General features: G+C 37.1%; 5 protein-coding genes and 3 long non-coding RNA genes across 12 annotated transcripts; 4 read left to right on the plus strand and 4 right to left on the minus strand.

The window, feature by feature from the left end:
• Positions 1-63175: 63175 nt before the first annotated feature.
• enc1 (ectodermal-neural cortex 1) lies at positions 63176-77459 on the minus strand. The gene is made up of 4 exons (XM_058777000.1): positions 77112-77459; positions 75544-75843; positions 73600-75124; positions 63176-67845 (listed from the first exon to the last, which is right to left on the minus strand). The coding sequence occupies exons 2-3, from the start codon at positions 75835-75837 to the stop codon at positions 73643-73645; spliced, it is 1776 nt and encodes a 591-aa protein (XP_058632983.1). The 5' UTR covers positions 75838-75843; positions 77112-77459; the 3' UTR covers positions 63176-67845; positions 73600-73642.
• Positions 77460-79418: 1959 nt separating this feature from the next.
• On the plus strand, positions 79419-88096 carry hexb (hexosaminidase B (beta polypeptide)). 3 transcript variants are annotated; one of them, XM_058777710.1, is made up of 14 exons: positions 79433-79817; positions 79989-80137; positions 80467-80532; positions 81223-81269; positions 81370-81480; positions 81900-82001; positions 82533-82665; positions 82954-83134; positions 83750-83836; positions 83962-84034; positions 86258-86435; positions 87014-87104; positions 87206-87310; positions 87691-88096. In XM_058777710.1, exons 1-14 carry the CDS (start codon positions 79576-79578, stop codon positions 87752-87754), a joined length of 1629 nt encoding a protein of 542 aa, XP_058633693.1. In that variant the 5' UTR covers positions 79433-79575; the 3' UTR covers positions 87755-88096. The 3 variants fall into 3 exon arrangements, 2 of the variants coding, with proteins under 2 accessions (XP_058633693.1, XP_058633694.1); XM_058777711.1 differs by lacking the exon at positions 86258-86435 and adding an exon at positions 84366-84540 and having other exon boundaries at positions 79436-79817; XR_009271575.1 differs by lacking the exons at positions 87206-87310; positions 87691-88096 and adding an exon at positions 84366-84540 and having other exon boundaries at positions 79419-79817; positions 87014-87103.
• On the minus strand, positions 87895-97223 carry gfm2 (GTP dependent ribosome recycling factor mitochondrial 2). 2 transcript variants are annotated; one of them, XM_058777708.1, is made up of 20 exons: positions 96978-97223; positions 95835-95916; positions 95692-95737; positions 95490-95587; positions 94940-95065; positions 94737-94825; positions 92798-92886; positions 92613-92673; positions 92350-92535; positions 92089-92169; positions 91837-91985; positions 91615-91755; positions 90777-90876; positions 90280-90469; positions 90109-90185; positions 89714-89852; positions 89094-89270; positions 88846-88961; positions 88584-88766; positions 87895-88418 (listed from the first exon to the last, which is right to left on the minus strand). In XM_058777708.1, the coding sequence occupies exons 1-20, from the start codon at positions 97011-97013 to the stop codon at positions 88290-88292; spliced, it is 2295 nt and encodes a 764-aa protein (XP_058633691.1). In that variant the 5' UTR covers positions 97014-97223; the 3' UTR covers positions 87895-88289. The 2 variants fall into 2 exon arrangements, with proteins under 2 accessions (XP_058633691.1, XP_058633690.1); XM_058777707.1 differs by lacking the exon at positions 96978-97223 and adding an exon at positions 96128-96477.
• A 1755-nt stretch (positions 97224-98978) lies between these two features.
• aif1l (allograft inflammatory factor 1-like) lies at positions 98979-117834 on the minus strand. The gene is made up of 6 exons (XM_058777712.1): positions 117661-117834; positions 117400-117461; positions 109010-109076; positions 107100-107141; positions 104337-104499; positions 98979-100774 (listed from the first exon to the last, which is right to left on the minus strand). Exons 1-6 carry the CDS (start codon positions 117683-117685, stop codon positions 100687-100689), a joined length of 447 nt encoding a protein of 148 aa, XP_058633695.1. The 5' UTR covers positions 117686-117834; the 3' UTR covers positions 98979-100686.
• Positions 117835-119508: 1674 nt separating this feature from the next.
• lamc3 (laminin, gamma 3) lies at positions 119509-197262 on the minus strand. Of its 2 annotated transcripts, XM_058777705.1 has the most exons (28): positions 196500-197262; positions 191618-191922; positions 168937-169067; positions 167994-168160; positions 164077-164265; positions 163316-163433; positions 158723-158821; positions 157391-157527; positions 156673-156789; positions 149513-149711; positions 146051-146154; positions 143006-143233; positions 130900-131088; positions 130446-130697; positions 129785-129938; positions 129558-129700; positions 128262-128440; positions 127690-127882; positions 126120-126364; positions 125933-126009; positions 125707-125841; positions 125340-125592; positions 123358-123501; positions 123010-123112; positions 122062-122264; positions 121575-121715; positions 120852-120954; positions 119509-119986 (listed from the first exon to the last, which is right to left on the minus strand). In XM_058777705.1, the coding sequence occupies exons 1-28, from the start codon at positions 196867-196869 to the stop codon at positions 119736-119738; spliced, it is 4929 nt and encodes a 1642-aa protein (XP_058633688.1). In that variant the 5' UTR covers positions 196870-197262; the 3' UTR covers positions 119509-119735. The 2 variants fall into 2 exon arrangements, with proteins under 2 accessions (XP_058633688.1, XP_058633689.1); XM_058777706.1 differs by lacking the exons at positions 168937-169067; positions 191618-191922; positions 196500-197262 and having other exon boundaries at positions 167998-168158.
• LOC131541759 (uncharacterized) lies at positions 158227-161005 on the plus strand. The gene is made up of 4 exons (XR_009271576.1): positions 158227-158614; positions 159617-159679; positions 159906-160420; positions 160672-161005. It is a non-coding gene; the product is annotated as an uncharacterized LOC131541759 (long non-coding RNA).
• A 16554-nt stretch (positions 197263-213816) lies between the features above and the next one.
• On the plus strand, positions 213817-217185 carry LOC131541280 (uncharacterized). Its single transcript, XR_009271454.1, has 4 exons — positions 213817-213901; positions 214735-214826; positions 216125-216211; positions 216775-217185. It is a non-coding gene; the product is annotated as an uncharacterized LOC131541280 (long non-coding RNA).
• A 919-nt stretch (positions 217186-218104) lies between these two features.
• LOC131541585 (uncharacterized) lies at positions 218105-229694 on the plus strand. The gene is made up of 3 exons (XR_009271537.1): positions 218105-218220; positions 224875-224939; positions 229308-229694. It is a non-coding gene; the product is annotated as an uncharacterized LOC131541585 (long non-coding RNA).
• The last annotated feature ends 58664 nt before the right edge of the window (positions 229695-288358 follow it).

Raw genomic sequence — 288358 nt, forward strand, 5'->3', positions numbered from 1 at the left:
ATACAAAAATAAAATAGTCATGCATTTTTTTGTTAAGTATTATATTTGATATATCATTCTGAGCCATAAAAGCCTGATGTAAAAAAATATAGAGCTCATACTTATTAAAACTTTATTAAATTTGATGTAGTTGTTGATTTATATACAAACCCGATTCCAAAAAAGTTGGGACACTGTACAAATTGTGAATAAAAACAGAATGCAATGATGTGGAAGTTTCAAATTTCAATATTTTATTCAGAATACAACATAGATGACATATCAAATGTTTAAACTAAGAAAATTTATCATTTTAAGGGAAAAATAAGTTGATTTTAAATTTCATGGCATCAACACATCTCAAAAAAGTTGGGACAATTCCATGTTTACCACTGTGTGGCATGCCCTCTTCTTTTTATAACAGTCTGCAAACATCTGGGGACTGAGGAGACAAGTTGCTCAAGTTTAGGAATAGGAATGCTGTCCCATTCTTGTCTAATACAGGCTTCTAGTTGCTCAACTGTCTTAGGTCTTCTTTGTTGCATCTTCTTCTTTATGATGCGCCAAATGTTTTCTATGGGTGAAAGATCTGGACTGCAGGCTGGCCATTTCAGTACCCGGATCCTTCTTCTACGCAGCCATGATGTTGTAATTGATGCAGTATGTGGTCTGGCATTGTCATGTTGGAAAATGCAAGGTCTTCCCTGAAAGAGACGACGTCTGGATGGGAGCATATGTTGTTCTAGAACTTGGATATACCTTTCAGCATTGATGGTGCCTTTCCAGATGTGTAAGCTGCCCATGCCACACACACTCATGCAACCCCATACCATCAGAGATGCAGGCTTCTGAACTGAGCGCTGATAACAACTTGGGTTGTCCTTGTCCTCTTTAGTCCGGATGACATGGCGTCCCAGTTCAAAAAGAACTTCAAATTTTGATTCGTCTGACCACAGAACAGTTTTCCACTTTGCCACAGTCCATTTTAAATGAGCCCATGTTGTGATTTCCATTACAGTAGCATTCCTGTATGTGATGCAGCGCCGTCTAAGGGCCCGAAGATCATGGGCATCCAGTATGGTTTTCCGGCCTTGACCCTTACGCACAGAGATTCTTCCAGATTCTCTGAATCTTTGGATGATATTATGCACTGTAGATGATGATAACTTCAAACTCTTTGCAATTTTTCTCTGAAAAACTCCTTTCTGATATTGCTCCACTATTTTTCGCCGCACCATTGGGGGAATTGGTGATCCTCTTCCCATCTTGGCATCTGAGAGACACTGCCACTCTGAGAGGCTCTTTTTATACCCAATCATGTTGCCAATTGACCTAATAAGTTGCAAATTGGTCCTCCAGCTGTTCCTTATATGTACATTTAACTTTTCCGGCCTCTTATTGCTACCTGTCCCAACTTTTTTGGAATGTGTAGCTCTCATGAAATCCAAAATGAGCCAATGTTTGGCATGACATTTCAAAATGTCTCACTTTCAACATTTGATATGTTATCTATATTCTATTGTGAATAAAATATAAGTTTATGAGATTTGTAAATTATTGCATTCCTTTTTTATTCACAATTTGTACAGTGTCCCAACTTTTTTGGAATCGGGTTTGTATTATTTCTATGCTATTTAAAAATTATTTAAATGCTTAATTTTATGATTAAACCTCCAGATTCTATTGTGGGATGCAAAACAAAGTTTGAGAGATGTACAAATAAAAGTTCCTCAAAAGCCTGATGTATCATTTTAACATGCATAAACAAATGGATGATCAAGTAACCTTAAGTTTAATCAGTCCAAGAAAAGTTCATCTTTAAAGTGCACCTATTATGTCCATTTTTATAAGTCTCAGGTGTCCCCAGAACGTGTCTGTAAAGTTTCAGCTCAAAATACCCCACAGATCATTTATTATATCATTTTGAAAATGCCTATTTTGAGTGGAAGCAGAAAGAAAAAAAAATCTGTAACCTCTCTCTGTTTTCGTGCAGGTCTCTTTAAATGCAAATGACTGCAAACAACATATAAAAGTGAATTTTGCATAATAGGTGCCCTTTAAATTTTACTACATAAAAGTTATTCTTATGTTTACTTTCAGTGCCCCACAACCTGAAGGTGGACATTTTTAGAATTATACTAATATATAACAAATTTATAATAATTTAGAGGTCAATCAGATATTACACATATATGATATGGCTTTATAGAGTTAACTAGAGACACAGAATCTTAAACCTGTGGCTAAAAAAGGGTGAGAGACACAGCGCGACAATCAAATACTTTATATTACGTTATTTCTATGCATAACATAACAGTGTACAAACAAGTACAGAAGATACCTTTGGAGACTATTCATTTTTTTATGCATCATGACTAACCAGAGGAGACAGATATAATGATTGTTTGATGGCATATTGAAAACACATTCTTTTCACACTAAGCCAGAACACAACAAATAACATGACATGACAGCAGCATAGAAGATTAGTTCAAATCATAATTCCTAGTCCACAGGTAAAGAGGATTCCACTGAGATCAACACCTTTCTTTCATATATGAGCTGTCAGCTGTCTTGTAAATCTTTTATGTCTAGCTTGATCTTCAGCATTTTGTTGGGTTTAAAGCCAGTCAAAACAAGTCGATGACAGTTTCGTTTAATGTGAAGCACATTTGCTGAAGTCAGTCTTCTATTATTACAACCTGTCATGAATTTGCTAGTCAGTGTCAGAATTCTGCTTTAAAAAAAACTTTAAAAGAAACAGAGGCCGCAAAAGTCAGGTGCACTCCACACACACACACACACACACACACACATCCCTAACAGATAAATTGTCACAGCTGATGTGACAGTATGTCAGATATTGTCAATAACAATAACTGACCTGTGGCTCAACTGATTTTAGCTGCACATCAATACTACAAGACCTGGCAGACGATGCTCTGAAATTTCCAAGAAAGGAAGGGAGGAGTTCAAGAAGTGTCATTTTGACTTGCAGTCAAGCCTTTTCTAAAACAGCCAAGTCACAAAGGTCATCCATGTTTTGGCCTGGTTGCCAAGTAAATATGACACCAGAGATCGAGAGTTACTCCTGAGGTCTTTCTCTAAGTGTTTTAATGTTTTCAGCCTACATCTTTCAATTAATTAATCCAATTCAATTTCAATTTCATGATTAGTATTTTTTTAAATGTGGGGCAAATGACTTATTTACAGTACAATATAATGACTTTATTTATGTATCAAAATCACAGCAGAAGTGCAGAGAGTAGGAAGCAGGTACTGTAAGTGTCAACAATGGTATTGGTACCAAACGTAATAACAATATGTGCAGCAATACTGCAGCTAAATCTAAACCGTCAACTAAATATGAATACCTCCCTAAAACCGTTTTACATGTTTCTGTAGTCCTAGCAAGTAATCAGATCAAACTCTAATTTGAAACCAATTGCAAAGTGCAACTGCAAAAAAAAAAAATAATAATAATAATAATAAATAAATAAACTTGCTATGTTGGTTAATTTAAATTGTAATAATATTACATAATATTACTCTTTTTACTGTATTTAAAAATGAATGCGACTAATGTTAATAACATGAAATGCTACAAATTATTTTAATATATAGAAATTAGCTATAATCTAGATTAATGAATGCTGTAACATATATTGTTCATTGTTAGTTTATGTTAGCATTAGCTAAAGTTAATGTATAGAACCTTACTGTAAAGTGCAACCTGTCTTAATGGGTTAGAAATGTTTAATGCTGTATTTTGTTTGATTTTTGTTAAGTGGTTTGTGGCAGTTTATTGGTTCCACACTCTTTGCCGTTGTTTCTGGGTTTAACAGAAGCTTTTTGTTTCCATTGGAATGTTAAAACTGAATTTGTAATAATAGATGAATGTAATCAAAACAAATTAAATATTCATCAATCATAGTCATAACTCTGCAATCTAGACTAATTAACATTCCCCACTGAGCTTTGGTGTGTTTCCTCTCTCACTACCTCTTTCTCTCTCATGGATTTCAAACTGGAAACCTGTCAGCATTTCCAGCCGTGTTAAACATCCACAGTAAGTGAGCTCTGAATGGGGTCTCCATAACAAATTCAACAACACCCTGATGTTGTTTTCCTGAGCACTCATTCATTAAAATCCCCCCTGACTTCACTCTCTTCAATCAATCACCTCAAGCAATCATGAAGTCCTGCAGGTGGCATGTTTATTTAAAATATTATTTATTTATTTCAGTTTGGTCCCATTTTAATCAAGGCCACACAGGGTGAGATGGGGTTACCAGAGCCTTCATGAGTATGAGTAAGTGTGTGTGTGTGTGTGTGTGTATGTGTGTGTGTACCTCTTTTTCTATTCAGGTGGGGACTTAAACCTGAATACACACAGACTCATGGGGACTCGTGTCACAGTGGGGACCTAAATTGAGGTCCCCACGGTTAAACAAGCTAATAAATCACACAGAATGAAGTTTTTCAGAATGATGCATTTATATATCGTTTTATTGAGTATTGCTGTACACCCAAAGTGCTTTACAATCATGTGTGTGTGTGTGTGTGTGGGGGGCGCTCTCCTCAACCACCACCAGTGTGCAGCATCCACTTGGATGATGCGACAGCAGCCACAGGACTACGGCGCCAGTGCGCTCACCACACACCAGCTACAGGTGAAGAGAGAGAGAGAGTCATAGAGCCAAACAAGTGGATGGGGATTATTAGGGGGCCACGACTGACAAGGGCCAGTGGCAGGAATTTGGCCAGGACACCGGGGTTACACCCCTACTCTTTACGAGAAGTTCCATGGGTCTTGGGCTGAAGGGTGATATGGCTGCGGCCATATGTGAATGTGAAGAGGATATTCCACACTAATTGCAAAATGCAAAATAACATTTATTATGAGAGGTGCCATAACCATACAACTATATTTGCTTTCCTTGCTTACAGTTCTTTTGTGTTTGTGTGTATGAGTGTGTGTGTGTTGTTGTTGTTGACTTTTCGTAGTTATACTTTACTGTCACATCTTTTAGATGTTATTTAAATCTGGCACAGCCCCCCTCCTGGAGACATTCAAATTTATGTTAAAATGATAGTTCAGCCAAAACTGAAAATTCTCACATTAATTACTCACCCTCGTGTCATTCCAAACCTGTAAGACCTTCGTTCATCTTCGGAACACAAATTAAGATATTTTTTAATGAAATCCAAGAGCTTTCTGACCCTGCATAGACAGCAAAGCAACTACCGTATTCAAGGCCCAGACATGTAATAAGGACATTGTTAAAATAGTCCATGTGACATCAGTTTTATGAAGGTACGAGAATACTTTTTGCGTGCAAAGAAACGGCATGGGAACAACAGAATTTTTATTTTTGGATGAACTATTCCTTTAACTAATGTTCATAAATTGTAAAGTGTTACCCAAAAACTACAGCAACAGAAGTCTATAGTAGCCTAAGTCTTCATTCACACAGCTAAGTAAGTGTTTGTGCGGCCATAGGTCAATGTGTGTGACTTCACTGATCTGCTTTGAAGCTGTTTTCACCTCATTAACACACATGGTAAATGCATATGCACACACTGCATATGCCCTTGTGGCTTTATATGTTTCACATCTGTTATGGGTGAATGTATAGTTTTAAACATGAGCTACCCTTTCGAACACTGTTAAAGCAACAATAGTTCAACATATTTCGTCAAGACTAACCTTTTGGCCTTTAGCAGCTAACTGGTCTGTTTAAACAGTAATCGGTTTCACAAACACCTTACAAAGCAACCCATTCATAACAGTCATCCTCTTCTTAATGTGTGTGAGTGTGTGTACATGTGCTCTGATCTACCTGTGTGCAGGGCTGTTGTCAAGGGGGTCTTGGAGGCCCACTAAGCTCCTATTCAAGTTTATATGATATAAAATACTCATTGGCCTCAGGGGAATGAAGGCCCACCCATAAACATTTTATCCTAGGCTCTGTGAGTTTGTGTCAAGTATCTCACATACGGTATTCTTTATAAAAGAATGTAAATTTTATAGTTTTGCTGCGAGATGGAACTGTATGTTAGTAAATGTCATATTTAAGTGTCATATTGGCAGAAGATAATACAAGAAATGCATAATGCATTTTTGGTGATGGAACTGACTGCTCTTTTTTTACAGTCTATTTTTGTAACATAGCAGCACATTTGATAGCGCAAGATAACTTTCTTAAAAGATAATATTAGCAGCCAGCAAGAAAGTTATAACCAGGACTGATTGCATGAATATTGTGACCAGTGTTCAAAACATGGAGAGAATGACTTTCATTAAAAAGAACAGATGGATAAATATTCGCAATACTGGGGAAAATGAATTGCGTTGACAACTTCAGTAGTAAAAATAAATAAATAAATAAATATGTCATACCAGTGCATATATACGCAAAGGTCTGTGTATGTGGCTGTGCATTTTGGTTATTTTCCTGTGAGCTTGTTCTTTCCAAGAACACAAACATAATTTGAGTGTCTGAGCTGTTTTTCATTGGCTCTTTAAATCATGAAAGGGTGTAAAATCTATCCATTAAAATAATCCACCCACTTTTACACACTCTCATTTGCTTAAGTCTAAAACCATCTCCAGCAACCAACCAAAACATGTGAGTAAACATGCTCTCAAACACACACACACACACACACAAAATCTGTGAATCGCTTGAGGCGCTGATATTGATCGCAAGCTGCACATCTGGATGCTCTTTCCATAAAGTTTTAAACACTGAGGTTGTGAAGAGGTGACTCAGTAGCTCAGATAATAGCTGTGGAGGATACAGTAGCTGCAAAACACATTCACATGCTCCAACAACTTTAATAATAGATTCCTGTTCTGGTGGGCATTGTTATGGATCTCATTTTCAGAATTTGTTGCTGCAGTGCTACATATGTTTTCACAGTATCTGAAATGTCAATATACAACATGTTCTTACACTCCTTACAATATGTTTTGTCGTGCTGGCACAGAAACACAAATGTAGCTTCAGGGCTCTGATTTTTGGAAGAGGCTTGACAGAAACATTCATCGACACGCTTCTCACATACCCGCCATATTTTCCAGGCTAAATCTGGCTAGAATAAAAATGAATCTGCACTGAGACTTTGAATTTCACATGTCCATTTGAAAGTGTGGCAGAATCTTAAAAGGGATAGTTCACCAAAAAATTACTTGGTACAATCAAAAATTCAGCACATACTCATCCTCATGTCATTCCAAACCTGTATGACTTTGTTTCTTCTGCATAATGCAAGATAGAATTTGAAAAATCTCTCAAAGAGGTCCATTGACTTTCATTGTATGAACAAAACAGTTCTTCCTGTTTAATTCTTTAAACTGTCATTTGTGTGTACAATCTCCGTCTAATAAAATATAATACATATGTTTGTTTGTATTTACTCTTAGACCCACATGTGTAATGACACACATTCATGTTTTTGATGACAGGCTGCTTCAAGCCATGCAGCCTCTATCATTACACACACGTCACACATGCACACATAAACAAATCTCCAAAGAACAGTTATGGCGGTCTCACTCCCCTGTAAAAACCAGGGCGTATCCCCATGACTAAATTAACCCTATCATGCTGGTCCTGTGGGTCAGTGATATATCGCTATGGTCGGAGCAGAATGAACCACTTAGGCTTTTGTTTGATCTGTCACTATAGCGACAGCATGGTTGTTTGGGGCCATGTGCCATGTGTTACATTTCCTTCTCTGACCACAGCCTGTAACAGGCCAGAACATAATAGCATTAATCCCTCATTACATTTCAAATGACAAATGTGCTAAATACTGAACCAGTAGTGGAGACATGTATTTATAACCTCTATGAAGAGTTTCACATCAGAAACATTGCTTCTACTTCATAAAAAGGCTTTGTGAACTTAGGAACTGACATACGCCATATACATCACTTATATCAGCAAGGAGTGAAATTCTTACGCCCTCGACATCTGTTTTTTTGTCGCCTCAGCAAGAAAACCTTGACGTTATCGAGCAGCACACAGAAAGCTTTAAAGCATCCATGTGTTTATGTTACTCGCCATGGAGATTACGTTTTTATGAGCCAATCTGCTGCTCGGTAATGCGATTCTTCCTTGCCGTCTCTGGAGAGGGTAATTTACAGTTTACGGTGCACTCAGAGGGAAAACATAACATAATAAATAACATTATGTAGCTTAAATAACATTTTGTTGTTAAAGGCAATGCAGTGACATTGAAAGCTAGTGCAATTAAACAACAACCTGGCTAATAACACACACTGGCGAAGAGTTGTTCTGTGTAGGTGACTGGTTGCCAGTTTGAGTTTGCAGTTTTGCGCTGTTTTTGCTGAATCGCACTAGCTTTCAGTGTAGAGTTACAAATCTGTCTAATACGTTCTGAAAACAGCTGCAATAAAAAGAACTGACTTGATCCTGATGAAAGAAGCATTAAAGGGATAATTCTCCCAAGAATGGACAATCTGTCAATATACAACATACATTCACTCTAATGTTGTTCTAGATGTTTCATTCTTATGTGACATACAAAACATACTGAAAAAACAAACAAAAAACATATTATTTTTTTATTTTTCATATAAGGATGCAAACAAGCACAAATGTTGTTTTGGACCCCCTTAAATTGTCAGAGATGTCATATAGGTTTGGAACAACATGGTGGGTAAATGAAGACAGAATCTTCATGCTTGCTTAGTTATAGGCTTTATACATGGCATTATTGGCTTAACTGACTAACTAAACTAAACTGTGTACAATACTGTTGGCATAAGTATTTGTAAGGTTTTCACAGGAACAGCAATCAAGGATCACTAGTGGTAAGCACTTTGTGATAAACTGCAGGATCTTTTAATTACCAATGAATAATTTAACAAGTTACGAGAAAAGCGTGCAGCCGTTTATCGTTTTAACCGCTGCAAAGGAGACACTTTCAAGACCATGCACATAAACAACCTCAAATCTCAGCAGAAATGAAGAGCACCCAGTAGAACCATTTATAGTTAGTTCACCCAAAAATGCAAATTGTGTCATTATTTACTCACCCTCATGTTCCAAACCTGTATGAGTTTGCACAAAAGATCATTTTGAAGAATGTAGGCTTTGGTTATTCTCTTTTATCTTCTTTTGTTTTCCACAGAAGAAAGAAAATCATACAGGTTTGGAACAACATAACGGTGAGTAAATGATGATAAAATTTGCATTTTACATGTGAACTCATCAACCAGTCAACTCCAAAAAGCTAAACAACATGAAAGAAGCAGACAGTTTGTTTGCATTATGTGACCTCCTTGTTTCTCCTGACCTCTGTTTTTCACTCATGTTCTCACTGTAATTCATTGTCATTCCCTTTTCCCTGTTTGTTCTGACACCCAGCTTGTGGTGGGTGGTTCTGAGCATCTGTGTGCTGGAACAAAACAAGAGGCAGTTTCTGGGTGGATGGAATTTTCCACTGTCATTTTTTGTGAGGTCATCCTGCAGTAAGACTGCTCGCACCATTAGATTATCTGGAAGAACATATGTAAGATCTATCCACACACATGCTAACGCAATGCTGGATATAAGGAAATAAATCAAATGACAATTTAAATAATTATTAAGTAATCACTTATGTGACTGCGGTTAATGATTCCACATGCAATATCAATATTAATAATATAAGCATTAACATAATAAAAAATAATTTAGTGTATTTTAAATATACAACATAACAAAAAAAAAAAATCTGCATGCACAGCTTAACTGATACAGGTCATTGCACTGTGAATGTACATACTGTGGCAGCAAATTCCTGTTAAAGGTGCCATAGAATGGAAAACTGTATTTACCTTGGCATAGTTGAATAATAAAGGTTCTGCACATGGAAATGACACACCGTGAGCCTCAAACACCATTGTTTCCTCCTTCTTATGTAAATCTTGTGCAAGCAAAAGACCACTGAAAAATAGGCGAATCAGAACATAACACCACTAATAGTTACGCCCCCAACATTTGCATATACCCACCCATGTTCTAGGCCAGCCACCAGCCACCAGCCGCCAGCCGAATCATCAGAAGTTCTGCAGGTATTGTGAAGAAACAAGCGAGGATAATAGCGAAAATGGCAGATCATGGAAATAAATGTTATGAACCAGGCTGTACAGGGGATGTGATGTGCAGGGATGGGTTGGTGTCTGTATTCAGAAAGGCACGGAAAACAAATAACGCGTTCTAATAAAACAACGCGAGCCACTAAAGGGACATGGTTAGCTTCTTGCTAGCTGTAGCCTGTTACATTACAGTACATAAGATTTCACTTACCACATAAACAGAGTAAGGAGAGATGAGGATGATGGCGAATGATTTACAGATCCTGCACCATTGACAAGCATTTGATCTAGTAAAATATGTGGTAAGTACTGCTGCTGTAGTTTACACAGAGGACGTGCGATCGCAAATCTCGAAAGTGAAGGTGAAAAGCGATCGTGCATTCGAAAGCAGTTTCAATGCCCCGCATATTAATAGCAGCTCCCTGATGCCCGCATTTTATATACAGCATAATTACCCAACAGTATAACTGTGAGAGAAAGTACTGAAATATATATTTTCCCTGTGTTTTCTTCCTGCTGTTTGAGCTACTGACATGAGCCGCACTGTGAAACAGCCAATCAGAGCTCAACATTATAATAACAGACCATTTCATTCTAGGGACAAATCCCAGGGTTGTAAATGGACATGTAAAACCGTTTCTGGTGAATTTTTGCCCTTATCTAAGCCACGTACCTTCAATGTAGATATCAGAGAACAATTTTAAATATTGTATCAGTGCATTCTATGGCACCTTTAATTTATTTCTGCCACTTGCTGGCTGTATTGACTCAATTCCATCAGTTCAAATATAGTTCAATGCAAACATACACAAATTCTTTTGTTAATTTTCCAATGCTTGCATGAGGGACATGTGCTGTATCTAAACTTAATTAGCAAGGCAAAATGCTCAACCCCCAAAGAACATGAAACTGATGACTGTTGATATTGCAGTGTTTGTGTATACGACAAAACTGAAGATCATCTGGACAGAGGCAGAAGAAACTGTCTAAATGTTGTTGACAACATCTAGAAGTTCATCTACAGTGTTTCAAGACATTTGAACCCAAACATTTACAGAAAGAGTGATCAAGAAGACAAAGGGAAGCTGGAAATGAGACCTAGCAGGTCCTTTTCTCTCACATAAAGAGAAGTCAGTTGATTCAGAAGAAGTTTCATCAGCAGAGCAGTTCAGTTAATACATGTGTTTGCTTCAACGCCCTTTGAAGTCCTCCCTAATGTGCTTTTGATATGTCAGGCATTATGGGTAATTACAGTATACTTCGAAAGAAAGAGATAGAAAGAGGGAGGTGTAGAGAGAGAAACAGAAACAGAGATTCCCCAGAGGTGTATTATCCTGCTTTCGTCAACTAATTTCTGCAAAACGGCAAACACTTTTGTATCATTTGCTAGGACAAAGGAAACAGAGAGAGACAGAGCAACTGAGAGAGAAGGAGAATATTAAAATTTTATTAAAATGAATAAGGGTCTTGATGGCCCAAAGCTCATAAGATATTGGAACAATATTATTATGCATTATTAAACTTGCCGCAGCCAGCATATGCAGCAAAAGCTGCAAGAGTTTAAGACCATTATCTCATGGACCCCCAAAATTACATTTTTAATATCCATAAATCCAGTGAAGGAGTATCATTTAGATGCACGCAGAGTTACTGAGAATCCAGCATGTAACATTTTCCCTTAAATTTTGCCCCAAAAAACATAATTAAGGGTTTCAATCAGAGTTATTGGATTATTCTGAATTGTTAACAAATGTAGAGGTTGAAATAAGGCATAATAAAAGTGCTATCTGTGACTCTTTCTTTCCATTTGCAGAGACTCTAGAGTTGTGTGGGGGATTCCAGTCTCCGTGAGGCTGTACATGTTTAATCGGTAAGATACAGTTCTCTCTTACTCATGCACTGCTGGGGGATTTCTTCACAAGCTTCTCTTCAAGCACACATTTTCCGGGAAGAAGAAATGACAGCATAAATACTGCAGATACTTTCCTTCCAGAGGATTCTTTCCGAATTTGTTCAGAGATGTTCTTCACTACATCAGCATATCAACTGAGCATGACATGAAAACTAAATTTCCTTTAATGACAGCTCTGTTCTTTTAAACTATGTGCCATTTTCAGTCAAAATGGACCAAATGCATCAGAATTCAGTGAAGGGATTCAACTCCATTACCTGCAGTGTGATATTGTCTTCTAGTCGAAATGACTAGAATGCACTTATCTTTCGTTGTTCAATAGACTAATCTGATGATGCTGATGACGCTAACCTGGTATTGTAAATATTAGCATTGCTCTACTGAAATTGTGAGCAGCATTTAAATTCCAAACCTTTATGTTTACTTAATTCCATCTGCGCCATGAATGTTCAGTGGTTTTATTAAACTGTAATTTGTAAAGATGAAAATGTAAAGAATGTGTACAATATTATGTATATTTAGTTTTCTCTTTTCACAAGAATAATAATGTAACGGCTGTCACACATTTACCCCGTGAATATTTCTCAAGGTACATTTACTGAATAAAGTCTTTACTACAGAAAAATCAATTGGACATTTCCACCATTATTTCTCAGGAGAAAAGATAGTCCATTAAACTTTGACCTTTCAGCGATACATGTCGTCACACTACGTGGGTTAAGTTGTCACGATAGGCACGTGCAATTAAATACATGCGTTAATTAATGTCTTTTCAGCCAAATTTAAACAGTAAAATAATCATGAAACACAAAATGAGTCATACATCAAATATAAAAGGATGTCTAATGTAGAAGCATTTTATGATTGCTCAGCACCTGCAGATTGAAATATATTTTCAAGTACTACAATGTTACAATGCTTTGATTTCTATTATAATTTAATTCTGAAATAATAATTAGCCTACTGCTTATGAAATGATCTCATAAAACTTCAAAGGAAGATTTTGCAAACAGCAGAGCTCTTCTTCTTTTCTCTTCTTTTGGTCTTTTGTTAAAGATTTCAGCAACCCTCATCACACAGAATGAGAGAGGAAAACCCCAGAACCTTCTGAGGATTCCTGCCTCCCTTTGTTCTTCTTTTGGATACCAAAACAAGAAGAAAGTGAGGATGTAATCCCTGAAACACGCTGGCGCTTGACATCAACAAACACACTGTCAGCTTTTCAAAGCCGGGTGTGTGCACTCACGATTTGCCATGCATAGAGATGAGAGATAAGAGTGGAAATGTGGTGGATACGCAATAGAGTGCAAGCCTAAACACACAAACAAACACACGCAGTTTGACAATGACACTCTTTTTCACTTGTAGTTATGGCCCAGACATGTGCTCGTACACTAGTGAATGTCAGACTGCTTCAGTTGTTCACAATCACACATTTGAGCAATGCAGCCTGCATAACATCAACAGTCTAGATGTAGATCTCGTCATGTCACTGCCTGCAACATCAGGTGCATTCCTCAATCATAACGTTGCCAGAGTGCACATGAAAACACAATCAAACCACCCACGATAAGAAGTGCGCTCACAAAAATTCCCAGAAAGAAGGTATAACTACTATACTGACTGTTGTGTGTAACTATGTGATCATACATGTCAAATGGGAAATATTCTCCATTAAAAGCTCTTTCTCTGTATGGATTTCTCTGTATAATTTAACTTGGCTTCAAACTGGTCAACGCTGGTCATCTACAATCATTTGCTGGTTTAGATCTGTAGTAGATCTTCTATAGGGGGTCTCAGCAAACGTCCAAGCGAAAGTAAAGACGACTTAATAAGGTTAATTAATATACAAATAATCCCAGTTTAGGTTAATAAAAAAATATGTTTGAAAATAAGAAGCTTTGATATAGACCTTATGCAAAGTCCCTTTAAGGCAAGTCATTTCACTCAGTGGACATCTTTGAAATGCCTCTGGGGCATGCAAGTGTAGCTCCTATCTGAATGGGGAAACATCAAATTCTCCAAAAGGGTTTGCCAAGTTTACGATTTAAAATCACAAACAAAATCTGACAACATGTTTGTTTTGAGGCTACCAGCCAGTGAGCATGCGTAGCAGTGTTGCCAACTAATTTTCAGGGAAAGTTGCTAAAGGAAGGTTGATTTGTTGCTAAAAGTTGCTAAATGACATTGTGACGTCATTGCACGATGACGATGATGCAAAATTGTCTCTTCATCAAATCTCAGCAAAAAGTATATTTTAAATATGTTCATTTAGATTTACTTGTAAAATAATATTAATTCATAATATTAAAATATAAATAACTTTTAAATACAGCATTGAATTATTGAACATTTACACATTTTTGAATGATTACAATTTAAGTTATTATTATTATTGTTTTTTTTTTTAGCTAGTAAACTAGTCAAACTATACACTCTGAACAATTATAGTTTTAAGCAGTATATTCGTAGTTAGTTAGTATGCTACTCTCTAAAAGTCTGTAAAAATAGGGCAAAATCTAATATAAAGGAATTTTCTGTATTGATTTTTCACAGGTTTTTACCTGCATTTGACTCATTGTATTCTGTGTTTTCGGGTTACAGGGTTACAACAGAAAATGGATAATGGATAACAGATAATGTCCTGGAAAATTACTATACCTTTTCCATTTGTTTAGATATTTTTCTTACAGTGCACTAACTGATCAACAATCGCATGTACAAGCTACTAACAAGGTGTATCATAAATGAACAATTATTAAATTATCATTATAATTAAGTTCAACAATTGCAGATAGCAGCTAACTTAATTCATGTGATGTGTGTACTGCGAGGCATCTTTGGTTTCCTCTTTTTGTGTAATTTAGATGGAAAATGTGTGCCTTTTTATTGTTTAAGTCACTTATCAAAAGTTGCCAAATAATTAAAAAAAACAAACAAAAAAAAGCTAAATTTGTTGCTAGCTTTTGAAAGGAAAAAGTTGCTAGGGTAGTCTGAAAAGTTGCTAAATTTACTAACAAAATTGCTAAGTTGACAACACTGAATTGTGTAGTCCTAAGCGTGCATCTCAGAACGCTTACTGTTTCTATAGCAACCGGGGCTTCTAAAAGCAGCTACAGTGATGCAATGACTTTACCGATTGGTGATTGGCTCTTTTATTCAGAAGGTGGGGCTTCCTTCGATAAAGCAGCCCAGAGCCATGGCTCTGGAGCAGCCATACTGAGTGTTGCATAACTTGCATTTCTCTCCATTCGTCATGAACCTCCGTTTTTGTGGTAGCTCTATAGCATCACCGCTGAAGAGATATTAGTTGATGAAGTGAATTTACTTATTGTAGAGTTAACAAAAGTTATCGTGTGCAGTGTTCAAAGCGGATGTCATAACAAATGTCAGTAGACCAGAAAGATTTTAAAAAGAGCAGTTCATTCATTAATTTGTACGACCTTACCTTCACGCTGCAGAAATACAAATGGAAGACAGAAGACAACAAGCACAGTGTTGAAAACGGGCGGGGCTACATATAATTATAGCAGAAATGCTGAAAATATTTGAAAATAAAGCTTCCAAAAGGAGGTTTTCACAGCGATGTCACAGATGAACCATTCTGGTTTCCCCAAAGAACCATTTTTTCTTCATGAAGAACAATTTAATAACCTGAAAACAATAAAGAACCTTACAATAAACAATAGGGATCCTGTGAGTCACTAAGGTTGAGAAATACTGGTTTAGATCAATGGTTTATCAGCTGGTCTAAACTGGACCCTAACTCAGGTAAATCTGGTTTAACGTTGATTAAGCTGATGGTGAGCTGGTTCTTTAATTATGCTTACCAACCTTTTACCTCATAGTCAAGGATCACACAGTGTGACTGCTGGCAAAACAGCTCTTAGTTTGTATCCTGCCTCTTTATTAGCATGCTATCACGCTAACAGACTCACCCAAGCTTAAAAGCAACCACTTAGCGAGAGTGTTCAGCTAACTTTAGCAAAACATGCCACTACTTAAACCTTTGCCAAAAGCTCATTTCCACAGCATGACTTCACCTCTACTTGACAGAATGTTAAAACCTTCAAAGCAGCTGATGGAGAAACATTAATCAACCCACATTCAATATGACAGTCATTGCAGAGTGCCTCAAGGTACAAACACATTAGAGAGGGGCAACAGCTCATTCAATGGATGCAAATGAACACGCGATCCTCAGCAGACAGAAGCGCTTCTGTGGGACAGTATAATTGTTTGTCATAAAAATCCATCATCGGATTACGGCAAGGCAGCATGCGTTTTGTTGCGGGTGGAGGTGTGCGGGTGCATTTAGACATGATTTATTCTGCACATGGAATAAACGAACGAACCACTGCAGATGTTCATTTAAGGATCGTAAATTAATCTTCTTATCAGCTCATTTCTACTGCACTATCTCTCGGCAGCCGCTGAGCCCTTCATTGAAATGCTTCAACTAGTTTTCATGGCTTGTTACCTTGCCTCTGCTTGCTTGTTACCCGACTCAACCCTGTCGCACATCCAATTTATTCCGAAGTCGAGGTCAGAAGCATTGTTCATGGACTGCAGCTGGTTTTCGTTCACACAAATATAGCCGTTATGCAAAAGTAACATTTCTTTTCTGATTAAAATGTATCTTTGGTTTTGATTTTCAGATTAGCGCATGATAGATTGCTTGAACTTGATGTCTCGGTCAGAGGTGGGAAATGGTCACAGCGTACATATTTTCTGTCACATTTTCCATTGCATGAGTCATCCAAAGGCTCATAAATATTTAGACAGCATGGAGACATTCACAGGGTCACAGGAAATGGATCTTCGCATGCAAGCTCACCTTTGACAAGAGCTTGAAATCACAAAGCTGTTGGCACTTATAACTAGAAACAAAATGCATTTGTTAAGAATATATAAGAGCTCAAGTTACTGAAAAAAAAGAGTAAAGGGGCAATATGGATGTGTGCATCATTGTTTGCCAGTTAATTTAAAATTCACTGAGCATTTTATGACACTCTGTAAGAAACTCTTTTTGTTCATGCAGGTGTCTGCCTTTGTGTGTGAATCAATTTGTGTTTACCACGTGATCTCATGTGGGCCGACTTTATGTATGCATGAATGTATGCGTGTGCATGTATGTGAATGTAGCCCATCAGTCTTTGCAGGGCCCTTAAACACTGCTCTTATGTCCTTGCTCTGAATAGGTCATTTCTCCAAGATCCTGACAGCTGCTCAAGAGGGGAGGAACAGGAACAAGAGGCCCACCCTAAACTCACCCTGCTTGGGCAGACAGCTGGGAGAGACCCTGGCCCTGGCCTACAACACTAGAGCCTTGTGTGCTGCTCAACAGCCTTCTCTGAGCAGATTCAACACACTACTAAAGTGTTAATTTCTTTAACGAAAACTATGATGAAAAATATTAATGAGATGACACCGACATCATTATAAACTAACTGTGACTATACTGTATCAACATGCAATACAGTTGATACAAAAAGACAAGACTAAAATGTAGTTTAAAATAATAAAACCCCTTGATATCCAAAAAAAAAAAAAAAAACAGACCTCTTTCATGTTTGGGTTTGCCAGATGTCAAGAGAAATCTCCCTATCAGAACGTTTCTCTTAAAAGGACACATTTTTTGTCAAGTGTTTTACTCTGTCTTCATAAATTATAATTCTGAGTAATTTCTCAAATCACACCAATTATGATAAGTAATCACAATAAAATAATTGCAAAATAATTGTGATTATCAGCTGAACCATTATGCAGTATGACTAAAATAGTATTTATGTATTGATTGATGGATTGATTGATTGACTAAAATTCTCAGATTTTTGGTAAACTAAAACTTAGGGCTAAGACTAAATTATAACTAAAACTAAGACTAAATTTGAAAAAAAAAAAAAAACACCTGACAAAATTAACATTAATATACTGTTTTTGTTTTTGTTTTTTAGAATTAAGTGCAGAATGCAATTATGTTGGTAACATATGACTTCATGGTGCATGGTTACCTAAGCAAGAAGCATCTATTTATGATTTTGGAAACTAATATCATTATTTATTTTAAATCCAATTTTGTGTGAAAATACAGCAGATTAACTTTGGGTGGTCCGATAATGACAAACCAAGTTAATATTTAAAATTGGAGTTCATATTACTTCCAGTTAATTTGTCACAATCTAAATTGAAGGTCAAGTCATTATCCTATGCAATGAGTTCTGGTCGTATACCGAGCTGATCATGCACACAGAAAATGTGCATAATGGGTAATATGGCATTCTGAGCATGTCTTGAGAGAGTTTCTGTTCTTCTGCCCATCTCTGTCTCTTAGAAATTAAGTATGCATTAATTCTGGATTATTTGAATGGGTTAATATTGCTTGGTTTTGCAGTTTTATTAGGAATCAGGCAGCATAGGACCAAGTCTGTGTGTGTCAGTGAGAGGTCACAGCAGGAAGTATAAATTTGTATTTCTGTAACTCGGTAAAGATTAGACTAGTCTGGTGTGAAATCCAGGATAAGTGGCAAAGAAAAGAAGAGGATATTCACACAGACCAAAGCTCAGTCATTACCAAACTCTCATCCGTGCACTGGAACTGGAACAGCGTTCACCAGGGGCCCGCCACAAAGACATTCATTCTCAGCAGCTTCCTTTTCTGAAATTCAGCTGCCTTGGAAAACTTTTTATTGCACACAGAAAGGCTGAAGAAAAGGTAGACTATATACTGGAAATAATGTTCCCATTACAATAAATAATTAAATAAAGAAAAGCTGGAGTGTTTAATCAAATGAAATGTTCTTGCTAGTAACTATTAAAAGTGAACAAGACTGATGGTAAAAAAAAAAAATAAATACTGATGCAAAGGTGGCTGACCTTTTCTAATCAAAGAGATAGTATTAGCGAGAACGTAACTATTTTATTCATACACACATTCATTCTGCTGTTTGAATAATATCTAAGCTCTCTTCTGACATAATTATTTACGCATCACTGAACACTGCACTTAATTAAAGCAAGTATGTAATAGTGCATTGAGGTGAGGGTGCATCATAGAGTGAGAGGAATGATACGCATCTGCACCTGCTTTAGTCAGACCTTAACTTGCTCCAAATCATTACAACATTATTTCATTAGCTGTGGAATGCCCAGCAAGTGCTGAACAGTTCCCAGAATTCCCCTTTGCATGTCTCACACATTTTCCAAATGTTGACTAAAGAGCTAATCAAGGTATTTAGCATTAACATAAAACACTCACCTGCACAATCAACATGAGATTCAACATTATATGGTGGTTCAGCCTAACGCAGCCTAAGTTCGTCTTTGTATGACGAATGCACTATTTGAACACTGCAGCGAATCTAAAAGTCCTTTTTGGAGATTACTTACAAGTTGACACAAGTGACACAACTATGCCAGTCATGAGAAGAATGAGGAATTTGCATTAAATAAAAATGTTCACCTCATATTTCACCTCATACAAACTTCCTGTTTGTTGCTGCTGCGTGTTCTGAGTTTGAGCTCCATCAAGTTAATTCTTTATCGTCCATTTTCTATCTTAAAATCAATTTTATACACCATCATTTTCGTTTCTATAACGCGTGAATATATTCCCATCGCATTCTACAACAAAAACAGTCAGAGCTCATTGTTATCACTAGTTTTATTTTGATTTCCCGAGTATTAGCTTATAGTCCGTTAGCATCGCCAGCGTGGTTGCCGCTAATCTCGCTTACACTGCTAATACTTTATTCACACATATTACCTTTGTTTCACTGTTACTCGCTTTAATGGCGGATTTGTGTCTACCTTTGAGTGCAGGTGAGGACACGTGCTGGAGGCCGTGGAGAAGCAGATCCGCGACCTGGTGGGGAAGCAGGCCCAGCTGACAGAGCGGAGAGCCGCGCTGGAAACATCCCGGGCTGATGCTCACAAGTCCGGGGTAAGTAAGACACGATGGACCCTAGTTGCACCAGCAGTGGAAGACGCGAGCCAGGCCCCGGGCAACGACCTCTCCCCCTCCGCTGCCTCCGGCCTTCGAGATCTTCACCTGGAACCGCTTCACTCCCCTCCGCGAGACAGAACGCGATGCTGTGATCGTCGGAGACTCCATCGTCCGGCACGTCCATGCTACGTTAGCTGAAGAAGGTAAAGTGCACACTCACTGTTTCCCTGGTGCTCGTGTTCTCGATGCTTCTGCGCAGATACCCGCGATCCTGAAGGGCGACGAGAGCATCGGCGCTGTCGTGCTGCACGTGGGGGTTAACGACACCAAGCTGCGGCAGTTGGAGACACTGAAGAGGGACTTCAGAGCTTGATCGAGATGGTACGCAGCACATCGCACGCGATGACGATCATCGTGTCAGGACCACTTCCCACGTAACAAAGACACAAAAGGTTCAGTAGACTTTTTGCTTTAAACGAATGGTTATTGTCATGGTGTAAAGAACAGGAAGATGCTCTTTGATAATAATTGGAATCTTTTCTTCCTAGGCTTTTCCGTGCTGATGGCCTGCACCCCAGCATAGTCAGAGCGGAGCTCCTGTCAGTCAACAACTCCAGGACACTACGCTCCATATGACTAGTAAGCAAATTCTCAAATAACTGCTATGATGACTTTTGTTCTACCCACTTAAATGATAGAAGTACTTGCGTTCTCCAATCTATAAAGACTGTCTGTTTCCCGAATATTGAGGTCAAAATATAAATTTAATGCAGCATCTAGAAAAAAATCTGATCGTGATTAAACCAGCTAAATAAATGAACAAAAACAATTTTTAAAGCTTGGGCTCCTAAACATTAGGTCACTCGCACCCAAAGCAGTTATTGTAAATGAAATGATCACAGATAATAATTTTGATGTACTCTGTTTGACTGAAACCTGGCTTAAACCAAATGATTATATTGGTCTAAATGAGTCTACTCCACCAAGCTACTGTTATAAACATGAGCCCCGTCACACCGGTCTTGGCGGAGGTGTTGCAACAATATATAGTGATTATTCTCAATGTTACTCAGAAAACAGGATACAGGTTTAACTCATTCGAAATACTTCTTCTCAATGTTACACTGTCAGATATGCAAAAGAAATCTCTCTTATCTCTTGCTCTGGCTACTGTGTATAGACCGCCAGGGCCATATACAGATTTTCTAAAAGAATTTGCAGATTTCCTCTCAAGCCTATTGGTTAATGTTGATAAAGCGCTAATTGTCAGAGATTTTAGCATTCACGCTGATAATACAAACGATGCGTTAGGACTTGCGTTTACTGACCTAATGAACTCTTTTGGAATCAAGCATAATGTCACCGGGCCCACTCATCATTTTAATCATACACTAGATTTAATTGTATCACATGGAATTGATCTTACTGATATAGATATCATAGCTCAAAGTGATGATGTTACTGACCATTTCCTTGTATCGTGTATTACTGATATTAACTATATGGCTCCGCGTTATCATTCAGGCAGAACTATTGTTCCAGCCACTAAAGACAGATTCACAAATAACCTGCCTGATTTATCTCAACTGCTCGGTGTACCCATAAATACACATGAACTACACAAAATGACTAGCAACATGGGCACTATCTTCTCTAATACATTAGAAGCTGTTGCCCCCATCAAATTGAAAAAGGTTAGAGAAAAACGTACTACGCCATGGTACAACAGTTATACCCATACTCTCAAAAAAGAAACTCGTAATCTTGAGCGCAAATGGAGAAAAACTAACTTGGAAGTTTTTAGAATTGCGTGGAAAAACAGTATGTCCAGCTAGAGACAGGCTTTAAAAGCTGCCACTGCAGAGCATATCCGCAAACTCATAAAAAATAACCAAAACAATCCAAGGTTTTTATTTAGCACAGTGGCTAGATTAACAAATAACCAGACGCCACCCGATCTAAATATTCCCTCAAAGTTTAATATTAATGACTTTATGAATTTATTCACTGATAAAATAGATAGGACAGGAAGAGCTAAATAAACTTATCATTGCATCTAAACCAACAACATGTCTATTAGATCCTGCACCCACTAAATTACTGAAAGAGTTGTTACCTGTAGCAGAAGAACCGCTTTTCAATATTATTAACTCATTGTTATCTTTAGGTCACATCCCAAAACCTTTCAAGCTGGCGGTTATTAAGCCTCTTATTAAGAAACCACAACTAGATCCTAGTGAACTGGCAAATTACAGACCCATTTCAAATCTTCCGTTTATGTCTAAAATTTTTGAAAAAGTTGTCTGCTCAATTGTGCTCCTTCTTGCAAAAAAATTATCTCTGTGAAGAATTTCAGTCAAGTTTCAGGCCCCATCACAGCACAGAAACTGCACTTGCGTCAGACCAAGGCTGCATCTCATTGCTAGTTTTACTTGATCTTAGTGCCGCGTTCAACACTATAGATCATGACATACTCATAGATCGATTCAAGGGCAGGCTTTAAGATGGTTTAGATCCTACCTGTCAGATCACTACCACTTTGTTTATTTAAACGGGGAGTCATCTCAGTTATCACCAGTAAAGTATGGAGTACCACAAGGATCTATCCTAGGTCCTCTGCTATTTTCAATATACATGTTGCCCCTTGGTAATATTATTAGAAAATACGGGATTGGTTTCCATTGTTATGCTGATGATACTCAACTATATATCTCAACAAGACCAGATGAAACTTCTAAATTATCTAAGCTAACAGAGTGTGTTAAAAATGTAAATGATTGGATGACCAAAAATTTTCTCCTATTAAATTCAGATAATTCAGATAATAATATTATTATTATAATATTAATAATATTATTAATTATTATTAATATAATATTATTCAGATAATAATATAAAAAAAGATGGCGCCACGGATGGCAGCCATGGTTTGTCGCTGCTTGGTACTTGTTCTTTTTTTGTTTGTTTGTCCTGTCTTAAGCAACTTTTTCCCGATCAGCTTTACTAGAAACGAACTCCTGGACATCAGAAATGTCACACCAAATAACTTTCTGCCTAAATTTGAGCATTCAGACATTTTACTGGACATTTTAATCGGAGGAGCTGCGTTCCTATACAAGCGCTCCAGGCGACGTAAGCGAGGGAGGCGCGCCGGCGCGCTCGTGAAACTCCGACAGAGCGGGTTTAGGACTCCGCTGCCGAGCATTCATCTGGCGAATCTCCGCTCCCTGGCAAATAAATCAGACGAACTACGACTCCTCACCCGCACAAACAAGGACTTTTTAAACTCCGCTGCGCTTTGCTTCACGGAAACCTGGCTGAACGGAGCCATCCCGGACAGCGCGCTTCATCTAACGGGCTTCCAGCTGTTCAGAGCAGACCGCGTCACCGAGTCCTCGGGGAAAACGAGAGACGGTGGATTATGTTTTTATATCAATGAAGGCTGGTGTACAGACGTGACAGTTTTAAAGATGATGTGCTGCCCAAATTTGGAAGCTCTCATTTATTAACTGTAAGCCTTTTTATTCACCGCGGGAGTTTTCCTCGTTTATTCTGGTGAGTGTGTACACTCCTCCTGATGCGCGCGTGAGCGCGGAGCTAGAACTGCTGGCCGATCAAATCACACACACAGAGCAGCGTTATCCGGACTCTTTCATTATCATTATTGGTGATTTTAATAAAGCTAATCTCACCGTGAACTGCCTAAATATAGACAGCACATCACATGCCCCACCAGAGACAGAAATATACTGGACCACTGTTACACTGTCATAAAGGATGCATATCACTCTGTTCCCCGTGCAGCGCTGGGACTCTCTGATCACTGTTTGGTTCATCTTCTACCAGCCTACAGGCAGAAACTCAAATCTGCTAAGCCTGTAGTAAAAACTGTAAAGAGATGGACTGCTGGAGCAGAGCAGGATTTACAGGCCTGCTTCGAACTTACTGATTGGAGTGTTTTTGAGGCTGCAGCTACTGATCTGAACGAGCTTACTGACAATGTGACGTCCTACATCAGTTTCTGTGAGGACATGTGTGTACCCACCAGGACTTATTTAACATTTAACAATGACAAACCTTGGTTCAGTGCAAAACTCAAACAGCTTCGCCAGGCCAAAGAGGACGCCTACAGGAGTGGGGACAAAGCCTTGTACAAACAGGCCAAATACACCCTGAATAGGGAGATAAGAGTGGCAAAATTAAACTACTCTGGAAAGCTAAAAAAACAGCTTTCAAGCAATGATTCTACATCAGTGTGGAAAGGCCTGAAAGCCATCACTGGCTACAAGACCCCATCCCCCAGCACTGAGGCCAATCAACAACTGGCTCAAGACCTGAACGAGTTCTACTGCAGGTTTGAAAAGACTGGTCTGACACCCCACACCCGCTCCGACCGTCTCACAGCACAGCCATCCACACCCCCCCTCCCTCCCCCTACTGTTTCTCAGCCTGTATTCAAGATCTGTGAAGATGATGTATGCAAAGTCTTCAGAAAGCAGAAGATAAGGAAAGCCAAAGGTCCAGACGGTGTCTCTCCAGCCTGCCTCAAAGCCTGTGCTGTCCAGCTATCATCCATCTTCACATTGATCTTTAACAGATCTCTGGAGCTGTGTGAAGTCCCCTCCTGCTTCAAATGTTCCACCATCATCCCTGTACCCAAGAAACCAAAACCGGGCAGGTAACATCATCAAAGACCCCTCTCACCCCGGACACAACCTGTTTGCACTTCTCCCTTCAGCCAGACGCTACAGATCTCTGTGCACTAGAACATCTAGGCATAAAAACAGTTTTTTCCCCATGCCATCTCCAGCTTAAATAGCTAACACATGGATCATTACCTGTGTTCTGTAATTCATTCTGTAATTCATTCTCCATCTTTAATTATTGCCTCTTTCTCAAGTATCATGTAAATACATATACATGTCTGTTTATTTATACAGCTGTATATAAAGTAAATAATGCACAAATATGTACATAAATCTACTGTTCCAGATTCATACACATTATTATTATTATCTATTGTTAAGTCTTACTATTTAAATGTTTTTTTCTGTTCTCATGTCAGATGTGTATTTATGTATGTATGTATGTACCAGGAGCACCTTAAAAAAAACACAACAAATTCCTCGTGTGTTTGCGCACACCTGGCAAATAAAGCTAATTCTGATTCTGATTCTGATAAGACAGAGATAATACTTATTGGACCAAAAAACAGTACACGGAATCTCTTGGATTACAATTTGCAACTGGACGGATGTACTGTTACTTCCTCTACAATCAAAAATCTGTGTGTTATATTAGACAGCAACTTGTCTTTTGAAAATCATATTTCCAATGTTACAAAAACAGCATTCTTCCATCTTAGAAACATTGCCAAGCTACGAAACATGTTACCTGTTTCCGATGCGGAAAAGTTAATTCATGCATTCATGACCTCTAGACTGGACTATTGTAATTCATTGCTAGGTGGTTGTCCTGCATCTTCAATAAACAAGCTACAGGTAGTCCAAAATGCAGTGGCTAGAGTCCTTACCAGGTCAAGAAAATATGATCATATTACTCCAATTTTACAGTCTCTGCACTGGCTACCTATTAAGTTCCGTATCAGTTACAAAATATTATTACTTGCCTATAAAGCCCTAAATGGTTTATCTCCTGCGTATCTAACTAGTCTTCTACCACGGTACAATCCAACCCGCTCCCTAAGGTCGCAAAACTCTGGACTTTTGGTAGTACCTAATAGCAAAGTCCACTAAAGGAGGTAGAACTTTTTCACATTTGGCTCTCAAACTCTGGAATAGCCTTCCTGATAATGTTCGGGGTTCAGACAAACTCTCTCTGTTTAAATCTAGATTTAGCCAAGAATTCACATAATGCATCATATAATCTTGTACTGCAGTTATATCTGCTCAAATGCACATTATTATTATTTAGCTTGGGTTGAACAAATCATTGCTTGGATGGAACAGCAGCTACGCTAATTATGTCTCTATTTGTTTCTCTGTTTCTTCTTTTACTAGGAATTACAGAAGCTTCAGTCTGGATCCAACCCTTAAATTATCTAAGATGACCAAACACCTGAGAAGAGATGATGCCAACCCCTCAGAGGACCTCAGAGGATGCCAACCCTCAGACAACATACAGAATGACCAAATTTTGTTAATATAACTTAATATATTAAGTTTCTACATAATTATATAAATATATTGTAGAAACTTAATTTTCTGTAAAGCTGCTTTTCAACGATTTGTATCGTAAAAAGCGCTATACAAATAAACTTGAATTGAATTGAATATTGCACAATGTGGTTGCCAATACTTCATTCCAACATAAATCTGATCCGCTTGTTGCATCCTGAAAAGCTTTGATTATGATAATCGTAAGGAAGTAGTATATGGAATCTGCACAAATACACACACAGTTTATTTACCTTAATTTGAAGGTCCATCACTTTATGTTTTTGTGATAGAAAGTACACTACTGTTCAAAAGTTTGGGGTCAGTAAGATTTAAAAAAAAAATAATAATACTTTTATTCAGCAAGGATACATTACAATTATCAAAAGTGACAGTAAAGACCTACATTTTACAACTTTCACCGTGTTAAATAAATGCTGTTTTTTACTTTCTATTCATCCTGGAAAAATGTATTCAAGTTTCTACGAAAATATGAATTGTTTCAACAGTGATAATAATAAGAAATGTTACTGGTAGCCTACGCCAAATCAGCATATTAGAATGATTTCTGAAGGATCGCAGGAATAAATTGCATTTTAATATATATTAAAATAGAAAACAGTTATTTTAAATTGTAATATTTCACAATATTACTTTTTACTGTATTTTTGATCAAATAAATGCAGCCTCGTTGAGCAAAAATCATTAAAAAATATTTTTTTAAATTCTTGCCAACTCCAGGTCTTGCTCTAAATGACTTGAAAGATCCATCTGTTATACAAAACACACAATTGCTTTAACAAATGACAACTCAGGCATGCATATCTTTGCAGATAACTGAAAATACCTCAGCACGCTTCTCCTGAAATAGTGTTGAATCGCACACAAACATAACAACAATCATTCATGCCATTCCGCTCAGCAGCACTCGCACAACACAACCTGAACGCATCCAAATATATTGCAAAAGAACAATTTTGGTTACCTAGAGGCCTTACGGAGAGCTGTCTTTCTCTCTCTCTCTCTCTCTCTCTCTCTCTCTCTCTCACACACACACACACACACACACACACACACTGAGAGAGAGACATTCTTTGTGCCACCCTGCGTTCCCCATTCCATTCCAGGGTGTAGTTCTGCTCCATCCAACAGTGCAGTGTGATAATGTTTTAAAAGGCACAACGCATTCATTTCCTTGACCGAGAAAACACTGATCTATTTTCATTTTTCTCTTGAAGCAGCTGGATGTCACACCTGTTAGTGAGGAATGCAAATGAAGGTTCAGTGTGTGTCTGAGGGTGTGTTGGGACAAAAGGAAAGTTTAAACATTTCCTTCTCTATCGCCTAGTATGCAAATCAAACTAAAATCACATGGCATAAGCCAATGATTATCTCAATTTATTTGATAAAAAGCATATGGAACTGTGGAAAACAAAACAAAAAACAGAAAGATGAGGGGGGAGAGTATCATTGCTCAAAATAAGCAGGCATGAAAATAGTATAGTGTCCCATTTCTTGTTTTTTACACACTGGAGGCACAAACCCCATGCATAAACTGTATCAAACATCAACTGTATCAAACAATTTAAATCAGAAATTCATTAAAAACCCCAAAAATATTTTTATATTATTAATATTATAATATTAATTATAATATTTAGCTATTTGTTTCAAATGTAATTTTGCTATTATATTTTTACTTTTACCAGCAAACCTAATTTAAAATTAATAGAAAATAAGCAGCTCATATAATATGTAGTTTGACCTTTGATTTTCTGATTTACTGGCCATTTATTAAAAAAAAAAAAACTTCCTCCTTTAAAGTTTCAGGCCCTATAATGTGTTGAGAAATGGAGGGACAGACAGGAATATGGACAAAGAAATTATGCAGGCCAGATTCAAACCAGCATCCCTGTGAGTATTGCAGCTCTTATAAATCATGCATGTGAACTACCCACTGTGCCACAGTTCAGCCAAGGCCATTATTTCTGACACCTATGGGAAAATAAAGAGATAAAAAAGAATGAGAAAATTGTATGTTCATTATAAAAACAATGAAAAACAAAAAAAGCCACAAACACCGAACAACAGAAATGAGAAATGACCATCATACACTGCTGCTCACAGCACATTTGAATGTGTGTGGGTGTGAGAAGACCAACTCTATCATACCAGCCATCTAATTTGAATATCAACAGTGTGTGCAAATACTCTCATGTGCACACAAATACACACTTATGAGCATCTGTTCAGTGTTTGTTAATTTAAAGCAGGAGGATACAAATGAATTCTTCCCGTTGACCTACTTCCAGAGTAGGTCATACAGAAAAACAGATGCTAACAAGTGCATTTACACATCCATAAAGGAAGACTGAGTTAAATATGTATGAATACCCTACCTGATATTTGTTTGCATTTCCAAAGTAATGAACTAAAACCAGTTCCTCCTCAAAATTTCCCTGCATCCTGCAAGCGATCTGTCGTCTGCAGTGTTTTTTCGGGGCTAATAATGATAGAGTACACCTCCAGCTGGATTAAACATGTTACATCCATATGTGTGAATATGCCACTTGTAAAATGACTGATGCTCTCACTAGCTTTGTCTGTATGCTTTTTCATGTCACATCTCCTCTTATCGATGTCCAGAAAAAGGCATGAGAGTTGTATGGCTAGTATTAAAACAGCTTTTCTTTTCTATTCTAAAAATGTATTGTATATCTGTACTACACACATTGTTTAGCCAGCAAATATTTAATTTTAAATGACTGATGTGCTGCCAGTGTGTAATCTGATACAGCAATTTAGATGGCTTTAATCTTCGTTCGAACCGCTTTATTTGATGTGCCGATATAGCTGATTTTCACTTTCTCTAATATCTGAGGCCTGACAGGATGGCTTTTTGTCCTGTGGGGGTACACAGAGAGCACAGGAATGAAGGAGAAGAAAAGACGAATTGGAGGGAGAAGTCTAGGGGTGTTTGCTCTGTTTCCTGTGGGGCAAAGTGGGGTAATATCACTCCAAAGCCCCCCCTGATACACAACAAGAGGTCTATTGTGTTGAGACAGAGAGACAGACAGAGAGAGAGAGAGAGAGAGAGAGAGAGAGAGAGTAAGAGTAAGGGATGGGGTTACTCAGCTGTTAAAGGAGTAATTCCTTCTCTTTAAAACTCAATTATATGAACCTGAGTTTTGTCGGTGTCTCTCTATTTTAAAGCCACCTAAAACAGCAGAAGCACATATTACATCATTAAATCCCAAATAGTAACTGTGGTTTTGCAAGTCACTCCAAACGCATACAGTGTGGCTTTTTTAATTTTTATATATATATAATAACACAAATGGAGTTATTATAAAAATGTCAAGGCTATCAAATTTATTTGCAGTTTTGAGAGGCAAAACAGTAGACCAAAACTACTTTAATACATCTAAACTGTGTCTGTATCCAAAAAATAGGATGCTAATAGTATACACAAAAGCCCTGAGGTACAGTTAGATCAGGATTTGAAGGGTGCACCAATTATTTTCATGGAAGATAACTGCTAAGTAGTCAATGGCTATCACACTGTCAGTTTTTGGGATTGACAACCGCATTTTCTTTACAGGTGTGAGTCTCGAAATGTCCCGTTCACACAGCAGCTTACAGTTGTGTTTAGAATACTGAACGTATGAACGTGCAACGGGAGTCAAGCCCGTATTCCTCACCAGTAACCATAGCGACAGTGACCAAAGTAAAATCAAAGATGGCGCCGTCCATAAAACTGAAAGTCTTGTCACTTTCTGAAAGGGTCCAATCGAGCCGCGAGTTCATTCGTCAAATCTTCATTAACCGACGGCAGCTTTTAAATTTGGGTGGAGAGCGGAGTATTTGAATCGCTGACGCGCGCAGAACACAAAACTGACGGGAGCGGCTCCGGTGGAAAATTGACGAGATCTAAAACTTTCAGATGACACACAAACAACAAGTTGTCCAGTCCTGTTCCGTTCACACAGCGTGTTCCGAGAATGCGGTTGTTACTCCTGAAAATTTACAGGTGTGAGTTACAGAATGCGGTTGTCACACCCGTAAATAACCGAACGGTGTGTAACGTAACCGTATTAAGGTCTCAAATACAGGACCGCATTCTGCTGCTGTGTGAACGTGGCCAATGTTGAAATGCCTCTCTATTTTGTCTAAATTGAATAACACACACACAAATATTTGAATAAAATTTTTAGATGAATAGGCAAACGTATAAACTTGAAAAATTAGATTTGCTAAAGATGACATTTAACAGTGTTAATAAATTACTCTATAATATTGGCCTTTAACAGATATGGTAACAATATACCACGCAAGGTGTGCATTCCTGAGTTGCTTTCTGTTGCCCTAATGCCAAAACAGAAGAATAATTCCCTAGCATAATTTTGTCCTGGATTGTTAATCATGAAAATACCTCAGGGAAATCTTTTTCCATTCCTCGAACTATGTTATGTCTGTATTTGTGAGTATGCATGCGTTCAATTAGTTTGAAACATGGCACTGTGAAATGGAGAATGTGTTGATGTGTGTGAAAAAAAGAAAGCATACAGATGAATACAGACAGAATATGAATAAAGAATATATGTGTGACTATATGTAAGTGATGGCAGGGGCCACAGGGCGGGGGATCTGACAGGTGGCTGGATAACCAAAAGCTGCTGAGAGAACTACTTGTCTGAGATTAATAGTTTTGATAAAGTGGTAATGAGAGAACTGAGGGAGAATGAGAAGAGAAAGGAGAGGGCTGGGGAATAGAGGCAGGGAGAACATGCACAAAGGCAAAAGTCATTTTTGAACTGCACACCAATCACTGCTTTTAACACACACTGTATAGGGGTTGACTGTGTATAACTGTACCCATAATCTTTATTTTAATTTTATATTTTATGACTATTTCTGGCACTTTATTTTATTTGATTTATTTACAATTAATACTATTGTTGTTGTATTGATGTGACTGTATTAAAACCACAGCAATAAAGTACTGTAACTAAAATTAAAGCTGAAAGTAAGTCACTAAAACTTGCTATATTACAACTGAAGAGAGAACACAAAAAGAAAAGGAGAAGGATAAAGGCAGAAAAAAGAACCCATTAAAAAAATTAATTTGGTTAAGTTACACTCTTGCATGGAAAAGACTTCCTGCATCCTCATAATTGTGGTCTAATCTGAGGCCAAGGCTGAGTTCTGTACTGGGTAAATATGACTCAAAACGGACACAAATGCTCCGTTTGGTGTAGTAAGTGACTGATTCCAAATGAGACGTGAAATGTCCTCCCTAGTAATAAACCTCCTGCTGCGAAACACACATACACACACTTTGATCTTCAAAGCTTTGTCTCATTCTGCAGAAAATGACGACAGGCGCATTAGCAGGGTTGCGTGGGTAATTGAATGCACTGCACTCAAAATACATTGACAGATACAATCCTATTAACAAAATTCACTATTTTTGTCTCTTTTATTTTCCTTCAACTGTGTCCCCAGTTCTCAGAACCTTAAACTAAAATTAAAAGACCCTCTAGCTATGTCCGTTTCATCTAGATTCTATCATTTATATGGTACATTTTCACTTTTTTGCTTTGCTGAACGCAAGTGTTCCAGAACCGACTGGTCCAGACTTCACACTAGACAGTCAGGAATTAGCCCTGCTGATAGATGTTGTAAATACACTATTATGCTGACCAAACCCATTGAGAAAAAAAAGTAGGACTTAATTACAGCTTTATAACTTCATTATTACTTCTGTTGTGTTTGAAATATTGTTAAAGTGTACTGCTGAATGTACTGACAAGCATTTATTGTAACAAAAATACACATTAATGTTATTAGTGTTGAAAATTGTATTAGTCATTAAAGTTAGTCATGAAAGTGTACTCTTCAAGAAACTTTTATATCATTATATATTTTAGACTATAATGTAATCTGCAAGTATAGCTTTAAAAGAATACTTTTAAGATTTGAAGTACACTATAAGTGCCCATTCTATACAATTAACTGCATTTTTGTATATGTCTTTGTGAAAAAGAATAACTCCAAATGAATTTGTGAGTTGTTAGCCTAAACTAAGTGTATTGTGGTATATATAAATAATCATTATACTTCACTGTAAAAAATCCAACTTTCGAAAGGTTCTACTAACCAATGTAAAAAGTAGCCTGAACAACAAATTTTAGTAGAAGTCAGATAAAAAAAATTTTGTGAACCAAACAAAACTACTTTAAAACATGTCACTAGCAAAAGTTGTTTTGTTTACCTTACTTAGATACTCAAGTATTTGTTCACAACATATCCAAATGTTCTCCCAACTTTTCAAATTGAGTCATCTGAACAAACAAATTTACATTGAACAATTATTGCACAAGTTCCCAGCATGCAGTGCGGCTTGAAAACATTTTGTTAATTATTATTAAAATATTATCATTGTTTTAAATTTTACTTGCTTAAATTATGTTGCTGCTGCTGTCACTGTCAGTTAGCAGTCATGTGGATCAGAGTTCATATTTTTACTGATTAAAAATGTGTTGATCCCCACCATGTGTGAGAACCGTGTGCTGAGGTACTGTATATATGCATCTCATTGCAATTTGTTTAATACATTTGTCTATCAGCATAAATGTTTGCCTTTAGTCTTAAGAGGTAAATACTACCCATATTATGTAGGCTTTGAAAAGAAACATAAATCTAAAAGAAAGAGGATTGTTAAAAAAAATCACTAAAATTGCTAAATGCTAAAAAAATCGTTGGTTGCTCTGACAGATCGTTTAACACTCAATAGACTGACTTTTATTCATTAGATGAACTAAAGTTTTTAAGTTGTCGGTTGCTAGTTGAGTTAACTTAAGTTGAATGTGATAGGTTGTCTTATTTTTTTTGAGTTAAGTCAACTTTTTTTTACAGTGTTCCATAACATGCAAATATCTGGTCTTATTGAGAAGAACTAAACAAACAAAAACCTCCTATGTCAACACGTGAAGTCATGATTCTACACACCTCTTCTCCTTTGAAGAGAACGATCCCCATCTCAATATCCTGACAGAGCCAAAGGTCAGAGTTCAGGGTCAGCTGTAATGCAGTGCATAAAGAGGTTAAACACATTACAGCAGAGGTGGGCTGAGCTGGATAGTATCAGCTGACATGTGCACCACAGGAGATCAAACCACTGATCAGATCGGTGCCGGGCCATTTCTCTAACTGCCCGACTAATGCTGCATTAGTATGGAATGAGCCGGCCCATCTGCAGTGCACTGACCCCAGGCTAACGGTTTTTCCTGTCATTACACCATCAGGTCATTTGTGTCAATGGTGCTAGAAAAAAACAGCCACTTGGCTGTGATCTTAGCATGATGCACTGTAAAATAACACGCCAGAGGAGCATGTGGATGGTGCGGATGTAGGGTTGCGTGCATAGATGTGTATTGTGTGCGATAAGCTTGGTTGGTTACATTCAGTGTAAAGTATTTGTGTTTTTTTCAGCCTGTTTGCTCATCGCATTTTCACACCATGTTTGAATTTCTGGCATGAAATACACACATGACGAGATCTGAAAACTAAATAAGGCATCTCAGTGAACTCCTTTACAAAAATATCAGATCGCAATGATCTGGGTTAGTTTTGTTCCTCAAGCTTTTTTTTATTCTGAACCAGTTACAGAGAATAACAGATATAGGGGCCTCAAAATGTTTTGACACTTTAAAGTTGAAAGATTTTGAGTCAGGTCATTTTTTCATGGATGTATGAAGTCAGGTCCACTCAAATTCATACAGGTGTCATGTGAACACCAGTGTAGCTCATAATATTAATAGAAAACATGTTCCACAAAGTTTGACCACCAGAAAGTGTCCAAAATATTTTGCATTCATTTCGAACAATATATTAATTGTCACATTTTAAAACTCAACAAACTTCAGTTTGTGAAATATTTTGATTGAAATGGGTGTTTCTGTTTGTGCTATATACTGTATCTTAAAAATAAATGCCATTTTTGCAACGAAAATAATAAATTTTTAATAGTTGAGGCTTAAAGGGATAGTTCACCCAAAAATGAAAATTCTGTCATTAATTACTCACCCTCTTGTTGTTCCAAACCCGTAAGACCTTCGTTCATCTTCGGAACACGAATTAAGATATTTTTGATGAAATCCAAGAGCTTTCTGGCCCTCCATAGACAGCAAGAGAACTATAACATTCTAGGCCCAGAAAGGTAGTAGGAACATTGTTAAAATAGTCCATGTGACATCAGTGGTTGAACCTTAATTTTATGAAGCTACAAGAATACTTTTTGTGCGCAAAGAAACCAAAAATAATGACTTTATTCAACAATTTCTTCTTTTCTGGGTCAATCTCCGCCACGCATTCACGAGAGTACCACAACGCTTTTGTGAATGCGTGACGGAGACTGACACGGAGGAGAAAATTAAGGTTGAACCACTGATGTCACATGGACTATTTTAACTATGTCCTTACTGTGTTTCTGGGCCTTGAACATGGTAGTTGCATTGCTGTCTATGCAGGATCAGAAAGCTCTCGGATTTCATCAAAAATATCTTAATTTGTGTTCCGAAGACGAACGAAGGTCTTACAGGTTTGGAGCGACATGAGGGTGAGTAATTAATGACAGAATTTCCATTTTTGGGTGAACTATATGTAGATTATGCCACTTTATCTAGATAAATGCATGAATGTAGGTAAATGAGGTAAATGAGATATGAAGAGACATCCATGAATAATATAATGTGGCCGCAACAGTTCATATAAGCATACATAAACAGCATGGTTTAGTTACTGCTAAAAATGTGATCTAAGTGACTTTGGCAGAGGAATGATCACTGGTGCCAGACAGGGTGGTCTGAATATCTTGGAGACCACTGATCTCTTGGGATTTTCATGCACAACAGTTTTTACAGAAAATGTGTGAAAAACAATAAACATTCAGACAGAAGTGTCTCTGTGGGAAAATGGCTTGTTAATGAGAGAGGTCGGAGGAGAATAACAAGATCAGTTCACACTGTGAGGAAGGTGACAGTAGCTAACATAACCAGGTGTTAATGCTGAAGAGCAGCAGAAGACCAAACTGAATTCTTCCTGTCAGCCAGGAACAGGAAACAGGTAAAGACGTAAACAAAATCCATGGATCCATCCTGCTTTTTGTGAACGGTTCAGGCTGCTGCTGGTGCTCATAAATTAGGGCTATTAATTCCAATTCAGCACCATTTAAATGCCACCGCCCACCTGATTATTGCTGCTGACCGTGTGCATCCCTTTATGACCACATTCTGCTTTTCTAATATGGATATTTTATCATGGCAACAAATTATCTTGACATAACAGTGATTTTCTCAAGGTCTTGATAATAGTTTTTTTCTTGGATCTGGAACACTAAAGAAGAAATTTTGAAAATGTCTCAAGGTTTTTTTTTTTTTTTTATCCACACACTGAAGTCACTGGGGTCCAATGTTTGGACCTTTCTTTGGACCTTTTTACTGTTTGATCATGTATTATTTTCATTAACAATTAGCCATACTGCATATGCGTGTACTGCAGATGTTGTTCTCTGTAACTAACCCTCAGAGACCCTGATGTTTATTTTAACAGATGAGGTTAACCATCTTCCTGCTGTTCGTGGGAGTAGTATATTTGTATAGGCATTGTGCATCAGTGAATGTTTGTTTGGACAGTACATCACTGCTTTCGCTGCGTTTTCTATTTGTACTGCCAACTTAGCCATTATAGAGAGAAAACGAGGGGAGAGAGCTCATCTTCTTTCTCTATTTATCTATGCTCTCGCATTTCTTATCTCTCTGTGTCATTCGAGAGCAATGGGACTGCCTTTTCATGCCAGTTCCTCTGCTTTAATGAAGGTGTGCAGTGAATCTGTTGACATGAACTGGCACTCAGGTGATTCACATATTGTTAGCAGTCGAGCAGGTTTTCCAGATCATGCGAATCGCACTGAGGGTGTGTTGGTGTGAACCACACGATAGTCATTAAAATCCATTCATTCTTACCTACGAATACATCTTTTTACCTCCACAAAAGCAATATATCCTTTTATCTTACTCACTTCCCCTGAAACTCCCTCACACACATTAAGTGAACAGGTGAGTCATTAACATTACACCTATAAAAGCATAAAAAGCTAATTGTTTTGCAGTAAGCCTTAGGCCGTTCTTTATCATGGCTGTCAGACCAGTATGTAAAGAAAGAAAGAATCCAGAGAAAAGATCCACATACCAGATGACAGAGCTTTTTACTGAGAAGTTTCAGAACGGTAAAGCCTGCATACCGCACATAGCAGCTTGATGACATACAGTCACATGCAGGTCAACTCATGCGAACCCTTATGAAATGGATCTATTAATTAGCTTGGGCATAATATCAGAGAAAGGGCAGAAATAGCTTCACGCCTGGCAGAATGTCTTGTCGCTGTATGAAAATGCAGAAAGCCTGCCTTGTTTTTGCACTGATTACACACCTTTTGCTCCTTGTCTTGGTAGTTTTATGATTATTACATTTTTATGTGAGTCATTTATTTTGAGTTGCCATGATGGGGGGTAGGAAGTGTTTGTGTGAAGTGGGCTGTGTTTGTATATATGTGTGTGTGTGTGTGTGTGTGTGTGTGTGTACTCTTTGTCTGTGTGTTTAAGACTATGAGTCACACAACAGCCCGATTTCAACCGACACAATCAGGTCAAGAGGAACGGAGCTTCAGTGAGCTATCCAGTGTCTTGGATGGATTTCAAAGCCAGATTCAGTATTAAAACATCTCTTCATTAGGCCTATATTTCCTTATATTCATATTTCCAATTTGCCTTCTATATTGTCTTTTGGATGGTCAGTTTGAATACAAAGGTTTTAAGAGCTCATGCATTTTCTTGTTTTCTTGCGATCACGACTTAATTTTCTTCTGATCTTGACATATCAAAAGTTGACAAAGAAAACAATTTCTTTGGTCAGCATGCAACATATTTAGTTGGCATCTTTCACACATTATTCTATATTTATGCAAACATTTTGTGATAAAAATAAATAATGTTTTTAAAGAGGCTATCATTCTCACTGGTGCTGCATTTATATGATCAAAATACAGTTATTATTATTACAATTTATTTTCTATTTTTATTATCTATTTGTGATGACAAAGCTGAATTTTCAGAAGTCATTCTAATATTATTCAGTATTCATTGATGAAGGAACAGCATTTATTTGAAATACAAATCATTTGTAACATCATAAATGTACTGCCACTTTTAAATAGAAGTAATAATTTTAATAAAAAAATTAATTAAACAAAATCATTGTATTAATTATTATTAATAATCATTATTATTACTTTCCATCTTTGTTTCTTCCTACTTTTCTGAAAAAAAAAGACAAATAAGACTAATACTATTAGTAATAGTGATATAGCACACAAAAATATGAACAACATAAACAGATTCAAAATGTGATTAAAAAATGTGTCAATGTAGCTACTTGTTATTGGGCGGGGGCATTGATAACTAAAAGACACAGGGCAGATTTAACTAAATTACTGGTAATTAAACATCCTTAAAGGAGAAACAGCTGCGATGCATGTCTAAATGCATCTCTTGTTATCATAATTCCATCTCTGCTTAATGTGCTCTGTATCTATCTGTCTTGCATCCTTTTCCATGCCGCCGATTTTTGTCGTACATGGTGGATGTTTATTGTGGTTTGTGTTAGGATAATCAAAAAGTTTGAGCTGTGCAGTTTTGTATATTATTGTTGTTTACACCTATAGCCTGGGAAGATTCAGTGGCTGTAATGAGTTGTATTTTATAGGCAACAAACACACTAAATGTTCTAAGGAAGAGTTGACAAAGACCCACGCGAATCAACACACACACACAAACAGACACACACTGCAGATAAGAGTTTTATGCATCACACTGCCAAGGACTGCTCAAGATTGGGCCCATAAATCAAATGGACTCCCTTTACACACACAGACACACACATACGAGCACACACACACACCTACACACCCTCTGCCACTGCGTCCTTGACATTAAATGGATTTTTTCTCCACCCTTCCCGGCAGTTTCTTCATTACTAAAGTTATGGAGCTATGATTTATGTAGCAACGGCCATCACCGCTGCACAATTTTCAGCCAAACAACTGCACATCCCATAAAAAAAGAGAAGAGGAAGATGTCCCTTCTTTTATCTTCCCTCTCCTTAATTCTCTATCTCTGGCTCACTTGCTCGCTCGCTCGCTCTTCTTCCCTCCCTCCGGCACAAACAGCTATGCAGGGGGTAATATAAATTGACAACGTTATGTGTGCCTCTCTATTTGGGGAAATGATTTCGCACACAGTTGCTGAATGCGGATTGTACATTTGAAAAGAAATGTGCTGAAAGCAATCTCTCATGGTAAACTTCAAGATAATAAATAATTCACCTCCCAAAAGGAAAATATCAACAGACCTTGAGGAAGAAATAATGCTTTGAGTGATTTATTATTTGGCAGCCTCTGCTCTAAAGGTACAGGATCCAGAAACCTCCTTGATCTCACACCTTGGCTTTCCTCCTGTTCTGAGACACACATACTCGTGCAGAAATACAGCGAAACCTTAGCACAAACTTCACAGAAATGGTTCAGACGCCAGCATTTTCTTAAATTTTACAAGTGTTTATAAAGTCTTTCAGAGAACTATACAGATTTTGGTTATGTACTTTAACCGCTTCTCTGTAGCTGAATTGAATTGCATATAGTCAATTAACTTTTAAAAAATGTATATTGTTGAACTGAATTGAAATAATAATGAACTAAATTGTGACCCTGGACCACAAAACCAGTCTTAAGTCGCTGGGGTATATTTGTAGAAATAGCCAAAAATACATTGTATGGGTCAAAATTATAAATTTTTCTTTTATGCCAAAAATCATTAGGACATTAAATAAAGATCATGTTCCATGAAGATATTTTGTAAATTTCTTACCGTAACTGTATAAAAACTTCATTTTTGATTAGTAATATGCATTGCTAATAATTTCATTTGGACAACTTTAAAAGGCGATTTTCTCAATATTTATATTTTTTTGCACCCTCAGATTCCAGATTTTCAAATAGTTGTATCTCAGCCAAATATTGTCCGATCCTAACAAACCATGCATCAATGGAACCAAACTTAAGACTGGTTTTCTGGTCCAGGGTCACAATTGAGCTGATAATGTTACTTTGGTCTTTTGTATAGTTGCTTTAAAGCTGATATTGAAGTTGTTACATAATTGATGAATTTTGCAACATTAGTGCATATTTTCCTGTTTATTATTGAAGCTGCTATAAATGTGACTTGACTTGTGTTTTGACTGTCAGGTGTTTTTTTGGAAAATAGTTAATTTTTAATTCGTAGTTAACTCATTTAGTTAATTCAACACAAATACTAAGACAAATGCAAATTTCAGTTTAATGCAGGCTATAAAAAATACAGAGTCATACATCATCATAGCTACATATTTATTTATAGAAACCAATTTTATTGAACAAGGGGTCCAAAATTCTGAAATGCTTTTTCCCCCAACATTTTCATTACAAGTATATTGGTATAACAAGTGAATAGTTGAAAAACTAATTTTCAGAATCTAATACCCATACAAATAACCCAATCTTTTTTATGTTATGGTCGATATTAAAACACAGATAGCTATACGATAAAAAATACTGGAAAAGCTGTAATTGAATTTATGTCACAACATTATAATTTTGGCTAATGTATAAAATTTTATATTCATTTTAAAATTAGCTAAGATTATACTTATAGTAAGTGTTTACAATTATTATCCTCAAAGTGAGTATTAGATTATGAAAAAAGAAATCTAAATGTAAAAATAGAAATGAACAAACACAATTAAATATCCAATATCAGCCGATAAATGTGAAAAATATCTAATATTTGCTGAAACTGATATATCGTGCATCTGACAGTTCACATTTTAATGGTCACAAATATGCTTATTTGATTATTGATCTAGAAAAAGTGTCTGACATTTGGACCCGACTGTATGTCCTTTACATAACTGATGTGAACTCTCATATGCTATGTGAGTGTGTGTGTAAGAGACATAACATTAGACAAACATTAATGTGGAAAGCTAGAGCACATCTGCCTTGATATAATGTGACAAGTGTCCTGTGTGTGTGGAGATGAGTCAGTGTGAGCCTGTCTGTAGAGAGACAGTCAGTGTATACGTAAGAGTTCTTAGATGTGTGTGTTTTCATCATAGATGAAGTAAAAGACATTTGGTATGTGACAGTTTTACCTCATCAGATTAATGTCTCCACCCTAACTCTGCTATGGATATTTCCTCCTCTCTCGGTCCTCTCTTTCTGTCTCTCCATATGTCTGAGGGTTAGCCACAGTGGAAAAAATACATTCTGTTCTGCGTTTTAGCAGAATTGTGAGATATTCATCTCTGCAGCTGCAATTAGCTCGCATTTGTAGCTATGTGCGTGTGATGGGTGTAACTCTATCGGATATATAGCACAGCCTGCACATTTTTACGTGTTCTGTTCATATTGTTGTCATCATTCAGGCAATATGAAAGGGAAAAAAAACAAAAAAAACAGAGGTAATGAAATTTTATTAGGGATAATTCATTATTCATGAGCTCATATTCACATAACCATGAGCCAGATGAAGGTAAACTGATATGGATTGCTGTCCGTTATGTAGAGAGTGACTTAATATGGTAACAAATATTATGTTAATAATATTTAATACATACATATAATCAGAAATTATGCAATATAGGCCTATATATATATATATATATATATATATATATATATATATATATATACACACACACACACAGTTTTTTTTGTACTTTTAAGCATTAAATTATGCATTAAATTGTTCAAAAGTGACAGTAAAGATATTTACATTGTAACAAAAGCTTTCTATTTCAGCTAAATGCTGTTCTTTTAAACTTTCTATTCATCAAAGAATCCTTTGAAAACAGTACAGTTTTCAACATTGATAATAAATGTTTCTTGAGTAGCAAATCAGCATATTGGAATGATTTCTGAAGGATCATTTGACACTGAAGACTGGAGTACTGACGCTAAAAATTCAGCTTTGCCATCACAGGAATGAACTGCATTTTAAAATATATTCAAATGGAAAACAGTTATTTTTAATTGTCAAAATATTTTACGGTATTTCTGTTTTTACTGTATTTTGGATTAAATAAATGCAATGGATATGTGCATATGGATTCATTATGCATTTGAAGTTATTATGCATTTCTAAACTTGCCCAGGTCCTCAAATGAACTTCAAATCCCAAGTCAATATTTCATCAGTGATCTATAGAAGTAATTACAGAATTAACAGATTAGATGGCTGTTTCTCTCCTCTGCCTCTCTCCTCATTCAGCTCGTCTCTGATCTCGCTATTTCATTCTCATCGGCACATCTCATTCGCTCCTCTTGGCAATGTCTCATTACCGAGACTGAATGGATGAATAGCTAAATAATCCTCAAATCAACTTTCATTATTATTACAGAGCAAATTTCTCTCTCACTCATAGTAGCTGTCTATAGGAATTTTCTGTTGTGGTTTCCATGGAGTCGCTGCAGATGTAGCTAAAGAATAGCAAAATGTGTAAAAACATGAATATGGAAATATGTGAGTCACACAAATGAAGAGGCAATGTTAAATTCAACCTCTTACACCTTATATTATTTATTACGTATTTGACAAACTTAACCTTGGAGCTACATCATTAAGGTGATGTGTTTTTACGTGTTCAGTTACTGTTTGAGAGTACATGTCAACCACACATGACCAACCCCCACCCCCCACCCCACCTGGCACACACACACACACACACACACACCCACACAAATGTAGCCAATCTCATATATTTCCTCACTGTTTCTATAAAACAACAGCCTTAAGTCACAGTCCTGGCACATGCTTAAAAGTATCCATGCCTCTTTCTTCAGGTTATTCAATAAATCATTTCTCTCCAAAGCTGAGTTGATCTCAGATATGTAACGCTCTCTAAGTTTGCACATACGTACAAACAGACAAAGCCTCAGGGCCAATCATTCACCTGCCACACACACAAACTCTCTGTTCTGTTGCCAGAACTCAGCAGCATTTCAGGTGTTCAGTTTTTACTGCAGTGTCTGTCCAGCATATTGCATAAGCTCTGATATCATTCGCTATTCTGCTTTGGCTGCAGGTGTTATTGCATGAGTTTTGCAATATCACCTCCTTGCTTCTGCTTGCATTGAGACATGGGAATGATGATGAAGATCTGCCAGCAGTGCCTTATGTGCTTTACATATGTATACCTCAATATGTGCATGTAAAATGTATGTATTTAAAAACAAACAATAAAGGTAAGTCAGTAAGATTTAAAAAAAAAAAAAAAAAATCAAATACATGTACACTGTAAAAAATGGCCGTGATTTTAACAGTAAAAAACTGTGAAAATGCTACAGTAAAAACCTGTTAAATGGTTAAAGGTAAGTTCCCCTAATATATACGGTGAAAAACTGTAATAGACATTTCAGACAATTTTACAGTGAAATACTGTTTTTGGAAGTGAAAAAGAATGTAAAATTTACAGGGAAAAACCGTTCCTAGAGTTCCCAGAATGGATGTTTTTTTCTTTGAAATTACTATGTTTCTTCTTAGTTTTTTCTTATCAGTTATGTTTATTAGGGTTGTATGTTACATCTAATGTTGTTAAATTAATGTTTATTGCATATTTCAGTTTAATGAGTCTCACCATGATGGTGTTTAGTGTTCGGGTGAATGACACTGTGCACCTTCTATATATGTTATTATTTAAGAGCTGCTTGTGATGGGCTTTGGTTCATCATGTGACTTTCTCATCACCACCTGCATTTGGTGGTTAGCAGTGCATTACAAAGGTACAAAACAGATTTCAGTACTTCAGTAGGTTGGTATATTAACATTATATCAGTTAATGAAATGACGGTATTTAACTGTAAATTTAAGTTAAAACTGTAAAACCTAAAATGTTGCTACCGTATTTTTTAACGGTAGAATTCTGGCAACCACAGCTGCCATTTTTTTACCGTAAATTTTACAGATTTATTTTTACAGTGTAGCTGTTCTTGTAATCTTTCCATCCATCAAAGAATCCTAAAAAACTTATCATAGTTTCCACAAACAAATTAAGCATCACAAATGTTGATAACACTGAGATATGTTTCTTGAGCTCTAAAACAGCATTTCTGAATGATTTCTGAAGGATGATGTGGCACTGAAGACTGGAGTAATAGCTCCTGAAAATTCAGCTTTGGCATTACAGGAACAAATGACATTTTAAAATATATTAAAATGGAAAACAGTTATTTTAATTCTTAATATGATGAGCATAAGACACTTCTTTCAAAAACATAAAATATATATATAATTGTTAAAATACAAAATTACAATTGTGTTATTTATTTTAGTTATAATTGAGGGAAGAAATTGGCCTTATGTAGTTAAACCTTACATTACTTCAATTATGAAGTCTTCTAACGGTTTCTATTGAAAAATAGCTATACTTTATTAAAGTCTAAATTTGCAGAAAGGTTTATATATGGGGTCAGTGTATGATTAGAGTAAATTAATATAAAACAAACAAACAAACAAACAAAAATGTACATAAAAAAACTAAGTCCCCAGTGTGTGTTTTGACTTCACAAACCAAGTTTAAAAGCAGAACTGATCCAATTACAGCCTTTTTCAATGTCAGACTGATGTGAGGTCAATTTACATCTGAGTGGCCATTACACTGTGCTGCAATCCTCACTGACCCTGAGAAAGCTTTGTCTCTGGGATAGGATATGATGTTGTTTTCACAAGTTTCAGGAGGAGGTTTAGACTACAATATATGACATCTACCAGACAAGACAAGATTATTTTATATTAAACAGAGGAAGTGCAGAGTTACATGTACACAAACAGACATATATCATAATGGCATCTGTGTAAACAGAGAAAGCACCACTAATGAGTGAAGTAAGCTTTCAATGTATGTTCTGGTCAAAGCTATGAGCCATATTGTCATCCTTATTAAGTAAATGAGAATATCAACACAGGCTGTGACTTGGCTGTCATTTCAAGAGATATGCATGCTTGCAAAAGTGACGTTGACAAAGGAAGCTGATCGCTGCTTGTGCGCTGTTGTGCTGAGTACATTAGCGTCTGATAGATGAGACACATTACACTGCTAAACGGTTTCCACAAATACACAGACTCATTACACACACACGCACAAACAAACCAACATACTGCAGACAAAAACAACTGGTGAATTTAAATGCAATATGTCTGCACAGATACTGCAAAAATAAAATAAATAAAATGCTTAATACTGTGTTTCTTTTAACTGAAAAAAATCTCTAAACATTTTTACATTTGCTTGTGTAAGAAAAAATACCTTACTAAATTTGGTTAAATCTATGTGTAAAACAAGAATTAAACAATTATCTTGCGGTGATGTTTAGACAATGCTATTGTTGGTAAACAAGACAATAATATTGATTAAAAAATTCATTTTATGCTGTGTGCAAACAGCATATGAAAAAAATGGAAATGCCTTGATACTGATATTGATGAAATGCTTGGGAAACATTGTTATATCTACTATGGCAAAGGGGCTTAAGTCCAGCAAACAATAAACAGAGCAGCTAATGCTCAAACTTAAGCCAGAAAGGCAACCAAGGCTTACTAATGCTGCCTTTAGTATTTCACACTCACTGCTCCCTGACAAAAGGCTTAAGACTCCCTTCTCTTAATTCTCCTCTCTCTCTCTCTCTCTTTCCGTTCCTACTCCTATCATTATTTGTCATTTTCAAACCTTTCCTTTTGGCAGCTATTGGCCCTGTGCTTTTAAATGGGAGAGACTTTAGTTTCCAGCTGTCCAGAAGAGTCAACACACGCCTCTAAGGAATGTGACCTTGCCTTTTCTTTTCTCTTTTCAGATGTACTACAGTGAATGTTTAAAACCAACAACAGCAGTTTATTCTTACATTAAGCAGACGTGTGCAGGCCATTGTTGAACATCAGTCTAGGCTGGTCTGCTTCACGCTCTCTGCATGTCTCTCACTTGATTATTCAGTTCGTAACCGAACAGGATCTCATGAAATTGTAAATGTTATTTATTTTTTTTTTTCTGATGGCACAATGTATGTGTTGTCATCCGGAAAATGTCATTTAGAATGTTTTCTTATCTGCAATAATAAATCACTGAAGTATTTTCTGCCTCAAAAAAACAAAACAAAAAAAAACTTAACTGCGAACTTGTGAATGTGACTATACTGATTACGTCCCAATTATACATTTATATCTTAAAATTACAACTTTATATTTCACAGTATTTCTATATAACTCAGTTACATTTTATTTACCTGAGGTAAAAACAGGTTTCCATACTAAAGGTATACACCAAGAATAAAACCAAAGTAGGTAACACTTTATTTTATGGTGTCCATAATACAGAGTAATTACCTAATTAAGTACTTAGTAGTAGCCGTTGTACTTACATGAAAGTAAATGTACTTACCATGTAACTAAGTTATGGAACAGCCTGTACTTACAGTTTGTAATTATGTACATGTAATAGGCAGCTACTGTTACGCATATGTAACAGACCGAGTCTGTTACAAAGCTACTTATGTAACCAAAAGATTGTTACATATGTAATGCAGACTTTATACAACATAATTATAAATGTAAGTACACAGACAAAAGCTACTTAAAATAAAGTGTATCAAGGCTGTACCTAAGTGTACTTTATGTGTATCTATAGGTGCATCTCAATAAATTAGAATGTCTTGGAAAAGTTAATTTATTTCAGTAATTCAATTCAAATTGTGAAACTCGTGTATTAAATAAATTCAATGCACACAGACTGAAGTAGTTTAAGTCTTTGGTTCTTTTAATTGTGATGATTTTGGATCACATTTAACAAAAACCCACCAATTCACTATCTCAGCAAATTAGAATACTACATAAGATCAATAAAAAAAAACATTTTTAGTGAATTGTTAGCCTTCTGGAAAGTATGTTCATTTACTGTATATGTACTCAATACTCCTTTTGCTTTAATTACTGCCTCAATTCGGCGTGGCATGGAGGTGATCAGTTTGTGGCACTGCTGAGGTGGTATGGAAGCCCAGGTTTCTTTGACAGTGGCCTTCAGCTCATCTGCATTTTTTGATCTCTTGTTTCTCATTTTCCTCTTGACAATACCCCATAGATTCTCTATGGGGCTCAGGTCTGGTGAGTTTGCTGGCCAGTCAAGCACACCAACACCATGGCCATTTAACCAACTTTTGGTGCTTTTGGCAGTGTGGGCAGGTGCCAAATCCTGCTGGAAAATCAAATCAGCATCTTTAAAAAGCTGGTCAGCAGAAGGAAGCATGAAGTGCTCCAAAATTTCTTGGTAAATGGGTGCAGTGACTTTGGTTTTCAAAAAACACAATGGACCAACACCAGCAGATGACATTGCACCCCGAATCATCACAGACTGTGGAAACTTAACACTGGACTTCAAGCAACTTGGGCTATGAGCTTCTCCACCCTTCTTCCAGACTCTAGGACCTTGGTTTCCAAATGAAATACAAAACTTGCTCTCATCTGAAAAGAGGACTTTGGACCACTGGGCAACAGTCCAGTTCTTCTTCTCCTTAGCCCAGGTAAGACGCCTCTGACGTTGTCTGTGGTTCAGGAGTGGCTTAACAAGAGGAATACGACAACTGTAGCCAAATTCCTTGACACGTCTGTGTGTGGTGGCTCTTGATGCCTTGACCCCAGCCTCAGTCCATTCCTTGTGAAGTTCACCCAAATTCTTGAATCGATTTTGCTTGACAATCCTCATAAGGCTGCGGTTCTCTCGGTTGGTTGTGCATCTTTTTCTTCCATACTTTTTCCTTCCACTCAACTTTCTGTTAACATGCTTGGATACAGCACTCTGTGAACAGCCAGCTTCTTTGGCAATGAATGTTTGTGGCTTACCCTCCTTGTGAAGGGTGTCAATGATTGTCTTCTGGACAACTGTCAGATCAGCAGTCTTCCCCATGATTGTGTAGCCTAGTGAACCAAACTGAGAAACCATTTTGAAGGCTCAGGAAACCTTTGCAGGTGTTTTGAGTTGATTAGCTGATTGGCATGTCACCATATTGTAATTTGTTGAGAGAGTGAATTGGTGGGTTTTTGTTAAATGTGAGCCAAAATCACCACAATTAAAAGAACCAAAGACTTAAACTACTTTAGTCTGTGTGCATTGAATTTATTTAATACACAAGTTTCACAATTTGAGTTGAATTACTGAAATAAATGAACTTTTCCACGAGATGCACCTGTATACTATACACCTTATCCAGCTGCTCCTTAGTTTGATTTAACCCACCAGTGCACAGCACAAATTACAGAATATTACACAGGCATAAGCTACTTAAAATAAAGTGTATCAAGATTGTACTTAAGTGTACTTCATGTGTATCTATACTGTACACCTTATCCAGCTGCACCTTAGTTTGATTTAACCCACCAGTACACAGCTTAAATACATGTAATACCTTTCTAATTACATTAAAATTACAGAATATTACACAGGCATAAGCTACTTAAAATAGAGTGCATCAAGATTGTACTTAAGTGTACGAGTAGCTGTGTAACAGACTCGGCCTGTTACATATGTGTAACAGTAGCTAACCTATTACATCTACATAATTACAAACTGTAATTACAGGCTGTTCCATAACTTAGTTACATGGTAAGTACATTTTATTTCATGTAAGTACAACGGCTACTACTAAGTACTTAATTAGGTAATTACTCTGTATTATGGCACTTTAAAATAAAGTGTTACCCAAAAGTATATTTGCAATTCAGATAGTCTGAAAGGAAGCTCAATGCAGCTTGGCTTTCATCTGGATTAAACTACAAAGAAGTACAAAGCCAAATACTATATTAAAGTTACAAAAATTAAATAGATAGAGCATGAATAACATTCAAATAAAATCTTATTAATTGGTGATTTTTAAATAAGAAAAAAAAAATGTTGTATCACATGATTAAAAGATATTGTCGTATTTTTAGTTGTAAATAGGTCCATTAGAAATGTAGTGTTTCTGATTTAAAGTCTTGCCATGGCCTTTTCATTTGTGATTTACTGCTGTGTTTAAGATGTGTATCTGATATTTGTAGAGAATGCAGTGTTTTCAAATGTGACTGAATCAATGACTGATGGCTGCGAGATGTTCCTTTGCAAAGGTTATCAGAGGATTACTATAATTAAGCTATTAGTTGCTTATTCAACAAACAATTAATGTTTCTAGTGTTTTTGCTTTTCATACATTCCTCTCTTTCTCTATTCCTGTTTTTTCCCCCCTCAAGCCTATCAGTCTTCGTTATTGCTCTGTTTATTTTGCCTCTCAATTCTGCTTGGCTAACGCAGCTCTCATTGCGGCTGTACAAATGTGTTTTTGAAAGACCCTGAGAAATGCAATCTTATCATCTGTCAAAACAAGACCCCAGGCTTAGCAGGAACCCAATCCTGGATCAGGACGTTAACATCGAGCCCGACTCAGACTGGACCGGGTCATAAGGGGCGAGTGTTCCTGACACTTAACACAGCGCTAAGCGCTAAGCTTGGTGGACCCTGGTGGTATTCCACTGACCCCAATTTTGTAGTGACGCCAAGACAAAGAGAAAGAAGGTAAACAAGTAAAAAACCTAACTGTAAGAGAGATTAGAATTATTCTGGTTAATTAGGGTGGCTGTTGAACCAGCTTAGAACCGCGCTTAAGAGAAACGTGCTGAGTTAAAGAGACCGTAGAGACCACCCACTACTGTTTGGTAGGTAACGTATCCCACGACACACTGACCTCAATGTTCATTCATCTCTCACACACTCATATTTATATACAAACACTCTTCCCCTTTAATTTATAGTGTAAATAATACTCCTCCGCATGTGCATATCACTGGAGTGCACACTCACAAATTACACAATCTGATCTATTATTTAAACGTTAGACGCAAATCTAGAGTTTATTTGCGGGATGATGCTGAAATTCTGCTGCATTTGATGTGGCTCATAAAAAACTAAAAGGAGGCGCTAAAGTCGCTTTAACAAAAGTCAACAGCTGCTATGTGCTGCATTTGTCATCACTCTTAAATTCTTAAATGTGTCCAATTTCACGAACGTGTTAAGACAGGTTTGACTAGATGACACGGAAGGTTTTACATTATATACATTACATCATTTCTGTGTGTGAGTGTGGATTTATAAATCTACATGCGAACAACTTGTTTAAACGGTCACATATGTCACATTTGTTTTAAAATGCTAATAAACTAATCAGACTTGAATTTGACCGTCCACATTAAATACCAAAATGGAAGAGAGATCTTTTATGTGTCATATCAGAAATGAATTAAGATATTATTAATATCTTTATGCAAATATGTACAGTATGTAAATGCGTTTGGAAGTTAAGTACAAATAGTTTTAAAACCAATTTATTCCTGTTATACAAAGCTGAATTTTCAGCAGCCATTACTCCTGTCTTCAGTGTCACATGATCTTTCAGAAATCATTCTAATATGCTGATCTGCTCAAGAAACCTTTATTATTATTATCATTGTTCAAATCAGTTGTGCTGCTGTAACAGTGATTTACATTTTTCAGGATATTTGATAAACAGAAATCTCATAAGAACAGCATTTATTTGAATTAATTTAAAATGTCAGAATGTATATATAAAGTTGGATTTGAACCCAAGCCTCCATGCACGCTAATTAAAAACAGCGTCACTAGACTAACACATCTCACACATAAATAAATACTAAGTGATTTCTAATCATCTCGCCTATAGGGCACCAAATGAGCCAGGACCGCCAAAAACTTGATGCATGATGGCCCTGACCGTGTTCTACATTGTCTGTCTCTTTTCTCAAGAAATGAATTAAGCAATTACATGGGTCAGTCAGAGGCTCATAAAAACACAGAGAGAGCAAGAGACACATGAGTGACAAATTTTTGCTCTCTTGCTGTACAAAATATGACATCTCACACAAATCAGGCGAACAGACAAGCTAAGGAACATGCAGTTCAAATATCTCAGATCTGAGTAAGCCCATAAAGCGCAAATAACAGAAAATGTAAGGTACACAAACAACACAATGAATAAAGTTGTAATCTATAAAAACGATTGAATCAAAAGAATGATCCTTCCAGAAATTGTGCTTTATTTTTGTGTAAAACTACTATTTTTAAACAAATTCATTTTATAATAAATGAATAATCAAATTTATTACATTCAAGTAATACAATGCAATAAGTGTCCTATTTTCAGTTTGTTCAAAGAACCATAATTATTCATTTCTCTTGTTTACTACTTCAAATCAAGACTGGAAGTACTACAGCAATTTATCTTGCACTATTCTTGAATAGACTGAACAACAGACTGAAAAGTAGGGAAAAAGTCTGAGTACTGTTAGTAAACAACGTGTTTCTGTTTGTTTCATGTGTGTATGTGTCAGTATGAGAAAACAAGTCTCTCAGTTGGAAGCTAATGTGTAGATGACAGTGTGGATCAGCTAGCAGCTCCACAGGATAAAAGAAATGGGGGTTAAACGTGCCCTCTGACCTTTCCTATTAGCAGCATAATAGCACAGGATGCTTGCCATTCATATATACCTCTGCCTAAAAGGATAACTTCCAACAGAGAGGCCTTCAGGCATGCACCCCACTGAATTTAAGAGTGAGAACCACCGCCTCCTTTCCCGCTCTGCCCAGCAATCCCCGTAAATCACTAACTGCCCCCTCTAGAGCTAAAGTGATCACTTCAAACCCCTTGGCAACCTTCGAAACATCAACTCAAGCAACCTCAACCGACCCCAATCTCCAACAGTCCACTGATACTTCACAGTTCATTAAAGTTCAGGTGGCCAGTCCACCAATAACTCAAAAATGCACCCAGAGGTATATACTGTATATATATATATATATATATATATTTATAAAATCAAAAACACACACTAGCTTCAGGTATTCCACGATCAACTTCCAAAAATTCTACAGCAGACAGAAAAGACATTATTCTATTAGGTCTGGTCTTCAGTAGTATTAAGATGTATCTCGGATGATCACAAGAGGTGATGAGCCAGATCACTGGTGTTAACTTGTGATCAAGTTTAGTGAAGGGGTTGGTCTCCATTTTCGGTTTCTATATATTTTAAATTGTACTTTATTCCTGTGATGGCAAAGCTGAATTTTTTAGCAGTCATTGCTCCAATCTTCAGTGTCACACATGATCCTTCAGAAATCATTCTAATATTCTAAAATGCTGATCTTCCACTCAAGAAACAGTTGTGCGGCTTAATATTTTTAAAGAAACAATGATACATTTTTCTTCAGCGTTCTTTGATGAATAGAATGTTGTTGTTGTTGTTTTTTTTGTAATGATATGTCTTTACTGTCAATTTTAATCATTCTTGCTGAATACAGGTATCAATTTATTAAAAAAACAAAAGCAAAAATCTTGACCCCCAAATTTTATTATATGTAGTTGTATGCTTGCTTTCAAATGTTTTGAGCAATGAGTTAAACATTACCAGCAAAGTTTAAAACCATTGTTTTAGTGCAAAGAATGACTGACAGCCGAGTAGGCAGTCTTTTGTTGTTGCATAGGATGCATCAAAACGGATTACTGTTTACACAACAATGAAAGAGGTCAGATACATTTTTGACTACCACAAATGTTTTGAACACCGTTTACACCTTTATTTAGCCCTTTATATATAAAATGAAAGATCTTCAGGTGTAAACAGGGTTTTGAGTTCTGTGACCAGTTTTAGACAGGCAATCAATAGACTCATTGGTTCTGTTTCTGGTAGACTGGTCCACTAATTCACAAAGGACCAGTTTCCTGGAGCTGACTTATACCCAGTCTGGTAATGTGCGGTGATTGCTCACCGAAAGCTCACTGCTCCTCGATTAAGATGATGTTGAGCACACGAAGCCCCTGCAGAGTCTCAGACTGACCTGGTGTATGTATCATGATTCACACGCAGTCTGGAGGTCTTCGGTATGTGAGGGTTTATGGAATCAGCTGTTGTCACATCAGAAGGATGCTGGGCTAAAGGTTTCCAGTCTGTGGTCGATGACTCTCTGAAGCTGGTTTGTCTGGGTGCCTTTAAAATGTCTGGCCTGGGGCCCTTTTCCAAAACACATGTTTGTGATTTAAAGAGGAAAAGGGGGGTGCTAACGAATGGGTGGGTAAATTTGCATGTTTGTGTGAACGTGAACACACTGGTTGTGCATTCATTCACAAAAGGTGCTTAGAAGCGAGTGGTAAGATATATATTTTTATGATAAACCTTGTCGCCTGTTTCTAAGCAATGGTTTGAATCAACACAGTGTTCACATAAACATTTACTCACCCAAAACATCCACCCACAACAGCAAATTAAGTACAGTCATCCTATGACTTTAAGCACTGACAATTCATTTTCGTAAACAATCTCTCAGTCCTTCATTGCTATATCATCATACTTATCTATCTGCCTCTCGCAAAAACATAAAAAAATAAATTAAAAAAAAGGTAGAAAGAGCGACAGACAGACAGATTAAAAGAAGGCACGAGAGGGAAAGATTTGGATGGCATAGTTCTCAAACGTATGTAAACTAAATCAAAATTTTGGCTGATTCATTGTCTTTTAATAGCACATATAAACACAGCTGAGACAGATGTGAATAACCCTGCTGTTAGATGGTTAATCTGTAATCGTCAGATCGATTGGCAACACATTCCTACTACTGTTTCAGGTTAATAAATAATAAGCAACCATGCTTTGCAAGTATAATACTATCTATGGAACATTTCAACAAGTCTCCATTGAAAAACAAAGAATCAAAGATTTTGGTTATTTACATATAAGATTTGCTGGAATACAAAAATACAAACAAAACTAGGCATCATGAAATACAATTAGCAATCCAAAAATCCATATGGTCTCACTGAGAGGCCATGGGAGGACACAGGATGGCAGTGCTGGGGCTGTAAAGGTCCTTGTTTTAACCTCTGACGTTTGACCTCTGTACTGAGAGTACTACAAGTCACACAACAGGACTGTTGTTGTAGAACAAGGACTGATAGATACTAAAATTACAAGAGTCATGAGCGCCAACACACATGATCCTCCTGCAGCTACAGGAAATGTGGAGATGAAGTCCTGACCTTTGGATAACCTTCCTGATATTGGGCCAGAGAGACTAAATGTGAACTCCCAGTAACATCTAAGACGCAGAATCAGTGAGAAAGGAAGAGGGAGGGAGAGAAAATGTATGACTGAGGTACAAAAAAAAAAAAAAAAAACAGAAGGGAAGAAAGAACAAGGCAGGGACAGAAAGAATAAACGGAAGGATGGGAAACAAAGTTAAGATGAGTCTGATTTCACTATCAGCTGTCTGAGGGATATGAGTAAGCTGTGTGGCAGGGGGGACGCTTCGGGTGAACTGATAAAGCAGCTTCCCCACAGGCAGCACCAAAGGCAGAGCCCAGACCTGACCTGATCAGGAGGAATTCCTCCGAGGAAGAACCTTATCTGGGAAAATGGACCTCATGTCTGGTATTGGGCTGGGAAATGATGAAATGTGTGTGTGTGTGTGTGGAGCGGTCAAAAGCAGCTTCAGACTGTCCACTCCCATTCTCTATAAATGAAGGAGAGTGTTTCAAACAAACAAATAAAAAAATAATAATAATAAAAAAAGAACTTTTAACAGCCATTAAAATTGTATATAAAGTACATTATAAAGATTATTTGTTGTTGTTATTTGTTTGGGAAAGATAATGGTAAATCAATGATGAAATTTAAGATATATTTTAGGTATGATATTTATTTTTGAACTTGGCTTTTCCAAAAAAAAAAAAAAAAAAAATTTAAAAGTGGCAAAATGGTGCTTGAATTTGAGAGATGGTAAATAACAACAGATTATATGAACCCAATAATGCAAGAAATCAGTTTTTACCTGGTATTTTAATTCACCAGGTTCTTCACCAGCCATAAAAAAGGTTAAAAAAAAATTAAATAAAAAAAGTAGACAGACATGTGTACAGTGAATAAGCTGATAATGGTGATCATGATTACACACAAACTGAAATCAAGCAAATGGTCAAATGTAGATATTCCTCAGACCTTAATGACCTTTACCAAAGAACACTGTTTCAGGTGTTTACGTGACCTTATAATCTTTATAATATATAATAAACTATTAAAATAAATGTATTTTGTTTAAGAAATGAAAACATTTAAAAGTGAAAAAATGTAAAATATAAAATACACTTTTTAAAAAGGTTCTTTACAGCTAGAATCATACCATCCTGAAGAACCCCTTTCCTGCAATAGTTATTTGCAATGATGGTTATTTGTATTTGTAATATTAATAATTTATTTCCTTTTTTCAGGTTTATTTGACAGGGACAAATAATATCAAATGTATCAATAATATCGATATGCAGGCAAGGATAATGTAAGCATAATCATTCAATCAGTACTAAACCAAACAACCTCATGTACATACAAATCTCAAACTAGTAGAGCAGAAAAGAAATATGAATAAATATAAATCTCATTAAAATGTTATTCATCATTGGGTTTCTTTATAGCACTTTTTTTAAAGCATGTTTCTTTGTCGAACCTTACAGAAAAGGTCCTATTTAACACCGAAAATGTACTGCTATTTTTATAAGCCAAATATCTGGTACTGTTCAGAACCATCTTAAGAGTGTTTTATAAATATTTTAAATACATACATTAGTGTGGCCATATACAATTACGATAATAAAAAGATTTGTGAACAGCAGGTATGTGACCTCCAGCCTAAGAGAGGACTTGTTTTTCTGGTCAGAGACAAAAACTCCATTTAGGTCCACTAGTCCCCAGCTGTGATTGGACCATTTGAAAGAGGAACTGGATTTAATTGGCTCTGTGACACAAGACATTACTTTCCCCTCTCTCTCTCTCTCTCTGTCTGGCTTGGGCATGCTTAATTTGCTCAGTTCAGTGTCTGTTTTTCCACTCAGATCACTTTGGTCGTAAATGTCAAAAGCCATAAATCAGTGTTCCAGAAACTGGATAAAGCAAAAATTACCATATAAAAATATCAGCACTGGAATATTAGATGTTCACGCCATTGACCTTTGGTTATTGCTTCCTTCAGGGACAGTGTTATGAAAGGAAACTGAGTGAGAGAAAGAGAGAGTTTCTATTTTGATCTTTTTGTCCCGTTAATCTTTATAATGGAACTATAATAATAAGTAAAACACTATCGCTCACTGACACTGCTTCCACCAGTGCACTGTTACCAAGGCCTTTATAACATTCTTTCTTCACACCTTTTAGTACAAAGCTAAAGTAACTGTCGTTAACAGATACGGCTCATAAAACAGAGCGCAGCTGATAACTGAAAAGTTAATGTTTACTCAGTATTGTAGTATTGAAACACAGTGTTTGTGTGTGTGTGTGTGTGTGTGAGAGAGAGAGAATGGGAGGAAGTGAGGTGCAGGAAGACACACAGCGACACTCTCATCACTCAAACTACACAATAATTTAGAATCACATCGATGTTAGGCTCGAGTCATTTCTGTGACAGATTCACATCAGTCTGGAAAGTAAACAAACATAATCAAATACATTACATCTGAGAAACTCCTGATTTATTGTATCAATCCTTGAAAATAAGAGTCTCGTAAACACTGCAGTCTGATAAAGAGAAGTCCACTCGTAATTTAAAAGGAATTAGCCTCAAAATGAGAAGCTTTTAGCAAAGGAAGCTGAAGTGTGCTTTAGTGCAGAGAGGAAACACTCCCTAGTCACTTCTTCATATGATTAAGTATGATTCAATATGCAGAATTTAATCTATCTTGAATATTTTATGCTCATATTAAGCCATATTCTCATTTAATCAGATTTAATCATAAGATGAAAGTAAAGATTTTACCCATATGGTCTCTTTTCATCCTTAATATCCATCTTTTTCCTATTCCTATTTCCTAACAAACATCACGTCTTCTTCCAAAATTTCTTGTGACCCAACACTTTGTCCAAACACATTTCACACAAGCATCAGAAGCGTTGACCTACATCAGGCCTCTTGCTAAGCTAATATCAGAACAACAAAGGGATTAGCCCAAGATTAGGATAAAACCGTCTGTGCAGTAATTGTTTTCTGCCAATTACAATCCAACATAAACATGGTCACCTCAACAACTCAAGCATGCTACATTTATCGATCCTATCAATCATTCTAATCCGTTCATCCATCTAACACAAATGCTAAATGTGTGACCTGAATTCAACCAAAAACATAGTGAAACATAACAGTGGAGCTGGCTAACTATGCACTGAGAAAGCGCATTTGCTTGGATGTTAGTTTGTCCATAGTGTGGCACTTCAGTGTTGAAACGTTTTCCAAGAGCGTGGCCTGTTTACATGGCGTCCTGACGGTCCAGACATGGTGTCAGATTGGAGCGTTCGCACTGTCGGTACACTTTGTTTTTCGTCTCACTCAAATGATTTGACTCATCCAGCAGACATTTGTTTGTGTAAACACACATCATCGTTAACCCTTGTTAAATAACCCTGGTGTTTACTAAACAAATAAACAGCGATGTCCAGCGTCCAGTGAAGTGTTGTTCTTTTGCAGCTGTCCACCAATTTGTCAAGCCGTGTTAGTAAACTTTGAGATCTTAAAGTCCTTAAATGGAAAACGTGGTCAGTGAGTCCACAGGTTCCACCCAGACATTCACACACACACACACACACACTTAAAAACATTTTATGCAATTACTGACATAAAACTAAAATTAAAATAAATGTATTTCGAAATATTATTTTAAAAATAAATAATAATAATAAATTTAACTCAAATTATAAAAATAATAATAAAAACTAATGCTATCTCACAAGCATGAATAAAAACTAAAACATAAATATTTATAAGAAATAACACTCATTTACTCACCTGTATGACTTACTTTTTCTTCTAAGGACCAAAAGATTTTTAGACCACCAAAGTACTTCATAATATCTTTAGTTTTTTTGTTCCACAAAAATGAAATGAAATAAAATAAAGTCACACAAATTTGGAACAATGAGGCTAAGTAAATGATGACACACCTTTCATTTTTGGGTAAACTTTTAATTTAACTCTCTGTCCTAAATTGTGGAAATGTGTCCATCAGATGTGTTTACACATGCATGTACACAAGAATCTAATGCAGACATGGCTGTCTGAGAGCGTGCCAGATATGTTGTATGTTTGCCATATGACTGTTGCCATTTGTATGTGTGTGGTCTCAATCAAGCAAATCTGTTCAGAACACACTTTTTCACTCAGAATGCATGTTTGTGTTCCCCTCTTACACCTCTAAATTCCTCTATTTTACAACTTGCAAGGCATGCTCGAGTGAGGGAGGAAAAAAAAGGTTATTTAGCCACACACAGCCAGACCAGGCAGGAAAACTGAAGGGAGAATAAAGTAGAAAGAGACACTGATACCTTGAAAGAGATGAGGGAAATAGAGAAAATGAAAGAGAGAAGAGAAGAGGGAGACATTCAAAGAAACATTCACTGGAGAGTCTTGGCAGCCCGTCTTGACAGCCTACAGTTAATAAGCCACCGTGGGAGATACAGGACTCACACGCACATACACAACAATCGAGATGACAAAACATAATAAAAAGGATCCCCAGTAGTGTTTCTTTGAGCACTGCAGAGGAGAATAGAAAGTGCAGTGCATAGAAAGGCCACAAGGTAAAGTGTCACGGAGAGGAATTGTTCAAAAAATGTTATAATTCCAAACAGGTATTGGATTTCCTATGATACTTAACTAATTACAAACTCTCTGGGTTCCTCCTCCCACCCAAACACACGCTCGCACACACTCCATCTGCTTGCGTGCTGTCTAATTAGGGAGCAGCTCATTTAACTGATGAAAGGGAAGGCGGCCCCCAAACGTCAGACCGCAGTCCCAGTGAAGAATCCAGAGCCTCTGGTGCTTTAGCCTATTAACAACACAAACTGGTGCCTCGGAGGCTGCCTTTGGGGTTGTGTGTGTTTTACACTGCCTCATTAACAGTGGCTATCCTACCTTCATACGTCATTGACCGATTCAACCTCTTAAGATTAAGGACACTGCCTCTTATTAGTGTTTTTTACTGAGGGGTGTAGCAAGGAAGCTGTTGATTTGGTCTGTTTCTACACGACCTGCACACACACACACACACACTTTAATGGCTGCCTATTGCTTCTTATTTGCATCTTGTTCTAGCCACATAATGACATGAAAATGTAAACTTTTAGTGAACCTGACAGTATACCGCGTATTTTATTTTTGTCAAACATAAAAATTAAAATAGCCAATTAGTGTTCTTTTAGAGACATTACATAATTTCCTCTGTTCTATAAAGTGCAACACAATAACTATTTTACAAGTTCACTGGTCCATATTATCCCAGCGTGAGATATGACAAATGAATCTGGCATGCCGTGCATAATAGACTCGCCTCAAATTTTTGGGTACCGTTCATAATAGACTCGGCTTAAGCATGAACATCCCCCCTTGGACTGAAGAATAAAAATAGGCTGTCATAACAGGAAACCTCATTAATATATATATATATATATATATAGTATTTTTATTCTTATATATATTACTGTCACCGTATATATATAAGTATGTATATATAATTTTTTTTTTTTTTTTTTGCTATATCTCTTAAAATAAAATTTTTACCACAAGAACTGATCAGAGTGAAAATTTGGTTTTGATTAAAATGAAAATCAATGACTTTGGCACATAAAAGTCATAAATTGACAGTTTTACTACATTATGTCATGTAAAGTACATAGCCCTCTTTCTTAACTAAGCATTAGGCAAGTATTTAATGTTAAATTCATCAAAGCAACAGTGCAAACAGTCAATATATGTCTGCATCAGGGCAGGCTGATATTGACAACATTCCTCCCTCAGTAATTACTTTTCCAGTTCGTTAAAGACCAGCGTCTTTAACAAGAATGGCAGAGACTGATAAGAGTGAAGCCGCTCACACCAGCTGATGCATGAGCATTCACTCCTTTAATTAAAGGTCAATAAACCTGATAAATTTCTCTTTTCTTTATTTCAGTTTCAAACTGGAGTGGAGATTCACTAGTTCATGCTGCTGTGTGTCCGTCACTGATTCACACTGATCAGTGAAGCAAACTCCACAAGTCTGTTATTTTAAATGAGGTTTCCTGTTATGACAGCCTGTCTGTCCTCAGAGTATCTCCAGCATTTTCAACAGCTCTTGGATTAATGAGAGAAGACGGGTTTAGAGAAACTGCACTAATTCTCCAAACCCCTGCCCCCTGCAAAAAAAAAGAAAAGAAAAATAAGAAGATGATTTAAAGCTTAACAGCTTCTTTGGCCCTGAAAAACAGCATCAAATCAGTGTGTTGCTGTGGTTTTGGGCCTAGCTATGTTTTCAAAGCCAATGAATAACAAACAGTATCCAAGTACAAAATAATGACATTTAAGCAATGTTTTTATCGTAATCAGATAATCACAGCAGACCTTTATCATGCAGATGCTGGAGTTAATGGAGAGGGCGATAGTGTGTTTTCATATATAATGAGCTGTTTCCAGTTCATGACAGCAGTTTAAATGAGACAGCAATAACAATGCGGTGTAAAAATAAAAATGTGCACATACAAAGAGTTGAATTCTAGAAAATGAAGGGAAGCTAGTTGATTATACAAGGGTATTATTAAAATGTAAACTGAACTGAGTTAAATTAAATACAAACATTAAGTGCTACCTACATCACTCAATAATGCTTTCACAATTCATCCCAACAGTCAAAATTCTGCTAGAGTCACAGGATAATAATGACAGCGGCTGGTAGGTAATCTTAACCAAATGACGAAGATATGCAAAAGAGAGGGGAAAAAGCTATTGAGAGGATATTCAGCTCTGCCAGGCCTTGTAATACTGATCCAAAGAGCTCTTTAGTGAAAGAGTGCAGCCAGACTCTGGAGGAGAAAGGGAGAGAGGGAACAGGCTCGGACGATTCCAGGCTTTTGTGTGTGGTCTCAATCACAAGCCCCTTGAGACCCACCCCTCCTCTGCTGCCTTCTCTCTCCATCCATCGCTCTGTTTACACGGTCACTTTCTCTTTCCTCTTCTTTTTTTTTTTTTAATGTGCTACAGGTGGGCTTGATCACAAACAGGCACTACCAAAGGCAGCTAACCTTCCTCAAAGGTCAATATAAGGGCATTTTCTATATGTGTGGTCTTAGAGTTTATGTTGGTCATTTGGGAATATATTTTGCTTTTAACCCTGAAACATGACTGACTGTCACATTATAGGAGGTTCTGATTTGGTACGGAACCTGAAATGATTGGTTTAGCCAATAATGAAGATTCTGTGTTGTGGTCATGTCATCTTCTTGTTTTTGAAACATGTATTATGCATTTATTCTGTGGGTTTCAAACTGATATCAGTCACAAGGTTCAGTACAGAATATCCATTTCCTTATAACACAATTTTATGCTCGAGGAAAATGGTAAAATATTAGCACTGTTGCTAACAGACTGATATATTATAAATATCATGTTCGCGATATTCTATTTCTGTCACTCACCACCGAAAACGGAACGTGGCGTGACACAATCAACCGCCAAACACAGCCAATCAGAACAGTCCTCTCTGTCACATTGCACTGCAGTAGTGCAAAACTAAAAACACATACCTTGTATCTTCGTGACTGCCGTGATTCTTCACCAGATATCACGCTTTTTTATGATTTTCTTTGTACTCGAGAGATTTCTCATAAAATATTCGATCGTAAACTCCTTGTCCGGTTTGACGTTTAATTACGTCATGACGTAGGAAGCGGTTTTTCGGTCCAATGAGGTTATGGTGTGGGCGTGGCTATCTGACGCGACGCCATAAATAGAAGAAATCAAGCAAATAACAAAAGCGTCGAATTTGGTTAGCATAGGTCTTGTAGACTAGAGCAATAACAAATTATTCAAGTTATGAAAAAATGTGTAAATATATACCGTATGTTTTGCTTTGTTTATAAAGTATAAAGCCTTTCTGTAAGTTTATGGGTCATTCATTATTCAGCTCACAAAACTTAAAAGGATAGTTCACCCAAAGAGTCATTACTCAGACTCATGTTGTTCCAAACCCATAAGACGAATACAAATTAAGATATTTTTGATGAAATCCGAGAGCTCTCTGATGCATGCGCTATGGTACTCTCATGAATGGCGGTGGACGGTGACGTGGAGAAGAAGAATTGTTGAATAAAGTAATTGTTTTTGTTTTCTTTGCGCACAAAAAGTATCCTGGTAGCTTTGTAAAATTTTTGTTGAACCACTGATGTCACATGGACTATTTTAACGATGTCCTTACTACCTTTATGGGCCTTGAACGTTTCAGCTGGTGTCGCTATGCAGGGTCAGAAAGCTCTCGTGTTTCATTAAAAATATCTTTAATTTGTGTTATGAAGAAGAACAGAGGTTTTACAGGTTTGGAACGACATGAGGATGAGTAATTAATGACAGAATTTTCATTTTTGGGTGAACTATCCCGTTGAGAAACCCCACTGAATGATAAGGGTTTAAGACTGGCCATGAGTGTTGTTAATTAGAGAATGCCATCAGAGAAAGTCACACTTGTTTTGCAATTAGTCTGCTATTTTTGTTATAGCCATTGGCTGAAAAGAAAGGTGCTCTACGCCTGATTGATGATTGGATCAGATTTCACTCAGAGCAACCTATTATTGGCCAAGAGACCATGAGACATCTCGAGGAGGCTCTTACTATGGCAGAAAACACAGCGTATGTGCCAGCTCTCTGGAACTGACAGACATGTTGCCTGGCAACAGGAACTTGAGGGACACGATATCACATGACTGTGTTTATTGCATGTATATGCAGAGTGATACTTATATGTAATTAGTTTTGATTGGAGGAAATGACCATGCCATTACACAATCCATAATATCTCCAATATTAACATTAATATTTATTATCCTAAAACAACATGTTATTATCATGGAGATATATTGTAATCACTTGGGTTATATGAGCCTGTGAGAAGTGTGAATTTTACAGCTTTCTCAGGGTGTGATTAAGCACATCCTTATCATCTTGCCATAGTGTGCTTGGGTATGTGTCAAGAGCCTGTAAAACTGGTCTTTCTTTAACCTACTGAAAGGGAGTCGCTTAAATCACAGGAATGTAAACACTCCTGTCCTCAGGACGAGCAGGTTTGTAACATTGTGTGTCACTGTGTCTCTGTTTACTCATGGTATACCTGGTAGTTCTTGTGGGCAGGATGCAGAATGTTTGGAATGGTTAAAAATAGACCATGCATGGTTATTTAATATCCATTAAGGAATTACAGGAACAAGGCAAGAGGACGATAAAGAATGTAGGAGGAACTTCCATGAAAAATGTAAAGAGGACAAGAAAAGGAGGCCTGTGGCGAAGGAGGTCTTTTTAAATTTTCATGTTTCAATTCAGCTGCCAGAGTTTGCAGATAATGGTCAGGGTTGCCATGGCAACACTGGAATAAAACGGAAAGAATCTTATGGGTCATGTATGGTTGTTACTTCCTGTCTTGCAGACACACACACACACACACACACACACACACACACACACACACACACAGAGGCAGACACGACGAGATGATCTCAGCCATTTCTGTACATTTATAGGGGCTCTTAATAAACACATACCCATTTAATACTTTGTACAGACAAGTGCTGCCTGCCATATAAAGCTGGCCAGATATGTGAGAAATGTTTTAATGAGCTCCAAATAAGCCATGCTGGAATTAAAAGCTTCATTTCTTTACATAAAAGAGACAAAAACTTAGTTCAGGACCATAAAAGCACGTACTGAAGTTATTTTTTGACATGTCAGGAAAACCTGAATAATGCAAGAAGCTTTTATACTATCAAGAGGAAAAACTCTTATCTTTATTTAGCCATGAATTTCACATTGTGAAAAAATCACTTGTACAAAATAATGTTAACCGCAGTGGTTGAGATAAAATAATACAATTATATAATACGACAAATATAGAAATGAAAAGAAAAATGACATCCACAAAAACAACAGTACAGCCCAACATTGACAGTGCTTTAGCAATGCGTCTGTTTGTGAAGGCATACAGCGTTTAAGAGTTCTAAATGCACACGGGCTTATGAGTCACCTCTGAATCAATCTTTCACTTCAGCAGGAGGAGAGAGGGAAGAAGGGAGGGCAAAGGAGTAAGAGGGAGAGAAGAGGGAAAAACAAAACGCTTGACTATTACTAGTTCAAATGGAGCGGGGGCAATGATTGTTGACCATCGCTGTGGCAACTGTGCTATGTGAGTGGGGCAGAACAGGGCTTTTTGATTGGCTGGAGGTCAGAGTGTGCAGTGTTCTGTGAAGAGGTATTCTGGAAGGGGGAAGGAGGGTCAAAGATGGAGGGGGTGTAAGACCCTAAAGGCTAATCAGAACATTGTAAGCAAGAATTTCCTGGAGGGGATAAGAGGGATTGTGGGTGAAACGCTTGCTACCTATTTTCCTCTCTCGGGGCTTTCCTTCAACTTTGCAGTCGCTGTGCAATTGAACAACATGGAATACTATATTCTATTAATTTAAAGCTATATAATTGGTTTGTAGCGCGTAGAACAGTGTTGTCACAACAGCTATAGTGTAGCAAACTGCCAGTGGTGTTATTCAACCTACCCGAACACTGTTGTCACTGTGTCACTCTACACTGAATATTTAAACAGACAAATCATCTCTACAGGCAGCACATTTGGCTTTGACATGAAAGCACTATGGTCTTTGCCCTTAGGTATACATCGCTGTTAGTTGTCAGTTGTTAGTCGACCTTTGGGATTCAGCTTTATCATAATAAACACCATTTTAGTCATCAATTTGCCCGATGAAATCATCACTTTTTATGTCACAGGCTGTAGCAACTATCCACTCTTAAAAATAAAGGTTTTGTATTGAGGTCCTTTATTCTTTAGATTATTGTTAGAAATGTTCTTCGTACTAACACTGTGTCTACATAGTTCAATGCATAGTTCACAATAAATGCGAAACGAAAGTTCAGAATCCATTTGTACTGTTGTCGGAAGTAGCAAAAGCATGTGGAGTGTGTCAGAAACATAAAGGGGCACAGTTCATAGTCTGTCATGTTGCAAACAGTGTAGACAGCTTTGCAGTTTATAATGGGCTCTATTTGCTTTTGTTGTAACCGCATCGTTCGTGTCCAGTGTAAACACAGTGTAAAGCCTGATTTATGCTTCTGCATAGGACCTACGCCGTAGCCTCTACACCGTAGGCTATGCGGCAGTTTTCATTTATACTTCTGTGCTGTTGTCCGCGTCAACGTGCAATTACACATGCAGACCGCTAGTATGCAGTGTCCACAGGCATGTTGCTGGTGTAACCCATAGTATCAAGTAGTGTTGTCAAAAGTACCGACCGCGATACCATTCGGTACTGAAATTTTAAAAACGTCCATTTCCTGCTAAGATTTGAGCGCTGTTGAGCGGGTTCTTAAATAGTACTGATTGATCATTGTGTTCACGCACTCAGATACATCTGTGATTGGCTTCAATGATCAATGAAGTGCGTGAAGCGATGATCATTGAAGGCAATTACAGACTTATCTGTTGAGCGTGTGAACACAATGACCAATCAGCCCCGTTTAAGAATCCGCTCAGTGCTCAAATGGACGTTTTTAAAATTCCAGTATCGAATGGTATCGCGGTCGGTACTTTTGACAATACTAGTATCAAGTCAGAAGCCGAAGAAGAAGCGGGAGCTGTGATTACGGCGAATAGAAAGCGACTACTTTTGCAGCTTGAGTTGTTAACCATCGAAGAACAGATCATTCGTTTAAAACGACAAAAAAAAAAAAAATTAATTAAAAAAAAAGTGACTACAGCGGAAGAGAAGATGGTCTGTACGGCCATTGCACCAAACGAGACAACAGGATGGAGAATTTGTCATGCATGTTAAACAAATGCGGGACATAGATGAACAGATGCATTTTTGCATGTCGGTAAGACGATTCAACGATTTGGTTTGTCGTTTACAGCCTTTCATTTCGCATCAGTGTACCCATGGCGTGCCGATTGATTTTCGGCAAAGACTGGCGGTGCCGTGCACAGTGTCCTCCATTGTTTCAGAGGTCTGTTAAGCACTTTGGAAAGCCCTGCAGCCAGAGTTCCTCCCTTGCTGTACTGTGGCGCAATGGGAAGCTACGATTTTTGGCATTTGTGGAACTTTCCGAACTGAGAAAAAAAGATTCTTGGAAGGATCTATCCATCAAAAAGTTCTTTTACGAACCCAAAATGGTTTGTCTATGGCATCACTGCGAAAAATCCTTTTTGGAACCTGTGTTTTTAAGAGTGCATCCAGCAAAGTGACTGTGACATATTCCTAATTCAATCATAATGTTAACGGCACTGCTGAACTGTAAGGGACACTCAAAGTTGCAACATGCTGGTGACAGTTCCAGCTGTTCTGAGAGCAGCTGCGGATGTCACATTCCTCAGATAGCTCTACAGGACCCTTACAACCCAAAGATACCCTGTGTCAGTCTGAGTTTCAGTACTGACAGAGTGATGGATGCAGAGCAGAGTTACAGAGGCTGAATACTGGCCCCAGTTTGGCATGGGGTCAGTGGTCGAAAGCACTTGCTAAACTACGCTAATGTTCTAGTAAGCGAAACGTAATGCTTTTTCGATGGAGGTTTGAGGTCATTCTATATTGTATAAGGTCACAAACAATTGATGCAGGTAAGAGAACCATCACAACTAGATGAACTGACCTGTGGTTAAAGCACATCAGCACATCTCAATTACTTAATCTAAAGAACCTGATTCATTTGGGTAAAATTTAAAGGGATAGTTCACCTAAAAATGACAATTTTGAGAGTGAGTACAAGATGACAATCTTCATTTTTGGGTGAATTGGCCCATCATTTTGAAGAAAGCCATCCCCCAAACTCTCAAAACCATTACCCAACTCTCCCATCTGCTGACCTGCCCACCCTGGGTAATCCGAACCTCTTGACGTCATTCGGCCCATTCTTATCCTGTCAATGACCTTTGACCTCCAAGCCTCCGTGTTTTTGATCAGATGAGAAAGAGGCTCAAGAGTTCGCTGACCACTACAAATTCCACCTGCTCAGTCAAAATGACCTTATGTAAATGTGCAAAAGAGCAGCAGGAACACAGAGCGTTTTGGGCCATGCGCAGTACAAAAACCTGTCAACTTCTACACATTCAAACATGTATGCAAGCAGAAAAAAAGTTAACAATAAATAAAAAAAGAAATATCATTAATACACAATGGATCAAACAAAAAAAAATCATAAATTAAGACTATTAATAGACACTGAAATATGTGAAGCCAGACTACCAGTTTCTTGCACTTTTTTTCTTGTCCTTTTTTTAAATTTACAGTTTCGTTGTTGTTGCCATAGAGACTGCATTCCCTCGCAGGGTGACGAAACGACTCTCACCTCTTTTCTCTCTCCTTCTGTCATTCACGTTTACGTGACTGTATGTGCTTAGAATAGTACAGGCAAAAACGGCAAAACAGAAGCGTCTCACACAGTTCAAGTCTTGTGCAGGAGAAATGTAAAACTGTAGTCGGTCAATCACCAGAAGCTGGAAGGACAGTGTTTGTTGGTGCTTTCTCAAAGGGCATGCTCACGCTGTTTATTTTTGAGGGGGTGGGAGTATGATTGGGTGTTGAGTGGGGTCAGATGGACATGCTGGGACATGCCTCTCCCACACTCACTTAGTCGCAAACGCACAGCTGGCACGTGTACCTTGGGACACACTGTGCCTGTGTCCATTTTCACACCAAGCTGCTAAGGTCTGTTCAACAGGAACAGTTCAGCATCAGCCTGTCCTCCTCGTACAGACGTGTGAAGGACAAATACTTAAAAAATGCTTGCTCATGTTTCCTTCTGTCCTTTTTTTTTTGATGTTTATCAGGCTATTAAAAGTCCGTATCAGCCTGCCTTCTTCTTCTGAGCAAGGTCTATGTTTTAACATCAACATGGGAGAAAAGGTAGATACAAATCAGGACATGAGGTACTTTTCCTGGAGTATCTTAACATCTCCAATCATGCGTTGAGACTCTTGTTGTTCTCCCAATCAAAAGCATCCACTCATCCTTCATGCAGTATACAAATTAAGACAGGCATACGGGTCTATTTTAGCTTGCATGGCATCAGCATTGTACAAAAACGGTCAGTGTACACAAACTTGGGGGACGAAAATGATGATTATGCTGGTTACGATGAAAGCAGACTGGACTTCAAGGTGCATTGCAGTTCTTTTGGTTTTCACGGTGAAGCCCAAGTTCTGATACTCCACAAAATGAAGGATGAGACATCAATGTACTTAAAACTTCCAAGTAGGAAGTTAAAAAATTGGCAAACTTGCAACAGAAAAAAAAAAAAGCTTTGCAACTGGACTTTGTACACAATATTTAGGCTAGCTTTTATGGGAGAAAGTCTCTTCATAAAATTGCACAGGAAGGTTATAGCGTTTCTTCACAGTTGGAATCCAGTAGACAATATCGACAGATGGACACAGAATTCTGTGGAAAGATAAGACAAAAAAAAACAAAAAAAAAACAACATTAGGAATTTCAATTTCTCAATATTCTACTTTGAATGCTAGACATTTACGCCACACATTCACACATGCATTTCAGGAAAGAATATCATCTCACAAATATAAATTAAGACACCATTTGTTCCTTATCTTTTCTTTTTTCCCCCTCAAAGAAAAACAAAAGAAGAGAACAGGTCAGGCCCTCACACCTGTTCAACAGCATACGCAAGGCATTACAATACACACACAGAGGCCTGCACTCTTTAAAATACTGCATTCAGTCAGATCATTAACGGTATTAATTCAATTAACAAAGGCACATTTAGGAACCTAAAGCACAACTGAATGTAGTGCAACAAAGGCTTCCTCTTCTCTCCATTGTTGTACCAAATGCAACAGTATGTTTTTCCTCTTTGGCTTTGTCTGTACTATCATTTTACAGCCTTAAGGCCAATATCCATTATGAAGTCACGTATTCTCTCTCAGGGCCTCTAGCTTGAAATAAAGGAGAAAAATGAAGTGGAGGTGATCATTTGAAAGCTGAAGTCCCCCAGAGCGACCAAATCAAGTCGTTAGCAGACATTTTCTTTCTCTTTTCCTTCCTAACTCCTACTTTCTTCTAAGTTCTGCAGTTCATATAAGTGACAGTAAAGGGCAGCAGAGCCCTGCAGTTACAGAAGAATCGCTTGCCAATTAAAACCCACTCAAACAGAAGCCCAACGAGACTGGAAGGGGGCAAAGCCAAATCCATCCCTCCATCGATCCCAGGGCCGGCTGAGTGTAGATTCTGCAGAGCTGCTTTTGAAGACAAAATGTTCGGTGAACCGTGGCACTTCATCTAAGCAGCATGGAGTTGACGGTGAATGAACACAGCTTAGGCTAATGACCTCCCTCCACTCCCACACCCGCCAAACACAAGCCTGGCATGAACACACACGCGTATGTGCAGCTCACACTCGTGCACACACGCAGCAACATACAAGCTTCGTTTTTAGCATGGTGGATATTTTCCACTGATTTCTATTTTATTATTTTTTTTTTTTTATATTGAGCAAACCTCTCCCTGTCCTTTAAAGAAAATGTTTAACCTTTTCTTTGCGGTCTATTAATAAAAAAAATCCTGGAGAAAAATTATCACCATTAACACAAAAATATTAAGCAGCACAACCATTTTCAACATTGACAATAGTAAGAAATTATTTTTGAGCAACAAATTAGCATATTAGAATGATTTCTAAAGGATCGTGTGACACTAAAGGCTGCTTAAAAATGAGCTTTGCCAACACAGTAAAATATATTAAAACAAAGAAGTAATTTTAAATTATAATACCATTTCAACTATTACCCAAAATTTTTATTTACTTAACACATTTATTCAATTAAATTTGTGAATCTCAAAATAGTCAACTATTTGACATTTCGATCCATCACTACTTTACGCTTTTAAACAGATGTTCTAATTTTTGAAGATTATGACTAAAATTTTCAGTTTGACAAAAAGAATCCCACAGCATGGACACTTCTATCCAAACTAATAGCTAAAGACTGAGGCTATTTGTAGTTAGCCATCTTTTAGTAATAAAAAAAAAAAAAAAAATGCACATACAGACATGTAGTTTGTTATTCTTTCTGTTCTGGTATAATGAAATACTTCAGCAAAGAACATCACTGAACCTTTGTAGAGTTCAACAGCACATTTGTACAAAAAATGGTTTCACAGAGAGAGGGAAAAGATAAGAGATAAAGAAAGCAGTGTATCTGTAGGAAAGGGAGGATTCTCTGTAACCAGATGCATTCCCATGGGAGAAAGATAGCAGGAGTCTGAGTGTGAGAAAACACAGCCAGTTGGAGAGAAAGAAAGAGCAAGACTGAAAATCTTTGTTTACCCTCCCTTATCCAGTCCTCCCCCTCTCCCCTCATCTCTGTCTTCTCTCTCCTCCCACTCCTCTGGCCAGCAGTGAGGCACTTCATTGTTAGTAGAGAGGAAGCTTGCTTAGAACACTTCATGGTCTTTTAAATGCATAGGAATGGCTCAGTGAACAAAGGCAGGACCACCACTTTGAAATGAACTGCCCTGTCAAGGTGGGCGGCATTTCACACGCACACGGTCACAGAGACTTTAAAAGCGAAGCTAAATGACCAGTGCCGAAGGGTCAGGAATGGAATGAGTGTGGGGGAATGCCTCAGTTTTTGTTTTTCAGTGAGGAGGAAGTTAAGTTGATGCTCGTTCTATTTAGTCTACTGTCCTGGAGTTTGATTCACTCTATCAGTATTTATGGGGTATTCTGTTCTCGCTGCAGTCAGACTGATTACCTGCCATGAAGGGAGAGGAGAAGTGAATGTATAAAATATTAAATTTCATTCTACAAGGGAGAGATAAATCTTTCTATTGTTAGGTGCTTTTACTCCAAGAATAAAGTGCTAAATAGAAACGCCCCCATTTCTTTCAACGGACATTCTCAAAGAAAAATGAAAATATTGCCTAAATGTTCTTATTTTCTACTGTTCTACTCACAGAATATAAATGCATCCAGATTGATTTTTGCACCTAAACTCACATCTCAGTCTGAATCGCAAGGATTTCAGCACACTGTAAAACACCGTGATCGGCAATGCAGATACCGTTTAAGGAAAACAACAGCTATGACTCATCTGAATTACCTCATCTCATTTACTTATTCATGTTTTACTCTAAAGTTAAATATGAGTCAAGCCAAAATATTTCCCACTAGAAATAAAGTGACTCAGCAACAGCGTGGGTTTTACACTGATCTCTGACCTTACTCAGTTTCATTTTACTAGACACTGTGTTTTATCTATATGCATTTCAAACAAGTATGTTTATTTCACCATCTTTATTTCATCAACGATTAACCAATCACAGTAGGTACATCTTACAGTTAAATCATATAAATGCTTTAGTCAGACTTAAACTGTATTACTAATTTTTTAATTTTTTTTTTAATCTGCATAATGGGATTGTAGCACTGCTTTATCCAGCATGTACATGCGTTAGGTGTGGTCACATTTGTATGATATTTGAGAAATTGTATGATATTTGCTGGTCAGCTATGCAAATCTGTGTGATCAACTTAAACCAATGCTGAATCTACATGGGGAAATCTTACACAGTCAAAAAAAAATTACAGACTATGTATATTCCTATTAAAATGACTGCATTTCCTGTGAAAATTCACTGAACAACTGTAAATGGGACCACACCTTTAACCAGAAAGACAGTGGTGATGCACAATGTCCATTTAATCAATATTTGATTACGCATTTTAGCACATATACTTAGACAAAGACTGTAGCTAAACCACGTATAAGCCTACTGTAACCATACTGCAAAGGTACAGAACTTTGCTCAGACTTCATGCTAGCATGCTCCATGTCGTCAACACACTGCTCATCAAAATTAAACACTCCTCACCGTTTCCTTCTCTGTCTGTTCTCCGAGCCCTCCCTCCTCCCTTATTTGCCCTACCGCTCTTTCCTCCTTCCTCCACCCTTAGACAAATTTCCCCCTCAGGAACAATAAAGGTCTTCTATTCTGCTTCAATTACCCTCGGTGCAACGCCCCTCACTGCACATTCATAACTCATTCAGCCCTACCGCAAGCTGCCTCCTCACAACAGAGGCACACAAACACTGTTTTACACTGGATCTAAATTTTACATGTGACGATTTGCATATGCCCACTTGCACACTGAAATTCAGGTGTGACCTTGCATCTTTTTCTGGTAGGTGTATGGAGATTCAATCTCCAGCTCAAAGATCAAGGCTTTGAATTCTCTCAAGCAAGGATTTCTATTTTTTTCCCTCCCTCACAGTCTGGAGACAGATCAGATACAGCAGAGTCTCCATATCAGCCAGACCAGACAGAGCACACGCGCACACACACTGCATCGCTGGGCATATCACTGCTGAGAGGTAGATACTGGAAAGCATGATGCCCTTTTCCGATGCAGTCCTGCTGTGACCGAAGCCTGTTTTCCTGGAGACTGAGCAAGGCTCAATGCTTAATAGCCACTATTTTTATGGACTCTTGGGAGACGTGACATCTGTAGCAACTTATTATAAAACATCCATTAGCACCAGCTTTGAAAGTTATCGATTAAAGCGATACGCTGAGATTAGTACACCTACATAAACAACAGAAGAACATCTTCACAGAAACAAAGATGGAAAGCAGCAAAATGACCGCCAGTCAAGGAATGAGAAAGAACACAAAAAAGCACTAACAGATTGAAAAGAAAGATATCTGATTTTGCATATGGACTGTGATGACCTGGTTGATATTCATAGCATGCTGCCTTGCTGTTTCTTTCCTCTCTGCTTCCTAAGACAATCTAATTGTTCTGTCAATTCTTAATTTGCTATTGAGTTTAATAAGGTTTTTTGTCAATGTATGCACGAGGCAGATCATGAGGGATAAATGAATGCTCTATATCCAAATGCAATGTGCATATGAACACACAAAGAGCGGTGTAAAATTGTACACAGGAATTTTTCAATGTGTCTATACATTTTCAAAGAGTTTACCACAACATTGGAATTTTTATAATTAAGAGTTAAAAAAATATTTTGGGAAAACAAATAATTAGCAAATATTATCTAAACAGGTTCACGACCTTAACTAACATCCCTCACGTTCCATTTAAGTCCTTACAAACTACTTTGACCATGAAAAGATAAGCTCAATCACTTGTAGACAGAATGTAAACAACAATGTGATTTTCTGGATGAATGTCCGCCATGAAATGAAACTGAGATTGATCCTAGTAATACATAAAATATACAGACAGGGATTTAGAAATTCTGGCCAATAATAAGGCAATAATTACATGTTAGGTCTGATAAATGATCACTGATAAACAGAACATATGAAAATTCTATACTATTTTATCTAAATAGATTTAAAAAAAAAAAAAAACAAAAAAAAAAAACAATTTTAAATTAATTTAAAACATCACAACTTCATGGTGTACAGTATGAAAATAGGATACCCTGACTAGATTTTGACATTTGATAAAGATTACATATTATAGTGTTATTAAATTATTAGTGATGGTGTTTAAGATATTAAAGAAAATGGTTCCAAAGTATCTGTTAAATTATTATGTATTTGTAAGAGAGGTTCACTGTCATTCTACAAGGGCGAGTAGTAATGATATTTATCCTTGTAGGTTTAGGAGTGAAATGGGAAGAAAGTCTTTTTATTTACTAGCTCGGTTGCGTGGAATAAATTACCTGGGTGTATCCAAGAGATACAAGTTGATAGTAGTTTTAGAAGGGAAGTTAAAAAATGGTTATTTTATCATTGATGTTTTGGAGTTTATGTGGTGAGTTTCTGAACTTGATGTGGATTGCATTCCATTTATGATTTGTTCGTCCATTTTTTAATATAGAGGACCACAATGGAAATAAACCGAAGGCTTTTTTGTGTATTTTATCCTCGACAGTTTTGAAATGTGTATGAACTAGTCTTTTTGGACTTTTTTGTATTATGTTTTACATTTTGTCAAATAATAAAACAAACAAACTTAAAAAATATTAACAAATAAGAAAAACACCGTAGATTAAATTACTCTATTACTCTAATATCATTAGATTACTGATATGGTACTACTATTAATTTCATCCTTTTCTGTAACTGGACAAAAAAAAAAAAAAAAAAAAAAAAGTTACATGCCTACTAAGCCTGGTAATTCTTTTTTTAGAGTGCATGACCTACCTCGTAGAAACAGTAGGGTCACACAGGGGAGAACAGGCGTGCTTCAGGCTGGGAGGTGTTTCCAGGTGCTCACGAAGGCAGTGGGGATTAAGGAATATGGTACGGTAGTGATGCTGTTCCAGGCATCCAGCGTGGGGTCGTAACAGTCCAGGGTTTTGCAGCGCTGTGTACCAAAGTAGCCACCCACCACATAAAGTTTGTTTCCAGAGGCCACCGCTTGGCAGCTCATTCGTTTTGCCGTAACATCTCCAACTTTAGTCCACTGATAAGTCTCGCTGCTGAATTTGTAAGCAGAGCAAGCAGAGAATTCTGTGTCGCCTCCCATTACAAAGATCTGGTTGCCGAGAACAGCAGCTGCGGTGTAGCGCCACGGCTGTGGGCAGGATGCCGGGACCGTCCAGCGATTTTCTGAGGGATCGTAGCACTGAACTTTAGGCAGCTTGTCGTGGGCCACACTCGTCCCACCGAATGCGAATAACTTCAGCTTTACGCTGACGACAGCAGCATTGCTAACTCCTTCTCGCAGCGGTGCCACCATGCTCCACTTGTTAGCAACTGGGTCAAACTGCTCTACCTGCTTCAAGGACACAGATGGTGATGCAGGCAGACAGCCAGTGGCAGCTGTGTGACCTCCAACAACGTACAGGCAGTGGCGTAACTCAGCGGAACCGTGACCGAAACGTGCGATCAGCATCGGAGCCGCTTTGGACCATTCTTCATGTAATGTATCATACACCCAAACGTCCTTAGACACACCGTTCTCTGAGCCCCGGCCCCCAGTCACATACACTTTGCAGCCAATGGCACAGGCGCTGAACTCCTTGCGAGGACTGGGGATGTCTGCCTTTGGAATGATCTCTTTGGCCTTCTGGTCCACCAGGTAGAGCTTGTCGCACATGAACGTGGGGCCACCCAACAGGAAAAGGGCATGGCTGGTCTTGCGGGGCCGGGCGCAAGGACTATTAACGACGCCGTCGTTTTGCAAAATGCGCAGTTTGCAGCGGATGGCCTCGTCCACCAGCTCTTTGCTTTTAGCCTGTGCGATGATGAGCTCCTCCGTAGAGACGTTCTCCATGAGGAAAATGGCAGGCAGGAGAGCCAGACGCACAGTACGGAGCAGCTCCGGAAGCTGACAGTGCCTCCTCTCAAGGTCGTAGTTCACCCAGTTAAGCGCCGACTCGTAGACCAGACGCTCGTCCTCGGTTTCGAGCTCTTCGTGTGCCAGCAGTTGGACCAGCATGTCCTTAGGCAGCTGGAGAAACTCTTCAGTCTTGCAGATGGCAGGGAAGTTACTGAGGCACATGCTCCAGGACAGCTGGAACAGCTGGGTGCACTGGTGAGCATCTGAGAGTAGCAGCATGCCCAGGCAGTTGGATGGGTGAAGGTTCTTCTCCAGGAACTCGGCACAAGCATCACGGATGTCCTGAAACTCCAGCATGTCACCAGCCTCAAGGAGAGACTCCGCGTTCTCCTCATTTATTATCACTCTTGATGAATAGGCATAGTCCAGAAGGAGCTCCAATACCTAGACAACACAGAGTAAATGCAAAGTTAACCTAAATAAAGTGTCAAACTGCAAAACGAGTTAATTCAAAACCATTAAACTACTGATTTGCAAAAGCCTGATGTTCAACCCCAGAGCTACTTTTCGGTGCTCTTCAATTAACAATGTGTTGTACATTAAATCAGAGTAGCTTACAATGACAAAATTGATTTCTGTCATCATCTACTCATGTCATTTCAAACCATTGTTTAACACGAAAGACCTGTTTTGTCCTACAATGGGAGGAAAAAAGATTTTTCAAAACATCTTTTATATTCCACAGAAGAAATCACACAGGTTTGGAACCATATGGAGTGGGTAAATAACAATTTTATTTTTTGTCTGAACTATCCCTTTCACACTCTTTGACTACTATACAAATTCAAGCACTTCCCCAGTACCTCTGGATGAATGGAGTCCCTGAAGTCCACTTCACTGTCCTGACTCTCTCTCAGCCCTCCGCTGAACATTGCTTCAAAGTAGCGGCTGCAGGCAGCCAGCACAGCCCTGTGGCACGGGAAAGAGCGGTTTCCCGCGTGGAGCAGAACATCGGTGAAGAGTCTCTGCTGCCGAAGAGCATTCAGATGCATTAGCACACTGTCGGCATACGAGGACTTGTGAAACAGGTAGATGTTCATAGAGCCCGTGCTGGCACGAGACTTGCGGTTCTCGTGGACGCAGACCGACATTTTCATTGAATCCTGAAAAAAGAGAGAAAAATTGTTCAGTTTACAAAAGATGCAAAAATAAAAACTGATCACAAATAACTTTTTCTACAGGGAATGTGTGCTGCTAACCTTTTTAGACAATTAAAAATCACACTGAGGATGAAAGACAAAATATTTTAATAGCACCTGTGTACCCTAGTGACAACAGCCATGTTGCCGTGGCTTGGATAGCCTCTGTTGTCCATTCTGTTGACTAACATTGTTTTGAACAGTGATATGACCAGTCTCAGCAAAATACACAAAGAGCATGCAAAACCTCAACATGAAGGCAGAGAGGATGATGTAATTCTGCAAACACAACATAAAAACCCACTGGAAGCCTCTCTGATGTCTAGCCGACTGGAATGCGAACAAATGCGAGGGAGTCTAATCATTACCAGGTGTTCAAAGGCAGCCGGATAAGGAGGGGGAAACTAAAGAAAAAAAAAAAAAACTTTCAGAAGCAAACACCCCTGCCTGAAAATTCACTGTTGAAAAACGAACAAAGAGTGGAGAACCAGGCACAGAGTCAGCACTAAGTGTGTCAATGTCACCGGCTGCCATCTGGTCGCCTATATGGTGCACATTCAAATCCAATCAGTCTGAATTTCCATGTAACCGATACACGCCCCCTGGTCCCTGCCGGCTGTCAATATCTCTCTGGGGAGAATTTAATTGTGTTTCCACTAATGTTGTGCAGAGGCAAAATGTAGTTCCGAACTTGGCTAAATACATTAAGGACACACAAGCAACAGTGATGTATCACACCTGATACAGTCCAATAATCCATTTATATTGGCCACAGCTGTGAAGTACAAGAGCCAGAAACCCTGTGCTGACATTGGCTATTAATTATTTTGCAACAGCACTGAAGAATAGCAATGTTATAAATTATGTGTTTATGACAAATCATAAACAATCAGTTAATACGTTATAATAAGTAGTGTAATGACAAATCATATCTTATAACAAGTAGGCGCTATTAAAAAAGTGCTTTTCAAACACCACACTTCTTGTTAAAGAAAACTAATTTTGAACAGATCAACATTCTCATGATATAATCTCATAGGTGCAATGACATCACTGTTCTGATAATTATTTGTATCATTCAAATTTTATTTTAAAATAAATGACAACTAGAATAATTATTTAATGTTTTAAACGTGTATTTTTCCTTATATTTTCACATGCTGTAATAGAAACAACCTCGGGTAACTAAAGATTGCATTTACATTTATGAAAATACAGAGTGTATATATTACCTGTTCAGGAGCAATGAGGACTTCAGTTCCGTCTGCTTTGGCCCACAAACATGCCACAACGAGACGCGTGCAGAGTCACAATACTGGCGGCGCTAAACGCTCTGGCAACAGCGTCTGATGTCGCGTGGATAAACCACAAAACAAACAAATGAAGAGTAATTTAATCCACTTGCTTTTAACGGCCTAGAAATACAGTTTGGTCTATTGCTGCTGAGTTACACAGAAAACTGCTTGAGTTCCTCTATCTTTGTGACTACGGTGCACAACCACATTGGCTCGTATCGTCACACAGCAGCTCCGCCACCGCGCGCGTGTGTGTGCAGGTCTCAATAGTGAACAGCTGACGGGTGTGAACAGCTTTTAGAGGAGGAAGAAAGAGAGGCGGAGCGCTGATGCTCTTTAGGAGAATGTGGGAGGAGATAGACCGATGAACTGGCGTGAAAAGAGATAAGCAGATTGCGGTGGGGCTCATTAATAGAATAATAGAGGAATTTTACCAGGCTGCATATCACCAATGGGCTTGTGTGTATCAAAGTATTCGTATACATTACTATATACTTCTCATATAACTGACCTTTTAGGAAAAGCTGCTCAAGAGTCATCCTACTTAAACAGCAAGTCCAGTGGTTTTTTCAAGTTCAAGTCATTTCAATCAACTAGTCTATAAATTGTGCATCCTCCAGCCTAAACTTTATTCCTCATTACTCCGAGATGCACTGCACACACTAGGTTCAGAGCGAGTGTTGGATTTATATTCACGGAACAATGTCGCCCCCTGCTGAACAAAAGGCGCATTTGCGTTGTCTGCATTCCACCTGTAAATGCCCTTGATGTGTGTAGTGTGAATCTTTCGAATTAAAAATGTCACGATTGCTCTTCGGTCTTCTTGGGCAGTATTGTGGTAGACTTAAGTATGTGGTTCCTGTGGCCTTGTATGTGTTTTTTCTAAATCTGTGGAGCTATAAAATAATTGTGGCCCATACCTCTGTGTGCATACAAAAATCTCATTGGATTATTTCAGTTAATAGCAAAATGGATGTTTTCAAATGTAAACTGATGTAGTGTCACTGTACGGGGATATAATTTGTTGCATTAGTATGGAACACAAGGACACACTACCTAGCGGACGCCACACACACACACAGAGAGAGAGAGAGAGAGAGAGAGGTATTCCTATCATTATGGGGACATTCCATAGGCAGAATGGTTTTTGTACTGTACACTGTATTTTTTATCCCCTTACTCTAACCATACCCCTAAACCTACCTCTCACACAAAACATTCTGCATTTTTAGATTTCAAACACTTTATTCTGTATTATTTATGAGCTTGTTTCTTCATTGGGACCTAAAAATGTTCCCACAAGGTCAAATGTTACTGGTATTACTATACTTGTGGGTCCCCATAACGTAATGAACACCAGTACACACACACACACACACACACACACACGTCAGTCAGTAGCTCTGTAACTGGGCTCAGATTCTCAAAATCATATTTAGCTCTAGAAACCATTGACACTAATGTTCTATATGATCTACTTATGCTTACAATGCTTTTGAGTAGCTCTAGGTAGGTTTGATGTAATTTACAGTGTTCAGTGTTACTTTTCTTGTAATTCTTAAAAAGGAACATCAACAGTTCACTATTAAAATTCAGTTATTTTCCTCACCCTGGTGTTGGTGTAATGTGGCCTTCTTTCTTCACCGACCAAGACCAAGCAAGACATTTTAATTTCCTTTTTCTTTTTTTTTTTTGTGGTCAAAAAAAAAAAAAAAGAGTAAAGAATGACTGAAACTTCGATTATGAGGTCTCTGAGTAGAGTATAAGGTCACCACACAACAAAAGTGGGCATTTCTTTTTTAATTTAATGTACCTGGGGAAGGCTTTAGCATATAAACTATCTGTGCAGAAAAAGAAAAATTATATCATAATTTCACATTAGAAAATAGTATATTAATCAAAATCTAGTTGTTCAGAACGAAAACAAATATTGCTTTACAAAAAGTAGGGGATAAGTATATTACATTATAATTACACAGAACTATTATTCGGGAAATATGCCTTTTACTATTAGTCTTGCTATTTTAATGTTTTTATTACGTGATATGATTGAAATATATGCAGTCTTCTCCCTTTATAATCACAAGACGTGTTGAAACCTGAAACAATTGTTTAGCTCATATCCTTTGCCTGGCCATTTGTTTTGCAAGTGTAGCCTACATCTAAGGATTGACCTTCTTCATTGTTCTCGATACAAATTAGCAGATAAAGGGATGAGGTTTGATAATAATCAATCTGTGCAGTTCACTTAAGACCTTCAGGGGGGTGTGGCGGCTTGTTAGGTCCCATGACTCGGGTTTAGGTAAACACCGCCCCTGAGCTCAGAGCACAACATCCACACACACTCCTCCGTTCAGACTGGAAGCAGAAGTCAGCTGACCGCACAGCGCTCAACACAGTCATGTACTGCTTGCTCAAATGGGCGCCGCTGTTTTTGGCGGTAGCCGTCTGCAATGGCTGGCTCTTCGGCGACTTTGGAGGAAAACAGAAGGAGCTGGATGAAATCTCTCTCTGGCCGCTACCGCAGAAATTTCAGTCGTCCGCCGTCGCGTTTAAACTCAGCCCCGCCAACTTTCGGATCGTCCACTCGAAACAGTCCTCCGCCGGACCGAGCTGCAGTCTACTCGAGAATGCGTTTCGCAGGTAACCGTATACAATACCTTATTAATATTTGTGCCGATATTGTGTTGTAAAAGACGCTAATGTTTAGCTTTAACAGGAAGTACAGTGTCATTCATACAGTATGATTCATAAGCGCCGTGTGCTCCGTGCCAAATATACAGCACTTGGCTTCAACTGACCTTTGCTTTGCAGATATTTTGAATACATGTTTGGTGACCTGAAGAAGCACGAGAAGAGCCGAAAGAAAGTGTATGATTCAGATCTCGTGGCGCTTCAGGTATGGATCACATCAGCTGATCCGGAGTGCGACGGTTACCCGAGTCTCCAAACCGACGAGTCATGTGAGCTTTTCCCCTTCCGCCTCTGTGATCCACAGCGCCGTAACCTCAATGATCTCTAATCCAATGAACGATCGGCAAATCCAATAATTGACATCTGCCTCTCGGAGGTGTAATCGGGTTAACGTATTAACGTTGTTCTAGAGCTCTTTTTAGATGTAGTAACTTTTGACTCATGCAAAGTAATTTATAAACACTTTTCTACTTAATATTTCATGGAAACTGCATTATGGAAGTCAGTCACTTCTTGCTTCTTCATTCAGATGTGTGGGCTTGAGCCAGTGAATGTTTTGGTTGTCTGTGAATTGTGTAAAGTTTTTCTCTTTGTGTAGATGAGCTGTCAGTGGATGAACCCTCTGCTGTGCTGAAAGCTGCTAATGTATGGGGAGCTTTGCGAGGTAAGCGGAACTCTACAATGGAGTTCTACAGTAAAGGCAGTAAACAAGCTCACATTTATATTTCCCTTTTGAACACTACAATCAAAAGGTCTGTGGTCAGTCTTTTATTTTGTTAAGAATAAATGAATACTTTTATCAGTAGGAACACAATGAACTGATCAAAAGCGACAGTAAACATTTAAATTGTTACAAATAATATATTTCAAATATATTAAACTTTCTATTTCTCAATTAATTGTGTAAAAGTATAACTGTTTTTACAAAAATATTAAGCAGCACAACTATTTTCGGCATTGGTAGTAATAAGAAATGTTTCTACAGAAGCAAATCAGCATATTAGAATGATTTCTAAAGGATCGTGTGGCACTAAAGACTGGAGTAATGCCTGCTGAAAATTCAGCTTTTCCATCACAGGAAATTATATTATTAAAATATACTAAAATTGTTGCTGTTTTAAATTACAAAAGCATTTCTCAATATTACTGTTTTTACTGTATTAGAAGCTCATTTCCATTCCTGTGAGTGGCATTGTCCTTTCTTAAGAATGTTTAGTGTTGTTTCAAAGCTGGGTTTTGTGTAATCCTGCCCTAAGATAAGAGATTGCAGTATTTATCGTGTCCATATAACACGTTTTATCTTAATTTATGATTTCATCAACGTGTAATTTCCTCATATGTTTACTGTTGTAAGGACTGGAAACATTCAGCCAGCTGGTCTATGAGGATGACTATGGAGCCGTAAGTATGAAGTAGACCATTACTTATTGGATTGTTGTTTTTCATTAGGGCTTTAAATATTAATAAATTCCATCAATCTTTTTTTTGGTCTTCTCAACAGAACAACATCAATAAGACAGATATCTCAGATTTCCCACGGTTTGCCCATCGAGGGATCCTGCTGGACTCGTCTCGGCACTTCCTGCCACTCAAAGTCATTTTGGCCAATTTGGTGAGCTAAAATCATTTGCTTTACAATGACAGGCTTTACTTAAACGCATGCATGGGCCTAGAGTGACATTTTGTATTGGAAAAATAGGCCATAATTAATCCATGACTTTTTCATTAATCATCAATATCCTCATCAGAAGACTTATGTCAGCTAAATAGCTCAAGGAAGTTATTTTACTTATGAGACTGGAAAGTCAACATTTTAATGTTTGTAACTGACAGGAATTACAAGATGACACTCATCACAAGGTTTGTCTGGAAAAAATTACGGTCAGCGAACAGTAGTTTTGACCTAGAATTAAGTGAGTCACATGCTCATATTAGTGGACATATGTGCAACTACCTTCCAAAGTTTTTTGTTGGTTTTGAAATGCTTCTCATCCCACAGCGTTTAGTAATTAAAATGTCTAATTTTCACAGGAAGCTATGGCGATGAACAAGTTTAATGTATTGCACTGGCACATTGTGGACGATCAGTCGTTTCCTTATATGAGCCGTAGCTTCCCTGACTTAAGTCAGAAGGTGAGTATATGATGTACTTGACTTTGTTTAGATTCAAGCTTGACTGCCTCACACTGATTAAATACATCTCTATTCAGAACATGAAATATATTGTAGATTTCAAACATGTTGTTAGTGGATTACCATGCTAGAATTATATTATCACTGAAGGGTGATGGACACCATGTAAATAGGAGACCACAAGTAGGCGTATCAACCAATAATTACACTGCAACAAATTCCAGGATTTTTGTAAGACTTTCAAAAAGATATGCCATGTTTTTAAAAATAGTTCCCTGTTCTCATATACTTGTTATATTAACTTGTATTTGCTGCATTATAAGCGAAAGGTAAGGGATAAAGATTTACCACAGAATGATGATAGTGCTGTAGGACACGTCAGTTCCAGTGTCATTTCGCTTAGTGTAGAAATTTTAGCTCTAATCTAAAGAATTAGATCATAGAACTCAACTTCCACTGATGAAATCTGACTGGCAAAGTGTTTATCTTTGTGTATCGATCATGTTTTTCCAATTTTTTTGTGATTGACAGGGAGCCTATCACCCATTCACACATGTGTACACTCCATCTGATGTGAAGATGATCATTGAGTTCGCCCGCATGAGGGGGATCCGAGTCATCCCTGAGTTTGACACCCCAGGACACACACAGTCATGGGGCAATGGTCAGTTGGTGGATTTGGTACATGAGAGTTTTATACATTGTTTTGTTTAGTCATGTTTAGAGCTACAATAACACTACACGAGTTTTAAAATCTGAACATAAAGAAATTACTTTTAGAAAATGACTCAAACTCACAAAGAAACAAAGCTTATTCCTAGGAGATGCATGACAAATGTAAACAAGTTGTGTAGTGTATTCCAGCCTCAAGTCATATTTTGTTGGTTTCAGAAGTTCACACTTAAATTGCAGTTACAACAATATTTTCTCTCTCTGTTGCTCTTTCGCTTAGGCATAAAGGATCTGCTAACACCTTGTTACAGTGGCTCTAGTCCTTCAGGAACATTTGGGCCGGTCAACCCCATCTTAAACTCCTCTTATGACTTTATGACACAGTTTTTTAAAGAGATCAGCACTGTCTTCCCTGATGCCTACATACACCTGGGGGGAGACGAGGTTGACTTCAGTTGCTGGTAAGAAAAACAGAGCTTCTTACTCAATTGTCAATTATTAAACTACATTGTTTCCCTGAATATTGTAATGCTAATAATCTTAAACCCGGTACACACCAAGCCGTCGCCGACAAACTAGTGGCGACGAAAGCAGACTGCAGGGTAGGCTCACGTCAGCAGCATCTGGGTCCAAATTTACCTTGACACACCAAGCCGATGCTCGACACCCGATGGCCAAGTAGCACTTCCGTTCTGCACCTTTCTCGTGCACTGGTTCGCCAGCTGAACAGCCAATCAGAATGATCATATGGCCCGACTAACTGACGACATGTTGAATCGGCCGAACAAAAGCTGACGAGGACCAACTTCAGCTGACGGCGCAGAACACACCGAGAAAACTTAGTCGGCCGACGAACAAAAACTGCCCGACGGCCGACCGTCGGCTTAGTGTGTACCGGGCTTTACCTTATATCACATTATTTCATCATATTCTATGATTAAAAGAAATGGTTAACTGTAACTGTCACACAGGACCTTGAGTGTAAGGGCATGCATTGTTTCTCTATTTGCTTTACTTTGTGTTGATAGCTGTTACTGTTAAAGGCCTTGCTTACATTCCACTTATTGTTCCTGTAGGAAGTCTAATCCTGATGTTCAGAAGTTTATGGTGCAGCAGGGCTTTGGCACAGACTACAGCAAACTGGAGTCTTTCTACATTCAAAGGTAAGAGTTTCACTATAATAAGGAAATGCATTTATTGTGGTCTTGTAGTCTAAATTAAAGATGATTCTGACAATATAAATCTGAACACAATCTGACATTATGTATTATTTATTTTTGGAAAACAGATTACTTGATATCGTGACTGCTACCAAGAAAGGTTACATGGTATGGCAGGAAGTGTTTGATAATGGGGTGAAGGTAAGGCTGATCTCTTCTTATTATCTCTTCTGTGCCGTTGGGAAGTAATGTCAGTCTTTGTTATCACCTTTTATACACAAATTAAGACGCATTCTTGCAGGTCCAAAATGCTTTATGACTTCAAATCAAAGCTTAATCTACTTTTCTTTAACCTTCTTAATCACAAATAGCTTGACTGGCATGCTCGCCTTTTCACAAGCCGCTGCTAACACACCACTAAGTTGCTGTTTTTAACTGTGCTTGCATGTAGATGTATGATTGCCCGTAACAATATAACGGCCCAAAAACAAACATTGATTAGGGGACATAATGTGCTTTATGCATGTTCCAGCTGAAGGATGACACTGTGGTGGAAGTGTGGATGGGGAACAAGATGGAGGAGGAGCTACAGAATGTGACTAGGGCAGGATTTACAACCATTCTTTCTGCCCCTTGGTACCTGGACTACATTAGCTATGGACAGGACTGGCAACACTACTACAAAGTTGAGCCACTCAATTTCCCTGGTCAGTTTTTCCAGTCAAACTCTTAATTTTGTTTATTTTAGCACCACTAGTATACTAAAGTAGTGGTTTCAAACGTAGAAACACTAGTAATTCAGTATTTACACATGTATTGACAATGTGTGATGGTTTTGACATGTCATGACATGACAATCATTATACATTTTATTTTTGCCCTGAAAATAGCCATGGATGAGTTGACTTGGTGTTGAATCACAAACAAGCTTGGGGTTGAGGCTTTGGTCTGGGTAGAGATGGTTCATTGAGAAACACCTCCATTTTAAAGGAGGACATATGTGACCCTGGACCACAAAACCAGTCTTAAGTGTCAATTTTTCAAAATTGAGATTTATACACCATCTGAAAGCTGAAATGAATAAGCTTTCCATTAATGTATGGTTTGTTAGGATAGGATATCAATATTTGGCCGAGATACAACTATTTGAAAATCTGGAATCTGAGGGTGCAAAAAAAACTAAATACTGAGAAAATCACCTTTAAAGTTGTCCAAACGAAGTTCTTAGCAATGCATATTACTAATCAAAAATGAAGTTCAAAAATTAATATCTTCATGGAACATGATTTTTACTTAATATCCTAATGATTTTTGGCATAAAAGAAAAATTTATAATTTTGACCCATACAATGTATTTTTGGTTATTGCTACAAATACACCCCAGCGACTTAAGACTGGTTTTGTGGTCCAGGGTCACATATGCGCTTGATCGACCATATGTTAATTATATGGAATTTCCGTTAATTTCTGGATTATTGAAGTGTGTTCAAATGTGATCCTGTCAGTCTGGCTCTGGCTCTTGGTTTTGCTTGTCACTAGTACGTTGTCGTGACTAGAGTGTTCGACCACTCCTGATCAACTCTGAGCTCCTGCCACATCTCGAAGGTCAGGACACTGAAACCACATATTCCTGAATCCCACGGAAAGCACGCATTCCAGCATGTGTCACTCTAAATACACTACCTTTCAAAAGTCTCTCCAAGGCTGTTTATTTGATCATTCAGAAGTCTTTGAATAAAAAGTTCAGAAGTAAATAAATATCTTTACTGTCACTTTTGATCTTAAAAAAAATAAATAAAAATGAGTGACCCCAAACTTTCGAATGGTAGTGTATGCTTTGCCATAATTCCTCCTCCATCTTGCTTCAGTCTTGTTAAATTAATATCACTACTAAAAATTCTTTGTTTTTCGTAAATGTTACTGTATATAGAATAATGGTTAACTTGTCAGGTTTAGAGGCCATTAACTAATGATCTAATGAGAAAGCAGACATTTTGAGTCGCAGCTTAACATCTGACCTTCCAGGAAGATATGACGATAGATGGATATTTCTCTGGACTACATTCAAGATCTAACATATTGCAATTTTTGATGTAGTGTTGATATTTTTAACTCTGATTTCATTACATTAGGATGGGCCAATATTGATAGCCAATAATTATTTTTGTTACAGCTGATTTTATTCCAAATATTGTCCATATCCATATCTTTTGTCACTTTAAAATTAACCATGTTCAGTTCTTTCATGACAAATATCAGTGACTATATCTGTATAAATGTGCGATCTTGGTATCTTTGACAAAGTAAATGTGAATGATGCATGAAAAGCCTCACAAAGACCTTAATGGAGTCCAGAGGGATCTATCCACTTTGACGTATGTTCGTTTGTGTGTTATACATGCGTCTGTATGTGTACACATGTAGCTGAAAGCCGACACACAGATCCATGTGTGGAAACAAAGGCCGCAGTACCAGGATGAGATGGCGAAGGTAACAGCGGCTGGTTTCAATGCTCTGCTCTCCACACCTTGGTACCTCAACCGCATCAGCTACGGCCAAGACTGGGTGAACATTTACAAAGCCGACCCACAAAATTTCACTGGTGTGTCATTCACAGATAAAGTCTTTGTGGATTTGGGCCTCTGTTTCTGTTTGACGTGTTTCTCCTACATTTGCGCAATATCTTAAGGTTTGGAGTAAAAAACAAAGACTGTTAAGTGACTTTAAACAGGACTGATTATACAATACATGATTTTGTGAGCTATGTTGGAGCTACACTTATTCAAAGGCAACATGTTTAAATCATAAAGGTGGCATGTGATTATCTGGTGTAAATGACACCGTACATTCTCTTAAATATCTGGTTATATTCGCTTAAATCGATGAGCAGCAGTTTTTTTTTTTCAGTCCAAAGCTCTGTCATAGTAATGGCATTTTCATTTGGATATGCAAACAAACATGCTTGTCATGTGACCATGGCACTTTGTACAGACTGACAGTTATGAGTCTATTCAGGCATGACCCAGTTTAAATGGTTTGCTTTGTCTGCATGTATTCAGATGTTTGATATAGGTGTTTGACACAGATTTAAGCAGGATCAACCCTTTGCTTTGAGGGATGGCTTTTTGTACTATGTTGTATTAATTTTGTTTATAACTTGTGATTGATATTTTACCTCAGGCACAGATGCACAGAAGAAGCTGGTAATTGGTGGAGAGGCTTGTCTTTGGGGAGAGTATGTGGATGCTACCAACCTCACTCCTCGACTCTGGTATGATATTACTCAACTGTACCATCTCCTATCAAAGCTAAAGTTAGTGCCAAATTTAGAATTATGTAAATTATGATTTTTCTTTGTTTGTGCCATTGCAGGCCAAGAGCCAGTGCTGTTGCTGAGAGGTTATGGAGTGATAAAAGTGTGACAGATGTGGAAAATGCCTATAATCGTCTGGCCCAGCATCGCTGCCGCATGGTCAAGTGAGTTAAAATATGACATTGGCAATGCATTCATGCATTGTCACCTTAATATTTAATAATTCAACAATACAACATACAGTTCCATTTATCCATTTCATTCTTCAATTATATGAGTAAGAATCAAAATGCTTAGCAGTGGAGTGACCACACTAATCTCTGATGTCCTTGATTTTGGTTTAATTACAGATTAATTTATTATAATATTTATTTCTAATTATTTTTTAAGGCTGTATGTTTTGGGTTGCTTGGGAAAATGTTCAAAGTGTAAAAAGTATTCGCTACAGTCTTTGTACAAATAATTGAATTTTCTTTTGCAAGTAATTTTGCACAGACGTATGTTTCACTGGTGAAAGTGAGATTTTCCCCTCTTTTCCCATCAGGAGAGGCATACCTGCACAACCTCTATTTGTTGGCCACTGCCGTCAGGAGTACATGGGCCTATGAATGTCAACATTCAGTTCACAGTAGACAATTAAAGGGAATAAAAGGACAACACTTTTTAAAACTTTATAAAACCATGTTAACCATTCCAGTAACTATGATTTGCTGTTCTATGCACTGAGCCAGTTATTGCCAGAACTTGATGTTTTTAATTACTGTTTATTATTAAATGGACAGTTCTGTACATCTGGATTTCCAAACCGTAATTAATATTCTTGTGAATAAATTTTACAGAATTTGAAGTTTTTGAAATGAGGTCTACTTTTTAATGATTTCCCAAGGCTAGGTATGTCTTAAGGGTTTCATAAATGAAATAAATATTTAAATAAAAGATTAATGAATGCATTGTTCTTGTAAAATTATTGGTATGTTTTATATACACGTACACACAAGCACCAGTAAGCATTGTTTTTTACCTTACGCACTTCTCTCCATCAGAGAAATGATTTTATCTTTGGACCATATGTGAGCAGCCAATCACAGAGCAATCAAAATTTGCCTGTATAAATGTTCAGTTCAGTTGGTGAAAGTTAATGTTTTAAGCTAGTCCAGCCATCTTGTTGAACAGCGTATTCTGGTCCTGAGTGTTCATGGGCTCATAGCTGGACAGCTCCAAAGAAAAAGTAGCGTTCCCAGAGGTCAAAGTGCGGAGAACAGTTGAGTAGCCCTTGAAGCAAAATAAATATAAAAATTGTTTCAACATAGTTCGTTATGGTGTATAGTAAGAGTTAAATTTTATTGGCCTTACTATACACTGAGATTAACTTGCTGTTAAATTGTGCTATTACTGACACATTATGACTATGTGTAATATTTTTAGTGAAAGACTCACCATCATCTCAGCCAAAGGTACTGTAGCCAGCAAAACCTTGTTTTCCTGTCGACTTTGGATGTCACATACAGTACCGCGTCGCTGGGCGAGATCCGAAAGGACAAGACTCAGATACTCTTCGTCTACAGTCACTTCCAGAGCCATCACCGGCTCCAAAACCTGCCCCCCAGCCAACTTCAGAGCCTGAACCAGAGGGACAAACTCAGATGTGGCATTATTTGAAAGCGATTGTGGGAAAAGGCACAGGACAGTGTTTGAGTACCTTGAGCATGCAGCGGGACACGCAGGCTGACACCATTGCTGCAGAAGTGCCTGGCTCCAATCTTACACGCTGGATAACGGTCTTTACTCCCTCTACAGGAAAACCCAGCACAGGACCTGGAAAGGGAGTTGGGTGACCAAAAGCACATGAAATCAGATTCATAGACTCAGCTGTACTGCAATACTGTACCAGGAAGATATGGACGCGATGAATAATTCAGAAAGATTTAAAGCATCCATTTCCGTTACCTTGGAGGTAGGCGCTCTGAACTCCATTTTCCACAGCTTCTCTGACATCAGCAGGAAGCTGAGTTTTTACTTCCTCCTCAAAAGTCGCTTCACAGAAAGTGCTAGACTCCAGAGCATGGACAGCAAGCTCCACAGTAACAACATGCCTCTTGTCTCCAAGAGTACGATCTAACGTGTCTGAAATTATTGTACAAATCATACTAGAATTTAGTAATACTTAACTACTCAGACTAATACTGTATTATTTGAGATTATAATCTATTTTACCATTACAATTTGTTCTGTGTAGAACTATAGCCATGTTAATTTCTTACCATTTTAATTTGATACAAAAATAAAAACATCCTACACTCTTGAACCTTCACCAAATCAGGGCATATGACTAGTCATATATGTTGTTTTCTTTTTCATTTTATTGTTTTATGCCTATTCTTTACCTTGGACAAAGTCTATTGTAACCATAAGTCACACTGGACCATAAAACAGTAAAGCAGACAAACAAAGCAGATGACCTGTCGTTAGGAAATAGTTCTGATGTTTCATCACAAACAAAGTACTGTGATTTTCACAGAGGTAGACTATCATATAAAACACGAGGGGAGAGTTAGCACTAGCCTCACCTGTGGCAGTTGCTGATTGGAGGATGGTCTCTCTGTAGGCCACCTGCAAGGGTCCAAGGTGAGTTTCGATGTTGTACTCTCTCTTAATACGGTCATGGATGATCTCAATGTGCAGCTCTCCCATCCCACACAATATCGTCTGTGCATGAATAAGTGAAATATACAGTGTAGAACACTCTCCTCAACACACGATTCAAGGGTATCTGATGTCCGTAGCACAAATGGTGTAGGATGGGTTACGTGTCACTGTGTAATACTTTGTGTAGAACCTTTTTTTTTGAAGCACTAAGCTTAGGTTTGAACAAGTAAATATGCACTTAATATGTAAATATGTACATGCCTATGGCAGCTCTAATGAACAGAATGCACCATCTAATAGAAAAAAACTAATTTACCTGTCCAGAATCAGGGTCTGTTCTGACTTTCAGACTGGGGTCTTCTCTCTGCAGGCAGTTGAGTGCATGCTCCAGATCTGTTTGACAAATCCCACTGAGATGTCAAGCCTTCCACCTGCTGCAGCCTATTTGGAAAGTGATCCGCTGAAGATCTGTGCACAATATTCTTACCTGTTTGTTTGGCCAGAGTAGGAGGTTCAATGGAGCAGAAGAACACAGGCTCAGGGACCTCCACCCCTGCAAGAGCCAGACTGCTGCTTTCCCTTTGCGAGCTACTCTTGCTCTCTGCTTCCTTCTGAGCCCGCCGCACCGCAGCTGCAGCAGAGGCTTTGGAGGAGACGATTGTGTCGCCTGTCACAGTCTGATTTGAAACAAACAAAATGATAGAACATATTTTCTAAAGACGTGTAATGCATCAGATGAAGACTCCAGACCTATAAGCTGGCAAGAAAAAGCATCTTTATGAATGATATCTTTTAAAAAAGCATCTTCATTCTACATAAGATTGGTACCACTAATGGTAGCTGCTATTTCTGTTTTAAATCACAAGACCACTAGAATACTATAAGACACATTCAAGGATGTTACATGAGTATTTTCCTCTCAAAGCAGTTCAAACGATCATGTGAACAACACGTAGTTTTCTTTGTCCCATGAAAGTTGTTTACCTGTTTGAGTCCAACTGTAAGCGCAATGTTTCCTGCAGATAAAGAAGGGATTTCTATGTGCTGATCAGCAAAAGGCAAGAGAAGTCGACTCATTCTTTCCCTGGAGCAACAAAAACACAAAACATTGTTCTTCATGATAGAGCTTAAAATCAAATAAATCTTGGGTCATAATAGAAAAGTAAAAAAGTTATTTTCGTTACCATCACAGTTCCATAATATAACACTAGGGCTGTCACGATTTTTCACACAAAATTTCAAGATAACGATATATCATGATTTATAAAGAAATCTAGAAAAACAAAAAATAAACAAATAAACCATACTATCAATCAAATTCATCTGTATTGTTTTTTTTCCTTTTTACCACACTACACTACAACTACACTAAACAGAAAAGACTAAAATGCCAACTGTTTATAGTTTAGTACAGCATCAAAGTACAATTTATGAGAATAACAACATACTTTTACTCCAAAAGAGTGTTTTAAATAACTGATGCTTATCACAGAATGAGGCATAAATTACCTTATTTTATAGTATTCTACACAGTGATAAAGGCCATGTCGATAAGCATGACCTTATAAACACATATCCTTATTAGAATACCTGAGATGGATTGAGGCCGAGGGCGCCCACTGTCAAGTATGAATGAAATAAATAAATTATATGTAAGAGTTTAGCACTCCATAATGGCACTGGATTATTATGTGTCCTATTCATTATAAGACCGGTATGTCAAGTCATTTGGTTTTTAAGATAACTTTGAAAATCTGGCATTGGACTCATTGGGTCTCATTATAACTGCATACAAGTCTGAAATCAAAAAGAATAAACCTACGTTCCGTTCCTGTTGATGTTGTACACTGCCGATTGAGCCTTCATGCTGCCCGAATAGATCCTAACAAACACGAGTGGACCCCTCTGTTTGTCATGGACCACTTTGAATGCCAACGCACACAGATCATCATTATACCAGCGTCTGGACAGACAGGAACACATGTACATTTAATCATAACATGATTAATTCTCCTTTACCAAAATGAGTTGATGGTGCACTCACACCAGGGCATGGTTCCTCTCATTGGGGGCAGGAAGGTAAGCAGTAATGGCATCCAGCAGAGGTTGAACCCCTTTATTTTTCAGAGAGCTTCCACACAACACAGGCACCCCCTTACGAGCTAATGTCACTTTTCTCAGCGCCTCCTGCAACTGGATATTCGATTTCAATTCTGTTTATTTAATAGCCAAATGCATCTGAACCAATAGAGAGAGAAATATGGAACACATGTACAGATAAACTGTATAATCTTACCTTCCCAGCAGGTACCGCATCAAAATTTTCACTGTACTGTCCCAGCAGCAGCTCTGTAAAATCATCATCTAGATCTGCTACCTGTCCAGTTCACACAAAAAGAGATCAACCAAAAATTAATATGAGCTATATCATTCTAAACCTCTTTTTGGTGAACTGTCCCTTTAAGAACCTACTGTACTCAAGATGTGGCAAATAACAATAAATGCATCAGTATATATACACTTTTTTTTGTTTGTTTTGTTTTGTTTTTTGTTTCACCTGTTCTATCAAAGTGGCCCTGGCCTCACTGACAGCCTGAAGCACATCTGGGTCATCTGAGGGCTGAAGGGCACTGGTCTCAAAAGCACAGCCATCATACGTCAGTGAGCTCCCCTGCCATGTCATTTTCTGCCTAGTGATCAAGTCCACCAATCCGGTAAAGCTCTTCCCTGAGCCAATGGGGATCTGGAAATAATACCAAATATCCAGAAATAATCTTTTCATTGGTAACAGTAGTTGGCTACTATGTTTAAAAAGGTTACCTGAAGGAGAATAGGGTTGGCCTTTAGTTTAGTCTTTATGCTGTCTAAAGAGTACCTCAGGCTAGAAGAAATGAGAGCAAACTGCATTCATTCATTTAGAACGTTTCAGACAATGTGTTAATGGATTCTCTGAATTTAAGTGTGAGATTCTGAGAAATGGGCAAAAAAATGTTTATATGTAAAACCTAGCTGCAGGCTTGTCCATCTTGTTTAGGAAACACACACATGGGATTTTGTGTTTTTCTGCCTGCCGCCACACTGTCATGGTTTGAGCCTGAAATTCATGTCAAAAACAAGCAAACCACCTTATGAACAATTAAATAAATAAATATAAATAAATAAATTATATATATATATATATATATATATATATATACACAGCGAGGAAAATAAGTATTTGAACACCCTGCTATTTTGCAAGTTCTCCCATTTAGAAATCATGGAGGGGTCTGAAATTGTCATCGTAGGTGCATGTCCACTGTGAGAGACATAATCTAAAAAAAAAAAATCCAGAAATCACAATGTATGATTTTTTAAACTATTTATTTGTATGATACAGCTGCAAATAAGTATTTGAACACCTGTCTATCAGCTAGAATTCTGACCCTCAAAGACCTGTTAGTCTGCCTTTAAAATGTCCACCTCCACTCCATTTATTATCCTAAATTAGATGCACCTGTTTGAGGTTGATAGCTGCATAAAGACACCTGTCCACCCCATACAATCAGTAAGAATCCAACTACTAACATGGCCAAGACCAAAGAGCTGTTCAAAGACACTAGAGACAAAATTGTACACCTCCACAAGGCTGGAAAGGGCTACGGGAAATTGCCAAGCAGCTTGGTGAAAAAGGTCCACTGTTGGAGCAATCATTAGAAAATGGAAGAAGCTAAACATGACTGTCAATCTCCTCGGACTGGGGCTCCATGCAAGATCTCACCTCGTGGGGTCTCAATGATCCTAAGAAAGGTGAGAAATCAGCCCAGAACTACACGGGAGGAGCTGGTCAATGACCTGAAAAGAGCTGGGACCACCGTTTCCAAGGTTACTGTTGGTAATACACTAAGACGTCATGGTTTGAAATCATGCATGGCACGGAAGGTTCCCCTGCTTAAACCAGCACATGTCCAGGCCCGACTTAAGTTTGCCAATGACCATTTGGATGATCCAGAGGAGTCATGGGAGAAAGTCATGTGGTCAGATGAGACCAAAATAGAACTTTTGGTCATAATTCCACTAAACGTGTTTGGAGGAAGAAGAATGATGAGTACCATCCCAAGAACACCATCCCTACTGTGAAGCATGGGGTGGTAGCATCATGCTTTGGGGTGTTTTTCTGCACATGGGACAGGGCGACTGCACTGTATTAAGGAGAGGATGACCGGGGCCATGTATTGCGAGATTTTGGGGAACAACCTCCTTCCCTCAGTTAGAGCATTGAAGATGGGTCGAGGCTGGGTCTTCCAACATGACAATGACCAAGCACACAGCCAGGATAACCAAGGAGTGGCTCTGTAAGAAGCATATCAAGGTTCTGGCGTGGCCTAGCCAGTCTCCAGACCTAAACCCAATAGAGAATCTTTGGAGGAGCTCAAACTCCGTGTTTCTCAGCGACAGGCCAGAAACCTGACTGATCTAGAGAAGATCTGTGTGGAGGTGGGCCAAAATCCCTCCTGCAGTGTGTGCAAACCTGGTGAAAACTACAGGAAACGCTTTGACCTCTGTAATTGCAAACAAAGGCTACTGTACCAAATATTAACATTGATTTTCTCAGGTGTTCAAATACTTATTTGCAGCTGTATCATACAAATAAATAGTTAAAAATCATACATTGTGATTTCTGGATTTTTTTTTTAGATTATGTCTCTCACAGTGGACATGCACCTACGATGACAATTTCAGACCCTCCATGATTTCTAAGTGGGAGAACTTGCAAAATAGCAGGGTGTTCAAATACTCATTTTCCTCACTGTATATATATATATTATTTACAGAAAATATTTTGCCGTTACAATTAATTGTATTACTAATTCAAATACATTAATAATTAATATACATTCATTTAATTTATAATTTGTTTATATTATGATTTATTATTTTTACTACAAATCATTTCTGCCATACCTCTACTCCAGCAGAAGCATCAAACACAGCAACCGCTCCATCCAACACTCGCAAAGCTCTCTCAACCTCCAGAGTAAAATCAACATGACCTGAGAAAAGAAAAATATAATTCGTATTGACTATTTATTGTACCAACCCCAAACTTTTGCACTGTGTGTCCCTTGCCCTGCGTTGAATACAACACTGTGCGGACACATGTGTACCTGGTGTGTCTATGAGGTTAATCCTGTGATCTTTCCAGTCAAAGGTAACAGCAGCTGACTGGATGGTGATTCCTCTCTCCCTCTCCTGAGCCATGTAATCAGTTACAGTGTCGCCGTCATCCACATCTAAACAAGACCAATCACAAACACATTTATATCATATAAAACAAATACATATATTTATTAAAGGACGTGCATTAAACGTGCATTAAACAAATTAATTTGTTAACATGTTATTTTAGTGTTATTTATATACTATGATAGCATTTATTCAGTTTTCATTTTAATTCATTTTTAATTTGTTAAATATTTCTATTTAGCATTACTTTTTATTTAAGATTTAGTTATTTTAGTACTTCAATTTAAAAAGAGTTCATTTCAGTTTACTTTTTTTAAATGCAAGTTTTTCATTTAATATTTATTTAATATTAGATTCATTTATTTCATAATATTATATTATTTAATGCTTAAATTATTAATATTATCTAGCTTTATTTCAATTAACGATAATCAGATTATTCGTCTACTTTCTTTCTAACTGTCACCTCACCTCCGAGAGCCCGTGTGTAGCCGGCGTAGTACAGCATTCTCTCGGTCGTGGTGGTCTTTCCTGCATCTATATGTGCCATGATACCAATGTTACGAATTCTGACCAAGAACATAACAGAAACATTTGATGTTAATAGACCATTATTCTTACACGCTCAAAAGGATATTGTAAAAATATGCTCACATGGACTGTCGTATCTTACTTTGAGATGTCAGGGCTGACCACTGCTCTAAGTGATTTCACCTCATCTGGAGGAAAAAATATATAATAATTGTGAACAGTAAGACACTAGTCTAAAATTACAAAATATACAGAACTCTGTAACTATCCACTATTGTCCTTTACCTCGATAAAAACTGTAATTTCTCCTCCAGGTCACTTTGCATCTGCACGTCTGTGAGGATCTGGTCATCAGGTTTCTGATGCTCTGAAAGGGAATGAATGATGTAGTTAAAAACACTAATGTAAGTGTATGAGATGTTATTTAAATAGATGGGTGGTTGCTTTAAACAAGGTTTTACTGTAGTAACCATGGTATTTCGGCGGAAAGTATTGTTAAATTACTCTGTAAATTACAGTGAATGGCAAATACCAATAGATCTGACGCATTAAAGAGACAATCGACAGCACAAACTTACCCCTCGGAGGATGGGGAACGGTACATTTAAATGCATTTTGAGACGGAATGTTTGATTAAAGGGTTAAAGCTCCAGTTGTACAGTATGACACATGACTGCTGTGCTTGCTCAAAGTCACGTTGTGATCAGACTGGACATTTAATTCATCGTAAAGCTTGCACGGATGGGTCAAATCTCAGTGACGACACGATAAAGCAAAAGACATCTAAAACAAACTTGTATCGTTTCCATTTCCCACTGGCAACATGTTAAACACGGAAAACTGGGAGTTGTCAAAAGCTTTTTATAATCATTACAGTCGGCGACAGTTTGTGAACGCACACGTTTTGGTGCAACTGTAAATAGGTCCGCCAGAAACATGAATGAACTGTAAGGTATTCCGGGGCTAACCCGCCGAATAAACATTAAGTATGAAGGTACTAGTTAGATGTATATACACATTTAAATACTAGTAACTCCATAATTAAAATAACTTCATATTTTAGATACATTTAAAAACTAGTAACATAATTTACCGTTCATAATTCGGCGGGTTAGCCCCGGACTATAACCGTTCGTTTATGTTTCTGTATTATTCTCTCTCTCTCTCTCTCTCTGTGTGTGTGTGATTTATAATAATAATTATTATTATTATTTAAATACACATTGTAATTCTATAAAAGTACGCCAATATCGTTTATGTGCATTTACAATAAATAAGACGAGGGGTGATTGCTAATACGGATGTGATCTGGAAAATGTTTTTTTTATATGTTGTGAAAATTTGTTTGTTCATTTACTTGGTTAGGGTTCATGTCACATGCCATTATTTTGTTTGTGAACGCTTATAAATTGGCATGTTGTGCTTTACCATTTGGCTCCAGTAGGGGGAAACACAGTCCATCATGACGACTCTCGCAAACCTTTGCGCAAAAAAAAAAAAAAAAAAAAAAGCAGTGTAAACAAGTACTAATCATTTCATATAAAATTGCTGGTAATGCGGAACTTTTTATTCGGTCTGTCCTAGCTCTGTTTGTTATTTTATTGCAAAGATCAGTGTTACACTGTTTGGTAAATTTCCTTTTTGTGACAGTACGTGTTGTCCCTTAGGCAGAATGGGGAAGAGAGATAAAGGACAGCAGATTACAACCGACAGAGATAGAGTGACATGTAGACCTGGTGTTTAACTATGTGGAGGAGGAGGTAAGAATTACCTTCTAAAACATTGTTTCTCTCTCTCTCACACACACACACACACGTTTCACTATTCTTGTGGGGACATTCATAGGCGTAATGGTTTTTATACTGTACTTACTCTATGTGCTATTGCCCTACACCTAAACCTACCCCTTACAGGAGACTTTCTACATTTTTAGATTTTCAAAAAACTTAATTCTGTGTGATTTATTAGCTTGTTTGCCCATGGGGACCTCAATTTAGGTCCCCACCGTGACAAGTCCCCATGAGTCTGTGTGTATTCAGGTTTAAGTCCCCACCTGAATAGAAAAACAAGTACACACACACACACACAAAGCTGTAGGAAGAAAGGAGTTGTGGTTGAGAACAAGGCCACTTCTATTGAGATCTGGAATGCAGAAGTCTAATGAGGAAATGAACCGGACCACTGAATTTACACTTATGAAAAGATCCTCTTTACTATCATTGTTCTGGAAAAGCCCCAAAATAACGGCTTTTTCCCCTTTTTTTTTTTAAATGTCAACAAAAACACTCATGTGAAGTGGTTTACAAAACCTTACTGTAATTAAAGAAGTTTCCATTCCCATCTTTCAAGCTTAACTTGTTTGAAAAAGCACCTAATCTACACAGGCAGCATAAAACAGGGTGTCACAAACAAAACTATAGAGGTAATATCTAATTGTGACCGTGACCATAATCATACCCACAAGCATATTTTTTGAACATGCTAGTTTCACAGGCTACAGATCAAGACCATGAGCTATTTATGTGCATATGTGCAAAATTATCATGGCTTACATCTCATCATACATCTATGTGGTTTCCATTAGGACGGTTTGAACATTATAGACTACACACAGCAAGAAAGCTCCTTACATACTCGAGAGCCAGCTGAAAGCATGGTTATGTTACAGACTAACTTTTGTGCTGAACTAAATTATTACATGTTTTACATTGGAAATCCAAGTAAACAATTACTTAGCTTAGTTTACTTATCTAAATGGTGAGAAATTACTTCCGTTTTGTTTACGTAAAGGTTTTTAATTATATAGACTACGCTACCATTAAAAAGTTTTGGTTAGTGAGATGTTTGTTTTTGAATGCTTTTGTACAGTAATATATTAATACAATTTAAAATGTGTTTTCTATCGTAATGTATTTTAAAAATGTAATTTGTTCCTGCGATGCAAAGATGAATTTTAGCAGCCATTACTCCAGTTTTCAGTGTCACACGAGCCTTCAGAAAACATTTATCAAAGAAACATTTATCAAAGTTGAAAACAGCTTTGCTGCTTAATATTTTTTTTTTGTTGAAACCATGATATATTCTTTTCTCGATTCTGTGATGAATAGAAAGAACAGCATTTATTGAAATAGAAATCTTGTGTAGCATCACGTCTTTACTGTCACTTTTGATTAATGTGTCCTTGCTGAATTAAATTTATTTTTAAATAAATAAATCTTACTGACCCCACACTTCCTAACACACACACACACAGACTCGCATTTCTAGTGTTCAGAAATATTGTAAGTACAAATCTACTTTAGAATAGTTTTTCACAAATTAGGACATACCCAAATGTCCCCAAACTGAGGTTGTGTCACATTTTGCACAATTCTGGAGGACAATTATATGTAGTAAACACAGACGTAAATAAAAGAGCTCCACTAATAGTTCAGGTGTAACAGTAGGGTATTTACTTCCTTTGGTGTTTGCCAAAAAAAGAGAAGAAAAATAATTTACAAATGCCTCTGCTAATTAATATGCTGACAGAAAACTATTCATAATTCTAACAACTCATTAAAAATGCATTTCTAATAAATAGCAGTACAGTGCAGCCCTCAATTCACACTTCACTGATTTTAAATGGAAAATAAAAGCACGTCAATGAAAAACTTGAACAGAGGCACGGAAATAAAACCCATAAAACATGAGACGTGACAGAAACAAATAAAAGTTGCTTTGTTTGCAGATGAAGTCTGAAATGGAAGTGAAAGCCACACCTGCTACTGCTGAGTGATGTCATTTCATCATCTTAATCTTAAAAAAAAAAAAAAAAGCAACAACACATAACAACTCTTGAGATCAGTTTGTTTTCCATACGTAGCATCTTATAGAAAGAAAATTTAATGAGGACAATGTAAAATTAAAAAAAAAAAGGGACAAAAGCACTACTGGAATATTTGCATCAGCTGCACAACATGCAAGTCTGCTTGGGTTAAAACATGACAACATTTCCAAGGACTCCGCCACACAACAACATTCTTGGAATGTCTCAGAATACGACTCAACAGAATATAAATTCCAAGCACGCGCACACACACACACACACACACAAAATCTGTTTCAAAGATGCTTCACTCAATCTTCACTCAAAACCTCTGCTACATCAAACTGAGCGAGGCACTTGGAAAGAGGGGTTTCAAACTAAAAATCAACCCTGCTGCGGATCTAAAACGCGACGATCAGCGACACATCATTTCCAATTAAAGCAGGAGAATTTATAAAAGCATATCCTAAAATTGTGATTCAAAGTTGTGTGTACTTAACAGTTAATGTGCTTATACGGTACAGTAACATTACAGATCACAGTCATTTGGAAGCATACAAACAGCTTAAAAAGAAACAGTCTGAAGACTGTGGAAAGTAAAAAAGGGACAGAGAGAATGAGCAAAGAAAGTTTGAGGAATGAACGGTCGTCCCTTTTTGCCTTCTCCCTCACTCAAATCCCAGTGTTCTCACTCCCTGCGCCTTCCTGTACAAAAATGTTACAAAGGAAATCCTGCTTTTAGAAGCAGATCAAGCTAAATGAAAAGTTTTTCAGTGGCCGAGCACTAACTGAATCTTAAAAGACCCTCACACACATCTACAATGTCACTATAGGACTCAGTGTTTAAGCATAAGCTAAAGAACTCAAATGGCAAACACGAACATATTGGATTGAAAAAATAAAAATCACACGTTGTGGGGAAGACGAAAAATCTTAATTCTCAATCTTAATTCGTAAAATCTGCCTTGCAAGCTAAAATTGTGTCATCCCGTACACCCTACACTCAGTACACTTGCAGTGTTACACACTAAACTTCACTAGTACTTCACCCACAGGATTTGTGCTTGTAAACACTATTCAAAAACACCTTTTTCATATAAATATATACATTTGTTTACTTATAAAAAGCTACTTTGCGCTTCGACTTCTTCACAGCAAATATATATATAGACATCTTTCACTTTTTTTCTTCATTTTGTCTGTCTATGAACTAAGATTTTCCCTGGATCTTGGCAAAAAGATTCTACGTAAGGCTATAGAAACCTAGCCCCTAATGTTAAATGGGCGGGATTTGCGAATGCAGGGATGTCAATTGAATCCATCTCCACTGGTCTATGGTAGGCTGGTGATGTCACGCTTGGGAGGGGGTCCACCAGGTTTACAGCTGGTCCCGTTAGCTTTGTCTTCAAACATCATAACCCTGTGTGAGAGAAGAGAGAAAATTCATTTCAACCATCAAATCTAAAATATTCCACAACTGGGGTGTAGATGTAGATATATACAGGTGCATCTCAAATTAGAATGTCGTGAAAAAGTCAACGCAGCCATCTACCAGGAAATTTTAGAGCACTTCATGCTTCCTTCTGTTGACAAGCTTTATGGAGATGCTGATTTCATTTTCCAGCAGGACTTAGCACCTGCCCACACTGCCAAAGGTACCAAAAGTTGGTTAAATGGCCATGGTGTTACTGTGCTTGATTGGCCAGCAAACTCACCAGACCTGAACCCCATAGAGAATCTATGGGGTATTGTCAAGAGGAAGATGAGACACCAGACCTAACAATGCAGATGAGCTGAAGGCCACTGTCAAAGAAACCTGGGCTTCCTACCACCTCAGCAGTGCCACAAACTGATCACCTCCATGCCACGCCGAATTGAGGCAGTAATTAAAGCAAAAGGAGCCCCTACCAAGTATTGAGAACATATACAGTAAATGAACATACTTTCCAGAAGGCCAACAATTCACTAAAAATGTTTTATTTTTATTTTTTATTGGCCGTATGAAGTATTCTAATTTGTTGAGATTGTGAATTGGTGGGTTTTTGTTAAATGTGAGCCAAAATCACCACAATTAAAAGAACCAAAGACTTAAACTACTTCAGTATGTGTGCATTGAATTTAAGTTTCACAATTTGAGTTGATTTACTGAAATAAATGAACTTTTCCACGACATTCTAATTTATTGAGATGCACCTGTGTATAATATATATATATATATATATACACACACACACACATACATATTACACACATACACACTTTTTATACTGAATTTAAAAAAGAAAATTAACTCCTCTTGCCACCTAAAAGTAATTAGAACCATGATTTAAAGTGGAAAAACAACCGTTACATTTATTTAAACCATATTAGCTTTGCAAGTACTTTTATTAAAACCTCTTGAGCTCTTGCCTTAACACGATTGTGTCAGTGGGCGATTACGTCATCACGTAATGCGTCATATGTCTGAAATGCCCCCAATCAGATCTGTCCAAAGAGACATCGATCAAACTGATGCGCAGTAACGCCTTTCCAAACACGAGGGAAGAGGGCGCACTGAGCGCGAAGTGGGCAACACCCCCTAGCTCGATGCGGAGTTGGGATACTTTGGGTTGTGTACAAATGCAATAATAATAATTATGAATTACTCCACCCATGTGTTAATTTAACGTGTTCTGTGTAAAATGATACAATTTTTATCCATTTATCCCAATATATGTGGGTTTGGGACCGTTTCAAATGCAGGTGTGCCTGATCTGGCAAAATGGAGACCCCTTGTGGACATATTGTCTCAATTAAATATCCATAACTTTTAAAAAATAAATGATACAAAGAAAATCAAAAGGAAACTTTCTGCAATGATATGGACCAAAAAGATCTTAAATAACATACTTTCAAATAAAAACTTAAATCTAAATTAGATTTTTTTATTTGTGTTTATCATAAAATTATGAAAAAAAAAATGTTTATAATAATTCCACCCGTGTGTTAAAATTTAGAAAACGTCCTATTAAATGAGACAATTTTTTTTATCAATTTATCCCAATGTATGCGAGTAGGGTGCTCTTTTAAATCCAGGTATGCCAAAATATATCCAAAATATGCACCAGAGCTGAAGAGGTTAACAAGTTTAATCTTCTCACCACAAGGGAATTTATTCAAATAAATTGTAATTTAGATATAATACAATTATAATATAAATATTATATGTAATTATAATATTATGAGCGGTCAAGATTTTATTATGCACATACACAGTCCTATGATTCAAAGAATAAGGCCTGTGTGTCCAAATATAGGCGTTTAAGAACACGAGTTAAAAACGTTGTGGTGTCCACTCAGTGTCCAGCACTGGCTATAAGCTATTCCAGCATCCCACTGAGTAGATTAGTAGAGAGAGCATAAGTTCACTGCAAGAGACAAGTTTATAATTAAAAAAATAATAAAATTTAATAATTCGGACCAGCCTGTGAAACCACAAATGCTGGATCAGACAAAATACTGGTGTTTTGGAGTTAAGAGAAAGGTGCAGAACTGCTGACTGATCCATTCACACCATGTGACTTTCTGTTTCAGGTAAACCTTGACAAAATCTCTCATAAGCCCTTAACAAGCCCTGACTCGTTAGTCACAAATCACCCATTCACAATGTGTAGAATACTGACAGATGAAGATACACATCTATGCAAAATAATAATAAATCAGTATGTGTCTGTATCATAATTCTGACACCATCAGTTATTAAAATCATCCAGCACATCAAGAAATTAAACAATCTAATTTCTGCAGCATCACAGCAATGAACCAGACATTCAGGGATAGTGGTTATGATTAGTTTGTTTGCTTAGGCAAAGCACCAGACAACTTTAGCACGAAACTCAAATGATACAGTTACGCAAAAAAAAAAAAAAAAAAAATCATACCACAAATTGTGCAATTACTTTTCAGAATGGTCAGACAAACCAACCTGTACCACAAAATGGGTGAAAAAAAAAAAATCTAGCAAGCACTTGTGTGAGAGAAACTTCAAAACTCCAGTCTGTGTGTCCACTCAAAAGCCTTGTGAAAAATGGCTAAAGATGTTTTCAATGAACCATGAAACTTGGCACAAACAACCCAATTTTCTTTTCCAAATTACAGACGTGTTTTTCACAAAAAAGGAAGAGAACAGGAAGTTGAAGGTTGTGTTTATCGCTTCCACTGAGACTAGGGAGGTGTTTAGTGGTACCCGTGCCAACTTGGACAACATCCACACTTCTGTCAATGACAGCCATAATTAGGGGACAACTGTATCTCCAACCCCACCCAAGAAAATGTGTGCTGTGTCATTGTATATACAAGTGTGTTTATACAAAATTGGATCATTAAAAATCTTACATGATGTCATTTCATTATTTATTTAAAAAAAAAAGTTTCTATTCATTAGTGAAAAGCCACAATTTTTGTGCAAACAAATTCAAAGCGAGTCCAAATTATTGTACAAAAAATAAATAAAATACTGTCATAAAATATCTGAATTTTGCTAAATTAAATGTCTGACCTAGATAATGTGATACATAGTTCAGGCAGCATGACGTGGACCAGTTCTGTTTGTTTTAACAAAATATTAATTTGTCAGTCACTCAAGGTAGTTTATTTAATGACTGATTTAACATCGATACTGAGGTACCAGAGGCTTGTACTGTACTAAAGCCAAATTTCTGGTATCGATCCAACCCCTAGTGTATCGTGATGACAACGACATCACCCGTCACAGCAGATCCCTCTCCCACTGAGATAATGGCACAGATATGCTGATCCTGCACTAGATGTGCAGATGAGATTAAACACATGCCGACATATCTAAAAATACCTTGACTGAGTCAAAGCACACGGCAGCAGGAAATAGCCCGACAATTCTGCACAATGCCGTTTGCCAATATTAAAAACAAGACAGAGAGATAACATGCATGAAGAAGCATGTTTAAACACGCATACACACTTACAGTTTGAGAACAGCCGATCGCTTGCCAAGCATCATTTTCACAAAGTCCCTGTAGTTGATGGTGTCGCTGCAACCCCCCGTCACCTCCGAGATCATTTTCTTAATCTCCAGATGAGTCTTTGGCACACCCAACTTCTCCATCATTCGCTTCAAGCCCATCATGTCTGGAAACACAAGCAAACTCTTACAGCTTGACAAGTAGATCCCTAATAAAGATGGGATGCTGACTAGTCAATTAGTGAGGTCAGAATTTAGCCTGTATATTTGATGAAGTTCTGGTATTAACACTGTTGAAGGGCTACATAGTACACTGATGTCTTTGGCTGCTGGGTTGTGTTTTAAGTGAGGCATCAAGTTAAAAATAGTCTAAAAATGTGTCAAGAACCCTACTTTTTATGTGAGTGTCCCTTAAGAAAGAAAGAGTCTGACTTTGTATAATTAGGCCAATTTGTGTGTCATGTACACAAGGTCTACTAGTTTGGCACAACCATATTGCTCAAAAAAATGCTCTTAAACTTGCAATGTGCTGACATCTTGAAGATAACGCCACATACGTGTCATCTGTGCTGTGAACCAGCCTCAGGACTGATACTACAACACCAAGCATACTACCATAGTGTAGCGCTACACAGAGCGGTCAGTATTCATCTGTCCACATCATTTGCATTAGTGGAATGATTTTCTCCTCACAGTGTATTCAATTTTTGTGTCTCACATTATACAGTATGCCGCGCTCTCATAAAAACATACTTGCTACCACAAACTACACATTTGTTCAAGTCTCCCATGAATCAGCCTCTGAAGTGCCCTTATTTCTGTGACGCATGCTTCAGCTGTTTGGATTTACAATCAGGAATAAGGGCCTATGCCACTCTCCCCCTACATCTTATGTGGGCAAGCCTTCCATTTGCATAAAAATGCATGCTATACTTTTCTGAATGAAATAGAATTGGAAAATAGTACAGGACTTCAACTTGTCTATCATGATTTGATGACAACTATAATAATAGATTATGATTTTATCTGCAATACTATTAACGTGGTTGTGCCTTAAACTAAGGCTTAGTTCACCCAAAAATGAAAATGCTGTCATTCATTACTCGCCCTCATGCCGTTCCAAACCCATAAGACTTCTGTTCATCTTCGGAACACAAATTAAGATATTTCTGATGAAATCTAAGTGCTCTCAGACCCTGAATAGACAGCAACACAACTGCAATGTTCCCAGGTCCAGAAATGTAGAAAGGACATCAGTAAAACTGTCCATGTGACATAAGTGGCTCAACTTCAATTTTGCGAAGCTACAAGAAAACTTTTTGTGCACAAAGAAAACAAAAATAAATTTATTCAACAATTCTTCTCCTGCCATTTTGGAGAGTACCACGACGCATATGCGTGCTTTCCCCAGAACGTAATCAACATTGTTTATGTTCAGCATGCACGCGTTTTCTCCAAAACGTAAACAACGCTGATGATGCTGATTGGGAACACTGCAGTTGCGTTGCAGTCTATGCAGGGTCACTGAGCTCTCAGAATTCATCCAAAATATTTTAAATTTGTGTTCCGAAGATGAACAAAGGTCTTAGGTTTGGAACGACATGAGGGTGAGTCATTAATGACAGAATTTTCATTTTGGGTGAACTATCCTAGCCTGACTACGTCAGGCTTCGTACTTCCGCTCAATTTCATTTCACTTCTGTATTCAGTCTGACATAGCAGACCATCTCCCGGTTTATCTCCGGCTCCGCAGCAGCCTGGCCAATCAACGAACAGAGGGCGGGCTGAGAGCCGTGACGTAGATGCTAAGCGCCGAATTTAAGATTGTAGTTTAGGTGAGGGAAATCTATAACGACAGCGGACATGGAGACACGGGATGCTATTCGCTCTGTTGTGGAGAATATTCCCGGCATTTGCCAACTGAAGCCTGAACAAGAAGAGTGTTTGGTTCACATTTTGAATGGAGGTGATGTTGTGGCCCTACTCCCGACAGGTTTTGGGAAAAGTTTAATTTATCAACTGTTACCGATCATCAGCGAGAAACTGGGGAAGCCAAAGTTCGGCAAGGCGATAATTGTGGATGCGTAGATTTACTTCACATAATCTGCAAAAGTCGTTAGCAGCCATCTTCTCTCCGGTATTTTGCTCGATGGTTTGGTTTTCGCCGCATACCTGTGTTTACAGTGGAAGTTCGAGGTGGCCGAGCCGTCGAATAACATACGTCATAACCAACCGTTATGTGATTGGCTTACGGGTACACCAATGATTTTAAACTTCAGACAAGCGCCCGCCCACGAGAAAGTAAACGCTTGTCAATTATGCCCTTCCAGACTCTCTCTACGAAGCAAAGCGAAGTAGCAGAGTTTGGTATTACCAGGCTAGAACTATCCCTTTAAGATGACTTAACGCTTTAAAATAGGACAAACAACTAAATGAGCTAAATAAAAAATATTTTAATTCACCCCTCCCCCAAACAACTCAAGTTACACCCATTTAAAATTACAATTAAAATCATAAGCCGTTTTTAATTATTCACAAGGTATGCTTTTGTATTATTGTTTTTTTAACAATTTTTTTAATTTCTCTCTCCTATCATGAGTCACTCTTACTCTTTCTACAGCACATTACAATGACCTTTAAGTTGGTTACAGGTGAGTTCTCATGTTTCCCATCTGTCAAGTGTGGTATCACCTACACAGTGAGCATGACAAAAAAGCCCTTCCCCAATAACACTCAAAGTCTTAACTACATATGCACACACACTTACCGATCTCTCCCTGATCATTCAGGTCAAACTCAGCATATTTATCTGTGGATTTGAAAAAAAAAAATAAATAAATAAATAAAAAGTGAGATTTTAATAGTCCAAACAAGAACAAATGAAACAATTCACACACAGCCGCCAGCAACATCTGACAGTGGCAGCATGTAGAGGTCAGGCATGTGACAGCTGCGGTTCAGAGGGAAACAACAGAGGACATTTGGAAAACCCAGCATTTCTTATCCGAAATGAGGCCTATTTCACAAAGGATGGCTGGCTATATCTGTAAATGAGGACAGTTAGTACCAGATTTGAATCTGTGTCCCATTTGATTTTGCTAGATTATTCTACTAGTTCCTCTCTCTTCCCTCCATCTCTCTCATTCGGTGTTGTTTCATTCTCACAATGAAGCTTCTGTTGGAGTGGACGCATTGAGAGTGTAACGGAGTCACCGTGAGAGGCGGCTGATGGGAAGGAGAGGGTTACAATGGCCCCCTATAAACACAAACGCAGCCTGTTCACCCCCGAGCTGAATGAGTGCGTGTGAAACAGAGCTGGCAAGAGGTTGTCCGTCGAAATGCACCGACGCTGCGTAAATGTAACTCATGTTCACTGACTAAATCACTATCTCTAAATGGTTTTCTTTTTTTCGATGATGCTCCCTCTTATTATCAACTGTATTCTTTCTCTCTTAACTCTCTCATTTCATTTCTGCTTTTAGGGCAGTGGTGCACACACACATACTGACATGTGGGTCAAACACTCTGCGGCAAGTGCTCAGACTATGTGTGTGTGGGAGCGTGTGCTTTCATTTCAACAATGTCAAGAGAAATCTCAAGGGTTTGGCGCTCCTCCTGTCCCTTGTGCTTTTGACTTCTGTCCTTTCCTTCCTTCCATTTTCTCACTCTGTTTAACAAGAAATTATTGTAACATTCAGAGCCACTTAACCCCTTTAACCTGATCACTGCCTCTTGATAATGACCCACAAACCCAAGCATACACACTGAGGACAACTGGTAGTAAATAATTCAGAGTTAAAAGAGGCCCTTGGGTAAAATTCAACACAAAACATCTGAGAGTCAGTTTTTTTTTTTTTTAAATAATCTGATGCATTACTGACTGACTGACAGAATATTCAAAGAAGGGCAAAAAAAATAGAGCAGGACTAGATTGGATTATGAAAAGTGGGCAATACACAACAAAACGGAGACAGGCAGATGGAGGGGAGGGGTTGAAAACTAAGAGGAATTCATAATGTCAGCCAAAAATGAAAGATGTTTCAGATAAGGAGGATACACCGATTCTAAAAGTTTTGGCCAATACAGATAAAATAACTTGTGAATAAAAAACTTCACACTCTTTTGTCTGAATACTCCAGTACTTTCAATCATCTCTAGTTTCAGAGACAGAGCAAATTATCACATTTTAATAAAAAAAGGATTACAATAAAAAACATTTTTTACTTGGAATACCACCAATCAATGGTGCACAACAAGAATGTGTGTTAAAGTCAATACTGACGTCATTTTTTGAGAAGCGCTAACATTAGAAAGAGAGGGAGGATGACTTCAGGATTCAGGTGGCTAAACTTTTCATGGGGATTTTCAAAGAGAAAAGCAAAACCACACTTCAGCTTTGACCAAAAGGCTCAGAGGACTGTTCGTTTACATTCCAGTTGTCCTTTCCACACACACACACACACAAACCGTTATTTCCCTCTCCCACAAGAAGCACATGTCCAAAACCCTCAGCGCTAAAACAACAACAAGGGGGCAAGACCAGCACATTCCTGCAAGACCATATGGAGAAAGCAAGTCCATCACACATGCACAAACACACACACAAGCTCTCTTAGCATTCATACCACAAACATGTGTGGACTATGTTGGTGTTTAAAATATTTCAACTGTCCTTACTTTTAAAAGAATCCAACTTGTCTGGTAAATCCTCCTCATCCCTGTACTTCTGATCTTCCATAAACTCCTGCAAACAAGAGAGAGAAACAGAGAGTTAGCATGATCTCAAACTAGAATAGACTGAGTGGATGAATGATTATCCCCTCTGTTTGGTTGTGCATGGCAGAAGCCCAGAGAGGGCGAGCAAGCATGTGTCAAGTATCTTAGAGTGTGCACTGTGCATTCTCCGCGGTGTAGTTTTATTCTCTGGAACAGTTTTGATGCCAAGGACACCCAAATATCCCCTTCCTTGAAAAATACAGACAGCTATATGTTTTGGTGTACAAAAGAGCCATATGATTGGGATTAATTCCCCCTGTAAATTTTGCACTTTAAAGTTGGTAACATGAAATTTGTTGCATTGACCTACAGAAATCTTCTTTGTTTGAAAGTGACTTGTGTAAGCTTCATCAGGGCTCGAAAAAAAAAAAAAAAAAAAAAAAAAGGTAAGAAATGTCAACATCACAATTTCAAGAGGTCTTACATTTAAGGATGGAAAGATGAGAATCGTGATATGGATTACAGTGTTTCCCACAGACTTGGACTCTATTTGTGGCGGCATACAGGTGCATCTCAATAAAATTAGAATGTCGTGGAAAAGTTCATTTATTTCAGTAATTCAACTCAAATTGTGAAACTTGTGTATTAAATAAATTCAATGCACACAGATTGAAGTAGTTTAAGTCTTTGGTTCTTTTAATTGTGATGATTTTGGCTCACATTTAACAAAAACCCACCGATTCACTATCTCAACAAATTAGAATTCTTCATAAGACGAATAAAAAAAACATTTTTAGTGAATTGTTGGCCTTCTGGAAAGTATGTTATTTACTGTATATGTACTCAATACTTGGTAGGGGCTCCTTTTGCTTTAATGCACTGGGCAACAGTCCAGTTCTTCTTCTCCTTAGCCCAGGTAAGACGCCTCTGATGTTGTCTGTGGTTCAGGAGTGGCTTAACAAGAGGAATACGACAACTGTAGCCAAATTCCTTGACACGTCTGTGTGTGGTGGCTCTTGATGCCTTGAACCCAGCCTCAGTCCATTCCTGGTGAAGTTCACCCAAATTCTTGAATCGATTTTGCTTGACAATCCTCATAAGGCTGCGGTTCTCTCGGTTCGTTGTGCATCTTTTTCTTCCATACTTTTTCCTTCCACTCAATTTTCTGTTAACATGCTTGTATACAGCACTCTGTGAACAGCCAGCTTCTTTGGCATTGAATGTTTGTGGCTTACCCTCCTTGTGAAGGGTGTCAATCATTGTCTTCTGGACAACTGTCAGATCAGCAGTCTTCCCCATGATTGTGTAGCCTAGTGAACCAAACTGAGAGACCATTTTGAAGGCTCAGGAAACCTTTGCAGGTGTTTTGAGTTGATTAGCATGTCACCATATTCATATTCTCATAATTTGTTGAGATAGTGATTTGGTGGGTTTTTGTTAAATGTGAGCCAAAATCATCACAATTAAAAGAACCAAAGACTTAAACTACTTCAGTCTGTGTGCATTGAATTTATTTAATACACGAGTTTCACAATTTGAGTTGAATTACTGAAATAAATGAACTTTTCCACGACATTCTAATTTATTGAGATGCACCTGTATATGCAAATTCATTCTCTGCCAGCAGGAGATGCTTTTAGACCGCGGAGACAGCGGTTTCCCCGGTAAGGCTGTACACAAAGCAGAGCTCCACTCACAAACGCTGCTTTATCAGACATTACATGCAAGATGAAATGAAAATGTCAACCAAATTTTTCTGAAGACAGTCGGTTTCCTTCAGAAATACAGTAAAATAAAATACCTGCACCGGGTTTTGATTTTGAAACGTGCAGTGCTCATGTTTATTCAACGAAGTCAAAGCATTTTGGAAAAAATCTATTTGTGGCAGTCAGTTTTGATATTGTGGCGGGCTGCCAGAAATAAATCAATGCATGGGAAACACTGGATTAATGTGATGATTAAACTTAAATTTCATTGAATAAATATGAGCTGCACGTTTTAAGTGAAAACGCAGCGTGAGTGTTTTTATACGAATGTATCTCTGAAGGGAACCGACTGTATTCAGAAAAGTTTCGATGGCATTTTCATTAATCTTGCCTGTAATGCCTAATAACACTGCGTTTATGAGCACAGCGCTACTTTGTGTTCAACCGTTATTTGGAAAATGCTATATTCTGCCTTTCCAAAAGCAGCACCTACTGGCAGGGAATGAATCTGCATTTTCAATAATCCTTTCTGCTGTTTATGTTCAGACTAGGCCTGGGCGATATATAAATTTTTTTTTTTCTCTCAATATTTTCTAACTTTTTACGATATACATCTCGATATGTTTGCATTTGCTTTTAAATAATAATACAAATATATCTATCTATCGCTCTTTTCTTTTGCCCCCATAAAAAAAAACAAAAAAAAAAACAATTTAGATAGAACAGCTATTGTTGCAAAGTAAATACAAAATGTTTAGTGCACATTTAAGCATTTAAAAAGATCTAGACCAAGTGATCACTTACTGCTTTTTATTAAATGAACACATGTATATGTAACTGAAGTAATGCAAAACAAGTACAGAACGTGCATTGTCAACTTTTTTAGTGCATGCAATTGACAATTTACACTGTGCAACTGGGGGAAATAATTACACAAATAATTACATTTATTTTACAAGTTTTTAGCTAAGAACACAAATCTGCCAAATGTCTCTGATTTAAGAGAAGCTCTGTGGCATGTTCCCACAGGCACTAAAAACCCTCTCAGATGGGGAGCTAGTTGCTGGAAGACAGGCATTTCTTAGCTAATTTTGCAAATTTGGGGAAATGTGCCTTATGGATGATTCACCACCATGAGCACAAGTCAACAGAATGTGGACTCATACATAGTTTATTTTAGCTCATCTAGTGTACGGATTTATTATAGGCTTAAATTACAACCAAAGACTTATGCACACTCTGTCTATATTATGAAAACTGGTAAAACAAATTAAAAACAGAACACAGACTGATTGAGGGACACTTTCATTTAGATGCTAAAATCCAGCTTGTTTGTCGGTGATTTCAGATCATCAGCGGCAGCGCTTCCGCAATGAGGAGCAAGCGCGTGCGCATGGTTGCCAGATTGCTTAAAATGATCAAAACACTGGGCAGAAAATGTATCCTTGTAACAGTGAAGCTCTGATTCGGGGATTTGAACTCTTGGTATCTGGCAACCACACTTATGAAAGCTACCTCATGTCCCTTGCGTGGTAATACTTAAGGGGACGTAATATTGGACGTTCGACGCGTTCTTTTGGGAAAGTATGCTTGAATTTGAAATATTCGATATTCATGATATTTTCAAATTTGACATCGTCGTCATAATTATTGCGATATTATCTCTAATATTCGATATAATCGCCCAGCCCTAGTTCAGACCAATGCAAAAACCTACCCATATTTTTTTAATGCAACAAACACAGAGAGACAGAGACTGTGACTTCTAAAAAAAAAATTATATTAATATATATATATATTAAATGAATGATAAGTTATGGGTTTGACTCATCCATATTTAAAAAAAAAAAAAAAGAAAAGGCAAATCTCCGCTCTCTACCCAACAAAACGGACAAACTCCTTCTGCTCTCCTGGACAAATAAGGATTTCTCAAACTCTGCTGCTCTGTTTCACGGAAACCTTGCTGAACGACGCCATTCCTGACAGCGTGCTTCATCTGCCGGGCTTTCAGCTGATCAGAGCAGATCGCAGAATCAATCAATGGGGAAAATCGCGCAGCGGCAGGACATGCTTCTACATAAATGAGAGGAGGTGTACAGATGTAAGGGTGTTAAAGAAGGCCCTACGCCAAAAAGCTGGAAGATCAGTTCACTTCCAATGACTCCGCTTCAGTGTGGAAAGGCCTCCCCCCCCCGCCCCCAACCGTTAACACCTCCAGCAACCCCCCTCTCCCCAACTCCTGTACTTCAGATCAGTGAAGATGATGTGCGCCAGGTCTTCAAGAAGAACAAGAGAAGGAAGGCACCAGGCCCAGACAGTGTGACACCAGCCTGCTTGAAAACCTGTGCTGACCAGCTGGCCCCCATCTTCACACAGATCTTCTATAGATCTCTATAGTTTCTTCACCCAGGCAATCCAACTTATGAACGGTTAAATGTCATTTTTTTTTGTTTATTTAGATTTACATTTACATGTGTATTTTTTATTCTCATCTTATTTTTATTGTCTGTGTGTCATTGTTGTCTCTGTGAACTGAAAGCTTATGATACTAAATCAAATTCCTTGTATGCGCAAGCATACTTGGCAATAAAAGCTCTTTCTGATTCTGATAAATGCAGGCTGCTATCTAGTGTAGTGTAATGTAATGTAATGTAATGTAGTGTGCTAGCTAGCTTGTTATCAGAAAACAGGACAGTGCATAATAAAAAGACAAACACAACACAGGCCGGGAAGTTCTAAGATCATTAAAATCTTTTTTAATGATCTTTAACAAGACTCTGCATGAGGCCCATAAATCAAAGATCCACATGTTTGATATGAGTCTTTACTATCAGTGAAGTATTAAAGTGGGTGTGCCTATCAGGGAGATCACGCAGTGTGTATGGGTGTGTTTGTGAGTGGATTTTAATTATGGCTGGTGGGAGATGCTGCTGACTGAGTGAAGGAATGTGCTGTAAAAGCGAACAGCATGTGTGTGTGCGGAGCATCAAGCAACCTTGAACAGTTAAGTATGACTCATCATGACGTCTTGTCTCTGCTCTTTCGCTCTAACCCATGCATACTGAGAGAGGGAGTAAAAATAAGCTAGATTAACAAACTGGTCAAGTAGTGATACAGTTTTAGAAAATAGAAGATGAAAACTACACTGCGAGGATCAGCCCTCTTGAGTCATGCAGAGAGATGAAGAGCACGAGTAACACCTTCTACCTCAGCCAAGTCACGACTACACATCAACGTTCCTTCACATCAGAACTTGAAACTGTGAATTTGCTTCATTTGATGAGCACAGTGTTTGCTTTTCACAGGCCTGCAGTATCTCACCGTCACCACTGACAGCTCTTATCAGATTATTAAGCATCAACATATATGACTGACAAAAACATGTACATATCATATTACACCCTCAAAATCAAAAGACATTAGCCTTTGTTTTACTGAAAGAAAATTAAGGCTATTTCATAAAAATTAAGCACATTTCCCCTAATTTCATATTACCATAAGGGACCAAGAAAGAGACCATTTTCATTACTGTAGAGCAAAAACATTTTTATTATTAAGCACATAAAACACCATAATTTATTAATTTAATTGAAGAAAAAAAAAAAAAAGCACTGTCCTTAAAGGATGATTTTCATAACTGTTCTAAAATAATGAGAATTATTATACAGAATAATAGAAATTACAAATAAAACAAAGGTAAAATGTCTGGATGCATTATGGTAACAAGAATTGGGTGGGAAATGTGCTTAAAGTCACATTAAAAGAGATCTTTTCTTCTGGATTGTGACGCACATTAAAATAAACCGGAAAAAAAAAGAAAGTAGTAGGATGGATCCTTAGCCTAGTTCAATCCATCAGTTGTTGAATGGATTGAGACAGATCAGATCTGAGATTGACTAACATTTTATCAGAGGTGGGTAGAGTACCCAAAAACTGTACTCAAGTAAAAGTAAAAGTAATAGTCTGAATAGTTACTTGAGTAAGAGTAAAAAAGTATCGGATAAAAAAAAACTACTCAAGTAGTTAGTTACTAGTTACTTTGGATCATATACTGAATATAATCTATTTTTATTTAGATATATAGATATTTAGATACATTTTTATACACACGCACACACACACACACTGCCGTTCAAAATACCTTTAATTTTTTTTTAATGTAATTTATTTCAGTGATGCAAATCAGAATTTTTATCAGCCTGATTTATTATCAATGCTGTTCTTTTTTAGCTTTCTAATCATAAAAGAATCCTGAACAAACTGTCACAGGTTCCAAAAAATATTAAGCAGCAAAACTGTTTCCTGTTGAAAAAAACAGCATATGCTGGTTAGGTATGTTTTGAAGCATGGGATGCTGGTTTGAACTGATTTAAGCTGGTCCAACCAGCTCAAGACCAGCACATGACCAGCACAAACCAGCATCCCAGCTTCAAAACATACCTAACCAGCATATGCTGTTTTTTTTGTTTTTGTTTTTTTTCAACAACACTGGTAACAAAACAATATATTTGAATGATTTCTGAAGGATCATATTACACCGAAAACTGGAGTAACAGCTGATACAAATTCTGATTTGCATCACTGAGTTAAATTAAAAGTTTAATTATGTATTATAAATGTATATAACCTCTGACACGGAGAAGAGTAAAATCTCCTCACATGACCGCTACAGAACATCTGAACATAACGAAACAAATGCACATTGACGGATCTTCTTCCGTCTGTTCTGCAAAATGTAAACAAATGTAGCCTTTATTTCTGCAAGCGTAAATATTGTGAAAATGTCCATATTAATTGTGTCTAGGCAAGGCATTCCTCCTGGAACTAACGCGGGTTTGGCGGGTGTTTATTTCATACTCCGTCACAGCTTATTTAATGAATCAAATATACATTGTATTTAATGTGTAAGGTACATGTACAACAAACTGTAATGTCATAGTGGTATCGTGAGCTGTAATCGAATCTATACCTGTGGAACCGACAGCACACGCGGTGTTCGTCTAATAAAGATCTTCATAGCTAGTAAACCATAGCCTTTGCAGATTTGCTTTCAACTGACTGTTGATCCAGAGCCACGTCTTCAGCGCTCTTGATGTTACAACTCTGAGTGAGAACCGCCTCAGACGACTCAGCGCGTGCTGCAGGAACTGAACGAATCATTCAAACTGATTCGCGAACCGATTCATTGGTCTGCCAACTGGTTTGATCAAGCCTTGAATAGAATTGACTCAAAAGAATGAATCATTCGCGAACGGCAACGCCATTGCCCAGAAAAAAAAGTAGATGGCGCGCTTGGAATAAACTGAAGGATTTTTAACTTGTATGCATTAAGATAAAGTAACGAGAGGAGCGTCGCCCACAGTAACGAAGTAAAAGTACCGTTTTTTCACTAAAAATGTACTTGAGTAAGAGTAAAAGTACCCATTTTTAAATATACTCTAAAAGTATTAGTTACCCAAAAAATTTACTCAAGTAAATGTAACGAAGTAAATGTAACTCGTTACTACCCACCTCTGCATTTTATTGACCCTTTTCCTGAGAATCACCTCAACACTATGTGCAGGGAAGCACTGCAGATGTCACTACTAGTAGGCCAGTGCATAACCTGATTTTCTCCTTATTTCTGAAAGTTCATGTGACCAGACCAAGCTGTCACGCCCACCAGCCGCAGTGCACATGAGAGAGAGAGAGAACAGCCGCTGAGATTGCGGCTCATATGCCACTGCTGCCCACTCCTCAATCTCCCTCCCACATAATGCGTCCATTCATGCTGGATCACAGACACCTGTTTCCCATCTGAGGGCACAGAGACAGCCAGCTGCGGGGGGACACACTGCCTCTTATCACATCAAAGAGGGCTGATCTTAAATATTAGCTTCAAAATAACACTAGTTAAGAAAATAAGCCTCTTGGGATTTTCATAAAAGGTCTGACTTTGTTTGATACGCCCAAGACGAGGTCACCTCCTTTACTTAAATGTTAAGTACGTCATTTTTTATTTTAAAATACTTTAAGATTAATATGCTTATTATAGTACACCATTGTATGTTGATTCCACTAAAACTATTGTTTGAGGATCTTGGCCCCCCACAACACACTAACACTGGCTCAGCCAATAGCGTGAGTTTGGGGCGGGGCTATCTGTTTGTCCGACCAATGGCTGACGGGCAGAGTATTTGGGGGAATCCTTGAGCGCTTAACCAACGCAGCTGTGAATGACTCATGAGCGGGTTGAACAGGGCTGTGTCTGAAGACCTAGTCATCGGTCTACTTACCGAGATAGCGATTCTTATTAGTTTTATAGTTTGCTGCAGCATTAAAATAAGAAGAAAATCCTGTCTCCGTAGGCAGCTCAATAGATTTTGAGGCACAGTCCTGCTCTGGATTGTGAAATGATCTGCGGCTTAATGTGGTCGAGCTGTCTAACTAAATTAGGTCATGCTGCTGTAAAATCGAGCTTAACAATTCCGCTGCAGTCCAAAATAACATTTAACAGCTAAAGAGACCAAGTAAATTAATAGCCTCGCTAATATTTACAGACAAAGCGGGAACAACAGCAGGGTAAATGGAGGCGGCTCAAGGCCAATGAAATAATCTCGCCTCCCCATTCAGACAATAATAATCCATCAGCGTTAGCTTATTTACCTTATTGATTTCCTCCAGCTTCTCCCTCTGCTGTGCTTTGAGTAACCCGAAGGCTTTTCCGCCTGAAAAATGAGACATAGTGACCGTTACACACCCGTCTGGATGTTTTACCCAGGCTGTCTGGTGCACTTGCAGGCATGAGATAAGGACAGTCGGCCGCTAACGGCACACACGCGCGCACAGAACAAAAACAGGCTTCGCGCGGATAACGGTAAATACGGCATCAGTTCACTATAAACAGACCGGCGACAAACGATATACCTTGTAAATCCAGGTTGGAAGGCATGCTGGGACGGTCGAGCGGTGGTAATGAAGGAAGAGAGCGGAGAGACACTGGTGTAGGTGACTGCTCGCGTCGGTTGTGCGGGAGAGAGGGAATCTCACGCTGCTTAGAAGCGCAGGTCTCCCTGTGATGCACTCACTGCTCGCCAGGAATGCAGCTATATACCCCACCGTGCGGTGAAGAGAGGTAATGCAGGCCATAGACTGAACAGGGAAGCGTTCTGCCAGCCACTGTTCTTTTGTAAAGCTATTTGTAATTTAATTAGTCATATATACGCCTATATAACGCCTTCAGCGTCCCAACCGTGCTCAACTCCACAATGTAGTGAATGTTAAAGCACTTTTTATTTAGTCAGTTTTGCACATATCATATTGCATGCAAAACTCATATCTTATCTTTCTCATAGTTTAATTTTTAACTTAGAAACATTTCATTTCCTGTAATTACTGTTGCACGCCTCATTTAGTTAGTTTTGAACATTTCATAGCTACTGTATTTCATAGTTGCGATTTTTTTTAATTATTTTTTTTATACTTGTACACTTTTATTAGAATATTACTTTTTTCTTTCTTTCCCCTTATCTTATCGTTCATCATCTTAACATTTAATTTTTAACTCTCAGTTTAGGCTATCTGTGATTTTATCTCTGCAAGTTATAAGCATTTACTTTCCTGCAGTTACTGTTGCATGATTTATTGTGCAGTTGATAAATTAAGTTTGACTTGATGTGTGTAGGTTTCATTAAAGACAGGTTTTAACATTGTTGCTTTTAATTATTTGCATTTGTTTTAACTGCGGTTCTCGGCAGGTTTATATTTTGCGTAAATTTATATCTATATAACGAACGATCAACATTAAACATATTTTTTAGTGATGATTAGTTTAGTAATAATATACAAATATGGCAGTTGTTATGAATTCAGGTTATGTTATGCATTTTGTTATGCAATATGGATGTGTATTATAGTGTGAAGTGTTCAATCTGGTTGTCTGTTTTTGACAAATGGTTCCCTTTGTATTGAAATAAAAGTTAAGCAAAGTGTCTCTAGTCTTGGGTTCAACGGGGTTAAGAACATTAAAAGGGCACTATAGGCTCAGAGAACAGATCAAAAGCTCAGTTTTCACAGGAAACGGCCAATACAATAAGCCATGATACATCAGAAGACAAGCCAACAATGGGCTACGCAGGCATCCATGTTGATAATATATCCCAAATAATGGAACATTTCAGCTATTCATAGCCAATTTCTTTTGTGACTATAATTTATGAACAGATGGATAATAAGCACAAAAATAAATATTTAATATGCCATGTTAGATATTAAATAAGTAAGTTGCATGTCAACAGGCTCAGAAGTAAACACACTGATGCTCATAATGCATGATCACAGTCTTGAGAACAGCATGACACAATATGTTTATTTGGTCTTGATTTACTCACTTTAAACCAAATTTGCAATTTGCAAACTCATGTGCAAGACATTGTGTACACAACCAAATGAATTTGAGTAGATGGCTCCCTCAAGTGGCCAAAAAGAGACCATATTTTGTCAGGAACTCCCATTAGTTAAGGTTAATGGATGGGAAAATTGCATATTACTACAGTACATTGCATGCGAACTTCATAATGTCAGTCTGCAAAACATCAATATTTAAGCATAATGTCAATGTGATCATCTCGGAAGCCCAATAAAGATCACACAGACATTTTGCTTGAATACTGATGATTTAAATTCAAAGTGCTACAGTGTATAAATGCCATCACTTGCATTTTGACTTTTTACCAGTAGAGTAAATAAGGAAAGCCACTCTGTATTCACAACAAATGAAAGTTTATAAAGAATTTACATTTTAATGTCATTAATATGTTCAGTATTGCTTTTCTAACAAGACGCAGCTGAAAGAGGAATGGAAAGGGGGATCTCAGAGGTTTGTTTACTTTTTTTGTTCTTTGGCTTCCCTTGATTCAGATTTTCTGAGGCGACTAACTCCTTTGAGCTACCTCAATGTCTCTCTAAAAGACTACATAACTGATAGACTTCCTTCCCCCGGCTTAGTACCCTTTTTGTGGGCATGTTTTAGGCAAGTTCTGGGCGATGTCAGTCAGACTGTCTCTTTCTTCTCGTATCTCCTGCAGGCTCTGTTCAAGATTTTGCAGCTGTTTCTCTTGATCGTGCGCTGCACTGTGGAGCCTCTGAATCTTTCCGGTGAGAGATGGACTCTCCACAGCACCCTGGAGAACACGAAGACGAGCTGCTGTCTCATTCAGAATGCGATCATAGTTCTCCAGCACCACATTAGCATCTGCTCACATCAATGGGAGAAGAGTATGATTTTGAGATTATTGTTATTTTGTTCCATCTTTTAAAAAACACATAAAAATGAACAACTACTACAAAAAAAGTCCTTGTCCTAGGTATAGGGTTGCAGGGAAAATAAAATAAAATAAAATAAATAGTGCTGTCAATCGATAAAAAACAAAAACAAAAAAACAATTAAATCACTTTAATATTGCAATAATTTCACATTCAATCTTCAAATGAATGTAGAAACAACAAAGAGATAATATTTTTAATATTCGTTTAGTGGCATCTTTTTATGACTATACTAACATTACAGTATAATTGACAGCTATCAATTTTAACATTTATTAGACTTGAAAAACTTCTGATTTAAGTGAACTTAAAACAATCTTCACACAAACCCATTATAATAAATGTCACTGTGCCCTTAAGCAAGTAGGAAATATACAGAAATTGAATAAAGTTATCAAACACTAAATTCTAAATGAAACAGATGAATCCTTAAAGCTACAAAAGTTATTGATCTCCTGTTTTTTTTCTTTTTCTTTTGTTCTCTGATTAACAAACATCACAGCAGCTGGGTTATTAGGTTATTTGGCTGCTATTACTTCGCTGAGGCGAATTGGAGTGCGCGTCTGAAAAGTCTCCTGTTTGATGTGGTCGTAAAGACGTTCTGTGTCTAATTAAATGCAATTCTTGTCAAGAAAAAACCCCTAGCTACCTTAATGTCTGTCTAAAAGACTAGATAACTGCATTAACTGTTTTGAATATTTTTAACACCGTTAAACTGGAAAAATTAATCACCCACGTTAATGTGCTAATTTTGACAGCACTAAAAATAAAATAAAATAAAATAGTGAATTTACCCAGCTGTTTAAGGAGCAGAGTTAGCGTGTTTGTAAAGGACTCCAGCTGACTCTTGGCTGTCTCCATGCTGTCTATCACACTCCTTGAAGAAAGCTGGATGTCCTGAGGAGAAATGGCACATCAGCATCATTGCTATGCAAAACATGAAAAAAATCCCGCCCACCTGCTCCGACCTCCCGATCTAAATCAAATGATTCGCGATACGCGATCCGATTGGAGCACTTCAAAACAGTGAATCATTTTGCGACGCAATGGTTTAACTGATTTGGAGTTTCAAAAAGCTCCGTTGATACTGTGTTCTTTGCTCGCTTTCTCTATATCATTTATTCGTTGTTTGAATAACTGGGGAAATGAAATCATTACAATTAAGAGGCCTAACATACAATGATTTTATTAAACCATGATCACGTTAAAACAGTTTCCGTCGTATTAAAAACAGTGTATAGTTGGGTCAACCTCCGCCTATAGAGTTTTATACGCCTATAAAATGTTTCAAAAGGTTTTTTCACAAAACGCACCCTGCAGATAAGTATCATAATACTTTTTTAAAAATCTAGTCTTTCTCTGGAACATGTAGGCCTACTGCAGCGTCTCAAACCCCCTAAACAGAACGGCAGTACTGAATGTCCAAAGTCTGTGTTCTAATAATAATGACATTGAGGTCCTATCCAACTGGACAAACACTGGCAATTCCACTATCAAGTTAATGCCAAATTGTTTACCTCTGCCTCCATGGTTTCCTGTTTCTGTGCAGCTTGGCTTTCCAGCTCAGTCAACTGCTCCAGGGTGGTGTCCACAGCTGAACGCAACTGTCCAGATGCATGCTTTATCCGTTTCCCCTGCGTGAGGGACACTTTGGCATCCTGTCATGAATAACAACATAACAGGGCTTTCAGTTCCCATCAGTTCTTGCTTCAGTCCAGGCTCCTCAAGGCAATGCAGTGTTTACACTTAGGATCTGATATGACTAAATTGTCTTTCAAAGTTCCATTATACACAACATCTATAATCACAATTTGTTTAACAGAATGAATTATAGCAACAACAACAACAACAACAAAAAACTTTACTGACAAATACTTCGATTCAGTGACTTTGAGAAAAGTATTTCTTATTTGCATAATTCAGACAAATAGACTTTAGCTGAACAGGACTGACAAATATTACCACTTGTTTTTTTGAATACACGTGTGCTTCAGCGTAGCCTACTTTAGCCACTGCATCTGCAGATTCCTGGGCATGTTTAGCTGTGCTGCTCACAGCCGTAGCATTCTCCACTGCAGGCTTGATCATTCTCTCTGTCTGCCTGACTCTTTTTTTCACATCCACCAGGGTCTTTTCTTTCAGCAACTTCTCTCTCTTCAGATATCCTTTGCTATATGTGGGCAGTTGAGGCCAGTCCTGCTCCATGTCTACAGCAGAGAACATTTTTACAACATTAGAGTACATTATCACAACATTTTCACATTTCCATTCCATTATACACTACCATTCAAAAATTCAGTAACATTTCAAAGCCTCTTATGCTCACCAAAATGGCATTTATTTGATCAAAATACAGCAAAAACAGTAAAATTGTGAAATACTATTACAATTTAAATTAAATTTTAATACATTTTAAAAGCTGAATTTTCAGCCAGTCTTCAGTGTCCTTCAGCAATCATTCTAATATTTGCTGCTCATGAAACATTTATTAGTATTATAAAGGTGAAAACAGTTGTGCTACTTACTATATTTTTGTGTAAACTATATTTTTTCAGGATCCTTTGATGAATAGAAGGTTCAGGATTTATTTGAAATAGAAAATGTAATTATAAATGTCTTTATTGTCACTTTAATGCTTTGCAAAAAAAAAAAAATCTTACTGACCCCAAAATTTTGAATGGTATACCGTTCTGCTTTTGTATTTCTCACAGTCCTCAGCTGTACCACATTACTCTCTTTTAATCCCCCTTTTTTTTTCTTTTTTTTTCAAATGCCTAATTTTAACCTCGTTTAACTCAGTTTGCAGTACAGTTTTTAACATTATTCAAGTTGTAATTAGAACACATTTACTTCTATATTTAACTCATTTATTGCTCATCTGTCATCATTTGAAAATGAATTGTATGTATCAACAGTGAAAATATGAAAGAAGTAAAAAGGAGAACCAGTTACCTTCCAGACCCTTCTGTAAAGACAGGATCTCCGCCTCAACCTCTTTCCCTGTCACCACAGAGGAGACGGCTGACACCTTAAATCCCTCAGCCACAGCCGTCAGCTTCAGATAAAAAGACAAAAGATGCATCTCATTACACTGTCTTTTGGCAGGAAATTGTCACATTTGAATTTGCTTTGAGCTGAGAACACATCCCTGTTGTTTTTTCTCTTGTGTTGTAACATTTCCCACCAGGCTGACTGGCAGGAGCTGCTAAAACTCACAGGATGAAAAAACTGCTAGACCTCTTTACTAGGACTTTATTATACTTCTTTGTGTGTTTCTTTAGCAGTGTGGTCAGGCTTTACCTGCTTGAGCTCTTGAACAGTTTTCAGGTGTTTGTCAGCACTGTCCACATGAGGCTGTATTTCCTCTCTGGTCTTATTTATCAAATGCTCTTTGGACTGGACAGAAACATCCAACTCAGCTGTCCTGTTCATCAGGTCCTCGATCTGAAATACAGATTAATTTGTTTCAGAATATATTCTTTCGATGACCTCCACACTCAGAGCACACTATTTATTTATTTTAAAAAATAAAACAATTTTTATTAATATTGTATTGCCTATGGCCTGAGACTCTGGGATATGCTCCAGCCCCACGACCCTGCAGAGGATAAGCAGTATGGAAAAGGATGGATTTTTATCGGCATATCAGCATCATTAACTAATTTTTAAGGTCGAAGTATTTTACAAAAAAATAAAAATAAAATAAAATAATGCAAATAAGCTTCTTACAGATTACAACAAATATATTATTGCTAAAGATCTTTCGATTTTATATTTGTTAAAAATCCTACAGTGAAAACTTTTTAAAAACATCCATTAAGGAACGTTCTAGGTAAAACCAACACCTATTAGAATTAAAGGGATAGTTCACCCCAAAACAAAAATTCTGTCATTAATTGCTCACTGTTATCTCGTTCCAAACCCGTAAGACCTTCATTCATCTTCAGAACACAAATTAAGATATTTTGGATGAAATCCGAGAGCTTTCTGACCCTGCATAGACAGCAACGCAAATACCACACTCAAGGCCCAGAAAGGTAGTAAGGACATTGTTAAAATAGTCCATGTGACATCAGTGGTTCAACCGTAATGTTATTAAGATGAGAATACTTTTTGTGCGCAAAGAAAACAAAAATTACAACTTTAACAATGTCCTTACTACCTTTCTGGGCCTTGAACGTGGTATTTGCGTTGCTGTCTATGCAGGGTCAGAAAGCTCTCGGATTTCATCCGAGGGTAGGGTTGTACGATATTGACAAAAAATTAATTTAATAAAGCCTTTTTTTTTCTAAAAGTGTGCATCTTATGAGTCAAATTCTTACAATTAATCAGTCAGTTAGAATAATAAGACATTTAGGCTGTTACCAAACAAATGAAATCAGTATGAACAAAATTAATCTTTGTAGAAATTGCATCTAAAGTGGCATTTAGATGCATTTACACACTGTTTAATGCAGCTCAGAGGGACATGGAGTGCTTTAACCTGCAATTACAAATGCATAATGTTTATATATTTTAAACATAAAACATTGAATACTGATATTATTTAAAAAATTAAAAGATACTTTAAATGTGAAATTAAAACCACCAGTAGATGGCAGAAAGTTACTGTAAATAAGTGAGTCATTGCAACTGAACCGAATCATTATAGCCGAAACATATACATTTTCTGCCCCCATATCTTGAATTTTGTGATCACTCTTAATGAATTTTAATAGACTGAATCATGCAGTGAAAGAACGCACTCTAAACGCACATGTGCACTGTTTAACCCAGTAGAATTTCTTCACGTAATGTATGCGTGCAATCCCTAGGTGTTTTGTTTGGTTTTTGCAAAATACTCGATAATGCCAAATCGCACATTGTTAAAACAACAATTACCATATTATCGCAGACGATATATATCGCACACCCCTACGTTAGGGTGAGTAATTAATGACAGAATTTTCTTTTGGGTGCACTATCCCTTTAAAAGTATGACAGTTCAATTAGAAATGCTTGTTAATATATAGCTTTGCTTACAAAACATATGGCTGGACCATAAAATAATGTTTATGAAAGCTTCTGAAAATTATTTGTTTGTCATGTTGCGGAATAAGTCAACTGATGACATCTAAAGCAGTAATTTTAGCTATAAAATAATTTATAATTTTCCGTAAATCAACTCTAGAAGTATAAGATTTTAGTTAATAAGATTAAAATACATGAACGTTGAATAATAATTAGTGTATCGAGGCATCAATAGCATTACCACAATGTCCATTCATAATGCATGAACAAACCTCTGTGATTTCAGGATCCTGGGTTGCTGTGACATTTATTTGATTGAGCATCTGTGAGAAAGACGTTATATTGGACTCCTGCACTTTGAGGGTGAAATTGCCATCCGTTCTGCGCAGTTCAGATAGTGAAGCGGTGATGTTCTCTAAAATGGCAGCTATCTCGGAGTTGTGCCTCTGAAGTGACAGGTGTGTCACTAAAGTTTCATTAACCTCAAGCGTCAGATTCTCCTTCAACTGCTGCATCTCCTCCAGCCTTTGAGACAAAAATAGATAGACAGTGACATTTAAAATGAGTTATTAAAGACCAATACCCAGGGAACCCCAAATTGTGCTTGATGAACACAGACACAAACATAATGTAACTCACTTCTCTGTGAGATCCTGTACATAGGACTCTGTGGAGTTGTCTTCTAGTAAAGTTATCAGCTGTGAATAGGTTCTCTTAGCCATTTTAACAGCATCTTCTGCTATCCGCTCTATATGAGCTGCCATGTCTGTGTGACTGTTAAAAGAAAACGTTAGAAACAATGTTGGCAGAAGTCACATCTAAAACTCGAATAGACATTTATAGTAAATTCAGTATTTCTGCTAACCTTTTCACTAGCACCTCAGACTCATTCACTATGGCGTTCCATTTGTTTGGTTCTTTAGGGATTACAGATGGGATGACCTGAGAATAAGATGTTTGAAGAGAAGCAGAGAGACACAAAAGCCTCCATTAAGACACGTTCTCTGGCCAGACAGATTAGACATTCATTTAATTGATCTGTGCAGTCTCACCATGCTGTTAAGGTCAAGAGTCATCTTCTGAAGCTGGTCTTGCATATTCAGAGCAGCGGATAATGTGTCACCAAGCTCTTGACACTCATTTTCACCCTTCAGAGTCTTTTCTTCCTCTGTAACTTCTCCTCCGCTGTCTGTTAAGTTGCAGTTCAATGCCGTTGCAATGCTACGCAGCTGCAGCTGTAAGGTCTGGGCAGATGTTTCCAGCTGTGAGAACTGCTTAATGAAGGCCTCACGAGCCTCTGCATCAAAGGAGGAACATCAGTGTTGCATCAGTAGGGAGTTTTCAGCAAAACGACTGTCACTAGCAGAAACAACAAAGCTGAATGGAGGCACAATATGTTCTACATTTGTCTTAAATAAACTGTGATAAATTGAAAAGTGACTGTACAAACCATACTAGACAAATTTGTTTCTCTTAGCAAACAATACCCTTCAAAACAAACAAAAACAAAGTTTTTTTTTTTTTTTTTAAATAAGACTTTCATGCTCACCAAGGCTGCAATTCTACAGCCTTATAAAATACAGTAAATTCAGCAAAACTGTAAAATACCATTACAATTTAAAATCTATTTGAATGTATTTTAAAATGTCAATATTCCTGAATTTTCAATATTATGTCAATATTAAAGCTGAATTTTCAGCAGCCATTACTCCAGTCTTCAAAGTCACATGATCCTTCTGAAATCGTTCTAATATGCTGATTTGGTTCGCAAGAAATATATCTTATCGTTATAATCATCCCTGAAAATAGCTGCTTAATATTTTTTTCAGGATACTTTGATGAATAGAAAGTTCAAAAAACAGCATTTATTTGAAATTGATTTTTTGTAACATTATAAATGTCTTTACTGTAATTTTTGATCAAATTAATGAGTCCTTGCTGAATAAAAGTATAAAAAATAAATATACTATACAAACTCTTTAAAAGCATTGTGTGTTACTACAGTTATGTTGTTAGTCCAATTTCTGCGTGTTTACACAACTGATTTTTTGGTCAGCAGGATGGCACTGACATTAAATATGTTGTAATAAAATGTTAGATTTAAAAATGTTGGACATTTATTTTTCATAGAACAGTTTCAAGTGAAAACTAGACATTCGGTGTAATATTTTTATGACAGTGTCCATATTGCACATATTGCATATTAACAATTACAACAGTACATAAACAACTACACAAACAGCTCTAATTACACATTAAACACATTTTATTTACATTGTGTTACTTACCACTAACAATATAATGATGCTAATTAGGCATTAAAAGGGGCATTATTAATGATTTTTTATATAATTAATCTGCCTACTATGTAGTAAGCATAGTAAATGTGCTGTACTTGCTGCATGCATCAGATTTCTTGTGCCAGTATACTGGACATTGAATATTATATACTATAGTATTATTTATTGTAGTATAAAATACAATGTAATATTATATATTATTGTACTATTGTACCCCCTGATACTTTGCCATTTAATATGCGTTTACCAAACACAGCGTGTTTGTGAATTCTCTTATCTTGGGAGTGAGGAGGTTAATAACTTTTGTTTAAGAGCTTTTCACCTTGAATAGCTAGGAGGTCCTCCAGGGCATTGGGCAGATAGTCTTCAACTTGGTCCTTCTGTATGTGATTGTCCAGGCCGTTATGTTGGTGTCTGTGCAGCTGGCGTCCACGATAATGCCGACTGTATCTATTGCAGTCATAGCCGCTGAGCAGTGTCTCCAACTCCTGCAGTCTGGCCTTCAGTTTACTGGCCTGTACACATAACAATGTGAAATAAAAATCATTAACAAAACCTGTGAGAAAAACGTAGAGACAATTTGTAAAAGCACTCAATTACAGCAGTAGACGTAGCTTTGATTGTTAAAAATATCCATCACACCTTATTAGCTTGAGCCCACTGAGCTTTGCACTACCATTTAAAGGGCAGAGCTAAAACCAGCCTTGCATTACCACCCATTCATACTTATTATGAAACACCAGGAAGATGTAGGTCAGGGAGACCTAAGCATCTGAGCAAAGAAACTTAGTGAGTGGGTGAGATAACACGTAATAGTGAACCTTTTAATTTGCTGAGCAACCATTACATCCATCATCATCTCTCTCTCTCTCTCATGCACTGAGGAAGGCCCACCTGGTCTCTGATGAGACTGTAGCACACAGGGCACTCCTCACATTGGTGGGTCAGGCGGTTCTGGTAGTAGTTCAGTTCACACTTGTCACACTTATAACCAACAAACCCATGGCGACAAGAACACGTCCCATTGTCATGGCACTGCATCAAGGACGAGCCCATGGGGTCACAATTACATGCTATAGTTGGGAGATTGACAAAGAGAAACAATGACTCTCCAACACTTGAAACAGGTATGTGAAAGACACAATAGACAAAATTATATCTAAAATGTTAAAGGGATAGTTCACCCAAAAATACAAATTCTGTCGTTAATTACTCACCCTCATGTTGGTCCAACACAAATTAAGATTTTTGATGAGTTTTGATGAAATCCGAGAGCTTTCTGACCCTCCATAGACAACAACGAACACATTCAGGGGCCAGAAATGTAGTAAGGACATTGTTATAATAGTCCATGTGACATCAGTGGTTCAACCGTAATTTTATGAAGCTACGAGAACACTTTTTGTGCTCAAAGAAAACAGAAATACAGACTTTATTCAACAATTCTTCCTTGAATGTTCACGTCGTGAATATTATTGCAATTACTGTTGTATCATTGTGTGTTTTGTATGACAAGGAAAGCTCTAGCCACTCCCACTGATTAACCAGCTGTCTTTGATTGCTTGTTTGAAAAACTGATGTGTATCCTGAAGAAGGCTTTGAAGCCGAAATGCGTAGATCTACCTTTTTAACTATTTTTATGATTTAGCCCAGCCAATTAAATGTTTTTTATTGTTTCTACGAGAGCCTTGGAGTAATTAATCTTTCTAATTCTTCCTTGAACTTGGTAGTTCAATAGTTCTGTCTATGGAGAGCTCAGATTTCTTCAAAAATATCTTAATTTGTGCTCTGAAGACGAACGAAGGTCTTACGGGTTTGGAACGGCATGAGGGTGAGTAATTAATGACAATTTTTATTTTTTGGGTGAACTATCCTATTAAATATGCATGTTTAAAAAGAATTAAATCGTGTTATAATACTCCCTGGAATGGATCAAAATCTACGTTTATTTAGCTGAATTCACAGTAAAATACAGTGGCTAGCAGAGTAACATTGACAGCTGACTACTATAATTTGTTTACTAAATAGTTTTATTTTTAATTTGTTAATAATTTAATAAAATGAAAAGTTCCAATAAAACATTAAAATTTAAATATTAAACCATTTTAAAGATCAAATAAATCAATCAATCTCTTTCAGGGCAAATCTGACTTATGTCCAGTGTCTGGTTCTAATGATTGATTTCAATACCTCTGCAGCCTCTAGAGGAGAAACCAAAGAATCCCATTCGACATGTGTCACACGACAGCCCCTCTACACCTGTTCGACACATGCACTGTCCTGTGATTGGATGACATGCTGAAGACGAGGAGCCAATGGGGTTGCAGTTACACCTATAGAACAGAAGAAAAGAGCATAGAATTTATGCGGTTTACTTTATAGGCTGATAGACTGACAGACATACTGATAGATCTTACATTGCGCAGCCCAAGCCTGGCTGCAGGTTGAAGTAGCCAGTTTCGCACTGTCCACAGTCTCTCCCTGTCACATGACTCAGGCAAACACATTTTCCTGTATCTGGGTGACAGTCATTCGGTGATCCTGATGTCCCAGCCACGTTACAGGCACAAGCTGAGAAACAGAAATTCATAACTTCACAATGCAATTTACCCAGAATGTTAAGTTTCCTGAAATTCTTACAAAGAATTTCATAAAAAATCTTCTCACCCACATGATCGCAAATGATGTATAGCTCATGCACAAAATGTTTTTTTAATGTCTACATTCTAATGAGGCATGCAACAAAGCAAGATCTTGAACAAGGACAAAATGCTTAATGTTGCCGAGCTTCTCAAAAACAATTTAATCTAAGTTTTGAAGTCTCAAAGCATCAACACCTTTCCATTGACTTCTATTGTTTTTATACTCAGCTAATGATATTTTCTGTCTCTTACTCATTTTCATTTACGTATCTTAAGTATATTAAGCCATTTTCTTTTGGCTGGTTTCCACAATGTAGGTGATTTTCAATTTTACTGTCCTTATGAGGATAAGTAGGTGACTACATATTCCTTTCCCCCCAAAATCAACAATCACATCTTCATTTTGTGCAACATTCATGTTTTAAATGATACTCACGTTTGCACTTTCGCTCTGGATTGAGTTCATTGGCCAAAGCGTTGCCGTAGTAACCTGATCTGCATTTTTCACAATGGTCCCCAGTCGTATGTCCCAGGCATTTCAGGCAGCGTCCAGTCATGTGATCGCACACACCCACTGCATTGGGATCCACGTTCCCATTACACTCGCACCTCACACATGGTTGCACTTTGCCTCCCCAGCCCAGAGGGTTGCCATAGAAACCATCTTCACATAATTCACACCGTACACCTGGGAATCCATTAAAATCCATTAACACAATCTACTTCTATTTATTATCACCCTTTATGTTTGTGCCTCGGGTGCAAGCATCTGCTAAATGCATATTTATTTACAGTGAGTGCATAATGTATTTTAACTACTAATCTGTTTGCATATTGATGTTGAACTGAACTGAATTATGTAAATAGCACATAAACTGACTGCAACTGACCCCTTTGGCCTGTTGGACAGTTGGTACAAACCACGTCCCCCGTCTCTGGCACCTGGGCACAGGTGGTGTGATCTGGACAAGGACAAGGTAAGCATTCGCCTGGGCTGCCAGTCAGTGCATTGCCATAGTGACCGTCTTCACAAAGCTCACAATAACGGCCTGTGGTGAAATCTCTGCAGTCACACACACCTGCAATAAAACACACACAAAGAAAGCATATACAACTTGCGCACAAACAAAACTGTTAGGGCGGGTTTTTGACACACATTTCACGATTCGATTATATTGCGCTTCACAAGCTTGCAATTCAATTCAATTCAATTCAGTAATGATAATTTTGTATAGGCTATATATCAGGTACAGTGCGTGGCAAATTTTCTCAAGGAAAAAAAAAATCCCTCAACTAATGCTGTAAAATAGACATGAGAGTCGGTTGGTACTACATTATAATAATATTGAAGGTTAAAATGAACTGATTTGTATACAGACACTTAAATTACACTCGAATGAAAGTTTTTATAATATTGAAGTAATACTAAATTTAACTTTAAATGATATATTTATATTTCTACTCCAATTCATTTTTTGAAATATAAACATTTAAATCATTGAAATCTTGACGGATTTACTCAAATATAAACACTGAAGCACAGTAAAAAATTATAGTGCATATATTCAGCGAAATGCTCCTCTCTAGAGTTAATTTTTCTAGCTGACAAGCGATTTTTGGTCACAGAATGTGTTTTTTTTTTCACGCTGCCTCTTCTCTTGAACTAATCGGTGCTACAACGATCTGTCACTTCACATTAAAAAGCACTAAAACGGCATTTATTGTTTAAATATTGTAATAAAATGGACAGAATTCGAAATATGAGACTTTGTTTTATATCAAAAGTAACAAAGCACTAAGCTTATTGCGATTTATTGGATAGGAGGTGCGCTTCAATGTTCTGTTCATTAACTGAAAACCAGCTAAACTAATTGATTCTTGGGATTTAAGGATCAATATTGTTTCGAAAAAATGAGAATCGATTAAAATCGAGAAAGCAATATTTTTTTTACCCAGCCCTAAAAAATGACCCTTTTTTAATTTAAAGTGCATATATTGAAACAAGAAGTGATTTTGGAGACAAACATGAAGTCAGACACTCTAAGACAATCATCAGATTCATTGAACCTCACACACTGAAACTCAGTATTGCAGCTCCATGAATACAATATGAGTTTCTACAAAAGCAAACAAACTCAGATGGCTTTCTGGTTCAGTGCAGAAACACCAGGGTATGAGCAATCACGTATCAACCCATCAGTTCAGACAAGCAGCTCAACACTGCCAGTGTCAGCACAAAAACACAGGCTGTAATATGCCACTGGGCAAAACCCTGGGCTCCATTTGGATTCTGCCCACACGCCCTGACAGTTTCATTTCACAGAAATTAAAAACAAGTAGAGATATACTACAAAACACATAATAAGGAAGAATGTATATTAAATAATTGACAAAATAAATATAAATATTTATGCATACTAAACAAATACTGTAGGCTAATATTATATATAAAATTAAACAAACATTTTATAATTTTCAAGTGTATGTATATTTGTGTGTGTGTGTGTGTGTGTGTGTGTGTGTGTGTGTGTGTTTGAGAGAGAGTACAAAATCACTTTGTACAGAATCCAACGAACATACATAAATAATATAGACGTGCATAACCCTCACCTGTGATAAAGGTGAAAAGTGCACTACCCATCTGAAACAGCAGATGGCAATATAATATTATATTAAACGTGTGAGTGAGCGTGAGAGAAAGAATGTGACAAGACTAGTCGGTTACTACGCAGCTTGAAACTATCAGACTGTTCAAATGCATCTGTCTTCAAAAGCTCATTAAAATATTTCTGATTCAGTGGTAAGACCTTAATTTAAAGGTAATTTATTCTCTTTACCAATAAGAACATAAAATCTCCAGATATATGTCTTTCTCTCAGATTATTAGGCAAAGCTGCTATAAGAGGGCCAAACAGCATTATGGGCTAAATTCCTGACCTTTGACTTTAAAGAGTCATCAGATGCCCATTTAGTTTATATGATTCTTTAGGGTCTTAATGAAAAGTCTATAACATACTTTGGTTAAAAGTTCTCAATGGTAGTGTAAAAAACACCTTTTTCACCCTGTCAAAATCAGCTCTGTTTTCAGCAAGCCATTCTAGTCCATGTTGCTTTAAATGCTAATGAGCTCTGCTGACCCCGCCCCTTTCTTCCGTGGGGTGACGAGCAGACTGTAAACTTCAGCCGAGAAACTGGCTAACTAGCACATTATTAGGAAAGGCGATTTGCAAAGATTCATAAAAAAAAACCCTTCTCATTCATTCTCATACTCACTTCTTCTGTAGATGAAGCTGGATCACGAATGATTCGCGCGAACATAGACACATTTAGGTAGATCGGGGATCAGCGCATTCCCTTCAAAACGAAAGTAACGTTAATCCTCTGCGTCTTCAGCGGCTCAGATGTCGGGAGTAACTGAAGACTGCTATATTCATTACTACATCAAACAACAAAACACTTTAATCGCTTAGGAGACATTCTTGTCTACATCTGCTCCAGCGGTGAAACAATGGCGGACTGATGACAGCTCACTCAGGGCGGGTCTAAGGTAAGACGGTCTTGTCAATCAACTATCGTGGGAGTGGTCTGTACAGAACTACATCATTCTGAGAGGAATCTCAGAATGGCCTGATTTGAGAAATGTGATTTTAAAATAGGGATTAAAAAAACGAAAAAAAAAAACACTGGGTGGATTTTTATCATTATAGGATGGATGTGTACACACACTTCCAACACACATTTATGTTCAAACAACTTGTAAAGTGAATTTTGCATCCGATGACCCCTTTAATACATAATGCATAAGTATGTTTAAAAGAACGTGATTCTTGACCTGTGTATGTATGAAATACATACATCACATGAGATGAATAGTAAAACAGCCTTTGAAGAACAAGTATTCAGAAAGATCAAGGAAAATAACAGCATAAAATAAACACTCTTATAGTGTTAGTGTTGAAGTTCCCTATTGAGACAGTTTAAAGACAAATCACCAGCAGAAAGAAATCAATAATAAAACTATAGCGTTAAAGAAATTAAGTCCCTAAAATAACCAATCTGTGGTAAAGATGCCTTCAGAAGCTGAAGCTAATACACCGATTGAGATATTCAGATGGTTTGAATAAAAGCACAAAGAACTACGCAATACAAGTTGATGGTGAAAAACAACTCTTTTGTCAGTAAGGTCATGTGGAGCACTGTGTGATGGTTAATTCACACCTATCAATCAGATAATCACGTCCTTAACATTAAAGGATAAAGACTTCAGATTCCTGCTGTCCCTCAAATGCACTAAATGCCACTGAGGGAATTTGCAAGGTTAACACTAATAGATTTAATAAGGCTTTACTGAGAGAAGTAGCTGTGCCTCAGAGAAAAAATAAAAGAGAAAGAGAGAGAGAAAAGTATTGGGTAGGGGTAGGAATGCATTGATATGGAAATAATACAGCTAGTTATTTATATTATTTTAATTATTTATGAAATAAATAGTTGTATAGCCGATAACGTAAATGGAAAGCATACTTCCACAAATATTATGTATTATACTTGTGTTATATTTGTGAATAAAGCATATAAAATATAGGCCTAGTACATATTCAGTCCCCACCACTGTCCAGGAAGACATGCTTCCTTATAAGCAGGAGTACTATCTCTAGTTTGGAAGACTTTGTGATTTCGAAGATTTTGTCCAGCATTAATAGATCTAAATCAGAGGCAGAGAAATAAGGAGAAAGCAAGCAAGAGACTAAGAGGAACAGACAGATGGACAGAGAGATCAATAACGGGAACCAGTGTGATAACTTCAAATGAAAAGCACCTTAGTTCATAAAGAAGTCTGGAGTCTTTTAAGAAAAGACTGTAGGGGTGTCTGATTTTATAAGCAGCTGGATTCGGCCGTGTTCCTCTTCCTCTGTTTATTTGTTCTGCTGAATTAGATTTAGGAGGCATTTTATTTTCAGTCTTTGGGAGGTCTGGGAACACAGTGTGTATGCACAGACATATGTGTCTGTGTCGGTCTGACCTGCAGGAAACAAATTTAACTCTAAAAGTCTTACTAAAAGAACCACCGCCCCATATATCACTTCACCAAGACAAACCTCAACTCTCACAAAGATCAATACCCCTCTCTTACACAACAAAACAGAGGACTCACAGCAACACCACATAATGCAGAGCAAAAATGTTTGGAACACTCTGCTATACCTTAAAGTACAGCAAACCAAAGCCAATTTTGGTCTTTTTATGGCGTCAGAAAACTTAGAATATAATACAGAAGCCACATGGACCACATTTTCGGGGACTTTGTAACTGTGTGGAAAGAATTGTGTTTTTTATGGTTTTATGAAAGAGAGCACATGAGGGTGAGAAATGACAATATTCAATTTTGAGTGAACAAAATGTATGGGTTCTCAAACACTAAATTCAAGGTCATGAAGTGAGACAACATTACAGATTTTGTCAGTGACCCATTTCATTTCACTTCACTGCCCCAGTAATGTTGCAATCCAAAGGCAACAGGTGACATGGAAAATTTGGACCAGATTAATTTTAATCATAACTGAGGGCTTGAAGATGACGGATGACATTTCTGTCAGCATTACAACCGGTGATGAGAATGTGTGCAATCCAGCTGAAATGATTAATCACAGGACGTTTTTCAACATGAACAGCCAGTTACACCTGGTCACAAAGGTATAAAGAGACAGACAGAAGGGAGAATGGGAAGGTGAGAGAGGTTACATTTAATTCTGTTTGAGTGTAAAAGAAATGCTGGCTACCATCTGTCTGTTGGCCTCGGCGGATGTTAAAGTTGCCCTTATGGTAATACGAGACAGATGTGGCAGCTATTGACTGGCAGATGCCATACACACACACACACACACACACACACACACACACACAGAAACAACCACTTCCCTGTGTGCAGACCAAAAGCTGCTGGCATGGAAGTTGCGTTCATTTGCATTCTGAAACAAAAGTCTCCTTATTCCCGCAAACTGCTTCAGGATGATATCATTCAACATTATCTCACAGAGTCTGATTTATATTTAATGGCTAATCAATCAAGATTAATCAAGTTAATTTTACATGCTGTCCAACTAATGGTCACAAAAGAGGCTGGATTCATTTTGTATTCAAATCAGAATCCTAAATATTCACAGACTCATCTGTGCTATGCAAAGCAGGACGATATCCATGGCCAGAGGTCTGCTGAGATTATCATATCAATGTCTTTATTTGAAATCTTGCATCTTTTCAGGCAAGTTTATTCCTAGCGCCTGACATTTGTACCTTTCCTCTTTCTGAATTATTCACTGCTTTAGGGTGGCTAAATGTCAGCACCTCCACATGGGCCCTTCCTGACTCTTTGAGAGGGGTGAAAGAATGAGAGTAAAATAAAGACGTCCCTCTCTTTCCAAAAACAGAGGCTTGAAAAGGACCCATCCCTGCAGCTGTCCTTTGGGAAAAGGGCGTTCTTGACCTCCGGTAGCTGCCAGACTACATCCGTCATAAGGCGGTCGAGCTTGTTAGAATATTCATTACAGTTTGGTCTACATTAAAGAGCTAATTACACTGTAGCATTTTCATTTATGAGGCTCCAGATGGTTAGCCAAACACTTTTTATGTTGCAATGGCATCAGATAGAATAAATCTTTGAAATCAATTACAGCAAAAATATTTATTTAAGAGTTTGTATGTGTCTTTATTTATGCTTTGTTTTACCTTCTGTTGTTATGTATAGCACAGCGTTTCTGAGTATAGACTATTGTTCAAAAGTCTGGGGTGGGACTTTTGAATTTCTTCTTCAAAGAAATAAATGGCTTTATTCTATTATAATAAGAAATCATTTCTGAGGGATCATGTGATGCTGAGGAGTGAGGACTGGAGTAACGGCCTCGGAAAATTTGGCTTTGCCATTACAGGAATAAATTACATTTTACAATATATTAAAATAAAAGACAGCTAATTTATTTGCATTTCACAATATTGCTGTATTTACTGTATTTTTAAACAAATAAACGCAGCCTTGGTGAGCCTTGAAAACTAAGGAATATATAGCAGTCTAGAAATAAAATCAAATGAATTTTTAATAAATAAATAATTCTTGTATTGTGTACCATGCACAAGGTGTATTGGCAAACGGACATCTGAAGCTTCAGAATGATTTTACTCACCGATGTCCTGATACTCACTTCTAAAAGAGAAACTACAAAGATTGAAAGCTGAGTCTTTTCATTCAGTCTTTGAATTGAAGATATGTTCTCACAACTCTGAACAATAGACAGCCGATCATCTATGACAAAGACAGGCAGATGTCTTTCTCACTACAGAACGTCTTCCATGTATTTTCCCTTCTCCTTTCATTATCTTTTTCACCTCCTTCATAAGGCCGGATTCAATGTAGGAACAATGATGATGGTAGGAACAGAAAAAAAAAAATCAGAATAGAACATTCAGAAAAACAGCCTTTTTAATGTGTGAGTCACCTTTATAAAACACATTTTAAAACCCATGTGAACACAGGACCTCATGTAATACAAGGATGCGAGAATATATTTAAGTCTGGGGTGACCATTCAGTTCTCTTTAGGCAAGCTTGTGCTGTTATCTTCTTTATTTGCTGGTTTTGATTAAGTAAATATTACAGACAAACATCCTAAGCAGATGAATGCTATTTTTATGTGCTGTTATGCGCTATACAATTATTCATTGTTTTTGCTATATTTACTGATCCAAATCGAATGCACATCTCTTTTGCAAAGGGTGTGGAGAGAAAGAAAGTGTGAAGAAGAGAGAATGAAAACGACACAATGGCGCAAGGTGAGATATAAATGCTCTTGCACTTTCTGTGACTGTAGCAGTTAATGTAAATGCATTTATATGAAAACCCATATTATCAGCAAACCCCTCTTTTTCTGCTGCTCTCTCTATTCTTTCCCTGATTCTTCCATACAAATACAAGCCCTCTCAGCCTAATTTTATGGATGGGATCCCTTAAATTAACGCGCTCGGGAAAAGTACTCAAGAAAGAGACCAGAAAACACACACGCATGCAAAATATATGTGCATCCGAAGGACATATGCTTGACTTCATTAGCCCTCCAGCACAACACTGTGCCACCGTTCCATTTTTCCGCTGCAAATATGAACTTTTTCCAATCTGTTGTGTTGCTCGCAGGAAAATAGAGATGACACGAACAGGCGGACTTTAAATAAATCACAATTACAAAGCACCACTGGATCCAGCCCGGAGAGGTGAGATTCCCTCCTCTCTTATCTCCGACCAAACAAACAACACCTGTGCTGAGTGACAAGACTAATAACCAATTAACAGCCAATTACAACCATATTACATTACAGGGAGAAACACCCTCTCGTGCGGAAATAATAAATCAAAGGGGTGTGGCCTGTCAGTGTACAAACCCATCCTGAAGTGGAAATAAGATTGAATTAATGCTCATCAAAGGACTAACAAAACATAATTACGCTTACGAATGCAAAACGAGATTAAAACACACTTTGGTTTTTGGCACGGAGAAAAATGAAGAGTGACGTATGCATATGCTAATGAAAAGCACGCTGGTTTTCAGCAGGGACCTTGCGGGCCTAGTTCTATTTACGAACCTGGAAAATATTTAAGCAGCTAAATGGCAATGAACAGCGCCCGCTGTGACTTAGGCGAAATCTGCTTTGAAGTTAAACAGGTTCATAAATAAATAAAAGGAACGGGCTCCTCCTTTTCTCTGGGGAGGTGGAGATTTCCTGTGCATACATTCGTTCGATCTTTCGCCCCCCCCCCCCTTGAGCTCCTTTTGCTTTGATTCCCTCTTTCCTTCTTCCTTCCATTCCCTCCCTCTTTCACGCATATATGCAAATCGCTTACTCTCGTTTGTCCTTTTGCCTACCCCGAGTGGTAGATAAAGTCATGTCTGACATTAATTTGTAATGTTAAAGACTTGTACCAAACTAATCACACATTACACTCATAATAAGAACGATGGAGGTTTAATTTGCCGCATATTAAAAGAGTGAAATTACTCATCAGTGCGAAAGAGAGACAGTCAGAGCCAGCGAGGGGGAGAGAAAGAGGGGAGGACGAGCGCCAAATCCACGCCAGGAGTCGTTGCTGAAAGTAGACGAACACAAACAAACAATCTTTGTTGTGCAATCGACATTACAATTAATTAGCCCCTGGCTGGCTCGCAGGTCTAATAGAGGAGAGAGGAACGAGTGTGAACTCTATCTACCCTGTACAGAAAGACAGTCTGCCATTCTAGCTGCTAATGGGGTCACGGAAAGAACAAGAGGAGGAATGAAAAAGTGAGAGAGGAACAAGGGGAAGCAGTGCAGAAAATGACAGAAACAAGAAGAGGATTGTGAGAAGAACATTTGAGTGATTTTGCTGGAGGTATAAAAATGTATTTGGAAGCCTACAGTATAAGCAGACCACTTGTGGATAAATTGCAGCAGTAAGTATGGCAGCTGTAGGACTAGAACTTCCATCTTTTATATAAAAGAGCAAATGGTCTTTTTGATAGAGGCTTCTTTTAATCTAGAAGAAATAGGAACTGTACTTGTAGGTTTACTACACCACTATTTAAAAGTTTGGAAACACTGTAGCTCTTAATTAGTAAAAATGCATTCAAAAACTTGTATACAGTTTAAAATAATGAATATTTAAAATAAGTTTTTTACAATTCTATAATAATTTCAAGTTTTTTATAATTATAATTCTAAAATTATATCTACCACTCAAAAGTTTGGGATCATTTTATTTATTTTTTTTGATTGTTTGAAAGAAAGTAATACTTTTATTTACCATGGATGCATTAAATTTATCAAAAGTGACAGGAAAGACCCAATAATGGCTTTGTTTGGAGTCACATGCGACATTCATCATAACTAAAGATAAAGAAAATACCTTGGCATTTGCAACATTAATAGCTAGAAGAAGAATTATTTTAGAGTGGAAATCACCAATGCCACCTAAACTGTCACTATGGCTTAGTAATGTAATGTTCTTTCTAAAAACTGAAAAAAATCTATATATTTTCTCAGAGGATCAAGCAGAACATTTTACAAAACATGGGATCCTTTAATAATCTATATCGAGAAGAATGTACTCCTACAACTTTGAGCCCCCACCCCCACACCCCCACATCCTCTACCCCTGACCCCATGTTTTTTGTTTTGTTTTGTTGTTGTTGGTAGAAAAGATAAAAATTAAAGCATTTGAAAGTGCCTCTGTTACTGAATGCTTTCAATGTACCTTGTTCTGACAAAAATATAATAAAAAAGTGACAGGAAAGACATAATTATAATATAATTATAAACAAAAGATTTCTATTTCAAATAAATGCACACACACACACGCTGAAAACTGAAAATTGCTGAAAATTCAGCTTGGCCATCCCAGGAAAGAATTGCATTTAAAATATATTGAAAATGCAAAGTCCCTCTACCAAATTATAAAAATTTATTTATAAAAATTCACATAGAGTGTAACGTTTCGAGCACAGGCTCTTCATCAGACAAATGAGCAACACTGATATGCCTCCATTTATACATGTGAACAAAAGGTCACATGACCTAACACAATATAACCAATATAATAATGATAATAATGAATAAACCAAAATAACCGCAGTCAAAAAGAAACAACAACAACAACAACAAAGAACTATGCAAAATAACAAAATACAATTCTCAATACACAATACAACAACATTAATTAATACCTGCCTACATACATAAATTCAACCAATACCATCAAAACCTTTATTGGAGCTGTATAAAAAGCCACATAATTGGATAGGCATTCCATATTTAAAGAAATGGACGAATATCAAAATCCTCATTTAAACCTCTCGGGGGCAAAGTATCTAATTTAAAAATCCAAAAGGCCTCATGTTGTAAAAGTAATTTATTAATGTCACCACCGCGCCGTGGACACTTAACTACCTCTATTCCTATGTACTGAAGAGTGGAAACGGAATGTCTCGAGTTTACAAAATGCTGAGCTACTGGACTTTTCGGATCGCAATGTCTAATTGCACACCGATGTTCAGAAATAAGATTTTTCAAAGGTCTACTAGTCTTACCTACATAACATAAACCACAAGGGCAACGCAACAAATAAATAACATTAGCCGTCTTGCACGAAATCGTACCCCGAATCTTAAATATTTTCGTCGTATGAGGATGTGTGAAAGTCAATGTCTTATAATCGGGTTAATTGTTATATTCAATATTCGCCTGTTTCGAAGGACATTCATCATGTTTTATTGAAACATTGGCACATCGTAGAGAGTGATCCCGGTCTCAAGAAGTGTTTTGATGAACCACCTCGTTTAGTGTATAAGAAAACACCCAGTCTTCGTAATATTTTGGTCAGATCTGATTTGAAACCTGCTCCTCATTTCTTGAATAAAATACCATATGGGAATTACAGATGTGGTAACTGTCAACAGTGTAATTTCACATATAAGACATTGACTTTCACACATCCTCATACGACGAAAATATTTAAGATTCGGGGTACGATTTCGTGCAAGACGGCTAATGTTATTTATTTGTTGCGTTGCCCTTGTGGTTTATGTTATGTTGGTAAGACTAGTAGACCTTTGAAAAATCGTATTTCTGAACATCGGTGTGCAATTAGACATTGCGATCCGAAAAGTCCAGTAGCTCAGCATTTTGTAAACTCGAGACATTCCGTTTCCACTCTTCAGTACATAGGAATAGAGGTAGTTAAGTGTCCACGGCGCGGTGGTGACATTAATAAATTACTTTTACAACGTGAGGCCTTTTGGATTTTTACATTAGATACTTTGTCCCCAAGAGGTTTAAATGAGGATTTTGATATTCGTCCATTTCTTTAAATATGGAATGCCTATCCAATTATGTGGCTTTTTATACAGCTCCAATAAAGGTTTTGATGGTATTGGTTGAATTTATGTATGTAGGCAGGTATTAATTAATGTTGTTGTATTGTGTATTGAGAATTGTATTTTGTTATTTTGCATAGTTCTTTGTTGTTGTTGTTGTTTTTTCTTTTTGACTGCGGTTATTTTGGTTTATTCATTATTATCATTATTATATTGGTTATATTGTGTTAGGTCATGTGACCTTTTGTTCACATGTATAAATGGAGGCATATCAGTGTTGCTCATTTGTCTGATGAAGAGCCTGTGTGCTCGAAACGTTACACTCTATGTGAATTTTTTATAAATAAATTTTTCTTTGATACTTTTGGAGCTTAGGTGTTGCCGACTTTGCATTTTCAATATGCTTCTACTTGTTTTTTAGTCGAGCATCCATTTGAGATAGATGTGCGTGCTGTTGTTTGCTTTTTTTGTTATTTAAAAATATATTAAAATATGCTATGACTGCAAAGCCACATTTTCAGCAGCCATTACTCCATTCTACTAAGAAAACAATGTGCTATATAATCCTTAAGAAATCCTTCTAATGTGCTGATTTATGAGAGATAAAGGATTATCTGTACACAAGAACAAAAGAACAAAGCAAACAGGATCTAACCAGCACGGGGGAGAGAAGTGGACAGCCCAGATTCACAACAAAATGATGAGAATGTACGAGTCTGCAGTTTGAGAAAGAGACCCCTCACTGATGCTTAGCTGGAAGCTTCATTGAACAGCACACGCTAAACACCAGCTTTATTTGCAGTAGTCAAGAGAAGATGCTGAGATGCTGCTGGCCTTTCGAAAGAGCCCAAAGAAAAAGCCACATCTGACACTTGCATGATTAATGATTACAAATGCATGAATGTATCAAATCTTTAGTGAATAAGTATCATTTTCTCTCAAACAACAACAATGTATTAGCGTTTCCCAAATTTTGAAGATTAGTGTATCTATACAGACAAAATAAACATTACTATGGTGAGGAAACAGTATATGTCATATCACCGAATGACACCCTGCATTAAAAAGTTGAGACTGCATGCAACCAAACAAACAAACACACTCCCAACCTGTTTCAGGATGGCAGGTCCCATGTTGATTGCAGTTGCAAGGTACACAAGGGGAGAAGGGTCCACCATTAGGGGTTTCCCTGGTGAATCCAGGAGCACAGTGTTCACAGAACTGCCCAGTGAATCCTATGGGACAAGTACACTCCTCCACCCATGAAGCATGTGGAACCATATTGTAGTTTGTCCGGACTGCAGATTCAAAGCTTACCCTGGAGAGCTGGGAGGTGTCTGTAAACAAGACAAAAGATACATCACTTATAATAATTGTACAACCTACTAATAAATAAATAAATACACTACAGTTTAAAAGTTTGAGACGAGTATCATTTTTAAAAAAGAAATTAATTAAGCAAAAACGCATTAAATCGATAAAAGTGACAGTAAAGATATATACAATGTTACAAAAAATCTCAAATAAAAGGTTTTCTTTTAAACTTTCTAATCATTAAAGAATCCTTTAAAAAGCATCATGATTTCCACAGAAATATTAAGCACAACTGTTTTCAACATTGATAATAATAATATTTATCAACAATTGTTTATGAACAATTTGAATTAGAATCTTTATTTCTGAAGGAACATGTGACACTGAAGACTGGAATAATGATGCTAAAAATTCAGCTTCACCATCACAGGAAAAAATTACATTTGAACATATATTACAATAGAAAACAGTTATTTGAAACTAATATTTCACAATTTATCACAAGTTTTGTGATATTGTAGAGTTGTTGTTTTTTTAAATGTACAAAAAAAAAAAAAAAAAGCTGTTGAACAGTAGTGCAGACAAACCAACCAACTAACCAACAAATAAATAAATAATCAATCCCTGGGGTGCAAATAAATTGCATAACAGTAAATATATGTAAGATGCTATGTGACAGAAAAACAAGTTTTTAAAAAAAAAGAAAAGTCAAGTGCCCATTCAAACATTTTTTTGTTTGTTTTTTTTTAAGGGAAAAAAGGATTCAGCAGTTCTGATGGATTTGGAAAGCGCATTCCACCATGAATCTACACTGAATGTGAAATCACTGTGTCCCATCCACTTGTAATTGCCCTCACGATGTAGCTTAGCTAGCCTGCCTGCTAAAGCTCCCCTCTGCCTCTCTCTCACCTTTGCTTACACACAGACAAGACATCAGGACCACTGGGTGCAAGCAGATAGAATCTTTGATCACCATATGAATAAATGAACAAGGAATGAATTAATCAATAAGGGCTGAGTGGGGAGAGGTGGAACATGGTGAAGGTGAGTGGGTCTTTGTTTCTCTCAGGGATCCATACTGCCTCATAAATAGTGATAGATAGTGAATTTCTCTCTCACCTCGACTCTCTCTCTTCCTCCAGGGTCTCTGTGTCCTATCGTCTCAACTTTCATATCAGGACATGGCCAGGAAAACTAATGTTTGCATGTGCTTTTGAGAGATACCGGAATCTGCGTGTGCGTGGCCATATACAGACAAACTGATTATCACGTGCACACTGCACATTGTAGCAGAAGGGGAGAGTGGTTCAAACACATGCGCAGCGATTTCCAAGAATCAATGAGAGGACCTGTCAGTGCAGGACGTGGTAGAAAAATAATTATGCTCTTTGGTAAGATGCAATTTACTTCCTTTGATGAAGAAAATAGACAAGAGAGAGACAAAGTGTGTGTGTGTGTGTGTGTGTGTGTGTGTGTGTGTGTGTGTGTGTGTGTGTGTGAGAGAGAGAAGACATATTCAGTAATGCTCCATGTAATGCTGCATGTGTAAGTGCAGCTTGGCAGGGATGTACAGAGTTTAGAGATGTAAGATGTACACAAATGCTAATTTAAAAAGTCACTATGAACAGAAAAAGCTTCAGGTGCTATATGCTGACCGACGTACATGAAGTCACATACAATGCTCCACATGGAATTTTCATGAAAGGCATGCTCCACATGGAATTTTTTTTTTTAAGATATTTGTTTTACATGCTCATTTGTAGTTACTTTAAGGTATTTTTTAAATATTTTTATTACCTTATATGTCCAAAACTGTAATTGTTCACAAAAAAATTTACATTTTACAAAAATCAAGATTAAATATATTTGGTCAAAATGAAGTGCTATGCAGGCTATTTAAGCAAATATTGGCTGATTAGATGGCAATGCTGACCTCTCTCTCGTCACTGTTCCCACATATCAGACCTCAAATACATAAAATATTACCCTTTTTAGACATAGTTTAGTAAAGAGTAAAGAAAGTCTTACTTTTTCAATATAAATAAGACCAGTCTACCTTTTCATAACTGAATATAAAAAGTTATGACCAGTCTGCAACCGGCCCCAGTTCTTTATGTACCCTTGTAAGATCACAAGTACCCTTTTGGCACATCTCTTAACCCTGTAAAACTAAATATAAACAGAAATGAATATAACACATGCAAACTCAAATTATGCTACACTGAAACACGGTCATTGCACAGGAGTAATGTTCAATAAACCTAATTGTCATTCTTTTTCCAGAATTAAAGGCAAAATCATCATTACATTATTTTTTTTATTTTTTTTGAAAGTGAAAAAAATAATCTGTTAAATGAAATACAACATGGTGATTTACGTTTAAAGAAATAAAACATTGAATTCATGCTAGAATGGAAACATTCATACCTATAATCCACCAAGCTGTATTGCATTCCAGTGTGTGACATTTTCCAACTGGCAAGTACAGTGGTACATCACTGCATATATCTCAATGAGCACAGAATTCATGCCACAGTGAAAGACAATCACCAAACACAATCACAGGCCAGGGACGTACTGGGGGGCATGAACAAAGTTCCAGGCTCCACTAGACTACTAATCGATGGCTGATTACAGTCATACTGCCAAGTTAGAAATGCACGTTCCCTTGCCATTTTAAATCAATTTCTTTAAGTCTTTAATGACTGCATTTCTGTCTCATTTCAGTGCATATCTTTTCCTTACACAATTGTGCAAAACACACATATACAAACATATAAACAACACACACACACATATATATATATATACAGTATATATATATATGAACAATGACTTACAGTTCTGGCCTCCTGCATTGCTGATACGTAGTGCGGTTAGATTGTACAGCATTCGGAGAAACTCAAATGGGGCAATAGATGGATTTACACTCTTCTCTGTTAACCTGGAGACCAGAAAGCAGAGAGATAATAGTTAGAAACATGTGACTGTGTATGCTAAAATGACTACGGCAGTGTTTTTCAAGAGAAAACAACGCTCCTCAGACTTTATTTACATATTTACGTAAAACTGAGGCTCTTCATTAAGGCACACTAGGTCTAGTCAATTTAAGCCAACGGAATAAGGAAAGTCTCTCGGTATGAGTGAGTCACAAAATATATGAACCTTTCTTGTCATTCTGGTGGGAAAGTGCTTGTCAAAACAACAAATGCAAATGTACATGCTTGTATGAACAGACGAGCTTCAGGTTAGTAGAAAACACTGCCAAGTAAAATGGCCATATTCTAACAGATGTACATGTCGCACACACACAGATGTCATGACTGAAATATCAATTCTTTTCTGATGTTTATTACTGCTTTTCACACATTTCTAATTATATAATAAAAAATACTTGATAAGCCATGAGGTCTTAGTGGGCAAATGTTTCAGTCTGCCATGGAAACTGAAATACCTTCGTTAGAAAACACAAAAGCAATTCACACAATTTTTTCTTCCTATAATATCTGCTTCCACCTGGTACTAAGATGCTTTTTTTTTTTAAGTTGTGAGTGCTAAACATGTGAAAATGGTGTAGTAATTGGTGTAATAAAGAGCTTTTAGCAGCACTGCAAGAATAAATTATAACTAACAACTACAATATATTTTTAAACAGAAAGCCCAACACTGTGATAAATCTGGCATCTTTTCACCAATCACAAGGTCATACATTTAAGCTAAAATGCAATGAACATCCTCATTAGCAACATCAACAACAGTATTCTTATTGAATTTCAACATAATGTGAACCTACCAGCCTGCAAATGTCCTTAAAGAGCATTATGTTTGTTTTATATTTTGTGGTTTACCACCTGATCTTAAGAGTTTTTGGCAAGTTGTCCTCTTCTCTGATTTGTGTGAAATGCTACAATGCCTTTTGATTCATAATTACATTTACTTGTATTACTTTATTACAAATAAGTAATACAACAAAGTGATTCAACCGAAAGAGGCAGTGACATAAGAAATATGTCAATACAAAATGATAGGAGTGTTCAGAGGAGTGGACTAGAATAAAGATGAAAGTAAGAAATAGTATAGAGAAGAATTGCATTAGAAAAGTTTAATTGTTCTTTTTATACTGTTTTGTTTTGCACAAAAAGATTTGCAAAAGGATTAAGATATATGTTTTATATGACAAAATTGGTGAAGGAAAGTACCTGCATCCAGTCTATAAAAACTAGGATAAAGGATTCCGTGAAAATATAAAATCACAACACATACTTACGTGGGAAGATTGTTTGGCTTAGTTATTCACACACAAAGTGATCAGATCATTGTTAAAAGTACACAATGAGGCATAATTTAATTACCCTTTCCAAACCTACTTAAAATCTTGGCTAAATTTGCTATAGTATGCTACTCTTACTATCTGCAATGTCTTTATAAAGAGTACAGATGATCTGATTAAGCAATTTCTGTCCATTTACATAAGCACGTGAAATTTAAGATGAATACATATTAGAAATAATCCTGCCAGAACACCAAGTAGTTTAAGTTTGAACTGTTCAAGCCAAATCTGATCTTTGAATGCCTTTTAAACAGAGGTGGGTAGAGTACCCAAAAACTGTACTCAAGTAAAAGTAAAAGTACTTGAAGAAATATTTACTCAAGTAAAAGTAATAGTCTGAATAGTTGAGTAAGAGTAAAAAAGTATCGGATAAAAAAACTACTCAAGTAGTTAGTTACTAGTTACTTTGGATCATATACTGAATATAGTCTATTTTTATTTAGATATATAGATATTTAGATACATTTTTATACACACACACACACACACACTGCCGTTCAAAATACCTTTAATTTTTTTTATGTAATTTATTTCAGTGATGCAAATCAGAATTTTTATCAGCCTGATTTATTATCAATGCTGTTCTTTTTTAGCTTTCTAATCATAAAAGAGTCCTGAACAAACTGTCACAGGTTCCAAAAAATATTAAGCAGCAAAACTGTTCCCTGTTGAAAAAAACAGCATATGCTGGTTAGGTATGTTTTGAAGCATGGGATGCTGGTTTGAACTGATTTAAGCTGGTCCAACCAGCTCAAGACCAGCACATGACCAGCACAAACCAGCATCCCAGCTTCAAAACATACCTAACCAGCATATGCTGTTTTTTTGTTTTTGTTTTTTTTCAACAACACTGGTAATAAAACAATATATTTGAATGATTTCTGAAGGATCATATTACACCGAAAACTGGAGTAACAGCTGATACAAATTCTGATTTGCATCACTGAGTTAAATTAAATTATATTTTAAAGTTTAATTATGTATTATAAATGTATATAACCTCTGACACGGAGAAGAGTAAAATCTCCTCACATGACCGCTACAGAACATCTGAACATAACGAAACAAATGCACATTGACGGATCTTCTTCCGTCTGTTCCGCAAAATGTAAACAAATGTAGCCTTTATTTCTGCAAGCGTAAATATTGTGAAAATTTCCATATTAATTGTGTCTAGGCAAGGCATTCCTCCTGGAACTAACGCGGGTTTGGCGGGTGTTTATTTCATACTCCGTCACAGCTTATTTAATGAATCAAATATACATTGTATTTAATGTGTAAGGTACATGTACAACAAACTGGTAATGTCATAGTGGTATCGTGTATTGTAATCGAATCTATACCTGTGGAACCGACAGCACACGCGGTGTTCATCTAATAAAGATCTTCATAGCTAGTAAACCATAGCCTTTGCAGATTTGCTTTCAACTGACTGTTGATCCAGAGCCACGTCTTCAGCGCTCTTGATGTTACAACTCTGAGTGAGAACCGCTTCAGACGACTCAGCGCGTGCTGCAGGGAACTGAACGAATCATTCAAACTGATTCGCGAACCGATTCATTGGTCTGCCAACTGGTTTGATCAAGCCTTCGAATAGAATTGACTCAAAAGAATGAATCATTCGCGAACGGGCAACGCTCATTGCCCAGAAAAAAAAGTAGATGGCGCGCTTGGAATAAAATGAAGGATTTTTAACTTGTATGCATTAAGATAAAGTAACGAGAGGAGCGTCACCCACAGTAACGAAGTAAAAGTACCGTTTTTTCACTAAAAATGTACTTGAGTAAGAATAAAAGTACTACCCATTTTTAAATATACTCTAAAAGTATTAGTTACCCAAAATAAATTACTCAAGTAAATGTAACGAAGTAAATGTAACTCGTTACTACCCACCTCTGCTTTTAAACCATGTGCCATATTTCAGCACACATGTTAGCAGATAGTAGGGAATAACACACTCACTCACACACACCTGAGGTTGAAAGTGTTGATGGGCATCTTCTCCAATGAGGAATAAATCTCCTGTTGAGAGTACAAATCAGCAGTAGCTGATATTCCGGAGCCCTCCAGCATCACGGTCACACTTCTGGGCAAGAGTTCCTCCAGCTCAGCCGTAAATGACACGCCAAGTGTGCGTCCGTAACTTAGCAACCTGTTCCCCAGATATTTATCTGCAATATAAAGATAAAACATTTAACACGTACTGTGCATATTCCAATTTGTATGACCATGGTGTGATTAAGCAAACATGAGTGTAACATCTATCTGATAGCAACAGCTGGGCTGTGAATTGAGTTAAGTGGTTTGCTCAAGGGCAGCGCAGAATTTTCTGGAACACAAACTCACAACCTGCAGATTACCAGCACATTACACCAGCCACTGAGCCGCAACGACCCGATTACCAAAGATAAACACAGGCACAATAAAGAGTGTGTGACTGTGAAAGATAACAACTGTAAAAATATAATAGGAGGCCAAAATGTTCAGTTCACAGAAAGAAAGTGGATTTTTCTGCTTTGGATAAAAAAGACAGTTGTATCTCTCTGATCTTATTGTGTTTGTACATCTCTATATGCAAGAGAGTGTAAGAGGATGAACATAATTGCCACTCATATCTTCCAGCCTCATTAAAGAGCTTTAACAAGACTTCAAAGAACCCCATGCTGAGCTTCCACCAAAATTCACATGCACGGACACACACACACACATTCATACATATATACTGTGTGCATATAATATATATATTTTGAAGCTCATAAAGTCATCTCCACTGAATAAGTCTGTAATATAGAAAAGTGGATGAGTGGATGTTAAGTACCTGGCACATTTTAAATAGCATCAGCAGTCAAGCTTGCCATTAGCTCTACTACATTCCTTTTGTAGCAGTAGTATTTAAAATACCAGTAGAGAATACAGAAGCATGTGGTACTGAATCTCATTTCTAAATTCAATATCACTGGGCTGGTGTTCTTGTACTATATTTATGTATATATACTGTGCAGTGGATTTATCCATTTTCTGAGGTTACTGTGCAAACATAGTGGCTTTATGCAGAAAAATGCAAATGCTTTTTTTAATGCATTCCAAATTAATTTGCATGATGCAAAAAATTGTTTTTGAGCACTGCAAAATTTAGGCCATCCTATTCTATTATCTATGAACAAGTAGCTATGAAATATGATATTTAAAAACAATTGCATTGAAATGTAAGTTTCTGTTAGGTTATGTTACTCATGTATAGATTATTGCCTCCAGGAGCTTCAAGCTGAGATGCCTGCAATGCAACAAGGCACTGCAAATATAAAAGTGATATAGCAAACAGCGAGCCAGCACTTGAAAAAACTGTTAAAATAAATGATCAATTAAAAAAAAAAAGGTTCACAGCAATGAAATAAAAATTATTCCAACATGTAATAATTAATATAGAATATTTAAATAATATATAATAAAAGTATCAGCTAATATAAAACTGCAATTATCTTAAATATTAAGTCAAAATTATGATCGAGGCAAAATTCCCAACAATTAAAACATACCATAACAATCTTGTTTTATCTTACTTGAATTCTTTGTAAGTTCTCATACAGCACACCCTTTTAAATAATGCTTACACCCATCCCAAGGTGGTTGTGTGTGTGTGTGAGTTTAATTATTTGTTTTTAATGGGGTGCCTCCAAGCAGCTGGTGCCCAAGGGTCTCGCAGGACCATAATTCCTCCTTGGGGCCACTGTATCTGTAGGCGGTTAGTCTTTACTCCTCACAGAAGTTAATGCTTGCTTCAGTCGAAGAACATTTTCCAGAGATGAGTTACACATCTGAGGACATAAAGTGATAGTAATACCTGTGAAAAATGTGATAGAATAGGATGGAGAGGGTGAGCTAAGGGAAAGACAGACTGTAAAATTTTTGCCCAGACAACAGAATAGCCAGTGGTTACAGTAAAATTGTTTTATTGTATTGGGACTTTGAGAGAAACGCTTACACCTGCTGGTGGTGATTAGATGCTTTGCTTAGGGATAGAGGTTCAGTAATGTCAACCCTTTCTTTTACTCTCAATACTTTTGGCCATTCACACATCTTGCCTTTACAAGGCAAAAGAAGTGCAAAAACATAAAATAAATAAATAAAATAAATTGCATTCTGTGGCCCCTTAAACTTTATTTACCCATTTAGAATCTGTAATTTAATGTGAGAAGTAACAGAAAATATTAGTTCCAACGTTTCAAAAAATACACACATTCAAAACATTTACTTGTCTAATTGTGATGCTGTAATGTAATGTGGCGAGGTGATTCATAATTATTTGCATACTGTCAAAAGTCAACACACAAATTATACCAAAATGATGTCCTTCCTGTTATCTAAAGCATTAGCCGCTCTGTGGGATCAAATCTCTCATTGGACCATTATGTGGCACCCCTAGGAGTTTCTTGTTCCCATCATCTCTTCACCCTCGAACTGAACCCTGAAATACATGCACGGCACCACATGCTTCACCTGAAACAAAGAGCTGTTCAACGTTCTAAGCACTGACAACCTGAAAGCTTGTTAGATACTTAGCAGGAGTGTGTTTTCTTCTCCACCCCCCTGCCGTTCCACATGCAGAGACAAGTATGAATCAACTTCAACAAAAGGAGGCTAAAATGTTCTGTACCTGTTGGATTCCTGTTGTTTTCAGGTCTGATAGAACGCAATGAGAGCTTGTTCACAAACTCCAGCACCCGTAGAGATGCTGAGGCAAATTTTAACTTGGAAAAAAAAATATCTACAGTGTGCCCCCCCAACACCCGAAACTGATTCTCTGGAGACACTCAACAATCTGAGTCTGGTGAAACAACTGAAGCTAGAAATGAGAAAATATAATATAAAAGTAATGTTAGCAGTTCAAAAGAACACAGCATCCCTCATAGCTTTCAGCGCTACCTGTTTAACTCCCATCTCTTCAAGATCAGATTCGATTAAATGGAGGTGTTAACCCTTTCTCAGACAAACAAATTAATCGTCACCACGACGACAAAGCCTGGTGACATTTAGCGAGCCGCCATCAAACTTAACAATCAATCCGGGCTTTAACTTTTCCCTGCCTCAATTAAACCCACTGAGCCTCAATTAAATTTCCCCAGCTTCACACAAACAATCCCTCTGAGGGGATGGATTGAGCATCTGGGTCGTTTTTATAGGGAGAGGCCTGCTGAAATGCATTTTCTACATCTTTCTGGGGTTTTTAGGTTTGTACTTTAAAGGGCAGAATGTGAAGAAATAATCTCTAAAGGAACGGAAATTAAACAATTTATTTTTAACATTCAATGTTTAAACAGTTGCAATAAAACTCAGACTGGGTAGACTACATAGTCAATGTGATGCAAATGAAAGCAATGCTGTGAGTTCAGTCCATTCAACACTATGCAGATGAATAGTTCACCCCAAATCACCCTCATTTGGTTCCAAAATGAATGTATGACTTTTTACTTCTTTGGAACACTAAAGAAGATATTGGCAAACAGTTTTGACTTCCATTGTCATGTTAAAGCAGCAACAACAATACTGAAGCATTTTTCAAAATATCTTCTTTTATGTTCCAAAGAAGAAAGAAAGTCATACAGTTTTCAAATGGCATGATTTTCATTTTTTTGAGCGAACTATCCTTTACATCTACCTGGTCTCATGGCATAAAAGTAGCCTACCTGGGGTCACGTTTTTTTTGCGAGACGTGAAATAGGCCTACATACCAATAAGTACATATCACTGCAGTTTCCAAAAGAAATGAAAACTAGAGGCAGTTAAACTCCGACGCCTTTTATTCCTTGTCACACAAATTTACAGAGTTTTGATTAATAAAGCGTAATTTTCGCACAATTACTTGAAGAATATCATGTTATGACAAAACAAAATGAATATGTTGGGAGATTTGAAAACTGATGCTTTTGAACGTTAGCATCACACATATCCAGCTTCATATTTATGGGTTTTCATAGACGGTAGGTTTGTTCGGTAGCTCACGGAGTACAGAGATGTATTTGAGAGGTGAGGAGCTCCGGTTCAAATCCCATGTAACTACGGTTTGACAAAACAGTTCAAATCTGCATATAAGGAAGTTCAAATAGCATGGTTGCATCAACAAATGCGTTTTTATATCAGTTTTGCTTTTGTCAACACTATCGGGTAGGTTTTGGGTTGGGTTTGGTGTAGGGCATATTTCCAACACGATAGAGCATTCATTTTTAGCGACGGTCCCCGGATATTTGTATTCTGAACTGCCGCAATACGTACCTGAAGCAACATAATAAAAACACAGCAATACGTAGCTATATCAACATAATAAAAACGTGCCAGGGTTTACGTATTGAACCCGTGTTTTAGCGCCACTCAGTGGACATTTCTCTATGAAACGAGGGCGAAACTTGCTAAAAAGTGCCCCCAGGTATGTTTATGACATGAGACCAGGTTGGTTTAAATTCATGTCTAATTGTCACAACCTTCATAATTTCATATGAATATAATTATGCTACAAAATAAACATTTTATTTTTAATGCAGAATTTTAATTATAATTAAATATATATGATTTAATATATATTTATGTGTACTGTACATAATTACACAAATACAAAAAATGCAACACAAAAGTTACAAATATATTAAAATATTATGCAACTGTACTTCTCTCTCTTACAGCCTCATTTTTGTTTGGATCACAACATATGAAGTCTATACTGATTAAGGGATGGTGATTAAGAGGAAAAATAAACTGCTAAAAGGGTTTCTGTATTTCCTAAAGCTTTATTAAAGGGATAGTTCCCCCAAAATGAAATAACTCTCATGTTGTTTTTTGTCCATAAAATGGAAATCAATGGTCACCAAACTGTTTAGTTACCAACATTCTTCAAAATATCTTCATGTTCTGCAGAAGAAAGTAGGTAAGATTTGAAACAACATAGGGTGAATACATGATGACAGAATTGTAATTTTCAGGAGAGTTGTCCCTTTAAGTTACACAGTGAAGATCCTCCAGCTGTTACACAGAAGAGAGGCAGATCATTTAGTGATGGTGCCGGTGGACAGGCTTATAAATCAGGCATTTATTCAGTATTTACCTCATTGCAACCACAGTGAGGTGTGCTCGCACTTTTTCCCGGTGTCATCCCACGCCACCCACTGTACTAAAAAACACAGCGGCAGCATCAATGCGGCATATATCAGACCTTTTAACAGAGGAGTCTGGCCTTATTGCTGCAGTTCTATTGATATTTCTGCATTTTACAATCAGTACAATCTTACATACGGGAGGAGAAGTTGGGTTGGATATCATGATTAAACCCTGGCTTTAAACATCAATCTCAGTGATTAAAGGATTGAGCCTAATTTGTGCCACTTGTCTCAGTTGATCACATTTTATACGTTTCACCAGCGAGTTCTGATTGCCGGAGAGATTTATGCCAGGCATATGGTTGGCTGTCAGGGTGCACGGGCCAAGTTGTTCATGGACACAATGTGGTACCTGGACGCATCTCTCTGAGGACGTGAGACGTTTAGATCTCCTTCCAACACCCATCCCTCTCTAACTCTAATCTCACAGCGACCTCCGTTTCTCTCCATCTGTGTTTGTGACTCCGAGACAGCTTGTGACCAGCTTTTGGGAGGTGTGTATGTGTGTTTATGTGAGCATGTGTGTGTGTGTGTGTGTGACATGTTGTTTTCTCCTCAAAGCTATGATAAATGTTCCACTCTGTCCTCTCACCATGGAGCAGATGTACCTCTGGGGAGATCACACACACACACACACACACACACACACACACAGTCTGGCTCAGTCAGCCAGCTAAACTCTTGGCTTGGCTGCTTGGCTATGGTATCTTGTCTCACCCCTCTGTTGACATGGCAGCCTCAGCGGTGTCAAAAGCCCAAAGCTGTGCCCAGTTAGATGAGCTATTCAAGTGAAGAAACATTTGCACACAAACACACACTCATCCTTCCAATACTCAAGACAGACTTAATCAGGAAAACGTGCCTCCTTCACATCGAAATTTCATCTCCACTGAGACCGGTGCTGTGTAAAAAGCATTAAAGATCCAAATAAAGAGTACACCGCAGATCAGAGAGTGACGTTCATGAAAAGGATGATCTAAAAAGTCCTCGGGTGTTGTTCCAGTTGTCAGGGTGGCTGTACTCTAAAGGAAATGCACGTGAATGACGAGATGCGAGTAAGCAGGAAAACAGAGAGAGGGAAGGAGAGCAAATGAGATCGTTAAACGCATCGGGGGAGCAATAGATCTCGGCGCATTTTAGTCGAGCGGCCAGAACAGCACAAACAAGCTCTGTGCCGCAGTGATAAGAGAAACGGCACCAAGTGCTGCAAAAAGGGCAACACTGCATCTCTGTGGCCAGTCGATGGTGGGAAAACAAAGATGGATGAGACTAAACACGCACATTAGGACCTTGTGGATACATATGAAACCTTACTATTCAATTTATGCTGCAAAAAAAAGCCACATTTGTGTATTTTAAGAGTATTCAGTATAATAACGTTGTGTTGGTAATGGTCCCACTCGTAATCCAGCAAAAAACTGTGAGACATGAAGATGTGCTATTAACAGGATTTCTCCCAGAGCGAACAGCCAAGTTGGTCTGGCTAAGTGTCTCCCCGTGGCGGTAAATTGCGGTGTAGATGAGTAAATCCCCTCACCCTGTCCACTACACTCAGGGGACCTGGACTAAAACTAGCCTCTGGACTGGCCTGTACAGCTGGTTTATCTTCAAAGGCTGCTCTATAAAATACTATTTATGGCCAAGCATGCTAATTCTAGCCCATTGTTTATCATCTGTTTGTTTGTTTGCATAAAAAAGAAAGCTTTGAATAAATTACACTACCACACACAGTCAAACCATAAGCTATGGTAGGTTCAGCTTAGTAGAGTTGCTCTGAAAAGAACAGAATAAGTAAAAGAACAGACTTAAATGTAAAACACGTAAATCAATTTTACAGGTTTAGCTTGAAGATATTTTCCTTGTCATAAAAAATATTCTAATTGGAAGCATACTATATAACTCAACAATCGTGACAGAGACTGTAAATCTCTTCAAAGAAGGCCAACTCCTACATGTTCTAAGAAGAAGTGTATATTTGTTGTCCTACCAGGTGCTTTGTAGAAGCCATTCTCCTCTCTGTAGGGCAACAGATAGACTTCTCCCTCCTTCCAGATGAGGGACTGTTCGTGCCCTCTGGTGAACACACCCTTCCAGCCATCTGGATCTGAATACAGAGTACACACAACAAAGTTTGAGATCATTGGTGAATGTGCTTCCATTTGCTTTTATTGTTTAATACAGAAATGTTCTTTACAAATTGAATCAGCATAACAAAATGTTAAATGGAATCTTAAAATGTTAAACTCATTATGTGTTAGCATTTGGTTTGTCTCTCTTTTGCTTTTAACTCAAAATGTTTGTGCAAAGCCTGATGGTCATGTTCACCAAAATAATTTTAGATGATCCAAAGAGTATCTTGGATCTAGTATCTAGACCATCTATAGACAAAGAGTCACACGATCAATGTCACAAGTTTGATCATTCAGTTTGAATGATCTGAAAAAATGTGCAAAATCTGAAATAGTTCTAATTAATTTGGCACCAAAAAAGCCCAAACCTAAAATCTGATTTTAGACTTTTTTTTAATGTGTTCTCAGTTCTTTTGGACCCCACTATATATCTCGACTATTACCTGAAAAATACAAAAAGTGCTGATAAAGTGAGTGAGGAAAGAAGAGTGTGACTGCATTGGGAGGCGGGAATTGTGAACGTTGATATTCAGAATGTAAATCATGTCAAAACAGTATAAATGTTTGATAAATCACCTTCTAGGAAGTCTGAAGTAATATTAATTGCCATGTACTGATTGGAGGACGAACAGGCGAGGGAGTGTCCAAAGCAAAAGCATTTTTTACAGCCATCTGGATTTTCCAATTGGAGGTTGAAAGAGCCTGGTTTACACCTATAATACATATAAAGACACAAAAAGCAGACATACAGTACACTGGCAGAGTGCTCATGTTTCCTCACATTTATCAAAACAATTTATGTAAAGATCTGAAAAAGGTGGTGCTTATTTCTTGAGCTTGCAGTGTGCAGCGAAGAGTGCAAACGAGCATTTCTCCATTGATTTATTATAACTGGAGTTATTTGTGTATGATGCAGAGGTTGCGTTAGACTTTAATATTATCCGTCATTTTGACTGACAGGGTCGTAAAAAATTCCGTCATAATCTATTATTACCCGTCATTTTAATTTTCGTATTTTAATTATAATAACCCATTTAATTGCTTGTATTTCTATTCACGTTTTCATTTTTAATAATGAACCTAAAGGACGAGCATATTGAATGCATTTATTTCTTTATGAAGAGAGACTGCGTCAGTGACAGCGGAGGACAAACAACAAAATATGCTAGTGCTGGATAAAAAAATAAAATAAAACCGATTTCTCTGTTTTAATAGATTCTTATTTTTATGAACCAATATCGTTTCTTAACTCCCAATCAATGCTGTTTTCATTTGATGAATGCACAGTGACGTTAGACAATCGGCTAAACTTTGTGCGTTGTTACTTTTGATATGAAATGCAGTCTCAGGTTTCAAATTCTGTCCATTTTATTAGGAAATGCAAGCAATAAATACCGTTTTGGCTTTAATGTGGCGTGATAGATCGTTGTAGACACCTCAGATCAAGCGATTCGCTTTACTATACTCGCCTGTGAGTAATCAAAGACACAGCAAAAGACCTTTATTTTTGTTCTGGAGACGATCGCGCGCACTGCTGCCTCACTGGAGCGCACTCGCCACCAACTGGACAGGGCTGGGAATTACAGTTATAAACTACAATAGATCACCCTCAGTGTGTGTAATCTGCCAAAGTGACGGACGGCCTTCAGATTTTTCCGTCACTGCTAAAAAAAAAATTTTCGGTTAACGCGACCTCTGGTATGATGTGACCTAACAGAAGCTTATTAAAGGAATAGTTCACACAAAAATTATGTGTTCAGTAGAAGAAATAAATTCATACAGGTTTGGACCAACTTGAGGGTGAGTAAATGATGACAGAATTTTCATTTTTGGATGAACTATCTCTTTAAGTAACAAAGTAAATTAGTAATTAGTGATGGTATGCAAGGGTGAGAAGCAGTAGTTCACCTGTTGCAGGACTGACCCTCCACATTAGTCTTGCAATGGCAGCGTCCGTCTTCGGCTGAACACACTCCTACACTGCCCCTGTTGTCACACTCACACAACCTGTTTGAACACACACACACACACACACACACACACACACACACACATACAGATGAGAGAGCCACAACTGATGTGCCTGTAGTGTGCAGGTCAGCTGGTTGACGGCCTCAGGTCAGAGCTGCTCTGTCGGGTGTAAATTTTTTATTTTTTTTATCTCGCTCTGATCTGCTACATGGCCTGAAACCATGGTTTTACCTGGCTTGCCATTACCCATAATTCTCCTATCTGACAAGTAACCTCCCTCCTCTCGTTTCTCTCTCATTTAATCTTTATTCTTTCACGTTTCGCTCCAGTGAACCAAATAATTTGCACCCAAAAACAGTGACCCACATGGGCCACATGAAAGTGTAGTGGTGTATAAAATTTTAGTTTGTAGTTTGCCTTTCTCCTGTGTTTTCTTCTGCATTACACCATTATTTGCGTCATTGAATGAGCACATGCAAAGTACAAATCTCAGGTGGATACAATCTATACGCAGCTCAGTACTGAAATGTTTTTCTTTCTTTCTTAAAATTATTAAAATAACAGATGCCAAATTATGTAACAGTACAACTGCAACAGACTCTAAAACAATACATTTAATATTTTAATATTTGTCATATGATAGAGGAGGAGTACAGTGTCCTAATCTACATTGGTATTATTGGGCTGTTTTATTTGTTGGAATTATTGGACTACTTTATATGATTGCTGTACACTCCAAAAAAAAGATGGTTCTTTAAAGGTTAAATACAAATTTAATTTAAAAATTGTAACTGGTTTCCAAACAAACATGTTCTTATCTTTTTTTTGTAGTTTTTGGTCACATATAAGTGTAAGCAGCTCTGCTGTGGAAACCTCTCTCCTCTTCTCCAGTAAGTAAGTAAAAGAGACAATGAATTTATATATTTTTTTTAAATTATTACTTGGGTTTATGTATAAATATACCCAGTCACAAAAAAATATTAAAACTATACCATGATTTTATATCACTTTTTTTTTTTCTTTTAAGAAAACATACTGTCCATTTTTGCTTTTGGCCTTCATAAACATAATTGTTTACATAAACACACACCGTAACTCTAAACTCAATTGTGTTTTTCAGATGTATCACATCCTACAACCTCATCATCTGCAGAGAAAAATCACCACTTACTCACACCAAAATGATGGACTTAAAGGCATCATATTGATTGGATTGTGATTGTTTCACTGAAACTTGGTCTTCATCACATCTATTTTTTGTTCTTATTTTGCGTTTTACTTCTTTATTTATTCATTCATGTTCAATGTCAATTGTCATTCATTAATGTATTCAGCTAATAACTCTTGGTAAGAGCACTGACAATTTTGCATGTCAATAAAAACACACTTAATTCACACAACATGCTGCTGTTGTGGTTATTGTTGTTGTTGTTTTACTGTAAAACCTTAACCGAGGCTACACTCTTAAGATGCCTCATTACTGATTTTCTGGAGATCAGCCATCCAACTACACAGACTGTCAACACACTCTCTTAAAATGTCTATAAATTATAACTTTCAAATGCTAATTGGTTTTTCTATGTCTTTTCTATTTTTAGTTTAAGAGAACATGTAATTGTGACCAGCTCTATTCAGGTAAGGATACTCTCCTCTTCTTCACTAAGTAAGCAACAATGATACTGAATTTATAGTCCATTTTGTTAGATATTTTTATTACTAGGGTTTATGCATAAACATACCCAGCTATCCCATGACTTTATATTACTTTTTTCCTTTTAACACTGTGAAGTGCTCACATACTACTTTTGGCCTGCATAAACAATTGTTTTCACATAAAAACACATGAAAGGAGACAAACTATATCTAAACTCAACTGTGCATTTCAGATGCTGTCACATCCTTCAACCTCATCATCTGCAGAGAGAAACTGCCATTCAATCACACCAAAATACAGATAACGATTAACTAAGGGGCATTGTAGAGGATTGTGACGATATTTCACTGGAGCTTGGTCTTCAATTCACTATTTTATGTTCTATTTTGTTTTACTTCTTTAAGCAGTTATTTATGTTCAATGTCCATTGTCATTCATTAATGTATTCTGCTAATAACTGTTGTTAGAACACTGTCATTTTTGCTACAATTTCACGTCATTAAAAAAAAAAAAGTACATAATTGACACGTTGTTGTTGATTTTATGTAAAACCCTAGACACTTCAAGATATTATAAGACCAGGCAGACAGAGGGGTAAAAAACAATATTAATAAATAATATATACAAATAATACTAATATTAATTAAAAACTATCATTAAAATGGTTATTTAGAACACCATTAAGGTCCTATATAGCATTTTCGGAAAAAAAACAACAACAACAATTAGGTGCCTTTTACCGTTTATCTTGTTTTAGTCCCGTTTGGAGCAATACAAAGTTTAAACCAGGCAGATTAGATACGGGCTTCAAAATTTGGGCTGACAAGGGTATTGAAAAGATAGCAGATCTATACGTTAACAATGTTATTTGAGGAAATAGAGTAGTTAATACATACAATATTCCTACAAAACATTTCTTTAAGTATTTACAAATAAGAAATTTCATACTCAAATCACAAAATAATCCCCTTGCTATACCATCATTGTCTATTTTGGAAAGGAAAATGGAAAGGAATCGTTTTAGTAAAAGGTTTAATTTCATCATTATACAATAAACTGGTGTCAGGATCATATATATATAGTGGAAATGTGTTGATAGAAGACTGTTGATAGTGCTACTGTATACTAATGTAAAACACTGAGAAGTTATTTTTTTCCTTTGATTTTGTTTTTGCTCCTGTTCTCTCTGTTACATGGGAATTTCTATGGACAAATGTATAGTTAAAATAAAATAAAATATATTTAAAAAAATAAAAAAACAGACTACCGTTCAAAAGTTTGGGGTCAGTAAGATTTTTTGGTAACACTTTCTATGAAGCCCGTATTTATAACATATTATAAGGGTATTCTTAAGGCATTATAATGAATGCATAATGCATTATAAAAAACCTTATAATGAGTTATAAAATCTCATGAATAATCATAACAACAATTATAATGCATTATAGTACTTACGTATTTGTGGTTTTTTTTGTGGTTGATTATTTATAACACACAACGAACACCATATTAAATTACTTCATTTATAATGGGCTATATCATAGCTTGATATTGTTTATTTAAGATCTGCACAGTACCTTACTACATCTCTTGAGTGCAATGTTTATATATATATAAAACTAATTGTATTAGTAGACTTAGGTAGGATAGGTAGAATGTTCACATACTTGCAAAGCATCCTATACTCAGTTTGTCTGTTGAGGAACCATCAAAATAAAGTGTTAGCATGCAGTATATTCAGCAGACACACTACTAATACTCTCATGACTGCTAGTTGACATGTAGTTGCAGAGTTACTTATCAACAGCTGTCTAAAGGGTGCCATCAAAACAATCAAACTGATATTATATATTTTTTTAAATGTTCAAAGCAAATGTGTCATATTACACATTCATCTGATCTGATATCTGATCTTATGGCTGTTTGAGAGAGAAAAAAAATATTATTGTTATTATTACTTATAAGTGGTCTTTGTCTGCTTTAAGTAAAGTAGCATAAGTAACGTGGCAAGATATGAGACTTATACATTATAACTATGAGAAATATAATCCATTGTAACTTAAGAGGATGGATCGTGTTCATTGTGATTTATAAATCATCACACTCTTAAAAACTATAACCACAAATAAGTAACTATTATAATACATTAAAACTGTTCTTATGAATATTCATGAGATGATACAACATATTATAAAGTTATTCATAATGCATTATGCATTCATTATAATGCCTTAAGAATACTTTTATAATGTATTATAGATACAGGCTTCATAGAAAGTGTTACCGATGTTTTTCCTGAAATAAATTAATATTTGTATTCAGCATAGATGCATTAAACTTATCAAAAATGTCAATAAAGATATTTATAATGTTATAAAAGAAACTGTTTCCACATACTTTTACAAACAAGCACTATGGTATTACAATGTTTTTACATATTTTCCTTTTGATATGATATAATACAATATTTAGACAGAATCTATCCTCTTGTAGAAGACATGTTTTCCTGTGTCTGCTGGTTTTATATCTCGTCAAGGCTGTTCTCCATTTTTGTATCTTTCAATATGTACAGATAGTCTGCAATGGTGTACTGTCTTTTTAGGACTAGATATGCCTTAAAGGTCTGCCAAAAAGATGATATAATTGTTTTATTTGTGGTGTAATTTGATTAAATTGAATTCGATTCACAGTATTGTTCTGTTCCAAAGGTGAGTGTGAAGTATATTAGCCTAATTCTGCTCTGCATGAGTTTTCAAATGAGTTTCATGAGTTTCATGAGTTTACTAATCAGACATTTCTGCAGAATTCTGCATGCAAGAATCAAATGTTTTTCTTGTTAGAAAAATTCTTGGTAGGGATATTCTCACTCTCATTACCTGCATCCGGCAGGGCCGAGAGAATGGAAACCGGACTTGCAAATGTCACACTTCACACCAGACACACCTGGCCAGCACATACACACTCCCTCTGCATCACACTGCAAACTCACGGACCCTGAAGAGAGACAGAGAGAGCGAGAAGACAGGTTTTGACAGACTTTCATAGCCTTTGGGTTTTTTAATGAGTACATGGATAGTTTCATTAAAGAGTCATTTCCTTATCTAAAAATTCAGCCAATAAAGGTTAATAAATGCTAATTTTAACATATCTTGTACACACATTTTGCCACCTGAAGCAAAATCAGATATTTCAGATACAAGACCAACACAATTAGTGTGTATTAAACAGCAACAAATCATTTTAAAAGTGTACCAATTTTTTCCCTGGCATTCTGGGAATTTAAATCCATTAATATTGCAATATCCGAATGCAAATTAATATTTAAATATTACACCAATAGGCAGCATATTTGATTTATTTTAAATAAGCTTTTTTTTTAATCACCTGCAGTCTTGCACTTTGTTAATATTAACTATAATAAAAAGAAAACCCATGTTTGAATTTGTGTGTGTGAGACTTTTCTTAGCTGTAGTCACTTCAGAGCTGTATATTTGTATGCATATACTGTATGTTCATTAGCATGAATGTATGAGATTCAAGAAGACCGATTACATGGACTGATAGAAGATAGTAGTGAAAGTGTGAATGAGTGTGACTGATGCACAACTGGTTTGTTGAGTATGTGTGTATAACTCACCCATTGCATTACAGTTACAGTTTTGGCAGGTCCGCTGCGGTAAGGATCTAAAGAAGTTCTCTCTGCATCTCTCACAGTGAGGGCCAGCTGTGTTTTCCCTGCAGCCAACACAGCGCCCCCCACTTCCTGTGCTGCGGTACTGCTCTGCATCAAACACACATTCATCAGCAAGACCACTGCAGTTACACCCTGAGAAACAAGTGAAAGAAGCGGAGGGACGTATAAGGATGAAACAGAGAGAAAAAAAACAGGCAAAACAAGAAGAAAAACAAATAAAACTGATTAAAAATGACAGTTGATGTTCTTCTAAAGCTTTCGGTCAAATTCACACCAGCGTGTTCAGTTTCAAGAGGCTTTAGATCACACACACTACCTAATAAGCTCCCCTGCCAAAGGCCCCTTCTTCTCAACATATCATCGAACCAGAACGCACAAAGTCAGCTTTTTATGCACCCCGCTACCTAGGGGGGCATTGTGGGACATTACTCGTTTTATTACAGCTCCGTCAGTCTATTGACTCTGTAATAACCATCACATTATCACTTTCTAATGGGACACAGTTTCTCGAGCTGCCACTGAAAAAAAGGAATGCATGCTATTACAATAAAGGAAATGTGCTATGGAAAGGGAAAAATGCTTATTGAAATGAATTAAATTTTAATATCTTTTACATTAAAATACTTTCACAATGAGCACAGACAACTATAAGCAAACACATTTTTCAAAGGTTTCTCTAAAACATAAACTAGCATTCCAAGAGGGTTTTTTAAAGGAATTAATACCGTAATTCTGCAAAGATGCATTAAATTGATTTAACGTGACAGTAAAGACTGTTACATTGTAATGCTGTTCTTTCTATTCAAATAACCCTGAAAAAAATGTATCATGGTTTAAAAAATAAATAAATAAACAGAAAACACAACTGTTTTTAACTGTGATAAGAAGTATTTCTTGAGGAGCAAATAAGCATATTAAAATATCACATGACACCGAAGACTAAGTAATGGCTTCTGAAAATTCAGCTTTGCCACCATAAGAATATATTATATATTATAAATAAACTGAAATAGAAAATAGGGTCCCACTTTATATTAGGTGGCTTTAAATACTATGTACTTGCATTTAAATTAATAATTTGGTACAATACACTTATTTTGTACATACATGTGTTTACATTGTACTTATATTTTTAAAAATGCCTATATGTAGTTACATCTGTAATTAATTTCTGTAATTACATTTATAATTACACTGTTGGCCCATCCCTTACAACTCAACCCACCCTTAAACCTACCCATACCATCAAACCTGCCCCTAACCTTACCTGTAGCCCACCTCAATAGCAGCAAATGTGTACAATATGTGTACAGTATACAATATGAACACAATAAGCACATTGTACTTATTTTTTGATGCAAGTACATAGTAGTTAAGGCCACCTAATATAAAGTGTGACCGATTTTTAGTTTTACTTAAAAAAAAAAAAAAAAAAAAATACCTTCCAAAACCAAAACTGCACCAAAAGCAAACTTTTGAATGGTAGTGTACAAAATATGGCTCTTTGGTGCTACCGAAACAGCTTTTTGGCCAGAAACAGAAACATTAGGAGTGCTTACAATATGTGCACGTTAAACATCTCAGTTTCAGCTGGAATAAAACAGTCATTTGTATTTATGTCATGTGAATGCTTTAGTCTGACTGAAATAAGTGAGTTTTTTGGGATTAACAAATCTACATAATGTGATTGAAGCTTTGCTTCATCTAGCATACATGTTAATCGGACTACAATGGCTTTGGCGTTGAGTGCATGCTTCAAAACACAATGAATGACATGCACAAAATATTTGATTATCCATATGTAGCATGCATGCATGGACAGACAGACGAAGACTAACTCAGCTATACACAAAAACCTACTGGAACTCCATTATAACTATGCATGTATAAGTATTTATTAATTCAACGAGTGGTGTGAACCTGGGGCAGGACTACATGTTTGTTGAACAACGACTGACAGGCAGAGTTCAGGAAACCTGTTTGAAAACCTCTGAAATCATTATTTTTTTGCAATTCTGTTCAGTGCCACTAGAGAAAAAAAACACAGAGAAAAATGCATATTACTGTTAAACTACTGTATTCAAAGACATCAAAACAGACAGACTGGTTTCACATAGTTGCAACATGTTTAGTAAATATGCACATTTAAGATAAGTGTGGACATAATAAATAAACATTTCTCGATAGTCCTAATTACTCTTCTAATTTTTGAGCCATGCAGAGTAGAGCATTGTAATTTAACAAAGAATTTCCATTGCATATATAAACAAAACCGTGGTACCGAGAACCGGTACTGACGAAAACCGAGAACAAGGAAAACAAGGATTTTTTGCTGTTTGCAAGCTAGATTTTCATCTTTTCTCACACACTTTCAGATTGGAGGGTAAAAAAGATGTCCTTTGTCCATCTGTTTGAAGCATTACAAGAGAGGCATATGGTGGAAGCTTTCAGAGTCTGCCATGCAAATGATAAACTTGGCAGAGTCTGTGACGAAAAACTTTGAGAAGCAACCATGCACAGAATGCATCGGCGGTTGACTCCACCTCCTCACCAACAGATAGTGCTGCTTTTGCAAGCAGAAACCTGTTTATTCATTAAATCCACTTTGATGAGAAGGAACAACAATTACCAACAGAAACCCATCTGTTGACCACTGAAACAGAGAGTTAATTAAAGGAACGTGGAGCTTAGTGGAATACAGAATGAAAATAATTAACATGGCTTTTGTCGCCTTATGGGTTTGTCAGAATAGCCAATTACAGCATCCCCCTAAAGTATTTACCAGAGACGCATGACAGCACACATGCACATTACACGAACAAAACTTAGGTATTGTGCTGAAAGGCTAATGATGTGTTGTTTGATTGAATTACTGACTGCTGTGAGCATCTTCGTGTAAGATTGTGCTGTAAATACAGTGCAGCTAAGTGAGCGAAAGAAACGTGATCTTTCCAAGATATTGCTATGATACCGGTAACTTCATACAGAGGTGAAATTGTACTGTACAACATGCAAAGCTAACTTTTTTTTTACAAACTTCTTTTAAGGTACATGGTTGCACGAAATTGATCTACAGTCATTTTAAATAGAGAACTTACCACATTCTAATTATTTGTTTTCATTAAATCAGCTCAGTTACACTGAGTAAACTAAGCAAATTAAATCACAGCCAATGCGCAAGAGGCAACAAATTCACTTTTTAAACAACTTCATTTGAAAGTTAATTTGAGAAAGTAAAACTCTGCAGTCTCCAACAGTATTTCATGTTTAATGGAGTTTAAAGCATTAAATATATAATGCGGATGTGGAGACTCATAGAAGCTAAATTCACTGTTAGTTAATTTCCATTTCTCAGATACTCCAAACACAATGCACAGATGTGCAGATGAGCCCTCAGTTAAAACTTCAGCTCCTTCTGACTGATTTAAATTTACATATGTTACTTCAAAACACAGAAAATGGATTAAAAATAATTTATTATTAACTAGTAAAATGAAAAACATTAAATTAATCATTTAATGTAAAATTTATTTGGGGCCTAATGCATTTTTTCAGCTCTTTTACTTGATTATAATCTCAATGGGTTGAGATGTCAATACATTTATGAACCAGATGATAAAACTTTTAACTTTTAACAGAATTAATGAGGAACATTATATAAAAAATCTTAATATTACATGTTTTGCTTTGCATATATATATATATATATATATATATATAAATTTTTTCTTTTTAAATTACATTTTTTTTTTATTCTCCAATTGTTATTTATTGCCATTGTCTCTATCAAATTCTGAGTGTGGGATTTTCAGGTTGAAGGTGAATCTAGTCAAACAGATAAAGAATCAGGCTGTACTCACTCACACACTGGTTGGCTGAATCGGCGGTGGCCCGTGCCCATGGCCGGTCCTGGTAGAAAGGGGCACAGTGCTGACAGTCGACCCCTGCAGTGTTGTGCTCACAAGCACACACCAAATGTCCCTCCTCATTGGTGAAGCAGTCACTGGCATGGCCATTACACTTGCACCTGCAAAACAGTTGAGAGAACATTAGCATACTTTTAAGGCTCATTGTCTCTGTGGACACTCATAAAAAATTCCTAAAAAAAACTCAGGATGTGGCATATTGGGACGGGAGGAACAAATGAGCCAGATGGTTGAATTTAAAACCAAATGATACCAAAACACAAAGCAAATTACGATATGCTACAGGGACTTTAAAAGAAAATATGAACTGGTAGAGTTGATTAATATTGTCAGATATATTATGTAGAAATGTATTCTGACCACAGTGTAGATAATGCATGTATTATTATTGCCATAAATTTGGCAGGAAATTAGATTAGCAAGTGATGTGTATTTTTACCAACTTGGCCTGATAACTACTGTAGCATTAGCATGTTTGTGCAGTTTATTGTAAGACCAAATAATCAGCTGTTGACAAAAAAATAAAAAAATAAAAAATTCAGACATGCACAAACTCAAACACAGACACAAACAATATACAGATGGTGACAAACACAAATACGCAAACACTGTCTCTTCCACATCCTGTTTATATTACAAATACACTGATGATGTAGAATGCAGATCACATGGCTGACAAAACTCTCTCTCTCTTACTAAAGCCCAGTTCCCCTTGATATTTAGAGTTCTTTCTCTTTCTAATTGTCCTATTCATCACTCCCTCTATTGCCATTTTCCTTCATTTGCTCTCTTTCCCTTTTCTCTTCGTCAGTATACATCTGCCAACAAAACATTGGTGACAGCTGAAAGGCACATCTACATAGTTGTTTTCATTTACCTGCCCCCCACGGAGAAATCAGAAATGGCATAAAAATATGAACGAAGCACTTTGGGATCTTTGAAGAACTCGTCTCCGAAAGTGTTCAGTCTGTCCAGAGAGATGAGGATATCAGTAGCTGTCACCCAGTCCTAGAAAGTAGGAAAAAAAAATCTTAAAAATGCAAGTTGCAACTTTTTACAGTGCACAAAAAATCTCTTACTCTTACAAACTTTTAATCGATAGTGTATTAAGTTCTACTGTGTAAATGCTGTATAAAGACATTCAGAATTAAATAATTGGATTCTATGTAGTCATTCCAATTTTATCAATGTAGTAAAGCAAATTAAAATTTACCTGAAGAATATTTACAACTTACTACTTTAAACTAGAGGAGTAAAAAACAAAAACAAAAACAAACAAACAAACAAACAAACAAAAATTATGAATGATCACAATATTTTCAGAATGATCTTTAGAATATATTTATCACATTATATATAATAAAATTCTGTCAACGCTCGACTACCCTAAATAGATTTTTTTTTTTCTCAAATTTTAATTTTACTCTCCCATAAGGCCAAGAGCTGTAGGGAACAGAAACATAGCTGATGTAGAAGGTCACATGACAATACCAACAGCATATTTACATGTCCACATTATATACTACACAAAAGTACAATTTCAGAATGTACTTTATTAACGGTCTGGAAGTAAATTCGAAATTTAGATGCAGCATTGGTGAGGGGGTTGCTCTGAGGTCATGGAAAATAGAGCACCGAGCAACTTTTTTCATAATTTTTGTGTTGAAGTGAACTTCAAGGAAAACAAAGCTAGCACCTCTATGTATTCATGTGCATGTGCATAGATACAGACAGAAGCAGAAATAATGAGATAGGAGACAACAACAGAGCTTTCCTTTTTTTTTTTACCATGTACTGTATGTGTGCAACTGCGTGTCTTGTCAAGTGTGTGTTTTGGTTTGACCATGCATTTGTGTGTTAGTGTGAAAGCAATAGAGTTTGGCCATCCTTATCAGTGGCTGGCCTGTTGACCCTTGTTCTGTCCGTGTAATGGGTTTTGCGCCCGGTGTGACGGCCTGGCGTGTGGAGGTGAGTGCACACATCTTTCATTCTGGGGGAACAAGATAAAAGAAGGAGCAGAGTTGGCCAGCACGTCCCTGCAAGCACATCCAAGCTTCCTCTCAGAGGGATGGTAAGTCCATTCCTATTCAGAGCAGTTGAGTAAACAAAAGAGAGTAACAAATAACCCCTCCATGTCTCTTTGTCTCTCTAACGATGCTCCTTTGACTCTGCTTCTGTTTTTATTATATATCTCTCTCTGTTCTTCTGCTTCCACCTCTCTCTGTGTACAATATTCTTTATTTCCCTGCTCTTCCCCATCCAGAGCTCTACAGTTTTTCATGCCTACTTTTCTTTTTCAACTCTCTCTCTGTCTTCTCTGCATCTCTTGTTTTTGTTTTCACAATACTTGTGCATCATGTAGAAAAAGACTTATTTTGGGGGAGAAACAATGTGCCATGAATCATAAACAATAACAGCTCCAGCACTACAGTGTGAGAGGAAACTAGAGAGAGAGAGAAATACAAGTTGTGTCCTACAACCTAATGAGCTGCCTCTGTAGACAGTATTTTAAGGCATCATAGTCACACTCTCGATATGAAATCTGTGCCAGTTACCTTTTTTTTTTTTTTTTTAAATAAATGAATTCTTTTATTCAGCACTGAATTTTTTTTTTCTCTGAAATTCGCAAAAAAAGTATCTGAGCGGTAAATCAGCATATCAGAATGATTTCTGTAGGATCATGTGACACTGACGACTGGAGTATTGACTGCTTAAAATTCAGCTTTGCCATCACAGGAATAAACTACATTTTCTAAAAGTGTTGAAAAAGAAAACACTTGTCTTTATTTGTAATACTATTTCACAGTATTACAATGACCTCATACTTTGAATATGTGCATTCTATATGTAGTGTATGTTCCAAATCAGTCGCTTATGAGGTTACACTTCAATAAATAGGCTGCTTATGTATAGGCAGAAGCAGCTCCCTCAGTTTTGGAATGGAAGAGCAAAGGTTATTTGGTTTGCTCTGACCCTGTGCTAATGAGCTATATATTGTGGCGGGCTCTACTAATAGGCTATGCACTGATCCTCAGTGTCTGAGGATTTTTAAAAATAAGCATGCAAAGATTAATTTAAACACAGGTGTCATACAGGTACTCAACTGACATTTAGATTCATTTCACGTGTGGATGTTGCAGAAGTTATAGTTCACAATCTGTTTCATTAGTAATAATATATAGCAAGTCATTTATTTATTAACCTGACAACATTAAGCAGCCATTAAAATGAGCAATGGTATAACATTTTAGATTTAAATGACAATGCTTCTCTTGCTGTCAGTACAATGACACATCTACATGTGACACTAGCCTTATTTAAGCTGAGAATCAGTTCACTGAAGATAGTGTTAGTTACAAAAGGCGGGCTGGTATGCCGCAACAGAAAAGCAAAGAGGTTTATCTGCCTCAGTCAGGATTGTGTTACCAACTGTTCTGTCATCTCACCACATTTATGCCATGATTAATCATGTTGCCACTTCACAGCTCAGCTTACTGGCTCAAACCCTGTGCCATGAAAGAAAGTCCCTGGGGTTAGTATTAAAAGTACATTTGATTTCAAATGCCATGAGGCGACTATGAAAGGGTTGCTAAACCACAGTTGCCTACATGGAACCAGAATATGCCTACAAAGCAAGTTAATTTTAAAAAGTGAGACACTGATTAAGAAATAAATAACTTCTTATAGAACAAGCGTTCAAATTTCCATTAAAAGAGCTCAAAGGGTTAGGCTACTAGCACTCTCTGGCAATGACATTCAAAGTGAATGCAGATCATAATGAAAAAAAAAGGAAAAAGGAAAAAAATTGCCTGCCATTTTTTCTTGATTAATGCCAACTGAACTATGCCTAATTGTCTCGAGCGAGTTGCTCTTTGAGATATTATTTACATGGCAGGATGGAAGTAATCTTTGAAAGGTTAATTATTAGATCGTTTACTGGTAGTTCTTTGCGCAAACGGCAGCAAGCACTTAATTAGTCTTCATTTGCTTACTTCTACTGGTTTTGGGTGATGAGTTCCTAAAAACTGCTGACCAAGTACAAAACATTTTAGTGAAAATTAAGAAATACTCTCTCGGTTCTCAATCTTCTGTCTGTTTTAATTTCTCTTTCTTCTTTGAAGAGTTTAGAGGAGTCATACTTTCTACATTTTGTACAGCTTTTCTTGTGAATTATTCACCCCTGCCCCCTAGCCATTTGTCTCTCGATTGTGTTTCCTGTTTTCGCATCATGCGGTGCACCATTTTTTCCATCCCTCTGCCATCTTCCTTTCCTCCCCTCTTACGTGGGTCACAGCCAGGAGGGCCTTTATGATTAGAATGCATCAGGAAGAGGTTTGTCCCTCATTTCAATTCCTCATTTCTGAATAACTTTTTTTAATTTGATTGCTTAAGTTCACTGTGTGTTGCTCGTTTTATGCGCTCTATCTCTCATTCTCATTCAAACCTGGTGTTCCAATTTAACACCCAGCTCTCCAGCCTCAACCGAGTGAGAGAGAGAGCACGCACACCGATTTAATGGATGACTGAACAAATTAAATTTGAATTCATAGGACAACTTTCATCTTCAGTACGGATTTTGTTGGTGTGGGGGAAAAATATAATAATGCCTTTCAGACTGAAAAAAAAAAAAACATACAAATATCCCCTTTGAAGTAATTCATTACTTTGCAAGAAACCATCAAGTATTAGGTTACAAGGTGAGTGTTTTTTATTCTAGCCAATTTGTATAGTAATGATGAAAAGGGAAAGCATGAATATATTAACAGATCAAGATCTGGCTCCTCCCCCATGGAGAAGTAATTCCACTTTATTAGAAAAATAAAATGTTTTAAGTTGGTAGAGAATTAAAAATAGTTTATTAGGTTTTTAATCTACTTCTTTTATCTAGTTCTTATTATTTATCTATAGACAGACAGACAGACAGATTTTAAATGCTTTAAAAGAAGCCTCTTATGCTCACTATAGGACTGTATTTATTCAACCAAAGATACAGTAATATGTTAAATATTACAATTTAAAACAACTACTTTGTATTTTTCTATATTTAAAAATGTAATTGGGATGGCAAAGCTGAATAGCTAAAAAAAGAAAATAAAATAAAAAATTAAATAAATAAAATTTGCCGATCCAAACGTTTGAACAGTAGTGCATAAAAATAAACATCAAAGTGCCCTAAATTAAAAACACAAAGAATATCACAGAACACCTGTATTTATAGAACTGAAACAGCCTTCATGAAAAAAGGTTTAGTATAGCCGACATGACTGTATAGAGAATATTTCAGTTGATTTGACTGCTATTCGTTTCCTCTTTGAGCTTTCTTTTTTTTTTTTTACGTCTCTCAAATATTCTCAGAATGGAAATACAACCCAGGGGGCCTTTCGTCTCTGTCATCTGATTTGAAGTTCAAACTTCCTTCCTTTTCTCCCCTTTTTTCTTCTGAGAGGTTTAAGAGTGGTAAAGAGTGTCTTTTAAATTCTTTCTACAGAAAGCTCTGTAGGAGACACACTGGGATTAAATGCTAATATTAAAGGCAGGATGCTGGCTGCTGGCATTAAAGCTGATGAAATATGGATGGTTTCACAGAGGAGACATGCAGGGTTGACCACGTGTCAGTCTGCGCCTCTTTTTTGTGAAAATTAGTTAAGAACATTTAGATTTGCACCCTGTTCTGTCAATCAATTTAACAATAGTCAATTATCAGTTATATCAATATAACAAGTGTCAGTTATCTGTGGTAGTTAACATATTCAGTTCATTTTTATCTCTCAAATTCCCATGGTAGCACATTTTAAACAATTAAATCTAACCTAAACCCTAACCCATATAAACTCACTTTTGGGTACAGATTTGTCCCCAAAATATGGTTAAGTAGATTACTCTTCTGCTTGCTTTCTTCTACACTGCTCCAGTTTACTCTTGAAACTTGGCATAGCGGGATGTGTTGGTTCTTGCATGATAAAGTGTTTGTGATGTTCATTTGTAAGTCATTTTAGATAAAAGCGTCTGCTAAATGGCTAAATGTAAATGTAAAATTTGCATATAACAGCAGCTGAAGCGCGACTGTATCGTACATTGCTAATACTTTAGGAACAAATGTAGGCATTTTCCAAATAAGTAATAATATTGACCTGCAATATTATATGTATAAGTGATATGTGAAAAAATGTAGTGATTGAAAACAGATTACATCCACCACAATATCTATCTTCATAAAGGCAACTTTGTAACTCTGAAAGACCAACATTGCAATATTGCAGAACATGTTTAAAAATATTCACTTTCAATGAAGAAAAAAATTTAAATACTTCAGTATTAATGCTTGGATCTTTGAGGATTAAGGGAAAAAAAAATATATTGTCTTTATACAATTAATCGATTAGTAATTCTAATGCACACAACAAAACACAGTATAGGTGCATATCAGTGATATTGTTTTTGTTCTTTTACATTTTGTATTTAAAGCTCACCGTGGAAGATTTTCTGAGGAGTGTGGAAGACTGAATAGGTAAGCTGAAGGGTATTTAAAATGGTATCTGTCTAGACTGAAAAAGGCAAGTTGCCATAATGAAGAACATGCTTCACAAGCCATGTCTGCAACATTAACAAAGGTCAGCTCATCTTCATAACGTCCACAGAATTCAGAATTTCTCCATGAAAATTCAGGCTGCTGTAAATGGCCAGTCAAATGAGTAATTTTCCCTTTTCACATTCTAATTTAACAATATGTCAGTGAGAGAAATACAACCTGAATTCCCGTTGTTGGGACGTTTTTTGAATTTGAATAAAATGAAAACTAAAAGACTTTCAAATCACATAAGCCAATATTTTATTCATAATAGAACATAGATAACATAACAAATGTTTAAAAGGATACATTTTACACTTGTATCCACTAAATGAGGTCATTTCAAATTTGATGACTGCTACAGGTCTCAAAAAAGTTGGCACAGGGGCAACAAAGGGCTGAAAAAGCAAGACATGTTGAAAAGATTCAGCTGGGAGAACATCTAGCAACTAATTAAGTTAATTGACATCAGGTCTGTAACATAAAAGCAGAGGCGGACAAAGTACACGATTTCCTTACTTGAGTGAGGTATATAGGCTACCACTGGTCAGATACCACTGGTCAAATACTACTCCACTACAAGTGAAAGTTGTAAAGACAGATTTTTACTTAAGTAAAAGTACGGAAGTACATGTTTTTAAAAGTACTTAAGTATCAAAAGTAAAAAGTGCATTGTTTTATTGTCACATTGTTGTATACTTACAATAACTTATGCCACTAATGCAACCTACTGAATACACTGATTAGATAATCTGAAACTGAAAGATAATCATCTTTATTTTTTTATTTAACACTCCTACAACTACATTGAACTCATTTTAATACTTCTTTAAATGTTACAAAGTTATTTTTCAAAGAGATATTGAAGTCTATGATATGGTTCATTTTAGGCAAACAAAGCAAACACTGAAATGAAAACAAATCTTTAGTCTTTTCAGAAAACTGGAACATACTCTCTCAGTATGGCCATGGGTGTGCAGGTTGCGCCAAAGAACCTCTTTTTGAATTTTGCCATCAACTGATCAGTGTTTATAAAATGCTCAGAAATCAGTGAACTTCACAACATGTGGCTAGTGTTGGGCATTGTTTGAAATTTATCCATTCCGATTCTGATTCAGCTTATTGATTTCAATTCTTATTGATTTCCAGTTTAGATTCCAAAGTTTTCATTTAGCCTACTTTTTGATCATTTGTTTGCAAAAAAATATATATACATATATGTATTTATGTGCAGTGTTTTGACAATAAAATAATGTTCAGATTTATATACTTCCCTGACCAGTTTTTAGCAGCAATTTACCAGTAGGCCTAAGTTTATATATAGCCTATATACAGGTGCATCTCAATAAATTAGAATGTTGTGAAAAAGTTAATTTTTTCTTGTAAGTTATTTCAAAAAGTGATACTTTCATATATTTTAGATTCATTGCATGTAAAGTAAAACATTAAAAAAAATTGTTTTAATTTTGAGGATTAGAGCTTACAGCTCATGAAAGTCAAAAATCAGTATCTCAAAATATTAGAATATTTACATTTGAGTTTTAATTAATGACCATACCTACAGTATAAATTCTGGGTATCTCTTGTTCTTTGAAACCACAATAATGGGGAAGACTGCTGACTTGGCAATGATCCAGAAGACGAACATTGACACCCTCCACAAAGAGGATTAAGTCACAGAGGGTCATTACTGAAAGGTGTGGCTGTTTACAGAGTGCTGTATCAAAGCATATTAAATGCAAAGTTGACTGGCAGGAAGAATTTGGGTAGGAAAAGGTGCACAAGCAACAGGGATGACTGCAAGCTTGAGAATACTGTCAAGCAAAGCCGATTCAAACACTTAGGAGAGCTTTACAAGGAGTGGACTGAAGCTGGAGTCAGTGCATCAAGAGTCACCACGCTCAGACGTCTTCAGGAAAAGAGCTACCAAGCCACTTCTGAACCAGAAACAACGTCAGATGCATCTTACCTGGGCTGTGGAGAAAAAAGAACTGACTGTTGCTCAGTGGTCCAAAGTCCTCTTTTCAGATGAAAGTAAATTAAAAAGTAAAAAGTATGAGGCACAGAATCCATGTTGCTTGAAGTCCAGTGTGAAGTTTCCACCGTCAGTGATGATTTGGGCTGCCATGTCATCTGCTGGTGTTGGTCCACTGTGTTTTCTGAAGTCCACAGTCAACGCAGCCATCTACCAGGAGATTTTAGAGCACTTCATGCTTCCTTCTGCTGATTTCATTTTTCAGCAGGACTTGGCACCTGCCCACACTGCCAAAGGTACCAAAAGCTGGTTCAATGACCATGGTGTTACTGTGCTTGATTGGCCAGCAAACTCACCAGACCTGAACCCCATAGAGAATCTATGGGGTATTGTCAAGAGGAAGATGAGAGACACCAGACCCAACAATGCAGATGAGCTGAAGGCCACTGTCAAAGAAACCTGGGCTTCCATACCACCTCAGCAGTGCCACAAACATATATATATATATATATATATATATATATATATATATGTATAGTAAAGTGAGGGCAGCCATTTTTGACAGATATATTAGCCTACCATTTGTATTGCCATAGTTTAACTACAAAAATCAAACTATAGTTAATATAATGAAACTATGGTAAATTTGTGGTTACTGAAGTTTTACTACAAATAGCATATGGTTACTATAGTGAGATAATAGTAAATTTGTGGATACTGTCATTTTACTGCAAATACCATAGTTATGGTTACTATAGTAAAAACATGGTTAATTTTCCAAAGGGCTTTAATGAGTTAACACATGCCTTTTTAGAGCGCTTTTAGCTGTGCAGTAGTGCGGACGTTTACATTAGTTTAGTGGGGAAGATCCCGAGGTTGCCAGATTTGCGTAATAAAATCAACTAAATGTTTATTCAAAGCTCGGCGGAAAACTGCAGGCTTAGAAATACTGTAACACTTGGCAACACAGGAAGGTCCTGGCAGATCACAGGCCGGAGTTTCGCAGAAAAAAAGGGTTCAGTGAATCTGAAAATGCACACACTGTAAAAACTGCTACATACCTGTATAACGACTTTCTACTTGGGGACCTTGATATAAATGTAGTTGAGTAAAACGTACGATATTTGTCTTTCAAATGTAGTGAAGTTAAAGTTGCAAGTTTTCAGAAAAAATAATACTCAAGTAAAGTACAGATACTCAAAAAGTGTACTTAAGTACAATAATCAAGTAAATTTACTTTGTTACTGTCCACCTCTGCATAAAAGGGATGTCTTAGACTAGAGAGACAGATTCTCTCAGAAGTAAAGATGGGCAGAGGCTCTTCAATCTGTGAAAGAGTGGGTAAAAAGATTGTGGAATACTTTAAAAACAACGTTCCTCAATGTCAAATTGCAAAGGCTTTGCAAATCTCATCATCTACAGTGCATAACATCATCAAAAGTTTCAGAGAAACTGGCGAAATCTCTGCGTATGGGACAAGGCCGAAGACCTTTGTTGGATGTCTGTCGTCTTCAGGCCCTCAGATGACACTGCATCACTCATCGGCATGATTCTGTCATTGACATTACTAAATAGGCCCAGGAATACGTCCAGAAACCACTGTCGGTAAACACAATCCACCGTGCCATCTGCAGATGCCAACTAAAGCTCTATCATGCAAAAAGAAAGCCATATGTGAACATGGTCCTGAAGCGCCGTCGTGTCCTATGGGCCAAGGCTCATTTAAAATGGACTGTTTCAAAGTGGAAAAGTGTTCTATGGTCAGACGAGTCCAAATTTGACATTCTTGTTGGAAATAATGGACGCATCTCCAGCATCTCTGATGGTATGGGGGTGCATAAGTGCATACTGTATGGGCAGCTCGCATGTTTTGGAAGGCACTATGAATGCTGAAAGGTATATAAAGGTTTTAGAGCAACATATGCTCCCCTCCAGACGGCGTGTATTTCAGCAGGACAATGCAAAACCACATACTGCAGCTATTACAAAAGCCTGGCTTCGTAGTAGAAGAGTCTGGGTGCTGAATTGGCCTGTCTGCAGTCCAGGTCTTTCACCTATAGAGAACATTTGGTGCATCATTAAACGAAAAATACGTCAAAGACGACCACAAACTCTTCAGCAGCTGGAAACCTATATCAGGCAAGAATGGGACCAAATTCCAACACCAAAACTCCTGAAACTCATAACCTCGATGCCCAGACGTCTTCAAACTGTTTTGAAAAGAAGAGGAGATGCTACACCATGGTAAACATGAACCCATCCCAACTATTTTGAGATCTGTAGCAGACATCAAATTTGAAATGAGCTCATTTTGTGCATAAAATTGTAAACTTTCTCAGTTTAAACATTTATGTTCTCTATGTTTTATTGTGAATAAAATATTGGCTCATGTGATATGAAAGTCTATTATTTTTCATTTTATTCCAATTTAAAAAACGTCCCAACATTTCCGGAATTCGGGTTGTAAGAGGGAGGGAGAAAACTCTCTCTGTGTGTGTGTGACTTAATTGATCTCACTTTCATTCAGATTAGAAGTGAATGTATGCTCATTTTTTCATTAAAATAAGAAGGCGTGCAAAGATGGAGAAATATAAAGAATGAGAGAATGAGAAAGAGATAAGAATGCTCCAAGTGGATACAAACAAACAAAAACATTTAAGATTTAGTTTTGTCCCCAAGATTTGTCACCACCTCCATGTACAAACTGGCTTGTGTATTGATCAGGAGTTGCTTTATAATCAGCATGTCGATGAACGCCTCACTGAGCAGAAATCTATGGGCAACTGGGCCATCAGGGAAAGCTCAGCTATTAAAAAATCTAACAGAGGTTTTGAAAGCTAAAAACGATCAATCAACAAAGAAGTGACGGAGAGGGGAAATGGGAAGCGTGCTGTGCCATCTTTCTTGTTAACGATCACAAAAATGCAGAACTGCACTGCCACAAAACCTTCAGACGTGTTATGAAAGCTTGGGTGGTAACAGAAAAAATAGCTGAATCCGAATCCAGAGAGATACGGCACAACATATTTACATTACTTTCTGCTGAGATGTTTTTGAATTACATGTTTCACATGACCTTAATAAATCTATCGTTCAAAAGAAATAATATTCATATTCTGCTAGAATCCATTAAAAGCTAACAAGAGAAATAAAGCATTTTAAAATTATTCTTATAAATACTAATGAATATCAAGAATTTGATGTTTAGAGCAAAAGAAGCAAAAGCTATGATACTATTTTTGTCAATCGATTAAAAAATGTCATCGCGTTAATCACAGTCATGGACTGTGATTAATCATGATTAATCACAAATTTAAAATACTAGGATTTACCTGTAAATGTGTTGAAATAAAGAAATGCATGACAAACTAGTTTAAGGAAACAGAACCTTTCACACTTCCGCCAGGTATGAGACATAATCCTTATTATTCTTTTATCATTATTCTTTTGTTTTTATTCAGCCATTATAAGCCTTTATACTGGCAATAAAACGTTTACCAAGCCACATCCCTTCAATCCCAGTATACATTTACCCAACTATTATCAAAAGTATTTCTAAATAAATACAACAAAACATTTTCTGGCGACCTCACATGAAGTATTATGACAAAATGCATTATAAAGAAGAATTGGACCTGTTCTGCAGGTGCATTAGAGCTAACATTAGCATCATGCTTCATAAGACAATTTATGAGATTTTTACTCAGAACTCACTTCAAACCACCATCGAGTGTTTGTAATAACTTCCTTTTACGATCACATGTGGAATTTGGTCGTTTACTGTTGTTAAAATATGCTGTTTATAGCCTTTTATATCGCTGCACAAATGAGCATTTCAGATGTACACATTCATCCAAGAAAATCACATACAAATATCCTGTCGTAATCATGTGTTTATTATCTTATATAATCTATAGTATCGTGTTGCTCAGATAGGCTAATGTTACACATTAAAATGAAGGACGACATGATACATGATATGGAATCGGTATAAATACGCAGTTTTAACATTGACGTTAATTGCGTCAATGTTCAACTAAACTAAATTAGTTTAATTTTCTTCACAAAACTGGCGTCTGTCTATTGACAATAAAGCAGGCGGAAATTCCTTTACGCTACTAATCAGAGCCGGATGTGACAACACACGGACTGTGATAAAGGCCTATTCAGATAGTAATTGTTTAAAACAAGGTTCAAAATGAGTAAACGCTCTCTAAAACAGCTAAACTTAATTGAGACATTTGCCAAAATCGATTGCCATTGTCAAAATCCATTTTTGGGAAACAAAGAAAAATCCCTGATGAATTTTTCAACGAGACTTTATATCCAACATTGAGATACAGCATATCACAGGATGGCCTGTTCTGTGTGGCCTGCATACTTTTCTCCTCTGGCGAGTCTCTCAGGACAAAGCCACTCAGTGACTGGAGTAACGTGAAAAAAAATGTCACGAAGCATCTATCCACTCAAGCACATTAGAGTGCTCAGTTACGTGCAGCAGATTTTCTAAGTGTGTGTACAGGAAAGAGACAGTCAACTTGTACAGCATTAGATCGTTCCCAACAAGACACAACAGAACGCAACAAGTATGGTGTCAAATCAATAATTGATTTAATTACTGTTTGCGGACAGCAAAATGTATCTCTTAGAGGTCATACAGACGAACGCAGCAATTTCCATGCATTTCTTAACTTTTGTGCAGATGGTGATGTAACCTTAAAACAGTATTTGCAGCTTGCACCTTCAAACGCAAACAACTGTGGGCATCAAATACAAAACTAAATAATTTAGTTGTGTGGATTCAGAACACAATTCTTGAGAAATGCAAACAAGCCCAATGGTTCTCTCTGCTGTCGGATGAAACAGCTGATATCAGCAATTCAGAACAAATCTCGTTACTAGTCCGCTATGTGGATCGTGACTCTGGCAACTTTTCCGTTCGAGAGGACATTTTGTGCTTCGTTTCCACTGCTGATACCACCGGCGAGACGCTAACAAAATCATTGCTGGACAAGCTAGAAGAATTCAAATTACAACCTAGCAGTATGGTGGGACAGGGGTATGATGGGGCTGGGAACGTAAGTGGCAAGGTGCGAGGTGTTCAAGCCCGCATTAAACAGCTGTATCCGGCTGCCACCTATGTGCATTGCAGAAACCATGCACTTAATTTGGCAATAGTGCACTCAACACGCATCCCTTTGGTTCTAAATGCCTTGAATGCTGTACAAGACATGGTGTCTTTCATAGCCGCTTCACCAAAACGGCTGAAAACCTTTTTAGGTGAAAGCAGCACGAATCAGTGTTTACAAAAGTTTTCAGACACACGCTGGTCTCAGCACGATGTGTGCATTAGCACTGTCATCCAAAACTACGAGAAGATCTATGTGACAATGGATCAACTGAAGACTGAGGGGGACCCTAGGAGCTGCAATACAGCGATGTCTCTAGGCAGAACAATGGAGTCGTTTGATTTCATTATCAGCATTATTGTGATTCAGGGTTTACTACAATATCTGACGCCTCTTAGCAACAGTTTGCAAAACCCAACTCGTGATCTACCGAGTGCTGCTATTAATGCCAGTGCGTTAGTGATGCTGCTTCAAAATAAAAGGGAGGATGCGAAGTTCGGAAAGATGTGGGATCAAAGTTGTGAGCTGACAGCCAATCTTCATATCAATCCCTCGGTCCCTTGCATAGCAACAATGCAGACAAAGCAACCAAAAACACCAGCAACAACACCAGATGAATACTGGCGACGGAATCTGTTTCTTCCCTTCATAGATCACCTCGCATCTGAAGTGAAAGACCGAGTTTGCCTGGCACTCCCACGACTGAAAGGCCAGTATTTGCTGCCGGACAAACTGTCAGAATTGTCAGACACAGTGTGGCAGGAGATAAAAAATGAGTACGGGGCACTGATGCCCAATCTAGATGGTGCTGATGTTGAACTGGAGCTGTGGAGGCAATTTACTGGTACAACAACACTCAGCAGCAGTGCCAGTGACATTTGTGAGGTTTTAAAGAACACGGAGGAATTTTTCCCAAATTTACATTGTGTACTGAAAGTCCTCCTAACTATGCCAGTGTCCACGGCCTCTGCAGAGTGGTCTTTCAGCGTATTGAGGCGCCTGAAGACATATTTACGCAACACGATGACAGACCACAGGCTCACTGGATTTGCCCTTACGAACATTAATCCTGAAATTAAAATCAACAGCGAGGAAGTGCTTAAACAATTCGATGCGACTGGGAGGAGGGGGGGGGGGAATGTTAGTTCTGTGCGTACCTTGACATAAAATCCTGCAGGCGCCTCTGTATATATATATATATATATATATATACAGTGAGGAAAATAAGTATTTGAACACCCTGCTATTTTGCAAGTTCTCCCACTTAGAAATCATGGAGGGTCTGAAATTGTCATCGAGGTGCATGTCCACTGTGAGAGACATAATCTAAAAAAAAAATGCAGAAATCACAATGTATGATTTTTAACTATTTATTTGTATGATACAGCTGCAAATAAGTATTTGAACACCTGTCTATCAGCTAGAATTCTGACCCTCAAAGACCTGTTATTCTGCCTTTAAAATGTCCACCTCCACTCCATTTATTATCCTAAATTAGATGCACCTGTTTGAGGTCGTTAGCTGCATAAAGACACCTGTCCACCCCATACAATCAGTAAGAATCCAACTACTAACATGGCCAAGACCAAAGAGCTGTCCAAAGACACTAGAGACAAAATTGTACACCTCCACAAGGCTGGAAAGGGCTACGGGAAACTGCCAAGCAGCTTGGTGAAAAAGGTCCACTGTTGGAGCAATCATTAGAAAATGGAAGAAGCTAAACATGACTGTCAATCTCCCTCGGACTGGGGCTCCATGCAAGATCTCACCTCGTGGGGTCTCAATGATCCTAAGAAAGGTGAGAAATCAGCCCAGAACTACACGGGAGGAGCTGGTCAATGACCTGAAAAGAGCTGGGACCACCGCTTCCAAGGTTACTGTTGGTAATACACTAAGATGTCATGGTTTGAAATCATGCATGGCACGGAAGGTTCCCCTGCTTAAACCAGCACATGTCCAGGCCCGACTTAAGTTTGCCAATGACCATTTGGATGATCCAGAGGAGTCATGGGAGAAAGTCATGTGGTCAGATGAGACCAAAATAGAACTTTTGGTCATAATTCCACTAAACGTGTTTGGAGGAAGAAGAATGATGAGTACCATCCCAAGAACACCATCCCTACTGTGAAGCATGGGGGTGGTAGCATCATGCTTTGGGGGTGTTTTTCTGCACATGGGACAGGGCGACTGCACTGTATTAAGGAGAGGATGACCGGGGCCATGTATTGCAAGATTTTGGGGAACAACCTCCTTCCCTCAGTTAGAGCATTGAAGATGGGTCGAGGCTGGGTCTTCCAACATGACAATGACCAAGCACACAGCCAGGATAACCAAGGAGTGGCTCTGTAAGAAGCATATCAAGGTTCTGGCGTGGCCTAGCCAGTCTCCAGACCTAAACCCAATAGAGAATCTTTGGAGAGAGCTCAAACTCCGTGTTTCTCAGCGACAGGCCAGAAACCTGACTGATCTAGAGAAGATCTGTGTGGAGGAGGCCAAAATCCCTCCTGCAGTGTGTGCAAACCTGGTGAAAAACTACAGGAAACGTTTGACCTCTGTAATTGCAAACAAAGGCTACTGTACCAAATATTAACATTGATTTTCTCAGGTGTTCAAATACTTATTTGCAGCTGTATCATACAAATAAATAGTTAAAAAATCATACATTGTGATTTCTGGATTTTATTTTTTAGATTATGTCTCTCACAGTGGACATGCACCTACGATGACAATTTCAGACCCCTCCATGATTTCTAAGTGGGAGAACTTGCAAAATAGCAGGGTGTTCAAATACTTATTTTCCTCACTGTATATATACATATATAAAATCTAACAAACATAGTATCATAACATAGTATCATAACTTTTGCTTCTTTTGCTCTCTCTCTCTCTCTCTCTCTCTATATATATATATATACACAACCCAAATTCCGGAATTGTTGGGACATTCAGCACACGGACTCTTCTATTACGAAGCTATGCTGTTGTAATTGCTGCAGTATGTGGTTTTGCATTGTCCTGCTGAAATACACAAGTCCTTCCCTGAAATAGACGTTGTCTGGAGGGGAGCATATGTTGCTCTAAAACCTTTATATACCTTTCAGCATTCATAGTGCCTTCCAAAACACGCAAGCTGCCCATACCGTATGCATTTATGCACCCCCATACCATCAGAGATGCTGGATTTTGAACTGAACGCTGATAACACGCTGGAAGGTCTCCCTCCTCGTTAGCCCGGAGGACACGGCGTCCGTGATTTCCAACAAGAATGTCAAATTTGGACTCGTCTGACCATAGAACAATTTTCCAATTTGAAACAGTCCATTTTAAATGAGCCTTGGCCCACAGGACACGATGGTGCTTCTGGACCAGGTTCACATATGGCTTCCTTTTTGCATTATAGAGCTTTAGTTGGCATCTGCAGATTGCTTGGCAGATTGTGTTTACCGACAGTGGTTTCTGGAAGTATTCCTGGGCCCATTTAGTAATGCCAATGACAGAATCATGCCGATGAGTGATGCAGTGTCTTCTGAGGGCCCCGAAGACCACGGGCATCCAACAAAGGTCTTCGGCCTTCGGCCTTGTATCTTACGCACAGAGATTTCTCCAGTTTCTATGAATCTTTTGATGATGTTATGCACTGTAGATGATGAGATTTGCAATACCTTTGCAATTTTACATTGAGGAACGTTGTTTTTAAAGTATTCCACAATCTTTTTACTCACTTTTTCACAGATTGGAGAGCCATGCCCATCTTTACTTCTGAGAGACTCTGCCTCTCTAAGACATCCCTTTTATAGGTAATCATGTTACAGACCTGATGTCAATTAACTTAATTAGTTGCTAGATGTTCTCCCAGCTGAATCTTTACAAAACTTCTTGCTTTTTCAGCCCTTTGTTGCCCCTGTGCCAACTTTTTTGAGACCTAGCAGGCATCAAATTTGAAATGAGCTCATTTAGTGGGTAGAAGTGTAAAATTTCTCTGTTTAAACATTTGTTATGTTCTCTATGTTCCATTGTGAAAAAAAAATGGGTTGTATATTCGAAATTCGGGTTGTATACACACACACACACACACACACACACACACACACACACACATGTACTAAATATCCCTTTTTAAAAACAGCAGCAGTGAATGCACTCCGGAAGCAAAGAATTAAGAATGGCACTCAGTCAGCTAAAATACTTAAACTTTTCCATGTGTGGTAGATGTTTGTCATTTCCTGTTGTGTTCTCATTTTTCCCCAAAATATCTTATTTAGCTATCTTACATGAACTGCACTCAGCATACTCATAACATTATAAACTATAAGTCCAACCAGACAGCTAAAATATTAAAAACAGAGTAAGATCTTTCCCAAATTTAAACAACAGAAAATGTAGCAAGTTTTTGGATGTAGGTAAGCGGTGCATTTCATGTGGAAGCAGGGGGAAAATTTATTCCCCCAGAAACATCTGATCACAGCAGTCAGACTGGGGCTGCCATAAAAAACTGCGCTGTAAAAGAAACCTGGTGGCAGTGTAAAGTTCAGGGGTTCGGACTTTAGAAAATAGGACACTTGACTTACCCTCTGTTTCACAGAGTGGCTAAATCACTACTTCCACTCTCTAATTACAGAGTGAAAGAATTAATGATTAAAGTAATGAGTGCAAAGGGAGATAAATGGAGGCAGGAGTTTAAGTGTGTGTGTGTGTTTGTTTGGGGCAGGGAAGAAACAGTAAAAAGTGAAATGTTCATGCAAAACCTTGACTCAGTATCTCAGATTAGATCATGTCACAATACTATACTATGAAGTATTTGTAATTCATCAGTCATTGTTTTGATGTATGAAACAGGATTGGGAGCCTTTTAAATTGAGCTGAAATTTGTATTTCTGCAAACAGTGAACTGAATTGCAATTAAAATCTGAAATTTACAAAGTAGAATTAAGATGAACGGAGATATAAAAGATATAAAACCGTTTCTTTTAATAAGAAAAGGTCTTGAATGTGTATAGTTCTTAAAGGTGTAGACAGATCTGTTGTGTCACCTATAGGATTTTGCACTTAAATGTTTTTTTATGTATACATCTTTATATTGAACAAATTTATGGACCAGTGTGGAAAAACACATTTCTCTGAGGGCATTAATTCAGTAAATTCTACTTCCTGTCATTCCAACGGCACTTCCTGCAGAGTGTGGCCAATTCAACTCAAATTCCAACTAATGAATTTAAATCTGTATTTTGCACATCCTTAGAATGTAAAGTGATCAAAAATTTTAATCAAGTATAGAGGCCTATTCACACCAAGAACAAAAAACATAACCATAAAGTAAACGGTAACTCTTTATATAAGGGAACACATATTAGCTATTAACTAAGAGCTCTCCTTCAATAAATGCCCAATTTGCTGCTTATTGATAGGTAGTTATTGTAGTAATTCTGTTTAGGTATGGGGTAGGATTAAGGGATCTACAATATGGTCATGCAGAATAAAGCAATAATATGTATAAGATATAATAATGCAATATATTAAACAGCCAATATTCTAGTAATATGCATGTGTCACGAATCTGGTCTGTATTTCCATTCACTCACTCACCATCATCCATCACACAGATCACACAGCTGTCACATATTACAATTGCACTGATTGCACACACAGCTCTCACTAATCATGCACTCTATTTCTACCCTGGACTTTCCTTCCGTCACTGCCGAGTATTGTATGCATTATCGCTGCCCTACAGAGCCCCGTTAGTTTTCCTAGTCTTGCCTTGCCTCACCTAGCCTTGCCTTTGTCGGATTGTGTCCCTGCCTGGACTATCGCTAACGTTTTGGATTATCTCTCCTGTCTCGCCCCTTTGGATACTGATCGTCCAACCACGCTTGTCTCTGTTTACTCTTTGTGTCGCCCATGTTATATCTGTTTGACCCTGCCTGTTATGACCACGTCTCTGCTTAATAAAAGTCTGCAGATGGATCCGCACGTCTCATCAGCCCCGTAACAGCATGCTAATAAGCAACTAGTGAATAGTGTTTCCTAATCTACAGTGTTACAATAAAGACATCAACAACCAAAAATCCGACTTTAAAGTATGCATCTAAATTTTAATTCTTGGTGTGAACAGGTTTTGAATTATTTGTCACTGGTAAAATATTTCCTACAGTACATCCTATTTCAGTGTTGGATCTGAATTAGCTTACATGTCCTACTTAAATGAAACCATAAGTTTACATTCTCATAAGTGAATATTTTCCGCTCTTATCTAATCTTTTTCATCCTTCTTGCTCTCTGCAGTCTCTCATGTCAATCACAGGAAATCAAGTAAATTAATTAAAATAACTAGGCTAGCAACAGGGTGACATTTGGGTAATTGGAAAATTTTAGTTTGTCTTCCATCTGCAGATGATCCATTTCGACTTGCAGAGAGCCCATTATGCATGTGTGAGATTTAGATTCTGAGCTATTAGTCATTATAAACAGGTCGAACAAAAACAAGCTTCACTGAATAAAGTGGTTCTTGTCAGATCTCTCCTGATCTCACTCCACTGGCTCATATATGCAGCCATAATAATAAGGTTTCGACACTGACTTTGCACTGGAATAGCACCTCCTCACCTCAATTCATGCCAGTTCAGGAAACCTAATGAACAACGTGACAAAAAGTCCAAAACCTTCACCCTCTCTTCCTCTCTGGTGGAATGAGTATCCGACTCCACCTGAACTGCTGAGACATCTTTTAAGGAGCATCTGAAGAAACATCTCTTCTGCATCCACTTCACACCAAAACCTTAAACTAATGCACTTATAGACACATGCACCCAAACACCTCTGAATTTCTTCTCTTTCCTCTCTCTTCAATTGTTTAATAAACCCGGCATTGTATATTATGAATATTGCTGGCTCTTTGATGAACTGACCTGGATAAAAGCATCTGCTAAATGCATAAATGTAAATGCTTAGCCTTCAGCATCTAGGTCCATAGTGGAAGACACACTGGTCAATGTGTGTACATGCATACATATATGCTGACTACTCTGTACCAAGCAGCTGGACTACATCAAGTCAAGCCCTCTCTTCCAGTTCCTCCTCTCTTTTTTTTTGAGGGGCCACTGGAGTCCCCTTCCATACTCATTTAAAAAAACAAAAAAAAACAATTCATCTTCCATCTGTGTGATAGGGAGATTCTATTTCACACATCAGGCTACAAGCCTCAATCACAAGAAGCCAAACTGTTATCTCTGCTCTTAAATAAAATGGCATCCCCTTCTTTTCTGTTGCTCCCTCTCATGTCCTCCTCTGGTGGCTTTTACTTTTGTAAACAGATGGGCTGGCTGTTTTTCTTTGAAAAATTGAGAGAAAAGAGAATGATGAAAAGATTGAAAGTGAAAAAGCTTTTACCAAAAAAGGGCTTGTTCGCAATTCCACAACAAACCTCAGTAGGTCCAAATATATTTATGCCTGTTCAACTGCTGAAAGCCAAGGACCATGTTTACCATTGTCCTTGACTTGTTTACCATGGTAACACTTTACAATACGGGTGCACAAATATGGATTAAATAATGCTTAACTAATGCACAGATAATCATGAGTTAATGTATAACTCATGATTAACTAAACCATTTATTAATGATTACTGCATCAGCAACAAATGAACATTCGATATGATTCAAAGATTAAATAATCAATAAATTGTTATTAGTTAAATGTGTCATAATGTATTAAATACCTAATAACTTGTTTTATTAAGTAATGAAGTAAATTCATATGTTAATTACTACATTGGGTCGAAGGCATGCCTTTAAACTTCCAATTAATCATTAGCTAATGATTTGCATGGGTATCATTATGGTGTGACTTTTATTGGTGAGGCACATGACTAACTAACTAATTCAAAATCTATAACCACAATGACATATTACTTAACAATTAGTTAATAGTCCTGTGCCTCAACAAGTAAAGTCATAACATAATGATACCTTTGCAAATCATTAGCTAATGATTAATTAAAGCAGACAACTGGAAGTTTAAAGGCATGCCTTCGACCCAATGTGGTAATTAACATATTAATTTACTTCATTACTTAATAAAATAAGTTATTAGATAATTAATGCATTATGACACATTTAACTAATAACAATTTATTGATTATTTAATCTTTGAATCATATTGAATGTTCATTAGTTGCTGATGCAGTAATCATTAATAAATCATTAATAAATCAATAATAAATTTAGTTCATCATGAGTTATACATTAACTCATGATTATCTGTACATTAGTTAAGCATTATTTAATGCATATTTGTGCACCCGTATTGTAAAGTGTTACCTTTACCATTAACATGTTTTTGTTTGTTTGTTTGTTTTTTTTGTGATAAGATCAGCACTTAATAAAGGGTGTAAATGGGGCCTGGATATACCCACCTACTAATATGTGATCATTATGAGACAAATGAAAGCAAGTGATTCAAACTTTGCTGCATTGTAATAAAACATGCATTACAGTCAAAAATCCAAGGCTAAAACACTTATCCTTTTCAATCGTTTTCTTTCCTGCTCACTTGTAACATCTTTTGTTTTAATCTTACCGACAATAATCATGCAGTGTAATTAATTACATAAGATAATTTTTTTAGGAAGCTGCATTCAAACACCTTATAGGGAATTACATGCACAGCAATTTCAATTGGTATGGCCCTTCTGTTAGCGAGAACACATTCCTTCCCTTCCATCCATTTCTTGTCACAAAAATAGATGTGGAGGCGGTGAGCTCCCATTCTGAGTGCTCTTCTTGCAGGTACTGATCATCTAATATCCTGTCAAATCTGCTTTGATATTCTTCAACTTAGACACTTCAGTGTTCCAGCCAGAATAGATTTTTTTTGAAGGTCACATTAAAACTGTCTTGTAAACATTTTGGAATGTCTTCAACATGATTTACTTTTTAAATGATTTTCAAATGCCTTTTATGTATATTTTATTGATTTAACCAGGCTCAATAAAAATCCATTATAAAAAATAAATGATTAATTAACAAATAACGAAAATCAAATCATTTGATTATTTATTGGGTATAATTTACATAATTTCTGTATAATAATGATAATAATAATAATAATAATAATAATATTAATAAATTGTGACATTTTCCATCACAATTTTAAAAACATGCAAAAAAAAAGAGTTTGTAATTTAATTATGAAAATTGTAAAAATGTAATTTCTACCACATAATGCTAGCAATGACAATACACAATCTCAGATATTTTGGAGGTGACACTGCGGTGAAAATGTTCATTACTCTGAAACGAAATGAAAAAACGCGCTATGCGCTATTGGAAATGGTGCTAGACAAATAAACTGGTGAGAGTGTGAAACAATAGTTTATTTTCTTCAGAAATAAATGTCTATAGCTGCAGAAACACCCATATATATGTGTATTCATATACTGTATCAAATAGTTGGGTGAGCTCTGGCATTTGCCTGTCACCTGTGATTTTCTAAACTTCATCTGACTGCATCACTGTGTGGAAGAAGGCTGTATTGAGTAGAACGGCATGCTGAGCACACTCATGTTTAGCCAAGAGTTTCTGTTGTGAAAGTGTGAAAGTTAGAGAAGCTTGACAGTGTGGTATATTTCCCTTAAAGCTTTCCTCTGGAACAACAAAGCACACCCATCTACATATCTAAAGGCCAAGGAGAGGAGCCACTAACAAAACAGCAAGTCACTGTCAACAAGTCATGAAGATAAATATTTTGGATGCATACACACGGTAAATGCCTCGGGTTTACATTAGAAGTTGTTCATGTTTATATCTGGCATGCTAAAAGATGTATCCAGATGGGTTAAATATAAACCGTAACATTGCATTACATGTTATCACAAAACAGCATGATATACCTGTAACACAGGACTCTGGTCAAAGTTGTAGGCACTGGGTCGTCCCTCCAATGTGGAGAAGGCCACATTTCCGCCAGTTAGAGGTGAGATGTCACTAAATTCATCCGTGCAGTGTGCCGCCCTTTCATTCTCGCCTGGACGTATGAAGCCCTTATTGTCCCTCCCGTACATCTTGTGACAGGAAGCGCTGTAATATTGGTACGGTTGCCATGGCCCATTCTCCTCGGTACGCTTGTAGATGGCAAAGCTCTCCGGTCGGCTGGTGTAGAACTTCAAACGGACATATGTGATCTCAAAGGCCTTGCCTTGGAAAAACAACAACAATGTTAATGTCATTACAATTATTATGGGCAGGTCCCACAAAATTCAATACTTTTATAGTTATTGCAGCCTAATAATTAAAGTCCACGTCATTAAAGATTTACATCTACATCCCTTCATCTTCATCACTAAGAGCGAGCAGGTGGAAGATTAAACCAAAAGAATATTAAGGATGAAAAAGGAAAAAGAGGATGAGGACACTTTATCCAATTTAGAGCGTATAGTAGCTTTCTTGTGTGTCTGCCGAGAATACGTGAGACTTGGCATACTTGGTGGTACTTTGTCAGTTTAATTGCTGCTCGAATATAATTGTCCTAATGAACTGGAGAGTTCCTGAGAAGTCTTTAACCCTGGGTTGCTCCAGGGGGACTGTTCTTGCAGCCAGTGCAATGAAAGAGATACAACTGTGACAAATAACACAGTTACTTTGTTTAAATCCATTTATATTTATTCAACAGAAAGTCTACTGTTGTGCTGCTGTAGTTTGCAATTTGCTACCATTCGTGTAAAACTAATAATTTTATCACCAGTGTTGCTGCCAGAAGATCACTGGGTCGTCATCAACTATCCCACAGCTGGCATCGGACTGCACGACGTCTCAATAAGCAATAATAGCACGACCTTACTGATATACAGATGAACAGCCCGACTGCCAGTGTGATATTTCTTGCACACAAATGAAAAAAAAGTAGAAAGTTATGTTTTAGACACAATATTAGCAGTTACTTTGTCTAGTCTTTCTCCACCAGCCAAAATATGTCCAAACACAGTAATGGCGTTTGAATCAGTGTTTTCGAATAAACCGGTTGAGCAACTATCTTTATGAGTGAATCATTCATTATGACTCAAATGGCATACAAGCAAACTTATTAACCATTTTCTTATTAAGATATAGTAAGAGTGGTATGCTAATATGCTATTCCAAATTCAAACAGTCACTTATTTGTTAATTAATTAATCAGATTTTGAATAAATTGGTTCAGTGAATGAATCAATGACTCACTCATAAAGACACCATTCACTTGTCATCACCTGTTGGCAAAATTATGTAGGCCTAAGTATAAAGAGTCCCTACTACAAAAAAAAAAAAAAATTTCTTACGTTTTTTTTTTTTTTATCTTTGTATTTATCTTTTATAAATCATAATTTCAGTCATATAAATACGCTCAACCACACCATTTTTGGTTGCCATGTTGTAATCATTTAAGCATAATTTCATCTCAGCATGTGAGAAGATTATCTTGGCTGGAAAAAAAGGAAGGAAATGGAGAGAAAAAAAAAACAAAAACAGGCAGGAGCAAAATAAAAGGAAAACAAGAGTTGGTCTCCAGTTCTGATCTGGATGATGAAAGTTTCTGGAACAAAACAAAAATCATTCAGCTGGGCTTGAATTGAATGTATACATACACATAATGTGTTTGTCACCCATAGGTTTAATGTGTATTCATATGTACTTCCATAGAAAGCCACCAGTATTCGTGCTACAGCTGTTATCACAGAAAGAATGAGCAGACGAAACTTATCTGTATATATGTGTGGGTGTGTTTGGTTCTGAACTTGACTGAACCTGACCAGACTCAATATTTATAAATAAACTGTAAAGTTGTCATGACTGTGCAGTGTGCATAGTAAAACTGGAATGATTTTTTTTCTTTTATTACGATTTGGATTTGTGGACATGATGGTAAACACTATAAATGAATCCATAACAAATTCATGTTAACATTTGTAATTTTCAGTGCACTATATAACTGACTTGAACTTGAAGATATGCACATTGAGTTTGCAGACCAACCAGAAAATGTTTAGTTATTAACAGTGTTCTTCTAGCATCTACAAACGTGACATTTCTAAGTGCACTTGGTTTAACACTTTGTTAAAACGGTCTGATTTGCGCACAACAGTCTTTAATGTTCAGTTGAAGTATTTTGCAGAAAACATCTGCATCTCATCTCGGACCTTTGAACATCTTTGAATGAAAACCACAATGGAAACCAGATGTGGAAACATTCCTTAGAAGTCTGCATGTGTGTGTTTGTGTATGTTTACATGTGTGTATGGGAAAGACCTGACCTGCCACTGGACCTCTGCTGCTTTTTGTGTTTGTCTTATTCTTTGTAGTGTTTTCTGTACCACCCCCATCGCTCTCTGAGCTGTGTGTGTGTGTGTATGTGTGTGTCTGTCTGTGCTGGCCTCCCTAGGATATATCTGTTTGGTTTGGAAATGTGAGAAGGCCTTTCATAGATACCCAACTGCAAGGCATCTTTGAATCAGAGCAAACACAAGAACATACACTTTTATGCCTGATTAGCCTGTTCACCAAATCACATCAAATTTTTTAATGTGCAGAAGCTGAAAGCTGTTATGAAAATAACCACAAGGTACACATGCACTGTGATTTCAGCTAGCAGCAATAGTTTTATAAGAAGAGAATCCGGATGACAGATGTTTGTTTGCACTATGAATCAACGTATTGCTATTGACAGTCCTTGAGAATGATAAGAAAAAGATGAAAAGATATGCTCAGTACTGTAGTGTAACTGTAGTGTAGCCTTCATAGCCAAACATTGACTACAACCAAGTCTGCTTCACATTGCAGCTTAGAACAGCCCACTGAAACAGGAAGAAGCCATCTGTAGACTGTAACATGTAAAGAGACCATCCACAGTTTGTGTGTGTGTGTTTCAAACTGATTGTATAACTTCACGTTTTTGCATTTACATATTTGCAGACACTTGTCTTGATATCACACTGAATTACACTGCATTCATATACATTTTATCAGTTTGTGCATTCCCTGGGAATTGAACCCATGACTTTGTCATTACCCTTAAACATGTCTTTAGAAAGGTATTTGTTTAAAAAATATATTTATTTTAGACATAATTTTCAATAATAATATGGAAAAACACTGAACAATTGCAGCACTGCACATTTAGGATTGCAAAATTTCAGTCCTATTTTTTGATACAGAAAGTTTTGCAGTCAAGATAAGTTAAGAAATTTCACTATTTGACCATTTAAATGCTGTAGTAAACATTCATGTCAAAGTCATGTTTTAACATGACTTATTTAAAAAAAAAAAAAAAAAAAAAACAAAACAAAAGAAAACTTCCAGTATAAAATGTTATTGTAATAAGATAATAATGAAACAGCTCTAGAGACACTTAATAATAATTTTTTGCAGTTCATTGAATAGGCTATAAGTTCATTGAATAAGCCATTTTTTTCTATTAAGAACAAAAAGGTTCGACCCCCCAATGCCTAGTGTTACATTTTAGAGAGCTGTTGCAGTTCTAATAACCAAAACCATTGTTGTGATCAGTTTTAGAGCGTCAGCTGTGTTTACCCTATTCAGTGAAAGTTAGGTATTTTTAATTGCGCTGTTCTCTGAGGCTTAAAGAAGAAAAACAAGAGGAAAATGTCACCTTACAGAATACAAATGACATTTTAAGTTTCAAAATGGTTACATTCTTAGAGACATATGGGAATGCTTGTGATTGAAAACATTGTAGCATAAAGTCTGCAGGGCAATAATGTAATAAAACTAGAAACCAGCTGAGATATCAGAGTCATCGAATCTTATAGGCCACCAAAATTACATTAGATTTCTGAGATGTTCACATTTACAGGCAGCATCAAATTCACAGCTGGGAAACTCATTGTGACTAGCAAGGTTTTTGCTTCTTAGTTGCTGTTCAGTTAGCATACAGTTTACACAGTATAGGACGCTGAGCTGAATGTTTAATATAGTAAAAACAAGCAGACCTATGTTTAGTAAAATAAAGAATAGGATGCATTTGGACAGCTCACAACATTCGGATACATGTTTACCACTGCAGACAGCTGTAATAGGAGGGCAATTGGCACATATTAAGCTGATCAATGCTAATAATCTTTCTAGATAGCTTTTTATTGTCTCAAAAGTGTAGTTTAGTAAATGAAATTTTAGTAGTATTTTTGTATTTAATATATGTATTTTTATATTTTTTTGTATTTCACTAACTAACAGTTTTATGTTGTCTGTACCAGTGCTAGTGTTAATTATAAAATATAATTAATATTTATATAATATTCATATTTTAAATTGGCTTTTCTTTCTATATCTTCAGTTTTCTATTTTAATTTTAGATTGTTTTAATCATTTTGTTGTGATTTTTGTTAAAATTTGTTTTATTATTTTATTTTTGCATTTCTTTAAAGCATTGATTTTTTATTTAATTAAAATTTTAGTAATTTTAGGACTTCAGCTTAAACTTTTCCCCCCAGCTATTTGCCAATACAACATTTATAAGAATCATTTAATATTTATTATTTATATATTTAATATTTATATTTGATTTCAGTTTTATTTCAATTACTGAAAACAATTTCAAATATAAGTTTAAGTTTCAGTTAACAATAACACTATCTGTAAAACTTTCAGTACACATTTTTGCACAAAGACATATAACGTTTGGCTTACAGATTTTTCTGTTTTCTTTTTTTTCTTTTAATGTGCAGAAACAGGCATCTTTTCACATTGTTTGTTCAACATTAAAGCCCAAACTGGGTGTCTTACCAAGATGCAGCGTGATGTTGACTGAATTAGGATACTGAACTCTATAGAACATGGACTGGCTCTGCCACCAGGTGGGCTCTTCATCCGTGTGGAAGTCTGTCAGGTAAGTGGCGTTGTGATTCAGTTCCAAGTTCAAGGCATCACAGAAGTGGCATGATCGCGTTGACCCCGTCTGCATGCAATAGTCCTCAGGCGGGATACCGCACACATTTGAAACGATCACTGTACGATTGAAGGCCGCATTTTCAAAGTTAGGCAAACAGCGGCTCGGGACACCCTCCTCATCGTAGCAAGAATCCATTCCAGCAATAACATAGGAGAAGAAGGTGAAAAGCAGAAATAAAAGAAAGTGAAGTGTAGAGGAATCCATCCTTCTATGCAACAGCTTAAAACAGAGACAACTTCAAAGGAGCCGAGCGAACGAAAACAAGTCTAGCAAATAATCAAAATCAGAGCCACATGCTACAGGGAAAAACTTCAAGGGAAGTTCAGTAGTTCAGTGTTCAAAGGCAAGCATAATAAAGTATGTGATATAGCAAACACACATGCAGATAGACACATTTTGTTCAATGCAGAAACAATTCTCTGAGTTTGCATGCAGCAATAAAGTTTCATTCAGTATACAAGAGATGCATGCACACATGCATTCAGTTAAGAAGAAAAAAAAATTAAGAAACTGGAATATTCCTCCATGCTCAGTCTTTGTCCTGAGTGCTTTTTTCCCTTTCTTTCAGCATGTGTTTCCCCTCGAAGAATCCTGGGACACACTCTTCATACAGATTCACAGACAGACAGAAGTAGAGGGAGGAGAGAGGGTTGGAGGGGAGTTGACTGGGGCTGACCAATAATTAGATAAATAGAAGGAGGGGCAACATGAAAGAAGAGATTTTAAGAAATTAGAAAGAGGAGTAAGAAAGTTTGGAAGAGTGGCACCCTCTTTTGAAAGGGTAAAGAGGAATCATTGTTACCAAATGAAGAGTTCAGATGCAAAATCCTCTAAGTGCCATCTGAAATTTTCTTCTAAAATGAGCATTTTTAGTTTAGTTATTTCACTTTAATTGCATAGAAAAGGACCTATACATTGCCATTAGAATAAATTTACTGAACCTAAACACAGGAGCCTGATAAAAAAATGCTCATTTTAGATTCAAATTTCAGATGGCACCTAGAGGCTTTTGCATCTGAACTCTTCAAATATAAACCATAAAATAACTGATGCATCAAGGTTTAGCTGGTTTACATGACCCCAATATCTCCTGCTGGTGGATGCCTGTAACTACAACACACAGCACCAAACAAATAATTCAAAAATTAATTTGACAAAACAAAATATTTTTACATTTAAATTTCGTTATTATTATTTTTTTAATATGGTATTCGTAGAACACTGTAAAGAATTATTTTTGAAGTTGTAAATAAAAAAAGATTATTTGAATATGTTTTACAAGAAACACTATGTCAGTCGTTTTACTTCAGAATTCACATTTACATTTAATTCAACGTGTTACTTGCTGTTTCTTTGTGATTAATTGTCAAATTGAATAGCAATTTCTGCGTGAAAATTGTTTCTGTACCACATTTGTTACAAATTGTAACAATACAGCATTTGTCACGGATCAACCAGGCTCCTCCACCAATCATACACAGCGATCACAGTCACCTGAGTTTTAATCCACACCACCCGCACCTCATCAACACTCATCAAGATCGACACTACTTAAGCACACACCTCACACCAGTCACTGTCCGATCTCGATTTTCACGAAGTGGACTCTCACCCTCTAAGCCTGGAAACTTACCTCTCGAATACTTACCGCCTCTCCCGGATCATCGGTGTTTCCCTGTGTCTCCTACGCCTGTCTGTCATCCCAGCCAGCAGTCAGTCAACAGCCGAGGTGTGTGCACATCCCATCCTCCACAAGTTCCTGGTGATACAACCATCCACAGATATCCTTTGTCAGTCCTCAATACCATTAATAGCATCTCTATCCTCCTGAAATACTTACCCATCTGCTCATCTTAATAAACTCCTGTGTATACTCCATCCTCCTCTGTGTCGGGTCTGCTTCACGTAACAGAAGATCGGACCGTTACAGAGCGATTCAAGATGAGTCGGACGGACCCCTTCCAGGAGCTCGTGGACAACTTACGCCACGTCCTCACTGTTGCTCCTCCACCAGCACAGACCATCACATCCGTATCCACCATTACCACTTCATCTCCGCTGTTAACCGCCAGTCCCATGGCCAAACCAGCGCCGTTCTCTGGCGTGGCGGAGGAGTGCAACGGTTTTCTTCTACAATGCTCTCTCTATATCGAAAATCAACCTCACCTCTACCCCACCGAAATCTCCAAAATCTCCTTCCTCATTTCACTCCTCCAAGGCAAAGCTCTGCAATGGGCAGAGACGGTCTGGGCAAAAGCTGGTAATATCACTCAATCCTTCAGTAACTTTGTTTCTCATTTCAGAGAAGTCTTTGGACGGCCACATGGGGATCCCACTGCCAGTGACCAGCTCTATCACCTCCGTCAGGGATCTCAGCCGATCACTGAGTATGCACTGAAGTTCCGTACACTCGCTGCTGCCAGCGGCTGGAGTGAACGCTCATTAATTACTGCTTACCGCCGATTCATAAAAAACAACAGCACTCTTACCAGCCCACTCACAAACCTCCTCCGCAATAAGCCCAAGTCTCTGTCCTGGTCCGGAGCGGCCCAAGAAGCCTTTCATCATCTTTCATCCAAGCTCCCATCCTTGTGCATCCAGATCCGGAGAAACCCTTCATAGTGGAAGTGGATGCTTCCACCACAGGAGTAGGGGCCATCCTTTCCCAGCAGCAGGGGAATCCTTCTAGACTCCATCCATGTGCCTTCTTCTCCCGTAAACTCAGCCCGGCGGAGCATAACTACGACATCGGAGACCAGGAACTTCTAGCCATCAAGCTGGCCCTCGAGGAGTGGAGACACTGGCTTGAGGGAGCCAAACACCCATTTACCGTGCTTACTGACCATAAGAACCTGCAATATCTCAAGGAGGCTAAAAGACTCAACCCACGCCAAGCACGCTGGGCGCTATTCTTCACTCGCTTCCAGTTTAAGGTGACATACAACCCAGGTCCCAAGAACGTCAAAGCCGATGCCCTGTCAAGACTTTATGCGCCGGAGGAAGCAGAAGACAAACCCGATCCCATCATCCCAGAAAATATGTTTATCAACCCGATCCAATGGAACACAGATTCTACTCCCTCTTCCAATGTCTCCATGGTCACTCCGCTGGGCTGCCCTCCGGAAGTACAGTATGTTCCTCGGCTCCAACGCACCCAACTCATCCATACAGCACACTCCTCATTGGGCACTGGTCACCCTGGGGCCAACGCTACCCTCTCGCTACTAAAAGAGCGTTACTGGTGGCCGAATATGGCTAGGGATGTGAGAAGGTTCGTCCAGGGTTGTGAAAAGTGCGCCATGTCCAAGAGTCCTCGCCACCTTCCCGCAGGAAAACTTCTCCCTCTGCCCGTAACTAATCGACCATGGTCACACCTGGGAGTAGACTTTGTTACCGACTTACCAGCATCCGAGGGTAACACCTGCATCCTGGTCATTGTGGACAGATTCTCCAAGTCTTGCCGGTTGATCCCCCTAAAGAACCTACCCACAGCCATGGAAACGGCGGAACTAATGTTTAACCACGTATTCAGATATTTTGGCATTCCGGAGGATATCGTATCTGACCGTGGACCCCAATTCATCTCCAGAGTCTGGAAGAATTTCCTCAAACTCCTAGGTGTGACCGTCAGTCTCTCGTCTGGATACCACCCGCAGACCAACGGGCAGACAGAGAGAAAGATCCAAGAAATCGGACGTTTCCTACGAACCTTCTGCCACGGCCACCAGCTCTTGGAACCAGTTTATTGGCTGGGCCGAGTACGCCCAGAACTCCCTTCATCAACAAACCACTGGACTCACTCCCTTCCAGTGCGTACTCGGTTTCCAGCCACCTTTATTCCCCTGGAACGGGGAACCTTCGGATGTACCTGCGGTGGACCACTGGTTCCGAGAGAGCGAGAGGGTCTGGGACGAAGCACACCACCACCTTCGGCGAGCTTTGAGCAGGCGCAAATTGACAGCAGACCTTCGACGCTCCGACTCACCACCTTACCAGCCTGGTCAGAAGGTCTGGCTGTCCACACGAGACATCAGACTGCGCCTGCCTTGTAAGAAGCTCGCTCCCAGATACGTTGGCCCCTTCGTCATCCAGAAGCAGATAAACCCGGTCACATTCCAACTCAAACTACCTCCTCAATACAAGATTCACCCCACCTTTCACATTTCACTCCTCAAACCTTATCACCCTCCTGTCTCTTCATCCACTGAGCCTGGCCGCACCACTGAACCCCTCTCCCACTGATTCTAGAGGACGGAGCAGTCTACGAGGTCTGAACCATCCTGGATTCCGACGCCGTGGTGGTAAGCTGGAGTACCTCGTTGATTGGGAGGGGTATGGACCAGAGGAGAGGTCATGGATTCCTAAAGACGACATCCTGGATCCAGCTCTGATAGAGGAATTCCACTCAAACTTCCCCAACCGTCCAGCACCTAGAACCAGAGGAAGACCACCACGGCGCCGGTTCCTTCGGCCCTCAGGAGCGGGCCGTGGAGAGGGGGGTAATGTCACGGATCAACCAGGCTCCTCCACCAATCACACACAGCGATCACAGTCACCTGAGTTTTAATCCACACCACCCGCACCTCATCAACACTCATCAAGATCGACACTACTTAAGCACACACCTCACACCAGTCACTGTCCGATCTCGATTTTCACGAAGTGGACTCTCACCCTCCAAGTCTGGAAACGTACCTCTCGAATACTTACCTCCTCTCCCGGATCATCGGTGTTTCCCTGTGTCTCCTACGCCTGTCTGTCTTCATCTGTCATCCCAGCCAGCAGTCAGTCAACAGCCGAGGTGTGTGCACATCCCATCCTCCACGAGTTCCTGGTGATACAACCATCCACAGATATCCTTTGTCAGTCCTCAATACCATTAATAGCATCTCTATCCTCCTGCAATACTTACCCGTCTGCTCATCTTAATAAACTCCTGTGTATACTCCATCCTCCTCTGTGTCGGGTCTGCTTCACGTAACAGCATTTCTCATCAGATGTATTTTATTGTTTTCTGCAAACATGTGGGAAAAAAACTGTTCATGAAGTTCAGTTTTGTGCTATGCTTGAATTTGTTTGTTCTAATTATATATCTAATGTGCATGCTAAAGTCATCTCAGAACATGATATGGATTAGCAGTAAATACACTCTAATAAGGGAAATCTTCCGATCTTTCCTTACTTTTTAAATTGCAACCACTTTTGCAAAACAAGCAAACAAACAAAAGCTTTCATGTTATGCCGTGACAGATGAAAAAGTACCAGTGAGACGGGAAACAGATAACTTTCACCAAGTATTATAAATCTCCTTGCAAATAACAACCAGTGACGATAAAAACTGTGGAAGCACATTTTTTAACATAACAGTCAATGAATATTTACACATGCAAATAACCTGAAGTTTCCTATGTAAACATAAATATTTGAAGCAATCACCAGTGCTTGACTCCTTCCTTCAGCAAACAAACTGACAGACTTACAGTGTTTGTGGTAAATGACAATGTAACTATTCATTTCAGTTGAGTGTAATTTGATTGTGTGCACTCATTAAGTCAAGGTAATCTCAGGCAACAACATAATCATTTGTTTAACGGACACAGTATGCAGTAAAGAGAATAGAATGATTGATTTTCCTTTCTGGGAACCTTTTAGATGAAGGAAAATTCACACCACACGGAAATGCAATCATTACAGAGGAACACGAGGAATAAATGCACTACACTCATGACATTGCTTTTCATTGACAGGACTGTGATTGGACAGTAATTCAATTTCTCTGCGGCACAATTTCCACTATGTTTAGACTGCAATTCAAAAGACAGCATCATTCAGGCATAAGCAATGATGTGTCTCATATTTAACTTGCCAAGTGTAAAGTGTCATGCTTGCAATATAGCTGGATAAGTGGATTATATTTCAAGGTGTGAATGTTTTTCATTCCAACAGGAATTTCCACATTTTATTGTTTCAAAAGCAAATTACCATACATTTTAATGAAGAGATAAGTGGCTGTAAAAATAAATAATGACAGTTTGGCTTTTCATTGTGGCACAATATCAGGTTGCAATATGCAGGTGCAAATGAAAGTGTATTGGGTTTTACATTGCTTCTCTGTAATGACTGCTTTTCATGAATTCAGAAATTCTCTCCCATACGTTTTCCATGTCTACATTTGAAGCTGTGCTGGTACACTGACATTTAATCAGCTTTGTCTCCAAGTATGCAGGGTGCAATACTGGTTTTATAGTACTGTGCCACTGGGCAGCTCTTCAGAGTCAGAACCGCCGTAAAAACAGCCCATCGTTATTTTAGATGAATGAGCTCACTTCACTCTGAGGACCTGCTAAACATTCAGGGGAGAGAAAAGTGCAGGGGTAAGGGACCAGATATTCATTCATCATTTGCTAGACAAGTCTTTCCTATTACGAAGTGTTTTTTGTAAGTGAACCAAAACCTTACAAACTATGGGAATGGTCAGTCTATATGGCTTACTACATACATTACATTTACATATTTAGCCAAAAAAAACAAACAAAAAGGACTGAAAAGACTTAGGTAAGAAGATCCAGGGATATTTATATGTGCATACCCTTCTTCTTTTTCTTTATCCTTTGTCTTTTCACCCTTCGTCATCTCCGTCTGAATAGCTGATGGTTGATGAAGTCAGGGAATAGCAGAGGTGTAAAATACTTGAGTAATTTTACTTGATTACTTTACTTAAGTATTATTTTGGGGGATTTGTACTTTATTCAAGTACACTTTAAACTGACTACTTGTACTTTTACTTGATTACATTTCTGAAGAAAAAACAGTACTTTTTACTCCTTACAATTTTATTTCATCTTGAAAAGTACATTACATTTTTATTTTATCTTATGCACATTGAATATGGAAAATGCAAGCTCAAACGTGCGTACCTGATGTGAGAACCAATGATCATTGTTTCATGCATCAAGCACACATATTTCTACTTCATTTATGACTTTCATCAGGTAAATGTCTGGCTTCAAAAGTTCACCATTAAATCTGTGGAAGCATATTGAGGTAGCAAAGTTGCATTTTCCCAAAAAATGTTTATTCGTTATTTGTTCTGTTTTGATAGAGCCATTAGCTGTGTAATATATTAGCTGAATGCACAAGATTGAGTGCAAATAAAATCAGTGATGAGAATTTAAATACCATTAATATTTTTGTGGAAATATTTTCCACTTAATTAATTAAAAATCTCCAAAAGTGCTTAAATAAGCATTGTTTGTTAAATTAATTGTAATTCATGTTTAGTGATGTTCTCACCAGGTAGTGGATAAGTTGTATTTATAATATGTCATTATATGACACATTGAGTAGGAATCAGGACTGTCAATGTTTTTTTTTTTTTTTTTTTTTAATCTTAATAATTAAATGATTTGCTCATTAATTAATATAATTAGTAACATAATTATTGATCAATATTTGCTGAGAAAATTATAATTTAAATTAATAAAAATAAATAATTAATAAATAATTAAAAGATTAATTATCCTGTCAGACAGTGACGTTGAATAGACAAAACACAAAAAAGTGGCCTTTCAAAATGTTAATGTTGTATGTTTTAATTCTATGACTCTCCTCATTAATTCAACACATTCTAGTATTCTGTGTGGAATATGTTTCTAGCCTCTGCATCACATCTTGCTCTTCAAAGGGATAGTTCACCCAAAAATGCAAATTCTCTCATCATTTACTGACCCTCGTGTCATCCCAGATGTTTATGACTTTCTTTCTTCAGATGAACACAAGCAAAGATTTTTAGTCCAGATAATGCAAACCAGAACCACTTCAGAACCCACACAAAGACAAGACGGTCAAGTTTAAAATATTAGTGTTTGTATCCTTCTTACATGTGCCTATCATTTCACTTAAGAAGACACTGATTCATTAACAGGGGTTGCATGCGTTACTGTCATATTCACTTTGTGTAGTTTATGAAGGGTCATTTTTGGATGTCCCATACACATGATTTTTTTCCCTAAAACTCTTAGTTTGTGTTCATCTGATAAATGAAAGTCACATGGGATGGCCTGAGGGTGGAAAGGGTGGAGTTTCCTTTTAATCCCTTTCCCTGTATTTTTTCCCCAGTGTTCCGCTGTGCTGCATTTTAATTGTTGTTGTTGCACTATATATACGTGTTTGACCTGCACCATTGCATTTTGTTTCGTTTTCTCAATTTAACCAAACTTCTGAATGTCTGTCAGAAAAGAAAGTACTTCTACTTTTTTAATACTTGAGTACAATTTAAAGTTGTACTTTTTTACTTTTACTCAAGTATGTTTTTGGCCAGATACTTGTACTTTTAATTGAGTAAAATTTTCACTGAGTATTTGTACTTTCACTTGAGTAAAATGTTTTAGTACTTTTTACACCTCTGCGGAATAGTCATAAAAGCCTTGATTAGTGTATATATAATGTTACAGAAGCAGACTGAAGCCGGGAATCAGATTGATCACAAATGTTTATTTCAGATTGAGCAGAGCAATACGGATTGAAAGTGGTGAGTATGATGTCCAGTTGACCAGGTAACTGCTGATGATAGGTTGATGGGAGATCTTTGTCTTGACAGGAACACTTTGAATACGGACCCGAGCACACACCTAACACAGGCGGAGTAACAGACTTCGGGAGCCGATCACTGGAGCAGACAGACTGGGGTACACTGTAGACACAAGGCTGGAGAGAACACTGGAGGCAAGTACACAAGTAGGTAAGTAGCAGGTAAGTTGCTGTGATAGCATAAGAAGTCTACTTCGTATGAACGAGACCAGACACTCACTACGTTTACATTGACATCAATACTCCGATTTTAATATGATTAAGACAATACTCTGATTAAGAGTCTACCATGTAAACAGACATTTTTGATTACCTTAATCCGGCTAAAGTCATAATCGAAGTAAACACAAATCGAATTAAGACATGTGGAGTATTCCTATTTTAGTCGCATTATCGAGGTGCAGTACAGACATGTAAACACCATAATCAAACTTTTTGCTGCATTTTGCGACAGGATACACACACGGCAGCGGTCAACCGTTTGACACGGCCGTCGCCTGTATGCACTTACAAATAATTAACTGCACTTGAAGCGTTCATAAAATTATAAACGAAACACCCAAAACTGTATATGGCATCATCACGAAGACGAACTATATGTTTATATGTGAAATTCTGGAGGGGATGTCGGATGGCGTTGTGTGGTGACGTAATGACGCATTCCATTAATCGATCTATGTACTATAACATGTAAAACGGGAACATGAAAGGATTATTCTAAAAGCAACTCATGTAAACACCTTAATCATAATATTGTCTTATTCAGAATAAGGTAAATAATTAGATTACTGATGTCCATGTAAATGTAGTCAGTGAGGTGTGTGCTTATATGCCGGTGTTGATTGGTGATCAGATGATGTGCAGGTGTGGCTGATTAGAACTCGGGTGAGAGAGTGCGTTGTCACTGGCTGGTGACAGAGCCTGGTTGATCCGTAACAATATATATATATATATATATATATGTCTTTTACAATTTGATTTAATACATTTTATAAATAAATGTATTTTATTATCAAAGATACTGGACTGGGTAAAGTTAGATGTTTTGAGTGTGTTCTGTACTGCTAATGTATCTGGCTGCCACCCACCCACAAACTCACTCACTCACTCACTCACTCACTCACTCACTCAATCGATGTATAAAACAAAATTCTAATAAATAACTAAATTGTAGTATAAAACAAAATAATAAAACAAACAATTGAACAAGCTACTATATAGTTCGAGACAGCTTTCCTTGTACAACTGTGCGTATATTGTTTTTCTGTTTAAACTGGAATTGAAAACTTCCTCACCAGTGCTTCCTCTCTATAATTTATAATTAATGTATAACACTCCAGAAATGCTCTATTTGCACACACGCACAATGCATACAGGTGTACAAACAAAGTTGCCTATGTATACGAGGTGAGAAAGGATGTGTGACAAGTGACAAGACTGAGCTGATTTGCTTTTAGATGAATGGGCAACCTAAATGTGTGTGTTTTATAAATTAATTGATATTTCTTAAGAGGAAATGAGCCATGAGCACCGGTCACCTGAACAAACACACAGACACAATGAGAACACGTATGGATTATTTTGACTGCCAATTTAAGAATTGCATAGGCTGAAGAGAAAAGGAATTAGATGAAACAGAGAGAGAAATGGGGAGAATATGTGTGCATGTGTGTGACATTGCAGGGGGCTTTAATTCACAATGGATTGTCACATTATGGAAAGAGAGGCTCAAACAAAGCCAAGGAAGTTTCTGGCAAATGAGATTGAGAAAGACAGCAATGACACATTTGACATGAGAAAAGAAGAGTGTGAAGAGATGATGAGAGTAAGGCAGAGGAAGACAATTAGGTGATGGAAGAGGGAAAGGTGGGTGGATGCATAGAAGGTAGGCTAATGTTACATAAAGATTAAAAAAAATGACAATAATGGATGGATGGGGGTGGTGGAGAGAACCAGATATAGAAAAGATGAATCCACTCCATCAAGCTGTGCATCTAGACTGTTAGATGAAAAGATTCTACGCAGAACCCTAATGAATCTTGAGTGTATGCTGACTGAAAAAAAAAAGAGAATACATACATACACCCCTTGGACCATCCTGCTTCACTCCATTAAAACCCACTCCATTCTGCACCTCTATTTAAAACCAAAGATGGTTTCACTCTCACCTGGGATTTGATAACATTTTGAGCACATTTCATAGACTAAATGAACTGTGGCCTTCGGTTATAGGGAGAAAAGAGAGCAAGCTCAAATGTGCCCGGCTCACAAATGGATGCACATTTAAATGCATTTACACGCAGATAAAAACAAATGTGTATTTTGTGCTAAAACAAATTAGCATTAAATGAGGTGAAATTAAACCGACATGGTTATCTAAACAGAAAGAAAATGCATATATTGTGTTTGTAATTATTATCTAAATATTTAGCAAATAAGAGATGACTACTAACAAGATGAAAACAAAGTGACAAGGAGAAGACAACATTTACAGCATTACAGTCATGATAGACAGACAGACAGACAGATAGATAGATAGATAGATAGATAGATAGATAGATAGATAGATAGATAGATAGATAGATAGATCTATAGGTAGATAGATAGATAGATAGGTGACTATACAATTATCATGCCAATAAAACAGAACTGAATTTAATTGAATTGGTAAGAGAAAGAGTGCAAGAAAGAGACAACATGTACTACTGCTGTCATACCAATAAAGCTGAACAAAATTGAACTGAAAAAGATAAAAGAGAGAGTCAAAGAAACACAGATAGAAAGAGAGAAAGAGAAACGGAGTGAGAGAAGTAAAAAAGTAAAAAAGACTTGGGAGCAGAACAGATTGCGGTCAGTAATAAGCATCTGTAAAGGTCAAATTGAGAATGCTATGGGAAATAAATGGCATGGCTGCTTCACCATTAGACCCAGAATTAAGAGCAGTGGCACCAATAAAACAGGAGTGCTTTTACTTTTCCTTCTGCTTATCTTCAGAGTGCCCAAGAAAGGACTGTTTGGGAGCTGTAGGTCTTCTATTTCAGTCAGACTCTACAAAGACCAATGATTTCATTATCTTAAAGGGGTGGTTTACTGCGATTTCACTTTTTTCATTTTAAATAGTGTGTAATGTTGCTGTTGGTGCATGAACAGTATCTGCAAAGTTGAGGCGCTGAAAGTTCAACGTAAGCGGAGATATCGTCTTTTAAAAATCAGGAAGTTTAATGCCTACAAAAACGACTCATACGGGACTACAACGAGATACTTCCCGGGTTGCATACGTAAAAAACCCATCAAACCCCTCCCTCCGGAACATGCAAAAAAGGGGGCAAGGCCATGTTCTGCGGCTGTGTCGAAGAGGAAGAGTTATAGTGGAGAGTTGTAGCCATGCCGTCGAAACGGTGTTATTTTCACCCAGCTGTCAGGTCTTCTGTGTTTGGGCTTCCTACGGACGCTGTAGTTCGTCAACAATGGTTAAAATTTATGTTTGTTTATGTTCCTGACAATTACAATCCTACTTTAGCTCTCTGTGCTGCGCATTTTACGGAAGACAGCTTCCAGAATCTACACAAGTTCAATGCCGGATTCTCACAGAAATTATTACTAAAACACGGAGCGGTTCCTTTAAAACCAGAGGCAGCAGTTGTTGGGCCACAACCTGTAAGTAAGATTTCATAATTTTAAATGTATTTGCATGTATAATTTCAGACGTAATGTTTTAGTTTTATCAAGGACGCAAACAAACGCCAACGCTGGCTTTAGTAGCCAGTTAGTTAAATGCTATTTCGTGTGTCTATGACAAACGCGTACAAACATTTTGGACTCGAATTTGTAATTATGTACTAATTTTGTAAATGTATTTTCCATGTATACTTTATGACGTAATTTTTCGTTTTGATCAAGAAAGTAAACACATGCCAACTCTGTTAGGTTATAGTGGCCAGTTAGTTCAATGCTATTTCGTGTGTATAAGACAAACGTGTACGAACTTCAAAAATTGATATGTAATCACAACAGCAAACTTCCATTCAGAAACGTTTGTAAGAGCCGTGCTTGCGGAAGTTCTGCTTGACTGTCTTCATTACCGCTTTCTGGGTCTGATTCTGGCTCAAACTGATACGGCAATATTGACACCATTATTTACATTTGACCGGAGCACATGCGACTGTCGCCCCGTGAAGGTAATGGGCGTGAAGTTTCCGGACAATGTGCAGTACGCAGTTTAGCCAATCACAACACACCGGCCCAACTAACCAATCTGAGCCCATCGCCTGTTTCTGAGGGAGTGGTTTCAGAGAATCAGGAAGTCAACCGGTCGTTCAAATGACAGAGGAGAAAGCGGCTTACAATAAAGGTGAAATATATGAAAAATAAGGCGTTTTTTAACAAACGAAACACGAAGACATGTTATATTGCACCCCATAAACAAAAAAAAAGCAGTAAACCACCCCTTTAAAATGTGTGAATACTACAGAGTCATTCAAATGAAAATACATAAGAGTGACTTGCAAATTCATTTTCAAAACTATCTATTCATTCCAGGGAGAGAAAGTATTTCGTGCTTGGTGCAAAACAAATTCTGGTCCCTTGACTATTGTACTTTCATGCAGGTCATCTGCATGTACTTAGTATTTAGCTGACCCAACTGTTAATAAACATTGCCAGAGGTCATAAAAACATCTGAGAATTCACTTTTGATGTATATGAATCATATAAAGTTTGCATAAAACTGTTTTTTAATCACTGATATTGATTTTATCATGTGTGATACATACAGGTTCCAATCCGATGCTTCATCTAGAATTTCGTATGGTCAATGCCGAAAACAGAGAACTTTTCACATAAATAAATATCAAATACACCAAATACACTTCTTTCAACGAGTGAATATTCGGCTGAATATGTTTCATGCAGAGGTTCATGGTTTCCCTAGTGACATCACAGTCCTTTCCTTTTCGCTATCCTCCCAGTCCAATTAAAAACTGAGACATTTTAACTGACTTTTGGCTGGAAGCTCCAGTGACCATAAATCATCTAAAAGATTATTCATTTAGTTAATTAATGAACTTGTCCTAAAGTACCCATATACACAATGAATCCTTAAAATAGATGTTCACACACATGCACGCAGTTAGCATTCTCCCTAATTTCTGTTCTTTCAAAGAGGTAGGATCTCACAGCTGGGTTTTCAGTTCACGGTGTTTCAAGAAAGGTACACTGACTCAGAGCTGTGACTGCTCTCAATGGGAAAGACGTTAATTTCTCTTTCAAAGACAAACACTGAAAAAGAAATGGTTACTATAGTCAGCCGGATCAGATGGTGGGCCTACACCCATGAATGGTCGAAACACAGCTCTTGAATATCACCAAAGGCCACAACAATTAGAAGAGTTCTCAAAACAGATCCTCATCAAAGTCTTCAATGACTGGACAAGCCCATGACCAGCTTGTGCCAAGACCAGTTTTTAACAAGAATGACGATCATTATGCATATAGCCATTGATAAGCCAGTCGTCTACTATGTCTACAGCCAAATCAGACTTAATTTTAAGGGTATTTCTGTATATTTTTGTAACAGTACTGGTACTGTGTTGGGTTGGCACTTGATGTTCAGTATAAAATCCAGGACAATTATAATATATAACATAGGCTAATAGTAAATATATATTAAATACATTATATAACATTACATAATATATAAATAAATAGGCTACTATACTACAGTATAATAACTCTCAGGCTATGAGAGAGAGAAAAAAAAAAAAATCCATACTACTTTGTATGGGGTTCAGTGTGTGTGTATATGTGTATATGTGACCTTTACACGATCCAAAAGTTCATTACTGGTCATCTTGACCAGACTGTCTCTGTGGGGTGGAAACTAAACTTTAGGGAAGTGGAGTGAAAGGTGGAGACCATCATCCCCCTTATTTCTCTCTTTTCTCTTCATCTGTCTTCTCTCTATAAAAGCCTGTTTTTCACACAAAGTAAGAGAACCAGCAGGAATCCACCACATCAACCCCGTACTCCACAGATGAAAGAGAGAGAAAACGTAAAAAATAGAGGGAGGGAGAAATGGGGAGAATGATAGAAAAAAATACACAGTGAATAACAGATTTAGACTAGAAAACTTGTGAGAGGTTAAAAGACACTTAAATTGGACTGATTTGATTTTTGTAAATTACAAACATGCACATCTCCAGTGGAATTTGGTCTAGCTGTCATCCTTAATTTTGAAACTGATTTTTCTCATGCCTCAAGAGACCACTCATTCGGTCCCACACATGCAAGTGCACACTTTTTTTTAGATATGCACTTCAGATCTTGGATTTGCACAGTACATGCTAATGACTTTTTTAAATATTCAAATCACCACGGCAACGTGTATTATTATGCTTTGATGGTCTTGTCTGTCACCACCCCTGAGAGTAAATCCAATACTTGCCTAATTGTATGAGGATGCCAAGAATAAATGTATACATTTACATGTGGTCAACTCAAAAGACCTTACTAGACAAATTAAATAAATGACATTAGCAAACTGATTGCCACCAAAAATGACCAGTCTCAAGACATGCCTCGGTCTGCCTTGATCTTTTGGCATATAAGAGGTCTTTGTATTAAAACATCCAGAAGGTTTCATGGCTTAAAGGTCCCATGACATGCTGCTTTTTGGATGCTTTTATATAGGCCTAAGTGGTCCCTAGTACTGTATCTGTAGTCTGTTTCCCGAAATTCAGCCTTGGTGCAGAATTTCAGCCACTACGAACCAGTCCCACAATGAGCTTTCCTTAGGACGTGCCATTTCTGTGTCTGTAGCTTTAAATGCTAATGAGGAGGGGCAAGGTGGAGAGTGGGTGTGTGGCCTTAACCAGCTTGCGCTACCATGCGCTAATGTTGACAGCGGATGTATCGCGATGGTTTGTAGACACACAGTCCTTGAAGCTTTTCAGTTTGACCCAGAATCTGATCCGGATGGAGAAGCACCGGATGAAGAAGTTGCAACTCAGCGGCTACAGCAGGACGTCTCCGAATGGTTAGTTTAAAATATTGTGTCTGGATACGGTACTTTAGTTGGTTTGTTTATTATGCTGTTACAGTTAGCTAATGCTAGCCATAGGCTCAGATGAAGGAACTAAAAAAATACTTTGGTGTTCATTTGTACATCCAAACACTGAGCAACTGCCATGCTTCGCTCGTTTGCAAGCCATTATGTCTCTCGAGGAAAAAAAAATAATATTGCGCTCGCCTCGCACGGTAGTAGCTCATTTTCTCATGGGCGGGCAAAGCAGAGAAAGGGGAGGTAATCTTTCCCCGTATGATGACATAAAGGGAAGATTCCAGATTGGGCCATCTGAGCTTTCATTTTCTCAAAGGTGAAGCAGGATACCCAGAGCTCGGTTTACACCTATCGCCATTTCTAGCCACTGGGGGACCATAGGCAGGCTAGGGGAACTCATATTAATGTTAAAAAACCTCATAAAGTGAAATTATCATGCCATGGGACCTTTAAAACGTCCTGCTCATTATTAACAAAGCATTTATTTAATCAAGCTCCAAAAATGGCAAAAACATTTGCATAAGCACCGCCTCCAGAGCAAGACATCTGGTAACACTTTAGAATACTGTTCCATCATTAATGAATAACTACACAAGAACACATGAGTAATGCAATATTAGCACTCTAGTAACTACAAGTAGGCAATCTAACAAGAAACTATGATTAATAAATAATATTTTAAATATTTACATACCATTAAAAATTAAAATGTGGTAGTTCACTATTAGCTAACTAGTAACTACTATTTTTTCATACCTCCCTAAGAACTACTAAGAGCTACTGTATATGCTTTCATAATTAATAAGAATAATGCATAATGAACACTATTAAAAAAAGTTTCTTTGGCAGGGTGTATGGTTCCATGAAGTATCTTTAATATCCAAAGAACCTTTCCATTGCACAAAAGGTTCTTTGTAGCACAGAAAGGTTCTTTAGTCAATTTAATGGTTCTTCACACTCATCATGTTGTAAATATTTTTGTTTCTGGAAAGTGAGATCAAGTGAGCTAAATTGTCCTGTCTGGTCCAGAACTCACTTCAGACTCATTTTCTATTAGTTGCATTCAATTATAGTGTAATAAAAAGTATTAATTTTGAGTTATATAAATAGTTTTGTGGTGTTTATTAATTTAAAAAGATCAGTAGATCATTTTATATCTATTATCTATTTTAATGCTGTTTTGCATGACTCCAAAAAATTATTAGGCTAGTTATTTAAGTTTAGTATAAAAAATACTGCAATCATGTTTTAAAATGAAATAAAAAGGCTAAGTGATACACAATCTTAAAATATAAAAGTGCCACTTTGTCCCACTTTCCATTTTGCACCTATGAATTGGTCGTAGAACTACACAATGAGTTTAAAATTCACGATTTAATAAAGATTTAATGTGATTTTAAGTTGTGTAGTGTTCTAATTCTAGAGGTTTATTTATGCAAATGCTGCGTGACTTGTTTTAATGGGCGTGCGCGCTGAATACTGGAGTCTCATTTAAACGCTGCAGCGGAGGGAGTTGCCATGGAAACGGGGGACAACACCAACTGACAAACCATAAATCTCTGGCTGCGTCCGAAATCGCATACTACTTGTGTAGGTACTACATTTGAATTCGAACATACTACTCGACCGTTAAAAAAGTACGTTCTATATAGTATGAATGAAGGTAGTTGAATGGAATTCGGACGTACTACATCCGCCATGTTGATGTTGTCACGTGTCATGCGTCTTCACAACAGCGCGAAAATTTAAAGAGCCCACTTCACTGCGCGAACATCGTTAATGATTTAAATTCTTACCTCTTAACGAACCGTCTATTTAAAGAAAGCAGCGTAACAAGCTGATGTACTACATTGAGGTTAACGTAACTCCATCTGATCAGTAATGATTAGAGATCTTATTACACCCAATTCACACAATCGTTTCATCTGTTTGTTTAACCCTCAACAAGTCAGTGGTTTACTTGGATGATGTTAAACAAGTACAAGTTAACCACAATGAACATCAACAATGTTTTTCCCTGAGGTACTTTACACTTAAAGACAGCCGCGTCGCGGCTTTCCGCCATTTTTCGAATATGACGCCGCCTCTCCCGCGGCCTCAAGGGATAGTAAAGTGTCCATCGTATGCCTACTACAGAATTCGGAAGGAAGTAGTAGGTCATCCGGGTACTTCTCGCCTACTATTTTTCGAATACTATGAACTCGGACATACTACTTGCCTCGCATACTATCGCATACTATATAGTAGGGGAGTATGCGATTTCGGACGCACCCTCTGTCTCTCGCTGCTGTTTTCACTGCTTTCAGTGACGGTTTTGACGTCACTTACAAGGAGCGCGAATTAACTGAATCTAATGTTAGTTCAAACGTGTTTTTATCTTTCATGGTAAACAAATATTGATAAAAATTGTTCTGTGGTTTCAGGAGTGATAATATAATCTCTCTACAACAGAAGAGAAGCTCCAAAATTGCAAAGTTTCTGAAGGGAGCTGCTGACAGAAATGCAGGAAACACAGGTGAGCTGAGAAAGCTCTTTAAATACATTTATATGCATTTTCTCACAACATATTTTCTTATATTACCATGCATCTGTTATATTAAAATTTTTTTTGGAAAGTTTTGACATCCAAACCTGAGTGATGCAAACCTAAAAACATTAATGTTAATTCTGTTATTTTAAGAAACTTTCTGTGTGTGTGTGTGTGTGTGTGTATTAGGGATGTAACGATTCACGCAACTCACGATTCGATTCACGATTTTAAGTTCACGGTTCTATTCGATTCACGTTTTACTTTTATTTATTTTTTTACAAAATGAGATTTAAGACAAATTATAAATTAAATGTATCCTTTTATTATTGCTTGGACAAAATGCAGCACGTTTCTTTGTGAAATTGAAATATAACACTAATATAATAATATACTAATATAGCACTTGCATATTATTGCTCTTTTGTTGGTTTTGATTGCTTCTATTCTCCTCATTTGTAAGTCACTTTGGATAAAAGCCTCTGCTAAATAACACAATGTAAATATAATGTAAATGTAAATAATAAAACTAAATTGAAATTTTAAAATAATCTCCAAATAAAATAAATAAAATAAATCTCTTCATATAAACAAAATAAGGCTTTGTCTGTGCTCTTTCCATTTAAAATTAGAGGCAACCACTGCATTTTTATCATGATCCAAACAAAGATGCTGCATACATGCAACATGAGCAGTTTTTAATCTAAATAAGATTGTATAATTTCGAAATTTGAAGCAAAAACAGAATGGTCTGACTTCAGTTTTGTGAAACTACTGTATACATAAAAAATATCTGCATGAAATGAAACAGAAGACGAGCTGAATGATTGACTCTCTGCCAGCAGGTGGTGCTTTAAGCGTTTCCTTGGTTTCCGCTGTAAACAAAGTAGCGCTGCACTTACGAACTTTAATATGCATTATACATTGGCAAGATGAAAAGAAAAAATGCCATCTAAACTTTTCTAAAGATAGTAAGTTCCCCTCAGACATACATGCATATAAACTCCTACCCCTAATTGAATCGCGATTTGTTTAGCATCTCAACCGATTTGAATTGTCACATATATGAATCTATTTTCAACCGGCTCACAGTTAATCGTTACATCCCTAGTGTGTGTGTGTGTTTATATATATATATATATATATATATATATATATATATATATATAAACTATTTTATTTTATTTTCTGCATTTCACTTCTGCTCTAGCTTGCTTCCTTTAAATAAACCTGCCTGTATACTAAATATTGATGGCTCTGTGATAAATGGCATGTTATGTTTCTAGATTCTCCTATGGTGATGGCCGTGCAGCAGAGTTGGAGCAGACCTCGTGTCTGACAACATCTCTAAGGCGCTATGAACCATATGACTAGTAAGTAAATCCTCAAACATACACTACTGTTCAAAAGTTATAAAAGAAATTAGTATGATTTTTTAAAATGTTTTTTTGAACATGTTTTTTTATGTAAGTCTTCTGCTCACTGCATTTATTTGATTAAAAATACAGTAAAAACAGAAATATTGTAAAAAAAATATTACAATTTACAATACCTCAGACATGCAGACTTAGTGAGCAGAAGATATTTTTATTTGTTTGTTTGTTTAAAAAACATTGTAATGTTTCCAAAACATTGCTACTTAGTGCTTATATTGCTTAAATACCATTAATTGGATGCATTTGTGGCCAAAGATGGTAGGATAGGCTTCAGCCCCCATGACCCTAGAGAGGATAAGTGGTTTAGAGAGTGAATAGATGGATGGATGAACTTCCAAAATTCTTCGACTTGCTTTGATTTTGTTTATATTCTTACTGCTGTTCAGCTTAAAAATACCTTTCCATTATCTTTGTTTGTCATTTTGCATCATTATACCTGTGCTAAACCTATGAAAATTAAGAAACTAATGAAAGTGTTTTTTTTTTTTTTTTTGTTACAGGATCCTATGTACCCAGCCTCAATCATTCATCAAAAGGACTGTGGAAGCGGGAACTCTTTGAACCACCAGTGGCAGTTTCCACGGGATGAAAAAGGGCATACTAGTGGATGATGGGGGTACTGACATTAACCTACTGTATTCACTGTATAACACACTAGGGATGGGCATTTTTGTCAGTTTTTCATTTCAAGTACTGGTGGTTTTGATTTTGTCTGGATGGCATGCTGTCCTAACACTAACTAGTCAGAGCTCAGGTACCACCCAAACTGCTGCCATAACCAGTCAGAAAAAGAGAAATATATAAAGTCAGGTGATCATCGAGTACTCAGACTTGACAGCGATGATTGAGCATGAAAACGATGAACTTTTAAAAATGATCAATGATTGCTGTCAAGTCTGAGTACTCTAGTACTTGTGCACATCCCTATTAAACACATATACACAGTATTGAGGTATGATGTATATTGCATTGATGTATACTGTAAATGCAATAAATATTTTAATCATACATCTTGTCAAGTCTTGTTACTTCTGGGTTTTCTTTTCTTTTTTTTCTTTTCTTTTAATTTTTATGAACAATCCTATTAAAGAAAATGTATAGTATGATAAATTTAAGGATATTGATCTGGAAGAAATGGGGCCATAAAAAACCTATTCATCAGTGGTTTTTTGAAGAACCTTTAAAAAGGGTTCTTTGTAGTCCCAGAAAAGGTGCTTTATGGCACCAAGAAAAACACCGGTTCTTTAAAGAACCTGTCACAAAATGGTTCTTCAGGGAACCAAAAATGGTTCCTCTATGGCATCGCCGCAAACCCCCTTTTTGGTTCTTCCTGGCACCTTTTTTTTTTTAAGAGTGTATAATTAATTCTAAAGTGAAGGTCATAGTAACCCACTAGTAATGACTCAAGTAGCCTATAACTAAATTCTTCAGAAGGAATTACTAATTATTTGGATAAGCATTCTAAAGTGAATAACATAATGATTCTCTAGAAATGACTGAAATCAGCTTTTGAGGGTTTTGTAAAGTATTGGATTGTAATTATTCATGTATTACTACATCCTTCTAAAGGAATTACAAATTATTTGGAAAATCACTGTAAACTTTTACTAATCAGTCCCTCCAGTTTTTCGCGATTCCGCGATCGCTGAATACAATGCAAAATAAGCAAAATGTCGCATTTTTTTGTGATCCTGCATAATTCGTCATTTAACCACAAAATAATCGCAAAAAATAAATAAAAGACCTCACATAACATAAAATTATAATCATCTAACTTAATTATTTTACGTTACGTGGATTCAGATGTAGTTCACGTGTAAAACTTCGTAACGCCATTGGATCATCAAGCTCTCAGTGAAACCTCGTAACTTCACCCGCCTCCATTCAGATTTACGCGCCGCGCACAGCCTGGAGGAGACACATCTCGGCTTTTTCGCAATGAAAGGGTAAATAAATAACTGATGTTTGAATAGTACAGCGTTTTCTTTACTCAAACACTACGTCTGTAATGGCTATGTTTTTGTGTGCTTGAAGAGCGGAGAAGAAGTAGGTTTGCAGTCTAGCCAATATACAATGTAGGTTTTAAATATCCTGTGCATAAGCGCTTAATTTGAGATTTTGACCAAGTGTATTAAACAACAAGAAAAACTAAGCGCCCATATAGCTACAATCAACGTCATATAACATGTAAAAGTTGATGAAAGCATATGTTGCGATGCACTTACTGCCTCAGATAACAGTTAATAATGTCTAATGACACTCCATCTCCGTCATTCGCTGGTCAAAAACTTTGTTAACTCCATTTGAACTTGAATTTCATATAATGTTAAGTGCATTAAGTGCACACTGATCAGTAAAGTCTGATACAATACCAACGCTGACGACGCAGTGTTGTTTAATTATTTAATTTTGTCCCTTTCTATTTTTTATATATCAATATATCAGAATTTATTAAGAGACCATACCAAATGTATGAATTGGATTTACAAGCAGTATGTACAGCTACAATACTTATTTGTTAATGTTTACATAGGTAAGGTGGAAAAAGGGTCCTAAGGTTGTTTTAAAAGTTAAAATGTTTCAGAATTGTTTTGTTTGTTATTTGTGAATATTGCAGTAGCCCCTCACTGCAGAACAAAGATCCAGGGGTTGGATCCACATCCAGGGGGTGGAGATGGGTAGGTTTAGGGATCAGGGGGTGGAGACAGGTAGGTTTAGGTAAATGTAAGGTGGGAGGAGTTGGATCTAGATCCAACCACACCCCTGGATCTTTGTTCTGCAGTGAGAACCATCTTGAATATTGTGCATCTAACACAATACATAATCTGCACGTTTAATAAACTCCAGCTGGTTCAAAATCGCATGCGATTAATCGTGCAGCCCTATGGGGACACTTAATTTCCAGCGATATCGTCTACATGATTGCACAAATACTATTAGAACTGTACTGAGCTGGATGATGACATCACTGAATTCAGTAATGAAATACCTTTAACTGAAAATTGAGTGTTTACTATTGTCCTTCTGCACTACCGACACACTATTTTCCTATTTGATACTGTAAAGCTGCTTTGACACAATCTGTATTGTTAAAAGCACTATATAAATAAAGGTGACTTCACTTGAGTTAATCTGGTAAATGTGATATCATAATTTAAAAGAAAAAAAAAATCGCAAATTTGTCACAAATTTATGGAAATTACCACCACAAAATCAGTAATTTTGATCGCAAAAATCACACAAAAAAATCGTGAAATCCTGGAGGGACTGACTAATATTCTGAAATCATTGTAAACTTTTGAGGTTTTTGTAAGGTTCTTGTTAGTAATTCATTTTGCTAGATTTGGCAACACTTAAATCATTACTAGTGGGTTACCATTATCTTCACTTTAGAATACTGATCCAAATAATTATTAATTTCTTCAGAAGGATGCGGTAAAACTTGAGTCAACAATGACGTCAGCCGATATTAGGGAGTTGTCATGCTTTTCATTTTAGAATACTGATCCAAATAATTAGTAGTTCCTTTAGAAGGATTTGGTAATATTTTAAGACATATGGTCATCTTCTCACCATAGTGAAGTGATGTGTGGCCAAGTATAGTGACCCATACTCAGAATTTGTGCTCTGCATTTAAGTGCACACACACAGTAGTGAACACACACACCCAGAGCAGTGGGCAGCCATATTGCTGCCCACCGTTTGATACCGGCATTGATACCGTTTCCAATGCAATGATGTTAGCCAATCATAACAGTGGCCTATTCCTGACAAGCCTTAAAGGACCCGCCCTTTAAAACAGGTCATTTTACATAGAGGGTCAGAATGAGGGTTGAAAATAATCATTTTTCCACATATTTATTTATTTATTTAGTGCAAAAAACTAAACTAAAACTACTTTTGTGCAAGTAAACCTCAAGGAACATATAATAATTATAATAATAATAATACAAATCCATGTCATGACCCCTTTAAGAAAAAACAACAACAACAACAACAAAAAAAAAACAACTAATTATAGTGGCATTCATTATAAACACCATTTATACCCCAAGTCTAAATTAATTTATTTAAAGTAAAACAGAAACAATGTGTGGGAAATGTGCTAAACAAATAAATGTGGGCTCTCTCAATTGGCACAATCAAAAGTAAGTGAATCAGTCATAACCGTTAGTGAGTTTGCAACCAACTTCCTCATTGAACTGCAAATCATTTTTTGATTATATCCAATTCTGAAAAGGCTGACATTTTAGAACAATAACATTTTGGAACACGATATTTGACTTTTTTGTTAAAACAGCAAGAGATATTCTGAGAGTGACATTCAGGCTATATGTCACAAATAATCTGAATAATGGCAATATAATGGCAGCTTGAAACAGCAACTGAACCACTTCTGAATAAGCTTAACTGTAAAACTGTAATTTATCAACTAAAAATAGACATTATACAGTATGTATGTATATATCTATATCTGTCTATCTATCTATCTATATATATATATATATATATATACAGTGGTGTGAAAAAGTGTTGGCCCCTTCCTGATTTTTTATTTTTTTGCATGTTTGTCACACTTTAATGTTTCAGATCACCAAACAAATTTAAATATTAATCAAAGATAACAAGTAAACACAACATGCAGTTTTTAAATGAAGTTTTTTATTATGAAGGGAAAACTAAATCCAAATCCACATGGCCCTGTGTGAAAAAGTGCTTGCCCCCTAAACCTAATAACTGGTTGTGCCACCCTTTGCAGCAACAACTGCAATCAAGCATTTGCGATAACTGGCAATGAGTCTTTCACATCGCTGTGGAGGAATTTTGGCCCACTCATCTTTGCAGAATTGTTTTAATTCAGCCACATTGGAGGGTTTTCGAGCATGAATGGACTGTTTAAGGTCATGCCACAACATTTCAATTGGATTTAAGTCCAGACTTTGATTTGGCCACTCCAAAACCTTAATTTTGTTTTTCTTGAGACATTCAGAGGTGGACTTGCTGCTGTGTTTGGAATCATTATCCTGCTGCATAACCCAAGTGCACTTGAGCTTGAGGTCACAAACTGATGGCCGGACATTCTCCTTCAGGATTTTCTGATAGAGTGCAGAATTCATGGTTCCATCAATTATGGCGAGTCATTCAGGTTCTGAAGCTGCAAAGCAGTCTCAGACCATCACACTACCAACACCATGTTTGACTGTTGGTATGATGTTCTTTTTATGAAATGCTGTGTTGGTTTTACGCCAGATGTAACGGGACACACACCTTCCAAAAAGTTCAACTTTTGTCGCATCAGTCCACAGAATATTTGCCCAAAAGTCTTGGGGATAATCAAGATATTTTTTTGGGCAAATGTGAGACGAGCCTTTGTGTTCTTTTTGGTCAGCAATGTTCTTTTGCCTTGGAACTCTCCCATGGATGCTGTTTTTGCCCGGTCTCTTTCTTATTGTTGAATCATGAACACTGACCTTAATTGAGGCAAGTGAGGCCTGCAGTTCTTTAGATGTTGTTCTGGGTTCTTTTATGACCTCCTGGATGAGTCGTCTTTGTGCTCTTGGAGTGATTTTGGTAGGCCGGCCACTCCTGGGAAGGTTCACCACTATTCCAAGTTTTCTCCATTTGTGGATAATGGCTCTGACCATGGTTTGCTGGAGTCCCAAAGCCTTCAAAATGGCTTTATAACCCTTTCCAGACTGATAAACGTAAACTATTTTGTTTCTCATCTGTTTATGAATTTCTTAAGATCACGGAATGATGTGTTGCTCTTTAAACATGCTTCACTTTCAGACAGGTTCTATTTAAGTGATTTCTTGATTCAACAGGTCTGGCAGTAATCAGGCCTGGGTTTGGCTAATGAAATTTAACTCAGCTTTCTAAAATAATGTGGTTAATCACAGTTCTTTCATGATTTAATAGGAGGGGGCAATTAATTTTTCACGTAAGGCCAGGTAGGTTTGGACAGCTTTTTTCCCTTAATAAATGAAACCATCATTTAAAAACTGCATTTTGTATTTACTTGCATTATGTTTGTGTAATATTAAAATTTGTTTGATGATCTGAATCTTTTAAGTGTGACAAATATGCAAAAAAATGAAAAATAAGGAAGGGGGCCAACACTTTTTCACACCACTGTATATATATATATATATATATATATATATTAGAGGCCAACGGTTTCCTAGTCATTTTCCTAGTCTAAGTTTTTTTGGTAAGTAAGTGTCTGCTGGGAGCATAAATGTAAATTAGGTCTGCTGCAGCTCAATGATTGCTCATTTTACTAACGTCACATCTCCATCTTGGAAAATATCACCGTCATACAATTAAAAACAACCTTCTAAGTGAATATTACATGCCCTGCTGCTGTCTGGCTCTCTGTGCTACTGCCGTGTTCTTTCTGGTAAATTAATAACAGTGCCGTAATGACTGTACCATATCCACAGCGATGGGAATTCCATAGAAATAGGGACAGCTTGCTGCTACGCATTAGTGCATTGCAATTAAATGAATAATTAATAGCACTGCATTGTATTAACCCAGGAATTAATTTGTCAATGTTCAAGCAGTAAAAAATCAATGTCATCAGCATAAAGTGATGAGTTAGAGAAAGCATAAGTGACTTTGAAAAATGGTATTGTAAGGTGCATTACTAGGTTTATTCTAGTCATGTGGTGCTTTTTGAGCTCATTTAAAAAGCTGTGCTCTATGTTTCTCAATTTTTCTACAAAAGATAAACCAATCATAGAAATATGTTCTGTTACTTGATGGCGAGGTGATCATAAAAAGTAACACCCTGGAACCTAACTAGATGGAAATAAAGAGCAATGGAAGTTCACATGTGGCTGCCGATTTAGAGTTTGTCCGTATATTTTTTATTTGATATTTTGCAAATTATAATAATAGATCTGCCTTTAATTCACTAAATAAATAAATAAATAATCAATAGCTTATACTTGCTTGCATGCTGTTGTTGCCCAACAAAAAAGACACTTCCTGTAGGATGATAAAAGAAAAAAGGAAACAGGAAAAGAAAACTGTGATTGCCAATTAAAACACTAATAATAATAACACTTTAATAATAATAATAATAATAATAAACATGAATAATAAAATGTTACATTGATAAAATCATTATTTTTTAAATAATTATTTAAATTTTTTTATTTATTTCAGAAACGCACAGTAAAATTGGCAGTGAAATTATATAACTGTGTCTTCACTTAATCACTCATACTGTGATAAAAGATTAATTTTAAAGATTAAAATTAATTAATTTGATTTCAGTCTTTAAAAATTGTTTAATATTTCATGCCAAATATTATGATAGAAAGAACCTGCCACATTTTTTATGTCTTAAACTGTTTTCATGGCTTTTTGTCTTTCGGGTGTTCAGTGTCTCTCTTTGTTCACCGCTGTTTTTAAGTTGCAATATCTCAATTGTTATTTTAAAAATGCTTTGGAACCCTATTATTTATTCTCCATCTCTCTCATTTTCTTCCTTTCCTCTTTCTACAACTACGTGCGTGTTCTTTCCAAAAAAAAAAGTGGTCTTTCACAATAGGCATAACTTACACCGCCCCCTTGTCTTACCTCAGGACATCATTGTGTTATTTGTTTGCTCACAGTGTGTGTGCTTGCATTTGTGTTTATCTTTGCTCAGAATTCTGTAATCCTTGTTTTAGCTCTGTGTCTTCCTCTTCAGGAGCTGTCAGAATTCATTCTCCTCACTTCTTTCCATCTACGCTTCTCTCACTCTCACTTTCTCCCTCTCTTTCTCACTTTCTCCCTGAGGCAAGGTGCCTTGGGCAATTGTACATTTATTCATCAGTTTGCTCCTTTGTGCCCTTTATATGTATTCTCTGGTGCGCGCACACACACACACACACACACACTGGTGTTCTGCTGTCAACAGTGGAGATTTGTCAGTCAATCAGAGAGAGAGAGCATGTTCTCTAAGAGACAGAATTAAGGAACTGCTCTTCACACACTGGCCCATATGTCTCTCCTGACTGTCTTTATCCCCTTCTCAGATGGACGTTTGCATCTCTTCAACTCTCTAACACAGTAACACATTCACTGACATGCATCCTTCTCACAGCCTCAATAATGCATATGCTTACTGCATGCTTTACTTTCTCACTGTTTCTTTTACTCGGTCCATATCTACCTACCATTAATCTTCTCTTATCATTTTTTCCTCATTCCTCTAAATTTTCACTTTGCACTATACTGACATGACAAAAACTGAACAAACAATATATATATATATATATATATATATATATACATATATATATAGAAAGAGAGAGAGAGAGTAAATTGAGTAAACGAGTGATATGAAAGAATTAAACAAAATAACACAAATTCTCTGAGACAAGCAGTATTGCTACTGTTGTTATTTTTTTATTTAAAAGAAGAAGAAGAAGAAAAATAAATGTTACCTGTTAAATGTTAAATGTTACACTTGCAGAAATTAGATGGTCTTACCCTTCAAGCAGATGTAAGCAGAGATTACTCAACAAATCACATTTATTTGCAACATGTTTTATGTCTTGGTTCTGTTAGTGATGGTTGTGCTGTCTTTTTAAAAATTGTTTCAGGTCACCACTCCATCTGATGTCCATCAGTCTCTACATTTGCCAGAGAACACAACTTATAATTATTGGTATGTAAACAGTAAAGGTTTAGTACACCTTAAAATGAACATTAAGTCATCATTTATGCTATGGAAGCATATGGGTAGCAAAATTCAATTTAAAACAATTTCAAATTCAATTTGTAATATGCAAAATGGCAATGCATGTAAAATGGCAATGTATTTCTGTATTTTAATTTATTTTACCATACATATGTGCAAAATTTATTGCAAAATGAAAATTCAATTATATAATTTACATTTGCCATTTTCTACAATAGTTTTAATATGCAAATTAAAAATATATTGTAACACTTTATAAGTTGCAAACTTAAAATGAAAATGCATTACCCAAATTGATTAGATATGTTTAACATGTCCAAGCAGAAACTGTAGCAAAATTATCATTTAAATGCTGTTTTTCCTAAATGCATTTAGACTTACGGGTAGGACACTTGGGATTGCATTTTCATCATAATACCGTGTGATAACTGTAGAAAAATGCAGTGAGAATTTCAGAATGCATTCTGGGCCAAAAGTGCAGCAAAAGGGTAGCAAAATGGTGATTTGAATGTCTTTTATTTTTCTTAAATGCATTGAAACTTACATATAAGATGTTTCAATAGCATTTTCATTTAATACCCCATAAAAAGCGTTTGGTTAACGATGACTACTGACCTATTGTGCATCCTGTTGCCGAGTGCGTTGATATAGCCTAAAGATTGACAGGTCAGGGACATGTGGCATTTTCAAATCCACATTGACTTTATATTCATCATGGGGTATTAAATGAAAATGCAATTGAAATGTCTTATATGTAAGTGTCAATGCATTTAAGAAAAATAAAAGACATTTAATCACCATTTTGCTACCCTTTTGCTGCACCTTTGGCTCAGAATGCATTCTCAAATTCTCACTGCATTTTGCTACAATTATCATGTGGTATTATGATGAAAATGCAATCCCAAGTGTCATACCCCTAAGTCTAAATGCATTTAGGAAAAACAGCATTTAAATGATAATTTTGCTACAGTTTTTGCTTGGACATGTTAAACATATCTAATCAATTTGGGTAATACATTTTCATTTTAATTTTGCAACTTATAAAGCGTTACAATATGTTTTTAATTTGTATATTAAAACTAGTGTAGGAAATGGCAAATGTAAATTATATAATTGAATTTTCATTTTCATTTTGCACTAAATATTGCACATACAGTGGGGCAAAAAAGTATTTAGTCAGCCAACAATTGTGCAAGTTCTCCCACTTAAAAAGATGAGGGAGGCCTGTAATTTTCATCATAGGTATACCTCAACTATGAGAGACAAAATGAGAAAAAAAAAATCCAGAAAATCACATTGTAGAATTTTTAAATAATTAATTGGTAAATTCCTCGGTAAAATACGTATTTGGTCACCTACAAACAAGCAAGATTTCTGGCTCTCACAGACCTGTAACTTCTTTTTTAAGAGGCTCCTCTGTCCTCCACTCGTTACCTGTATTAATGGCATCTGTTTGAACTTGTTATCAGTATAAAAGACACCTGTCCACAACCTCAAACAGTCCAACTCCAAACTCCACCATGGCCAAGACCAAAGAGCTGTCAAAGGACACCAGAAACAAAATTGTAGACCCGCACCAGGCTGGGAAGACTGAATCTGCAATAGGTAAGCAGCTTGGTGTGAAGAAATCAACTGTGGGAGCAAATATTAGAAAATGGAAGACATACAAGATCACTGATAATCTCCCTCGATCTGGGGCTCCACGCAAGATCTCACCCCGTGGGGTCAAAATGATCACAAGAACTGTGAGCAAAATCCCAGAACCACACGGGGGACCTAGTGAATGACCTGCAGAGAGCTGGGACCAAAGTAACAAAGGCCTCAAATCCTGCAGTGCCAGACGTGTCCCCCTGCTTAAGCCAGTACATGTCCGGGTCCGTCTGAAGTTTGCTAGAGAGCATTTGGATGATCCAGAAGAGGATTGGGAGAATGTCATATGGTCAGATGAAACCAAAATAGAACTTTTTGGTAAAAACTCAACTTGTCGTGTTTGGAGGAGAAAGAATGCTGAGTTGCATCCAAAGAACACCATACCTACTGTGAAGCATGGGGGTGGAAACATCATGCTTTGGGGCTGTTTTTCTGAAAAGGGACCAGGACGACAGATCCGTGTAAACGAAAGAATGAATGGGGCCATGTATCGTGAGATTTTGAGTGAAAACCTCCCATCAGCAAGGGCATTGAAGATGAAACGCGGCTGGGTCTTTCAGCATGACAATGATCCCAAACACACCGCCCGGCCAACGAAGGAGTGGCTTCGTAAGAAGCATTTCAAGGTCCTGGAGTGGCCTAGCCAGTCTCCAGATCTCAACCCCATCGAAAATTTTTGGAGGGAGTTGAAAGTCTGTGCTGCCCAGCGACAGCCACAAAACATTACTGCTCTAGAGGAGATCTGCATGGAGGAATGGGCCAAAATACCAGCAACAGTGTGTGAAAACCTTGTGAAGACTTACAGAAAACGTTTGACCTCTGTCATTGCCAACAAAGGGTATATAACAAAGTATTGAGATGAAATTTTGTTATTGACCAAATACTTGTTTTCCACCATAATTTGCAAATAAATTCTTTAAAAATCCTACAATGTGATTTCCAGGATTTTTTTTCTCTCATTTTGTCTCTCATAGTTGAGGTATGCCTATGATGAAAATTACAGGCCTCTCTCATCTTTTTAAGTGGGAGAACTTGCACAATTGGTGGCTGACTAAATACTTTTTTGCCCCACTGTATGTATGGGAAAATGTAAATTTAAATACAGTAATACATCGCCATTTTACATATTGCATTGCCATTTTACATATTGCATTGCCATTTTGCATATTACATTTCAAATTGAATTTTGCTATATTATGCACCCTGGTGTTGTTCTAATGCCGTATGACCAACTTTGTTTTTCAGACAACTAAAGGAGAATAAAAAAATAAAAAAGCCTGCTCACGCTTGTCCATATAATGGCAGTATAGTGACCAGCATCAAGATTTACAAAAGATACAATAGTATCACAGAATGTTCCCATGCAACACATGTCATATATTCCAAGTGTTCTGGGGGAATACGATATGGTTTGGTAAAAAACAAACTGTAATTTTAATATATTGTTTAATGAAAATCCTGACACTGACATTGGTCTTTTGTGCTCGATTGTGCATTTGTGAGATCCTGTTATTATGCAGTTCCCATCTATAGTTGTGGACAAAAGTATTGGCAGTGACAAATGTTGTGTTTTGCAAAATTTGCTGCTTAAGCTGTTGTGGTGTTCATTCACATTGTTTCTATAAGTATTGGCAGTGACATAATCTAGAAACAATGAACACCACAACAGCTTAACTAGCAAGCAGCAAATTTTGCAAAACACAAAATCTATGTGACTGCCAATACTTTTGGCCACGACTGAACAAAAGCATGCAAGTTGTGAGCAATAAAGATTAATTAGAAAGAGAAATTAAATACAATACAAGTACTTACTTTTCTGATGTGATTATATCTGTTGTGTTCATCTCAAGAAGTTATCACTCAAGAAGTCAGTCTTACTGTCATCTGACAACCAAAGTTCCAGTCTGGATATACTCCGTGAAGAAAGTACATGGGTATTTTTGGGGGGATTTCTAGGAGATATATTACATGTTGCATTTTTATTAATCTTAATTTATTTTGTGTGCTTTTTATGGGTGAATCGAAGTGAACTGTGGCGCTAATAGAATGTTATGAGCACACAGTCATGCACAAAAGACCAACAGCCAAGGTCAGGATTTTCATTTAATAATACGTTAATTTTCGGTTTGTTTTCACCAAATCCTATCATATACCACCAGAAAGCTTGGAATATATGACACGTGTTGCAAGGGATCATTCTTTGATACTTTTGCATATTTTTTTCAAAGCTTGTTGCTGGTCGCTATTCACCGCTGTGGTATGGACGAGTGCGTGTGGTATATTTTTGTAAATTTCTCCTTTTGTGGTCCGAAAAAGAAAGAATGGCATACTGCATTAGAACAACGCCAGGTGAGTAAATTATGATTTTCATTTTTGATAAGCTATCCCTAGGATGTTCATCTCTGTCTCTCAGCTCAATGCAGTCTGCAAATATTATCAATGATCAAATTCATTTAAGATCAATTTCAAGAAAACAGTACTGCACCCTAGAGATGAACACTACCCAGAAAATACTGCTTTGGCTAAAAGAAATGAAATGGTGAACCCTGTAAATGGGATTTCCCTACACAAATTTCAGAGTTAGTTTAATAGTTATTGAACTATGTATAGACAACTAAACAGAACCACAATGGAACCCACAATAGTTTATTTGAAGTATTTTCTTTCATTTTTTTTTATTTTCAGGTCAGTCTCTAAGCAACCAGCGGTAGATGTTGAGCAGCCCAACTTTGTCTCTGGCCTTGCAGTGCTGTTTGTATTATTGTATGATTTCAACTTCCAGTATCAGGAAGAGGTGGCATGCACCCTTGCGATTGAGGTTAGATATTAGCATATTTGCCATTGATATATATGATAGAGTGAATTGTCACTATCTTGTCTTGACAGTATTTGTAAAGTACTTAAGTATTTTTTCACAAACATTTTATACAGTTGATTATAGAGATGAATGATATATTGCATATTTAACATTATCATGTAGTCATGTAATCACATCACAAGTGTTGCAATTCTCTGTGCTGTCTATATATATATATATATATATATGAAGAGAAAAAACCAAGAAAGGAAAAGTGACTTAATAGACTGGACACATGTACAAAAAGAACAGTACTGTAAACCCGCAGATTTCCTCTCTTCTGAAAAACTTAAAGACTTTTAAAAATATATTTCTGAAAAACCTTTCCATTCTTTAAAAGTAAATAAGATTACTGTATTTTGAATTACTTGCTAATTGTTAATTGCATTTTACATGTTTTATAAATAAATGCTTTAAAACTCAGAGAATGTTTTCTCTTTTTTGTTGTGACTACTGTTATGAATAAGTATAATATTTTACATTTTTTAAATCTAAGAGTACTGAAAGAAAAGTAGGAATTACAGTATTCCCTGTAAATAAGTCTAATACTGTAAAAAAAGCAAAAGAAAAAAAAAAGCTATATAACAGTATAATACTGTAATTGGTAAATACAGTACAGAACTGTAAATGTTGTATACAGTAGTGGTCCTGTAAAAATACAGCAAGTGGCTGGCAAATTTACAACGAAAAGTTTTACAGTGTGCGCGAGCAAATAGGTAGGCTAATTCTTATACAGGCAATGATTATCCATTATGACATTTTTATACTTATGTAGACTACACAATAATATTCTTTTACACTGTAATCCTTTAATTTTTAATATTTGGCATGTTTGTGTGCTGCTGCTGCCCTGTGGGTAATAAGCAAAGTGAACGCGCGTAAAAATTGCGTAACTGACTTTAGATATCAGACCACACTGTTAAAAATTGCTGTTAATTTACGGCAGAATTTCAGTAGCCCCTCACTGCAGAACAAAAGATCCAGGGGGCGGAGTTGGATCCACATCCAGGGGGTGGAGATTGGTAGGTTTAGGGGTGGAGATGGGTAGGTTTAGGGGTGGGGATGGGTGGGTTTATGGACAGGGGGTGGAGACGGGTAGGTTTGGGTCTATGTAAGGTGGGAGCAGTTGGATCTAGATCCAACTCCACCCCCTGGATCTTGTGTTCTGCAGTGAGGACCATCTCCAGAATTTCAACAGTATAATCCTGTTATGTTCAAAAGCAGTACGTTACTGTTTTTTTCGTTTTTGTGAAATGACGTAGACACAATATAACGGCATTCTATTGTATTTATAACTCGAAGGAAATAAAACATTACTATCCAGTATTTTTGTAAACTGCAGTGAGCACGCCGGGACTTTCATCCGTCTTGTTAACAGGTAAATTCCCCTTTGCTTTGCACAATTTCATAGACAAAATACATTACATTTGCTACTGCAACTAATCTGTTAGTGGATATCGGAAGTGACACTATCTTTTATTTGCTCTTTTCAGTGATAAACGCGCCAAATACGACATCATCGAGTGCAACTGGATTTCTGACTCTGAGACTCGGATTATATTATTCCCAATTACAGGGTGAGTTTCATTCGTTATGAGATAATTCTTATGCAAAGTTAAGTTTTCAAACACTGTTGCATTGAAATCACATTGATGTCTCTGTAACATGCTGAAATGGCCAGTGTTGTTCGCTAATAGGCTAATAGGCTATCAGTTTGCATAATTTGCTAACGCGTTAAACCTCCACTGTTTGAAAAAAACAAACGAACAAACTCAAAATTTCGGTGTCATTGTGATTGCAAATTTGGGTAAGCATGTTCTAGTATGACATGTTTATTCTAAGGGGGATTTTTACTGTTGTGCTTATATTGTTTTTATGTTGGTTATGTTTTTGCATCAATCCATGTTGGTTTTGTAGTTAAAGTGATTAGCGATTAGTGATTAGTGATTAATGAGTATTTGCTGGATTTCTGAATCGGAAATCATATGCTTGGAACACTTAAAAATGTAAACAGGAAAGCTAAGTATGAGAACCAATGTTTTCATGTGTAAAGCTAGCATGTTTGAAATTGAGTTTTTATTTACCACGCACTTGTGTGGACTTTCAGTGGATGGGCTTTCTTTGTTGTCTGAATATAAATGAAAATAAATTGTACAATACACAATTTACAGTATACACATTTTGACTTAAAGGTCTGTCCAGACCAGTCCATGTTGAAATGCTTTTCTTATGTTAGAAGTGCTGAACTCTGTGACTGTTTACAATGATTTTAGTTTTCTTTGCATTCATTTGTAATCTGGCAATGTCAAATTAATGTTATGTCAATGCTGAAATTAAATGTGAATTAAATTAAAACATTAAATGTGTTTTTCTTTTTAAAGGTTCAGGTGAAACACCAGGAAGAAGAATCCAGCACTGGATGATCAGCCTTGAGGAGCACATCATTTGTGAGGGCATCCAGCCGGCTTTTCTGTCTGGGCTTGCAGCTGATTTTTCTACTTACAACAATTTCAATCTTCAATACCAAGCTGAAGACGCATGCATGTTGGAATTTATTCAAAGGTTAGATACTTTGATGCATACATTCAATTCACTTCACATTTTATTTCTGTATCACTCTTTATATATTTTTAAAGCAGCTATACAGAAAATGTATGTTTCATTGAAACATTTGGCCCTAATAAACAGGGAATCTAGCATCAAATAGAGAAATTTCCTATCAAATATTTGAGCCCCAGTGAGCAGTAGGTGAATGTCAAGGAAATAAAATGTCTATCTGTGGTGAGGTGTTGGTGGAAACCTTGAAAGGAAGCAGATTCATCTAGGATCCATCCTTCTTTAGCATTAAAATGATGATCATGTGCATATGTTACAGTTCTATCAGACATGGCTAAAATAGTAGGGTATAAGATGTGTTATGTCAATGCTTGAACAAAGAGATATCTTTAATCTAGACTGAAACACATCATTCAGTCCAAAAGATCTGAGTGTTGGAGCTTCTTAAGAAAGCTTTCCTTTCCTGACAAAGTAAAGTGAAGTGTTCTTGATACAAGAATATAATTTTATATACTTTTAATATTTATATGTTATCCGTGAGTACCCTTTTTGGCAACACTTTAGAATAGGGAACACTTATTCACCATTAACTACGACTTTTCCCTCAATAAATTCCTAATTTGCTGCTTATTAATAGTTAGTAAGGTAGTTGTTAAGTTTAGGTATTGGGTAGGATTAGGAATGTAGAATAAGGTCATGCAGAATAAGGCATTACTATGTGCTTAATTAGTACTAATAAATGGCTAATAGTCTAGTAATATGCATGTAATATGCAAAAACACAAAAGCACACGTCAAATATACTAAAACTAAAATTAACATGAAAACACAAAAATAAAAGCTAATTATGCTTATATAGCTAATATGACTATAATAGTAAATAAAATAACACTAAAATAACACTGGGTTCCAGCCACATATTCTTACACATCATTGGGACAAATAAATAAATAAATATCGGAAAACACCAAGATGTGAATACATTTTAATGTGCACATAATAATATACCTGTACAGTCTCTTGAGCTACAATTAGACATGGCCATAAACAATGACAGAAGCAAATTTACCGATTTAATTTCTACAAAAAGTTATGTGACTGAATAAAACATCTTACTTGCAGCTTGGATGGAGCACTTGCTTCTGTGCTCAAAACAACATGCAAACATGTACCAAACACCCATTCAGCATGCAGCAAAACAGTCCTCCATCATGCAGCCTAGTCCTTATGCAAATAAGGCAGTTCTCAATCCAATAACTGTTATCAAACATGCTAAATTGACAGAGGGGTTTTTAAAGCCATAATATGATTTATGGGGTGTGTGCTGCGATTAGACAACTTGTGCAGGAAGCATGCAGCGTGTCAATAAGGAATGAAAAAGCAGAGCTGTCACTGTCATCAGCTCTCCCTAAGCACTGAACACTGTTTACCATCACTCATGTGGAGTTATGGTTTTTGTGTAGTAATGAGATTTCCGGCTAATTCCCCCCTGAGGAGCGTTAATTGCAGAATAATAAGTGGTACGTCAATACTAGGCTCCTGGGGTTGTGTGGTGTTTGTTAGGCCAATGTGCTTCTACTATTGTTTTTCTAGCCTATCTATGAATGTTTTTATTAACTACATGTGTTAGACCGTGAATATTATTTTTGAGTACAGTAAAGAAGTAGATGTATTTGCATTCTCTGCCTTTAGCTCACTCTTCTTGGGATGTAGCCATACATTAAATTAAGTTCATCCGTGCCTGATGGTCCTTTGCAGTGGCAACGTCTGCACTCTCAATGAGGGAGACCAGGCAGGAAGATTAGAGCCTGAGGGCAGTCAAGACTCATCTCCATCCCTACATACTTTTTTCTACTTCATGCACTCACAAAAACGTCAATGTGGGTTCGAGTGGTTGTGTGTGATGTGGCCTATATCATCACTGGCTGAGAACCAGGACTATACAGTCAGCGCTCTGACTCTCTGCTTTCTAAATGAGATGTAGATAATATCATCTCCGACTGCATGTCAGCACTGCTGCTAACCACACCTTCGCTTACACATTTTTGTTGTATTTTTGCTGTATTTTTGTTCAAATAATGCAGACTTGGTGGGCATAAGAGACTTAAAAAAAAAAAAAAAACACTTGAAAAAAACTTAATTATTTCAAACTTTTGACCACCAGTGTATGCAAAAGGATCAAAGTGTAGTTGACTGGCATGATATATAGTACATTTCAAGTTTAGCTTAATAACACCCATGGAGAGATTAAGAACTCTTGGCCATTAAACTGTTCAATGAGGTCCAACGAGCATGCCTATGGGCGTTTTACGATTATTAGGTTTATAGAGCTGTCAAGAACCACCCACATTTATATATATCATTCACCTTCAGGATTCATACAGCGAGAACAACATGTCCCATTGACAGGGAAAGTAAATGAGCTACTCTCTAACTGCCCATTTTTCAAACGACTAAAGAGTAAATCATTTCTTAATGACTGACTCATTCTACCTGGACAACTGACCCCGAGTGAGGCTCGTGTTAAGAAATGTAGATGATAATAAGAACATTTCTCACAATATCACTGAACCTGACAATGATGGGTCAGTAACTCCCTCCTGTAAACTAAGTCCCTCAAGGCAAGTCTGTTCACTCTGCGGACATTTTCATGATGCCCCTGGGCTGCTGTTTGTAGTCAGGCAAATACAGCTCCTACCTATTTGAACAAGACATCTCTGTACATGTCTGTAATGCTGCATTCACGTGCTATTGGAATTATCGTAAATACGAGCTTCCCAGTCGGAAATTGGACATGAACGGCCTTAGGGAGGCCTTATATGGCCAATTTCCGACTAGGAAACTCGTATTTACGATAATTCCAATAGCACGTGAATGCCGCATTAATATATGTCAAAATTATTTTTCAATAGTATTTCAAATCACACTTCTTAAAGTGAAATCAGCTAAAGTACATTTTAGAGTAAACACCAGGTGACTGGTTCTTTTACCTGTAAGACTGAAGCTGGCATATTTCACACATTCATATATTTATATTTGATTCATATATTTCTTTTAAGGTCCAGTTCTCACTATTGACTATGACTTTTGCCTCAATAAACTAGTAAGGTAGTTAGTAAGGTAGTTAGGATTAAGGATGTCAAATATGGTCATGCAGAATGTGTGCTTTATAAATACGAATAAACAGCTAATATGTTAATAATAGGCATGCTTATAAGCAACTAGTTAATAGTGAGAACTGGTCCTTATACTAAAGTGTTTTTTTATTTGTAGTAAATCCATGGTTAATTTTTGTAAGTGTATAGCATTGTTAGTGGGTTAGTGGGCCACTGTCAAGATGCTTTGTGTTAGCAATGGTCTTTTTTAAAGTTTTTATTTTTATTTTTTAAGTTTCCTTTCAGTTCATACTGTGTGTCAATACATCAGTACATGTGTAGGTAACATCGATGTAAGCAACACTGCAGAACTAGTCTTTCTTGATTTTTTTTTCTAAAACCTCTAAAAATACTTCAAACAAGATTTACTAGATATTCATACGTTTCCAGAGTATGCAAGTTTAATTTGAGCGCATTTTGTCTTTGTCTTGATTAGTTCACTAGTTTGAAATGTAAGCTAAAAACAAGTGAAACAATACAGTACAAACTTTAGACTTAACTGGTTAAGAAAACTGAAAGAATGGGAAACTTTCACTGAAAACTAACAACTTAAGGTCAAATCACTGTCAGTGTGAATGGTCCTTATTGGCACACTTTCTCTGATGCTCATTAACCTCCCCTCACACATAACGTTTATTAATGATAACTTCTTGTCAGACGTACAAATCAAAACATCAGGATGATTTATTTTTCAGAGCTGTACTCTTTAACTAATCCAGGTTCAGATGCTACAGGTCGACGCCTGATCAACATTCAGTTGTAGTTTCTCTCCTATAGCCTTGCTGCAAACTCTGCAGCTCTTTCCAACAGCCTCTAATGCAAACATCTCTCTCTACCCAGCCACCCCTGAGACGCATCTTCTTCGATGTGGCTGTGCATCCAGCATACATTTGTGCTGAAACTGTTCGTAACTAGCTTTTTCCACACTTTTGAAAGGACTGTTCATGGGCATTAAAATACCTAATCTTATTTAACATACATAATCACTTTACTCACCTCAATCTGGTGGAGGGCTCACGTTACACTCTTAGAAGAAATGGTTCAATATAGATGCCTAATGAACCTGTTTTCTGAGTGTAGGCCATCATGCCTTTGAGATTCTTTACAGCCATTTTATTGTACACCTGTGAATCTGATAGACTCAATATTCATGTTTCAGTGACTGCAATGGACAGGTAATGGAATTATTTTGTAAAGTGGCACGTAGGAGTTGCTATAATGCTAATATATTAGCCAAAATTGGTTTGATGTTATTGTATTCAAGTCATTTGGCAGGCTCAGTACTGGAAATGGAGCGTGAGAAGAATCATGAATGGAGAATAAAGAGATTTAGGGAGAGACTTAGACTTAGATAAATGAATATAAAGAGATATAAGCAGAGATAATGCAATAACAGGTGAATAAATGGTTAGCACACTGAAACTTTCATTAGACAAAATCTGTCATCATTTACTCTCTACATCCTTTTTTTCTTCTGTGTAACATAAAATAATATATTTTGCCTTTGTGTTTTTTCCCTATACAACAGAAATCAATGGTCACCGAAACTGTTTACCATTCATCTAAATATCTTCTTTTATGTTTGGCAGATGAAATAAACACATACATGTTTGGAATGACATGAGGGTGAGTAAATGATGACAGAATATAAATTTTTGTGTGAACTATCTCAGACGCATTGAAGGAAGTGCAAGAAACTTTAATGAAAGTATCTTTAAAATGATAGTCAGATCAACATCAAAAGGAAACTACAGGCCTGAGGTTGATACTTTTTCACCAAAATGAAAAGACAAAGAGTGTCAAGGGAAGTATTGTGTACAGCTTTGTTAACACTACTTAAATCAATCTGAGCACTTCAGCAATGGGAGGAAACCAAGAAATGTTGACATCACAGCGATCGGCTCCAAAAACAGTAGAAACCATTATACCAGCATTTGTTTGAAACACAACATTCCATACTTAGCAAAGAGATGACTTGGACCTGAAATGCTTACTGTAATTCAGGTTTTCTAAGGTTAATGTGTGAAGCTCAAAGAGGCACAACATAATTTCTCCAAACTTCAACCTCAACCAAAATGCTTTACTACATGAGCACTATAGTCTACATAATATACAGTCTCTCACCTACATGTTTGTACTAGGTTAAACTAACTGAAAAATTTTGGAATTCTGTATTACATAATTACTGATAAATCACTTGTTGTGTCATATTGTCTTGTAAATCACTTTGGATAAAAACATTTGCCTAATGAGTAAAGGTAAATGTGAATTGATCAAGCTCCCCTTTGTGAAGCCAGGTCCTGTGCGCCCTCTAGAGGACATTCTTAACGTCAACACAAACTTAAAGACAGCATCTCTCCTTCACATATGTGAAACAGACAGAAGTGTACACACACACACACACACACACACACACACACACAGAGAGAGAGAGAGTAAATAACTCTAATAATGACAATAATCCACTTCTTATAATTAGTCTGATATCAGTGACCTCCAAGGATAATTAGCTAAAGGAACCGAGAAGGCAGTCGTAAACAACGAAGATAAACATGAATGGAGCGATCAAGATAAATCAGCAGGTGACAGGAAAAGCTAAGCCACAGTGCCTCAAAGCTCCAATCTAGTTCAGTCCTCCATGGGGTTCATTATAAAATATTAACATGTGATACGGACCAGCATGGGAAGAAGACTTTGATAGATTAGCTCCAATTAAACCATTCAATAGTCAGCACTGCTCAAGCTTTATCACAGGCACAATTACGGTAAAAGGTAACTCTGTTCCGTTATGTGAAGTGTCAGGCAAATAAGCATGGAGCTATGCTTGGCTTAGTTTTGACACAGTAGAACAAGGGTGTTCAATCCTGCTCCTGGAGGGCCAATGTTTTGTAGAGTTCAACTTCAGCCTGCTCCAACACACCTGCTTGGAAGTTTCTAGTAACCCTAAAGACCTTGATTACTTGCTCATGTGTTTTTAATTAGGGTCAAATCTAGACTCTGCAGGACACTGACCCTCCAGCAGTAAGCCTGGTGACCCCTGTAGTAAAACATACGGTGGCCCTGAAGTGCTAAACAAATAATTCTGAAAACAAAATTGTTATTCCGTTTGTGGAATTGATTTGTTTTGGGATTTAGGGAGTCTTTTTCACTTCAGGGCTACAAAATATCTAGAGGAAAGCCTCATAATTTCATTGTCTTTATTTTTTTTTTGTTAGCAAGGCTGCAAATTTACAATAGTTAGGGTGTTATTGGTGGGCTTACTTTGCATAAACTGACAAACAAAATGCAAAATATAAATGGGATGCATAATGTGTTGGAATAAATAAACAATCCAAGCATGTTAAATGCCAATTCCTAAACTCAGCAACTGGAGAGAAGTCTGAATGTTGTGTTGTAATGAACACGCTCTGAGCTTCATAGGGTGATGTTCACATTTATCTTCATAAATAAGGAACCAGTAAGTGCAAATGCTTCACATGCTAACATTTTGAGAAAAAAAATAAAGGCATATCTTAAATCGTAATACAAGTTCAATTCAAACAATCACACCTTCATCCAAATTTCCTCTCACTTTCTTTGGCACCATCATTTAACCTTAAATATTGATGCATGATTCTTAAATGTGTGTTGCAAGAAGAGAAGAATGCCACTGAAGTAGAAGATCAGAAAGCCCGTGCGTGTCTTGGTTATTATGAGGAGAGAAAAGAAGAATTTTGCTTTTGATCAAGCGGTGACGTGCATGCATGCACACACAGACGTGCTTCTGTAAGAGCACTTTAAACGCTTTGACCCATAAATAGTGTTGCTTTCATCTGGGGGGCCGTCCAGCACTGAAGCCTCTCTGACCTGTACAGAGTTCAGATTGACATATCTTTCATGTGGGGCGATATCGAAACCTATTTTTCCTCTGTGAATTCAAAGAGAAGCTGCTCGGCTTTTATCTGAGACTGAGTTCAGTATTTAAACCCCTCTCACCTTCAGACCTGCTATTGCATGTTACTTTGATCTCTAACGAAGTTCCTCGTATACATCCAGTTTCACCCGAGGCCGTTTCGAGAAGTGGACCTTTCATTGGTTTCTGGCTTGGCCAGCGCGTCCTGGTTGCATAAGTAGAAGCAGATCAATTTGAACTGCTGCTCATGTCCCTCAAGAGCTTCAACTGTTGACTTTGCTACATGTTTCTTAGCATTCACACTAGTACTTTTTTTTTTTTTTTTTACATGCACTGGAACATATACTGGAAAAATACATAAAATATTAACTTAACAGTATAATACCAGACATTATGCAAATTGTAGTGCTTCACCAATACACGTTTAGAAGACATTTTATTGTATAGTTTGTATAGCTTCACTAATCAAGATTTAAGGTGTATATTACTGTAGATTTTAACAGTTTGATGAAGTAAATAAATATAACTGATATTGTGATATTGTACAACCCAGGCTCAGTAGAAAATAAAAAGTGACTGTGGTGACACTTAAGTGAAATGATATTATGCTGCCTTTTGCGCATTTTGTGACATTTTCAAAGTGAAATGTCTAGTGATAAAACATTGCCACATTCAAATGTGAATCTGGCAATGTTTTATATTGATTGTTGTGTGCATCATACCAGCCCAGAAATAAAATGTCCGGTGAGTGGTGTTAAAAGGTTAATGTTCTATCATGTTGTAAAATAACGTATACCACCTACACTTACATCAAACCAAACCTAACCAATAGTGTTAGCAACAGTATAAAAACACATTTCCTGAAGCAGCCATGCCATTTTAGGCATGCCTCTAAGTCTCTGAATTCTTTTTGTAGCCGAGTGCTCCACATCAGAAGTGCAATGCAGGTGAGCTATAATGCAAGTTTACTATAAGTTTACTCAGAAAAGCCATGCACCTGGAGCTGGTTGCATGCATGCAAATATATGAAAATGTATTAGTTTACAAGTTATGCACTGAGGTAAAACTGTTTTTAGATCATAATTGTGCAAGGAAATGTGAGGAAATATGTTTTTTTTTTAATCAATAATTTGCCCTGTATATAATTTAACAGTAATATTATAATTTGAGGGAAAATAAATAAAAGTTACAGATGTTTTACTACCAGTAGTGTTCATTTGAATTCTATGTATAGTTATGTTTTTGGAGTTTTACAAAAATGTAGGTATAGGCACATTTTTCCAGTAAGCCTACAGTATGTAGGTCAGAATTTACTATACTGATCAAGAAAAATGCGATATGGAACTCAAAATCATCACTGTGTCTACTTTTGACGGGAATATCAACTCCAAAAATGATCAAAATGAGGACTGGGGTCTCGTATCTTTATTTAGCCCCCAGTCCTCATTTTAGTAAGTTTTGGAGTTGATATAGATATTAGATGGTTGTTTTAATCTCAGCAACTTCAACAGATGCACAAAGAAACTGACCCAATTTGTACAGCTTTCTTAGGTTAATGAAAATCGCTAAATATGTGTTAACATACATATAGATGTTGACAGATTGTCTCATGCTAAGTCTAATTCCCTATTTCAGCTGCTACATGTGTACACAAATAAAATAAAATCTTTAGCTTCTTGTCTCAAAGGGCTAGGAGACACTTCACATGTCGCACATAAATCTCGAGCTGGAATGAAGCCCAGAATTTCCACTCCCGGAGAGAGCTAATTTTAAATGATTTCTTAATGAATTTCCTCACACCCAAAGTTGGTATCAGTACAAAAACACAGTGCAAAGCAACACTGCAGCAATCAGAGCCATGCCCTTGTTTAATACAGGCAAACACGCTGTATTTGGGCATGCATGAACACACACAGCCACACGTGCTTACACTTACTTCTGCATGATATCTCTCAGTTTTTTCCACATACACACTGAAATATCTTTGTGATCACAAACATTCACATTCCTGATTTATATTTATTGATCTCGCTTGTTCTCTAACAGAAGGGGTCCTCAACCAAGTCTAAGGGGTCTAAGGCAAAAAGAAAATTAAATATGCATTAAACAAAAAATATAATAAGCTAAAGTCCAGTCATGATTAATTGTTCCACATTTAAATAAAAAAGGCAACATTTTTAAAATATACCATTAATATTAAAATACTAATTGGTGCAATACATTCTAATTAATTGGTGCAATACATTCTAATTAATTGGTGCAATACATTCTAATTGGTGCAATATCTTCATACTACTGAAAATGATATATGCTACTTGTATGTCAAATAAGACTTTCATGAGTTTTTCAAACATCAGCATGCATGAAAAACTTTACATTCAAAAAATGAGTACACATTTCCCTAATAATTCCCTCATCATTTTACTGCAACAGACTACGTTTAAGAGGAACCGTTCAAATTACTTTATTGTTTTTCCTCCCTAAAAAAAAGAGAGCTTCAAAACAGTTTCACGAATACAACTCTTCCCACCACCTTCACAAATCAAGTGTCAACATTTAAATCAACATCAATTAATATACATTTCCCAAACAATGTTAATGTTATCCTAGTTTTTTGTCCTTTGTTTTATTTTGCTTTTTTATAGTTATTAACATTGTTGCTTTGTCCATTTTAATTACTTTATATATAATGCTAAAACTTAAAATAATAATAATAATAATAAAATCATAGGTCATAAAATGAAAATGAATATCAGCTATCATAATTTTGATTATCATTGTACCTCTATATGAATTTTGTCCACGAAGTGGTCCTTGGCCTGAAAAAGGTTGAAGAACCCCAACTTACAGTACACATCAAATTCAACTCTTCCCACCTTCTTCAAATATCCACAATGTCCAGTCAAGCTGAACTCTTTTTTTCTTTTGTCAGCTACTTTAATGGGTACATAACACACTCTATTTGTATTTTCTTGCTATTTCTCTTTTAATAATTTTGAAGGTTATGTGATACATACTGATGATAGATGTCGGACTGAATGAAAGACCCAGAGGAACAAAGGATGCTCATCATCATCTCTCTTTTACTCTCACTCACACACACACGGACTGTAAATGGGGAATTTAGATTCCAAGGCTGCACTATTCTTCAAGAGAATGTCTCCAGCGAGAACGCAATGTGCAGTTGAAGTGAAGTGAATGGAGGGCGTCTGCTGGACTTATGGGTGCGCGTGTTACATTTGTATAGTGACAAACACTTGCAGCACATATTAGAGAAGTCCATGTTAATATGTAGATATATGCAAGTCATTTTCAGTTGTCAGAGAGCTAATTTGAAGCTGACAAATTTCTTATTATGGGACATGAATTGCATTGTGGGAAAAATTAATTGCATTGTCTTAGAACTGTCCCTGATTTAATTTGAGAGAAAAGTATGCTTACAGTATGAATAGGTGTCATAAGGCCAACAGTGTTGGGTTTGAATCGAGTGTATGTGTAAATGTATGTGAATATGTGAAATACAGTGAGGAAAATAAGTATTTGAACACCCTGCTATTTTGCAAGTTCTCCCACTTAGAAATCATGGAGGGGTCTGAAATTGTCATCGTAGGTGCATGTCCACTGTGAGAGACATAATCTAAAAAAAAAAATCCAGAAATCACAATGTATGATTTTTTAACTATTTATTTGTATGATACAGCTGCAAATAAGTATTTGAACACCTGAGAAAATCAATGTTAATATTTGGTACAGTAGCCTTTGTTTGCAATTACAGAGGTCAAACGTTTCCTGTAGTTTTTCACCAGGTTTGCACACACTGCAGGAGGGATTTTGGCCCACCTCCACACAGATCTTCTCTAGATCAGTCAGGTTTCTGGCCTGTCGCTGAGAAACACGGAGTTTGAGCTCCTCCAAAGATTCTCTATTGGGTTTAGGTCTGAGACTGGCTAGGCCACGCCAGAACCTTGATATGCTTCTTACAGAGCCACTCCTTGGTTATCCTGGCTGTGTGCTTCGGGTCATTGTCATGTTGGAAGACCCAGCCTCGACCCATCTTCAATGCTCTAACTGAGGGAAGGAGGTTGTTCCCCAAAATCTCGCAATACATGGCCCCGGTCATCCTCTCCTTAATACAGTGCAGTCGCCCTGTCCCATGTGCAGAAAAACACCCCCAAAGCATGATGCTACCACCCCATGCTTCACAGTAGGGATGGTGTTCTTGGGATGGTACTCATCATTCTTCTTCCTCCAAACACGTTTAGTGGAATTATGACCAAAAGTTCTATTTTGGTCTCATCTGACCACATGACTTTCTCCCATGACTCCTCTGGATCATCCAAATGGTCATTGGCAAACTTAAGTCGGCCTGGACATGTGCTGGTTTAAGCAGGGGAACCTTCCGTGCCATGCATGATTTCAAACCATGACGCCTTAGTGTATTACCAACAGTAACCTTGGAAACGGTGGTCCCAGCTCTTTTCAGGTCATTGACCAGCTCCTCCCGTGTAGTTCTGGGCTGATTTCTCACCTTTCTTAGGATCATTGAGACCCCACGAGGTGAGATCTTGCATGGAGCCCCAGTCCGAGGGAGATTGACAGTCATGTTTAGCTTCTTCCATTTTCTAATGATTGCTCCAACAGTGGACCTTTTTCACCAAGCTGCTTGGCAATTTCCCGTAGCCCTTTCCAGCCTTGTGGAGGTGTACAATTTTGTCTCTAGTGTCTTTGGACAGCTCTTTGGTCTTGGCCATGTTAGTAGTTGGATTCTTACTGATTGTATGGGGTGGACAGGTGTCTTTATGCAGCTAACGACCTCAAACAGGTGCATCTAATTTAGGATAATAAATGGAGTGGAGGTGGACATTTTAAAGGCAGACTAACAGGTCTTTGAGGGTCAGAATTCTAGCTGATAGACAGGTGTTCAAATACTTATTTGCAGCTGTATCATACAAATAAATAGTTAAAAAATCATACATTGTGATTTCTGGATTTTTTTTTTTAGATTATGTCTCTCACAGTGGACATGCACCTACGATGACAATTTCAGACCCCTCCATGATTTCTAAGTGGGAGAACTTGCAAAATAGCAGGGTGTTCAAATACTTATTTTCCTCACTGTAAGTGTACACAAACTAAAGTTATTATTGAATATGTATGTATGCTTTTCTTCTGAGCTCTCTATTCATCAATGAATCATAAAAAAAACAAAAAACAAAAACAAAACAAAACAAAAAAACAATTGTTAATAATCATACATTTTTAAGCACCAAATCAGGTTATTAGAATGATTTCTGAAGGATCATGTCACATTATAAATTAAGTTTTTTTTTTTTTTTTTTTTAGCTAATAAATAGACCAGCCTTGGTCAGACTTCTTTCAAAGACATTAAAAAAATCTTTTAATGACTGCAAACCTTTAACCGGTAGTGTAGCTACTGCATTTTAAGGCAAATATTTTATCACATTTTACAATAATATATCAGAGAAACAATTTTCTGACAACCGTAGTGTGTATGCTATGCAATGCATGCAGATTTTCTGTATGTATAGAATGCGTAGATGGCATCAGACTAAAATATGCCAAAATAACATGAAAAGTGAAAAACACTGCTGAAGATGTAGAAGTGGATTTTGAGTCACCATTTGAGGCTCCCCAGACATGTGTGCCACTCCTTTCCCTCTTTCGCATCTCACCATCTCTCTTAACAGAAAACGAAATGTCAGTTTGATCCTAGTTTGAACACACACTTGTACAGCCACAACTGCATAAAGAAATTCTTCTCAGCCATACCTTCCTGCCCACTTGTGCCCCTCTCTCTTTTTTTTATATCTTCCCTCTCATGTTCCCATACACCTCTTGAGCGTAGGGCACGGTGATGAGGCGTTGCTTGTCACAGAACCTATAATATGTGTCTGCTAACATATCTTTTTCTGTCTGAGAAGCAAACATAACGCAGCCTTTCTTAAACTCATGTGTCAAGAGCATGCAGCTCATTTCTGTGCTAAAACACCTTTTTCCTTTTTCTAGGTACGTGTCTGTCAAGATTCTTCATTCTGCTCGTCCTCTCATTAACTCTCTTATAATTGCCTCAGAGCTGTAATGTTGCCTGTCTTCTTCAGCTGAACAGCCTTTGCAGTGGCTGCTATGTCTCGATTCTGAAAATGGCATAATATACTTGTCACTTTTTATGAGTGGAAATATAGAGATTTGAAGTAAATGTGTGAGTGTGTGCCTGGCCTTTCTGAGAAACTTATTCATCCATGCTCTTTGAAGAAACCCATTACTGCCTTACCCACACATGAGAATGTTTTACTATAGCTCTCATGGGTATAACAATGTAAAAACAAAAGAAGAGATGAAAAGGGAAATAAAGCAAGAATTCTCATAATAAAAACATTAGAAACCAGAGAAAGTCACAAGAGGGTTGTGGTTATGTGCTTTGTGAGTTTATCGTGATATACAGAACTCACACACACACACACACACACACACACACACACACTCGCATATATACATATACATATATATATATATATATATGAAAATAAATTTTAAAATAAGAATGCAAAAATAATAATTATGTTTACTGAGCACCAAATCATCATATTAGAATGATTTCTGAAGGATCATTTTACACTGAAGACTGGAGTAATGGCTGCTACATTTTTATTTTTATTTTTTAAATACATTTTTTTTTAAAAAGCCTTGCATCACAGGAATAAATTACATTTGAAAATAAAAGGAATGTGTTGTGTTTTTGTGTCTGTGAGCTATATGATGGACCAGTGGGGGTAAAAAGGTAGGGAAAGACTGAACGATGAAAGGATTAGGGTGGAGTAATAGGTCAGACTGAAGCAGAAAGTGAAAAAGGGAGATGCTGAATATAATAAAATACAGAGAAACAGAGCGAGATGTGTTCATGAAAGGCTGAATAGATCTGGATCAAAGCTGGATTCCTGATTCATAGTTAGTTCAGCAAACTATCAACATATATTGATGCAGACTTAAGCCATGCCTTATTACTGTTCCGTCAGTTCTGTCACAGTGCAAAATATAACATCAATATCAGGCTGTTATTACATCAACCTTTAGTCACTATGGCCCCAAGCTTTGGATCTCTCCCCCAGACAACCTACGAGCTGTCACATGCTTTCAAAAAGGATCTGTCACTCCTAGACTAAGAGAAAATTTCAGTACCTCTTAAATTAATCATGAGAGTTTGTACCATAAACTAATTTTGAATCTATCCTCTGTAATTCACAAAATATGTTTTTTTTTTCATCTGCTTTTCTGGCAATAACCACTAAAGAAATATAAGCAGCCCTATTTCTGCAATTAGATTCTCCTTGAACTCTGTGTTGCCAGTAAGGGGAACTAAATCGGAGCACAACTAATGCGTTTTGCAATTCCTGACCTCAACACAGTACTGCTGGGATTCAGGGTATCATGAGAGGTTGCACAAAATCAGCGTTTTTACTGAGTGTTTTTATGGTAATTCTTAAGGCCAGTACACTTTGGTTTTTTCGTGTGCACAAGGATCAGTGTACAAAGCCTGGCGAAAATAGTATGCGCATAGGTACTGTACACGCACCATCCGATTTTTGTAACCTCGCATACTTTTTACGTGCAGGTCGCACATCTGCACTGAATTATTTTTGCAGGAATCAGATGTTCCACAAGGTGGCAAAACTGGCCCAGACCATTGTTTCACAGTAGAAAAAGAAACTAAAAAGACAACAACAAGCGTTAACAAGCGCTCATGTGAGGGGGCTATGAGAGAGCCGCAACTCTAAAAGAGTACAATTTTAACAGTTATATCGGTCTTACCTTCTGGAGAAAAATACAGCAGACACTGGAAAAAGAAGAAGCTTGTAACACTTTATTTCGATAGTCCACTTTAGACATTCTACTAACAGTAAGTAACTTTGTGACTACATGTCAACTAGCAGTCATTAGAGTATTTGTAGACTGTCTGCTTCATATATTCTAACACTTTATTTTGATGGGTCCACAACATACAACATAAAAAAATTTGCAAGTATATGACGACTTATTCTACTAACCCTAAACCTAACCTAACAGTGTGCTCTAAGAGTTAGTAGACATGTAGTTGCAAATTAATGAGAATTAGTTGACATGTAGTTACAAAGTTACTTATAGTTAGTAGAACGTCTAAAGTGGACTATCGAAATAAAGTGTAACCAAGAAGCTCTCTAGAGCGCATGTGTCGACCACCTGTGTTCGTGCACACTGTCAAATGGAGTGGCTATAGGCTACTTTGAAAGGCTACGCGTTTGACTGTAGCGTACATGTAAAAACTGAAGTATACTTTGGGCTTTAGCTTTTTTCTTCATTTCTGTTTTATTCTCTTTGTAACTGCAAATGGTTCCATTCATATGGCCTTTTTATGTAGGTCTATATGAAAAATGTTAACTTTTTTTCCTGTCATGTTCATTAAGTAAAAAAAAATATTACAAATGACTGAGGTGGGACAATTCACTCCCTTCCAAATCTTGTGATCTTTTGTCTCACTTTCTCTGTCTGCATATAGCAGCCTGTGCCTGCTAAAAATAAAAATGTATTTTGTATGATTTTTGAAGGATCATGTGACACTGAAGACTGGAGTGTGTCACGGTGCACACAGCAGGAAGGAACGAGGAACACAGAGACGAGGAGTAACTTCAAAATAATAGTCTTTAATGTAGACAAGGCAGGGCAAGACAAGGCAGAGCTGACACACACGACCACCAGGGGAGTAGATCAGGGGTGCGTTTCCTGAACAACGACGTAACTCGCTGATTAACCACCATAGTACAATGCATTGTTTTGGAAACGAACTAGCTAGTCACGACTGTTTTCCCGAACACGGTGGCATCTCCGTCATTTGAACCACATTAGTTCAACAACATAGGGCCATTGTTAATGACGTCACACGCATGTAGTAGAGCAATAACTTCTGCTATTTAACTGATTAGAGATCTCTAAGATGCTACTGTATCGAACATGGCACCTACTGACTAATTTACTATTTTTTGTTCCCTGTCATTGTGCTTTATTTGATGTTTGATTCGCAGGTTCCCTCTTACGTCATACTCCGGGATTCCCTTAGGTATTTATGCACATGCGCACTTTTCAAAAATGGTGATCACAAAGGACGCGCAAAAATACATAATTAAAATGCATTTTATATTTAGATAGAATGGAAGCTACAGATAGTACTGCATGTTAGCTTGCTTGTTGTGCCCAAGAGCATATTTATTTAAGTCCATATATCTTAAGAAACTATGCTTCTAACCACGGGTTGAGAGCTGCAGTTCCAACCACGCAAGTTTGTGACGCTGATTGCAAACGTTCGTTTGAACTGTGGTTTCGGGAAACACTGAATCGTTGAACTATGCTGGTAACGACGGAATTTGCGACCATAGTTGGCTAACAATGCTTTTGGGAAACACACCCCAGACAAACACTAACTGAACAGACAGGACTATAAATACACAGAATAATCATAGGAGCCTGTCCTCCAACAAAAAACGACCCTATAGGTCGTTTGTGCAAGCCCTTATTACGACCTATATTTACGTTTTAAAGTTAAGCGCCCTCTAGCACGCATAAAAATAATGACAGTCTCGTGTTGCGTCTGTCGTCAAGAAATGACGTATGACTGTCATTACCAATCAAAATGCGTGTTTATTTAAATGCAATGTGTCGACTTTTTACACCGATCTCACAGTATTCGTACATATTTTACTAGGTGGCTAATTCGTACGAATAACCACACCTAACCCTACCCCCAAACCTAACCCTTACAGGAATCATGCAAAATCATGATTTTTTTAGTGCACATTTTATGAGCGCGTGCGTTCTCTGGGATCGAACCCATGATCGAATGATCACGTATATATACACATATCGTCGTATAACGCAATGATCTACCAACCGAGCTACACGAAACCCGAACTATGATGCAGATAAAAGAGTACAAAACATTAATATGAAAATGTCCTGTTGCCAATAGGGGCGCAATTGTAGTATACACTCTGATGGGTCGTATTTCAGGGATTTGGACAAACGACCTATACGGGCGTATTGGTTGGAGGACAGGTTGAATCATAGATAATTAGACAAACACAGCTGGACAAGAATTAACTGATAATCACACTTAATAAGGACAGGAACAAACCAAATATGGACACAAGAGGCGAGAACACATGACACACGACAGAGGCCTGACAGAGTGATGGCTGCTGAAAATTCAGCTTTCCCATCACATGAATAAATTACATTTTAAATACAGTAAAATACAAAACAGTTATTTTAAATTGTAATATATACAGGGTGCGATTTGCATGATGCATTATCTGGTACTTGCCTAAAAAGACAGGTTTATAATGTGCATTGTTAACAGATTACACTAACATTAGGTTACTTAGGCTATAGCCTTACTAGAGTTGAGTCAACCTCTGCCTATGGAGAGAGAAAAAGTTTTCAAGCATCCCCCTCTGCTTTTTTCACAAATCCCACCCTGAATATATATATATATATATATATATATATATATATATATATATATAGTAGATACTACTTAATAATAAAACATTTTACCGAGCCAGAACTCTTGAACGTTAGTGTATTTCACAATTTTGACTTTATTTCTCTTACAGAATAATTGCATAATTGTAATTGTGGATTTATTTGAATAAATAATGTGATTTTCTTTCTTTTTTTATTTCTCACAGTGTGAGTTTAATAATTTAAACTATATCCCTATTACCCTTTTGGTAACACTTTATTTTAAGGTGTCCATAATACAGAGTAATTACCTAATTAAGTACTTAGTAGTAGCCGTTGTACATGAAACAAAATGTACTTACTATGTAACTAAGTTATGGAACAGCCTATACTTACAGTTTGTAATTATATACATGTAATAGGCAACTACTGTTACACATATGCAACAGATACAATGTAATTATTAATGTAAGTACACAGACATAAGCTACTTAAAATAAAGTGTATCAAGATTGTACTTAAGTGTACTTCACGTGTATCTACACTATACACCTTATCCAGCTGCACCTTAGTTTTATTTAACCCACCAGTGCACAGTAATACCTTTCTAATTACATTACAATTGCATAATATTACACAAACATAAGCTACTTAAGGGGAGACACTACAGGCAAAAACACTGTTTTTTTATGCACCTGTCAATTTTGAGATTTTGGGCTTTTTGTTTTTTCATAAAGTGTTTTTTCAGACTAGTAGAACGAAAACATCCAAAAGACACTGTTAAGTGTTTCTTTTATAGCACTTTATCTATTTGTGTCAATAGATTTCAATTACAATACATATTTTTAAAGGCCGTTTTCTCAAAATGAGTTTTTTCTCCTACACTGAGCCATAAATCTCCACTTCAGTAGCACTTACACACACCAAACTTTACATTTTTATTCCTGTCTATATCCTGAAGGTTTTTCCAGAGGGATTTGTTCATATATAATTTGCTTGATTATATACAACATTTTAATCGCCCCAAAATTGTCAAAATATAGTGTTTTCTGTCTGTTCTAAGTATTTTCTGAATTATGGAGGGACAAAATGAGATACCCAAAATTCCCTCTGTAAAAACTTTTGAATCTAATATGTCAAAAAAATTAAACAAGAATTTTGAAACTGACTTCATCCAGTGTTTAGATTTTTGTACTAGAAATGTATGCAAATTAGTGCATATTTCATTAAATAATGCCTCATTTGCATATTTAAACCTAACATTTTAGAAAACTTGTAATACAAAAAATGTTTGCAATTATCAATGTAATCAATCAACTAGGTAAGTAAGGCGATAACTATTAGTTAATTTTTTTACCCTATTCACCTGCAGTGTCTCGCCTTAAAATAAAGTGTATCAAGTTTGTACTTAAGTGTACTTCATGTGTATCTATACTGTACACCTTATCCAGCTGCACCTTAGTTTGATTTAACCCACCAGTACACAGCTTAAATACATGTAATACCTTTCTAATTACATTAAAATTACAGAATATTACACAGGCATAAGCTACTTAAAATAAAGTGTATCAAGATTGTACTTAAGTGTACGAGTAGCTGTGTAACAGACTCGGCCTGTTACATATGTGTAACAGTAGCTGCCTATTACATCTACATAATTACAAACTGTAATTACAGGCTGTTCTATAACTTAGTTACATGGTAAGTACATTTTATTTCATGTACGTACAACAGCTACTACTAAGTACTTAATTTGGTAATTACTCTGTGTTATGACACCTTAAAATAAAGTGTTACCACCCTTTTTTACTCTGAGGTAGAAACTGGCATTCATGCACAGTCCTTACACGTCACAAATGGATTAATGTGAGTCTATACTGTAGAGTAAATCTTGAACCCTCAGAGGTACGTCCTACAAATCTAATAGTCTCTAATGAGTGTAATTGGGTTGAGGGTAAAAGATAAGACTGTGCAAAAGAAGCCTCACAGCCCTGCACGTTTACAGAGAAGTACACTAGAGAAATGGTGTATACACAACGTTCAACATTCCTGAAGCGTGCCTCAGGCCACAGTAATACTCACATGTTGCAGGTCAAAGCTGCTGGTGCTATTCAGAGCATTTAATTATCTTAAACTCGGGCTGAGGCATGTCACCAAGGGCTAAAGGACTCTGACTAACTACCGAGAAATGAACACGGGGAACAGTAAGCTGTGTCAGGGTGTCTGCAAGATCCTCTACAAATATTAGAATTAGTTACTTTCAGCCTTTCGTAGAGAAATACAGACATAAACACACACACTTGTCAGTGGGGCTTTAATGCTAAATTCAACACCTTCAAGGATCTGTCAACCATGTACGGGCTTTTGGCAAACATTCAAATGCCACCACCTTCTCACTCTTACCTTCTATCAGTCTTTCTGTCACTCTCTCTCGTAGTCCTCATCTTTCTTCTCTTTGTCACTTGTCATTACTGTCTGTAAATGCCAGCTGATAGAGCGGCCATAAATCCACTCCTGCCCTGCACACCTGTCAAATTCATCTTCTTTGTCTCACACACAAAGTAAAGAGAATGTCTTGAGCAATACAAAAAAAAAAAAAAAAAAGTCTCTTAAGAGATTCATTTTAAATATGGATTCAAGAGTACCAACTAACATACAGTACCTGCCTCCTTCCAAAACTGTATGACTTTGTTTCTTCTGTGGAATGCAAAAGATATTTTGAAAAATCTTCTTGCTTTTTTGTCCATACAATCAAAATCAGTGAAGTCTAATGTTGACCTAATAATTACCCAAAATGTCATCCCAATTAGACAAACACAGTTGTCTGAACAACAAATTTCATATTGCTGAAATGTTAATCCTTTGTGAGTTCCCAGTATGCATCCCAGCATGAATAAATTATACAGTTAGGCTACTGTTCCAGGAATATTATATTTCTGTGTGCTGACTTCATTTAAACTTTTTCATTGTTGTTTTGTCATTATTGTTGGTTATTGATGTAAAGAGCTCATCTTTTTTACATTTGTTGATTGGCAAAATTCTTGATGTTTGTGTGTCAAGTATTGAGGCCTAGAGTATGTTTGTAACGGAGCCGATGAAACATAGTTGAATCACAGGCAGAGTCAAACAACGGCAAACAGGAATGGCAGGGACAAGACACAAGAGTATTCCGAGAGCATGTGTGGGTCGACGATCAGCAAACAATGTCCAAAGGGCTTGGCAATAGGGGTAATCCGAGTACACAAACAATAATCCAAACAGGAGCAAACAGAGTACAAAAGGCAAGATGAAGGGGTAATCCAAAAACACAAGAGCAATAATCCAAACACGGGTAAACAGGCAAGGCAAGACTATGACAACAAACTGGGCTCCGTAGAGTAGCTATCACTTGGAGAGTGATAAACGCTATACAATACTCAGCAGTGAGGGAGAGAAAGTCCATGGCTTAAGTAAGGCGTGCAAATGGGAATCAGCTGTGTGTGATCAGTGCAATCAGCTGTGTGTGTGTCGTCAGTGCAATGGATGATGGGAACTGTAGTCCGGAGGTGACTTGCAACAGTTAGTGTAGTGCAAGAGTCACTGTGGTGAGTGAATGGAAGTTCATAGACCGGATTCGTGACAATGTTCAACCACTTAAATCTTTGTGATGGATATCTTAGTTTTGTAGGATGCTTTAAAAAATAAAGATAATGTTGTCAACATATTAAATTAGGTTGTCTATTAAGGTTTCTATAACATTTCACTGTGTTCTCAATGCAATCATTACAATTTGCTTATGTGCTTGTACATCTGAAATAAACTGATAAAGGAGTAAGTCCATGTTTGCCATTCATAAACAGATGTAAAAATGATAATGTAGTGACTTTTTACAACTTTGTTTTTTCACCTCAGAAATAAATACCTCAACAACAGTAATTGTTGTTTTAGTTGCTGTGGCAAGATTATTTTTATTAACAAAATAAGACAATCACATTGCATGAACAAACTAATTTTCGTTGGCTAATTATCTTTACTGAGAAGAACTAAAAACTATTGTTTTTTTCTCAGCTTTTTATTTTTTGCAGTGTGAATAAATGAGTTTCATTTTCATTTTCATTTTTGGGTGAATTATCCCTTTAATCCTTTAGATTACTGCATGTCTGTGAGAGAGCTCCAATAATCCCAAGTGTTTAAGCAAGATTTCAATCCCGTCTGTCTAGAGAGCTCTGAAAAGTCACATTATTCCTTGTCTTCTTGTACTGTAGTTCTGTTTTGCTGGGGAAGAATTTCTGTGCAGTAAACATGCAAATATTAAATATAAACCAAACATACACTCACCAACCAGGTTTTCATGTATACATTGATTACTTTCATTATGGTAGACTAAAAGTGCAAAAGCTATCACAGCTAAGTTTTTGCATATTAAAATAACCAGTCTGTCATATTCTCTGCTTCTCTTGTGGATTTATACAATGTGCTGCCTCTCTGATGAAGTTAACAGACTAATTAAGACTAAAGAAAACTTGTTTCCCAAGGGCAGCCTCTCCAATCCGCTGCTAATTAAATCAAGGGAGTGTGAGTGATACACAGCCAGATCGGATGTGATGGCACATTCCTGGATGAGGCTGAGACAGTCTAAGACAAGAGAGAGAGGCTTGATACTCATCGTTGTGTAATGGACAAGTCATTACAGAACTCTAGTTACTTACTGAGAAATAAATGAAATAGAGAAAGAAATAGGGAAAAAGGAAAAAGCACTGCTCTAAAAAGAAAAAAAAAATCTTGGAATAGAGCACTTGAGACAGGTGTACACAGTGTGATTTCGTTTTTCCGTGTCCTGTATGATTGTTTGCCAAAGTGCACAATATGATCCAGGTGGGAACTTGGTTAAAAAGCAAGACTGTCAGACTGTATAATATACTTGGGTCACGATTGACAGGCCTGACTGGGTGATTTACATAATCAGACATGTCATGCTCTGACATCCTCATTGTAATGTGATTGAAATGGTGTTCAGTTAACCATGACCATTACCACAGTACCAAAATCTAGCATCAGCATTCGTTCTGGCAGGTCACGCTAGTCAAGCTTGCACCAGCTGATCCACGTCTACCTATAGGGATGCGACACCTATCACGGCACTCGTAAGGTCCTTCAGTATCATCACCAGCTTCGCGTTGCTCAATAGCTAATTAATGGCGAATTCGCCTGGCAAACACCATCATCTCAGTACTAGAAATTGTGCAATCGGGGATTTAGCTAGAGGATTTGTTCCCCTTATGGATTTCACCTCGATTCATTCAAGTTTGTTAACTTGAACATGTGCTTTCGCAAGCGGGGTTAAATTTGTGTTTGACTTTTCTCACACATTCAGGGATAAATGGCAATAACTCCAATACGATTTACCCCCAGTAAAAAATTCTAAAACAGTATTACTGCAAAGGGCAATGCTGATAATGCTTCTCATAATTATTTCACATCATTATTTCATTATTTCAACTTCAGGAAGCTAAGATAAGTTCCTTTTTAATGCTCTCAGATTATTGGCAACATACTTGCTAAGGCTATCTGTATTGCTTATATATTTTATATATTATATTTTAGTTGTTTTAAGTGAGGTGCTCGTGCTAAGCTTATGTGATCATACTGACAATATGCCTTACTTCTTATGGTTGTTGGGAGCATGCTTGTTCCTAAGTTATCTGGTTGTTGTTGGTAACACGTTTGTTCCTAAGCTATCTGGTTGTTGTTGGTAACACGTTTGTTCCTAAGCTATCTGGTTGTTGTTGGTAACACGTTTGTTCCTAAGCTGTCTGGTTGTTATTGGGAGCACGCTTGTTCCTAAGCTGTCTGGTTGTTATCGGGAGCACGCTTGTTCCTAAGATATTTGGTCGTTATTGGGAGCACGCTTGTTCTAAAGCTATCTGGTTGTAAGCGAGAACATGTTGCATAAGCTAGTTTTCAGGTATTGGCAGCATACTCGTTAGGTCATCTGGTTAAGGGCAACATGCTTGTGGCTATGGCGTCTGTGGGTTTTGGCAACATTCTTGTCATTCAAGAGCTACATGCTTGTTGCTTAAGGCTTGAGATTTTCATTGTCATTTTGTGTTGGTTGGGGGGTATGGCGTATGGTTTTGTTTTGGGGGGTTATTGCTGCTCTCCCTGCTCTTATCCATGCTAGGCTGCATGGATACGCAGGGAATTCTTGCCCAGAACAGAACCATACCGCCAATCCAAACTGAATGCTAACTGTCAGTCATTTTTGATGATAGTGGTCCTGACAGAAGTACTATTCAAAAGTTTGGGGTTGGTAAGATTTTGTTTTTGAAAGAGGTCTCTTATGATCACCAAGAGCCCTATTCGGACGGGACTAGTTTTCTAAACTACGTTTGAGTTTCGATTCTTATCACCTGACGTCTGCGATTTTCATTTACCAATTCGGACGGGACTAACATCTCCATGTTTATTACAGAGGTGGGAGGGTCCGTTTTGTACATCTAGGCGTTTCAGAGATCACGCGCTCTGTATGCGTGCATTGCGTGTCATTCGGATTGATTACCATTAGTATAACAGTTTTACTACAAATACCATGGTGAAGCTATATGGCTAGTATAGCAAAACCATGTTAATGTGTGGTTGCTTTAGTTTTACTTTAGTTATTTATTTGTAGTAAACCCGTGTTTAATTTTCATAAAGGTGCATATGTAATTAAAACATTATGTAATTGAGTGCAGAAATGAACGCGAGTAATTTTACCTGACGCAGATATTACAATAGCCAGTCTGAATGGTTTACGTGATCTAACTCTTGATTTTATTATTGTTTTTAATTTATTTACTTATTTTTTCCTTGCCGGGAGGCAAATATATCAAACATGAGCGCGGTAAGAGCGTCTACGGTAATTCACGTTGGCCAAAACACACAAGGAAACGCGTTGTGAAAAAAAATCTCACCTGCAATCACAGACATCGCATTCGGATGGGATTAGTTTTCTCAGAGGATCACCGAGTTTGCTGAAAAACAGTAGGTAATTTGCTCTGGAATTATTACAGAGGATGTGTGAGAAAAACACAGACATGGCAGATTCGGACGGGATTAAAATCACCAAGTAGGTCTGTGAAACACATTTCTCTAACGACCCCCTGTAAAACTAGTCCCGTTCGAATAGGGCTAAGGCTGAATGTATTATCAAAAACACAGTAAAAACAGTAATATTGTAATATATTACAAAATAAAATAAATGTTTTCTATTTGAATATATTTTAATTTATTCCTGTGACGGCAAAGCTGAATTTTCAGCAGGCATTGCTCAGTGTCACACGATACTTCAGAAATCACTCTAATATACTGATTTGCTGCTCAAGAAACATTTCTTCTTATTATTAATACCGAACATAGTTGTGCTGCATAACATTTTTGTAAAAACTGTGGTCCTTTTTTGATTAATACAAAGTTGACATTAATTTACATTATATATGCACTGTCACTTGCATCATTGCTGCATAAAAATATTAATTAAAAAATTTGGAAGAGTAGTGTAATACTCCTTAATGTTATACCAATCAGTCACACTTTATATTAGGTGGCCTTAACTACTATGTACTTACATCAAAAATAAGTACAATGTACTTATTGTGGTAATATTGTATTTCAAAACACTTTTGCTGCTATTGAGGTGGGATATGTTTAAGGTTAGTGACAGGTTGATGGTATGGGTAGGTTTAAGGGTGGGTTAAGGTGTAAGGGATGGGTCAGCACTCAGCAGTGTAATTATAAATGTAATTACAGAAATTAATTACAGATGTAATTACATATAGGTATTTTAAAATATATAAGTACAATGTAAAAACATGTATGTACACAATAAGTGCATTGTATCAAATGATTAATTTCAATGTAAGTACATAGTAGTTAAGGTCACCTAAAATAAAGCGGGATCTCTCAATCAATATTTTATGTCAGTCATCAGCCAAATAATTTATATTTGTTATTATCAGTATATTTACTTCTTCCATTTTACTTTGACACAGACAATCACGTTCATTTTTCAGTGGAGACTTATCTGAATTCCACAAATCACTTTCAGAAAATTACAAGTCAAGTCAAGTCAAGTCACCTTTATTTATATAGCGCTTTTACAATACAGATTGTGTCAAAGCACTTAACAGTATCAAATTGGAGGATAGAGTGTCAGTAATGTATAATGATAAGACTAAACACTCAATTTTCAATTTTCAGTTAAAGGCATTTCATTATTGAATTCAGAGATGTCTTTGTCTAGCTCAGTTTAGTTTAAATAGTATCTGTGCAATCAAATCGGCGATAATCGCTAGAAATCAAGTGTCCCCAACTGAGCAAGCCAGAGGCGACAGCGGCAAGGAACCAAAACTCCCTCTGTGACAGAATGGAGAAAAAAAAAACCTTGGGAGAAACCAGGCTCAGTCGGGGGGCCAGTTCTCCTCTGACCAGACGAAACCCGCAGTTCAAAAGTTTATATTTCTATTTTAATTTTGTTACAATTTCTAACAATAGTAGTATTATGTAGTTAGGTATTTTATTATATTTTAGTTTTTTTTTTTTTAGTTTTTTTTTTAGTTTTATTGTATTCAATCGAGGTTTTCACTGGGGATATATCTCTGGGGGTCATCTGGGTGTCCTGGTCTCCGCTGACGATCAGGGCTGTAGACATCATCTCTTGGTGCTGATCCACCATCTGATCGGATACGGACTGAGAAACAGAATAGGAAAGAAACAGACAAATATTAGCGTAGATGCCATTCAACTTACGATGTAACGAGTACATCGTGTGTTATGGGGAGTGTTCCCGGTTCCGGTTGATCTAATTAATGCAGCCTAACAATCCTTTAATGGATTTGAATAATAGAAGCGTATTAATGCGTTGTGTGTAAACCAGGCTAAAGAGATGGGTCTTTAATCTAGATTTAAACTGACAGAGTGTGTCTGCCTCCCGAACAGTGTTAGGTAGACTGTTCCAGAGTTTGGGTGCTAAATAGGAATAGGATCTGCCGCCCGCAGTCGATTTTGATATTCTAGGTATTATCAAATGGCCAGAGTTTTGAGAACGCAACGGACGTGGAGGACTATAATGCGATAAGAGCTCGCTCAAGTACTGAGGAGCTAAACCATTCAGGGCTTTATAAGTAATTAACAAGATTTTAAAATCTGTCCGATGTTTGATAGGGAGCCAGTGCAGTGTTGACAGAACTGGGCTAATATGGTCATACTTCCTGGTTTTAGTAAGGACTCTAGCTGCTGCATTCTGGACCAACTGTAGTTTGTTGATCAAGCGTGCAGAACAACCACCTAATAAAGCATTACAATAGTCTAACCTTGAGGTCATAAATGCATGAATTAACATTTCTGCATTTGACGTTGAGAGCATTGGTCGCAATTTAGATATGCTTTTGAGATGAAAAAATGCAGTTTTACAGATGCTAGAAACATGGCTTTCAAATGAATTGCTATCGAACAGCACACCTAGGTTCCTGACTGATGAAGAAGAATTGACAGAGCAGCCGTCAAGTGTTAGATAATGTTCTAGGTTATTACATGTGGGGTTTTTAGGTCCGATAATTAACACCTCTGTTTTTTCAGAATTTAGCATCTCTATCCATTTACACCTCTATCCAGCTGTTTGGTTGTGATGTCAATTTGTAGGCCAACCTGGAAGGCTAATTCAGCATGGGGTTCTTCTTGAATATTTTAGAACAGCAGTGAGTAAAACAGCAGTGAGTAAAAAAAAAAGCCTGTGGTTAAGAATACTTGATAACACTCCTGTAAAAATTACACCTCAATCATACCTTGAGTGTCAGTGTCGAAGCTGTTATGTTATTTTTTTTTATTTTTTTTTATTTCTTCATTTCTTGAACAGGCCTACAACTTTGAAAAAGAGCCAACACTACTTCTCATGGTCTGTGTGCTAAACATAAAAATCTCTTCAAGTAACGTTAACCACAGATCTTAATTTAGTCATAAAACTGCTATACTAAAAACCCATAGGAAATTGTAGAGGGAACCAATGCGTCAAAAATGTTAATTCCATTACTGGTTTTACCTATTTGTTGTAGACTGGCAAATTAACATTATGTGGGAGGTCATGCGCACAAACATGTCTTCAGGTACATACAACTGTGTTGCTGTACACAATAACAATCAGATGGATTTTAAAGTGTATAATTCTGTCTTAGATGACATTTAAGTGAGTGCAGGGAGAATGTTTAATCTCCTGAGATGTCACCGCAAGGCTAATTGTAACGATCATATTCCATATGCTCCAATTTTTTCCCACTCGTCCTTTATTATATTACATTACATAAGACCATAAAATGACTTCCGGTGCATTTACAAAAGGTAGAACAACTGAAGACAAAAATATCATAATTTCTGACCAGCAGAGCACCCAAGATGTCAAACTTGTTTTATGCAGCCACATATACATGCCAGTGCTCAAACCAGGAATAGCAATATCCACCTGGCAAAACCAAAGCAGAAACTCATGAGAAAATATGTGGATGTGAAAGCAAGAAGAAAATGTGATGACAAATCAAGGTGAAATGGAAAAGAATGAGCTGATGAATGCAGAGCATAACTATGATACGGACTAGAAAATATTTGAACCTACATCAAAATTTGATGTAAAATACCCTTCCAAAACCCAATCCACCATCAATTTGAATATATAGTAGCTGAATAAGTTCAATGGTGTAACTGGCAACATGGGTTCCAAAATCATGCATGGATCAAATAACCCAAAACGGTCTGGTCAGGAGTCTTTATTTTTGTTCTTATCATACCTGAAGATCACTTGTCTTGTATTTGGCACTTGCTGTGGAAAAGAGTCACTCCAGCTGGAGACTTTTGGTATAACATATTGGCCGTTTAATTGCAGCTGTAAGGGTTTATGTACACACAACCAATGCAATTCAGTGCTGCACAGCTGCTCAGGTAAATTAAAAAAAAAAAAGATTGTTAGAAATAGAAAATGGATTATTCACTCACAAGGAAAGGTCCATTTTCAGCTAGCAACCCTTCCATGGCAGCATCTTAGACCTCCATTCAATCATAGTACTAGAATGTCAAGAGAAGGTCATATCAGCCAAATGGTACCATGATAATTAGTCTAGGTATTGTGCCCTTGAGCATGGCACTTAACCCGAAGCTCTTCCAGTGTGGTTGTCCCTCTAATAGATGTAATACTAGTTGCTTTGGATAAAAACATCTGTTAAATAACTACCTGTTCTCAATCAATTTCTACATCAGCAGATCCATCAGGATAACAGATTACAGTCCCTGACAGAACAAACATACACATCTCTGGGTGCACTAAAAATCCAATATGAGTGTTCAAAATTCTCACTTTATCAAAGGTTCTTCATGCACCTTGATTTATTAGCCCTGCTATCAGCGATGTTTACTTCCATAAAATATTGTATTCTGAATGAACAAAGGAGGTTAAATCACATGGGAAGTTGCATTTCTAAAATATTGGCAATCTGTCAGGCTATGTTTACTTATTACCACAGACAAGATTTTATTTACAGTACATTTATACATTCACATTTTGTCTGTTAAAAGAATAGTTCACCCAAAAATTTAAATTTCCTGATTATTTACCCATGATTTGATTGTTTTACTAGGACGACCCTTATTGTCCCATAAAATCCCTTATGAATTTTGGACCGTCAAAAATGGACTAATTTGAGCCCCATTGCAAAAAAATCCTGGAAAGTCATATACACAAATACGGAAATGTTCATTATAGGGTAAAGTATTCCTTTAAGAACTGTGAAAATGTCAAGGAAGTCAGATAAAAAAAAAAAAAAAGCAAAAGTAATCAATGTTTGGACTAAAATTACAACTGAAAACATAGATTTAAGTGCAGAGAAATGCAGAGTCAGGGTTTGTGCTTGCTTCCTGATTAAATTTAATTGCTTACAATTTACAAATCAATTTCACTCCCACATTTTCCTTTATCTCTGATGCCATTTCACACACTTGTAATTTCTACCAATGCAGTTGCTCTCTTAATCCAAAAAGCCTCATTAAAGTTTGCATTAGGTGGTGAAGTCTCTTTATGACAGAATTTGTGGCCATTCATTCAGAACACAGAACAGTGGGGTAAAATGTTTTTCAAGTTAAACTTGCAACCAAGGTTATTTTCGTAAACGAAAACTGAAACTAAGACTAAAACTATTGGTCAAAAAACATTTTCGTAAACTGAAATAAAATTTAAATTTCTAAATAAATGAAAAACTAAAACTAAACGAAACTAACAACAGTAACTGAAAAACTAACGAAAATAAAATAATAATTAGCAAAAATAAATAATCGTGTTCGTGATTTAATAAGCTCTCATTCTGTGCCAAAAAATCGGACCTGTGGTGGTTTGGGGAAATAGATGGCGCTTCATGCACGTGAGCTGCGTCCTATAAACACAGAGAATGCGTTTTTGCATTTAAAAAACAAGACGCCAAATGGGAAATAACTATAAAATATGAAATGGGAAATAATAATAATGCACACCTCACAGCGCACGAACGTTTAAAAGCGTGCTTGACGTGCGAGAACAACATGAGAGTGAGTTAGACACAGAATTAAAAGTTTTGGATGAGCTGACTTTAGTGAAGAGTCATTTTGTCCCGCTTTGCGATTACTATGGTAACGTCCGCCTCGAGTCCATGACACGAGCACCGCCTTGACTGTATAAAATGCATCCAAAATGAGAGAAAGCGATAGCCGCGCTGTGTTTTCACCGCTGGCCGTGTTGTGTAAAAGGGGCTTTAGAACTGGGATTGATTGCGTTGCTCATCTGAAGCGCGTGCGCGCTGGAGCGGCTCGTCAAAGCAAAGTGCAAACATCATTTAAATCACCATATCGCATTTATTTTTGAGTAGTATGAGATTTCAAACCATTTTAGATTGTTTCTTCTTATTGTATACGTACATAGAGGGAGACGGGACATACAGTAGTGTGCACCGGTGGCTCGTGCAAAAAAATCCAACAAATTAATGCATTGAAAATACAGATGGACAAAAATAAAGTTTACAGAGTTTCAATGACGATTGCAAAGAACATGCCTGCGTCCCAATGTGCACACTGTCCATGCTAAATTCTATCTGATATTAGTCATTTTTAATACTATTTAGGGCAGATAGGGTGGATAGTATTTGCATTGAGACACAGGGCATGTTTCTTCAATTTAGCTCCAACCCTGATAAATACTCAACTGCCTGATGCTGTCTAGTAACTCTGAAAACCTTGTTGTTTGTAAACTATTGACATATTAAACAAGATTACATCTTTAATATGAATGAATATGAACATGAATATGAATATGAATAAAATAAATTGTATACATATAAGTTGCATATTTTTGTTATTTTTTTAATTGTAAAGATTTATTTTATTTTCATTATTAAGATGTTTGCACAAGAATTAACTGTAAACTGCAAACATTCAACTTTGCTAAAATTAAATGCCTGGGTTTGGTCTATACTGGAAGTGTCCATTAACTCTGTTAAACTATAATTACTAAAACTAAAACTAAAACTGAAACTGAAATATATAAAAACTAAATAGAAATGTGTACACAAAATAAAAACTAAACTAAAACTAACAAAACCATTAATGAAACTAACTAAAACTAAACTGAAATTATAGGAAATTTGAAAACAATATTAAAATAAAAACTAATTTAAAAATTCAAAACTATAATATCCTTTCTTGCAACACTGCAAAAGATGCAAAACAGCACCTCTGTCAAACACATACAGTGGTGTGAAAAAGTGTTGGCCCCCTTCCTGATTCTTTTATTTTTATTTTTTATTTGTCACACTTAAAAGATTCAGATCATCAAACAAATTTTAATATTACACAAAGATAATTCAAGTAAATACAAAATGCAGTTTTTAAATGATGATTTCATTTATTAAGGGAAACAAAGCTGTCCAAACCTACCTGGCCCTACGTGAAAAATTAATTGCCCCCTCCTATTAAATCATGAAAGAACTGTGATTAACCACATTATTTTAGAAAGCTGAGTTAAATTTCACTAGCCAAACCCAGGCCTGATTACTGCCAGACCTGTTGAATCAAGAAATCACTTAAATAGAACCTGTCTGACAAAGTGAAGCATATTTAAAGAGCAACACATCATTCTGCGATCTTAAGAAATTCATAAACAGATGAGAAACTAAATAGTTTACATGTATCAGTCTGGAAAGGCTTTGGGACTCCAGTAAACCATGGTCAGAGCCATTATCCACAAATGGAGAAAACTTGGAACAGTAGTGAACCGTCCCAGGAGTGGCCGGCCTACCAAAATTACTCCAAAAGCACAAAGACGACTCATCCAGGATGTCATAAAAGAACCCAGAATAACATCTAAAAAACTGCAGGCCTCACTTGCCTCAATTAAGGTCAGTGTTCATGATTCAACAATAAGAAAGAGACTGGGCAAAAACAGCCTCCATGGGAGAGTTCCAAGGCAAAAGCCATTGCTGACCAAAAAGAACACAAAGACTCATCTCACATTTGCCAAAAAATATCTTGATTATCCCCAAGACTTTTGGGCAAATATTCTGTGGACTGATGCGACAAAAGTTGAACTTTTTGGAAGTTGTGTGTCCCGTTACATCTGGCATAAAACCAACACAGCATTTCATAAAAAGAACATCATTGGACATTATCTCACACCAAGATACTCACCCACGTTATTATCTGCACTCTCCAGTCTTCTGATCAGTCAATAAACCTCACTGTCATTCACTCACCTTTGGTTTACGTCTTGTTTGTGACAGCTGTGAAATGCAAATCACATTCTGTGTGAACAGATTCTAGACCTGTTTCACACCTAGTTTTAAGCAACAAGCTGATAAAATGGGCGACAACATAAAAACACTATTTTCAGCTTTTGCATGCCATGTGAAACGTGAAAGTCTATGCCTGGCCTATTTAAAAAAAAAATATATATATATATATTAGTGCTGGGCAACGATTAATCGCGATTAATCGCATCCGAAATAAAAGTTTTTGTGTACATAATATATGTGTGTGTATTGTGTGTATTTATTATGTATATATGAATACACACCCATGTATGTATATATTTAAGAAAAATGTGTTATGTTTATATATTAAATATATTTATATATCATATAAATTATATTAATAAATATATACATGTAAATACATGTAAATCTTTTCAAAATATATACTGTATGTGTGTGTCTTTATATACACATAACCCTAACCCTATATATATACTAAAATGTATTTGAAGTACATTTATTTTTTGCGAACTAAGTACTGTATGCTACAAATATTTACATATAATGTGCTTAATAAAAAATACCCTGCAACTGTACTTTTGGTATACTAAACTGGAATTCTTAAAGTCTGCTAAACTGGAACAACTAATTTTGAGCTTAATGCACTTTAATTGTGTGGATGTAGTGCTGAGGTCCAACTAAAGATATACTTAAAGGGTCAGTTCACCCAAAAATGAAAATTAGCCTTTGGTTTCCTACTCCATCTCATCTCCTTCAAGCCATTTCTCCTGCAGTTGTACCTACACTCACTCACATCATTAACACATCCTTTCACACTGGAGTTTTTCCCTCAGCATTTAAACAGGCTCGTATAACCCAACTTCTTAAGAAACCCACTCTTAACCCAACTCTTTTAGGGAACTACAGACTTCTACTTCCCTTCTACATTTCGTTGCTAAAACACTTGAACGAGTTGTGTTCAACCAAGTCTCTGCCTTTCTCACACAGAACAATCTCCTGGACAGCAACCAATCTGGCTTCAGAAGTGGACACTCGACCGAAACGGCCTTGCTCTCAGTTGTTGATGCCCTAAGACTTGCAAGAGTGGCTTCCAAGTCTTCATTACTTATCTTGCTGGATCTGTCCGTTGCTTTTGATACGGTCAACCACCAGATCCTCCTGTCAACCCTATTGGGAAAGGGCATCTCAGGAACCGCACTCCAGTGGTTTGAATATTAGCTCTCAAATAGGTCCTTCAAGGTATCTTGGAGAGGTGAGATATCCAAGTCGCAACATCTAGCTACTGGAGTACCTCAGGGCTCAGTTTTTGGACCACTTCTCTTCTCTGTCTACATGGCATCACTAGGTTCTGTCATTCAGAAACATGGCTTTTCATATCACTGCTATGCTGATGACACTCAACTCTACCTCTCATTCCATCCTGATGATCCGACGATAACTGCTCGTATCTCAGCATGTGTAACAGACAATTCTTAATGGATGAAGGACCATCACCTTCATCTCAACCTGGCTAAGACAGAACTGCTTGTGGTTTCAACAAACCCATCACTTCATCACATCAACCTCATCAACCATAACTCCTTCAAAAACAGCCAGAATATTCTGTTGTGATTGATGTTGTGATTGATGATAAGCGGAATTTTTCAGACCACATTGCTAAAACTGCCCGGTCCTGCAGATTTGCTTTATACAACATTAGGAAGATCAGGCCCTTTCCTTCGGAACATGCAACACAACTCCGTGTTCAAGCTCTTGTTCTGTCCAGACTGGACTGTTGCAATGCTCTCTTGACAGGTCTTCCAGCCAGTTCCATCAAACCTCTACAATTAATCCAAAACGACGCTGCAAGATTAATCTTTAATGAGCTGAAAAGAACGCACATCACACCTCTGTTCATCAATTTGCACTGGCTACCAATAGGTGTTTGCCAGTGGTGTATCAAGTCAGCCTCGGGCCCATATGCAAAAAATTTGTACGGGCCCCCCCAAATGATAAGAGCTCCAACTCGGTTAACTTGTTCATTTTTCTGATGTAAATAACGTTAAGTGACTATTCACAAGCTGTTTTAATTAGAGTATAAATGCTTGGAAATAATATTTAACGTTTGAGTTTCAAAAACATCTATAAGCCTACGTTTTATTGCTGTTTTTCGTGTTAAGAATGAGAGGTTGGATGCCACAGACTTTTTTTTTTTTTTTGCGGAGTAGGCTATAGGTGTAATATTCACATTAACTTCACACAATATAACATTATTTTATTATGTAATTTTGACTTTATTCTTAAAATTGTATGACGTTAATCTTATTTAGTTATTTTTCAGCGTGACACTAAAATGGTGCTGTAGGCTATTTGTACTGCATGCAAACACAATCTTGGCACAGCGGCCCAAAAAAAACTAAAAGTATGAAGCTGACGATCCTGACTCCCCATATCTCCTCCTTGGACGTGTCTTTAGAGAGAAATGCATCTTTACGGATTACATAATGAAAGAGTTTTTAATTTTTGATTTGAATTATTTAGTTTTAAAGTAGTAAATATATTTATCATGTCAGTGAGGTAAGTGTTTGCTTAGTTTTGGTTTAGTTTTTGTGAAGTGTTCCTGCTCAAGATCAAGACTGCAGAAAACCACCCTATTTGTTTTCTTTATTTTAGAAAAGCACAACGTTTTGTTGATATTGTGAGTGCACACAAATAAAACTATTTACAGTTTCAAATGATGTGTACTCTTACCTTTATGAGGAAAAATTACGGCATATTTAAATTTTCCACTCTTATTAAAAAAAAAAAAAAAAACATGCAATTGATCGCGCTAGCGCCTCCATGTCCTTCAAAGCGTGTTTCAGCTTCCACTCTTAGCACAAACGATTGGATATTTATCACACATTTATCTTAAATTTTTACATTTATATTGTGAAATGCATGAAGGCGAGACTGATCAAACATATGCTCAACTCACTGTCTGGCGTTGGCCGCTTGGTATTTAAAAAACAAACCAAAAAAAAACTTGAATTTAACAAACATAAAATGTTCCAATCGTGTTTCTAAATTAACTTAATAAAGAAACAAAACAAAATATAACCACTTTGCCATTAAAAACCCAAACTGAACTTTTTAAATGGCTGCAACAGCAGCTGTGTAAAGGGGAAGAGAGAGAGAGAGAAAAAAGACACAGGCTCCGGTCGGACTCGGGCAGAGAATTCTGATAAGCTGTCGGACAAGGGCTAGGCCCATGCAGGGCTCCTCTATATTCGTTCCCTTGTTTCAATTAAAAGTTCCCCCTCGGCTCGGTGGGCCCCCAATCTGCCCGGGCCCATATCCACCTGCATACCCTGTATAGCCAGACGCTACGCCCCTGCTGCTCACATAAAATTCAAGGCATTAATGTTTGCCTACAAAACCACAACTGGCTCTGCACCCCTTTACCTAAATTCAGTACTTCAGACCTATGTGCCCTCTAGAAGCTTGCGTTCTGCAAATGAACGACGCATTATTGTACCATCCCAAAGAAGCGCTTTCACTTTCATGGACTTTTTCGTTAACTGTTCCCTCCTGGTGGAATGACCTGCCCAACTCAGTCCGAGCAGCTGAGTCCTTAGCCATCTTCAAGAAACGGCTAAAAACACATCTCTTCCCTCTTTATTTGACCCTCTAACTCTAACACTCTCTATTCTAATTCTGTTTTATCTATCTGACCCTCTAACACTAGCTTTCTTTTTTCTATTCTATCTACTTGTTTTCTTTAAAAAAACAAAAAAATAAAAACCCCTTGCGTTAGGCTAACCAAGACTTGTCATAGCGCATGCATATTGTTGTTCTTTTGTTGGTTTTGATTGCTTCTATTGTCCTCATTTGTAAGTCGCTTTGGATAAAGGTGTCTGCTAAATGACTAAATGTAAATGTTTTAGTCATCCTCAAAGCATCCTAGGTGTATATGACTTTCTTCTTTCAGACAGATACAATCAGAGTTAAATTAAAAATTGTCGTGGCCCCTCCAAGCGTTACAATGGGGGTAAGCGGATGCTTTTTGTCAACTTTCCAGAAGACGTGAAATAAAGTGTGCGCATCCGTAATAAAATGTGCCTCACGCAGCTCTGAGGGGTGAATAAAGGCCTCCTGTAGGGAATTCATGTGTTTTTATAAGAAAAATATCCATATTTCAAACATAATAAACACTTCTCTCTCACTTCATCTATCTGTCAAAAGCGGAAGTCGTTCTGGCGGATGACGTAGGCGTTGCATGATGAGTGACGAACGTGGAGAGAGAACAAAAACAAATGCTGGTCACGAATTAGAAGTACAAAACGAGGATATGTAATGAAAAATGTTGAAGGATTTCTATATAAGCCAAGAGGAGACTGGTTTTCCTTTGCTAAAGTAAGGAAACTTTGCTTCCTTTGCTCCTTTAAACAAACTTGTGAGACTAGCATATCTCAGGCGCGCGTACATCACAGGCTAATTTTCATTTTTGGGTGAACTAACCCTGTAAGTATATTTGATGGTGCTAAAGTGGAACAATTGCAAGTATACTTCTTAATAATTAATTCTAATTATTAAAAAAGTCTAAAGTGATATGCCGATAAATATGTTAATGGTTTTGAAGTATACTTAGCTGGAATTTTTTTTTTTTTTTCAAATAAATTATGGCATATTTTTTTTTTTTTTTTTATAATTAAGGTGGGCCTTAGAGTATATATGCTGCTCTGTTGTGTTGGAAGCTGTCTGATCACATCATCCTTGTTAATGGTTGTTTGTAGCTTTTTTGTGTGAATTGAATAATTATATCAAGAAAAGCATGCCCTGGGGTCTAGAGGGCAAGGCCAAACTTGTTCTAGCTTATTTTTTCACATCCCTTTTCTGGCCTCAAAGAGGGACAGTCTTTTATTAAGCACTGCAAATTGACTTGGTAATTCAGTGGCGGCTCAAGAGCATCATAGAGGAATAGCAATGAGAAATAGACAGAGAACAAGTCTTTTGAGGGTGAATGTGTCTGTGTATGTGTGTGTGTATGAGCGAAAGGAGTGAGAGAGAGCTGCATTAGTGCCTATGAATACCAAATGGTCAAGTTAGCCTGTTGACGAAGCTGACAAAAAAATGTTTGTTGAAGCCTATGGATGGTATGACTGTCTCACTCTCTCCTTCTGTTATGCACCTGCTCTGAATGAAACCACCCAAAACAAAAGCAGTGTCTCAGAGTATTATGTCGTTTGGCTGCTGCTTCTTTTCACCAAACTTAAATCTACTTCTGAAACAGAATCAACACACATGAAATGACAGGAATGATAAAGAAATGATTGCTTATTTATATAACGCTAAGAGGCTTGCATTTGTGTGTTTGAGTAAGTGAGAGCTACAGATAGAGAGAGAGAGAGCGAAAGAGAGAGATTGTCCAGTCAGCACTCTCATATTGCACAGGAAGACTCTTTGGCATACTCAAAGATGTTTTAAGAGATCTCATTTAACTCCCTTTAGTGATACCCTCTTTGCTCTTAGACTCTATTACCTCTCCTCTCCATGGAACACTCTAGAACTCTATTCTGCACTAAAGGGACAAGAGCTGGCCCAGATCCAAAACATCTACTCAGCAAAGCTGCTCCAAATCCGAGCAAGATATATGAGCCATTTGCCCCGAAATGATCAGAAATAGCAAGTCAATTTTCACCATGTCGCACCAACTACAGCAGACAGTTTGACTGTTTTGAAAAACCTAGTAAAAAAAAAAAATATTGGCACACTGTGTCTCACAGGCAGTGAGGTTGGAAGAATAACATTTTTGGTACTATGCAGAATGATTTGGTGACATTCTTGTTAGAGTGTGTGTGTGTGTGTGTGTGTGTACTTGTTTATGCTACATTGTGGGGACCAAATGTCCCCACAAGGATAGTAAAACCTGAAATTTTATTGTGTGCCTATTGTCCCCACAAGGGAATACATATTAAAAATAGTAAATTGTTTATCTGAAAATGTAACAATGCAAACAGGTTTTCTGTAAGGGGTACACTGTTAGAAATCACTGTAGATTTAGCAGCACAGTACTGTAAAACCTAAAGGACTATACCACATTTATACATTACAGTAAAATACTGTAATTTTTATTACATTCTAGGTAATTTTGACTGAGCGGGAATATTACAGTAAATTTTAGTGTTGCTGTAAGCTTGCTGTAGCCTGACTGTAATACAACAGCCAATAATATAGGATTGCTGTAAATAGCGTGCCACCTGACCTCACATCATCACAGGCAGAGAACACAACTGCTGCTGACTGGCGAGAGAAGCAGAACGGTGCATTTCTGTAAGTTCAGTAAGTTCATTTGATTATTATGTTTTTATTCTATAGTGTACATAGTTTTTAGTGTGGAATGAAACCGCAAGTTTAGCCAGCGAATGTTATAATCTCCTCCCTCAAAGCTGTAGTCAAAATTCTGTGAGTTACGCACTGTTTCACCCGCTGCTCTCCCGACATTTTCACATCTAGTGATTTAGCTTAGGGTTATTTCGACCAAAACTAGAGTCGATACTTGTTGGAACGGCGGAAAGACAAACCGAGACCATTCTGGTGAGTTTTATTTTGTTTCTGTCAAGTTTGAATGAAGCTTGCTTTACTATGGTGTGCAGGGCAACGTAAAATGGCCATGTATGTCAATGGAGTCTGCTGGGTTTGAGGAGATCGATAAATGGCAGTTAGGGTTTAAAACAAAAGGGATATTACAATAAAAAAAATAAAATAAAAAAGTATAAAACTAATGTGGTCCAATTCGAGCTTGTCAGTGACTTTTTAGTCATATTTATGGTGCGCAAAAAAAGTATATATATATATATATATATATATATATATAAATATAGCCGATTTGCAGTCTGCTTCACGACCGATGGCAATAGCAGTTGCGGTCAATACTGGACATATCTTACTCACTTACTTAGACATGGTTGAGAAATACAGTTTCACTTGCGATGTAAATGGATGGTTTGGGGTTAGAGATATTGGTAACGTTATCAGGCTATTAACTATTTATGCGGGAGACCAGTTCTGTAGCATGTTGATTGATAAAATGATTGATAATAAAAATATAATTAGTGGTCAATTACTTTGATCAGTTACTAATGATCTATTAGATATCAAAGACAAGTAAAATGCATGCCTAAATCTTCAGCAATGTCAATCATAATATAATTTTTTAAATAACTTTGATGTATTGTTGGAGTGTATGTGTCATGAATCTGGTTCTTGGACTTCCATCCGCTAGCCTCCAGAGATCGCTATTTCATTACATTGACTCTCGCACCACACAGACTGTTGCACGTTACACTGGACTGCATTTCCCATCATCCATTGCACTGATCACACAGCTGTCATCAGTCACACGCTACACTGATCACACAGTTGTCACCAATCACACACTCACCTGAGAGCTATTATACACTCTATTTAAAACGCACTCAGCTCCTGCTTAAGTCGCCAAGTATTGTTCTAGCGTTTATCACTCTCCTAGTATTAGCTGCCTTACCGAGCCATTTGTGTTTCTGTTTAGTCTCTAGTATTGTTCTGCATTTATCACTCTCCAAGTGATAGCTGCTTTACTGAGTCTAGTTTCCAGTTCCAGTTAGTCTAGTCATTTCGTGTTGCCTTGTTTCCTGCCGATGTATCTTGGATTAACCCTCGTCTCGCAGTTCGGACTCTCTCTGTTTGTACCTCGTTTGGACTATTGCTCATGTTATTGGACTACCCCTCTTATCAAGCCCTCTGGATATTGTTCACTGATCAAAGACCCACGCTTGCCCTAGGATTACTCTTTGTCTTGCCTGTGTTATACCTGTTTACTGATGTTTTGACCCTGCCTCTGTTTTTGACCACGTCTTGGAATAAAGCTTGCAAATGGATCTGCACGTCTCATGCCTCGTTCGCCCTGTTACAGTATGCAGGGACAGACTGGGAGTACAAAAACAGCCCTGGATTTTCTCCCAAATAGGCCCACCACAACTACAAACAGCTGCTACTATCTCACAATATTACAGCAATCAATGTATTGCATTTATGGCAAATGACATCACAAAACCCATGGTGACCCTGCTGGAAAAAAAACAAAAAAAACAATAGAAACCATCACATAAATTCTAATGGTTCCCACTACAAATGCCATTACAAACATTACAAACCATCAACTTTTAATCATTAAAACCATAAAATAATGGTTTCCTGTAGTTTGTTTTGGAACATGTTCCATTAGGATTTAGTGGTTTTAACAATAATAATGTTTAACAACAATAATAGGCAACCAATTACCAGTATAGACCAATAGGGTCCATTACAATTTCGTCCAATGCACGATATTGGATTTTTGCCAATATCCAATATGCCAATATTTTTCAACTCATTTTGGCCGATACTGATGCCGATACTGATATATTTCATTTAGTTTGGAAACAACACTGAGTCTCTCCTGTGCAGAAATTATAAGCAAAATATTTTTAATTTTGGTTAGTTTTTAACAATAACTTATTTATTAGAATTAACTAAAAAATAATGAAAGTTTTTTAACAGTACATTGAAGCTTTGAAAATAACTATAAATAAACTATATCAATCGCTGCATGTAAACTATAGCTTCTGACCATTAAATCAAAACATACTCATTATTTTATGACATCAGTTACAGCTTTATTTAATCAGAAACAGTCTAAATGTTATTTGTGTAGGCTATTTTACTTTTAATTTAATTAGAAGTAGGCCAACAGCACCCCCTACAGATTAAAACTCCTTTCCGAACGGGCGTTAGGACCTGTCCAGGAGGCTGTCACTGCTGCCGCTGCATGTGCTACTGTTTACTCTATCACACACCGAACGCGTCATTCTGTAGGTGCTTTCACAGATTAAATGCAGCAATCCAAAACAGTCAATCTAATCTTCATTCAGACAAAACTTTGCTTCAAGAATGAGCCACACTGCTGACTTGATCTAATCACTAGCACACCCTGAGCACATGTGAGTTAACCAATTCCTTTTATCGGCAAGACATATCGGCATAATCTTTCATATCAGGCCGATGCCGATATTTACATTTAAAGCCATTATCGGCCAATACCGATATCAATCCGATAATATCGTGCATCCCTAATTAAAACCAATACAATTTCCATTACAACCAGTAAAAAAAATTACAAATTCTATTGATGGTTTCTATTGTTGTTGTTTTTTTTTCAGCAGGGGATTGAAATAAATGTATTATTATATGAACTTAAATACTTGAAATCTACATAAAAAGAGCAGAAAGTAAAAATGTATATGACATAATAATAAACATGAAATCTAGAAACCTACTACAGAATTCTTCAGTTTGAGTATTCATATGTGTGTGTGTGTGTGTGTGTGTCATGTTAATCGGAGTACCTTATAGGCTACTTAATTTACTCTATTTTGTAACTCAGTATCTCTCAAGTGTACCCGTTGCAGAATCACTGCTGTCTCTTTATGAATGGAGTAATCATGTCAGACAATGCAGAGTGATAAATAACATTAGACGCTCGGACTTGGGGTGTCCTGGGATTTTACTATAGTGCTATAGGCCAGTGGTTCCCAATATTGAGTTTTATAAAAATTAGCCATTATTCTTCCATAGTAGCATACATTTACATCGTGATAAGAGTTAAAACCACATACTGTGGTAAAAAATGCATTTGGTTTCTAGGTAGCCTATTTGTATGAAAAACAGTAGTCTAAATACATTTAGTATAAATGCACAAATGCTAGCCTATGGTTTAATCACAAATATACTGTAATTACATTCCATTGGTATAAATATACCACATTTCTGCCACAATACCATGGTGCAGTTAGTGTTACAGTAAATACATGGTAAACGATGGTGATCTGTAGATTGAAAAGCCTTCCGACTGTATCGTTGCACAGTGTTTTTCTGCTGTTTGTCAGCACTGTTTTATCTGGATTTAAACTAGTTTATATCAGTTGCCTGATATCGACTGATACTAGTTTAGATCAGTCATTTGTGTTCTTCGCTGAATTCAAGCATTTCACACTGGATCTAACAGCGCTGTTTAGTGGTTGCATGATCAGTGAGTAAACACATCTGCTCTAGTCAGCACCGCTGTTTGAACCGAGCGGATAAATGGTCTGTGTGGTGCGGTTCAAATGAGTAGGGTAATACAAAATTCAGTTGAAACAAAATTACAAAGTACTGTAAAATTACATTATACTACTGTTGTGTAATTATACAGTACACTGTTCTACATACTGTAAAGTGGCATTTCAGTACATTGCTGTAAAACCAAACTACAGTAACTTACTGGCAACCGTGCTGCCAGTAAAGTACAGAACAATTGTTAATAGTTTAGGTTTAGGGTTAGGGTTGGGTAGGGGATAAAAAATATCATTTGGTCAGTATGAAAGTAATAGAAGTCTATGGAAAATCCCCACAATTCACAGAAACCTAACGTGTGTGTGTGAGAAGCTGTTGGGGGTCCCTGAGTTGTATGTGGGTATTAATTACAAACCTATGTCAAATAAACATGCTACACTGTAAATGCTGTAGGAATAACAATTTTACACCAAAGTAGACTAATTATTGTCTTATATTTTTTGCTAATTATTGACTTTTGCATTAAGGCAAATAAACAACAAATAAACAAAAAAAGAAATACCTCATTGTTGTTTGACATGTCATCAAAGCCTAATTCATTTTAACTGATTTCTAATTACAACTCTTAGTTCAACCCAATGAAAACTTTTATTATTTACTTACCTAGCCCTACATGTTGTTCTAATCCCTTATTTTCTTGCTTTGTCTACTGATTTTCTATAAATAGAAAGTGTTAAAAATCCAACCTCCAAAAGTAATAAGATAGGTTTGTGTGAAGAACAGACCTAAATTAATACATGTTGGTAATAAAAATGACTGTACACAATTGTTTACTTGCTCCTTCTTCTACCTGATAAATACATTAGAAAGGACAGGCCACCGATTTAGCAAAACAAGTAGGCCTAGTATGTGTCAATCAAACCACAAGCCTCAGTTTAAAAAATAAAAAAAAATTACGACTAAGGGAATGCATACGCTGCCCTAAGAAACACATTCTCTGACACTATTTCGACAGACAAGTTGTATTTTCTGTCAACTGTTTAGCATAAGAAGTAGCGGTGCTCAGTTTGTGAATGAATCACTCTTTTAATCGGATCTTTTCAATGAATCGATAAATTGGTACGGAAAGCTCATCCATGTGCTAAATTGTTTTGAACGGGATATCGTTTAAAAGATATTAATCGTCCGTAAACATTAAATTTAGGGTAATGCTTTAGATTACAATCCGCAAAGAACTACATAAGTAAACTGAATTTACAGTGCACGTTTCTGTAATTATAGTGTACCTATAAAGAACGTACGTGTAGGTATAAGGGAACAATATGTTACGTTTGGGTAATAAGGGGGTAACACGCAATTCTTTGCAGATTGCATATCTGGTTAAGTAAACTGAAGTTGCAGCGTAACATTTTTGTAATTATAGTGTACATATAGGGGAATAACATGCAACGTTTGGGGAATAAAGTGGTAACAAGAATGGGTTTCTGCTATGATTTATAATTTACAAGTCATTTCAATCTCTGTGATTGACAGAGATTGAAACATTGTGTGTGTGTTTTGTATTAATTAAAAAAAATAAATAAATTGTTTGAATTGAATTTATGTAGAACGGTTTTACAATTTTTTGTACAAATTTTCAATCAATTCTTTTGTAAATATTTTTTAAAATTTTTTTATTATTATACCCTCATTGGGGGCTCAGCCCCCCTAAAATTAAAATCCTAGAATCGTCCCTGGCAAATATAAAGGAAATATAAAAAATGTTGCTCCCAAAGTCATAACGGATTGCGTTGGTGCTGATTTGTTCAAAACTTTTCAGCAGTAGGTGTATAAGAGTGCGTTTTTTTTTTTTTTTTTTTGAGGAGCATGTGCCCCAGCATTTTGTTGTAACTTTGTTAATTGCTGCTCATGGTTATACCCGTTTATGTATTCATAAAAACTTGACAGAGATTCAAGAACTATGGAAAGGAAGATTTTTGAGAATGATTGATTACATTTTAGCCTGTTCCACATGCAAACCTGCTACAAAGCCTATTTGGACAGATTTCAGCTATTTAAACCTATCTGCGCAGAGTTTAAGAGATAGACTTAAACGGATGCCCATTATTATAAAGCTTAATGATAAAAAAGCAAAGAAACTGGTATAAGAAGAAATTGAAAGAATATTGAGGAATAATATGCAAAGAGAAGTACTATTACAAAAATGAAAATCCTCTTGAGTTGAGAATAAAAAGCTTATTGACTAAAAACTTTGGTAATGAAAGAATTGTGCTGTTGATGTTGTTCATTTTCATGCTAAATTGTGAAATTTAGATTAGAGAGAACAATCAACCATCAATAACCTGTAAAAATGCTTCCGCAGCTTAAGCTGTAGATAAGCGAAATGGCTGACATGAACTGATTGGCATATTCATTGCAACAGAGCAAACTGGTATTATACTATGTAATGAAACATAGGATGCAAATCATTGAGAGATTACTGTTCAAAATCGTTTGAAATCACTTGAAGAATAAGATTGCACAAAAATGATTTTACTTAAAATAAATCATCCAGACCAGTCTGCTCTTATTATATTTCAAGAAATCATCATCTAAAATGTAAACCCTTAAGAATAACTTTAGAGATGTGCAAATGTTTTCAAATCTTTTGAAGTCTTTTGAACATTTATTTTGTATTTAACTAATCTTTATGGAAAATATATATTCTCTTTATTGTTCTTTTGTGGTGTGTGTGTGTGTGTGTGTGTGTGTGTGTGTGTGTGTGTGTGTGACCGTGACCTTGACCTGTTCTTGACAGGTTTTGTGAGATTCAAAGATTATATACAGTGCCCTCCACTAATATTGGCACCCTTGATAAATATGAGCAAAGGTGGCTGTGAAAATAAATATGCATTGTTTATCCTTTTGATCTTTCACTCAAAAAATTCACAAAATTCTAACCTATCATTGAAGTAAAACAATTGAAAGTGGGGAGAAAATCTCATGATGAAATAATTTTTTTTCTTCAATGAATGTTGGCCACAATTATTGGCACCCCTAGAAATTCTTATAAGTAAAATATCTCTGAAATATATTACCATTCATATTTATATTTTTTAGCACACCAGGGTGACTAGGAGAATGAAATTGTCCAGCCATGACTTCCTGTTCCACATGATTATAAATATGAGGAACACAAAGGCCAAATTCCCTTAATCATCCATCACAAGTAAATCACGAGTAAAACCTAAGAATATACAGTAGTTCTGATCTGCAGAACAATATTATTGAGCATCACAAAATAGAAATGGCTGTAAGAAAAGAGTTAAAGCATTGAAAATCCCCATTTCCACCATCAGGGTAATAATTAAGAGGTTCCAATCAACTAAAGATGCTAAAAATCTGCCTGGAAGAGGACGTGTGTTTATATCGTCCTAATGCATGGTGAGGAGGAGAGTTTGAGTGGCCAAAGACTCTCCAAGGATCACTGCTGGAAAATTGTAGAGATTAGTTGAGTCTTGGGGTCAGAAACCTAAAAAAAAAAAAAAATATATATATATATATATATATATATATATATATATCAAACATCCCCTACATCACCACATATTGTCCGGGAGGGTTTCAAGGAAAATTCTCCTAGCTCATCCAAAACCAAACTCCAGCAAATTCAGTTATCAGACACGACTGGAACTTCAAATGGCACTGGCTTCTATGGTCAGATGAAACTGAAAAAAGAGCTTTTTGGCAGCAAACCCACCAGATGAGTTTAATACAAACAGGAATAAAAAAGTACCTCATGTCCACGGTTAAATATACTGCTGGATCCTTAATGTTGTGGGCTTGTTTTTCTGCCAGAGGTCCTGAACATCTTGTTCAGATGCATGGCATCATGTCTATCAAATACCAACAGATTAAAAATCAAAACCTGACTGCCTCTGTTAGAAATCTTATAATGGGCCGTGTTTGGATCTTCCACCAGGACAACAATCCAAAGCAAACATCAAAATAAACACAAAAATGGGTTTTTACCATGGCTGTCCATGTCCTCTGACGTGAACCCTGTAGAAAATGAGTGGGGTGAACTGAAGAGAAGAAGCACCAACATGGAGCTGTGAATCTGACGGATCTGGAGGGATTCTGTATGAAGAAAATGGTCTCTGATCTCTTATCAGGTGTTCTCCAAACTCTTCAGGCATTACAGGAGAAAACTCAGAGCTGTTATCCTGGAAAAAGGACGTTGCAATAATTGGGTGCCAATAATTGTGGCCAACCTGAACTAGAGAAAGCATTTATTTCACAATGAGAAAAAAATTGTCAATTGTTTTACTTCAATGATAGGTTGGAATTTTGTGAATTTTTTGAATGAAAGATAAAAAAAGATAAACAACATCTTTTTTTATCCTTTGCTCATATTTATCAAGGGTGCCAATATTAGTGGAGGGCACTGTATATATATTTTTAAACTCACAGAATGATCTTATTGTACAACAGAGGCTGATCATGCATCTACTTGTTCATGGATCTTCAATTGCAACAGATCTTTTTGCAAATGTAAGCAAATCTAAGCCTTAAAGGTTTTAATATAGAAAAAACTCTTTCAAGCTTCCAGTCTGTCTTTGCTTTGACAGGGTCTCTCTTTAATGAACACTGTCTCTGCTCAGCCACTTGACATTCAGTGCACTGACAGAGTAAGAGAGAGCACACAAGCTAATCAGCCCACAGGTCAGTTTACTCTTCAGTTTCTGTTTGCTTGTCTTGTCATGCCCTCAGTTTCTGGAACCATGACCACGTCTTTATAGTCAAAAGAATTTTCTAGGTTATTTAAAAAAACAAACAAACAAAAAACATTATTATTAATTAATAATAAAAAATATGTTCTATTTTAATGAGGTTATAAAGAATTGACTGACATATGAATACTAGTAAGGGTGAATTAATTTAATCTACGAAAGAATAAAATGGTTGGATTTAAATGAATTGCTCTATGTGGTCTATTTATTGGAAGTGAGATCACATCAGGTTAGAAAGGCATCGTAATTCACTTCACAATGTGTGCTTTCTTCTTAAAATGTATTATTTCACTGCAGAGAGTGCCCTTTTTGATCCATTAATATGATCTAAAAATAAGCTCATCATGTCATTTGCAGGATGGTGCTTTTAGCCCCAGTTGAGGCCTGGAAGAATATATTATTGAAATTGTTTTTGAATTTTTTTTTTTTTTTTGTCATCAGATATTATGATCCATTTACTTGGTGGGCACAGTGGCAGAAAATGACTTGGGTTTTCTGTCTGCACTGTGAGTCGCTTGGAGTTAGTGTCTAGTGAAGATGACAAAAAGCTTCTACTGAAGAAAGAATTTGGTGTTCTTTCCTCTTAGCTCTTACCATGTGAAAGGCAGAGTGACAGCACGTTGCCTTGCTAAGATGGTGAAGTGAAAGTGGTAAGCAACATAGATTTAAAGGAGACATCAGAGGCTGGTTTTCCACAAGTTGGTATGATTCTTTAGGGTAATCATGAAACGTCTGTAACATACTGTGGTGGGGTGATTCACTCAGGAACTCTTGCAATGCAAATGTCATGCCACAAAACAATAAACTCTCTAATCAGACAAGAAGATCTGAGAAAGACCATTTGCTCATCGGTCCATTCACCCATCCTTTCCCCCTGGGCACATGGTCCTGGTCACTGAAAGTTGACAAAGAAACGCCAAGAACTCAGGTTGCTACTCTTACATAAAATATTTACTATATCTTCAGAATTCATGAGCATAAACTTTTCATGTTTGGTATCAATTTTACAGTCTCGGTGCGATTGGAAATGTGATCTCAGTCCCATATCAATAAAACAGACCAAAAATAAAGATCTCAAATCTGAGAGAAATTATGTTCTTATGGGTTGTGCCCCTGATAAGGTCTTTTGTTATTTTTATACCCCAGGTCAGATAGGGCCTTCAGGTCATTTCATGTCCCAGCTAAATTTATGATTGTTTTGTTCTGATTTGAGCATTTAAAGAGGATTGGTGAAACATTCAGGGAAGCATCTGTAAACAGAACTTCCCGCACGATTACCGTGTGTCTCTCCGTTTGCCAGGTATGCTGACTCTTCGACATTATTTTATTTTAATTTTCTAGGCTTGTGTTTCATGCTGATCAGTTGTGTGACCAAATTTTAATGCATTTCCAGTAACTGATGTATTCACCTTTTGAATTGATTGAATTTATTCTTCATTGATTTCTACTATTGTTTGATTATGCCTGGCAAAAATAAATGTTAATTTTGATTTACTCTGGGGTTTCTAGAAATCATTTTTTTCAAGTAGATTATTGTGTAGTCTAAACATTTCCACAAATCTGTGTCCTGGACAGATCATACTTAAGTACCAATGGTTGGCAGGGGGCTCTTCATTAGGGATCTTCTGATTTCTGTCTGTCACCGGCTTAACAAGTTACAGTCTTCGTGATTATGGAGTAAATTTACGCTTTTTGTTATGTGCTTGCAGGGTGCAGCCTACATAAAGGTATTTAATCACACTGTATCCTCTGAGTAAGACCAGGACTGACGAGTTTGTGTCTGTGGATTCACTAAAAGGCTGAGTGAATTTCTAAGTCATGTTAGATCCTTAATGAACGAATAACTGAGTATGGAATTTCCCAGAATAATAACATTTCTAAATTATAATCAATAGCTATGATCAGCTTTTAAATTGCAAACATAAAATAAAGTTAAAGAATTAAAGACAATTGGAGTCAGATCAAATTATTCATGGAGTCAGAGTTTTGATTGGAAACCAACATTTTAATGATTTAAGATCATTTCTTGCAGAAGCGCCGTATAAGAAATGCATGTAGACAACCTTCGACCAGGCTGCTGGATTCTGCTTTTTGGGCCAGCGGGTGGATCTTTACAATACTTTGGTTAAAATTCCCCAATGATCATGTAAAACAATACCCTTTTTCCCTTGTTGAAGACCCCCTCACGTGAATATATTCGTATATGGCTCGGAGGTGGTCTTATTCAAATAGCTATCTATCTATGTAGAAACTGGCTACTAATCAGCTCGCTGGATGACAGTTTCAGACTCAGACAGCCCATAACAGACTGGCTGTGTGTTTTCTTTTCAGCTTTTCTAATCTGGCAGACATGCCACAAACCTTATTAAACGCAAAAAAAAAAAAAACATTTCATCCGATGTCCCCTAAAAGCCAGTGGTGCGTGTGTGTGTTTGTGAGCAAGGTTGTGAGGAGACCAAAGTTAAATTTGTTTTAAGACACTCTGTCCTTTACACGCATAATAAATGTTGTTGTCCTCTTCACACCGGCTCAAACACAATTGTGAGTGAAGATACTAATCTCCACAGCCAGTATACCACAAATAGGATCAGGGAAGCATGAAATCCATACCTTGTAAACACATACACCTTCAGACAGAGACAGACAGAGAGTGACAGAGTAGACCGTCATGCCCATACAAATGGGCTTCTTCACAAGAGGATTTAAAATGTAGTTTACAAAACAATTTGTTTTTGTTAATCAGCAGTACTGCTATCATAGGTATCGTTATGCGTTATGGCAGAAATCACCCATTGACATCTCAGAACTGGGTCAGTCCAGTAGAGTTGCATCTTTTGTCGATCGTTCTACTGAGCAGAACCTGGTTTTACCAAGTGCGACATGTTCCTGGATCAACATCTTTGCTGAACCTGGAACAACATTGTGATTAACCAATCAGATTTGAAGAACCAGTTTATAGTTTTTGTGAAGCTTACAATCAGTGTTTGGTGCTTGTATATCAGTGCCATTCATCTATCATTTCCTCTGATTTTAGGGATTACTCATGATTAAGGTTAGATTTAGGTGTAGGGATATGGTCAAAACTAAATTTTGGATTAAAATGTTGTTCCAGGGTCAACAAAATATGTTGACCTAGGAACACATCTAACTCAGCAAAATCAGGACGTGCGTTCTGAACCTTATGTTAGTCAACTCAAATGACTAACATTTTTTTGCATGCTAAATGACAACTATAGCTGTAGACAAATGTTTTAAATATGGCTTGTAATTTTTTTTGTACTCACTTTTTTACTGAACTTTTATTTGACACACACACACACACACACACACACACACACACACACACACACACACACACACACACACACATTTGTTTCTGTGAATTGTGGGGACTTTCCATAGACTTCTATTACTTTTATTCTGACCAAACAATATTTTCTATCCCCTAACCCTAAACCTAACCCTTACAGAAAACCTGTTTGCATTGTTACACTTTCAGATAAACATCATTTACTATTTTCTATAATTTTCTTCCCTTGTCAAAAATTTCAGGATTTACTATCCTTGTGGGGACATTTGGTATTTGGAATATTACAAATTATTCAAAACAAAACTAAAATGTAAAGTTTTTGTCAGTTTAACAAAACTACCAATAGTAGTAAGTACCAATAGTCAAATAATTGCTCATAATTATAACTACCAATTGCTCATAATCTTCTATCAGTCTGTCATGTTATGGTCTGACAGACTTGTGCACTTTTGAATATTAATCACATTGACCAAACATTTGCTGCAATCAAAATGTGGCTGGTGATGGGGTAATGCTAGCCAATGGGATGCTTATTAATGCTTATTAATTCAACCCACTTCTGAAGGAATAACAGTTGAAATTAGGAATGTGCCCTAAGCCGAATACCTTATTCGGAAAGGCAAGGATAATGGCTTCAAAACGAATAACGAATTTATCCGAATAACAGAAAAAATATTCGGCAGACAATCACGTTTGCTGGAACAGCACTATATTAAGTGAGATCTGCGGTTGTTAAGATTTGTGCAATAATAATGGCTAGTACTGATTTGACTACTTATCTGCTTTCGTACAGATAATATCATGGCGATCATTGCGTTTGTATAACGAATGTGGTCTCCTTAGCAATAAACTATCCGCGCGTTCCTTTTTTGATCGCTGCCTGTCAGTGCCGGCGAAGCAGTGTTGCCAGATATTCCAACAAAAATAAAAATAAAAATAAAAACACAACCAATCCCCTGAAAAATTCACCAAAATAAGTTTAAATCTTGTATTTTGCAAATAGGATACATAATCTCTAACCTCAATCTTCATCTTCCCACTTTATTAATGCCCTAATTACTTTATTAACTCTGTTACATTAAGTATTAAAACAAATCCTGCGACGCTTATAATAACTAGATCTGGCAACATGGCGGAGCAGAGGCTGCACTTGAGCCAAGCTCCTTCACTCCTGCGTTTCGCAGCTGCTGCAAGTCAGCCAAGTGAATTTATTCAGTGACATGATTTTAAACAATTTTTCATAATGTTTTCAAATTTTATTTTTGAACAGGAAACATTTACGGAGGTCTGGACATTTGTCTGGGGTTATATCAACTAACTCGACGAAAATATCCTAAAAACGGTCTAACTGTAAAAACGCATTACATTAGCCCTTTTGGTGAATGGCATATTACATTTAATTATACAAGACGAAAAAAAGCATGTTTGATCAAGGCTTTTGGAGGGTCCAAATGATTTGTTGCGCTCTGTTGATAAAATACTCGTAAATGATCACAGACTCACGCAACACATGTTCTCCAAGTTACTTCAAGTTCAAGCAAGCTGTATTGTCATTCTGCTATGAAGGCTACTGAACACTTTCTTTCCATTTCTCAGCTTATTTTTTTCTAGTGCTCTTATTTAAGATTGTGGATGCTTGTCTCTTGACAAATTGGACACAAAGTTTCACTGGAAAACGAAGAATAAAGTTATTTTTCTTTTTTGATCAACATTTTCTGTAGTTTTAAATAGAAGATATTTACAAAGTTAGAATTATAATAAAATAGAATACTTTCTTTAGTTATACAAGGCATATTTGTTAAATGAAAACTACGAATCGAATAGATTTGCATTTAAAATGGTATTTTCATGTAATTTGACGAACTTCCGGTTTAAGCCACGCCCACTTCAGGATCTATCTGAATACAGATACAAATAATTTTGAGACTGTCACAGATACAGATACAAATATGGAAGCAGAATAATGACAATAGTTTTTGAAACAAAGCATGCTGAATTCCACAAATCGAAAAAAAAAAAAACATGCATTGCAATTAACAGTGCTTGCATTTTAATGCCTTGTATTTCCAGGGCTTGCATTTTTAGGTCCTGAAATTTAACACAGTTGTTTATTTAAGCTGTGAATATTTCAATTCAAAATGTTTCACACACATTTTCGTAATTAAAAATTCAACAATTCATATTCAACTTCCAGAATTCACTTCCAAAATATTCAATCTGTTTAAAAATACGATGTATAATATTTGACAGGAAAATTTCGGTCATTTTATTTCACTTTCCAAATTCGCTGCCACAAATTCAGTGGTTAAAATTCGGCAGAAAATTCAGCGTTGCACATCCGGGAACCGCAGGAATAGCAGTAGAGCACCGATGCATGATCTCCAGCTGATGTCAGCCGCTCACCAGCAGGTGGTGCAAGCGGCTGTTGATGAAGGCCATATGTGGATCAAGTCATTCATTTACAAAAACTGATTTACAGAAATGGAGCAAGCGCTAAGTAGAAGTTTTGATTATTGAGTATAAACATGTGGAAATGCTGATTGTGTGTATGTTTAATTCAACATCTTCGCTGTTTCCCGTAGCCTACATGTAAGCAGCTTTCTCTACCACAAAGGAGATTATAATGCTCTTTTACCCAACACTGAAGTACAGAACTAACATTACATCTGAGGAAGACATATATTGCTTTCGGTTGTTTAGTTTCTGTAACTTTGTATCATGGCTTGTGTGAAGCTGTGCTGTAATACTGGGGTTCCCCTCATACGTCACACTCCAGGATTCCCCGACGACGCCTAACTTGCGCCTCAGTGAACTAATACAGTGATATAAGACCTAAGATCTCAGAATACACTTTATTGAAGATTATGCGAACTATATACAGGCATGCAAATAAGGTCAGAAGAAAGCGCTGCATTTTCGTTGCTTTCCCTTACCAAAGATCTACAGAGTCGACAGTCCTACAAAGATATCAATACCACGATTAGTTTTAACAGTAAGCAACCACTCTAAAGCTGCTTACATGTAGACTACGGGAAACAGCGAAGATGTTGAATTAAACATACACACAATCAGCGTTTCCACATGTTTATACTGGCCCCGATAATCAAAACTTCTACTTAGCGCTTGCTCCATTTCTGCAAATCAGTTTTTGTAAATGAATTACTTAATCCACATATGGCCACCTGCTGGTGAGCAGCTGACATCAGCTGGAGATCATGCATCGGTGCTCTACTGCTATTCCTGTGGTTTCCGGATGTGCAACGCTGAATTTTCTGCCGAATTTTACCCACTGAATTTGTGACAGCGAATTTGGAAAGTGAAATAAAATGACCAAAATTTTCCTGTCAAATATTATACATCGTATTTTTAAACAGATTGAATATTTTGGAAGTGAATTCTGGAAGGTGAATATGAATTATTGAATTTTTAATTAAGAAAATGTGTGTGAAATATTTTGAATTGAAATATTCACAGCTTAAATAAACAACTATGTTAAATTTCAGGACCTAAAAATGCAAGCCCTGGAAATACAAGGCCTTAAAATGCAAGCACTGTTAATTGCAATGCATCTTTTTTTTCGATTTGTGGAATTTAGCATGCTTTATGTTTCAAAAACTATTGTCATTATTCTGCTGCCATATACAAATAATGGCTCCGCTGCACACCCCTAGTTGAAAGTTTGTTTTTCCGAATCCCGAAGTAAATATATGGTGTCAATTTAATAAATTTTGTAACACCAGCCAGAGTAATCACAATGAAAGCATCCAAAGTTTAACATACATATAACAACTTTGCTGCATCCAGTGTGTAAACAATTTGATTAAAGCACTAAATCCAGCAGAAATATTCTGCATATTTTAAACACAGACATCACTACCTAAACCTCACAATGTTTGGCTGCCATTTGCGTTTTTCAGTTGAGCATTTCCCAACATTTTTTGATGCTCTTGGCCACTCTCAACACTTTCTCCGGTCAGCTATCAATCCCACAATTCACAGCACAAGCATGAAGTTGAACTCTCATAGAAATTAATTGAAAATTGAAAATGTGACCTCACATTTATGTGACAAACTACTTTTTTTTTTCTTTGATTATTGGTGTGGTTGACTTGAAGTGGCACTGTGCAGACAGATCAGTCTACTCTCTAATCGCTCTCACTATGCTTTGATGTCATACCATTGGTCTGTGCAGCGCTGCTTCAAGTCAAACACACCCCATTTCTTATCCTGGCTAGTGAGTCAAGACTGCCACTGGTGCCACAAAACAGGCACATGATTCCTCTGAAAGAGAGGGAAACATACATGAGAATAACAACTTTCCCATTGTCTGCATTTTTCCCTTCTATCACTTCTGCTTTTATCAGACATCCACAAATTATGCAAAATTACATAAATCATAGTGCATAATCCTCTAGCCAGCACATTATAGAAACCCTGCTGTTTCACAACAAATCCTGTAATATAATCACCTGTCACGGTGGATAGAGATTCAGTTGCTGTACATTGCTTTATTTTGCTTGTGCTTTATGCCCAGGTCATGTCTCACAGTGAAGGCACGCAGAAATAATAAGCTGCTTGAACGATGAGGCGTCACAGAAATGCCACGTTTAATCTGTAAAATCAGCCTGATGGTGGAAAATGGTTCATTTTTGATTCTGCTCATTATTTTTAAGGATTATACCACGTTTCCCCATGTGGTCGCATTTTACATAGTCGTTGATGGCTACGCTGGCAGTCGGAGCGCATGGAAGGTTGTGTGAATGTGAATGAGTAAAATGATTCGCATACATTTACCTCATAGTTGTCACTAGTTACAAAGCATCATATAATACAATGCACACTTGTAATGGGTGTACTTCCATGCATCTCACTACCAGGTCATTTTCTTGCAGTCTGCATGTGATCTGTCTCTGGTAATGCACATAGTCTTGTAATGTATACTTGCGTTGTCAATCAATATATGAAATGCCTTCATCTTCTGTAGCATTAATAAACTATGTGAATGTGTCAGCCCAATGCTTTAAAGAGAATCCTACCTGCTTGGCTGAGCTGCCTGTGCATGAGCAGTGTGAATGATTTGACACTCAACAAAACGTTGGCACGACCGTTTCTCAAAGACTGAGCTCAAAATGAGGCTGCTTCATTCTGATGTGAGCTTGTACAATGCTTCAGGTTTGATGACAATGTGTGATGACTGCTGAGAGCTCTTCAAGTGGTACTGTTGAGTAATTATATTGGCATATTTTGTTGTACTTGCAAAACGCTGAAACACTCGAGAGCGTAATTATTTGATATACCTGAGTGAACAGTATTGCATATATGGTATTCATATGCATGAATTTAGCATTGGTGTGTAAGTTTTGATATATGGTAGTGTTTAATGTATGGAAAAATAGCAGAAACCCCTGTTAATATACTAGGGGTGTAACGGTACATTGGTATAATTTTCGGTATAGGCCTTTCGGTTCAGGTATGCATGTGTACCAAACAAATATAGCATTGTAACCTTTGCGCGAGTGGAACTTCATTGGAAGCTTCCAGTTTTATATATTGTTACTTTCGATAAGAAACCAAGTCTCATCTTTCAAATCATGTCCATTTTTTTCAGGAAATTCAAAAAATAAATGTCATTTACATCACTGTAAACACCTCAGTTCAAAAAGCAGTGTGAACGCGAGTGAATGCAACCGTCGCTTCCTCTTTACTACTAATTTTAACGTGAAATAAACATGAACATGTCATGCCTCATGTAATCGCTCACTGTTTGTGTACCGTTACACCCTATAATATACTGATTGTAATGAGTCC

This window comes from Onychostoma macrolepis, chromosome 05 (genome assembly GCF_012432095.1).
Source record: "Onychostoma macrolepis isolate SWU-2019 chromosome 05, ASM1243209v1, whole genome shotgun sequence".
NCBI lineage: Eukaryota > Metazoa > Chordata > Actinopteri > Cypriniformes > Cyprinidae > Onychostoma > Onychostoma macrolepis.

Excerpts from the sequence above, each read along its gene's own strand:
- enc1 (XM_058777000.1), bottom strand. The coding sequence starts at position 75,837 with ATGAAAATGTCGGTCTGCGTCCACGAGAACCGCAAGTCTCGTGCCAGC. Across the intron at positions 75,125-75,543 it reads GGGACTCCATTCATCCAGAG|GTATTGGAGCTCCTTCTGGA; the intron begins GTACTGGGGAAG and ends TGTGTTGTCTAG.
- hexb (XM_058777710.1), top strand. The coding sequence starts at position 79,576 with ATGTACTGCTTGCTCAAATGGGCGCCGCTGTTTTTGGCGGTAGCCGTC. Across the intron at positions 81,481-81,899 it reads AAGTCATTTTGGCCAATTTG|GAAGCTATGGCGATGAACAA; the intron begins GTGAGCTAAAAT and ends TAATTTTCACAG. Across the intron at positions 84,035-86,257 it reads TGTTTGATAATGGGGTGAAG|CTGAAAGCCGACACACAGAT; the intron begins GTAAGGCTGATC and ends GTACACATGTAG.
- gfm2 (XM_058777708.1), bottom strand. The coding sequence starts at position 97,013 with ATGATGGACTGTGTTTCCCCCTACTGGAGCCAAATG. Across the intron at positions 95,738-95,834 it reads AAATTACAGTTTTTATCGAG|ATGAGGTGAAATCACTTAGA; the intron begins GTAAAGGACAAT and ends TTTTTCCTCCAG. Across the intron at positions 92,674-92,797 it reads ATGGACAAGCCTGCAGCTAG|CCTGAGGTACTCTTTAGACA; the intron begins GTTTTACATATA and ends CATTTCTTCTAG.
- aif1l (XM_058777712.1), bottom strand. The coding sequence starts at position 117,685 with ATGCCTTCCAACCTGGATTTACAAG. Across the intron at positions 109,077-117,399 it reads AGCTGGAGGAAATCAATAAG|GAGTTTATGGAAGATCAGAA; the intron begins GTAAATAAGCTA and ends TCTTGTTTGCAG. Across the intron at positions 100,775-104,336 it reads CGATCGGCTGTTCTCAAACT|GGTTATGATGTTTGAAGACA; the intron begins GTAAGTGTGTAT and ends TCTCTCACACAG.
- lamc3 (XM_058777705.1), bottom strand. The coding sequence starts at position 196,869 with ATGGATTCCTCTACACTTCACTTTCTTTTATTTCTGCTTTTCACCTTC. Across the intron at positions 130,698-130,899 it reads CTGTCCAACAGGCCAAAGGG|GTGTACGGTGTGAATTATGT; the intron begins GTCAGTTGCAGT and ends ATGGATTCCCAG. Across the intron at positions 129,701-129,784 it reads CCAGGCTTGGGCTGCGCAAT|GTGTAACTGCAACCCCATTG; the intron begins GTAAGATCTATC and ends TCTGTTCTATAG.